This window comes from Alligator mississippiensis, chromosome 4, assembly GCF_030867095.1.
Source record: "Alligator mississippiensis isolate rAllMis1 chromosome 4, rAllMis1, whole genome shotgun sequence".
In the NCBI taxonomy this organism is placed as follows: domain Eukaryota; kingdom Metazoa; phylum Chordata; order Crocodylia; family Alligatoridae; genus Alligator; species Alligator mississippiensis.
Window position 1 is genome coordinate 4934082 of NC_081827.1, and position 229124 is coordinate 5163205.

At 48.0% G+C, this 229124-nt stretch overlaps 2 protein-coding genes across 8 annotated transcripts; both read left to right on the forward strand.

The window, feature by feature from the left end:
• The first annotated feature begins 11556 nt into the window (after positions 1-11556).
• Positions 11557-171580, forward strand: AHCYL2 (adenosylhomocysteinase like 2). Of its 6 annotated transcripts, none has more exons than XM_019487654.2 (17): positions 11557-11915; positions 129162-129270; positions 141161-141304; positions 143243-143343; positions 144770-144872; positions 147233-147327; positions 156809-156915; positions 158785-158901; positions 163844-163907; positions 165155-165243; positions 166892-166962; positions 167541-167635; positions 168043-168141; positions 169020-169088; positions 169204-169282; positions 169900-170020; positions 171417-171580. In XM_019487654.2, exons 1-17 carry the CDS (start codon positions 11586-11588, stop codon positions 171421-171423), a joined length of 1800 nt encoding a protein of 599 aa, XP_019343199.2. In that variant the 5' UTR covers positions 11557-11585; the 3' UTR covers positions 171424-171580. The 6 variants fall into 6 exon arrangements, with proteins under 6 accessions (XP_019343199.2, XP_019343197.2, XP_019343200.1 ...); XM_019487652.2 differs by having other exon boundaries at positions 11679-11915; positions 167517-167635; XM_019487655.2 differs by lacking the exon at positions 11557-11915 and adding an exon at positions 109935-110331 and having other exon boundaries at positions 167517-167635.
• A 4941-nt stretch (positions 171581-176521) lies between these two features.
• On the forward strand, positions 176522-216209 carry STRIP2 (striatin interacting protein 2). Of its 2 annotated transcripts, XM_059725707.1 has the most exons (21): positions 176522-176619; positions 179475-179544; positions 183119-183193; positions 185070-185204; positions 186600-186720; positions 187180-187248; positions 188536-188642; positions 189005-189132; positions 189815-190000; positions 190545-190768; positions 192082-192147; positions 193888-193951; positions 194425-194496; positions 195148-195222; positions 196150-196247; positions 196922-197048; positions 199332-199432; positions 200422-200488; positions 208744-208848; positions 210653-210857; positions 214036-216209. In XM_059725707.1, the coding sequence occupies exons 1-21, from the start codon at positions 176551-176553 to the stop codon at positions 214284-214286; spliced, it is 2415 nt and encodes an 804-aa protein (XP_059581690.1). In that variant the 5' UTR covers positions 176522-176550; the 3' UTR covers positions 214287-216209. The 2 variants fall into 2 exon arrangements, with proteins under 2 accessions (XP_059581690.1, XP_059581691.1); XM_059725708.1 differs by lacking the exon at positions 192082-192147.
• Positions 216210-229124: the final 12915 nt, after the last annotated feature.

Sequence of the window (229124 nt, forward strand, 5' to 3'; positions counted from 1 at the left end):
CTTTGGGTAAATCCGATATCTTGTATTAAACCAACTCATATAGTTGGAAAAATTCGTCTTTGCAAGCTTTCAGGTAAAAATACCCTTCATCAGGCTGAGGAAGCATCTGCAGATCATCTGCGCTCTTCCTGGATGGAGTGGTAAAGCAGCCAGAGGCCAGTACGTATGTAAGTACACACATATGTATTCATATAACACACATACCAGTTCCCAAAATGTAGATGGGAGAAGCAGTTAAGGGTGGAAATGAATTGAGGTGCCAGCGTAGAGGCAGGGGAATACTGCAACGACGCAGGGAACTGTGCTTAGCATGGGCTCACCCAGGGCACATGGCACAGACAACAGGATTTGCCCCTGCTCCGTGCAGCTGGACTGATCAGCCCTGGCTTGGGGAAAATCTATTCTTCCTTCTGCCTTTTCCAAATACGGTGCATGCCTTATTCAAGGGCACATTGTAGGTGAGTAGGAGCAGGAGCCTCGGCCAGGCAGGGACCTCCTTGTTCCTTGAGTCTCCAGCTCTTCTATAGGAAACTCATCACTTCCAGCCTTAAGTTGCCCTGGGCCTGTTCCTCCCCAGCTGTTCTGGTGCCACTGTGGTCCTGTGGCCACAGCAGCTCTCTTCTCCACCCCCCCGGCCTCCTCCATGGGGTTTGGGAGCAGCTGGCAGCTTGTGTTGTGCTCCTCTCCCCTGGGAGACAAGGTCTCCATCCCCAACTGTCCCAGCAGCCCTGACCTGCAGCTCATGGCACAAGTGGGGGATACCCCCCAGACTCACTGCTAACGAATGTGACCAGCACCGATGGGGACAGACCAGACCTGAGGACACAAGTGACCAGGCTCTTTACACCCCCTGTCCACCCACCTGCAGGACCTGGCTTTTCCCTGTCCCTGAATGCACCCCAGGCAGTCACTTGTCCAATACTTTATGGGTGTGCTGAGATCATGGGTTCCTTATTGCTGACTCCAGACGTCCCTATTGCAGCAGCGGATGGCACATGTTGTGTTCAGTGGGTTTCTCAGTCATTGCTGCAGCTTGGTGCGTCTCTGTTCCAAGCTTCCCCCATTTGGAAAAGGATGCCTCCACATATTCACAGGCAGCTGTGGCCACCTATGCCACGATATAACACAGACCAGCAATCCAGTTCTCGGCGGCATGCGGGACCAGAGTCCAGGATCCCAGAGGAGGGGCGGTGTGCAAGACTAAGAGGGTCCGGGAGCCTAGAGGCAGGGTGGTGTGTGGGGTCAGGGGGGTCTGGGAGCTCAGAGGATGGGCAGTTTGCAGGACCAGGGGTCTGGGAGCCCAGCAGAGGAGTGGCATGTGGGATCAGGGGAGCCCGGGGGCCAGAGGAGGGGCGGCATGCGGGACCAGGGGTCTGGGAGCTGTGTAAGGGACTAGGGGGGTCCAAAGGCCCAAGGGGCTGAGTTTATAAATAAACAGCATCACAGAGAGTGAACACCTGCAAAGGTTGAGACGTGGTGTAGGGAAGGTACGGAGCCGTGCAATGAGCCCGAAAGGCAACAGATGCCCGGCAGGTCGAGAGGGTCTGAGAGTGCAGGACTGCGACGGAGAAGACCTAGGAGGGGCCCGGGGCGATCGGCACAGGCTCAGGCTCACTCAGAGCCTACAGGCAGCCTCCCCTATATAACCTTCATCAAGAGCAAGGCATGGTGAACGAGTTTCAAGGGAAGGGCTGCAGCCGAGCCAGAGCCAGGCAGAGGCCACATGGCTCCTAGGAGGCATCATGGCTGGCCCGGTGGCCATGGACTTGTTACATCATCCTCAACTGTGAGGGATCACTGACGACCATGAGCCCTGATTAAACCATCCCAGTCAAGAGTCTGTCGAACATGCTCTTGAAAACTTCCAAGGACAGAGATGTCACAGCCGCCCTAGGCAGCCTGTTCCTCTGCTTGATCACCCTCAGAGTCAGAGTTCCTCCTCATCTCCAGCCTTACTGCAGCTTGAGGCCATTGCTCCTAATCCTGTCCCCCTACAGCCACAAAGAAAAGCCCATCTCCATCCTCTCTGTCATAGTCTTCAAATACCTGAAGAGCAATGATCAAATCCCCCTTCAGTCTTCTCTTCTGGAACAGCCAAGTGAGCAATTCCTGCAGCAAAGGCAGAAAGGCTTCAAAAAATGGGGATAATATCTGCAGTGAATTCATTTACCCATCCGCCCCCGGGGACACATGTCAGCGCTCACTGGTCTCTTCTGTCTCTTTTTAATTAAATGCAGGAAAGGCGGGAGAACCCTGGCCGAGCCGGAGAAGAGGACAGAATAAATCCAGAGCTGCTGTAGAGCCAGATGGCTCATCTCAGGGACCCACGGGCTATGAAGCAGAAACTGTTTGAATCCATCTGAACTTTATGTCTGTGGTGCAGCAGGTGCTGTGAGATAGCCAGTGCTGTGGGATGGGACTGGCTTTGCCTATGTTAGTGACAGATCTCATAGCAAGAGGATGACTGTATCTACCCAAAGAAGATGCAAAGAGGATGGAGCTGAACTGTTCTCAGTGGGGGCAGGTGACAGGACAAGGAGCAATGGGCTCACGTTGCAGCAGGGGAGGTTGAGGATGGATATTAGCAGAATTTTCTCACTAGGAGGGCAGTAAAACACTGGAACAGGCTACTCAAAGAGGTTGTGGGATCTCTATCCTTGGAGGTTTTTAAGACCTAGTTAGACAAAGGCTTGGCTGGGATGATGTAGCTAGGGCTGGTCCTGCTTAGAGCAGGGGGTTGGACTAGATGTGACCTCCTGAGGTCCCTGTGACCCTCATTTTTCTACAATTCTCTCCATCTCCGCTGACTTATGCCATGCTGTTAGAGAACACAACAAAGTTAATGTAATTTCTCACAGATCACATGCGCCTTTTCTCCCAAAAACTATCTGCTGGAAATGGGAGTGCATGTTATAAGCAAGGAGGTATGGCAATAGCAGTTTCTGCGTGGTAAGTCCCTGCCTGGGGAAAGTGAAAGTGTGTGCTTCACCGGGAACAGCAAAATGCACACACTGGGCTCCCCAGCTGCTGCTACTCTGTGACTTACCAGTATTTTCAAGGAAATGTCTTTTTATTCCTTCATTCTGCCTTTCAAAAAACAAAGCGCTTCTCTTATTTGGGGGCATATTGTATTCAAGAAAATATGGTATATGGCCTGCGCATCCATCTTTCCTCTCCTTTTCTTCCCCCGAGTCTGGAGGGACTGGGTTTTGTACAAGATTCACTGCCCTTCATTTTTGGTGGGCTTGCTCCGGGATAGTTGGCCAACGTGTAGATTTTGTAGCGTGCTCTGCTGAACCAGAGGTTTGTGATCATCCCAGCTTCTCCGGTGAGCAAGCAGCAGAAAAACCTGTCTCCTGTACACGTGAATCCTGCACTCAGCCGATATCCACTGCTGATGTGGAATATGGGTATTGCTGGAGCCTGCGACTACATGGAGCGCAATGGTTCTCAGACCAGTCCTGCGGCTTTAAAGACGCGGTTGCACCCTATGAGCTGGACCAAGTTTGAAATGAGATCCCAGCGCAGAGAGTAGCAGGGTGATGTCTTGCAGTTGCATGTACTGGTTTGAGGCCTGACTGGGAGGGGCTGGAGGAGATATTTGGAAAATGTATAAATTTGGGAGGTTGGAAAGTAGTTATGCTGAGTGATGGTTTCTTAAGCACAGGCTGGATCATTGCATGCACAGGTGGATCAAAGGAACGGCCATGATCTCAGACAGCAAGGATCCTGAACATTTAACTCTTCCTGTACCCAGCGTGGAGGGGAGAGAGGTGTGAATAGTGGCTTGATTTTCCTCCAGGGCTTCCACCAATTCCGAGAAGGACAGAGCAGAAAGGTCCCTGAGCCCATGTCCGTGAGGTTCCTACATAAAAGCCTGCTGTTTTTCCTCCGCTGAGCACTAGAAGCAAAGAGTTCTTCATCATGAGATGCATTAGGTCCTGTAGTGGAGTGGAGGCATTGTAGGTTATCAAGGAAATCCATATTCGGAAGCACATCAGCAAGGCAGGATGCAGCACCTGCTTTGGTTGAAGAGAGCAGGAATCCTTTAATTCTTCGTGACCAAAGCATAGGCTTACAGGAACACTTGTGCCAGAGACCCCTTCATTTCCAGCCATGAGGGGAGGACATGGAAACAGGAAGATGAGGAGATTTGGTGTTTTGGTACCACACATCAGTGACTATGATCCCTTGCTCACTGCCATGATTCACTGACTTCCATTTCTGTGCCTCCTGCGCAGTTGTGTAGTGTTTGGTTTTGAGGGATGACTGGATCATGAATAGTCTTTATGGCTTCTGCTTCCTATCTGGAAACTGGTAGATAACTGGTGACATTTTGGTCACCAGTATGCTGGGCCAGCAATATACTGGGTTGCATTAACTGGAAGGTCACTTGCAAATCAAGGGAAGCAATTCTTCCTCTCTAGCCGGCACTGGTGAGGCTGCCCCTGGAGGACGGTGTCTGGTTTTGGGCCCCACGCTTCAAGTAGGGGACAGACTGGGAAGAGTTCAGCACAGAGCAGCAAAAATGATTCAACGCCTGGGAAGCCGGACTGATAGGACTGGGGTTATTTAGTCTGGAGAAGAGAAGCCTGAAGGGGGATTTGATCACAGTTCAAATACCTGACAGAGATTAGCGAGAGGAGGGAGATAGTGCTGTCTCCAGCAGCCACTGAGAAAAGCCCAAGAGCAATGGCCTCAAGCTGCAAGGAGGGAAATGTAGGTTGGAGATGAGGAGGGACCTTCTGACTCCGAGGGGGATCAAGCATAGGAACGGGCACCTGGAGAGGTTGTGGGATCTCCATCCCAGGACATTTGCAAGAGCAGGTTGCAAGACAGACACTTGGCTGGGATGGGTTAGTCAGGGATGATCCTGTCTAGAGCAGGAGGCTGGACTAGAGGTGACCTTAAGAGGTCCCTTCTAGCCTGACTTACCTATGATCCTCTGACTTCTCTCCAGATCGAGTGATCCAGCTGTTCTGGGGAGAAATCTCTCTCCTTCATCCCAGTGATGTCCTCTGATGGTGGCAACAGCCAACCAGTGGGTAACTGCCCCCATAAATCTGCTCCTGCCTGCACACGACTCCAGCAGCAGACCTGGGTTAGACCCAGGCATGCAGCGCTTAGGGCAGTGCCAAATAATCTCCTGTCTGCCGCAGCTTCCCTTCAGCCCACAGCCAGGCCTGACTCAGCTGCAGCACATGCATGCTGCAGATACTCTCAGGGCACGTCTGTGCTGGTTCCCCAAACCCTCTGCCAGCCCTGCCCGCGAGCGCTGGCTCTCCACCCTCCTACCCCAGCAAAAGCCCTCTGGGGCAGCCCCAACCTGAGAGCAAGAGGAGGACCATCCTCACCCCAAGTCACGGGTTTGGAGGCAGGGTAGGTGGGTGGGGTGAAGTTTCTGGGGGCATAGACAGATGCCAGTTGTTCTCCTTTGTCCCTACATGCTCGTTGTTTGTTGAAGTCAATCAAGTAGAGTCACTAGGTGCTCTTTATTGTTGGCAGCGGAGCTAATTTTTGTTTTATTGGCTTTTCCAGAACAACTGTAAGGTCTCTGCTCACTTGCTGGATGAGCATGGTGCTATGTACAATCTGCGATGAATCTGCCCCTCCTAAAAGCACATCCCATACGCTGTCCTGACACCTGCCTGCCACCCTGCTCGTTATAGCAGACTTCTGTTCTTGTTTTTTACCTTACTTATCCATGTCCCCTATGCGTCTTCCCCCCTGAATTTAGCAATGGGAAATTGGGGCACATGTCTTAAACTCTCCAGAATCACATTTCTCACTTGATTAAATGGAAACATTTTTTTTTTCTCTCCCCATTTTGCCTTCCCTAAACAAGGTGCATGGTAGACTAATGCATTCGGTATTTAAAAGCCAGCTGTTCTCGGTGTTCCGAAATCTGCTGGCTGCGATTTGACCTTTGTGGTGCTACCTGGTAAAAGGGTTGGGATAATGTGCCAAAATGTGGGGGCTTTTAATCCAGGGGTTTTGGAGACAGCTCCTTCCTCGTGTAGGATGTTGGTGAAATCTCCTGTTTCTGTTCTGTTTGGCTGGGGCTTGGGATTTTTCATGCCCTGCTCTGCCTCCAGGTACAACTCTGATTTCCACCCCCGAAGCTCACAACACTTTGTCGGTTCTTCTCAGATATTTCTTGGCACCCTCTGGCCCTTAGAAGAAGCAATATTGCAAAGCCATCTAGGGACACCAAGTCAGGACGTGCTCAGCTCGCACGTCTGAGCAAGTACAACGCACAAGGCAGCCGAGCTGGGCTCCGTTACCAGCTCAGGGGGTGTCCTGCAATCTGCTCGAGAAGCAGGACAGCATCAGAGCGAAGGTCACGTGCCCCAAGGGACATCCGTGGGTTCACGATGCAGCCGTGGTAGCTGGCAGATGTGAGATGCAGGGGGCTCTTTTGGAGAGTTTTGCCCTGAAACCAAAACAGCTGGTTGAAGAGCAATATTGAAAAGTGCTCTAAATTCCACATGCAGAGTTTTATCCAAGAAATGCTCTCCAGGAAATGAGCATGAATTAAATCAAGCCGGAATGACTTTCTTTTGGCACCTGCCTCTCCAAGCAGAAGCCTGCTTTGCGCTCTCCTGTCTAGAGATAAAAATCCCTTTGACCCCACTTGTGTCTACCTCTATTGCCCTTCTGCTTTCCCCGAGCTGGATCCATGCACTCCTCCAGCTCCACCACCGTCCTCCTTCCCCGGTCCCAACTCCTACACTCCCCTGACCCTCCTCTCAGTGAGCTCCCTGGTCTCGCTGGAACCAGTGCTTCAGCCTCACCCTTGACTTACCTGCAATTGCCTCTCTTTTCCAGACTCAAAACTGTGTCCTCCTCCAGCTTTCATGTTCACCCTCTCCTAGTTCTCCTCCCACCTTCCAAATCACTTCTTCAGGTCAGTGGAGATGGACTTTTCTCTGTGACTGTAGAGGACAGGAGCAGGAGCAACAGCCTCCAGCTGCAGCAGAGGACATTTAGATTGGAGACTAGGAGGAACTTTTTGACTCTGAGGGCATTGAAATGGGCATGAAGAGAGGTAGCGGACTCTCCATCCCCTGAAGTCTTCAAGATTAGGTTGGACAGACACTTGTCTGAGATGGTTTAGTCAAGGAAGATCCTGTCTTGAGCAGGGGGCCGGACCAGATGCCCTCATGAAGTCTCTTCCAGCCCTACTTCCCTATGAGTATGTCCTTTGGAGCATCCTCATCCTCTCTCCAATGTTTTTCACGACCTTACAGGGCTAGAAAATCCAGTTAGATGGCTGAAGTGATGAAGAAGTACTGGGTTTTCTGACAAACACTTTTTTAAATGATCCCTTAATGAGCAAGACAGTGTTTTCACTGCTCTTGGGTGGCTCAAAAGTGCTGGCAGGGCAGGGAGGGTGTGGACCTACACCTGGGTCTTAGAAAGTGTAGTGTCCTGGTTGTCGGACTCATAGAATCAGGAATCACGGAGCAGCAGGGCTGGAAGGGACCTCCCGAGGTCACAGCTGGTCCAATCCCCTGCCTGAGGCAGGATCAGCTCTGTCCAAACCATCCCAGACAAATGCATAACCTAAACTCTGCACAAAACTACCATAAACCCTGACACAACAGCAGACATCACACCTGAGCCTGCTACAGGTAAAGCAGGGGAACCACAGCAGCCAGTGTCCTATTTTTATAAAAGGTTGTTAATATACATTCAAGAGATCCCAGGAAGAGGCTGTGCCATCTGCTCTGGAGCAAGGCAATACCCCTCCATGCCCATCCGAGCCCTCTCCTTGGACCGTAACCTGTTAGTGGTGGAAAGGACCATAGAGCTACATCACCTGGAGTCTTTTACTCCTCGTAGGGTCTCCCCCGGTGCACAGATCTGCAGTGAGGTCCCAGACTGAGCACAGTCCAAAATCCTGAAGAACCCAATGGCACAACAGGCGTACTTGAGGACCTGCTGGATCCCTGCAGCTGTGAAAGCAGATGAGGACTGCAGCGGGATGGAGGTCTCCAATTGCCTTGGACATCTTTGCCGCTGGGTTCAGGGCTCCTTCCTGTCAAATCCCAGCGTCTGTCGCTTGCACACTAGCTTCTCCACATTAAAAGATGTCACATGCAGGCTTCCATCAGGGATGCCATCCCCCCCGGCAGACATCAGCCTTGTGTTGAGGGATAGCTAAAGAAGTGGCATCTGAGAGGCCATGGGTAAGTGGGGTCAGCTGAGGAAGGGCTGGAGGGCAGCCCCAGCACCGAGTGCTTGGATAAGGCTTTGGAGGGCTGCAGCTGAAGTTAGCAAATAAGTACGCAAGTAAGTGGTCTTCTTTTTTAAGAAACATAAGACTGCCTTATGCTGTTATCATCATATGCTACATCACTCTACTTGACACTCCCCACTATGAGGTTTTGTTCAACTCTTTCTCCAACTGGTTGAACGGAATTTATTAGTACGATCATTCTTACTTTGCTTTGTGGTTCAGGCCTGTGTATTATAAGTCTTCTACACTTTATTTTTCACCTTACTGTATTAGGTACATGCCTGGAATTTACAAATGAGGCAAGCACAAAACCCCTTTGACTTTGTATAGATTTAAGACCACATATAGCATTTAAAATAAATCTCTTAGTATTCTTACTAAATGAGATTTGGGGCCTCCTGGAAAAAGATGGTGCTGGGAAGCTGCTGCCACCTGCACGGAGCCCTGTGCCCACCCCTGGCCTGGCTGGAGGGGAGGAGGCACAGGCTGCCTGCCCCAGATGCTCGTGGCCTGGATGCCCGCCTGGGCTGTGCTGCTTCTAGTGCCCCAGCAGGCCCCTGATTGGTAAGGGCCCTGTGTTTGTTTTTGCCCCAGATTCAATGACAGGAAAAATTATGGTACATTTTGGGGTGTTGGTTGGTAGCTGTGTTGATCTAAGGACACAGACAAGGTTCTTTGGGTAAATCCAATATCTTTTATTGGACCAACTCAAAGAGTTAGAAAAATTGGTCTTTGCAAACTTTCAGGTACAAACAAAGTACAGAGAAGGATGTTTGTGTCCAGAAAGCTTGCAAAGAAGAACTTTTTCCAATGTTTTGAGTTGGTCTAATGAGACACCAGGTTTACCCAAAGAACTGTAACTGTTTATGACACCAAACAATTTTGAGGTCACCAGACTATTCCAATGTTTCTCTGATCCTACCCTGCATAAAATGAACTGTTCCAAACAGACAAGTTTCTTTGGGTAAATCCGATATCTTTTATTAGACCAACTCAAATAGTTGGAAAAATTAGTCTTTGCAAGCTTTCGGGTATAAATACCCTTCGTCTCCAGCTATTTGAATTAGTCTAATGAAAGACACCACATTTACCCAAAGAACTTTGCCTATGTCCTTAGACTGACATGGCTACAACCAAACGGGAGATTTTATCACACCTTTAACTCTCCTATGAAATATGAACTTTCATTTCTACCCAGGAGAACTTTTACAATTTTTCCCCCTTCGCCTGATGAAGGGTGTTTGTGCCTGAAAGCTTGTTAAGAAGAATTTTCCCAGCTCTTTCAGTTGGTTTAATAAGAGATACCAGATTTACCCAAAGAACTGCATCTGCACCAAACCACTGTGAGGTCAACAGACTAATCCCACTTTTCTTTGAGCCTAACCTGCATAAAATGAACTGTTCCAAACAGATTTTTATCATAACTGCTATGAAATATGAACCTATAAAATATGAACTTTCATTTGTACCCATGGGAACTTTTCCAGAGCTTTCATTTCTACCCAGGAGAACTTGTACAATCTTTTCTCTGATGCTGGATGAAGGGCCTTTGTGCCTGAAAGTTTGCAAAGATTTTTTCCAACTCTTTGGTTTAATAAAAAATATTGGATTTACCCCCTGTAACAGGTTTCCTTCCCCCGAGCCATCTTGCCTGTTATCCACGCCCTATGTGGGGCGCCCTTGGAGTCCCCTTTAAGGTTTCTTGTGTCCCGCTCTCTACTCGCCTGCCACGTCTTGATGGAAAATTGTTATATTGATGTTCTTGTAAGCTGAGACTGCCTATTATATTTCATATGCTGGGGCCCACCTCCACAGGCCTCGACCTCTAGCCTCTCTAGCTAGGCCTCCCCATCTAAACCCACCAAACAGGGTTCGACTGAGGCTCTAGCCCTTTTCCTTGTCTTGAGGCCCTCCTTTCTGCTCCAGTCTGGAGTCCAACCTCCCTAGCCCAGAGGCCTGACCAACAGCAAGGGGGCTGGAGGTTCAAGGCCAGGGAACGGCCCCAAACCCACGCCGTCCCAGTCCACAAAAACCAAAAAGACAAAACTGTACCTCAGGGGCATGAGACCACCCCAGCCTTTTAGGATTGCACCCTCTGGTGCCAGGGTCTGTACCCCCCAAAATCCTGCACCCACACTGGCACCAGGGCCTATGTACCCCAAATACTGCACCTTCTCTAGCACAGGGGTCAGTACACCCCAGATCCTGCACCCACACGGGCACCAGGCCCCCACAGTGTAGTGAGGTCCCAATGAGGCCTCCTTCTTCCCCACTAGCCTCACCAAACCACCAGTGTTATTAAAAAAAACCCATAAACAGTCTGTCCACAGGCTATAACCTCCGCCAAAAAAATACAACCAAAAAAGGCAACACACCAGCTTATATTTACTCAGAGGTCATGCTTCTGCTCCCCGCTGTCAGCTACTGTCCTTCCTCTGGGGTTGCAGCTGCTTCTCCGGGTTCCTCAGTAGTTCCTTCAGTCTTTAGACCAACCACTCCCCTAGCACTCACACACACTCCTTCTCCTTTGGCTGCCAGGACCCCAACTACTGTCCAGCCCAGGGTTTTTATAGTCCTGGCCTGCTCGCTTCCCATCACCTGACAAGCTGGCTGGGCTCGACTTTTAGCCCCTACCTTACCAACGCGCTGTGCCCTGAAAGCCCTGATCTTAAAAGAATCAACCTGCTTTCTGGTAACAGGGCTAGGGTTCCCTGTTACACCCCCCAAAACACCTTGTTTGCCTATGGCACCAAACAATTTCAAGATCAACAGACTAATCCGAGCCTAGTAAAACGAACTGTTCCAAACACCTTTAACTCCTATGAAATATGAACCTTCCTTTCTCCCTGGCAGAACTTGTACAATCTTTTCTCCAATGCCATTTGAAGGGTGTTTGCATCCGAAACCTTGCCATTATTTTATTTTATTTTATTTTTGTTGCAAAAATCAAGTTGATCTAATAAAAGATTGCCTCTGCCACGAGTGTGAAGGGTGTTTGTGTCCGAAACCTCGCAATTATTTTATTATTTTATTTTATTTAATTTTATTTATTTATATATTGCAAGAATGGAGTTGGTCTAATCAAGGACATCACCTCTGCCGGGCGTGCTGATTGCTTTTGGTGCACTTGACGCCCTTGCGCTGTGATTCATGGTGCGCGACGCATGAGGGTGGCAATACAGCGCCGCCGCACGTGGAGCCCCCCCCCCAGAGCTGCGCGGACTCCAAGCCCCAGCGGCCCCCGCGGCGGGCGCTTCCGGGAGTGCGCGGGGCACGCCGGGAGCCATAGTGGCCGCGGCGGTGGCGGCGGCGGCGCCGGGCTCGGCGGACTCCAGGTCCCGTCATGCCCCGCGCGGCAGCGGCGGCGGCGACGGTGGCCGGCGAGGGGGGGCCGCGCCGCGCCGTGCCGCGCCGTGAGGGAGCCGAGCCGGCCGCGGCGATGTCGGTGCAGGTGGCGGCGCCGGCCGTGGAGCTGAAGGAGCTGGGCGGCCCCATGGAGCCCGCGGGCGCCGGGCTGTCCTGCCTGCCCGCCGACCCGCCGCCGCCGCCGCCGCCCTCCGCCATGAAGCGCAGCGACCCGCAGCTCCGGCAGCGCGACGGCGCGGGGGGCGCGGGCGAGGCGCTCGTCAGCCCCGACGGCACCGTCACCGAGGCGCCCCGCACCGTCAAGAAGGTAGGGAGCCCCACGTGGGGCAGGGCAGGGGGTCCCCCGGGGTGAGGGCTCCCCATTCAATACAATGTGGGGTCCCCCAGGGGTGAGGGGTCCCCATTCCGCACAATTTGTGGCCCCCCCGAGGTGAGGGCTCCCCATTCTGCACAATTTGGGGTCCCCCTGGGGTGAGGGCTCCCCATTCTGCACAATTTGGGGTCCCCCTGGGGTGAGGGCTCCCCATTCTGCACAATTTGGGGTCCCCCTGGGGTGAGGGCTCCCCATTCTGCACAATTTGGGGTCCCCCTGGGGTGAGGGCTCCCCATTCTGCACAATTTGGGGTCCCCCAGGGGTGAGGGCTCCCCATTCAATACAATTTGGGGCCCCCTCGGGGTCAGGGCTCCCCATTCAATACAATTTGGGGCCCCCCCATGGTGAGGGGTCCCCATTCTGCACAATTTGGGGTCCCCCAGGGGTGAAGGCTCCCCATTCAATACAATTTGGGGCCCCCCGGGGTGAGGGCTCCCTATTCTGCACAATTTGGGGTCCCCCAGGGGTGAGGGCTCCCTATTCTGCACAATTTGGGGTCCCCCAGGGGTGAGGGGTCCCCATTCAGTGTAATTTGGGGTCCCCTGGGGTGAGGGGTCCCCATTCTGCACAATTTGGGGTCCCCCCTGGGGTGAGGGGTCCCCATTCTGCACAATTTGGGGTTCCCTGGGGAGAGGGGGGCTGTTCTCCTCATGGGTGCCCCCCCAGCAGTGATGGGGGCCCTGTCCATGTCCCAGGCTCTGCCCCTCAGGGTGGGACCCACTCTGGGGAGGAGGGAGGGTGGCTCCACAGAGCGGGGGTCGCTCAGGTGGAGACCCCCCCCCCCCCCCAGTCAGAAGCTGCTCTCGTGGGTGAGGGTCTGGGGGTTGCCCTGGCATGTGGGGCGTCTTGGGGAGCCCCAGGGGTGTCTGTCCGTCAGTGCTGTGTGTGTGTCCCCTCCAGTGCTGCGGGTCACCACCGTGTGTGAGGACCGGCCTGCTGCCTCCCAAGCGGATCTGTGCAGGGGCTTATAGCTCAGCCACGCGCCCTGTTAGGACGTGGACTTGATTTGGTCCAAAAATCTCTTTTTCTGTGGGAGAGAGGTCCCAGCTGGAGAGCCCTTGCTTGCAGCCTGTCCCGCCAGATAAGTCTGTGGAAGGACCAGAAGAAGCTGGTGCACTCGCCCGTCCTTGGAGAGTGATCTTGGGTGAGGCTCCTAATTTCAAACCCAGGGAGTCCTCTGCATGCCTCCCCGAGATCCTCCCACCCGCAGACGAGAGTCCGGGATCTGTTGTTTGATGTCCCACCCTATCGCCTTCTGTAGTGGTCAGCTCTGTTAGAAAGCAAGGTCGCCTTTTTCTTCTCCGTCCCCTCCTTGGGAGTCCATCATTAAAAGGACACTCGTCTTTCTACATACTCTCTTCCTGAAACCATGACTTGGTTGATAACAGGATGGGCATAGTGGCAGGTCAGTCCTGCCACAAAGCGATGGCATATTTAGACTCTCTAAATGCATCAGGAGCAGGAGGACTGCTGTGGGTGGTGAGGGATGCTACAGGGATCATTGTAAAGGGCTCTGCCTTTTTCCCTCTAGCCTCACTCGACAGGGCCTGATGCAAGAGCAAACGGCGCTGAGCTTTGGGGGAGCTGCGGTCGGAGCACAGATTATGCCCGAGGAGCTGCTAATCCCCCCCAGTCTGTCCCCATTGCCTAGTGTTGGGGACTGTCAGTCTGTGCGGTTGTTATTGGAAGCGAGTTGTGTCGAACGCGGGTGTCTGGTAGAACATGCTGTTCCTTCTGCTCGATGATGCTGCTGCTTTCCAGTGAGTTCAGCTTGTGCTTTGTTCCTGTGCCCAAAAGGTTCATTTTACCAGGTTGACAAATCCAGGATTACTTTCCTCACTGCCCTGAGAGAAGAAACAGTAGATTTAAGAACAGGTGTTTTGTTTTTTTTTTAATTGTTATGAAACCAGCACCTGAAAAATTGCCTGTGCGCAAGCTATCCAGGGCTTGCGTGGTACAGCAATAAATATAAAAGCAAATGCGTACCCCTTGTAAGGCAGTGTAGAATAATAAATGTAAAATTCCTGTGGTTTTAAGACTTTCCAGGCTTGTCTTGATTGGAAGGCTAGAGAGGGAAACTGTTGTAAATGTCTTAGTGAATGCATGTCGAAATCCTAGGATGGATGAAGTAAGCTGTACTTCTAGTGTGTGAACAGGTCAAGTAGAAGGCAGGGTAGATTTCCAGTTTATCACTAACCAAAGTAGGTGGGGTGGGGAGTGTGCGTGTGTTTACACCAGCCTACTATCTCTCTCTCAACACAAGCTTTTGTTGGGGGGGTGGGGAGGGGGGAGTATATACACCAACTTACTATCATAGAAAATGAGGGTTAGAAGGGACCTCAGGAGGTCACATCTGGTCCAACCACCCACTCAAATCAAGACCATCCCCAAGTAGATCATCCCAGCCAAAGCTTTGTCTAGCCAGGTTTTGAAAACCTCCAAGGATGGAGCTTCCACCAACCTTTCTGGGTAACCTGTCTGGGTGTTTCACCACCCTCCTGGTGAGAAAATTCTTCCGAATATCTAACCTCAACTTCCCTTGCTGCAACTTGAGCCCATTACTCCTTGTCCTGTCATCTGCCGCCACTGAGAACAGTCCAGCTCCATCCTCTTTTGAACCACCCTGCAGGCAGTTGAAGGCTGCTATTAAATCCCTGTCTGGCTCTCAACACAAGCTTTCGTGGGCTGAAGCTCACTTCATCAGATGTTGTGAAAGAACATGTACAAACTACTTCTCTTAGCAGGTCATGTCAACCCTAAAGGGGAGCTTAAGTCTTATTTTGCTAACACATTAAGCATTTCAGGATTCCTGGTGGATGTCTAAACATGCATTAAATTGCATATACTTAAACTCTGTGTTTTTCATCTGTGGAGGTGACCTCAGAGTTTGTTTCAATTAATCAGGGCTCTGCTTTTACTTGATTACTCTCTTCGTTTAGACCTGTTACGCGTATGCGTATCCATTCAGTCTTGCTAAATTCTCCCTGCGCCTATCATCCGGTGGGTGGGCACCAATTAATTTTTTCATTAGATAAGAGTCAAGGTTTTGTACCCAGACTGATGAATGTTAATGATTGTGCACAGTCACGCCAGTTTATTGATACGCTTGTAATAGCTGGTCAATAGAAAAAAATGGCACAGTGAATGCTTAGGCTCTGGTTCTGCAGACACCTATATACGTGTTTAATTTTAATTGTGTTGGTACTTGTGCCATTCATGGAAGTATCAATAACCAAGTTAAATACTCTTTTTTCATACCTGAAGCTTTAAGATTTGTCCTTGAACTTGTTCTAGACAAGGGGTTGGCAAAGTCTGGCTTGCGGGCCAGATTGGGCCTGCAATGGACTCCATTTTTCAGCAGCTCCTGACTGCTGCTGCCGGACCCAGCCCTACTGCCCAGGGACCCTGGCCCATTTGCCCCACACCCCATGGTGGGGACCCGTGTGGGCAGGGCACACGGTCGGGGGACAGGGAAAGGGCTGTTGCTGGGAGCGAGACAGGCGTGGTTGGGGAGACCCCGGGATCTCAGGGTGGTGACAGTGCAGGGCAGAGCCACAAAGCGCTGCCCGCATGCCCCCGTGGATGCTTTAGTAGCTCTGCCACAGCGCCACACTGTCACCGCTCCAAGATCCTGGCCCCAGAGCAGCTCCCTGCCCAGCTGTGCACCCTGCCCATGCAGCTCCTGACTGGGCTCCATGGAGACCCTGAGAGCACAGGGACATACATGACAGCATGAGGCAGAGCCCTGGTCCTGCAGCCCCGCGGTGTCACGGGACTGGCCAGGAGCCTTGTGAGCAGGGGCTGCTGGGAAATCAAGTCCAGCTACTGGCCAGATCTGCCATTTTGCCCGCTCCTGGTTTAGACAACTGTTATAGCCCCCATCTCTGACATCTAGATGGTCGCTAGTAAAGCGACCAAAACACTGGCTTGCATCCATAGATGCTTCTCAGGCAAATCCCGGGACATCATTCTCCCCCTGTACTCGGCCTTAGTGAGGCCGCAGCTGGAGTACTGTGTCCAGTTTTGGGCTCCACAATTCAAAAAGGATGTGGAGAAGCTTGAGAGAGTGCAGAGAAGAGCCACGCGCATGATCGGAGGTCAGGCAAGCAGACCCTATGATGACAGGCTGAGAGCCCTGGGGCTCTTTAGCCTGGAAAAGCGCAGGCTCAGGGGTGATCTGGTGGCCACCTACAAGTTTATCAGGGGTGACCACCAGTATCTGGGGGAACGTTTGTTCACCAGAGCGCCCCAAGGGATGACGAGGTCGAATGGTCACAAACTACTTCAAGATCGTTTCAGGCTGGACATAAGGAAGAATTTCTTTCCTGTCCGAGCCCCCAAGGTCTGGAACAGCCTGCCACCGGAGGTGGTTCAAGCACTTACACTGAACACCTTCAAGATGAAACTGGATGCTTATCTTGCTGGGATCCTATGACCCCAGCTGACTTCCTGCTCTTTGGGCAGGGGGCTGGACTTGATGATCTTCCGAGGTCCCTTCCAGCCCTAATGTCTATGAAATCTATGAAATCTTGGAAGCAGCCTGTATGGCCCAGCCCAGGCTTTTCAAAGGAACCACTTATTGTAGGGCTTCTGCTCTGAAGCATTTGGTCTGAGACACTTTGCAGCTGACAGTCAGAGGTACTGAATAGAGGTCAAAATCATTAGGACGAGTCACAAGAATTGCTTGTAGTCTTAACAAATTTCACTGTGCAGTTGCAGTTCGCTGGTTAGGTGAGCTCCCATTGACTTCAGCTGAGGCTGAATGTTCAGCACTTTATGGATCAGGCTTAAGGCTGTCGTCCATAAATCAGGTTATTAAGAATCGGGAAACGGATGTTGGTGCCTACGATGTGATCTGTCGGTGCCAGCAGCAAAGTGCAAGTTAGGACTCCCAGCTCATTTTGCACCTGCAACTCTTGTGCCTCTTTTTCTCTATGAAATGAGTCTGTCCTCATGGCTTGCACAGACGTGCATTGCACTTGTCTCGCACATAAGGCTTATTAAACGCTTGTAAGCCACACTGAGATCTCCAGATGAAAGGCACAAAGTTTTATTATTAATAATGCATTTGCTCAGTTAACAAATAGAAAGGTTACTTTTTTCTAACCGTCAGCGCTGAAAGCACAGCTTGCTCTGCGAATGTCAAGCTGTGTTCTTTCTGCTGCTTCACATTATCAAAATAAAGGTTCTGGAATCGGAACTGAGCTGGCAATCCTGTTGATTCATTAAGCCGAACAGAATAGAGCACAGCTTGCTCTTCCACAGCTCGACCGCCTCTGCAGTACTGATGGCAGTACAAGCTGCGGGGTTTGTCTGTAAACTAAGTGGGCACGGAGCTGACAACACAGGGCTCAGGTCTGTACGGTAACTGGGTGCATCTCCTAGTCACGTCGCTCATCCGAGTGCAACCCTGACTCAAAATCCTCAGCAACGTGATTCAGTCAGGATAAATGTCTGGTGCTCGCTAGACTGGCACATCACCTGACTGGTGAGCTGCAATTGGGCATTTCGTTTGGCTAAGATTATAAATGACTCTCATGTGGCTTGTCTAAACGATGATTCTGACCTTGACTTCCATTTTATTGCATGGACGAGTCAAAGTGCTGCCTTTTCACCTTAAACCCAGTCGCTTGGTGCAATGTTTTTGCCACGTTTATGGTTGCTGTTATACAGCAGTCCACATCCTTCTCCAGATTTCTGACTGTGCACCCGTATTTGGCATTTGCTCGATTTTGTTCTAATCCATAGTGATCGGTTACACCAGGGTAATAAACGTTTCCCCTGAGGCTGAATTCCCTAGTGCTGCTCATAATGAGTGTGATTTGTATGCTAGTTAGTACGATCTTACCTTTGGAGGCAATAATCTTTCATTGCTGTATAATACACTTGGGTCCATCTCCCTCAGCATGCGCACAGTTTATTTTTAGATAGCGTCTTGGGTGTGACGCATTCAGAGCTTAGTAGAAAGACCAATACGGTAGCCTGGGGTACTGAGAGTCTCCCAGACAGAAAGGGAAAAGGGATGTGCGGAGAAGAAAAAACTAGTGAAATAGAAAAGCATTCAGATGTTAGATCAGTGCAGGAATGAGGTAATGGGCTATGAGCAAAAGTGCCTGAACCCTGTGATCATTTTATTTTATTTTTTAGTGACCGATTAGCAGTTTTCCAGGAATTTGAAGCCATTTGTAACTTGTGCCAAAGTAAGCAGAAATGTTAAACTATTATCTTTTTCTCTTCCTTGTCAGAGAAGTATAAACTCTGTTGTTTTGCTTTATCTGCGGTTTAGAGTTTGCAGTTGATTTGGTTTAGTTATCACCCAGTAGCTCAGGGATGGGCTGTGGGTAGTAACAGGGACTTGGAAATTGTATTTGACCTTTAAGTTGTCTTTTGAGTATCCGCAGTTTATCAGTTGTCAAATAATTTTATGTCCTGCGTCAAATAAAAGGAAAGGGGCAAGAAAGGAAGACATGAGTTAGGTGGTTTGGAGGGGAGAGAGGTGGCATTGTGAATGAGAGTGAGTGACTTTTTAACAGCACAAGACAAAGATGACTGGCAAGTGGGTAGCAAAGACAGGAAGAGTGGATTTATTTGAAGTGAAACGCAGCGTGTATGATGGGGACTTGTTGCAGGCTATCACTAGTTCAACTAGGAGGGCATTTTTGTGATTTTTAGTAGGCTGAAGGCCAGTGCATGTGTTGCTACAACATTTAGTAGCTCCTGAAATTGAGAGCAAGATGGTTGGACCAAGCATACATAAACATTTCAATGGTGGCATTGCTCTGAAGGTAGCAATGCAGGACTTGCAGATGAGAGGGAGAAAGAGAGCTGGTGGCTCAGGACGTTTCAATTTGGAGCTTTGGGTGTAAAGTTAAGGTGATAAATGATACTGGAGAGACCCGAGTTTAACCTGTGAGTGCATGTAGAGGAGGAAAAAGAAGACATGCATGGCATCAGGATTAAAGGTGGTTATATTCAAAAGGAAGATGTTAGTCTTGAAGACATTAAATAAGAAACTGGCCTGTAGATTCAAGCTGGAGGCCAACAAGTAAGGTGAAAGAAGAGCCAGTGATTTGACAGAGCTGCTGTGTTAATGCTGTCTCTGAAAGTGATTGTGGAGCTAGAGATGAATTCTCTCTTCGGGAGCTGAGATATGAACAAGTGGATCAAAACTGAGAACTGGTGACTGTATTAGAAAGGATGAGGGGAAGAAATAAAACCTCACCTCAAAATGGAAGAGAGGCAGTCTGTGTAGTAAGGTCCGGTCTTACTGTATATGGACTGGAGACTGCTCATCTGCTGTGGGTGGTGATCATGGTGATGATCTAAAGCACACTAGATCCAAGAATAAGGGAAATAAGGGGAATCAAAGTGTGGGAGAACAAGTGCCCAGTCTGTCTCTCACCTGTAGCCCTCTCTCACCTGTAGCACGAAGAGCCATAGGCATCCACACTGCAAGCTTGCCCCAAACATGCCTTGACCCTGAGCTACAAGAGCCATCTCTGATGGCGGTTCTTTGCTGTGATGGCATCTATAGGGTCATTAGGTGCCCCTTTTGTCATTGAAAAGTTTTAGCCATGAGTACTCTACTCCAGTGCATGGGTAGACAGGGTGAACTGAGTACTTTACATCTCTGGATGCCCTTTAGATAGCGGTTGCTACTAGCCCGGGCTGGGTTTGTCACAGTCATAGCCCTGAGAGCCATCCCAGCCCCTGTTAGCAGTCGCGTTATTGAGATAAAGATGGAGCAGTTGATGGCAGTGATATAAAAAAAAAGAGTAAAGGTTCAATAAGCTCTAATTTTTCTGACTTATACCCTGAAGCTGTATAGAAATTCTGTTCCCGCCTGTTAGCAGATGTCATTAAGGACTGTGAAGGGAGCCAACATCAAACTTACCAAACGCTGCATTCACTGTGCCTTTATTGAGTTGCGTTGAAGACTCTCTGAGTTTTTGGAGGCCAGTTTGGTGCTGTCTAGTGGGGAGAGTCAGAAATAAGACGGAGGAGTCTCCGATTAGATTTCCTCAAGCAGTTCTCAAAATGTGTGAATGCTGTTAGGTTAAAGACTTCCGAAACCAAATCTCATTTGGGGATGCTTGCTGTTATAACTCAATTGACTATCTCTGTCAAAGACCCTGAAGCAACAGGTTAGAGCTGCACTTTTCTTTCTTTATTAGTAGACTACATTGCTCTCATGGATCTGTGGGGTGTATAAGAAACACATATTTTGGGGTTTTTTGTCCTTTGATGCTCATTGGGCTGTACAAATGGTATCAGATGAAACAGTGCATTGGCAAAGAGTTCAGGAGCCACGTGCGTGCAAGAATAAATTGCAGCTGTCTTTTGTTACATTATGGAAGTACAGCCTGTGGAAATCGGAGCCCAGCAGAGAAAGGATCTTGGCTGTTCATCTCGCAGCAGAGCATTGCATGCAGGGACCGGTAGCCTCCAAGGTTTCTCATCTTGGTATTAAACATGAGGGCAGCTGTTCGCCATGTTGTCCTCTTGTAGCTTGCACTTGGATATCCTGCACGCCAAAAGCTCTGCAGCTGTATCTAACTGGTCAGACTTCAGAGCGATGTGGTACACAAGTGGTTAAAAGTCTTTTGCAGCCAAACGTGCTGATTATAATGACAACGTTGGCATGGTAGGCATGGTTTTGAAACTTCTAATTTCCAGAACAGAACCTCTCTTGTTCTGCACTCCTGCTCAAATGCACTCTTCTCATGTGCTCAAGTAATGGAAGTTAAGTCGCAAGTTGATCAGAAAGTCATAATTTTTCTGATGGGTCCAGCTTGCTACCTGTAAACTTCTGCAGAATCCACATTGAAGTCACAGTTGCAAAGTAAGTTGTTTCAGGCAGCTGGGGTTGGAAAGGAGAGAGCTCTTTCCCAGCAAAAGCCAAGGTATTTGCAGGCCCAGAGATGAAGTTAGTTTTACAAGAAGCCGAGTAGAGGCTGGTGCAACTCCACAGAGGGCTTCGTAACCAAGAGCAATTGAGATCCGACTGCCAAAATGCATGTGGAGCCCTGGGAATTGCTGGATGATAGAATGACATGGTCACGTGCATCTCTCTGCGCGGGAAGGCGAGCATTATACATATGCTCGAGTTGGGAGTGCTGACACCCCAGGGAGGCCCTGCAGCACTATGGAGAGACACGGTGCTGGAAAAAGGTTGTAGCAGAAGTGGATTCTCAGCAGTGTCATGTTGCTGCGTGATGCAGGTGAAGGGAAGTTCAGGGGCCAGGACTCTCCTAGGCCTATGTGGAGGTGGCAAAAGGAAAGTCATGAGTTAAGGGAATGACTCATGAGACAGGACCGTGTTTTGAGGATGCTTTGGTAGCTTGAGAAATGCATCCAGTTGAGGTGGTTAACTCAAAGCTTATAGCTTTTCCTGAAAAGAGTCACAGAGGATGGTGAGGGGAGAGTCATTAGGCTGAATGGGGCACTGTCTGCTGGCTGGCGATGCAGGATGGGGCCCCAGAAATCTGCTTTATTGTGGGTTTTGGGGTGTGTCGTTTTCCCTAATCTGGTCGAAACCCAGTATCCTGGGACCGATACTTGTCAATGTCTTCATCAGTGACTTGGACGAGGGAGTGAAGTGTACTTTGTCCAAGTTTGCAGATGACACAAAGCTATGGGGAGAAGTGGACACGCTGGAGGGCAGGGAACAGCTGCAGGCAGACCTGGGCAGGTTGGACAAGTGGGCAGAAAACAACAGGATGCAGTTCAACAAGGAGAAATGCAAAGTGCTGCACCTAGGGAGGAAAAATGTCCAGCACACCTACAGCCTAGGGAATGACCTGCTTAGGGGCACGGAAACGGAAAGGGATCTGGGAGTCCTAGTGGACTCCAAGATGAACATGAGTCGACAGTGTGACGAAGCCATCAGAAAAGCTAATGGCACTTTATTGTGCATCAGCAGATGCATGATGAATAGATCCAAGGAGGTGATACTTCCCCTCTATCGGGCGCTGGTCAGACCGCAGTTGGAGTACTGCGTGCAATTTTGGGCGCCGCACTTCAAGAGAGATGTGGATAACCTGGAGAGGGTCCAGAAAAGGGCCACTCGTATGGTTAAGGGCTTGCAGGACAAGCCCTAGGAGGAGAGACTGGGGCACCTGGACCTTTTCAGCCTCGGCAAGAAAAGGTTGAGAGGCGACCTTGTGGCTGCCTATAAGTTCATCGCAGGGGCACAGAAGGGAATTGGTGAGGTTTTATTCACCAAGGCGCCCCCGGGGGTTACAAGAAATAATGGCCACAAGCTAGCAGAGAGCAGATTTCGATTGGACATTAGGAAGAACTTTTTCACTGTTCAAGTGGCCAAGGTGTGGAACGGGCTCCCAAGGGAGGTGGTGCTCTCCCCTACCCTGGGGGTCTTCAAGAGGAGGTTAGATAGGCATCTAGCTGGGGTCATCTAGACCCAGCACTCTTTCCTGCCTATGCAGGGGGTCGGACTCGATGATCGATCCCTTCCGACCCTAGCATCTATGAAACCCAAGATTTTTGAGTCTCAGCATTTCTGTGCCCTCAATCTGTGTTAAACCCACTGCCAGCAGAATGGAAGTGTTCATAAAAGGCAAAAAAAATCTTTAGCCTTTTATAAAGGCTAAAGCGTGAACTTTAGTCAAGTGCGGGTCTGCAGACACGGCCGGCCCACTTTTGCCAAGCTGCAGGAGGTCAAAAGTTTTAACTGGCCTTGCTTTCTTTGGGGTTTTGGGCAGGACTGAAACTCATTGTGTCCATTTCACACTACCATTTTCTGGCTGATAGCGGCAGTCTGATATTTAGGCTACAAAAACAGAGACTGTGGGAAGGCCGGGCGAGACAAGGCAACTTCCATCTCTTCCAAGAGATTAACCTCTGGAAAAGGCTTGGGACAGGGTGGGAGTTGGCTTTTAGCACCTACAAGCAAGCATGCTGCTCTGTGCTTTATTTCCTGCACGCAGTTCAAACCTTGTAGTGAATGCAGGGTTATTCGGTTCCTCGGGCACTATATATAGTGTGTGCTGAAAACATCCGTGAGTGCTTTACAAATACTAATTTATTTACCCAGTACCTTTTGAAACCAAGTGGTGTGATCACAATGTTAGAGATGAGCGACGGGTGCAAAGAGAGATTTAAGGGCAAGGATCAACTCATTGGTGTGGCCCATTGACATGCCCAAGGTCTGTTTTTTCCCAGGATACCTTGTGTGATAGAGCACAGCTCCCAGTGACTTGCATCTCAGCCCTTGTGCCATTCGACTTCCTGCTCTCAAGCCAGGCCCTGTGGTAAGTGGCCACCTGGGGAAAGCTGCTTTTAAGCATCTTGCGTAGCATCGCATACAATCTGGCAGAGGCAGGAAGAGAATCTAACTCTTCAGCCTCCCTAAACCATATAACAGTTCTTCTATTTCCTACAGCCTCTGTATTAGTCCCTGAACACCTTCCACCACCTCCATCAAAGGAAGCAGGAAATCTGCAGAGACCAGCCATCGCTGCCCAGCCTTGATACTCTTCCAAGAGCGTTGTCTGTTCTGCAGAAAAAGACAACATCAAGTAGACAGTTATAACACAGACAGTCGAGGGGTTCAAGTTCAGATTCCCCAGGCAACTTGAAATCTGGTATTGCCTAACTTCTGAGTGCTTGACCTTGCAGCCTTAATACTTTACTAATGTTGTTTTTGTGTGTTTTAATTGTACAGGAAGTTGATGCGACAATGCATGCTATCACGTGTTTCCCTTTCTGAGTTGCAGAGGGTGTGGCGTTGGAAACCCTGGAGTTTTTCATCCCGACTAAAAAGCCTGGTCATAGGGTTTATAGGCATTGGTTATTTGTTTTTATGCCTTGTGCAAGATGCCAAAGGAAAATTTGGTGTTGGCAAGCCGAGAACTTCAATCCCCAGAGCTGAGAAGCTGGCAGGTTTCTCTGAGTTTACTCAAAAAAACCCCAAATAGATGAAGATAAAGAGCAGCGGTGGGAACATTGGTTTCTCTGACAGTCAGAATACACTAGGTTCTTTTGCTTCAGTTCATAGGGGGAAGTGGCGATACTTTAATCCCAGTGTTGTGTGAGAAATACGTGAAGGGAGCTCTTCCCATGAGACTTAACGACTCAAGGGCCCATTAGCTTACGGAAACTACTTGCTGCAGCAAGTCATGTTAGCGCCTGTTTTCAGGGAACGTTTTCCTTTGTCTGTCAGGGGACTAACTTGCTGTTGTGGGTTGTAAAGCCCTATTGCTTATGGAAATAGGAAAGTTTGCTTCAACTTTCTTGGCATAGGTTTCAGGGGTGCAGGTTGTAGCCATGTTGGTCTAAGGACATAGGCAGATAAGGGTCTTTGAGTAAATTTGATATCTTTTATTAGACCAACTCAAAAAGTCTAATAAAAGATATCAGATTTACCCAAAGAACCTTCTTGGCATAGGTTTGGCACCTGTTTTACCAGCTGTAAAATGAAATCACAAATGATGTATTGTAAAAAGTTTCAAGAACCTGGGATGACCTGCCCCTTCTACCATCAGTCCCCAAAACTCGGTTCAGGTAGAGGAGTCGGGAGTTACCTGAAACCATTTTTGGTAACCTAGCTTCATTACAATTTCTGCTTCTCTTTCAGGGCATGTTTTTGTTCAGCCGCCAAAGTACATTTTGCTACTTTCTAGGCATACAGGTTGTGTATTGATTTGAGGGCTGGATGGCAGGGACATTTAGCAAAAACAGGAATTCACGCTGTAATGAATATTGGCAAATGCTTTGCATTCCTGTATGTGAGCACAAAGGTCTCTCGTGCACTTGCTTTCGTGTTCAAATTTTCCTGTGGATCTTTTGGGTCAGTAATTGGTGCTAGAGGTGTTGAACCCAGTGCAAAGGCCAGAAGGCAAGGGAGGACTCTTTCAAAAATGCCAAATGGATTCCTTATTGTTGTAAAATCAGGTTTTGGAGTATGAGCAGCCACTTGGCAAGTCCAAATGACAGACTGAGAGTCAGGAAGTGCTTAGCTAGTGAACTGGCAGCTTATTTCATGCCCTGTAGTCCACAAGGTAGATACTTAACCTTGCCATGTGTTGTGCATAATGAGAAAGTGAGACGTTCACAGGACTTCAGTGACATTTGCTATAGCCACCTTGTCAATTTGCCGTCTCCTTGGCTGATTTTTTTGTTCAAAGAGAGGTTCAGTGGTGCTTCTGTTCTTCCGTTGTACTTGTGGGTTTTAAATGAGCCACGAGACAAGAGAAAAATCCAGCAAATCAACCCTACAGGTAGGCTATAATAACATCTGTTTTCTGGAACTTGGTCTTCTAGAGCTGCTGGCTCCTGGGTTTCATTTTTAACCCCGGTGGCACTTGAATTACATCCATCGGCTTTCTTTTTGGGAGCTGGGGCTTTGAGTGCTTTGCTGCTTACAATGTCTGCCTGTGCACTGACAATCTGTGAACTGAGGGCTTTTAATGCTGTATTGTGTAGGCTTTTGAGCCTGGCTTTTACCGTCTGAGTCAAGCTGACCTTACAATGACAGGAATTTAAGACAGTACATTATAACTGATATTTAATCCCGCTCTTAGTTTTTTTGCTTCTGCACATGTGAGGGGGTGTTTAATTGTTAAAATCCAAATGGGGAGGGGAGCAATGATGTCAGGAAGGAAAGACTCATGGTGCATCTGTGTTTCTTGGATGCCGGGGTTGCTGGATGATTTATGATGTAATTTTCGAATCTCACGTAGGAGCTAGTGGTGACTCAAGTGACTAATCTATTTATCAGAGCTGTAAAGTGGACCTAATCCATTTTCTGTGGCACTCCAGTAGAGGTAGGAGGGAAGGAATGAATGTTGGCCTGCCCTAACTGATGATGCATCTTGAACCTTAGGTCTCACTCCCAGCAGTCCCACCAAACTGTTTGTAAGGGAGTGTCTTTCTCTTCAGTAGCTGTTGTTACAGGAGATGTGTGTTGCTTGGGACTGATCTTCTACCAGGACCTATCAAGGTTGCCTGCAGGCTCTATGCACATTTTGCAGATTCATTCTGCATAACCTAAGGTATGGTCTTTCCCATCCACCCCAGCAGCTAAAACTCTCATCCAAGCTCTCATTGATTCCTTTCGTTCTCTCTCTGACTCGGGGTCCTTTTGACCTAGACACATACAGTCTCACCCTGTTCATGCCCATCCAGGATGCCACTACAAGGATTACTTTCATAGACTCTGTATTTGCCCAGATCCCCCCCTCAGTTGTTACTGAAGTTGGATCCTGCCTTCACTTGGCCGATGGTGCCAGCCTCCATTGATCATTTTGTAGATTTTCAAGCAAGTTCTCTCCCATGATTCTCTCATACTAAGAAGAAAAGCCTCCCAAGTATCTCCAAATTGACTTGCCCATTTCACCTTGACCATGAGACCTGCAAAACCCCGAAGCCACACTTGACAGTGGTTAGGCTTCTGATCCCTGAGACCTCTCGCTTCTGTGTTGACCCGCTTTGTCCCATGGTTTTCTTGTATTTCCCTCATCCCTCCATATCTGTCCTTTCTCTTTGTTTTATACCTGAGAATAAAGGATTTCCCCCTTCATATACACATGCTCAAATAAGCGATCAAAGCAGGCTGCACAGGAAGGGGAGCTTAATTGGGGAAGGGGAAGCTGTTGGAGGCAGCCTTTTAAATGCTGTGTCGTGTCTGTATGGCAGCCAGTACGGGGCTCAAGCACTCTGGCAATGCTAAGAAAAGTCCTGTATCAGTGCGCAAAGAGCCAGCTGTCCAATGCACATGTTCAGCAACTGGAATGGCTAGGGCTGGAGACAAACGCTCTGAGCACCAGCCAGCAATTGGTGTCCACTTGTTTTTAGCATTTGGTCATAATATGCAAGGTACTAAAAGCACAACTTTCGGCATAGCCCTTCCTTTCCCTCTCAAGTTCAGATATAATGCAGGTAGCTGCTTATATGTCAAGAACATGTTGGAACTCAGACTCATTCTAGACACTACCTCAGAGCTTGAAATCCCTGGTATCAAATAACAAAGCACTAATTTGACTCTTGGGGTTTGTGAAATAATTGACCGCTTCCTCTGCTTGTACTGGTGCCCCAGTAGTCTTTTCTTCGTGCTCTGATGGATGAGGTGCTCAAGCCTGCCACCATGAAGACGCATGCTAGGAGAACTGCAGCTTATAGCTGGGATACCTTGCAGCAGTGGGGGCCAACCTGTTTGGCAGGCATGCCACAAATTAAGCACCACATCCTCGCAAAATGCCACTCTGATCCCCTTCCTGTGCCTGAGCCGCTGCTCTGTTTTCTGCTCCTTGCCGTGTCTGCCCCTGTGCTGCCTGCCACAGGTTGGCCCACCCCTGTTTTACAGCGTGGGTTTGCAGACACTGATGCGGAAGGACATTAGTCCCTTGAATGAAACTGTGGGTCTCCCCATTTCGGACTTAAATCCCAGATTCATATTCCCACCTTAGTTTTTTTTATGTTAACCAGGGCTTCTTTACAATAATTCACATGGGGAGGGGGAAGGAATAAGAGAGAACAATAACTAAGCAACTAAATAAATAGGAATGGAAAAAGTGACAGAATGCCAAAGCACCCGGGGCTTTTGCTGAATGTGTCGCTTTGTAAGGTATTTGGACACCCTGAGATGAGAGCGCAGCAGAGACAGCATATTCAGCACTCACTTGGGCACTGGTGAAGCCTCACCTGGAGTACTCTGTCCAGTTTTGGGCCTCGCACCCCAGAAGGGATGGGGACAGATTGGAAAGAGTCCAGCAGAGTGTGACAAAAATAATTAGAGGCCTGGGAAGCATGATTTGTGAGGAAAGACTGGAAGATCTGGAGCTGTTTCGTTTGGAGAAGAGAAGCCTGATAGGGAATTTGCTATCAGTTCAAATACCTGAAGGGCAATGACAGAGAGGATGGAGATGGGCTCTTCTTGGTGACTCTAGGAGACAGGACTAGGAGCATTGGCTTCAATCTGCAGCAGGAGAAATTTAGGTTGGATCAGATTAGGAGGAACTTTCTGACTCTGAGGACAGTCAACCATTGGAACAGGCACCTGGAGAAGATGTGGACTCTCCACCCCTGGAAATTTTCAAAATCAGGTTGGACAGACCCTTGGCTGGGATGGTTTAGTCAGGGATTCATAGATTTAGTCAGGGATTCATCGATTTATAGATTTCTAGAGTTAGAAGGGACCTGGTAGATCATCGGGTCTGACCCCCTGCTCCAGGCAGGAAAGAGCGCTTGGGTTAAGTAACCCCAGCCAGATGCCTGTCTAATCTCCTCTTAAACACCTCCAGGGTAGGGGAAAGCACCACCTCCCTTGGAAGCCCATTCCATATTTTGGCAACCCTTACCATAAAGAATTCATTCCTTATGTCCAATCTAAATCTATTCTCCTTCAGTTTGTGGCCATTATTTCTGGTAACCCCGAGGGGTGCCCTGGTAAACAGTGTGTTCCCTATTCCCTGCTGGCCCCCCGATGAGTTTGTAGGCAGCCACAAGATCATCTCTCAGCCTTCTCTTGCGGTGGCTGAAGATCCTCAGTCTGTCTTCATAAGGTCTTACCTGCAGGCCCTCAACCATACGAGCAGCCCTTCTCTGAACCCTCTCAAGGTTATCCCCATCCCTCTTGAAGTGCGGCACCCAAAACTGGACGCACTACTCCATCTGCGGCCTCACCAATGCCGCATAGAGGGGAATTACCACTTCCATGGCCCTGGTCGTGATGCTCTTGCTGATGCAAGGCAGAGTGCAGTTAGCCTTACTTATTACCTCGTCACACTGGCGACTCATGTTCGTTTTTGTGTCAACCAGGACTCCGAGATCCCTTTCCACTGTTGTGGTACTCAGAGTGGTACCCCCCCAGTGTATAGGTGTGTTGGAGACTCTTTCTCTCCAGGTGCAGCACCTTGCATTTATCCTTGTTGAATTGCATCCTATTCTGATGTGCCCACTTCCCCAGTCTGTCCAAATCTGCCTGAATTCGCTCCCTGCCCTTCAGTGTGTTTATGATCCTGCCTTGAGCAGGGGGCTGGACTAGGTGACCTTGAGAGGTCCTGTCCAGCCCTACTTTCATATGAGCCTCATCATTTGGAGTTCTGTACCAAAATCATGGCTACTAGAGAGCAGGGGGAGAAACCCTCTTAGAGTAGAGTCCTTTCTCCCTGCCAGGCCTAGGCTCATTCCCTCTGGTATACTTTCTCTGGCCTTGCTGGTGTTGATAACTCATGTCAAATTAGCATTATCTGCATTTTCCATTGGTAAGCTGTTTTCATTCCCCTAAATCCATTAATTCATCTAAACAAGATCATATCTGCTCAACACAGATGCCGGTGGCTCTCCTCCCTTTAGCCTCTGTGCTTTTATTTATCAACTAGGTCAGCGACCTGGTTCTCAGTCCATGCAGCAAGGTTTGTAGCCAGCCCAACTAGAAAATAATTCTGAGACTAAGATTTTTGTGTAAAACGGCTTAATCTTTCTGAAAACATTGGCATTTCAGCGGGCAGGGATTAACTGTGCAACAAGCCCTTTGGGAATGGAGCATAATCTACCTGACTGTTAAGGGTACCAAACTTTGGTTAGTTAAGGGCTGTGCTGGTTACTTGTTATTGACTGTTCTCCGGCTCATCTTGTGCATTAAAAGGAGTATTGAAGCTACTCCTGTCTTTAGCTGGGCTATTTATAAACCAGGTAGCAATTTAGCTTGTTGTCCGTACACACCTCTTTAAATTTGGAGATGGATCATGTAACACTTATCAAGAAACTGTCCTGGAGCTATCAAGAGGCTATCAAGGAGCAAGGCTGACACCAGTAGGATTGATTTTTAGCAGTTCCTTTTGGCCCTTAATAGGGACAATCCTGTGCTGCTGCTGAGGCATCCAGGGTTTGGGAAATATAATTCCCTCGACATCCCTATGATGGAGATGCTTTCCCAGGTCAGATCTGTTTCAGTCTGGTGCTCCTCGAGAAAGGATCTGTGCAGGAGTAGCTCATGCATTGTGTTGGGTGAAGGAGGAATCAGGCAGATAACCAGCTTTGCTTCCTTTTTTTGTTTTAGCACACACCTGGAGATAAAAGCAGCACTGCCAGAAGAAGGCTGGTTCCTTGGGCTAAATGCCAGTAGAGGATTGGATCATTTCAGAGGCAATTTACTTGGCCCCGAACGATCACAAGTGACCAGTGGAGGCAGGGTAAAGGTGCAGTATTACAAATCTAGATAGAGAAAGGATCACAGTAGTATTTGGAGAGACTGCCACGAGCGGGGCTCAGGAGAGAGAAAACAGCTAAGAGAAAGTGAGTGCGAATCACACAAAAAGGAGAGAGAAACTTGGTAGCTTAAATTGAGCAGGGACAAATTCATATTGGTGTGTCTTTGCTGCTGATGTCCTAGAATTGTCTAGATTAGTGGCAGAAATTAAGCTCCCCTTCCTGGGCAACCTGCTTTGATCACGTATTTGAGTGCGTGTGTATGAAGGGGGGAAATCCTTTGTCTGTTCTCCCTCTCCCTGGACACGTGCCCTAAAGTGCAGGACATCTACAACAGAGAACGTGTCCTCAACTTAATTGCTGTCATAGCCATGCAAAGTTGCTTATTTTGGGGTGCACTGAGAAATATGCACAGTCCATTAAGTTGATTTCTCTCCCCTTTGACTGAGCTTTGTCGAACTGTGAAGCTAAGGAATACACTATTCTGGATCCTGGGAGTCTCCTTGTCCCTGTCTCCTGTGAGTTCAGACCTACTAACAACTGTGTATAAATTATAGGGATATTTTTCCTGAGACTTTTGCCAAAGAAGTTATGCTATAGATCAGCAGTTTTTATACTGCTTCATTGCACCCCCCCCCCCCCCTTATTTAAAAACGTCGAGGGGAAAAAAAAAGCTAAAACAGTGTCTAAATACTATTTTACCTACTTTGATTCTGATGTGGTTTGGACTGGGTTGTAGCTGACTGCTTTGATACGGACAAGAGTAAAACAAAACTCATAGGAAGAGCAGCATGGAGCAGCAGCATTTCCCCAGACAAAATGGTATCTTATTTTCCTCAACATCCTCCATAATAAACCAAGCTTTTAAGTTTGTCCAAATTGGGTTATTCAGTGCTAATGTTATACAAGATTCCTGATTAGTGGTGAGGAGGTTTCAGTTGCGAGACTACTTGGAGCTATGATGAAATTAAAGTAACCGTGGCAACCATTATAATTAAAATAGGCCTCCTTGGGAAGTAAGGCTGTGTGTGTCCATGTGTGTGCTTTTGCTGCATTCATTTGTATCCTTTGCAGCAGCAGCACCATGTTATGTAAGCTATTTAATACCCCGGTGCCGAGGGCGACTCTCCTCATTTTTTCGTGCCTTTTGTGAGCTTTCTGCCTTGCCAGCCAGCTTTTGTGCCTGTTTCCTATGGAGCTGAAATGATTTTTGTGACTGCCTTTTTCTCCGTTAAATACGAAACTGTTATCTCCCTTCCCTTTCTCTGCCATTCCTATTCTTGAGGACCAATACTGTTGCAGCACAAAGCTGGATCTGCATCCCTCCATCACTTCTCAGCCGTTCAGGGATTTTGTGAGAAATCGTGACTCTGCTCACGTGCATGTGTATCTTCAGTATCCCAAGGCAGGGCAGAGCTGGACATCTTAATTAGTGGTAGACCAAGCTACACAGAGAGCCGATTTCCTTGTTTCAGTCTGTTTCTCCCAAACTCTGTTCTTTTTGTGAAAGTAAGAACAGACAGAACTGACAGCAAGGCTCAGCATTTTCATTTTGGGGAGGGGGTGGGAGGTAGATGTGGCTCTTTTTTTTTTTTCTGTAGATATCCATTGCCACTAGGGGTGTGGGAATGCAGAACAGAGGAATCAGATTGGAATAAACCCGAGGCCCAAAATGGAGCTAGTACGTGTCTACTAGTACATGTAGCGTGTGCATGACTACGTATAAACCACGTCTATTGATTGCACAAAAAGATCTTTTAGAATTGAAGAAACACTTGAGACTTGCAGAACAGTAGGTAAAGAATTCAGACAGAAGGCAAATTTGTAGCCGGACACTTATGGAATGGTACTTGCCTTCTGTCTGAATTCTTTACCTATTGTTGTACAAGTCTTAAGTGTTTCTTTAATTCTGAAAGATCTTTTCAATTCACTTCCTACATTTGTTGCTGCTTTATGTAATCAGTTCACTTTTTCCCCTCCCTCAGTGGGCAGTATATGCCATTTGGGCAAGTCTTTTACCCCTCCACAGAAGAGCGACTAATCTAAATGCACAAAGGAACAGCAGGGAGTGAGAGGTTTTTACCCTACCTGAGTTAACAGATTTCATTTTTAGAAGTCCTGGTTCTACATCTGTCTGGACGCCTGGTCCTTGCTGGGTCCCACCTTTCATTGTGCACCATGATCCTGGATTGCCTTGTACCTGCTGGCTTCAGTTTCTCTGGCTCAGAAGTTGGCAAGTGGCATCCGTGCTAATATTCCCATTTTAAGGGACCTGTATTTTGGTCATCTTAATCTTAGTAATGACAGTTTTGTTTGAGCAAGTTTCTGGAAGGATAGTGTTGTCAGATTGGATTACCAAAAGTACCCATATTTTTTCACCCAAAATGAGGGGACAAGAGTCTGTACTATATATACAGATGATCCTTCCCCAGGATGATCGCTGGTGGTAGACCCAGAGGTGTAGTGAGGGACAGGGAAGAAACCTAAATTCCTAGAATGAAAACTTTACATAATAGAGTTTTGTTTTTTGTGTTGCATCTTTCCTACACCCTGTACACCAAACTCGATTCATTTATTTTTTTACTAAATTTTGCAAATGTAAATAGGCAGCAGAATAAAGTTATAGTTTAATGTAAGATTTGCAGTGCAGTGGAGTTGGGGAAATCCAAAAAAGTGGTTTCACCTAGCGGAGCAGGAGAGAAGACTATCATAATAGTAGTTGCTGGGCTGTATGAAGAGACAAGGCTGATAAACCAGCAGGAAGTAGAGGGATGCTGGGCTCGGTCTGTGGGGTGCCTTCAGATACTGGCAATTTGTAGCTGGATCCTGAGAGGAAGGAGAGACTGGTGGTATTTGGAGGAAGGGGACAGTGTGATTTCTGCATACCTTCTTGCAAATATAACAAGCCCCACTATCTACATGGTGGAATCCAAGGAGCTGGGCTGTAGGAGAAGCCATAATAACTCTTCATTTCTGTTACTTTAGTTCATGTACCTGCTCTTATTCAGACATGTTCTGAAGCAGTTGGGACTGGGAAGTTAAAGGACTGAGCTCTTCGGGAGCCCAGGCTGCCTTTCCACAGGGAAGCTTGGGGCAAGTAGCATCAGAGAACAGGAAGTCTGTTGCCTAAGCATGCATAGATCTGCTGCGCATATAACAGGGGTACAAGAGAAGCGTTTGGAGGGTGAGCCCTGTACCTCCCTGGAGAGCGTGACTAAGAAAGGGCCTGCGAATGGGCACCAAATGTGCCTATCCAAATGGAAGCAAAACGTGATGCTTGGCTTTGGCTGAAGGTCGTGTCTCTGCCAGTCGAGCTTTTAATGCTGTTTCTGTGGTTACAGAACAAACAAGATCAGACAAAGGTCTGACAGTGGCAGTGCACGTAAGAGGCTGCATGCGCACGTTGGCTGTAAGAAAGCTGTTTACCTGCAGGTAATGATCTAGGAGCGGAGGGTGGGAGGAGACCTCCTGAGTCATTGAGCTCAGCCCCCCGTGATGACAGGCAGCCACATAACGGACAGGCAGTTCAGAAGGGTCCCCAAGAATATCTGCTCCATCCCACACATGCCACAAGCTCCGAGGCACCCCCTAAGGCCTTGCAACCAACTCAAAGATTGTACAAAAGACCCAAAGCCTCAGAAACAACAGAGAGCCACAGGAAGACAACAGGAGATACTGAAGGTATTGCCAATGCCTTAAGATCCTGCAAAGATCTAGCAAGGGAGGTTGAAGTTGGATATTAGCAAAAACTTTCTCACTCAGAGGGTGGTGAAGCACTGGAACCGGTCACCCAGAGAGGTGGTGGACTCTCCATCCTCGGAGGTTTTTAAGGCCTGACTAGACAAAGCCTTGGCTGGGGTGATGTAGCTGGGGCTGGTCATTCTGTGAGCAGGGGGTCTGACTAGATGTGACCTCCTGAGATCCCTTCCCACCCTCATTGTCTGTGTTTCTATGATCTGAAGAGGTTTTGGAGAAACACTCCAAAATGTTTAGGTAACTGAGCTGTCCCCCACTTGCCTGCCGTTCCACGTACCTCTTGGTCTTGCTTACTGTTTGACGAGCTGGATTAGCTGTTTTTTATGGTGAGTTTAGTGCTGCTAAAAGGAGATATCCTTTGAAAGGAACAGTTTCTAAGCTTGTGTGTCTGTGGCTCATGCATTCTCTGCCATTCGTGAGCCTGCCAGTGATGGGATGTCAGTTCCCCTGGAACATGAGACCATCACTGACATTGCTAATGCTATCAGATTAACAACTTGAGTTACTTCTTTCCTGATTTGGACTTGTGTCTTGTGTCTAGATGTGAAATTCAGTATCCAGCCTTCTGTGCTATTGACTGTCCTCTTCTGTAACAGACTTGTAAAGAAAGATCAGTCTTGAAATACTGCCTCACTTTTCCCCCCTACCAGACATAATACAGCTCTTAGAAGGATAAAATGATTTTTCCCTGGTATTGTGTAGCATGGCCAAGGAATAGTTCTTTTTTGTTATGAGAAAGCAGTAGGAACTGCCTTGGATGCCGGGTTAGTTTAGTCCAATGATGCTCAGCCTCTTGGCCCTGCAGACCAAATGAGTGGCTTGAGGCCTATCCATGGGCTTATTGGGGGTTAGGGTCCAACAGTGCCCCCACCCATCCCCTGCGCACTGGGATCCCAGGAGGCTGACACTCTCCCTCCTGCTGGGATTGGGTCCCAGGGGCCTGGCACCACCTCCTTCTCCCCCCCCCACGTGCTGGGATTGGGGCCCGGGACCACCTCTCCCCCCAGCCCTGGACCCTGGTATTGGGTACCGGATCCAGCATACAGGGCCTGGGTCTCTCTGTGGATCTGGAGATTTGGGAGCAGGAGAGTGGTACTCCCGCTCCCCTCCACCACCAAATTTCCAGACTCATGGGGAGCTGCGTGGGCCAGATGACACAGCACCGTTTGCTGGAGGTGGAGCACCTCTGGTTTAGTTAGTCTGGTCTCATGACTTTTCAAGAGAGCCACATTTTTAAATGGTTAAAGGCCCAGTTGCAAACTTTTGCAGAATAGGTGTCAACTCTGGAGAGCAGCCACAGACTGAGTTTGGGTGGGGGGTGAGGGAATAATCCTGTTCTAAATGCTTTAAAAAGGGATGAGGAAAGTGAGCTGCAGTGTGTATTTTGTATAAGATTAAAAAGCATAGATATATGCTTATGCAATGCAGAAAAGTAAGATATTGCCAGTTCATTTGATCCCTTGTGTTTTATGCCAGTGTTTTGGCACTATCTCCATCAAGAAGATCCTACCAGTCTTCCCACTTGTGTATATGAAGTTGTAGCTTCTCTGGTTCCAGCCATTGCTGGGTTGAGGTCAGCTGCTGACACCCCTATATAGCACTTGCGGATTTTGTATTCCTAGTTTATAAATCAACTGTATTTCCCCGCTTTGGGTGGAAAAAGGGAGACTGCTGATTCATGATATACAGTCACTGCATATTTAAAAATATGTATAGTAGAAATAAAAGCACGACTAGAAAAGGGCACCAGGAATGATAAACAGCTTGGGGAGATGTCTGTGAAATGAGAAATTAAGAAGGTTGGGACTCTAGAAGGAAGATTGAGGAGCTATGACAAAGATATAGCAGATAATATAGTTGGTGTGTGGGGTAAGGTAAATTAAGGGGTGTGATTTACCTTTCTCATAATGCAGAACCAAGGGACTTCCTCTTCTACGGGAAGATGGAATTCATAAAATAATTCGGAGGAAATTGCTTTACACATTGCATAACTAACTGTGGAGCTCTGTGCCAGAAGATACTGCTAATGCCAAGCGTTTAGTGGGATTCAAAAGATTAGATGCATATGAACATCTAGTCTTAAGTAGGAGAGAAATAAAAAATACTCCAAACCATAAGGGTTTGTCTTGGACAACTGCTCTCTGGAGTTAGGAAGAAACTCTCTCTCTCTAGGCAAATTATTCCATGTCTGTGCATTATGGGGATTGAATTTGTGCTATTTCCTGTAGCCTGCATCATTGGTACCTGAGCACCTCATCATTGCTGATGTTTTGATTCTTACAAATGCTCCTGTGACGTACGGTAATAATGCTTAGCCCCATGTTTCAGGTGGGAAACCGAGGCACTGAGAGATGGACTTGAGTCACACAGGTGGTCTGTGGTGAGACGAGGAATTATCTAGCCTACTGGACAAGGTTTCGTCTGGTTGGTTAGTTATACTATGTCTGTGGAACAAAATCTTGCTGCTAGGTGCCACTGTAATGGCCCCTGGGGACAGGATACCAGGCCTGCTGGACTTCCAATATCTCCGGGGCAGTCTCCTGGGACAGTAGAGTGGCGTTGCTGTACCAAAGCACCTGGTAAAACAAATCAAGGTTTGGAAGAACAGTTTTGTAGTCCAAGTAGCTCAGAGACCCTGTATCCTTAGGCAAGTCCCTTCACCTCAGAAGTTTTTTGCTCATCTGCAAAATAAGTAGCAATACCTGGCTGCAGCAGACGGCTGTGATAGGGACTCTTGTTATTAAAGTGCCCAAAGGCAGAAAACACGCTCTATTGTGTGGAGCCGAGCCGCTTTACCTGAGTAACCATGAAAACAACTCGTATAAATGTCTAACACGGTGGTTTTCACCCTTTTCAGAGTGGCAGCACCCCTCTGCCACCTCTGTTGAATGCGATGGCATTCCCGCTTGAGAGTCACCGTTGGTGCTGCCTCAGTTTAACCTCAGTGCTTCTCAACTGGGTGTTGCTGCCTCCAGGTAGTGCTGGCCTGTGTGCTGGGAAGGGCTGTGGCACGGGTGCACGCACCTGCATTAAGGCTCCCTGATAACCAGGGATCCTGGTTTTCTCTGATTATAAAAAAAAAAAAAAATCCCCATTTTTCAGATTTAAAAAAGTAACCCAGAATCTACCTTTCTCCATGATTAAAATGAAACACCAGTGATTTACAGTTCTATATAGGGTGGTGTTTCATTCTAATTACAGAAAAAGGTGGATTTGGGGTCACTTTTTTAAATCCAAAAATTGGGGATTTTTTTATCAAAGAAAAGCAGGATCCCCCACTGATAACCCTAAAGCCAACTTGAGTTGTGTTGGCTGTAACCCCTCTGCATCCTGGCCTCTAGCCCCAGTGGTCCTTCTGGAAATAGGCGTGCGGATGGAAGTGTCCTACATCCCTCTGTTTCCAGGAGGAGTATGGGGGGGTAGGCTGGGAAGGATACGGCCCAAGCCAGCTCTGTCTGCTTTAGGGTGATCAGAGAGGCCCAACGCAGCAGGAGAGCACACATGCCACAGCTCTACACACGGGACGGTTTTACCTGGCCATTGCCACAACAGTGCTTGTATCATGGCATCCCTCTTGAACCACTGCTCTAGCAGCTCTGAAGTTCCCATTTCATTTGTTGCTTTTGATTTGTAATGTTTTTCTGATGCTCTTTTAAAACAGAGCCAACCTCTGCTACAGTTGAGTTGTTCAGCATAAGAAACGTGCTTGCTGAACTGATTTAAAGACTCTTATTGTGGGTTTAGTGTGCTGCTTGGCGACTACGCCAAGGTGGTGTGAGTACATTGACCACAGAAGGCTTACAGTTTTAGAAGTTAATTGTCTAGTTACCACAATAAAGATTTTATCGGGTAACCATAAATGCCAAGAACATACTGTACTTTCCTTTTCAGTCACTGGGCCTTGACTTGCCGTATGTTTGAATATGAATAAGCCAAAATGTTTTCCTGGTTTCTCTGCCACGAGCACTTAGTTTTAGATGACCACAAATGAGTCACTGGACACCCTGAGCTCATGAGTTTCCATCAGTCAGCTTCTGTGCAGTGTGGCTTGTAGATGGTGCCAAGGTTTTGCTTCCTCTTTCTTCTTTTCTGACTTAAAACCCATGTCAAAGCTTGCGGCTAATGTGGTGGTTTAATAATGATCAGCAAATCTGGCTATTTTTCAGCTTCCTGGAAAAACGTAACACAGGTTTTAAGAGCTTGTGGGAGCTAGGTTTCGGGGAGCTAATGCCAGCTCTGCCACTGATCTCACCGTGGGTTATTGGACAGCTCATTTGACTTTTCACTGCACTTATTTTCACCAAGCCACCAGGGCTTGCAAAGGACCCAGATGCCAGCTGTTTCCCCTCATCAACACAGACTACATTCTCACTGGACCAAACAACTTGGATTGTAACATCTGGAGTTTGTTCACCCGTTCTTCTAATAGTGCCCCTCTGCTGTCTACATTGTATGTACAGATGGGGTGATCTCTACGTGAAAAAATGAATGACCTAAAGACACAAAAGCCCATGGTGGTACTAACTTTAACCTTTCTGGATACTGTACCACTGACCTCAGAGTAGCTGTTCTTAAACAACAAAACTTTAAAAACTGGCTTGAACGCAAAATTACAGAGCAAGAAATGATCCACAGACTGGATGGTCTAGAGAGTCTGGATTCTGCACCCATTACCTGGACTAACTTTTATAACCCCCAGGTCCCTCAACGGACGAACTTTTGTTTATCCCTTTTCATCTCTTCATCCCACCTTTCCTTTCTCAGGAGTGTCTCCTCCTTTCCTCTCCCCTTCCATATGCTTTGTATTTACATTTCTTTATTCCTTTCTATTTAGTGCCCTGTTCTTTGCAAGTGCATTCACAGCATCTGGTAAAGTAGCCTATGAAAGCTTATGCTTCTTTCCACAAGTTAGCCTGTAACAGTGATTCACAACCTTTGTTGACTTGAGGCACCCCTCAGTAGACTCAGGGTGCCCCTCAGAAAATCTCAGCTCTTAGCTTTTTGCTTGTTTTTTGACTATGGAAAAATAACAGAACAGCTCTTCTGTTGCAGAGAGCTTAGAAAGACAGCAGGGCAGAATGGTTTTGACACTGGATTCGTATTTGAAATGGTTGGGTTTATCTTGTGACTCATATTTGCATGCCTAATAGCGCTAACATTGCATGGCACCCCGCAGCACCCTTGAAAATGTCTCAAGGCACCCTGGAGTGCTGTGGCGTCCTGGTGGAGAATCACTGGTCTATAAGATACCACCTCGTCTTGCATAATGCCTCTGCTAACTCAATTGCAAAGTCCAACAAAAAAGCAAGGCTCTCCAGGTGCATCCAGGTGAGCACAGGTGTGCACTATATGGCAGCACACACTGCACATGCAGGTTTTCCTCGCACTGCTGCTTTGCAGCCTGGGGGGTGGGGTTTCTGACCTTGGGAGATCCTGGGGTCAAAAAATCCCATGCCAAAAAAAAGTGGGGTGTTGCATATGATGGCAGCGCACGCTGCCCCAAACCGGAGCCTGGCTGGCCAGAGCCGCGCTCCGGGCTCCCTGCTGCAGGAGTGCTGTGGCTGCAGCTCCTGGAGGCACGCAGGGCCCCAGGTCAGGCTGCTGGGGCCAGCACAGTTGCTGGCCCCAGCCTTCCCTACCTCACCTGGGGTAACCTGCCGCATGCTGGAGCCCATGGCATGGGCATTCCCTGGGCACAAGGTGCTGCTGCTTGTTCCTGTTTATCTGGACTCACCCTCCCTTTCCACAGGGTGCTCTGTCAGGCTGAGCTTTCTGGACAAAACATGTCCCAGACAAATGCCTTTTATTTTTTGTAACTTGTCAGGGTTCTTGTTTCTGTTACTCTTTGCTTGTTCCTTGTCCTGTTTTCACTCCTTTATCAGTTTTTCTCCCTGGCTAGTTTTTCAAAGGAGATGAGCTTTGGCAGCAGTCATGAGTTGGCTGGGCATTTACTCTTGAAATTTCCAACCTTTCTGCCGAAATTGAGGGTCTGCTTGGCTCAAGATTTTCACAAGGAACTTCAAATCCCACCAAAGTGGAGGGGCTTAAACCCTTTTCTCTAACCTGTCAAAAAATTAAAGTTCAGAGAATGGCTTTGTCCTTATTAATTGGTACTTTCCTAGCACTTTGCAGCTTGAGGATGTTAAAATGCTGAGCAGGCTTAATTGTTTAACAAACATAAGCCGACAAGGTTCTTTAGGAAGATGTGATATCTTTTATTAGACCAACTAAATAGTTGGAAAAAATTGTTCTTTGCAGGCTTTTGGGCACAAACACCCTAGTGATTTGATAAAAGTATCCTTTCTTCACTTTCTCGTAGCCTCCTGACTTGTGCCCGAGAGCCCTTTTCTGTTACGTAAAACCTCCCTCCAGGTTTCTTGTACCTTCTGCTGATCTCTTGCCTCTAATGGAGTCAATAGCTTATCTTTTCTCGCTTACCTTAGTAATACTGGAGTGTTGCTGTAACCATGATTGTCCAGGAAATGTATGAAAAGCAGGTTTTTATAATATCTTTTTATTGAACCAACTGTGTAGTTGGGAGAGGTGCTGGAAAAGCTTTTGGGCATCAAGTGCCCTTCCTCAGGTCTGGCTTTAGTAGGGAGCTTTATGATGTTTGAAAGGTGTTCATTATGAATCTTTGCAGATTCCCCCACCAACAGCCCCATGCCGCAACATACACCAAAGAGCGCGTCTCCTCAGCAGGGACTGCAAAAAAAAGATGTCATGTTTTGAAGCCCCTTTGAAGGCATGAGTTGGGAAAACGCTTAGAGTGCATGTCAGGTTTAAATACTGCAATTTAAATTCCTTAGCTAGGGACCATCTCTGCCTTCTTACATTGAAAAAAAAAATCAATTTTAAGCTAGTCTTCCCAATGTGAAAAGCTCTACGTCCCATTCCCAGCCCTCAAAGCAATCTAGATGCACTCTGTCATCAGTCAGCTTTTGAAGATATTTTTTCAAGCGGAGGAAAAGAAATGAGTAGAATGTGTTCCAGATATATGTGAAATAAGAGAGATAGCAAGAGCCAAAAAACACATCGGTGGCTATTTTTAAAATAATTACAGTTGTAATGCAGCAGAAAAATGGCAGTTGCGTTACTCATAAAGATCTTGACCCTGTCTTCCTTGAAGTTCTTATCAGTCTAGGCTACAAGAAGAAAAGAAATGCAGGTGAAATAGTTAAATGACTGGCTACGTACATCTACAGGAGAATCTCAGACTCGGAATGGGTCCAAGAGAGTCGCTCTTGTTCCGTTAAATTGGACAAAATGACGTTAACGGAGCTAAACATATACGAGCTAAACATATAAGAGCTAAATTGGCCTTCAGAGTAGTGCCATGTTTTTATTTCTGTGTGTGTACAGTATTTTCCAGTCGTGAAACACAGCTGGGGATCTTGGCTACCATCATTATGCCAGTAACAGTAGCCTGCTGTGTTTTCAGGATTGGGGGCCTAAAACTCATGCCCTGTCCAGGTAAGAGAGGCTAACCTTGGGTCACGCGTGCCAACTTGCTGCTGTTCTGGACCAAGGTGTGTTGAAAGAGATGTAGGGAGCCCAACCCCAGGATAGCACAGTGTCTTGTGGGACAGGATTGAGAGACATCACCGGAGCCGTGTAGGGTTCCCACATTGTTTCATGGGATGTTGTAGGTCAGGAATGACTATATGTCAGCACTATATCAGGTAGCATGACTAGCCCAGCCAGCTCTGGCTAGAGCAGTGATTCTCAACCAGGGTGCCAGGCCCCCTTGGGGTGCTGCCAGATCCTTTGAGGTGTGAAGAGATAAGCAGATAAGCTAAGTGGATAAGCTTGACCCCTCCTGAATGATTCATAGATGTTAGGGGCTGGAAGGGACCATACAAGATCATCAGGTCCAGCCCCCCTGCACTTGGGCAGGAAAGACTGCTGGTATGCGAACACTATGATAAGTGTTGTACATTGATGGTTGGAATTGGGTGCCATGCAGTTCACAGAAGTTACAGACGGGTGCCTTAAGTCAAAGTTTGAGAACCACCGGATTAGAGCCATATGCTGCAGGTGTCCAGCCCTTTTTTCTGACCGATACAAAGGGGGAAAAAAAAGTGCAGCTGGGGCTTATGAATCCAGTATTGTTGCTCCATCTCTGAGAGGCTAATCAACACCATACTGCAAAATTTCTCCCTTCACAGCTGACCGGTAGGCTGCATTCCTTGAGCGGGAGCTTAGAAGAAGGCATCGCTCGTGGCATGTAATCAAGCATCCCATGCGGCTGCAGCATGAATGATCCTGAAGTCAACTGGTGGTGGTTTTCCCCTTTACTCCTCTTTTGGGTCTGGCCTGTGCTCAGGGATTAAATGGAGCTATCTTTACTAGCAGCCTTGGCTCGCTCTGGGATGCCTGCTGCATAGTTCACTCTGCAGGACTTAAAAACAAGCCAGCTGAATCAGTGCATGTGGGGCAATGGGTATTACGCAAACCAGTTGCATCAGCTTAGCTGTTTTGCCTGATGTAGACTGGTTTGCTTGTCTTAGCTTCCTTTAACCTTCACTTGACTTTGAGTGAGGATTTGGTCTGTGCAACACTGGCTAGCCCGCAGATTGTTCCTGGTTTGGTTTGCACGAAGGTGGCCAAGTTGCTGCGGGTGGCAGCAGCATGCGGCAGATTCGGGAAGGGGGCTGGCAGCATGGTGGTAGGTAGGGCAGGGAGAACAAGGCAGGGAACAGAAAGCAGAACTGGAAAGGGGCTTAATGTGGCACTTGGGCACACCTGCCAAAAAGGTTGGTCCCTTCTGGACTAGAAACTTCAATGTGTGGAGCACAGGATAGATAGCTGAGGGATTTTTTTTTTTTTTTTGTCAGTGGCTGAATGCTAGTGTTTCTTTTCCCTTTTCATGTCTCTATTTTTATTTTTTTTATTTTTTGCTTGCAATATCTGATTTCTAATCTGAAGGATGAAGATTTTTTTTTAGGTTGGAAGAGGGACAGCTTAACCATTCTTTCCCTGCAAGGTGCTTTCAGGACAGTTGGCGAGGGGGAGGGAGGGAAGAGCGCTTCATCCTGGCTTTTTGTGGATGCAGAAACCTCGGCAGGCTGGATTGTCTTGTCAGACTTCAGCTCTGCTGTGCCCCTGGGCAGCCTCGCTAGCCTGCTTTTCTCTCCCGCTTTGGGTTTGCCTTGCTGCTTGCTGCCTCAATGCTGATCTTGCTGGTTAAGGCAAGAATCGGTATTTCCATTGTGCCTCTTTCTTAAGGCTGTCCGGGCCTGTGCCAGCAGGCAAATCCCAATTGTTAGCTGTCAACTAGCAAATTTCAACTCTGCTTCAACATGGGCAGCTTCTTAAGTGCCCTTGAACCTTATGCCAAATTGCATATATTTTGCTTTTATGGTGGGGACTCCAAGACAAGGCCAAAATAACTACATTTGTTCCAGCTGACAGCAAGGCCTACGATCTGTGCTCTTAAGCTTTCCTATCGCTTTATTTAGTTGCCTGAAAGAGGTACAATTTTTTAGTAGTCTCTAATGACTTCTCTTCCTGCAGCCTGCTGAGCAAAGGATATCTGAAACTCAATCTCAGTGATTCTCAGCCTTTTTTGGAGGGACCCCTTGAAAAATGGCACCCCTTGAGGCACCCCTTGAAAAATGCTAGTTTTTAGTTTAAAAAAAAAAAAGAAGTGAAAACTACAGGATAAAAAGGTCAGAGCAACTTTTCTGTTACAAAGGACTCGAAAAAAGACCACAGCGGGCCAGCATGTTTTTACTACTCTGGATTCCTATTTGAAATCTCGGGGTTTATCTTGTGAATCCTGGTTGTACACCTAATAGTGCTGACAGTGGCACCCTAGGGCACCTTTGAAAAGCTCTCAAGCCCCCCCAGGGTGCTGTCCCACCCTCGTTGAGCATCACTGCTCTATCTTAATATGCAGGGGGGTTGTTCTGGGTACCTGTCAAGCACATCCCAAATATAAACTGAATCCAGTGTGGGATTTGACATCTGTGCAGGTGGAAGTCTGTCCTTATCATCAACTTGGTAAAACTGATGGGAAAGAGGCATTTGTTTTGTAGGGCAGCAAGCTCTCTGCCTTTCCTAGGCTGAGAACAGGAGTCCCAGTGAAGACATCAGGTGGCATTTTGATGTGAACATCTGCTGCTGAGGATTGGACTCAAATCATTTCACGTGGCTACTGCTCAGTCAGCAGGCAGGTAGCAGGTGAACATTGTCACCTACCTTAGCTGCAGTGGAAATGAGACTAGACTTTAAATACCCCATATACTTTTACTAGACCCTCTGCACTATTTCCTTCTTCCTTATTACGCTAAAAAAACAAAAATCTGACCCCCGAATTCTGACAACTGTTATTTTTGCTAGCAAGGCCTGTACGCACAAAATACACGTGCAAGAGCCACGGTACTATCCTGGAGCAGCGTGGAAGACCAGCCATCCAGGATTGTTGCTCACTCTCATTCTTGGAGTGACTTTTTTGCTTTTACAAATATGGTAGCCGGATAGAAATAACATTTCAATTGGATACTGGCTGCACAAGAGGAATGTGGGATTCTGCTGGGGAATACGTGATCTCGCTTTCCATCACGTACGACGCTAAAACAACCGTTGTGCTTGCCAGAACACATTGCCCAATAGCATCTTTTCAGACTGACAGAGTGCTTGGAGACAATAGCCTTGGTGTTACGTTACATTAATTATGAGGCATCCATCTTTGTGCACAGCCCTAGCTGCCTTCGAGCTAATTAAAATTTTATTAAAGAAACGAGGATGAGTAAAGGGAATATTTTATTTGGAGCCAGGGCAACACGCAATCCCCAGGACAGCAAGGAAACACCTAGCTTGCTTCCTTTTCCTTGCTTGGCTGGTTCTCTCACTCCAACCACATTTTAGTCCTCTTCCTCTCCTTTTATGTCTTTTAACTGGGAACTTGAAGATCTGGGAAGACAGATTACCATGTGAGGCAGAGATGCCTGGAAAGCGAACCACATTGTGGCTTGCCAAAGAAATCAGCTCTTGCCAGTGTCCTGAAATGACCAGCTTCCTCTGGCAAAGGAAAACGTGCACTTCCAAAGCAGTTGGATTATGGGGTTAGAAATGTTGGCATAGCACGTACATGCTAGAGAGCGACACGCAGCAGAGTTTTCCAAACTTTGATACTTGAATATCTTTTCTAACCCTGAGAAATCACTTGGCCTCCAGTAATGGAGCTATTTTGTTTAAGGAAAGTTTTGGGGTTGAAGGAGAGGTTTTGCCTTCAGGACATGTTCTGTAGTAATGAGAACCAGGAGTGCTTTATGTTATTATGGTGGTGGTGAGGTTTTTTATTTGTTTTTTCTTTCTTTTTTATCCTCGTGGGTTATTCCACTGTCTTAGTAGACTCGTTTGGAGCTTACGTAGGAGTGAATCGTCGATTCTGGGTTTGTGACCTGAGCAGAGAGCATTTCTCCAGGTTTAGCTGAGCCTGCCTGCAGGAGTATGAGCCCCGTTGGGGAGGTAAGAAGCAGAGGCTTGCACAACCCACAGCTCTTACCTTGGGGGTGAGGCAGAAAATTGCCAGTTCAGGTTCTGTTACATGTGGCTTAAGCGGAAGTGAAGGTCTGTAATTCAGTGTTTCTCTGCCAGCAGATTCCCTCCTCTGACTTCCATGCCACCGGTACGTAACAGCAGATAGAAAGAGTAATACAGAACGGTAGATCCTACGTATTTCAGTCCTTTCAAATAGCAGAGGTTTCCGGCTTGGTGTGTGTTCTCGTCCGAGTACTTAGCTGTTGGCATTCATTTTAAATCAACCTATTATTAGTCAGGAACTGAGACTTGAAAAAAGAAATCAGCCTCTCACCTGGGCAGATCCCTGTGCTGTAGGGGCATGCTGCACACTTCCCCCTCGTTATGTTCAGCAGGATGTATCAGGGAATCAAAAAGTAAAGTGTGCTTCCCTCTACAGCCAGGATCAACAACCTGTGGCCCGTCAAGAGGTCCGATCCAGGCTGACATGTAGCGAGGCTGCCTCCTGTCCCCTCCGCAGAGCTCCCCTCGGCTGTAGGGCTTGCTGTTTCACTTTGCCTTGGCTAATCCTGGCTGCAGGGGGGCTGGGAAGCTGCAGTGTGCAGGCATCTGGCCTCTTTGCAGGGGGAAGGTGGTGGGGAACGGGGCAACACTTGTAGGGAAAGGTTTTGGGCCCTTGCTTTATTGGTATAGCAAGGCAGGGCAAGGTGGCACCTTGGAGACCGACTCATTCAGAGGTGTTGTAGGCAACAGCTTACTTCATCAGATACACCGCGTCTTCAGACACCACGTCCTCTCGACAGGTACTGGCTTTGGAGAAGTGTTTTAAAGAGATTTATGGCTTCCTCTACCACGGTGCCTGTAGTGTTGATCATCTCTGCAATGGTATCAGTGTTCCCACCTAGCTTCAGGAGTTTGTCGGAGTTACGTTCCCCCCAAACTAAGGGGATTTTTTCTTTAAAAAGAAGGAGTCAAGCTTCCCTTTCTGCCAGAAGACCACTTATGTTTGCTGCTGTACTTATCTCCAAGATTGCACTTCCTAAAGGCTGAGTTATTAAGTCCTGTAGCTAAAATGCTGCTGGATCATGCAGCCTCCTGCACAATATTTTTACCTTGGTAGACTGTGGTTAAAAAATAAAATCCATTCTCTTTAAAATGCTGAGCTACAGGGCTACAAAGTATTGACTAAATTATGCTTCTTATGGTCCAAGCAAGCCTTTTCAGAGCCAGGTTTTCCCTGCAGGTGCACAAGGGCACTTTGTACTGATGTTTGTGGGAGGGCTATGCAGTTTGGCTCACAATTAAGGCTCGACTTCCACCTCCCCAGGATCAGGATCTGAACAACCAGACATATATCAACAACTGTAATAGGCTGCACTTTTGAATCTGTGCTGTAAAGGAGATTGGTTCACGAGGCATCAAGACCTGCTGTTGCCATTTTAAAAACACAAATCCCTATTTAAACAATAAATATGAAGCCTTTTATTTGGGGGGGGGGGGTTGGCAGGTCTTCTACCTCTCAGGCCTTTGCGTTTCTTTCTCAATTTTGTTTTTTGCAAAGCAAATTAAAATGTAAACCTCTGCATCCCAGACTTAACTGACTTGTCTTAACTTTAAGGATGGAAGTGCAGTGTGAGACTCCCCCGCCGCCCCGTCTTTCAACTCCATCTAATGCTGTGAAAAGTCAGCTGAGAGCAGTGATGCGAAGGCTGAAGAGCGAGCATTAGCTTTGAATTTCACTTTAATGGTTTTGATCTTGCTTGCAACCTGCAATTCTGCTTCGGTTCCTTTTGACTGTGACTAACAATTTATTAGGCTGGATATTTCTAATGCATGTCAGTCTGTTCTTCACTGCAACCTCTTTGCTTCACCAGAAGGTTTGCATTCATGAGCTGGGGTGATGAAACACAGGAGTGGGTGGAAATTAGTCATGTTTTCTTCACCATCCTCTGAGCAGCAGAATTCTTTTTTAATATTTCCACTTACTGACAAGTTCCAAAGGCTTAACTTTGCAGTCAGGATAACTGTATTAAAAGATCTGGAAGGTGTGTTGCTGAAAGTCTTTGTGCACTGGATTTCCTCCAAGGGTGGCAGAAAATCTTAGCAGGGGTTCGGCATGCTATTAGCACCGCAGCACTTGTATAAAGGTCTAGGAAGTAACAAGAGAAGAGCTTAGACTGTCTGTCACTGGTTGGGGATGCCAGATGTTTCAAGAAATTTCTTTGGCAAAGCCTTGCTTGCATGTTATGACCAAAGTTCATGCTAGTCTAGAAAACCTTTCACATACATGGTGGCTGAAACTCTGATAGTCAACACGCTTCTTGCTTCTGGAGTGTCCTTTGGTTTCCCTTTTGTGCTGTTGGGAATTAAAAAGGTATACCTTGCCCTCCCTGAGCAGCAGATGGATTTACCATAGCAAAGCTTTAATTTTATTACTCAGTTGCTTGCAGTACCTCCTTGGACTCCACTACCAGTTTTCTTTCCTGAGCTGGAAAACAACTCGATTCTGTTGTAAGGGTGTCTGTGGTTTACACGTGGTGCACGTTGTGCTTTCCTCACACGTAACTCCCAAGAGGATTTAGAGGTGCTTGAGAGATTGTGCTATAAAGTATTCAACGTCTTCAGAGACGGAGCTTGCATCTTGGACGGTTACGATGGCAGTGGTGGCCCATAATGGTATTCGCTTTCCCTTTTAGCTTATACGGGAAGCAGTCAAAGATAGTCTGCCACGCTAATTGTGTTTCAAGTATTTTATAGGGTACCAAATGCGACAGCTTTATAAAAGCAGTGATTGCTCTAGCAGCAGTGCCAGGAGGCATTGTTTGGCGCATAGTCCTGTTTTGGAAGCCTTGTGCTCTGGAGTATTAGTGTTTAGCAGATATTATCCTTGAGGGAGAAGCCATGTGGTGAAGTTTACCCCAGGTGTTAGTGGAATATAATGCGGTAACCCTGATCTAGGTCTCCCCCCGGGTATATCACTCTTGCCTTCCTCCAACTTTCCATGGCAGGTGGTGTTTACTTCTTTTTCTGACTGCTTCTCTTCAACAGGGCATCACGGTGCTGGCACAGTCAGGAGCCAGGAGGCTTTCCATCAGGCTCATAACGATCACATCTCAGCCCTTTCCTTTGGTGACTTCTTGTTACTGCACTTTTTCTGCTGCAACACCCATTATACTAGATCAGGGATTGTCAAAGTAGGTGCCGTGGCACCCTAGATTTCCTTGTGATCCTTTTGAGGGTGCCACTGCGTGTCAAGCAATGTTCAGGATGCAGACATGCTTCACAAGACACCCAGAGATTTCCAATAGGACTCCATGGTGTTAAAGACATTCTGAGTTCTTTGCAAAAGAAGAATTTTCTGTAGTCAAAATGTGAGTGAAAGCCAAGAGCTGGTATTTTTTTTTCGACTGTAGGTGCCCATCAGAAAAGTTGAGAACCACTGTGCTAGGCCAGTCTGTGATGGCATTTCCACCTGGGAGGGAAAGCAAAACGTTGTTTCAGGGTCTGTGGGAACTATAGCTGGTTCCTTCAGCATGTGCGTGGTCTCCTTGGCTCCTTGCTTTCAAAAGATCACTGAACACAATTGCAATCCGTGCAAATGAAGCCAGAGACCGTAATTCTTTGACCAGACCGCTGGGAGACAGGCGAGCCAAAACACTCAATTCCCTCCAGTTAAAATATATGCTGGTCAGCCAGTCATGTCAAGGACTGGATTAGTACTGCACTGTAATGAAATGACCGTCTGCAGCCTTGGAGAGAATTGAAGTATCCTTTGAAATGCAAACGCAATTTTCCAGCCTGTGGAATACTTAAGTGAAGTCCTCTGCTCTTCTTTCCTCCCGCCCCAGAGCAAGTGCCCCTCAAGTTTTTTCAGCCAGAAAAGCCTAGGGCCCAGCTCTTGGTTTCTTGTGGGAACTGCTTGAGTATGTAGCTTTTCTTAACGCTCCGAGCCAGTTCCCAGCATAGGAAATGGAGGAATGAGCTGTGTTCCAGCTCTCCGCGTTGCACCAGCTCCTTTACTTCTGTGAGCTGGGCATGAATTCAAGTGGCCATAGGATTGCTCCAGCTGTTCTAGGGTTAGTTTGACTATTCCAGTAAGGGGGATGAAATGGGAGCGCAGAGCCCCCTGGGGTCTGTGAAAACCTTAAATCCAGCCTTTGCATTTAACGTTGAATAGAAAACGCCATCTTTTTCCCAGATTGCAGGGTGGAGAAAGTATTGCAGAGACAGCACTGTTAAAGCAGCGGGAGAACTTCGCAGCTCTTCATTAACAGGCCGCCTTCATTGGACAGCATGTCCTGTGCACGCTGTACATCGCGGGCATATGTGGAAAGTCAGTGAAAGGCAGTAGGCATACCAAGACCACTGTCTTTCATGCTGGCCAGTCTTGTCCCTGTTTCCTTATGCTCCCAACTTGTTTGCTTTATGTTATGCTAGACATTTGTGCCAGCCTAGCAGTGTTGGTGTAGGGGTATCCTTTTTCCCAGTACGTCTGCACTAACGGCATACATGTACTTCTACTGCTACGACTTCACTTGCTCTCTCAACCTACACAAGTCATAATGACAATTGTCGGCGATCCCTCATGGTCATGGATGATCAATATCAAGGGTGAAGCGACCATCACGCAACTGCTGCCTGCATGTAGATCCATGACTACGGAGTCCCAGCGATCACTTCATCTGTCCCCATTGCCACTCATCCATTGCTGTGGGACTTTGTAGAGGTGTTATGGGTATTGGTTATTGCAGTAGATGTTGGGAGAAGCTTGCACATGACTTGTTTTGCATGAGGATGCTGTTGTGCATCAGCAACTGCACGGATCTTGGCAGCAGAGAAACCTGTGTCCTGTGGCAAGGAAGTCCAAGACCAACGGGCTACTCCTCCACTGCAGCCTTCACCCACTTTTGCAGCTATTGAGAAGTACACCTGCTGCATCCGTCTGTTCCACCATTGAGGTCTTTGCATTGTGTTGGACTGCTTGTGTCTTATATTTCACCTTTGACCTTACCACCATGGTTGATGCTACCAGAAGTACAAGACTCTTGACGGTGTTTCTCTTAGAGTCATCGGTACATGCAAGCATCTCCACCCATCGAAGTGCCAGTCCGTAGAGAGGCATAATGACAATACTGAGTAACATAAGCTGGTGTCTGTGCTTTGAGGCTTTGGCTTGTACAGCTGTACTGATGAAAGCTCTCTGAGGTCTTATTTTAAAACTTTTGGTGAAGGGAGAGTCATGTGCGTGTCCACTCTGTGCCTTGTGTGGGGCTGAGGGGACTGGTCCGGGATCAGGGTTTTGAGATGTTATTTCAGGACCAGTGAGTGGTGAAGGGAAGCATTGTTTCAGCTCAAGGCTCTCTAATCACAGCACTGCACAAGGTGGGCAGCTTTGCACCAACAGTTGTGTGGACTGATAGCACGCTTGTGTGAGAGGTGTGCTGGGGTTAGGTAGGGAGGGGGGAGATGATTGGAGCCTGTTCAAGGGTTTTGACTGTGGGGATGAACAGGAATTGTTTCCCTCTGTGTGATGATGGCTCCCAGGTGCTCCGGTCACACTTGGGACTCTGGTGCACTATGCAAACAGACTGCACACTCCTTGCCTAAGTCACAGCAGGCAGATTTGGGGGATGTTGCGTAGAAGGAAATGGCAGATGATGCGTCAGCATCTCAAAACACTTCTAGGCTGAACTTTCTCATGAAGACATCAGTGGATAATGTTTTGTCATCTCTGCCTGCCTAGGGGAGACCCATCCTAGAAGACAGTGACCTGGCCTCAACGACCAGGTAAGCAACCTAATCATGACAGCCTCAGCCGTAGGAAGCTCCAAATAGTACAGTGTGGTGCTGTGTATCTGGAAGTGGGTTGCTGAGCCAGCTGGCTCGCAGGGTAATTCATTCTCTGTGGAGCTCCTCACCCAGCCTTCTGAAGCAGAGTTCAGTCTTTCAAATACTCAAACAAAAGCAAATTCAATTCCTTGGCCCTGTCCTAGACCGAAGGAGGGGAGCCCAGAAGGTCCCTCCTTGCAGTCCATTATTCCTCCCGCAGATTGCTTCCCCCTCCTTTTGCTTTCTTTTTGGGGAACGTTACAAACTTTTGACTTTTAAAATGTCCTGCTTACCCAAATGACCTACAGCTGGGCTTTCCTAACTGGGCTCGCTGTTCCTCCTTAAAGGGACAGATCGCCTTGTTTACAGCTTCCCTTTCCCTGTCTGTCTGTGCTCGTAGGTCTGCTTTTCTTAGAACAGCAAGTGAAATTCAGGGTCTCTGTCCTCATCTGCAAGGCTCTTAGTGGCTCGGGTCCAGACTATCTGAAAGATTGCAGAATGAAAAAATGGCGTTTGGCAGCCACTCTTCTCCGACACAAAGGCCCTCTTTATAACAAGCGTAAAGCTCATTTGTGTCGCAGGCAGAAGTGTATTGGGAGCTGGTGTGACACTGCCCAGGGAACTAACAAAGCACCATTGCCAGCCTCTCTGCCTCCCATACTGAGTATAGGATGCATTTTGTTGACCTTGTTTTCCTCTAACATGAATACAAAGCAACATATATATTTAAAACCCACCAAAATACAAACATGTGCCTGGAACAAGATCTCCCCCATATTCACTTTCCTCTGCATGGGGTCAGGGTGAGCGGATATTTGTTGCATTGCTTTTGGAAGGCACTTGGGTATGACAGTGGTGGTGAGATGTATGAGAATCTAATCTCATTCCGAGTTTAGTTTGTCTGAGGTTTGGTGTTTTGCAAATCTGCACCCCTTGGAACAAACACTTTATATCATTCACAGCTTTCGGCAGGTCATGAGATCAAGACTTACAGTTGCATCATTAATTCTGTATTGTTCTATGCCCACTCATTTGTTCGTTCATTCATTCACAACAGGGATTTTAGCAGCTGATACCTTGAACCCCTCAAACTAAAAAGTAGCGTTTCATAATAGTCCTTGGTGATAAAATTTGTTAAATGAGTCACAGAGCTATAAAGGAATCTGTGTTCTGCAGTGTGGTGCTTGGCACGATGGATCAGTTGCCTCAGATACTTTGATATGGCATCAGGACATTGTGACACGTTTGCTTGATGCTGTCCTCTGGTTCTCCTCCATTCCTTCCCTCTAGAAGGAGGTGTCATTTGCCTCAGCAGCAGAGAGCGGTTTGGGGGGAGCTTTCCTGACCCTCAGCATCCCTTTTCTGCCTACTTAATGGGGTAGGATGGATAATGTGTGATCCCTGAGCCTCCATCAGAGCAGGGAACTTCCTGAATGTATCTGAATGGAGCCATGGACTTCATGGGAGCCCTGAGACGCAGGCTAAGAATCCTGGCAGAAGCATGAGGCTTGATGTCAGGTGCAGTGGTTCAGAAGATACGTACTTGTAATGAATGCCATAATTTGCAGAAGTCAAAAGGCAGAGTGGATATGCACCTTTATAGACTAATATATAATGTGAGAGAGAGCACAAGTTTTTGCAAGCCCCAGTTCACTTCTTCAAATGCATCCATAAAGTGAATTTGTATTCACCAAACCTTATGCTCCGTATCTTAGTTCGTCTATAAAGGTGCATATTTTATCCCACCTTCTGACTGACTTCAGATTAACACAGCTAACTGTCTCTTTGATTGTGCAAGGACAGTCGTAGTTTTGATTTGGTAGATTGGGTCAGTTAATTATTCAATAGCTGGCTTCAGATCGAGGATCAGAGAAGTTCAGTCCATGCAAACAAATACAGGGCACCCTCGTGCGTTCCCAGCTAGCACTTAACAATGAGAGTGTTGGCCACCAATACCTGGCACAGTAGACGAGCGTAAGACTGCAGCAAAGTAATGAGAGTTGGGCTCAGTAGGTCTCATTAACTAAAATGCCTTTTGTCTTGCTGACATCTGGCAGGCTGCCAGGAAAAATGGAAGAATTTGTTACTGTCAATATGTGCCATCCCTTGGAATGAAGAAAGTGTCTTCATTTTCACTTCCTGTCCTGGCCTTTCCCAGCTGCCTTGATTCCAAAATAAATTGGAACCCGGAAAGTAAAATTGGCATCGTGATCCCACTATATGGACAGTCTTGCAGCTCAGGGCTGAGCTTCAGGCTTCCCTCTGTTCAGGGCAGTGATGGCCATGCCAGATCTCGCTGGTTTTAAATGGACTTTTATTTAAATTCATTGCAATTAAAGTCTGACTAGTGCTTTCACATTTCATAGCAGAGATCATCTTAAACGTGTCTCAGGAGAGATTGCTTGCTTCGTGTCATTTAACTCCACGTGAGGAATTAACACCTTCCAGCGCTAGTGCAAAAGTTAGGGTAGAAATAAATACAAGCTTGTGTAACTGGGACTTGCAAAACCTTTCTTCCAACAGCCTCAGCAGCTTGAAGACATTCTTCCTTGGTGACACAATTTAGAATTGCATGCATCGGGGGGCAGGATCTGGGAATCTAGAGTCCCAGGCACCTCATCATTAAGGGTCTACTTAAATTGCAAAATCCAGAATTGCCTGCAAAATCAACTTTCAAAAATGTAATAAAAATAAAATACTGGCTTACCAGTGGGAGCCAGTGGTCCTCGCTGCTGCTGCTGCTGCGGCCAGCCCCCCAGCCTGCACGGGTGGGGGGAATGGACCGACTGGTGGGGTGGCACAAAGAGCAGCAGATGAGAGGCCTCCACCTTGGGCCCCCCTTCCCCAGTCAGTGCTGGGGGCAGGCACCACTGGAGCACCTCCAGGAAATAGCCGCTGAATTTGCAATTTATGCCACGACCAACCCGCAAAAATTGTTTAGTTTTGCCACGATTGAAGTACACCCCATATCATTTTATATGCAGTATAAGGAGGGACCATATTTCCTGAGTCTGAAAACAGGATGCACTGAGATGGGTTAACTGCCTCACCCTACCTGCAGGATAGCATTCATATTGCCAAAAGGAGCCTGCTATGTATATGGCTTAGACTGGACCATTGCTACGATGGGAATGCTTCGTCTCACACAGAAGGTAGGTCTGTAAAGTGTCGTCCCGCTCTGCCCTGGAAAGTCTGCAGAGCTCAGTACAGTGCCATGTAGACGACAAGCCACGTTGTGCCAGCTGCTGCTTTTGATTGCATAGGTCGCTCTGCCGGGCGCTGCATTGTACCACAAAGACACAGAGCTGTAGTTAGCTGTGGTTGTCTGAACCACAAGTCAAGTAGAAGGCAGATTTGTACTTTATAGACTAACTAAAGTAGATTATATATAGCACGAGCTTTTGTAGGTCGAGGTTCGCTTTGTCGGATGCTGTGAAAAGATGTGCATAGAGTAGTGTTATAAGAAGGAGAGAGACATTTTGAATACAAAAGACATGGGATGGAGGGGGACCAGTGCTGGAGAGACCAAAAATAAACCCATAGGAACAAAAGATAATCCAGGTTATGGGCTAAGCAACCCCAGTCCCTGTTTAAGCCATACTTAACACAATCCAGTCTGGAAGATTTATTATTCCACAACTTCCTGTTCAGATCAGTTTTTAAAAAGTTACTGCCTAAGAACAACCCCCTTTGGGTCAGCGATCAAGTGTCCTTAAAGACAAATCCTATAATCCTTTGGCCACAGACCTCGTCCCTGGCTCTAGAATCCAAGCTACCATTGAAAGATATTTTGTGGCTCGTGGGGCAACATGAAGACTCTTCAAAAGGTGAGCTGAGCTAAAACCAATTAGGTGATTTCATCTGCAAACCTGAATAAATGGATTAGGATCTATTCAGTTCATCATTAACTGTGAAACCCTCTTAAATGCTGACCCTTTGCTATTGCCCTTCTGGTTTTTAACTATCTCTCTTGGCTTTTGTTAGCCCTGTTAGTCTGAAATCAGGCAGAAAGCAGGATAGATATCTTATAGAGTAACTAAATAAGAGATATAGAGAGCATGAGCTTTTGTGAATTTGAACACACTTCATCTGACAAAAGTATCATGCTTATCTTGCCAGTAGCCCTTTCCCACTTTCCCTGTGCCAAAAAGTTATTGAAAATTAAAACGTTTGGGAACAGCTTAAAACCAGTTTTAATAGCATGTTTAGGTAATGGACAATTGCTTCTTTTGGCCACTTCAAAAAGGATGGTAAGGTGCAGCTTAGGGTACATCAGCTGCTATGCTCGCCCAAAACTTCAACAACATAGTTGACATTGCAACAGGTGTGTGGCATGACCGTCACTGCAGAGTCTGGCAGATGTAATAGTTGTGTCATAGCAGCTTATCAGTGTTATTGATGGGGATCCAGTTGTCACCTCTGTCTGTACCTATAGCCTCTGGAGCAGAGCTCTATACTGAGAGTACTTTGCACTTTCATTAGAGATGGTTCAAATACCAAACTCCTCACGTTGACTTTTTGATGAACTAACTATTGAGCAGATCAAAAACCGTCAACATTTCAACAAATTCTCCATGAAAATGTGGACCATAAAATAACAATCCCAGAAATGGAGCCATTTGTCATCCTGTTCCAGTTTTCGTGTTGTTGTACTTAAAAAAATTTCACATTTTACAAATGGAAATTATTTCATCAAACTTATCTTCTACCTTTAATCCCAAGTAACATTTCACGTGAGCTACCTATGCCTCCATGTGTCTTATTCTAGAATAAAAGCAGGCACGTCTGAAGACCCTCATTTCTTGAACTCGTTGCAGACTTTTTGTTTTGGAAGGAGCTCTTTGCATTCGGAAGAAAGACTTTTTGAACCAAACAAACCAGCTTTGAGGAAGCACAGGGTGAAACTCAGAAGAAATAAATAGATGAGGAAAGGATACACTGAGGGTGACATAGGAAGAAAAGAAGGAATTAAGTGTTGTTAAACTATCAACAGCTAGCATTTCCTATTTTCTCTACTACTCAAATAACATGACTTTGGCTTATGTATAAAGCTGAAAGTGTTTAAATAAAGTTGTCCTTATCTGTTGTACTGAAACTTTGAGGTTACTATAAGGTCTTCCACATTCGTGTCTGCTCTAGACTAGAGCACGCTCATTGACTTTTTGAATGAGTCTGCTTCCCAATCGCACGGTAGCAGCTGTTCCTGTTTTTCCAGAGTACCAAACTGTGAAGCACGGAGATGTTAAACTTGCCCGTGGTCAAGCAGGAAGTCTGTGCACGCCAGCAAATACATCTGAAGTCTTCTAGCTTCATTTTATGACCCCGAGACCTTAATTATAAAATGATCCTTCCTCCTCACTCAGCCCTTTATCTGCCCAAACACTAATCCTCACAACAAGCTTTAAAAACAAAAACCTAATGGTCTCTGCACCTGTTCACTGTTCCCATTGAACCTCCACTGTTTGCCACAGCTCTGCACTGACACAAGGCTGTTGGCTTTGGAGCTGTAAAGTTTTAAAGAAAAAAAATTCCAGTGCTTTTTTCTGTTAATGTTACAATAGCCCTTTTTAAAGGCAGTGTAAGCTTGGGGCCTGTGCTAATATTTAGCATTCTTGTTGCATCTTCACCACATATTTTATAAAGCTGTATATTTAAATTATATTCAGGTTGCACAAAATAATTACTATGGTGAGAATTGTTCCCACAGTCACTGACTTGCGTAATTTTTGTCTAAAAGCTGATTCTTCTAGATGCTTAATCCTCCCCCCCCCCCATGCCCTTTTATTCCTTTTAAGGGCAGTTGTTATAATTATGATGCTTGCACAAATTGACTTTACCCAGTGAGAAAACTGAAAAGACTGGGCTAGAGGAAAGCACCATTCACCATGCAGTTGACACTGGCTGTAGTACGGTGACAATGGGATCTTTTTATCTCATGACTTTTAATAAGTATTTTGTCTCTGTCCCTGCTCTTTGTTTTCTTTGTCTGGGAACAAAGCAGTGCGTTTTCACATTGCTCTGCTGCATTTCCTTTATTTTCATAATTAAAAGTGCTTGAGAAAAAGCAGCAATTCATGTGAAGACAGACACTAAATAGGTTGGGAAAGATGGATTGGTTTTTAAATGTTGTTAAATGTTCATTTCTGCACAGCTGCTTTCTTGCTTTTGCAGTGGGCCAGATTTCAATGGGGCACATACGTGTTTTAACTGGAAGCTGACTGATCACATTGCACTTAATGCCATAGTCTTTCAGGCTTTGTATCGAGATGGTGACCCTTGTGAGCAGAAATATAAAAGCAATGAAAATGGGCAGTGACTAATATTTGACAAAGACAGTCAGATTCAGCTTTCCTTCCAACAAGATCAAACCAGGTTGTTTGTTCTCTTCTCAGAAGAGTCCCTGTTCCTATATGCTACTTGTTGGGCACTTTCACTGACATTTTGGCTTTTAGCTGAGGTTAGCTTTTGTCAACAACGGTTTTAATCTACCTGTGGGAACAATTCTGTGTTTACCTGAATCCTAGGTCACTTTGAATTTAAGATGCACCCCCCCCTCCATAATTAGATTCTATGCATGGAAAATGATATACTTGTTCTAATTGTCCATGTCTAGAATGGAGGGTCATCAATTCTCCCTTGTGCCTGTCTCCGGCATTCGTCTACCCCAGTGTTTTCCCCAACCACGCTGCTGCCTACTATATAAAGTGGCTCTGCCTGTAGCGCTGGCCCAGGACTTGGAACAAACACATGGTGGCTCTGGCCCTGGCCCCAACTAGGCAGTGGCATTGACAGCTCTAGGCTTGGAGCAGGGAACGTAGCAGCTCTGGCCCCAAGCTCATAGCCGGAGCTGGGGCCAGAGCAGCTCCTCTGCATGGTGCATTCTCCCCTGTGCTCCCCCCACCATGCATGCTACCTTGAGCCACCCTGTCCCTGGCCAGGCAGCAAGGGCAGGGGTGGCTGGAGCTCCGACTCCCATGTTGAATAAGGGGTGGTGGTGGAAAACCTTGTTTAGATTTGAGCAAATACTACGATACCTCCTGACCATCTCGTGCAGTTGGACAATAAGGGTCCAGTCTTGCAGAGGCTTAGTGCACAATTGAGTGCACTGCAAGCAGCCCTGTTGATGGCTGGCAATGTAGATAATGAAGGATGGGCATAAGCCTTTGCAGAATTGTAGCCCAAGGCAGAGCTGTTCCACGTCTAAGTGAGCCACAGGCCCCTGGGCTCACCCTGTTCCCTGGCTGCAGGCTCCCCTGCTGCACTATCAGCCTGACGGTGGGGAGTGGTGGCTGGGCAGAGCTTGGGGGCTGCAGATTAACCTTTCATGGGCTGCATGGGGTCCATGAGCTGCCAGTCAGAGAGCCCTGGACTTAAGGTAACAGATGTCCTCGCTTGTGTGACCGGTCATGAAGACTCATCAACAAAGATAGGAATTCCCTGGCCAAGATGCAAACACCTGATGCACCATTGGTAGAGTTAAAAACCCTCCCAGATTGGCCGGGAGTCTACCGGAATCAGCATCAATATCCCTGTGACTATTGAAAGCAATCCAGGAGATTTTAAGAGGATACTTTAAGAAAATAAATTCAATTAATGACATTACATCATGTTGCGGGGGGGGGGGGGGGGGGGGGGAATCTCTTGGAATAGCTTCAGTCAGAGTTGGCAACCCTAACCATTGGTGCTGGAAAGCGGATGGCTTGCAGACAGACATCTGCTTCTGTTCCAGAGGGCTTACCTCTTCATTAAAAGCCTGTTTTGCATTTTTTTAAGTTAAAAAAAAATATAAATCTGACAAATGTGCAGTGTTTAGCATCTTTGTTTTAATGAGATTAATAGTTGGGAAAGAAAACAGAAACTCTGCTTGTATGCGCTGTCTTTCAATCTGATCGAATCCGAGATGTGATCCGTGTCTCTTCTAAGCTACATAAACTACTTGGAGTTGTATGGGGCGGCTGGCTGCAGCGTCATTTTGAGGCCAATTTTTCAGAAAAGGCTCTGATTGACTGATAACGTGCACAGCTTCAGCGGGTTCTGTGGGAAGCTCGTGTAGCATCATGTCACTTAGCAACCAAAATCCTGGCGTCAACATCTGGGGGCTGGCAGCACTAGAGTGGTTTCGCATCACGCTTCTGCGGCCTTATTGCAGCCATGCAACCAGCGCTCGTCATTTTAATGCTGTTAACACGCCAGGTCTGATGACGCAAAATGATCACCATCCTGGAGATGGTGGTGGAACTAGAAGCAGATGCTAAACTTTGGATTGGGGCTATTTAATTCCCAGTGTTAAATGTCTAAAGGCTTCAGGAAGGAAACAGAAAAATATATTGCACAGAAACATCAGGAAGAAACCTGACTAGTTTTTAAGGTGGAGTTTGCTCAGGATATGACCCAGCTGCCCACCATAGCAGGGCATAGAAATCAGTGACCCAGTAGATAGATAGTGCCCAGTCTTGTGTCCGTGTAGGGAGATAGTCATCCCTCCGCATGGCTCTGAGGGCTTTTGTGGAATATCACGTTAAATCATGGCCATTTTAGTACCAGAAAAATCCATACAAATCTAGAGGAAGTTCAAGAAAGAAAAACAAACTATGAGGGAGCAGCAGGGATTGATTTACAAGGGAGCGGATTAAACGTGCACATTGGCTGGATGGCTAGATTCAAGGGTTCAGTGGTGACTAAAGGGAGGTATAACGAAGATGTAAATGCCCAGGAGGGAGGGGATTTGTTTGCAAAGAATTAAGTGTGCCTGAAGGGCCCAGCAGGAGGTAATAGGCAGAAATAAAGAAAAGAGCTGGGCTGTGTGTGGTTGAATAGCCTCCCAGCAATGAGAGCTGCTGGACTCTGGAACGGGCTCTCCTGGGAGGGGTGGGGAGGCCTTTTGCTTTAGGCAATTAGAGACAGATTAGTAGACAAAGGAGATGGGGTAGGGAACAGTTACATTTTCTTTACAGTGTTACTGTCCCTGCCGACTTTGCCTACCTGTTGGTCCGAAATTACAAGGATAAGTAATAAATTGCTTTTCTGGCCATAATGCGAAGCCAAAAAGCTGTTCTCTGACCAGCCACAGCTGCTGAGGAGGAGGAAGTTTGGCTTTGAGACTTGGAAAATGAATATATTCTTTTTGGATCAGCTTCCAGGGCTGGGCAGAGCTCTGCAGAACTAGCTTAGTGGCCACTTTCCAGAGCGTATTTACCCAAAGCCAGGCAAAATGTAACTCTCTGGTTTGTTTACTTTCTTGCTTTTGGATCAGAAGCCAATCGATAGCTTTGGAGAACGCTTGGCGCGCACAGAAGTGCTTGTTTGGTGCCCTGTGGAGAGAAAAAAGAACTCTTTCTTCTGTATTATATGCCCCCTGACAGTACCAAATAATAATGGACCCCAAGTGGATGTATGTAAGGAAGAGAGCAAATTCTAGCTTAGGAGAAAGTGTCTTTAAGGCTAAGTGCAGACAGTCAAAAAGCCCGAGGCTGAATCGAATCAATCTTCGCAGGTTAGTCTAAGCTGCATAGATTGAACCAATAAGCAAGTAAACAGACATTCACTTTTGCTTCTGGAAATGCAGCCACGTGCATGCTGTGGTCCACGCCAGAAGCCGGGGGGCGCTAGAGCACATCTCCCTACTGCATCTATCCAAGTTTTTATCTTAAACCAGTTTCAGCCATTTTGAAAGTGGTTTATGTGCACTCAGCTTCTGTTGGTTACAGATTTGAACCATAGATTCATAGATGTTAGGGTCGGAAGGGACCTCAATAGATCATCGAGTCCGACCCCCTGCATAAGCAGGAAAGAGTGCTGGGTCTAGATGACCCCAGCTAGATACTTGTTCAGAACCAGTTTCTGATTACCAAGGATCCTGGTTTTCTATGGTAAAAAAATCACAAATTCTCTTGATAAAAATACCAAAATATGTGGTTAATATTAAATGCCCCCACAGCCTCGCTGGTGTCCCCCACTGTCTCCCCCTCCACCACCCTTCGAGCCCAGCTTGTGCCCCTGCCCCCCAGCCCTGCCAGAGGGAGACCCAGCTGCCAGGGCTCTGGGGCCAGGGACCCAGGTTCGCAGCCCCCTGCCACCAGCAGAAGCCAGCGGCAGCTACAGCAGGAGCACGAGCCAGCTCCCCGCCTGCTGCTGCATGCTGCAGGCTTGGGCTGGGCCAGTTCTCAGTGGCAGCATGCATTCCCAGGGGGCATGGGGGACCTGCGCCCCCCAGATCTGTGTGGGGGGTGGAGGCAGGGTGCGTGTGCTCTGCCCCCGTGCACACAGAGGAAGCTTGGCTAGGGCACCACAGAGCTTGTAGCAGTAGGGCCACACACAAGAGTTGTCTGCTGTGCCCTACTGTGCCAGTCGCACATGCTGTGCTCCGGGGGGCCTGGGAGAGGGCAGCAGGGCGGGGAGCGCAGTGTTTGCAAGCCAGGGTTTGCAGCAGGCCGGGCACTCCAGCCAGGGGAGTGGGGGTTTGCAGTGTCCCCGCTCCCGGCCAGAGTGCCTGGCCCACTGCAAACCCTCCCTCCCAGCCACCTCCCCGCTCCCTCAGCCCCCAGCCAGCTTGGGCACTCCCTGGTGGTCACTCCTGCCAGGAGGAAGGGTTTGCAGCTGGCCAGGAGTGGCAGGGGTTTGCAGCCGGCTGAGCACTCCAGCCGGGAGCAGGGAGGCTGCAAACCCCCTCCCGGCCAGAGTGCCCAGCCGACAGCAAACCTTCCTACTCCCTCCGCCCCTGGTCAGCTTCCCGCCCATCCCTGCCCCGCAACCCCCAAGCCCCACTTACCTCCAGCAAGAAGAGTGAGCCTAAAGCAGCCTCCAATAAGTGCAAGTGTTGGGCCCTGCCTTTCCCCCTCTCCCTGCCCCTTGGGGCTGGGTTTGGGGTTTCCTGCCCCTTTTGCAAAGAGCTCTTGCAGGCTGGAACTCTGCCAGCCTGCAGAGCTCTTTGCAAAAGGGGGAAATCCGTGGGTTTCTCTTCAAAAAGGGAAAATCCATGTTTTCTCTGATAAAAATGGGAAATCTGTGGTTTTCTCTGTTTTTCCATGGGAAACGGAAAACCTGGATCCCTGCTGATCACTTGTACCTGTTTTGGTGTAATTTCTCTCCCTAGCCTTAATTCATTCCTTGTGGCTTATTGCAGAGTTCATTAGGGAGCAAGCAGTAGATGATGCTGAACAACAATGGGTGCATACGTGCAATTAATGTGAAGCAATAAACTCTGGCACTTGTTACATGCCATTTGAAAGTGCACCCGGGACCACAGCACATTGAGCAGAGTGGGAGCAGCCCTGACTGGCAGGGAAACAATCACCCAGCTTTTCGGCTGCATGGTGTGGAGTCAGTTTGCAGGCGTGGTGGGGGGCATGTGGGATCAGTCTGTGAGTATGATCCAATACAATCCCCCAACCCCACATGCCTGGATGCAGCTATGCTCCAACCCAACCCCATATGCTGGCCTGATCTAGTGCGCAGAGCCACATTATCCAGGCTGCAGGGCTCCCCACAGTTCCTGAAATTTGCTGGCAGGGAGCAATTGCAGTATTAATTGACATTTCCCTGCTGCCAGATTTCTGGACCATGGGCCTGCTGACAGGGCTTTGTGGGCTGGAGGTTGAGCACTTCTAATCTAATGCAGTGTATTTCTTCAGCCTTTTTAGACTCAGGCCCCCTCAGAAAATGCCAGCTGAGAGCTTTCACTTGTATTTTTCCATAGTCAAAAAACTAGAGCAATTCTGTTGCAAAGACCTCAGAAAGCGCACAACATGGCAAAATGCTTTTGACACTCTGGATTCCTAATTGAAATCTCTGGTTTATCTTGGAAATCACACATAGGTGTTTGCACCCCTAACCATACTAATTTTGCATATATCCCTTGTCACCCTTAAAAGGATCTCATGGCACCCTAGCGTGCTGCAGGGAGAGGCAGCATGCTCCTTATTTAGTCTGGAGAAGAGAAGACTGAGACAGGATTTGAACTCCCTGCAGGGGGGCTGCAAAGAGGATGGAGCTGGACTGGTCTCAGTGATGGCAGATGACACAACGAGGAGCAACGGGCTCAAGCTGCAGCAAGGGAAGTTGAGGTTGGATATTAGGAAGGATTTTTTCACTAGGAGGGTGGTGAAACACTGGAACAGGCTACCCAGAGGTGGTGGACTCTCCATCCTTGGAAGTTTTTAAGACCCAGGTAGACAAATCCTTGGCTGGGATGATGTAGCTGGGGCTGGTCCTGCTTTGAGCAGGGGTTGGACTAGATGTGACCTCCTGAGCTCCCTTCCCACCCTCATTTTCTGTGATTCTGTGAAATCTTGCAAACAAGATTTTGGTAGCGTACGACAGGGCGCGGCTACTGTTCTTAAATATCATTAGGGCTGTAGTACTTCTCATGCATGCACACCTCCCAGAGATCCTGAGAAACTCAAGCCCCAAACTTTCTGGGTTCCCTTTCAGAGCCAATGATTTTGTAAGTGCCATAAACAACGGGAGCGATGGTGGTAGTTTTGCAGGGACAGGGTTTTTTTTCCGAAGAACTGTTGAGTCGATTCCTCTGCCCTGTGAAAATGTTAGGGAGTTTGTGTAGATGTCGTGTTTCATACAAATAAAACATTAACTCCTTCTCATCAGGGAAGACAGTATTTTTTCCTCTCTCCAAACTTGAGATCTACGAAGATGGTATTTCTCGTCCTTTGAATTTTCCCCATCCTTTTCTGGACTGACTGCCATAAGTCCGTCTCACTGACTGACGCACGCAGGAAGTTAGCTGGACCGTCGTGGCGTTGGCTAGCACCCTCACCTTTCCACTCCTGGCAAACCATCTCCCAGCTCGCTTTTGTGTTCTGATAATTGCATGGTGCGCCACTGCACACGCCTCATGTGATTCTTTCTGTCGTAATAAGTAGTTTCAAATACAAATGTCAGATCCTTTCCTTTTTTTCCCTTAAGCTTTGTGGTGGGTCTAATGTAAAAGCCTCAGCTGTTAATTTATCTTTTTCATTGTTGGCCTTGGCAACTGCCAATTCCTTTGCTTTTATAAATAATATACTACCGCTTCTTAATCCTCTCTTCATCCGTAGAGCAGATTTTCTCCCATGCTGTTCTGAGTGACCTGTAAGCATTACCCCTGGGGTATTGAATGGATTGGAGACCTTTCCCCTTCCCTGCTCCTCACCACTCCCTTAGGCCTTATCTACGCAGGAAAGTATGTGACTGTACAGGTATAGTACTTGCGGTCCTGGTACATCCCCATGCAGATATTCTCATGGCTAAATGAGTGGAAACGTTAAGCTAAGATAAATAAGTGTGTGCATGGGGGTGCTAGTTTTCCCAGCATGACTGTAATCATTTACCAACATGGTTGTAAAAGTTGCACTGGTGAAACTGTACCATATAGGAAAGTTCAGGAGGTTTGGGTGGGGTGGACTGAGGGGCTGTCGGTGTCCCATTTAGGCTTTGTTGCAGTGGTTAGGATTGTTAAAAAGCCATTTGGGGTGACAGAGGTGATGTAAGCTGGACTAAGCTGCCGGTTTGTTTCCTATAAGGTGCAGAATTACCCTAGCTCAGGTTGGAAATGTTTTTGGGCAGAATGTCAAAAACCTCCGCAACCTCAATTTGGAAGATGTTGGCGTGCCAGGGGCAGATGGCAGGGGAGCTGCAAGGGGACAGATCCTTATCGTGGCAGTGCAGCCCCAGCCCCTTCCCCGTCATCTGCCCTGAGGTGTACATGAATCTGCCATCAGCAACGAGGCGGGCCAGGGCTCTCCAGACCCCAGTGCAGCTGCTTGCAGCCTCCCTGCCACCCGCTGCAAGCAGACCTGGCTCCTGGGCCAGCTGTGGCATGCTGAGCAAAATGGGTTCATATGCCACACTGGCACATGTGCCAGGAGTTGCCAACCCCTGCCCTAGATGGTAATGATTTTTGGTTGGAAGCAGTCGACAGCAGTCTGCACGTACCACCTCATAGCTACACTTTGCCAATCTCTGGAGCCATTGCATTCCCCACTGTTAAATTAGCTTACTGTTTTTTTGGTCTCTGAACATGTTCAGGGAAAGGCTTTCTCCTTTCATAAAGATGTCTCTGCATCTGTCTCTTTTGCATCGTTAGCCGTGGTGTGGGAGTTTTCTGGGGCCTGGGGTAGGCTCTTGACTTCTGAAATCTGTTAATTGAATGGTGGGATCTTCTGTTTATGCCAGTCTTCGATGGCTGTCCTTTCACTCTGTAATGTCAGACAGTCTCCTGCTCTGTGCTTTCTTGCTGTCTTATCCCCTTCCTCTTATCTCTCTTGCACCTAGTAACAAGTTACAGATGGTAAAATGAGACCAGCGTGGTATCCAGTATCCCTGCTGCAGAGACCCAAGCCTTATTGGCTTGTATGCGTGGCTTGAAACAGTTTAGAAAATCGACATGCAGCATAAAGGCCTCCGTGCTATCTTGCTAGTTAAGATAAGATAAAATCCTGGTGAATGCTTAGCAGTGAGTTGCTTTCAGATGATTATTAGGTCAGGTCACGCTGGGAAGCCTGGTTTAACTTGTGTGGTTAGGATGAGCTGCTTTTTGAACAAATTTGAGATTAAATTTTAATGAGTCTGAGTAAGATCCCATCTTTTCTTCCGAATGAGGGCAAGATCTGCTTCTGTCCCTGAAGTGTTCTCTTTTCAAACTGGCCTACGGAGCACCTGGGGTGGTCTGCTAAGAGCCAGCTCGTCACACATTAGCATCTTAATTGTTTCTGTTCGTTGTACAAAGGAGCCGGGAGGCAGGCAAAAAGCAGGGACTTGGGAGAGGGGAGCGAGGAGTGGGGGCATGATAAAGAATTGGATCCTCGAGATGACAGCCGCTGCTGAGAGCAAATAGCCAGGTGATGGAGCAGCATGTGCCGTGGATCAGGAGAGCACAGCGTGTGCAAGAGAGGAGAACCACCCAGCAAAACGGGAACAGGAGGAGGGGAGAAAGGGATTGGCTGCAGGTTCAGATAGAAAGTCTCATCTCGTCTTGTCGACAATCCCTCGATTCAAGGACGATCTCTACCACGGCTCATTGATGGGTCTTGAGGCGCCACAGATCCATCGACAGAAGTTGCAGGTCTTGCCACAGGGGAGAGTAGGCTGCAAGCTGGGATCCTCCTCCTTTTCCTTCCTCCACTCTCTCTTTTCTGCTTCTGTTTACCTTGAGCCAGGTTGCTGCTTGGTTGAGGTTGCAGCGCCATTGAGTCACTTAGACGCCGGCTTTTCCCAGCTCTTGATGTCAGCTTCCATTTTTCCTCAAGAAAATGGATGCAGATGGAGATTGGAAGAGAAGACCCAAGCAGAGTATGACTGGTTTGGGGAGGCAGGAGGAATTAAAACTCCTCATGTTAAGGATTTCTTTCCATATTTTTTCTAGCTCTACTCCACACAAACAGTTTCTGTAGTTGCCAAAGACATGCATCATAATTGGGGAGAAGAAGAGAAGCACAGGGAAAAAATATAGCTTTGATTCATCTGGATCTGCTCCTCCAATGCAACTACTACTTATGAAAACCCCGGGGTCCATGTGATAACCAGGGCTCAGACAAGGTGTTGCAAACTGAAGGGGTTTCAAGCAGTAGTTTCTTGCAAGGCCCCTTGCTTGACTTTCACAGTTCCACACTTGACTTGCATTACAGATCAAGCGGCTCTTGAGAGGGCAAAATATGAAATGGGAAGGGTGGCTTTTTTGTCCCTAGGGCTCCAGATCTTTGACCACCCTTGACCTACAGCGAGTTGGCTCCTGTGACTGCCTGTATCAAATGAACTTCACCTCAAAATAAATTGAGAGAACCTGGCAACTTCTATTCAAAGGATGCCCAGAATAACCTAGCTAGGCCCCTATCAGCAAGAGCGGTGTCCCGTTAAGGGTACTAGGGTCATGGGCAAAGTCTGCAAAGATACTCCCCAGCCAGTCATGCTGGGTTTGAAGGTGAAGTACGCTTGTGGCTTTGTGGGGGTTTAGGTTGTAGTTGTGTTGGTCTAAGGACATAGGCAGACAAGGTTCCTTGGGTGAATTTGATATCTTTTATTAGACCAACCCAAATGGTTGGAGAATAGTTATTAAGTGGCTTTGTTCCACTCTACAGTATGTGAACATTGTAGAGAGTGACTTCTTCCTGCTATAGTGCTGGAGGGGTGGGAGGCGTTCTGATTTTGGGTGAGTTTTTTTCTTAAATAGAAAGAAATGCTGCTTTGTCCTTGTAGGACATGTCCAAGCTAAAACTACATGGTGCTTCAGCTCTCGGCTCTGTTTGAGACCACTGAGAAGCCTGTTTTCAAGAAGTGCCGAGCACTTACCATGAGATGAACATACACAGGTCAGGTCTTTGCAGAGGACACTTCTGAAAATGCCTGCACAGCTAGGTTTCGCGTGCTGCATTTCATTGGCAGCCCAGCAAATCTCTTCAGTTCTGGTTTGTTATCCTGTCTTCACCATCGTTACGGATGGGTGTACGTTAGCAGGAATGGGTGATAGCCAGAGAGATTTTTTTTTTTTTAATTTTTTTTTTAACAACTCGTCTGAAAACCAAATATTCCGTATGTTCCAAAAATTGCATTTTATCCCTTTCTTCCCCTGGAATTGGTGTTCTCACAGGGGCTTGTCTTGGGGACTGAAGACATCCCAATTGCTGGCACCAATTTAGAGTTGGCGTGGTAATCGGGGAGACTGGTTTGTGTACTGGTTATTCCAGATGCATTATTTTTCCCTGAAGGTTAAGCTGGGGTTAACCTGAATAACTTGGTCAGGTGTCAGTGAGCTCAGCTACACTCTCATCATAAAGTCCAGATAGAATTAAAGAAGCAAGTAGGTAGGACTCAGTGAAAAACACTCGAGGTGGTCCTTGCCTAAATACTGAGCCTGCCACCTAGATTGGAAAAAGCCTGTGGTGTTGGATTTGATCCTCACCACAAAACTGTGCATGTTTAATGTATATTTATTACATGTTGGGGGAAGGGGAGTGAGAAATTCTGTCATAAAATACGCACTTTCTGCCCCTAATCAACTCCACTTAATGTCAAAAATCAATTTAGCAGCATTGACATATGCTGCCCTCAATCAGGGAATGTGTACAGCCCGATAAGTATTTTGCATGTACCATTCAGAGTTCATGGAGGGCAAAGGCTAAAAAGTGAATTACAGTTACCTGAAGTGCCGAGTGGAAAAGCAATCTGACCGCGGTCGCACAGACTGAGTCGTTGATCTGGGAATGGGACCAAACATTTATTTCCCAGGCTCATGTTGTAACCCAGTGGTTTGCAACATTTTTAGACTCAAGGCACCCTGTGATAGGCACAAGACACCCCTTGGAGGATGCCTGCTCTTAGTTTTCACTTTATTTTTGACTACAGAGCAAGAGCATGGCAATTCTTCTGTTTCAGAGAACTCAGGAAAGCCACAATGGGTCAGGAGGTTTTTGACGTTGGTTTTCTTTTTGAAATCTCTGGGGTTATCTTGGGAATCATGTTCATACACGTGGCACCCTGGTTAAGAATAACTTTTATAACCATTAGATAACACTAGAGGAACATGGGTGAAAAATGCTGCAGTTTGACTGATCTGGAGCCTCGGGTCTCCTGCTTATCATCATATTTAATACATAGAGTCATACACCATGAGGGTGTGAAGGGACCTCAGGAGGTCACATCTACTCCAACCCCTGCTCTAAGCAAGACCAGCCCCAGCTACATCATCCCAGCCAAGGGTTTGCCTACATGGGTTTTGAAAACCTCCAAGGATGGAGACTCCACCACCACTCTGGGTAACCAGTGTTTCACCACCCTCCTAGTGAGAAAATCCTTCCTAATATCCAACCTCAACTTCCCGTGCTGCAGCTTGAGTCCATTGCTCCTTGTCCTGTCATCTGCCCCCACTGAGAACAGCCCAGCTCCATCCTCTTCGCAACCTCCCTGCAAGGAGTTGAAGGCTGCTATTCAATCCCCCTCAGTCTTCTCTTCTGCAGACTAAATAAGCCCAGTTTCATAGTTTCTAGGGTCGGAAGGGACCTGAACAGATCATCAAGTCCGACCCCCCTGCCCTGGGCAGGAGCGAGTGCTGGGATCATAATACCCCAGCCAGATATCTATCCCACCTCCTCTTGAAGACCCCCAAGGTAGGGGAGAGCACCACCGCCTTTGGGAGCCCATTTCAGAGCCTGGCAGCCCTAACTGTAAAGTTAATGCCTCCTGATATCAAGCCTGAACCTGCTTTCAATCAATTTGTGGCTGTTATACCTTGTTATCCCAGGTGGTGCCCGGGGGAATGGAGCCTCACCTATTTTCCAGTCGTACCTGTTGGTGAGTTTCTAGACGGCCACCAGATCCCCTCTCAGCCTTCTCTTGTGGAGGCTGAATAGATTCAGGCCCTTTAGCCTCTCTTCATAGGGCCTGCCCCACTGCCCCCTGATCATGCGAGTGGCCCTCTGGACCCTCTCAATGCTGGCCACATCCCTCTTGGAGTGCAGCACCCAGAACTGGACGCAGTACTACAACTGGGGCGTGACCAGCGCCACATAGAGGGGGAGGATCACCTCCCTGGACCTGCTCATGATACATCTGTGGATGCATGACAAGGTGCGGGTAGCCTTACTGACCGCTTCCTCACATTGGCAGCTCATGTCCATCCTGGAGTCAACAATGACTCCAAGATCCCTTTCAGCCACTGTGTTGTTGAGAGGGGTGTCCCCCAGCCTGTAGGTGTGTTGCTGGTTCCTTCTCCCTAGATGCAGCACCTTCACTTGTCTGCGTTGAACTCCATCCTATTCTCATCTGCCCACCTCTGCAACCTGTCTAGTAACTAGATTTAGATAAGTTCCCTTAATCTTTCCTCATAAGTCATGTCCCCCAACTCCCAAACCATTTTTGTTGCCTTCCACTGGACTCTCTCCAGTTTGTCCACATCCTTTCTGCAGTGGGGGCCCAAAACTGGACACAGGACTCCAGATGTGGCCTCACCAGTGCAGAATAGAGGTGAATAATCTCTTCTCTTGACCTACTACCAGTGCAGCCCAGGATGCTGGTAGCCTTCTTGGCACCAAGGGCACACTGCTGGCTCCTGTTCAGCTTGTCTCCTGTCACCCCCAGGTCCTTTTCTGCAGAGCTGCTGCCCAACCTGTCAGCCCCAGCCTGCTCTGGTGCATGGGATTACTCCCTTCTTAGTGCAGGACTTTGCACTTGTCCTTGCTGAACCTCATGAGTTTCAGTGGCAAGGCTAGTTTTAGTCTAGCATACTTGCCTCAAGGAGCTGTTTCTGTGGATGTGAAGTGACATAAATCTGCATTCCTATGCAGCCCTCGGTATGTCTTGCTGTAGTTTTCATAGTTTCATAGTAGCTAGGGTCAGGAGGGACCTGAACAGATCATCTCGCCTGACCCCCTGTCACAGGCAGGAATGAATGCTGGGTTCACAAGACCCCAGACAGGTGATCACCCAACCTCCTCTTGAATTTGCCCAAGGTAGGGGCGAGGACCACCTCCCTGGGAAGTTGGTTCCAGATTTTGGCCACCCTAACTGTAAAATATTGCCTTCTGATCTCCAACCTAAACCTATTCTCCATCATCTTATGACCATTGTTCCTTGTCACCCCAGGTGGTGCTGGGGAGAAAAGAGCTCTGCCTGTTTGCTGTTGATCCCCCCAACGAGCTTGTAGGCAGCCACCAGGTCCCCCCTCAGCCTCCTCTTGCTGAGGCTGAACAGGTTCAGGTCCCTCAGTCTCTCCACTTAGGGCCTGCCCTGCTGCCCTCTCACCAAGCGGGTGGCCCTCCTCTGAACCCTCTCCATGCTTGCCACATCCCGTTTGAAGTGCGGTGCCCAGTACTGGACGCACTACTCCACCTGCGGCCTGACCAAAGTCACGTAGAGGGGGAGGATCACCTCTCTGGACTGGCTTGAGATGCACCTTTGGATGCATGACAAGGTCTGGCTGGCCTTGCAGGCTGCGGTCTGGCATTTGTGGCTCGTGTTCATCTTGGAGTCAATAATGACTCCAAGATCCCTTTCTGCCTCTGTGCTTTCAAGAGGAGAACTCCCCAGCCTGTACATATGCTGTGGATTCCTTCCCCCAGGTGCAGCACCCTGCATTTGTCTATGAATTGCAGTTGTAGTTGATGCAATGTCAGGATAAGATTGTAGGATAAGATTTTCCATGCTGTCTCTATCTAAGTACTAGGAGCTGGATATAAAGCTATCAGCTAACTTTGCAGAGCCCCTTCTCCTGAGCAGTTTGAATTGATTGAAGGCAAACGGCTATGTCTCCTTGCTTAGTTGTTAGTCAGTGTACTTATTTTCTAGACCAGGGTGGCCAAACTGTGGCATGAGTGGCTCAGGCATCCTTTGTGGCATGCAGCAGATGTGGGAGAAGACAGACAGCACTGTGGTGGATAGGGCAGAGAGCAGAAAACAGAGCAGCTGATCAGTCAGAGAGCACAGGGCAGAAAGCAAAGCATCAGATCAAGCAAGGGAACAGAGAGCAGAGCAGCGGATCAAGCAAGAGAAGGGGATCAGAGTGGCACTCCAGGAGGGTGCGCAATTAATTTGTGGCACACCTGCCAAAAAGGTGTCCTGTCTGTCTCCGTGTCATGCTCCCCCCCGTTCTAGACTGTATTTCAGCAAAATGTATTAGTGCGAGCCATGGTCAAAGAGTGCTTTCTACACGGGCTAAAATAATCCCGAGTAGTATATCCCAGGCTTGAGAGTAATACTAAAGACCTGACTGCTAGTAAATAGAAACCCAGATGCTTTTGTACTGAGGGTTTGTGGTGCTGTGGAAAACACAAGACCATCTTACACACGTGACAGAACCATACTAATCTGTGGAAACAGTGTGAAATATAGATGGGTGCCTCTACATGGTCGTTCGGGGGCAGATCTCTGATGTAGCTGCTGTGACTGCTCTCCAAAGCGCTAGACAGTTTTTTTTTTTGTGTAAGTGCTGTCTTTGTCTTTTCCTAACGAGCTGATGATAAACTGCCTGGCATTCAGAATATTTCCCAAATTGAATCCTGGCTGTGGTTAATACATATTGGCTGTAGGTCAAGAGAGTGTATCTTGGACTGCTGGTACATAAACTTTGCCTACCCTGAGTATTGCAGTGACAGGTTGGCAGGAATCCTCCAAATCTCCATAAGAGTCACAGCGTATGACTAATTTCCTTCGCTGGAGGGAAAGAAACTCCTATATTTGGAGCCCTAGTAAAAGCAGGACATTCTGTATAAATGTAGAACTGGGTATACTGGTCTTTGCGATTGTCCCCATCTTCATTTTGAAGCTGGACAACACTTTTTAAAAGTCCATAAATGGCCCTTGAGCCTTGCCTGGCAAAGATGCTTTCTATACCACTATTGTTTGCATAGCCATGCTGTTTTTATAGGAAGTAATTACAAACACTTCAGGATCTGTTTGGAAAACTTCTTTGTTTCAAAGCCTTGAGTTTATTTTTGAGTCTTGAACTTACCTTGTGAATCTTAAGCTTGGACGCTGGACAAGGGCAATAAATGTCAGATACGTTCATGTGGAACAGGACGTTATAGATGGAAACTCTCTAAGATTGCAAATGGTTCAGCTATTAACCTTTCTGCACTGAGGTAGCTGAAGGCAGTCTAATTGCCTCCCTTCCCACGTTTTCCATTAGAATAGACTTTCAGGAGGCATTATTTTTTTCTCCAGCCCCCACCCACTGCTGATTCTTGGGGCTTCATTCTCCAGCTAATTGAATAGGTTGCAAAGCACAAATGCCTGGATATTCTCTCCCCCTCCCTCTTTCTCTTCCTCTTTCTCATTTTACCAGCAAGAACCGTTTGCTAGGAAATCTGTTCCCTGAAATTACTCCTTTCAGTATGGTTCACTGCTCACGCACACTCAAAAATGCCTAATCCCCACTTCCAATCCAGCTCTTTTGAATAAGATCCAATGTGGTGATTGGTCCTAAGTCAGGCCACAAGGAAGCTAATTTGCAGGCTGTTCTATGGTGCTTGCAACTTCACACACAATAAAGAATGTATCTTTTCAATTCTTTTGTGGGAAGCAAAGGTTGCACAGTCCCATTTTACAGACAGAGGGACTGAGGCATGGAGCCATGCAGCGACTTGCCCTGAGTTCTGCAAGGAGTCTGGGGCAAAGCCAGGGACTGAGCCGAGATCCCCAGAGTACATCAGCTGTTAGTATCCTGAAATTGCCCCTCTGAGCTTTGTAATCGCTGCTCCAAAGAAAATGGAAGGGAAGCCCATCCGTTTGTAGCAGGGGCAGCGAGGGGGAGTTGGGACCTTCCTTGTGACAAGATCTACAGAGAGGATTTATAAAGCAGCCACCTCTGCCGTTGTAACAAACAATTGATTTTTTACAAAATTAAAGTCAGAAAACGAGGCAAACTTCAGAGGGAAGCAACTTCTGTACCCTACAGCGTAAAGAAAAGGCCTGATCCCACATCCCCGCTTGATAGTACAGGGTGGGTGTTACTGCAGAGTTACCTGTTGGGCCCAAGAGTCCAGTGACAGTCTGTATTTTTAAAGACTCAAAAAAGGCTTTAATATTTTATGGTGAAAGCCATATTTCCAAGGGAATGCTGGAGGATATTCAAAACTACCTTGGGTAAAAGACCGGAGAGCTGCATTGCAAGGCAGGATGATGCACGAAGTCTCCATATCCAGCACCTGGAGCCTGTGAGCAAATCTTGGCTTCTCTTGTAGGGACGCTGATGTGAGTGGCATATGGGAAGGCTGCTTCCATTTTTAGCAGCTGTAGCAAAGTTGCAGTGACGCAGCCCCTTGCAAATCTGCGCACAGCCCATGTAAACACAAAGGGAGCTTGCTGCCGATCAGTGCAAGAGTGGCTGGCAGTCGACGTGCAGATGGCAACTTTCATTAAGTTTTCACATTCAAAGAGCTGGAAGGGCTCCTTTCCCTTAGGAAGGATTGTTGCAGATGGAAAATGCAGACTCAGCACGGTGGTTTAATTGCAATGCACCTGATTCCTTTTCTTCACTTTTTATCTTGTAGCTGTGTGATCTGGGAGGTTCTCTGTTCATTTTTTTTTTAATCTGCTTATACCTCTGGTCCAGTACATAGAGACGCAGACTGCCAAATCTGAAATGTTCTGCAGCCTCTGAATCAATTTGGAGATCTGGGTTTCTGGTTTGACCTCCTCTTGGATATAATTCTGAGGGACTCAACTTCTTGGCACCTAAAGATGCCGTACGGCCCCCACTTACCCATTCTGAAACCTCCTGCTTCAATAAAGTCCCACCAGCTATAAACTCTGCAACCCTTCATGGAAGTGTTTATGGGAGAGAGCAAGGAAAATTGGACACGGCGCAGCTTGCTCAGCATGGGATCCATTTTTTTGTCCTTGCTAACATCTCTTGCACCCACTTGGCCGGTTCAGTAAAAGATATCGCCAAACGCATCTGTTTGCTTGCATGTTCTCTGGACCATCGTGATTGCAACAGCTCTGTTCTTGATGCATCGTTTTTCTCCCCCTTCATCCCCCACCACCCGACCCTTACAATATGGCCCTCGCACAAAGCCTTTTCAGATACAAGAATTGATGCAGTGACCTTTAGTTTTGGACAGACCCGATCAAATCGGTTCATATTTGTTGTCTTGAAGTCTGTCCACCCAAACAAGGAACAGCTATAGCAGGCGCTGACAAGTCTTGCCCTGATAGCCTTTCTTGAATGCAAGAGCATACCTCAAGGGGAAAGACGTTTCAAAATAGTCAACCTTTGGACGCTACGTCATGTGTGGCCTTTGGAAATTAAGCTCCAAGACTTTGCTGTACTTTGTATGAGAGTTAGGGATGTCCAGTAGGTTTTTTCTAAAAGGAAAAGTGAGTTCACTGACTTCAGTTTGAGATTAAATTTTCCAATGTTTGAAATCTTTACGGCTTTTACAGAAGTGCTTTGACGGAAACGCATAATAAGATTGCATCTGTTCTATTAAGTCCTTCAGGCTTGAACTCTAATAGTTTTAGTGGTGTTTAGAGCATCTTTCGCTTAGCTTCTGCTCAGATATTTGCTGATTAAAGGCCAGCTTCAGACCAGGACATGAAGCTGCCGCAGCAGTGGAAGCTCTGGATCCAGCACAGCCCACAGCGGGAGACGGGCCAGTGGCTGGGGAGGTGGGACTGCACCAGTGGAGACCAGTGAAGCAGCTGGGCCTGTCGGCCCTCACTCCCACTCCTGCCGCCCATCACCGTTTAGCAGTGGGCTGCTCCCCCTGACCACCCAAAAAATCCAGGGGGATGCATAGAGCAGCTCCACAGGTTGGATACAGCCCCCAAGCTTTGTGTCTGACCCCCTTGATTTAAGGGAGGAGAACCTTTCCAAGCAGCTAGAGCAGAGGATGGAGAGTCAGGGCTTCCATTTGATTGCTGTGTTTGAAAGCAGGTAAGTGCATTGACCTCTGGATGGGCATCCTCCTCCTGTGAAGTGGGTATATGACTTTGCAGGCCTAATGGCACGTCCTTTTGGCCTGGGTTTCTCAGAGGGACAGAGCTGGAGAGTTGTCAAGCATTCATTGACAGCCCTTTCTGATGCATGTCTGCCGTACGTGAAAAGCTTTGCAGTGCAGCGTCTGCTACTGGTTTACGAGGGAGCCCCCACGGTTTTGCTTTACTGAATGTTTTGTGCTTGTTGCATGCTTCAAGTAACACTTTAAAAAACTCATGAGTCCATTCTAGGTCTTTCCCTTCCCTGCGTGTCCTTTCTTGGAGCCTATCCTTTAGGTTATAAAGCGGGTTAGATTTCCACCTTATAAAATAACTGGTGAGCGTGAGCGTGTGGCACAAGCTTTCATGGGCTAGAGCTCACAAATGCTTGTGCTGTAGATATAGATAGGGGCCTGCTTTATTCAGTTTTGGAGATTTCACGGTTTCCGTGACATCTGGGAGTATTTGTAAAATCAACAAAAAAAATTTATAATCCAAACAAAATGCTGCTGGGAGGGGAAGGCTCCGACCCGCAGGGCAGCAGACGAGGTGGAGGCGGCTCCCTCCTCCCCCTGCCAGGGCCTCTCCGCTAATTAGTGCCAAGGGGGGAGGCAGCAAAAAGGGCAGCCAGCAGTCAAGATGGCAGCTGCCCCCTCATTCCTCCCCCCTATGGCCTTGTCACCAATCAGGGCCAAGGGGCAGAGCCTCTCAACCAATCAGCACCAAGAGGTGTGGCCGCTACAACATGCCCGTGAAATTGGCTCTGCTTGCCACGAGCGGGACAGGAAGAACCCTTTGTCTTGCCATGGTTTGAAGTAGGTCTCTAGATATAGATGTGGACATGTGTGCGCACGCACAGACACAAACGCACGTGCTTGAGTTAGTCTATAAGGTGCAAATCTGCTCTGCCTTCTACTTGACTTCAGACTAATGCAGCTAAATATGTCTGCCTGCTCTTTAGATAATAAACCAAGTGAGACCAGCCGCCTGGTTTTTGGTTGATGTGGTAGTGAGCACATTAGTGCCCTTACCGTGATGAACACAGATGAGTGAAGGCACGAGGAGGGGGGTGAAGCACTGGGAAGGGTTACTTAGGGAGGCAAACTCGCCATCTTTGGAGGTTTTTAAGACCTGACTAGACAAAGCCTTGGCTGGGATGATGTAGCTGGGGCTGGTCTTGTTTGGAGCAGGGGTCAGACTAGATGTGACCTCCTGAGCTCCCTTCCCACCCTCATTGTGCATGTATGAATGAATGCAAAGGGCTCCCTTTTACTCACCAACCTCTCCAGTTATCAGATAGCGATGCCACACTGGAGAATTCAAATAAGGTTTAAGGAAGCTTTGGGATTCATGTGGCGCAGAGAGCGGGGGGAAGCATCCTGACCATAGGGAGGATCATGGAGAAAAGATGCTGAGCTGTGACTGGGAGGAGGCAGTGGGCGTAAGCGATGGGCTGGAAGACATAAGAACTGTGTACTTCCTTCAAGGCTCTGGGCCTGGACTTGCTGAAGCTGCACTTCTCAGTGACGTCCCTATTTGCCCATCGCTGCAGTCGGCCTCCAAATGGCCGCCGTACAAATGAAGAGCAGTGATGGTGTTTGCTTGTGCCTTTTACATTGGTCATGGTTAATACAATGCAACTCCCTTCTCCACCTTTGGGGAGAGGTTTTGAAGCTGAGTTTTTTTTTTCTTTTAGTTCTCTTGCCCTTCTTTGATTTCCCCTAATCTTCCCCCGAATTACTTTTTATAGTTGAGGAATAAAATGAGTAAATTGGATCAGGAACATCAGTAATAGACTTGTATGGGTGCAGATAAACTCTAGTGAAATATCCATATGATTTCCTAATTCAAGAAAATAGCCCCTCAGTTCTTTGACGTGACCTAATGCAGCCAGCCAGGATAATTTCCTTGCCTTAACAGGATACAATTGGAGCTTCAGACTTCTTTAACTAGAAAATCTGCACCAATTTCCTTTTGCTTGATGCCCCAGCCACTAATTTCCCTGTGTAAAACCCATCTCATCATTATCTAAATTTCCAGTGGTCATGGCAGATAAAAGCAGCCCCCTAAATTAGGTACGGGAAAGAGCCTTCAAAATATCTGTGATCACAGAGATGCTCTGAAACGCATGTACAGTAGCATCAATTGTGTACGAAGGAGCAATGTTGACCACACTACATCAGACCTTTGGTTTATCACATCTGGTGCCCAGCTTTATGCTGAATGGAGCATTGCGGAGTCTGCCGCAGACGGAAAATCTTTTGATGCCCTGAAGCATGCTACGTAGCTGCTGCATTTTGACATGAGGAGCTACAATAGACTCTGGGTCATCCAGTTACCTAGCCACAGTATTTGACTGTATGCAGCCCAATACAGTTGTGCTCCAATTGGAGACTTCTGCAGTGCAAGTACTCGTAATAAAATCTCCAAGCCAGGCATGGGTTAAGTGGTGCTGAGACCATTGCCTATTTTGCTGACCAATATTGTTTCCTTGTACTCTCCCATCTGTCCATATCCATCTGTTGTTACCTTATGCCTAAACTGTAAGCTCTTTTGGGACAGGGACTGTCTGTGCTTGGTACAATGCCCAGCAGCTTCTGTTCTGTCCTAAAACTAGAGGAACACAAATAACACAAATTGAAAGACTAAATCGACTGTGAAAGGTGCCTTGCAATAAAGAAAGACTTAATGTTTTTGCTGACTGTAGTCAAGGAGCTCACATGATGCAGACAGAAACAAAGCTTGGAGTCCGGGGTTCACCGAACAATTGCAACTGGAATCCAGCCTTTTTCATGCACATTCCTAACTGTGGCATTCAAAGGCAATAATACAGGTATTACTTGGCCTCTTAGCAGCATGCTTTTCTACGGTAGTAACACGCTTTCTTGTTCCCCCGAGCTGCAGCCCACAAAAAGCCTTGCTCTCCATTCACTCCAACAGGCAGTAACATCTTGCGCGTCACCAAGGAAAATTTCCACTTGCCAGAATGCTGCTCCATTTGCTGTAGCATTTGAAACGCTGTCCTTGATACTAGACATCCTTTTGCAATAGCAGGGGGGACCTGACTCTCCACGTGAGGATGGAGGGCAGTGATTACTTCTCTGGTGAACAGCAGCAGGGGCCATTACACTCATTGTCGGTGTTTCTAGCCTTTGCTAGGATAATAATGGATACGGTGGAGAAAAAGAAACTTGAAATAACAAACTCCGTTACCTTTGTGATAGAAATGCACACTCCAGCTTCTTTATTTCCTTACCTGAATTGTGTTGCTGTGCAGTAGAGTACAAGAAAGCCTTCACTTCCCATACTCTGTTCATAGCTAGAAAATGTGTATTGATTGATTGAAGTCCAGTGCTAGCAAAAGGACCTGGGTTGGTTCATTCGAGATGCTGCTTCCTCTCTTTGTTAATGAACTATCAGCAGCCTGCAGGTGCTCCACGTTGCCTTCTCCACTGCATTGCAGCCTGGGCGTGGGGTGGAGGACCCCAGCCTTTAGTCATCATACCACAATCCAACAGAGTGCTCCCAAGGGTCCCTCTGTTAATGCTGTGTGTGTTAATGCTCCCTGGCTCAGGAGTTCATCGCTCTTGGGTTTTTTTATTCTCTCCCTTGTGACTACTGCTGAATCATCCCTGTCAAAGACGATAAAGTCCTGGGACTTGTGAAAATAAGACTGAGGAGCATTCCTTTAAAGCTATAAAAGGGACCTTATTGTACCACCTGGCCAGCATGCACATTTAAAACCAATGTTTTGGGGGCAGAGGTCCCAAGTACCTTTTCTGGGGGCTTAGCTTTTTACTCCAACCTTAAACAGGACAGGCTGGAAGCTGCTTTTCTATCAGTGCTCTGGGTCATTGGTAAGGAGCAAGCTGCAGACTTTCCCAGCAAAGCAAGCCATAAAGTTTAGCAAATGCAACTGCCTCCATCCTTCCTTAAACCAAGGCATTTTTATTAACATTGAAATGAATCCCTTAATGTAGTAGTCTCTGTGATGGTCACATGTGAACAGCTCCCCGGTGGCCTGTTCAGTTCTTGGCACTTCCACTGATGTGAACAGGGGATGGCTTTTCTGTTTGTTTGCTTGTGGCTGTCTCTTCTCTAGGACCTGGATCAAGACCTGCCAGTACATCCATCCAGCCCACGGCCTGTGGTACATGCTTTTGCTTAGAACTGGGCCCTGCTGTGTTCAGCAGCTTCTGCCGTGTTTCCAGTCACCTCTGGCCAGTCAGTCCCAGCCTGTGATCATCATGAAACACAAAGGTCCAGCATCTCACCTCTAACGTGGACCTTTCATATTCAAGCTCGTGCAGAAGCAGGGCACAGAGGGGCTGACCTATGTCTTTCCTGCCATTTGCCTCTTAACTTAAGCCATTCAAAAAAAATTGTCATTAAGGAAGGAAAACAGAGAAGTGAAAAGATGGTTTGGAGGGAATCTGTTTCTCCTCCCCTGGATGTGGAGGTGTTTGAAGCCTGAGCTTGCTGGCTCAGAGATTAGAGTTTGGTTTAACTCTGACTGTAACCCACCCACTATATAGTGAGGACACCAGCTAAATCATTTGGTATTATTAGTCCTCTGACACCCTTTTCACAGTTTTCCTTATGCTTCTACAGGACAGGCAAAGTCCCTTCCTTCCTCCTCCTCCTCTCTCTACTGACTAGGAAAGAAACCTGGATCATCTCGGCACAATGAACCATTAGCTATGCTCACAGGTAACAGGCAAGTGCAGAAATACTGAAGGCACAGGACTGTGGTAGGGTCTCGCTGTGTGGACTTGCAGCTGGGATAGGTTAATCTGGATGCCAATCACACTGCTAATTGTCCATGTAACGGGTAATGCAGGCCATTCCTCCCCATTCTCCTACAGCAAATGTATATAACCTGGAATTTGTGATGGGCAATGAGAGAAACCATTGGAGCAGTGTCCGGGTTCACCTGACAAGCAAGAGAAACAAAGAGAACTAATTAGATGTTCGGACTATGGAGAGCAATTCCTCAATCGGGATAAGAGCACTCGATTGCTTGTCTTGCCTATGCCCTGCAGAGTAGGAAATATTGATGTTGGTTGCAGAGCATGGACAAATGCTCACTGTAGCCCCAGTCTTACGTTGGTTTTTTTACTGCGTGTTATATCTTCCATGAATTTTATGGTGAACACCTGATGACATCAATAAAATACCATTGCCATATATTAAACCTGGCTGGCACTGATTGATGGCCTAAAGTAACAGAAACTCCTATAATGTTCACCTGAAGGAATCCGTTGCTATCTTAGGCCAACAGAGTAAAGGTTAAGTGGCTTATAAATGTCATTAGGACTCCCTTAAGCCAATTACTTCTGTTTCAGTCGGCGTAGCTCTGCTAACCTTGAAAAATGCCAGCATCCAAAGACAATCTATCCTTTGTTTCATACAAAATTTATAGCTCTGACATCTCGTGTTTTGTGACAGTGTCTGCTTACCAAAGAATAAACCAGCACCCGCATACATTATACATTGTGAAGGGGCCCGATAATCCTCCGAGCTAGCAGATCCGAGCACCTTATTCCCATGTGGAAAGGGATCCTTGGCTTCATATAAAGAGCACTGGAGAACTCCTGGCTCCTGTGTGGTTAGCAGCTGCAGGCACCTTTCTTCAGGCTGCCGGCATTGGAGCAGGTGGCAGCAGCTTCACATTAAAGCAGCCATGGGGCAACTTGCTATTAAGCTGCAAAAAATCTCTGCAGTTGCATTTGTGCCTTGCAGTTACCTCCTGGTGCAATGTGCAACTCTTGGGCTAATTCCTCCCTGCCCCTCTGGGTCCTCAGAGACCTCATTTTTAAACTGTTGGTGTCAAAGCGACTTGCCTGTTAGCTCCGACAAATAGCTTTGGGAAAAAAATTCAGCGGAAGCCTACAGAGGTAGCTTGTGGCTGCAGTTGAGAGAGGTAATTACCATACCTCCTCACGTGCAACGCGCACCTTTTTTTTTTTTTTCAAAATTCAGCTGCTGAAAATTGGGCTGTATTATCAAGGAAATACTGTAACAGCAGTTTCTGCTCTGAAACCACTGCTGGGGGAAAGCAAAATAAAGCTGCAGGCACTGCACGCAGGGCTTCCTAGCTGCTGGCTAGGGACAGTTTCTTTTGTCCCCTGCCGAAGTTCTCAGGGAAAGATTTTTTTTTTCTGCCTTTCAAAAACAAGGGGTTTACAAAGATCTTCCCCCCACTTCTGCCTTTTCCCCCTTTCTGCCTTTCAAAAACGAAGGTGTGTATTTTATTCATGACTTTTCCTTCTTCCTTCCCCTGCAAAAAACTAAACCACCTGCACTGTGGCGACAGGCATTCAGCACGCCAGTGAAAAGAAAGTCCAAAGAGGTTCACGCGTAGGGACAGCAATTAGGAAGCTGTGCGCAAATGAAACGAAAGCATGGCTATTAGCAGAAGTGAGTGCAACTGTGACTCGTATAATTAATTCTGTGTTAATCTCCGCGAGGGCAGTGCATATTGGCTTTGTTTACAAGATTATCTTCGTCACAAACCTCATCCGGGATCTTTCTGCCTTTCGCATAATCCCCAATAAGATTTTTGTAATCAAATTTGAGTTAGGTTTGTTGATGTACAGCACAGGCTGGGATTCACTTCATGCCACCAAGCTGAGTTGTCCCTGTGTGAGCACTGAAAATAACAGTGCCTGTCTTTAAAACAAGAAGACACAACTCATACAGGAAGCAGGATGTTGAGTGTCCCACTGCCTTGCCTGTCGGTAACTGCATTTGACTACTTGAAACAAATAGCAATATAAAATATTATACTAGGAGAGCTTGCTAGTCCAGCGTGACCTGGCAAACTCGTTCTAGTGTTGATCGAGCCTTAGCCAAGGCCTTGTCTAAGGAAGACAAGGAAGTCTTCTCGCACATCGTGTGGTTAACTTGTTAAACGTCTTGCCGCAGGATGTTGTAGAGGCTGATAGCTTAACCTGGTTGAAAAGGAGAGTAGGTTGGAAGAAGCATTCACCAGCCGGCATGATAGATGGGAAACAGCTTCTGCAGCAAAACTTCCCAAGCCTCTGAATGCTGGAAGCTACAGCGGGAGAGGAGTGGGGGGAAGTAAGAAGGGGAAATAACGCTGTTCAGGCTCCACCTTGGCATCAACTCTTTGCCACTTTGTGAGACGGGACGGTGGGCGTGATGGAAGTATGGTCTGACCCTGTGTAGGGCAGTTCGGATGTAGCTACTGAGGAACTGAGGCATAAGCAGTTTTTGTGCTGTGAAAAATAATTGCTGCTGTTTATAATACAGAATTGTGCTAGTACCCTCCAGCCCAATTAAACTGGTGAGTGTTCAGGTGCCAGGGATGGACGTGTCATGAAAATCTTAATTCAAAAGGATACGAAGGATATCGTTGCTCTCAATACATTGCTGTGTTTCAAAAGCATTCACAGTTCAATTAGCATTTGGGAGCTTGGTCCCTTGTCCCGGGCAGCATTCTTCTTTGTGTGTTGCCAGCCAAGGATGGATAGACCATTTGTCTCAGAAATAGGGAATTTCACTGCCTCTTTTTTCCCCTCGCTCCATGCACATTTTTACTTGCACATTTTATGATGTTTCCTCTCTGTCTTCTCCCTTGCAGGGAAACTAGCAGCTCCTTGACCTAGTAATTAGTCCCAATCTTAATGATGGTTTGAAGACTTCAGTATTTTGTCTACATCCATAGCTTTTGTTCATGTGTGCTACTGAGATGCCTGCTGATGGTGATGCCTTTTGGTCAATACCATCCCAAGTTGGATTTGAACTGGTGACCGAGAGGTGGAAAGTTTTGTGATATCCTACCTTCTTTTTGGTCTTGGAAAGCCTCCTGGTAGCTGTTTGGCCATTTTTGGCAACAAACTGCCTCTAGGGAAATGTCCAAAAACTCTTAAGGGATTTAGGAGCCCAAATTCTGAATTTACACGTCTGAAAATGTTACATTCATCTTATAACTCCATTATATCGGGTGTGTAAGGGGACGTCTTGGTGGCTAATGCCATAGTGAAGTTGGCTATCAAATTTAACTTCACAGTAAATTGTGTGACTCTATGATAATGATTTTAAAAGACGAGTAATCGTGATCAATGATAAGAGTTTGTAACAAAGTAGCTAGCTTTGGAGAGCTCAGTAGCTGAGATCATGGATTCATAGAAGTTAGGGGCTGGAAGGGACCTCAAGAGATCATCAAGTCCAACCCCCTGCACTTGATCAGGAAAGACAGCTGGGGTCAGAAGACCCCAGCGAGGTGTGTGTCCAGTTGTTTTTTGGAGATCCCAAGGGAAGATGAAAGTGCCACCGCTGTAGTGAGTCTGTTCCAGACTCTGGATACACAAACTGTAAAGAAGTTTTTCCTTATGTCTAATCTGAAGCCATCTTCTATCAGTTTATGATCATTATTCCTAGTCTTCCCCTGGGGTGCCTTGATGAACAGATGTTCTTCTAGCCCCTGATGTTTTTCCCTGACATATTTAAAGGCTGCCACCAAGTCCCCCCCGAGTCTTCTCTTTTCCAGGCTGAACAGCCCCATGTCCTTCAGCCTCTCCTCATATGGTCTGTTCTCCAGACATTGAATCATTCATGTGGCCCTCCTTTGGACTCTTTCCAGCTTCTCTATGTCCCTCTTGAAGTGCGGCACCCAGAACTGGATGCAGCCCTTCAGCTGCAGCCTCACCAATGCTGAGTAGAGCAGGAGGATGACATCCTTCGTCTTGCTTGTGATGCATCGGTTGATGCATGCCAGAGTGTTGACTGCAGCTTGCGTTCTTTACTGAATCAAATGAAAAGTGGGTGAGAGCTGTCAAATCCTTGCATTTCTAGGCCAGGTCTGCACTAATGACTTCTTCAAGTGTAGTTGTGTTGGTCATGGGTGTGATGGGATGCGATCTCCAACCAACACATGTGTGCCCTCAGTAGCCCCTGGTGTGGCATCACAAATGCTTGCAAAACAGCTTCTACCAGCATGATTTGTTTGCTCATGGGGTGACGTAAGTATAGGGGTACAAGGCATAGTTCAGCAGATGCAGCTGCCTCCACGCAAGGACACTCTACCATGCTAGTGTACAGCTGGTCCCCTACCAGTGAAGTGCTCCCCGTATGAACATGACCTAAGGCCTTGTCTACACTAGAAAAAGCTTGCCAGTCTGGCTATCGTGGAAAACACCTTAAGTGTAAACCAGACTTTACTCTTTTATTCTTCTGCCTTGCCACGTAACAGGTTTCATCTGTTCCTTCTGATATTGCAACAGGACTCTTTTGAAAAAAAAACAGATCATAAATAGGACTTTTAAAGGGTTGCTTGCTTTTGTCATCACACACTAGGGAGGTTGACCTAATTGCCCAAAGCAGCTTCCTCCAGAACCCATTAAAGAAAACTGGTTTGTTCAAGCATTGTTGACCACCCACTCTAGTCTTCACAATATCCTTCATCTGAACATGGTGAACTGTACATGTACAGCATGCCAATCACCCCCATGTATCTCCGTTCCCGTGTGTGGGAGGAAATGCTAAGCCCACATCTGAAATAATCAAGCATTGCCTTTTAAGCTGTCAGAACATTCTGGTTTGCTGAGAAAGACTTAGTAATCTATCATTATTCTTATTTTAAACATCTCATCTCACTTGTATTTAAATGTTCTTCTCGATCCTGTAATACACACTGAAGAGTGCCTAATTGATTATGCCCGTGCTTTCTGATTTTGATTGTACGTAACGATGCTAGATTGGTTAATCTCCCCTAAACTTTAAGAACTTGCTCCCTGCAACCAGATTGAGTCAGAACTTCTGTTTTATTCCCACCAATGTGAAGGCTTTTGTGAGAGTATTGATGGGACTTGTGTCGACCTAACGTGCTCTGAGGGTTACTTAACAGGATGGGGACGCTGTCAGGTCAAATTTGACTTGACTTAGATTTTGTTAAAATTACTTGCTAGAAGTATTTTCTTGTCTTCAGTGCACTTACTTGGCCTAAATGTCTATGCATGTTGCCTGCCACTTCATTTTCTGAACTAGATGGAGCCACGGTTCCCTCCAGGTCTTGCATACCTCAATTTTGAGGTGAAACAATGACTTTTCCAAGCATCCTTTCAGGAACGAGCGTGCCATTGACTGACTCCATTTATCGGAAGTCTGAAATCAAAGCTTGACATTTGGTGAATCACGTCCCCGTTTCAGAGCTGCTGTCCTTGCAGTGCAGTTTGTTTTTTCCAGATCGCTATCCCAGATTTGGCTCTGCGTTGCCAGCGAAAGCAAAGTGTGTGATAGATAAGATAATGATGAAAATGGACCATGTGAAAACAGCACCTTTTTCGAGCACAAACTCCAAGGCCTGGTCTCTGTGCAAAGGTGTGAGGCTAAACCAGAGGAATTTTGTGTATAGAAAAAGCCAGAATTTGAGCCCTGGCAGTGTTGAGATGAATGTACCTCCAATGAGAATACATTTGCCATAAACCTAAGTGAAAATATTCATGAGTTAATGAGCCATATCTGTGTGTAAATCCACTGCTTAAAGCAGTGATATCTGGAAAGTGTGTGTGGAGCTGCCTCTTCTACCAGGATGATTGTGTCCTTCGGCTACCTGCAGCTCATTTTCTTCCTACCCTGGGGCAAGGCATATGGGGCGAGTAGATACTTAAATCAACCTTTTTATTTGTCTGTGCTACCACAACCTTTTAAATACGGTTGTTCAGTCTCTTTTTTTATAGCAGCTGGTTTTCCTTCACTTGAGGTGCTGCATTATTCCCATGGGAAAATGCAGTGCCATGGGGGTCTGCCTGTCATTGCATCTTCAAAAAGCCGCTTTTTTGATTAGAACAAGGTCCGCTGATTAAAGCCTTGCTCATTAACTTCATTTTCCCCAGTTCGTTGACAGCCGAGTGACTTGCGCTTTGTTGCGAGTGTCATTAGTCAGCGGTGTTATCTTGGAAGAGCTGCAACCTGCACAGAGGTACGGATGCGGGGGACAGTAATGTTTGAAGCCAAAGAGTGATTGTGCTGTCAAGCAGCTACGTCAGCTTGCTGCCATAATCCTATTTCTCATGGGAATGAATTCCTTGGGGAAACGTGCCTGTGTGTATTTAGTGATTCCCTAGGTCAGAGAGAGTACGCTTTATGAGAAGCCTCCCGTAGCAGCTGCAGACTGGAGCAGATAGGAGACCTGCTCGCTTCGTAGCTGTTAGCTTGCAAGGGCGAGAGCCTTCTGTAACTCGAATGCCACCTTCAGCCCAAAGTGCCAGCCTCTTGCTCCTGATATTAGAAGTCTGCTAAGGGCGAGAGCAAAGCTTTCTAATGAAGCTCTTGGTCCTGATGCTGGGAGATTGGATTTGTAGCCTGCTGGTCTCAGCCTAAGCTCATTAATTGAATCTTAAGTCCTTTTTCTCTGAACACGCTCGCCATTTCCAGATGTAATGGTTGTTTCATGATCCTGCGGTTATCTAGCTGATACTTTCATTTTAAAGTTGCCTTCCCCCACCATTTTTCCCCTCTGTGAAAGGTCCTTAATCCCCCCTATTCCCGCCCAGGTCACAGTCCTGGAAGAAAATTTCCAGGTCACATAAGTGTTCATTTTTATTCTTGTCCAAATCCTATGATAATGCAGTGCTCTCAGACTGAAGCACAGGCTTTGCGAGAAGATTAAAAGGCCCTAACAGTGTGGCAGCTGCTTTAAGGGAAGCTGCAATCTGTATTGCTGCCATTTTGGATCGCATATTGGAAAGTCCTTTCTGAAGCCCTTTGTGTTTTGGCTTCTCTTCTTTTTCAGAAGAAAACTCATCAATTCCTCATGACACGTGGAAGTTGGAGTACATGTGAGGATCTGGCAGTGCTCAATGGGCCGTTCTCTTCCTGGACAATCACCAGGTCATTCAGGACTCAGCTACTCCAGCCCACTGATGTAGCACAACTGAGGCTAAAATATTTACATCTGCCATCTGTAGCTATGTCCCACATTAATTATGCTCTCAATATATCTCTAGACCTCGTGCTCACGTAGCCCTGAAGCATGAAACTGCTCTGACAAATAGCAATCAGGATGAAGTGCAACACAGGACATACATTGCTCCCCGTCTCTTTACTGTGGGGTTGGTGCATCGTCATCCAAGACTGCGTGCTGGACTAGGTGGGCCTCGGGCAGTTCTGCGTTCTCCAAACCTCTTCCTAATTCTTGACTCCCTGTTTTGTTCAAAACTTTGCACAAGAAGCTGATGGCTCGGGCTTGATCTAGGCATGGCTTGGGCACAGGGCATGCAGATTTCTCTGCGTGTCCCCACCATGTTTCCTCACTCTGGATCAGCTGCTGTCATTTTTGGCCTATCCTAAATGAAAGCTATTTCAGGGCAAGGCTTTATGATGTGCACAAAGGAGCTCACAATAAAGCCGTCAGCCCAGTTTTCACTTGCGACCTTGAGAGAATTTTGCATGGTCTTTCTTTCTAAACTTCAGAGATTGGATGACACTTGAGGATGTTGGTCTCATGATGGTTATAATGGAGGCTTCTGCATCCCCTCTTTCAAATAGGTATTTACTTTTCTCATCTTCCTTTCACTCTTGTGAGTTCTCAAAGAGCCAAACACAAAGCCTATTATTTTACTGAGTGAAAAGATCATTGCTGAGTAATGTATTTCTGAGCCAAAGAGGATACTTTTCTCTCCACGAATTGTGTGTGTACTTCAGTCTTATCGGTTAATATGCTGTTAGCACCAGGCAGCTGGGTGAATAACACGTTATGAACAGAAAGGACTTCAACTAGACATCTGGATAGATCAGTGATGCATTCTGTCCTCTTCCTCTCTCAGGATCCACAGTCTAACAGTAATATTCAAACCCTGCCTCAGATTGATCTCTGAAGAGCATCAAACTGACAGCCTAGTAGACTTAATTAAAAAAAAACGAGGACCCTCTCCTGATAGCGGTTTTCCACACATTCTGTTACGTTTTACTCCAGGAATAAGATAACACGGTCCGGGAGCCTGACTTTTAACTCATGACCCAGGAGTTAGGGAGAGAAGGGATCTCTCATGCTGCCAAGTAGTGGGTCACTTGGGTTTTGAAACCCCAAGTTGCCTTCCAAAGTCAATAGGCAACTAACTGCTGGTTTCCATGATCTTAGTAGCAATCCGCTCTACTAAGGAGGCAGGTGGGTGCCTTCTGTAGCCGAAGTCATTAAGCAGTCTCTCCAAGGTAGCTCTGAACGGAGCATGTTGCAGCAGTCCAGGCAGCACAATGCAAAGTTATGGAGGTCGACAACAGAGGAGAATTCAGATTTCCATGCACATGTTTTGGCAGTTTAGCATGTAGAGCACCAAACAACTGCGTTTCACTCGCTTGGTAAAATCATGCCAAAATTTTAGGAATAGTTTGCTGGATCAAACCCAATCCAAGGACTGGCAGTTGTCTTACATTATGCATGCGGAGTCCTCCTTTCATCTTAACAGTTGAATAAAAGAGATGGTATATTGATCTCTCTTTCTGGTAACCTTTCGGATTCTTTGGTCATTTTTTTTTCCGATGAGCAAATCTTTTTATTGGGTAAGCTCATGTCATTGGGATAAACTCCATAGACTTCACTCTGACATGAACATGTTGGTATTTAATTGCCCAAACATTGCAGCAATATTGCTTTTTAATCTTTTCCCTATTTTACTTTAACAGTAGTCTGTCTCTTCGGATGTTGGCAATGATTCTGAGTTGTATATAGCCTGCACCTGGACTTCCAGAGTAACTGGCCACTGGCTGTAATACTTCTCATAGATGAGACCAGCTGAACTGTCGTAAGCTTTGTTAAGCTTGGGATGCTAACCAAGAATAGTTAAAAAAACAAAAAAAACCCCAAAACTGTGCTTAGTGAAGATGAACAAACACAACAGAGTATGTTAAGACAGGAATGTGTAGACATGATATTCAGCTATTTTTTATTGCTCTGATTAATGTCATAGAAAGAAAATGTAAAAAAAAATTGACCAGTTATAACCCTCATTTTCAGTTAATGAATAGACACTTGAGCTCATCAAGCAAGACTCATCCTCTATTAATATTCATATCCCTGAGGATATTATCAAATATTCCTGAATGAGCCCAGGGACTCTGCTTTTGACAGCTTTGCTTCGGAAGTTGGCTCTGTGTCTTCAGGATTCCTCCTTTATTATGTGCATTCCTTCATTATATTGCTAAAAATTCCTATGTTGTGCTTGACTTTTACCTCCCCCAAGACTTATTTGTATTGGGCACAAGAAATTCAGGTAAGGTCACCAGCTTTCATATGACAGCTGTGCAGTGTTCAAGATTGAATAGCCGAAGCATCATCGCCTGTCTCTGTTTAGTGGCTGCACTGCGTATCGCTTCATCAGAATGTCTCAGTACCTCGCATCTACCACTGAATGCATTTCCCCTCTGACATCAAGAAATATTACCTGCTTTGTGTAGATGAGGTGCTGAAAGGGGATTATCTATGTCCAGCATCACAGTGGAGTCGGTGGAGCTGGGAAATAAACCTAGATGTGAGCCCCCCTTCAGGGCTTCCAACACAAAACCCTTCTCCCTCTTGCAGAGCATAACACCCAAAGGTAATTTCAAGTCATCAAGATAATCAAGATCAGTAGATCTGGGAGTCTAAATAAGGCGGCTGACATGCAAGCATACAATGCTGCATACCTTAGCTTTAAACAATAGCAGTAGTACCTTGAAGTGCAGTTGTGTCCATGGAGCTGTACACATTCCCTGGCCCATAAAGAGCCTCCTGACCAGCTTTAAACATATGCCAGACATACCTAGCTTTGTTGCCTCGCATTTTAAAATGCTGCTCAGCATTTTCTCACTGCTCCCTTACCACTGGAGACCCAGCATGTAGCTGTGCCAGTTCTCTATAACTGACCTCTCCTGCTCCTTTCAAGTCCCGTCTCCCAAAGAGATGTTGAATTACCAAGGACTTCTAGATAGCCCAGACTCTGTTGTATGCTATGCGGAGTTCAAGTTGGGCTCATGTTTCTCCCTTTCAGTGTATGTTTTTTTATTTTTTTTTCCTTCAAGCAAACACCCAGTTTCTGTACACAGTCAGCTAGGTCTTGGGCAGCATGATTGTACTAAGATGCAATGTAGTTTTACTGAACAGAGGTTATGTGCTATCCACCCATTTAGCTGATGCCACTTCAAAATGATTCCATTATAAACTTCACTTTTCTAACATCATAAGTGCTATTACCATATTCACCCAAATACAAGATGACCCCCCCACCCCACCCCACCCCCAATAATTAGATCCTATTCATGGCAAATGTATACATTTGTTATAATTTTCCATGTATAGGATCTATTACAAGATCATTTTCAATTCATCCCTCACCACCGCTGAAGGCTGTGGAGGGAGGGGACGGGGTGAGGAGGGCAGTAACGAGGTAGTGGGGAGTACATGCTATAGCTACGGTGAGCATCAGTAGAAATGCCCTTTTTATTTTACCACCAAAACTGTCAAATCAAAGTGGGCCAGATTCTCATTATCAAGTTCTTGCTTTTTGCAGTTTTCAGATTCCCATATGCACAGAAATTCTCTGTGAAACTCAGGAAAAACCCCAGTTCTTCCCCAGTTCTACAGTGGTGCTCTTCATAAGGGTATGTGACAGAGGTGCAGACCTCTTCAGGAGGTGATACTGTCCATATTGGTAGACATACAATCTCATATAGGAGTTTCTTGCTTGTAGGGACAGGAAGATACTGAAAATTAACCTTTTCTGTGTAGGTTTGGACTTTCTGTCCACAAGTTATCTTTATTGGAGGAAAACCAGTTACAAAATATTGAAAATCCTCTTTGCCAGGAGCCAGACTGTAGTTAGCTGACAGCAGCCTTGACCACTTCTGTAAAGACCTGACATTGGATTTCTTTCAGGCCCTCTGATGCAACTTTTGGCTGAGAACCTGAACTAAAATAGGGAGTGCTTTTGTAGCTCTCAACATAAAAACAGAGCCACTGAATTTAACTATGTCGTGCCAGTCCAAGGAGCTGGCAGATCTATAACCTGGAACTAGGATTTGTTGGCTTGTTGATCTCCAGGACTGGCCTCTATAACCTCAGCTTCTTGGGTTGCTATCAGTTAAGCAACTGTTAGGACTTGAAGGTCCTAACACACCTCAAAACTGCCCCTTGTTTCAGAGATTTTCTGAAGACTTGTATGTTTTGATATTGTTCATCACCGCTGGCACTGCTGGCTGTCTTCCAGTAGTGCATTAAACACCTGGACTGACATTCACAGTCCTCCCTGTGCACGTGAGCTGACTGTGGTCCAATGCAGCCGGTTTAAGCTTCTGGGACAGCTGTGGACAGGGGGATTATTTCAGTGGTGAATCCGTTCTCCCTCTTCGTAGGGATTAGCACCTATTCTCTGTATCACTCTTGGTCCTTACCAGACCAGGGACTGAATCTGGATTTTCTTGTATAGTAATTGCAGGATCTGCCTGCCTCATGTTAACTTGTAAAATCTTTGTTCAAGGAAGAGCCAGATGCAAAATGTTGCTAATCTCATTTTGATCTTTTTTTCCCTCTTTTTGGCGCAGTCTGAAAAGCAAAAAGAATCATGAGAATCAATTAACTTTGCTCCCAGAGTTTCAGGTGACAGATTTCTTATTTTTCTGTATGTAGCTTTGTATGTTTAAGATGCAGCATTGAGATGCTACAAAAAAGATGGGCCTGACTCTATGTTTGGATCCAGGTCAAACTTTTCAAGATCCTGGACTGTGCAGGCAGAGACATCTTTCCTCATACCACGGCAGAGCATCCAGTTGCTGGTGTCTGCACCTGATCCAAGGACCAACCTTGGTAAGAATGCAGAGGTAACGACAGCAAGCTGTAAAATAATTGATGCCTGCATTAGGTGCTGGAGATTTGAGTTATGCACCAGTGCATAACTAGGACTGACATGTGGCTAATGGGGACTTTGAGCCTTTTCATTTTAGAAGTTGTTTCAAAATAAATCAGTTGCTAATCTTACCATTGGACAAGCACCCTGAAATTAAATTCAACATACTCATTGTTTTGCATGTCAGCTGGTGCCTCCCTTAATGGTATGTAGCTAAGGCTTACATTTCCGGTAGCTCTCTTCTCTCAGAGGCAGAATATTTTTTGTTTTTATACTCCAGAAGAATTTTCCCACCTCTGTGGTCCTTGGTAAGCATGCATCCTCTCAAATCATGAAATTCACATGCGTCCTCTCAAATTAGGAAGTTCACAGAAACTGTGATTTTTAGTTGTTGCCTACTGCTACAAACTGTGCTTTTTCTTGAACATGCACTCTTTAGCTTGGGCAGATTTTCGTTCCTTCTTTCAAGGACAGTGTCGAGAACTGTTGTGGCTGGAGAATGAGGGGCACAGCATTAGAAATGGTGGGCTTGCTGATCTTTAAGGAAGTTGCATGAGTTGTTTTTCAGGTCTAACAGGAAATCTGAAGATGCATGACCAAAAACCAGCCTGGTAGGAAAAGGCACTTTTTCCAACAGTACAGCAAAGATCAAGGTTGAAACATTGAAAGGAAGTAGGTGCCAAGAGCCTGGAAGTAGGACACATACATATGGACGCTGTTATTCACTTGTACAGTTGACAGCAAGTTGAAGGCCAAGGGCATTTGTACATGCCACGTTTTTTGCCCTTTCTTGCACTGCAACGGCATGACCGTTTGCACAAGCGGGTTTTCTGGACGCTTTAAAAGTCTTTCTGACACATTAAAGTAAAACTCCTTGGATGTAGTTTAGTTTGGCTCTCTGCAAATTAAAGCTTCATGTCCATGAATCCGTTGCGTGCAAACAAAGACACTCAAAGATGTGTAATGAACCTCTTTGTCCACTATATGGTGCTGCGACTTTTATAGTTCACCCCTTCAAACTGCTTTTGCTTTCAAATTTCTTTGGCTTTTTTTTTTCTTGTGCCATTTGCTGGCTCCCTACTTCCACAGGTGCATGACAGGACACAGGGTGGGGGTGGCCTAGGACAGGGGGGCAGCGCTGACCTGTCCTACTCTTCTGTGGCGCCAGCCAGGGACCGGGCTCAATTCATTCAAAAATCTTAGTATGTTCAAACACTGATGCACTGCTCCAAAATATAAACAAGTTTGAATTTTATAAACCTATTTAATTTAATGAGGATTAAACCCCATGGTATGTACAGGGGCCCCTCGAGTTCAAAAACAGCAGGGACCTGATAGCAAAGTACTGGTCTTCTAGCCATGAGGCTACATGGACAGCAGTAATTAGGAATAAAGTGACTCCTCAAGAGGGTAAAAATTGGAGAGAAAGGTGAGGTTTGGGGATTCAGGTCTTATGAGAAATTATCATGGACTGCACTGGTTACTCCAGCAACTGCCAGCCTCCAAAGTCATGAGTCAAATCCTCAAGTTCATTAACTTTGTTTAAAAATAAATGTACTGCCTTGATTTTGAGGTCATCAGGTTCATGTTTTTTTCAGGCCTGAAAGACTAGAAAACTAATATATTAATTCTGAAAGCAGAAACACTCACATGACTCCTGGAACCAGGGGATTTAAATTAAAACCCCAGATATCAAAAAACTCTAAATCACGAAAGTAGGCAGCACTGTTGTTGGCTCCTGAAGAGGCTTTAGAATAATCTGAATTCCAAGACACATGAGAGAAATCCAGAAAGGGGCAGGGAGTGGAATAAACAGCGTACGTTCGCTGGCATGCACCGGGAGTTGAAGTTAAGTAATCTGTATTTCTGCTTGGAAGACAGACCTGGCTTGTACTGTGGGGATAAATAGTTCAGCTGTTCACTGCACATTTAGAACACACTCATTTTATTGCCAAGAAAATACATTGCCTAAACTCTTGTTACTGGAATGTTTGTTAAGCCTCCTGCATCCTAAAATGGGGACAGATATAAGCTTAGTGACCTGTAAGGGCTTTGTGCCCTTACGAGAAGGGTGAGACCCACTTCTGACTCTATTCCCAAGCACTAGGTGCCTGTTACTGTTGGCTCAACCAACCTGATCTTTTTAGTTGTACTAAAAGGAATTTGATAATTTCAGGTTATTTATAGCAGGAGAGATCCTATAAATCCTTGGTACTGTGATTTATGTGGCACTGCTGTGCTTTTCTATTGTATATCAACAGTCTACTTCAGCTGCCTCCTAGCTCTTTTTCCCATCACTCTGGAATATTTTAAGGATATATATGAGCTTTATCGGATAGCCAAATTCAGCTGTAAGAAATTTTCTCTCTTTCCTAATAAGAAAGAAGTTTACAAGCAAAATCCATATCCAGTTTGGTTATGAAGCAGGTTTACCTTCATGAATTAATTTTTTCCCCTTAAATCTTGTGCTTTTTGTTCTAGGGAGGGAAAAACCCTAATAAAGTAGGGGAATTGATTTCATACATGTGCCCTTTACCCACTTATGTCAAAAGCCCGTGACATACCGACTTTCTTCAGTGAGCAATTGGCGGTATCTCCAAAACGGTGCTTCCTGGCTGAGGTTGAATTTTAACAACCTCTTTTCCAAACGTTCCTCCTTTTCCCAATGTCACTTGCCTTCCCTCTGAGCTGACCGATTTGCTTGTTGCTGAACTAGAAAATCATGGTTGTAGATTTATTAGTCCCAGAAACTAGCAATTACTGCTTTTGGGCACCCAGCGTACTCTAGACATTTTCCTAACACTCAGTGACAGTCCTTGTTCGTAGAAACTTGTGGCCCAAGGGGAGGCAGATAGACACAGTTTGGAAGGAAGGAGACAGCAGTCGGTATGTTAGACACAGGTCAGGTTATTTTGCTGCAAGCAGCAGCAGGCGTGGGTCTTTGAGGGGCTTAAACATCTAGGTAAGGGGACTTGGTCAGGGCGGTCATGCCATGCGTGGGGTCACTGAAAGAAGGCAAAGAGCTGACTAAGCTTATTACAGCAGTACTATGAGACAGCTTTGGTTGTGATTAGCACAGGTACTTGTGTTAGATCCTCTTTGGTATTATAGGCAGTGTGTTTGCCATGAGGGGCCCCAGGCTCCGGATTCGAGTCCTAAATGGCATGGCTTTGCCAACGTTATCGATGTACTGATCTGATCTGTTTCATCAGGACTTTGAGCAGAATGCAGGTATGGGGGGGACTGGTGCAAGGGTCAGCAATGGTTTTGGGCTGAGTGACAAAAAACCCCGCAAGCTCCTCTGGGAAAGACAATGGTGCGCCAGGGTGGATGGCGAGGGAGCCACTAGCAATCCTTGTTGTGGCAGTGCAGCCCTGGCCCCTTCTCCGCTGTGCTCCCCAGAGTGCGTGTGCAGCCACTGCTGGCACAGACAGGGTGGGGGTCCCGGTGCAGCTGTTTGCAGCCTTGTAGCGATCTAATGCAAGCAGCCTGGGTTCTGGGCAGGCTCCTGCCACTGCACCCAAGCTGCTCTTAGCAGGGCTTACATCCTGCCTGCCCACTGCAAGTAGCTCAGGCTCTGGCAGCAGCGGCTGCACACATGTACATGACAAGGTAGGGACTTGGAGCAGTGCAACCCTGGCGCCTTCCCTACCATGCACCCTGAAGCACATGTTCAGCCACTGCGACCACGGAGTCTGGGTTGCTCACAGCAAGCAGCGGGCAGGCTGAAAACAGCTGCACCGGGTCCATAGCTTCCATCCGGCTCCATGGCAGCAGCATCTGTACATGTACCTGGGGCACTTGGCGGGGAAGAGGCCAGGGTTGTGCTGCGCTAGGCCCATTCCTGGCCGTTCACCCCAAAGCACACATGCAGCTGCTACTGCCATGGAGTCGGGCTGTTTTTTGTCATTTGAAATAATCTGGGGTACTTGAAGCTCCTTTTTGGGCTCACCTGGTAGAAAGCAAAAGAATGGAAAGAAGCAATGGAGGAAAGATTGAGGCATTTTCACACTTATAGCAGCTAGCATGAAAAGACCTTCCTTTCCCTTATAGAGCTGTGCATCTTGGGTGCCAGTCCAGCATGCACTTCTATATGGGTTTAACATCTGCACCCAAATGGTGACCTGAAATCAGGGAGCCTCCTTATATCGACCACGGGAAAATTGACTCTTGTGGATGGGGCCAGTTAAATCTCAAGAGTGGGGCAAAGTGACACTAAACTGAAGGGGTTTCCATGGTAAGCAGTATTTGTAGCTCTTTCTCTGCCTTGCTGTTAGCAGCAGGTTTTGTACTCATCACAGCAGAGGTGGGTTTTGGAAGGGTTGCAGATATGCTTCTCCCCCCACCCCCAGTGAGTTATTTTGCGAGGAGGCTGCTGTTGATTTAACTTTATATTTTGCAGGTGTAATATGTGCCAAAAAAGAAGAAAATGAGCACAGCAAGCTGAGCTGTGCTGAAATGTTAATCTCCTGTCTGCTGTAAGATGTCTCCATCCCAGTCTTCACTTCAAACTTGTTAGTTTTGATAAATTAATGTTGTTTTGTGAAACTGAAACGATTGGCAGAAATTATTTTTGACTGCTTCATAGCTAAAAGCAATAGCCGGTGCCTTTATTATGTTGTTGACTTGGTAGCTGTAGAGATACACAGCACAGTAGGAACATGGGTGAGTTTGCAACTCTTACCTCCAAGGAAAATACCTTTATAAAACCAATGCTTATGCCTTCCTTTTTATAAAGCATTTTAGCATAAGAAAGCATAGTAAAGCACTGGAACAGGTTGCCCAGAGAGGTGGTGGACTCTCCATCCATGGAGGTTTTGAAGACCCGGATAGACAAAGCCTCGGCTGGGCTGAAGTAGCTGGGGCTGGTCCTGTTTGAGCAGGGGTTTGGACCAGATGTGACCTCCTGAGGTCCCTTCCAACCTTCATTTTCTCTGATTCTGTAGGTGCCAGAGCAGTTTGCATCACTCTGGTAAAACCCCGTCTGTCCTTCCTCATATGAGCTGCTCACAACATTCCTGGGGGAGGTATGGAAGTAGTTTCCCACTTTATAGACTGACAGATGTAGCACAGGTGGGCCGACTGACTTGCCTCCTGTCTCTCTCAACCTGTGGGAGAGGTAGGTGTTGAACCTGGGTCTCCTGTCTCAGTTGAGTGCAGTGGTTCTCAACAAGGGTGCCATAGGTCTAGTGCCTTTACCTAGGTCTAAATATTGACTCCCAATTTGTTGCCGAATGGTTCAAGTAAATGAAGGCTGACACATTCTGTTTTCCTAATGATAGCCAAGTTCTGGAAACCAAAAGTCTTTCCCTGACTACCACCAGGAAGGAGTCCCCTATCTCTCTGGAAGTTGCTCTTCTGTGAGGATGCACTGATTTTGTGCATGTCTGGAATACTCTCAGGCCATTTGCATGCTCTGAGGAAGCCTAACTACTTTCTTTTGCCATATTTACACATCTTCTAGGTATGCTCTGCTAAACCTGGGACCTATGTGGGTATATTCACACCAACAGACCCTCTTACTACAGTGACAAATGCCTTATTTGGTTTAGCTTTAAAGCTTTCCAAGCAACATAAGCTGCGGGTGAGGTTGCATGTTACACTTAACCTTCTACAGATTTAGTATGATCTGAGTGCTGTTAAAGTTAGAACATACTGGGCATGTCTGCACGTTCATTAATGCACCGTAATTACAGCTCATTAAGTTTTGTACCTGTAATGGCATTATTGTGCATTAGCACATATGAATGCTTTTTTAGTGACATTAATGTGCATTAGACTAAACCTACTATGCATTAATGCATTTGCACAGGTTTTGCCTGCTGTACAGTAGAATTAGTCTTCTGCGCATTAAGCATCTCATGTAGACGCACCCACTTTGTGCAGTTGCACCCTTTCTTGCCTGTACAGCTCTGGCTTCTATCCCTGCTGTAAGGAGGGGGCTGGGAGTAGTGCATTATGGGATATTGGGAGGCTGAAACTTGCTCGTTTTAACTGTGGAGCAAATTGAAGTTACCCTAACACGAGCTAGGTAGCACAGCCCAGAGTTAACCCTCACCTGAAGTGACATAACTTTGAGATGTTCAGAGGGCACTTAGCACAAGTTAACAAGCTTTAACGTATAGACATTTACCTTTTAAATGCCCTTAGTATGGTCTACGTGTAACTTCACCCTAAGGGTGGTATCACACATTAAACCTAGCATTTACTAAGTGCAGTTAAAACACAACCAGATGCATGTTCAAGCAGTTTAGCACATACTAAGTGCTAACTGGTGTTGTAGAGCCATTCCCTTTCAGGTGAGGTTCTCTCCTAACACATACTGACTTTAATCGGTCATGGCATCCCAATGATTTGCAGCTGTTGCAAGTGAAAGTGTGACACCACCCTAATACACTAACACATCACAACAGTCCAGCATTTTGCAACTGTTAGAAGAGAAGGGTGTGAAAAGCTCTAAATCGAAACAAGCCGCTCTCTGCCGGAGCCTGTGGCCACATGGGGGTGCTTCACTGGTATGACTAGCAAAACATCAAGATCTTAGTGTGCTGCTCGTTCAGTTTTCATTCACCGCGGTTGGGTTTTTGCTACCCAGTTTTGGTGGTGCACGTGTGTCACCCAAGAGCATGGAATAAAATCACACCCCCTAGCTATGACAGACGAACCCCTGGTGTGGATGCAGCTCTGTTCACAGTGCTTTTGTCAGCTTTGTTTGTTCACAGTGCAGCTATACTGGCAGAAGAACACCCCTAAGTTTTGGCTCTGCCACCACATCTGTAAAAGCAGAGGTTTTCCGGGTGTAGGCTAGCTCTCACTCATTACCCAACTCATTGTTGCCAGTACAGGTAGGTCTGTACCAAAGGGATCAGTTGACTAAAGTTCATTAAAGTTTGCAAAAGCTAGTATGGATGCACCCCAGATAAGGAAGTGTTGTTTTAGTTTAATACAGATAGGTTATAAGTGTGTCTGCAAAAAGTGCTGTTCTAAAATATTTCTTTATGGATAAGCCAGGATAAGTTTTAGCACGTGCATTGGTTTAGTACTGGTGTATTTATTCTGGTCAGGTGTGTGACTTTTAAGCTGGTGCAGAAACAACTGTGTGCTTCTGGTATAATTTATTCTCAAGCCTGGACATGAGTTAAAGTATGGAAGTGTCCATACCAGGATACTGGCATAATCGCATCAGCACTGGGAGATCGTAGTGCACTGGCTCTGTACTCCGTAGCATCTAAAAAGTAGGCTGTCACCTATGAAAGTGTTTGCCTCTGAACCAGTTCATCTCTAAGGTGCTACCATGCCCTTTCTTCTGCCAGATTTCAGATTAACATGGCAACTATCTCTCTGTTTAACAATCACGTCTTCAATTACACGCTTTACTTTTTGACATCTGAAATGAATTTGTTTGTGTAAATGCAGTATTAACACCTGCGCATTCTCCGTGTATGGAAAGGTCAGGGTTCTACGTTTCTTCCAGGCGATCAGGAATTGCAAACCCTGCTGTATGCGACAGAAAAGGTAATTTTCTATAGATTTTTTTCCTTTGCCATTTGACCTTGTTCTTTAAACTCCCTGTCAGGAAGCATTAAGGTGAGTTTGAAGAAAAAGCAGTTCTTTTGTAGCTTTCCAGGTTTTCAGTAACTTGGCTGGGTGTATTCTGTGCTCCTATTGGAGACAGCACTGGTCTGGGACTTTGAGACTCAGGTTTTATCCTGTGTCAGACACTAGCCTTCTGGGGAACATTAGAAGTTCCTTACCTGTAAAATGGGTATAATGATACTTGCTTCCTTTATCCCTAAGGATGAAAGGTAGTACATGAAAGCTATGTATTATCAGCTCTAAGAAGGCATATTCATTTCCTAACTATAACCAATTAAGTAACTGAATATACCCTGTTCATTAGCTGGCAGCTATTCTTATGTAAGCAAGCCTTGCACAGGAAGAAGGACATTTCTTGCACTTGATCCTCAGTATATTTTTAGTGATGGACGTGTTGGGCCCATAGGACTTTAGCGATGTCAGTGAGAATCTGTTCTGAATTCCCCTGTGCGCATATTTTTAAAGCAGAGGTATCAAACGTATGGCCCTTGGACCAGATCTGACCCGCAGAGGTGTGTTGTGTGGCCTGCAGGGCTTGTAGGGGGGCAAATGGGGGCAGGGCCCACTGCCAGTGTCTGGGGCATGGAGCCCTGATGGGGATGTGTGGGCACTGGGGGGCAGCAATGGCTGTGCTAATCCCTGCTGCCTCCACCAGGTCTGGATCCAACTTGCGAGGAGCCCTGCCATCTGGATGCAGCCTGGGGAGACGGGCAAGTTTACACCTCTGTTCTGAAGCATTCACTTCACTTCCTTTAATTTCGTACTGAGAGTCTCTCCAGTCCTTGCCCGTAGGCTCTTAAACTCTCGGTTCTTTAAAGTGGGATCATGCATCAATGAAAAGTACTGGGGTTCAAGCTGTCAGGAATTTCTGGGCTACCCTCACCTGGGAATATGCCATGGAGGCTAGCCGTGGCAGAAGACAGAGTTGATTTGCACCTTATAGACTAACTAAATCGGGAAAGTCTATCATGAGCTTCCATGAGCCTGAGCGCACTTCATCAGATGCTGTGAAAAGACATGCACAGAGCAGCGTATCCAATAGAGAATGATCTAAATACAAGAGAAAGGGAGAGGGGGTGTACTGCAAGAGGCAAGCAAGTAATAAACCCATAGGGATCAAGTTAATTAGCTGGAGTAGAGAACTCTGCTAACATGATTATATCACTTGCACGTGTTAAGGATGTGCACAGGTTTCTTTTCAAAGCACCGTGTTGTATCTTGAAGATCTGTGATGAGCAACAGCTAGAAGCCCAGGAGCCCCTTCTCTGTCGTGGATCACTAGGGGATGATGAGAGTAGGTGGATATTGGAGAGGACCACGCTCGGTAGCAGGAGAATGAAGCGGAGCTCCAAAGGGGACTTCTGGCTGCCCAGTAAGAGGGTGTGATGGGTGGAGATCTGCCTGCTGCAGAGCACCATGGAGGTGTTTGGGACTTTTTCCCAGGCTTCTGGGCTTTGCTGGTTGTCTCACGGCTGATTTTTCCCCCCTGTTGCTGGAGGTGTCAGGGGTTTTCTGTTATTCCCCAGAAGCACTGGGTGTTGGCTAAAGCCAAGACTGCAGACTTTGACTGGGTTGTGCCAATGCTCCTGCTGGGATTAAACCTGGAGGTTCCTGGTTAGGGAGCCTTGCCTCTCTGCTCAGGGTCAGACTGATAGCCACATTTGGGGTCGGGAAGGAATTTTACCCCATTGCCAGATGGGTATGGACTGGGAGGTGCAGGGGTGGGTTTGCCTTCTTCGGTAGCAGGGGGCACGGCCCTCTTCCTAAGACCTCTCAAGTGCATTTTAACAACCCTGGCAGCAGCAGGACCCTGCCAGTCCTCATCCCCCTGCTTTACCTGTGGCAGATTCAGGTGTTCTTGGGGTCTTTGGGCAACAGGCCTTGTAGTTCAGCAACAGCTGTGTATAGCTTGAGGAATATGACAGAAGTGATGCAGATCGCTTCCAAAAACAGCACAGGAAGGGGGAAGTTTCCTACTCTTACTGCACGTCGTTCGTTGGCATCAGAGCAGTGGTCTTCTCTTGAGAGAGCCCTTATTAGCTTTGTCCTTTCTCTCATTAAGGCAGCGTTTGCTTGTAACAATAAAACTGCTCGGAGTTGCCTGTTGCAAGACATTGAAATGCATGCCTGGAGATAATGCCCTGTAAATCTGAAAGCTCCAGTGACTCAATAGATTATTTAGCTTTGCTTTTCCAAGTTCCCTCAGAGAAGTGGAGATTGTAAATGTTTTGCAGCCATCAAATTAAACACATTAAATAAGGCACAAGTGCTGTTTCTTCTGCAGGCTTCTAGCACCCCCGGGTGTCCATGGAGAGCTCTCACACCCTGTCTCACCTTAATCGCCTTTATTTAATAGCTAATCAAATGGCTATTACAGTACCGAGACGTCACTCGTTGGAGTCATTCTGCTGCAGGGACTCTGTAGCTATCATTTTTTTTTAATTAAATTTTCAAAGGATGTTGGCACTTCTGCTCCAGAGAGCCAGATGTGTCTATGGGCTTTGCACTTTTTCACTCAGGGCTTCGTGTTCAGTCTCAGTGAACACTTGTCATTTCTAAAGCTCTGTTTTCATGCGACTTTGGAACCAGTTTCCTTCTTCCACCTGAAACCTGTCACCACTAGATATAAGACTGCCTTTGGGTATGTGTCCTGCTGGGTGTTTCATTTGTACATACAATGGCTTTGGGAGGTGTTTAAAGCCTGCAGCTCTCTGCTGCTCCAAAACTGGGCATCCTGTAGTGCCCAGTTAATGCGTTTCACCTAAGTGGTGACCGCAGGATGGGAGTGCAGTGTGCTGAGACATGTAGCCCTGCACAGAGGCGACTCTTACCCGCTTTGCTGGTGAGAAAGGCCTTATTAAAAGTCTTCATCCAGGGGATAGTTAATCTGGGAAGTAGCAGGCAAGTTGCCTCTCAGTGTCTTTCCACCACATCTTCACCTTAACTTCACTCGCTCAGTCTTTTGCTTTTTGTGGGCTCCTGTAGTACATTAAACAGGTAACGCTCTTGTTGGATGCAGTTGCAGATTTGCTGGTATCCTTACTGCGTGCTCACATTTTCGGAGACTGTGGCGGATGGCAGAACAAGGAGCAATCAACGGTCTCGAGTTGCAGCAAGGGAAGTTCAGGTCGGATGTTAGGAAAAAACTTTCTCACTAGGAGGGTGGTGAAGCGCTGGAACAGGTTACCCAGAGAGGTGGTGGACTCTCCATCCTCGGAGGTTTCTAAAGCCCACCTGGGCAAAGCCTTGGCTGAGATGATGTAGCTGGGGCTGGTCCTGCTTTGAGCAGGGGGTTGGACTAGATGTGACCTCCTGAGGTCCCTTCCACCTTCATTTTCTCTGATTGTACCCCTATTTAGTGTTGGGGTTTTTACTGCTCTGCACCCATTCCAGTAGGAACTGGATCAAGAGCCAATTTCATCTAGGTTACAGGATGAATGTTTGTATCTGTTGTGGCTCAGTATATAATAATATATATCATCTGCTTTTTGTTTCCAGAGAGTGTCTTTCATCTGCTAAAATAAAGGCAGAACAAGCCATAAGGATCTAGCAGGCCCAGCATATGAGGAGATGGGAGTGAAATTCTTTATTTCAGTTAAAAATGTTCTCACCTGCTTTACAGACAGATATGCGCATGAAGTCTCTGGCACAAAGCTTTTCATCTAATGGGGTTTGGAAGGATTCATTTTTATGAATTTTTGTCTAATAATAGTAGCGTCTTCTGTGTTTAGTATACATATTGAGTTATGTTTCATGCTAGCGCCAGAACTTATAAATGCAAAGCCCAGTACTAATTAGTCAAAATTAATGACTAGAAGTAAAAAATTCATAGTAGATTCAAGGGAGAAAGATCTCCTTAATTATTATTTCCTAACTTTGTTATTAAGCACTATGGAATAATTATGGATTTCCTTGCTTAGAATCACTAATACTCATGGCTAGTGACTTATAAAAATTAATTTTATATCTCTTTATCAACTGACTCTTCTGTTTTGAGTGATCATTGTCCTCCAGGTACATTTTGTGAAAGGAAAAGAGGTGCATTACGTGGAGGAATAAATGCTGCAAGCTCTGTTGATGCTTGCAGTTATAACTGGACCTATTTCAATGTATACGCCAATATAGTTAATAAATTATAGTAAGGGTGAATTTCAGTAGTGCCTTTTTTCTGAGAATTTCCTCCTTGGTTTAGGAAGGTTTTCTTAGCCTTATGGTCCTGATGTTCGAGTTTGAAAAAGAGTGGCACAAAAAGCTAAATTGTTTGTTCGAGGATTTACAGCAAAAAAGCTTCATGGATCTCACACAAGACTCTAGATGCAGAGTTTTCAGATGAATGGGATTTTGTTTTTCAAAGTGGACTATTTCCCAAAAAGCAAAACACTGCACCTTCTGTGGCCTCTGCTGATGCCTCTATCAATACGAGGACCTGGAGAATCCACATTGGGTCAGCTGGAGTACCTAGCACTGGAAAAAGTTCTTTTATTTAAAAAATCGATGTTCCTGATAAATGGGCAGGATGAGCAAAAGCTAAGGTATGTCATAAGCTTTGACTATGAAGGGTTCGGGGGAGAGAACAGGTGGGAAAAGAAGCAATTATTTTATATGGAATAAATGTGATGGCAGGGGGATTCTTTTGATCGTTTCTGGGAAAGAGCACGCTAGCATGGAAGAAACACTTCCAAGTCCAGCCAGAACACTAGTGCTGAGGCTGCTGCTGGCTTCAAGGGTTAAAACAGTGATGGAAAAGGTAGGAAATAACTGTGGGGATTGCCGAGGCTGCGAGAATCAAGGGCAAGAAATTGGGGCTTTCCATGTTCTTACTGGCTGTTGCTTCCTGGCAGGTCACAGGAAAAATAAGGCACAGGGCTCCAGCCTGCAAAATGACCGTATGCTTTAGGCAGGGGTCAGCAAAATAGCCTGAAATCCTCTCATGAAAGGTACTGTCTCAGCACAATATACCGTATTTTCTTACATATAACCTCCTCCTCCTCTCCCCTAACCCAAATAAAATGTATGCCTTGTTTTGGGGAAGGCAGAATGAAGAACACAAGGTTTTTCCAGAATTCTGGTTGCTAAGAGCAGAGACAGAGCCTCGTCCTCAGGTCACTCACGCGCCCTTTCCTGCTCAGTCAAAGAACACACAAACAACCCCCCGCCCCTACAGTTTCAACCCTTTCACAGCTGAATTGTCAGCAGCTCTTGGCTGCTCAATCCAGAGGTGCACTGTGATATCCGAGTGCCCTGGGTGGCAGAGATGCGTTGGTGGGATCACATCACTGTACAGCCACTTCTGTTTCCTACCCCACCAGCACTGGTGCCCCAGTTACCGCCCCCCCCGTCTTTGTTATGCTATTGGTTCAGCCAAAAGCTGAAACTGTAGCTGCCACTGAAGATTGATCCATGGGCAGATCTCAGATTTTGAAAAGAGCTAAAAACATTTTACAGGGCTGTGAAATTGGAGAAGAGGGACCAGGAGAAGCTAAATTGCAATTTTCAGCAAAATGGCCCAAGAAAGGATAGCTAGATTAATGGGTCGTCGAGACCATTAAGAAGGAGATGAGGATGTTAACACCTGTCGAATGAAGAGCAGTTACCAGAAATCAAGTAGATTCTAAAGAGTCGTGAAGTGAATTTACTCCCTCAGCTCTGCCCGAATAGAAATGCCACTGCTGCTATTCTTCGCGGAAATCAGCATCCCCACTTGAGACATGCACTCTGATTTTGGAAGGCAGTTTTTTGGGGGGGAGGTATGTGTCATATGCAAATAAATATGGTATTATATTATAGTTAATGCATAGTATTGAGGACTCAGGGAGGCAATGCCAGTTACTAGGAGACTAGGAGGAGGACTTGTTCAGCTGCATACAGGCAAGCTGCTTAAGCATTGTCAGGATCGTTACTGGTGAAACTTTTTCGCTTGCATAAATTATTTTGTCTTCTGACCTCCTGCATTTGTCAGGAGACTGGTCTGACTTCGTGCTGAGAGAGCTCAGAGGGCTGAACTGGGGTTGAAGAACAGCCACAGTGGAAGGTGGGAACTCTAGTGTAACAGGAGGTAGTATTCAGATAAACTCTAAGGCCATGTCCACATGTGGTGTGGATGTTTGATTCCCCGGGGACAACTAGCAGCGGCGCACCCGTGCTACACGCACTGGCATGCGGCAAGTTACCCTGGGGGCAATAGGGGAGGCTGGAGCCAGCACTGGGCTGGCCCCAGCAGCCTTACCTGGGGTCCTGGGGGCCTCCCAGGGCTGCAGCAATGGTGATTCTGCCACGTGGAGCCTGGCCAGCAGCTTCAGCACAGCTCTGGGCAGCCCAGCTCCACTTTTGAGCTGCACGCACTACCCTTGCATGCTGCTCTGCTTTTTTTTGCTGTAGGTCTTTTTGACCCCTGGATATCCATGGGCCAAAAAAACCCGCTCCGCGCTGCTCCCTTGCAGCGCAGAGAACAGCTGAACGTGCAGTATATGGTGTCGCAGATGCATCTATGGCACCACATACTGCATGGCAGCGCTCATCTGAACGCAGCCTGAGAGGCTGAGAGTGGCATGCTTAATCAAAGCTATGCACTGGATGAAAGTGGTTTTTAAATACCTCACTGAAGTGCTTGAAACAGCATGCATAATGACTTCTAGTACTCACCTCTGTTGTGGTAGATATCTGACTCTTCCTGGATAATATTGAGGTTCATGCCAGCAAACTTTTGGTCTTTGAAGATGACAACATAATGCCCAGTTCAGACCATTTTTTTCAATTCAAAATTTTCCATGACACAACACCCTGCCCCCAACAGGGTTTTGGGCCAAATTCATTGCTGTCGTAACGCAACTGCATCTACTTGACTTCGGCTGTACCTGGGTATACAAGCAGTTAACTCTATTCCAACCCTTGTCCAAAACATACAGGACCCTTAGCTCATGCTTCTGTTTTCTCCCCTAGCCTCAGATGACCCTCCCTCAGCAAGTAGCTGGCACTCCAAACCTTTTGGCATTGAAAATTGTTGATGCACTAGGAAGGTAGTAGAGGAAAACTGTGGTAGGTTCCAGGATCACATCCAACTATTGAGGTGACTTGGCACGAGGATGTAGTTGGCATCTCTGTGCAGACGAGGATGGCTTTGGGAGCCAAACTCCTTCAGAGGCCAGGATGGGAGGGAGAGGCATGAATAAGAACACTGGTGGTGTTCATCCTGGCTTCCCGGGTACCGTAAGGACTACGCGGGGGAAGCTGGCAATCTCCCTGCAAAGGAGAGAAGCTGGGATGCAGAGAAGCTAGCTTGAAGTGTCAGACCCGAACAAAAATCCTCAGTGGAGAGAGAAGATGAATGATGTGCCGTTGTGGAGTCCAGGTTGCACATCTTCCAAATACTTTATTTACAATAATCCTGTACCAGTGGAATAGGCTGTGTATGAACAGTGAAAGGATCCAACCAGTTTCCCCTGTCATAATCCTTCCTCCCTCGCTATGAAACCCACCATCGCCATCAGTTTCTAGTGCCTCCCCAGCCATCAGTTTGCTTTGTTTTCTCCTGCAGTGGGAATACACTGTGGCACTAAAGCTGTCCGGCTCCAAGAGCTGTCTGTCAGGAATACCAGTGCAAGTTGGGCCCTTGGCTTGCATTTATTTAATGAAGCAAAGAGATTTGATCCCCCAGCCCAACAGTCGTGCCTCCTCTCACGCCACACATGCACAGCAGGACATGCAGTTATTGGGATCAGGGATCGTATCCAAATCATGTTATTACTACTGTCTAGTATAGGGGGAATCTGGGATCAATACTCCTTCCTCCCCCTTACCTCCACCAGCAAGTTTAAAGAGAAGTCCTGCGGGTCCAGCTGGCTGCCAATAAACTCCACTCACCAGGCCTGCACTGGGGACTTGAACTGACTCCGATGCGGTCTGGGGTGAATCTAACAATCTGTTGGTCCAACTGGTACACCCATGGTTCAAGACTGGGGCTGTTCAGGCCTAGTTGGTAATTGCTGGTTTTTGAGACCTGCACTCAGCAGCTGTGGTTGAGCTGCCAGGTACAAGGGGGTCAGAAGTGCCTGCCAGGGGGTGGGAAGCCCAAGGACTTTCAACCCCATCAGAAGTCTGTGTTCCTCCTCCCAGCCAAGCCAGAGCTGCTGGGCACAGGGCTTAAAGCCTGTGGTGGGAAGCCAGAGAATGGGGAGTGTCTCTCTGCTCTCTGGGTCCAAGCACCCAGGGAGTTTTACAAAGCATGGCTGCAGGCGTGCCCTTTAAAGATCCCCATGTGTCAGGCCGCACGGTATGGGGCATGGGCAGCTGGGAGGGCAGGGAGTGAGGTCATGGGAACAGTGAGCCTCAAATTGGGTAGATGCTCCCTGATGTCAGGCTTACATTTCCTCCTCCTCCTCTCCCCTCCTCCCCAACTGCCTTCAGGGATCATGCAGGGTTGCCAGGTCCAGGATCTTGTGCTGCCGCCAGCCCGATCCCACTAGTTATGTAGCAGATGGCTGTGCCCCAGACCCCGGGGCGCTCTCGTACCAGATTCCTGTGCAAAGCTGTGTGTCAGGATCTGTCATCGGTCAGCCCCAACATGTCACACGTTTGACTTAAGGCATGATACGAACAAGCCACGATGCTGTTACACATCATATGTGGAATAACTCTGTGGCTCATTGACACCTTACTTGTATCTTAAATGTAACAGGTGCCAGGGCTCTTGGTTGAGCTATTTTGGAGATGTAGCACCCGCCTTAGCTGTGGGGTGCCTGCGGCGGCAGGTTTCACCATATAGGATGGGCTGGCCTTGCTTAGCTGTCAGAAAGTCAGTAACAAGAAAAGCATTATTGTAGCCATAATGTTACACCTCCTTTCTTTGATCTCCTGCTGCCCCAGATACATGCGTTTCAAAATGAAAAATGCGGGGGGGAAAAAATTCAGGGGATCTTATTGGGGGCTTTTGAAGATACTTTACAAAGAAACTGTTTCCTGTAAAAATATCACAGAGCTATTATTAAAACAGCCCATAATAAGTAAAGCACTGATGTGCTGTTATTTGTCTGTCTGGTACCTTATTCTGCCACGTCTGTTCCTTGCGTGATTGGTGTGCGCCTGCAGAGATGATAGCTTTTATTCCTTTCAGTGCCGAGGAGCCTGTGTAGATATAGGGTGATAATGGGGGAGGAATCTATTCCAGGCTTGTACGTCGTGATCGTTTGCTGGATTGTAATTGCAAACGCCTTATCTCAGGTGTTGCGCGAACGAGGGAGGATCCAGCCGGTGAAGTGCACAACACTAGCAGTTGACAAAACCATAAGTTTACTCGTAAACCAAGGCAGCTTGATGCCAACCTGGGAGCCCATCGCTTTCCCGACCTCGAGAACGCTTCATAATCACTTGCATCACAGCTGTTTGTATCTTATTTCCAGCTACTCCCACGGAAGTAGTATTTGTGTTCCCCAGCAGAGGACGCACCAGCCACGGCAATGCGCACGTCTCCTTGTTCCCGGGGCGACTGCTAAATGCAAATGGTTTTTAAAAATAGCATTTACCCGGTTCTATACAAAATTACCAAATCTGGGAGTTCATTTACAATGCCTCACTTCTGTAATTTAATGCCAAGAATACCCTCTGAATAGTGAGAAGCCCCCGCCTGCTCTTTTGTTCAGAGTTGCCTGAACTTTTAATGCTATCAAGTATCCAGCTCTGAAGGAGATGCATGTTCACAATACAATGCAAAAAGTGGCCTCTAAAAATAGGATTGCCTCCTTACCCTTGGTCCTTATTGATCACAGTCACAGCATTTTGAGTGACGTGGTCTCAGAGGCGTAGGCCAGCCCATGATAGATGTCACACACACAACAGCAAGGTTGCCAGGCATACAGCCTGCACTCAGCCTGAGCTAAAAGTCGGTACCGAGAGGGGCTTATGATGCAATGCCCAGCTGTAAAAAGATGAAGCTGCGACGAGAGGAACCGTGGATGAGTGTTTCATCCGGCCTGGGGTTTGCAGCAGAAACGAGGGGCTGAATCAGAGTTGGGAGCAGTCTGTCTCTTGTCTGCGCTCTTGACTAACAAGACCGATTTGAATAGGAGGCCTCTGCTGGAAGAGGGTTCAGGTGCAGAAGCCCATTGTGAGCTCTTGAATGCCTGCGAGCTCTGTAGCACGCTGTGTGTCAGTTTTTTTTGCATATTCCAACCGCGTGTCCCTTTGCTACAGAACAAATTTGACCTTGGAAAGTTTCAGCTATGGAGAAGTGGGACGGCAGTGCAGGCACCTCTGCTTTCCACATGCCAGAATGGATGGTGAGTCCGCTTTTAGTTTATCGTTTTAATTAACTCTCAGCCACTTGTTCACGATTGGATTTCTTTGGGGAATTTCATTTCCTCAGGTGGACTTAGAGTAGGCTTGGTTCTTACTGCTTTTTGTATTAATAATAATAATAATAATAATATTTGCCATGATGAGATTTACCAGGAGTGGGAAACCTTTAAGTCAGTCGGACAGGAATTGGTAGTCCATCTCCTTGTGAAGGCTTCAGGGGCCATGTACCGTCCAGTCTAATGGTAAAAGGCCAAAACGCAGTGGAAGTTGTTCCTATTTATCAGAGGCAGGTTGGTATTTCTCTGGGCTGGGATGATGTACTTAGGACTGGTGCTGCTTTGAGCAGGGGCTGGACTAGATGTCACCTCCTGATGTCCCTTCCAACCTGAATTTTTATGATTCTGTGATTCTATTTCTCTGCCTCACCAAGGCCTGGCATAAGGGCTGATGCTTGTGAAACAATTTGGGATCCCTGGAGAAGAAGCACTCAAAGTGCAGAATAATCTCCTGGGGCTTGTTTTATCACCTCTTGAGAACAAGATCAGCACAGCAGGTTTTAAAGCAAGTAGTAAAAATTATGTCTGCATTTCTCAGACCCGCATTGCTTCCTTTATTGTTCATTTTAAGGCAAATCCATGGATCCTCAGAGCACCCTGTGGTATTTGACCTCCCCTTGATCAGTAATGGGGGAGTTAAAAGGAGCTTTTACTCGGTTTTAATAAAAGCATGGGTATACTGCATGTGGTGGCTCTTACTTCTTCCCATTTGCTACTAATATTTGGCAGCTTCTTTCTGTTTTAAATGTTAGGGTCCTTCATGGTTCTTCCACAGAAGATTTTTGGGTTTGTTTTAAGACATGGTAGCAAGAGATTTGGGTTCTTGTTTGCCCTTTTAAAATGCAGCTTAATCACGAACTGTCTTCTAATAATGGTTGTTGTAGTTGCGTGTTGCCGTCATTTCCTATCTCCTGTCTGCTGGCTTGCTTCCAAAGCACAACTCTTATTGTACTTAGACCCAATTTATCTTGTCTTGTATATCATGCTACCAGGGAATAGCAGGGAGATCGGTAAAACTTTGCATACATTTTATACTCATTTGTATATCTTCAGATATGGATTTGTATAAATGAGATTTCAGTGTGATCCTTCTTTGGTAATTTCCATGTCAATACCATATCCATCCTGGGATTCAAACCATGTCAGGAAAACCATGATTAACCTGTTAACCGAACTCCACGGTTTCTCTTTGCAGTGTGGACATGTTTCTTTTCTGGAAAGAGGCAAGTGTTAAAGACTAAATTGAAAATTTTCACCCAAATATGACTTTATAACTGTGCGTATTACAATTTAAATTCCACCAAAGCCAGGTAATACCATGGCTCAGTGGAACAATGTGGATGGGCTCGGCCGTGCCCCATATCCAAAGCTTGGCTTGAGCTGCGAAATTCAGGTCTTGCTCTGGGCCTTTATTTCAAGTCACTCTAACCTTGGTCCCTCCATGCAGTACAGCAGTGATTTTTCTTAACGTACAGTCAGTTCCTTTTGCATTACTCGTCCAACTGCGTGTTAAAGTGGTTGAACAACCAAGCTTAAGGTCCCACATTGTTTATAATTTTCCCAGCGCTCAGGAAGCTAGTTGTAGCACAGCAGTCTTCTGTCATGATTTACATCTCTTGAAACTGGTGGAATAGCTAGAATGGCAGAATAGGTGTGCTTCAAGCATTCCTGAATTGTGCTACAGACTTGACATTGAAGTAGGGTTGGGTATTTGACCAGTCAAATCAAGTCTGGTCGATGGACTGGTCAAATATTGGTTAAATTGTAAAAAACAAACAAACAAACAAAAAACAATACAGTCACATAATACACAGACAAAGCACAAATGTTCTATTAAGAAATATGTCAAAAAACAATTAAAAAATCATATCTGTCAAGAAAACCGCAAAAAAAAAAAAATAATTCCCCATAAAACTGCTATAATCTTTGACCAGTCAAAAAATATGCATTCAAGTCCACATACAGTATTTGACCAGTCGGTTGACCAGCCTGCCAACCCTAAGTTGAACTATATGGGAATGCTATTCTAATATAATAAAAGCCTTACCACTTCTGTCTGAGTGTCTGTCTGTCCGTAACACTCTGGGCCAACTGCGCATGAGCTGCCCAAAGCCTTACAGATGGCGAGACACACAAGGGGAAGTGGGGGTGGAGGCGGTCAGGGCCAGACTGTGCTCCTCACTGCAGGGTGAGGTGGGGGAACCGGCCATGGGTGGGGTGTGGCTTGCGACCGTGGGAGGACGTGGCACATAGCTATGATGGGGGGGCCCTGGCACGTGTCTGCATGATGCTACGAGGGGAGCAGGCACAGTGGGGCGCAGGCAGCATTCGCCAGCTGTAGCACGTGGCCGTGGGGCATGCCTCCCACACCCACTCCCCACGCGGCACCCTGTGGCTGCACACCACACAACCCCATGCGCCCTCCACCATGCCCCAGGGCCACACCGCACACCACGCAGATGCAGCCGGCAGACACTCTCCACACGATGGCCTCTCCCCGCGCTGCCCCCCTGCACAGCTGTGCACCGCACCCCCCCCCATGCGCCCTACACCACATCCCAGGGCCAAGCCCCATGCCATGTGGTCACAGTCAATGGGTGTTCGCTCCGCCCCGCCCTGCCCCACGGCCACACACCACCGCCCTGTGTGCCACGCCTCATGTGCACTCTGCGCCGCACCCTGGGACCACTCCCCACACCACATGGGGTGAAGCCGGCAGGTACTCCCTGTGCCATGGCCACTCCCTTCTCTTCTCTCTCCTGTTTAAGTTATTCTATTTTCTTACGGTAAGCCACCCTGGGCCTTTGTTTGGGAAGGGCGGCGTATAAACGAATCACATAAATAAAATAGAAGAACACTACTAGGAAAAAATAACCTTTTAAACACAGTACTGGAGAGGTTTGGGATTTTCAAAATGGCTTTATTTGCAAGCGTTCTGAGCCTAATTTGCACAAAATGAACTATTCCAACCAGGAGATCTTATATCACCTGCAGTTGTCCGTTTAAATATGAATTTTAATTTCCACCTAGGAGAAATTTTACAACCTTTGCATTCTCCTATGCCTGAGGAAGGGTGTGTGCGCCTAAAAGCTTGCAAATAAAGATTTGGGTTTTTTTGCAAATATCTAGTTGGTCTAGTAAAAGAGATCACCTCTGCCATGAGTTCAGAGTCCTTTTGCCTGCAGACCAATATGGCTATAACCTGGATACCAGTAACTATGGCACATTAATGAATGCATAGACTCACCCATGGTACGCTACAGTGTCTAAAGAGGAGCAAACTTTTCTCAGAACAGGGGTTTTTGCCATGACGGTCAAACATTTCTAGGTCTACTGAAGTACTAACTGAATGCGCAGTAACTACATTTACTGCACAGTAGCGCCGGCTCATGGGTTTTTTGTGACGCTTACTATGCAGTAGCATATTAGCACAGTTTTTGATCAGCACACTACCACGCAGTATTATTAAGCTACCACCCAGAAAGCATCTCATGTAGACGTGCCCTGTATGTATGAGCCCAAACAGCAAAGGAGCAAGACGATGGCGTGGGGGTGGTCAGCACCAATGTTGTTGGAGGGTCATGCACTTTCAAAAAGAGTCCAAGTAGTGTGTAGGTTCAGTATCACATACATTCACCATTGATGGGAATATATCCTGCCTTGATGCACAGGTGTTTTCTGCCTCTAAATTCTATGAACCCAGGATTTTGTGCATTGGAAGACGACTTCTTTTTGCTGCCTGAACAACTTAAGATCACATGGAAAGAATCTGGCTGTCTGCCTCAACTGTTGTGTGGGGGCTGTGGTGGTGCAGGTGCTAAGGCGTAGTACTCATGGTGCGGCCCTGTCAGATTCCAGCAAATCTGCAAATTCTGCTAAATACTTTGTCACAAGGACACGAGAAAGTAGGGACTGTTATATTGCTGCTATGAGCAGTGGGCCCAGAAATAAGCTGCAAGAATTATTTCCTGTATTTGTGAATGTTTACCCATTTTCCCATCCCTTTCCCTCTTTGGCCTTGTTTATGCCAGGTTGGTTTTGCAAAACCTTGCCCCTCAGGGCACCTTGAAATCTGGTTGCAGTGGTGCTAGAGCTAATATTTCCAGGTATTCGAAATTGCATCATATCTATTCAGAGCTCTTTTAGATAAAGATTATTATGCCTGGAGCCTTGCATGTATTAGCACTTCTACCTGTGGCTGCTTTGATATTGGCAGGGGTCAGTGGTTCCTTTGGAAAAGAAGCCTGGTGACTGCACAGTATATGGAAAGGAGTTTTTGGATCCATGTGCTTGGACCTGTGGGATGGATTGTGTAGGATAGTTTGGACAGGGCTGATCCTGCCTCAGGCAAGGGTTGGACTAGACGTGAGCCCTGGAGCTCCCTTCCAGCCCCACTTCTCTGTGATTCTCTATGATGGTGGGGTCAAAGCCAGCCACTGGGATAAAGGGAAAAGACTTGAATGAAATATCAGTTCCTGTTGGCACTGATATCCAGAAGGTCTGATGACCTACCAACATTGACCTCCATTTCACCAAAATATGCTTGACCAGTAAGCCACGGTTCAACCAGTAAGCCACGATGGAGGAGACCACGCAGCCTCCCCCCCCAGCCCACCCCACCCCACCCCACCCCACCCCACTGCTTACCTTCAGCTCTGGCTTCAACTCCAACAGCAGGCCCAGAGCTGCCACCACTGCTCCTCCCTGGGCCAGGGCCACCACCGCTGTCGACAGCGCCAGAACAAGCGCTGCAGCCCAGGAAGTAAGCAGCGTGGGGATGCATAAAAAATTATAATTACTTTATACATTTCCCATGTATAGACTGTAATGGGGGGTTCATCTGAAATGTGGTCATATTGGATTCGGGTAAGTGCGGTACCCAACACCAGGGGTTCCCTAGCTGAGGTACATGACTGTGACCATCCATATGTTCACGCTGAATGAACCATTCAAGAAGCTGGGATGTAGATCAGTGATCCAGGCAGGACCTAGACGAATGCCCATTCCTTCTCCGACAGCTAAGAGGCCTTGCTACATCAAGCCTCCTGGATAACAAGAGCCCTTGATAGAAATTCAAGTTGTATTTCAGGTGGCTACTCCAAGGGGTTAAGGTGTTCATGTTAATCCACAGAATTAGGATCCATGTGACATTTTAGCTGTAGGGCTGGAATCTTAAACTCCTCGAGCTTTAGCAAAGACCTTGGCGCAGCTGGCACCGTGGTGAGGATTACACATTAATTTAAGGCATGTGAAACTTTGGAACAAACGGCCTCAGACTGTCCCTGACTCGCAGATACGATCTAGAGGTCTTTTAAGGAGGTTGGGGTTAGGAGTTAGCCGAAGCAACTTACCCTTTGCGTTTTTAGCTCACAGGTCGTTTCATGTGAGGCAGCTGTTGTCAATAAGCAGAGAGCGAGCTTGAGTTACGGCAGAGGGAGCAGCATTGTGTCTACCTCAGCAAGCTGGTTCTGCGCGTTTTGGATGCATCTCGGGTATTAACACCAGGCATCCATGCACGCAGCTTCGATTTCACACAGGAAAGTAGAACAGGAGATAAAGTATCGTGCCTGGCAACTAGAGTGTGCTCTGTTAAGTTGCTGCAGTCACACGGCTTTTCTTTCATGAATAATGAGATCTAGTTTCCATTGCCCGTTGGCTTGAGCACAGCCCAGGGAAACAGCAGCCCTGGGTTCAGTTCACAGCCTGTTACTCATGGTCTTGGGAAAACTATATCGCTGTCTGCATCTCCGCGTGTATCTGTAAGTAGAGATAGTGCCCTCCTTATAGCAGTACTGAAAGCATTAACTCTTTGTATAGCACTTTGAGGTCCGCTGAGAGGAACTGCTGCAGAGTGCTAATATGGCCTTGAATCATAGAAAGTGAGGGTGGGAAGGGACCTGAGGAGGTCACATCTAGTCCAACCCCCTGCTCCAAGCAGGACCAGCCCCAACTACATCGTCCCAGCCAAGGCTTTGTCTAGCTGGGTCTTCAAAACCTCCAAGGATGGAGACTCCACCACCTCTCTGGGAAACCTGTCCCAGTGCTTCACCACCCTCCTAGTGAGAGAGTTTTTCCTAATATCCAACCTAAACATCCCCTGCTGCAACGTAAGCCCATTGCTCCTTGTCCTGTCATCTGCCCCCAGTGAGATCAGTCCAGCTCCATCCTCTTTGCAGCCCCCCTGGAGGGAGTTGAAGGCTGCTATCAAATCCCTCTTGGCCTTCTCTTCTGCAGACTAAATCTGCCCAGTTCCCTCAGCCTCTCCTCACCAGTCCTGTCCCCCAGCCCCCAAACCACTTTTGTTGTCCTCCACTGGACTCTCTCCAGCTTGTCCACATCCTTTCTGCAGTGGGGGCCCACAACTGGACACAGGACTCCAGATGTGGCCTCACCAGTACAGAATAGAGGGAAATAATCTCTTCTCTTGACCTACTACCAGTGCAGCCCAGGATGCCATTAGCCTTCTTGGCACCAAGGGCGCACTGCTGGCTCCTATTCAGCTCCTTGTCCCCTGTCACCCCAGGTCCTCTTCTGCAGAGCTGCTGCCCAGCCCGTCACCCCCAGCCTGCACCAGTGCAGGGGATTGCTCCCTCCTAAGTGCAGGACTTTGCACTTGTCCTTGTTGAACCTCCTGAGATTTCTTTAGGCCCAATCCTCCAGTTTGTCCAGGTCACTCTGAAATGTCACGCTGGTCCCAACCGTTCTAAGACTGCCAGACAATTTCCAGTCTAAGTCCTTGGTTTTTACAACTTCCTCATAACCTTTCCAGAGTCTTACGTTGTGGGAGGAAAGTTGCTTGTTCTCTGCCGTAAGGTGGCAGCGCCTGTTCCAGAGCGGGACTTGGACAATTTGCGTAAAATTGTGCCAGCCAGTTGGATGATCTGAGGAATTTCCCTTTGGAAAGAAACATCTCAGTCCCATTCCTTACCACAGGCAGCACCACAGCCAGGGCAGTGTTGGTGGACGCGCTTGCAGGAGGGGGACACCAAATCAAATGGAGGTACTTACATGGGAGCACGTAGCAGGGTGCTCTGCACACAGACTCACAGAGCAGTGGGGCTGGAAGAGACCTCCAGAGGTCACATCTAGTCCAACCCCCTGCCTGGGGCAGGATCAGCCCTATCCAACCCATCCCAGACAACCATCATCTAAACTCTGCATAAGACTAGCCTCACCCCTGACACAACACAGACCTAACACCCTAGTCTGCCACATGACCTGCACTGGGTGCCAAAATACCTCGCTAGGGCTCTGCACACAGGAATAACGAAATGGCTGGATTTCGATCCCGCAGGTGTGGCGTGGTTTTATAGATTTCAGCTAATTGTATGTTCCAGTGAGATCTAGAGCAGAAGTGCTCAACCCGTCGGCCCTTTAGGCTGAATGAATGGCTCTGGGCCCTCTTGCAAGCCAGTTTGGGCCTCATGTCACCTCGCACCAGGATCAGGTCCACACAGCTTCCACCTGGCCCAACACTGCCAGGTCGGGCCAGGTACTCCCAGTGTAGTGTGCAGAGCCACTGTCTAGCCTGTGGGACTCCCTGAGAGCCCAGAAAATTGTTGGCAGGGGAATGGAAATTAATGCTGCCAGTGTTGCCACACCATCACATTTTTGGTCCTGTGGGCCTGGATAGAGTGGCTCTGCAGGTCAGATCTGGCCTGCAGGCCTGGGGTTGGCTCTAAATGGAGGAAACTGCAGGTCATAAAATCTTAGAGAAGTAGGGCTGGAAGGGACTTCCAGAGGTCACGTAGGCCCTATCCAAACCAGGTCCTTTTGCTGTGGAGCAGGGAATATGCAAGCTGTTAGCAAAGTCTGCAGCTTGCATGTTCTACAAGATTCGTAGCTGCCATTTTATTTCTTTTCTTCCATACCTTCAAAGAGAAGCCAGGCACGATGGTGTAAAAGAAGGGTGTCGAGCACAGCCAGATGAGTGGCACAGGACTGGAGGCAATCGGTGCAGGTGCCGTATGCAGCGTGGGTCCCAGACCAGCTGGAGTGGGCAGTGTGCAGCACAGATCAGCTGGCGCAGGTGCCAGATCTGACATTCAGGGGACCCACAGAGCTGCATGCAGCTTGCATCCTGGGCCAGCCGAAGTGGGCACCAGGGCACTGGATGCAGCATGTGTGGGTGGGGAAGAGGTCCTGGACCGGCCCTGCATGGGGGCCAGCACCGAGGCCTGGATGACGTGGCTCTGCAAAGAGGATCCAACCCACGGGCTCTATCGTTGACACCCGTTGTAAACAGCGCTATCACAGCGGTGTGTTTGCAAAATCGTCATCTGCTCAAGACCTTCATTCATTACACATGCTGGGGCTTGTTGTTCTACCATGTCAAGGGCACATTAAGGTTTTCCTTTAACAATGCAAACAAGCCACAGAGAAAATTCAAAATGCCAAACATGACCCGTATGAAAGCTCCATGCAAGAAACTGTCTCAGGCTTATCCAGAAGGGATACAGCTGTTCTGGGAATAGATCATTGCTATTCTGATGATCTGACCTATTAAGTAAGGAATAAAAATCTGCCCTGCATCAAGCCTGGTAGGACACCTGCTAAGGCAGGATTGCATCCTTTCCAGCAAGCCTGTGTCCCCTGCACTTACACTGGCATGAGTGCTCTTGGCCGGCGCTCTCCTGAGAAGTAGACTTTGCCCTTTTCCAGCACTGGTGGATAGCTGTACCGGTGGAAAGTGTTGGTCTGAAGCAGCAACAGCTAGATAGGGGTGTTAGGTTCACTTGGGAGAAATAACCAGACTGGAGGGCTTGACCTTGCAAGGACAGAGCTCCACACTTGCTGCCACAGGGCACTGGCATCATTTAAAAAAAATGTTTTCCAATCCAACAAATGCCTTCATTGTTTTAGTTGCTCATTAGTTAATTTTGTTCTAATGAGGCTCTGTTAAGGCAATCATCTGACATTGGAAAAAGGTGGGGGAGAACCCAAGTTAAAAAGAACCTAATTAGCAAGTTGATTATAGCAAGCAAGAAAATGTTCTGGTTATATAAATAAGCTATTGTTATGCGCACACAAGTCAGGCCATGTTAAAACCTGTTGCTCACAGTTTAGAGGTCAGGCAGACATTGCAAATGCTGGAAAACAAAAGGGGAAAAAAGAAGTGGGACTTGTTTGCCGGCCTCCAGCAGAAATGCCTCATTAAATCTTGGGGTCCTTTGTTGCCAAAAGGGCCCTTGGAGAGGGAACTGGGAACCTGGGCAAGTGTAGCCTTCTCCTTACCTTCCTCCTTTCCCCCGCCCCCGTCAAGAGCTGAAACCAGAGCAGACAGGATCGCTGATGCTGGGAGATATAAATGAATGGCCGGCCACTACACTGGACTGGAAGGGTTTCGGGAAGGCCATAGATGATAACGCCATGCCGAAGAAGAAGAAGTACAATGTGAATGGAGATTCAGGGATTAAAGCCCAGGTGAGGGCAGCCTTTAGGTACTTTACTGTAGTCTCGCTAGTAAAAAGTTCACTTGGTTTTTTGTTGCTTTCTTCCTTCCTGCTCACATTTGCTTTGGGGACTAAGCCCCTTCACCTGGGGAAAAGGGAAACGTAATCCGCAGGGAACGCAACGTGCTGTGCTCCGTTTCCTCTCGGAAGTGGGGGCTTGAGGCTTAGGGTGTAGAGTTGAACGCGTTGTTTCCTCACTGCTCGGTAGTCCCCCGGACAGTCTTGTGAAGAGCTGCGGGTAGATCAGTGAGGTTCGGGGTAGCCAACCCTAGCCCCAGGTAGCGGGGCTTGCTCTGGTGCTTGGTAAATGGGTGAAGAGCCAGTCTTAAATCTGGGACTCATCAGTGGCAGCTCCCTGGGGTGGAAGGCAGGAGTATATCCTTGCTCATTTCAAAGAAGCCTGCGCGCACCTGCATTTACAAGTCATTAACCCTCATGGCTCGAGTGGCTGAACTTGCCGGCCTGAATCTCCCGTCTCTGCCGAAGAGCTTCGTGGCTGTTAGAAGCAGCAGATGCAGAACCACAGATGGTCGAAGCAGGTCGGCATCTGAAATCAAAGCATCTGCGGTTTGCAAGGACCTCAGAGTTAATCACCTGCAAAGTAACCCCTGGGAAACTTGCTTGTACGTTCAGAGGAATTTTTCTTTATTGAGCGAAACAACTTCTGCATGTAATGGATACCCTTGTTTGTGTCGATCTCGTAGAGCTAGGGAGAGACTTAACAGTGGGGCCTCTCACCTCAGGAAAACTCTTTGCTATGGGGTACCTTGCTGGAGAGAGTATGAACAAGGGCTTACAATGAGGATTTTGCTCTGACAGTAAGTGAAGCTTAAGCTTTTAACCTGCTGCTTCGAAGCAGGGCACATAGGTGTTAGAGACATTCATTCCTATTTTAAATTGCAGCTCTAGTCTAGACATGGTGCCATGGTGTGCAAGATATAAAAAATCAGATGGAGCTAGCTAACGTAATTGTCCCAGAGAAGTCCAATTCCAATCATTGTCTGCACAGGATTGTGACCAAAAGTGGCAGGATATGGTTTCATCTGAGGGGCTCGGGGAAATGCCATCCTCGTTAAGTGAGACATGATCAGAGAATTGTGTTGCCACTATATATAGTGCTGCTTTGGGTTTGGTATTTAGATCCTGGGCTTCGGTGCCCTGTTGCATTCACTCAGGCAGCGTCCCTCTCGTTAGAGTAGGGTTCTGGTAGCATCGCGACCTGGGTTTTGATTCTGCTCGGTGTGGGTCACTTTATAATCTTTAGCAAGTCACTTTTCAGTTTTGAAAAGTGATCTGGAGCCTTTGAAGAAATTGTGCCTTATAAAAGAGAAATGCTATTGTACACCTCATAGTTGTCTTGAAAGATCCTTAAACAGGTGATACAGGAAGGGGAAAAGGTAACAGAAGTTTGCTTTTAGTCCAAGTTCTGTCATCAGAATACTTTGCCCTGGCTAGAGCTCGATCATAAATGGTTTTGCCTAAAGCATCATTTGGCCTCAGTAATCTGGTGCTTTGAAGCGGCTCTTCCAGGCATGGAGCTATCTGCTTCAGCAAAGAGATTTCTTGCGGAAAAAACAGCAGCTGCTAGAAGACCATGTGCACCGACTAGTTTGCCCATTCAGTCAATGCTGCTGCTTGTAAAGCAAGAAGCACTTTTTTTTCTGTGCATTGCTAGGTCTCCAGTAAAAAAAATTCCCACTGATTATTTTAGGTTCCTGTATTATCATTTGTAGGTGTTGCAAAGAGAAAAACTTGAAGTGGTGTTACAACTCTTACTGTAGCGGGATCATCTGAATTCTTGCCTGCCATGGCTACCTGCTGTGGAGGAAAAGGTTTGTTCTTGTCCTGACTAATCCATATCCCTTTTACAAAGGACGGAAGAGGTGTTTCTCTGCAGCAATGTGGTAATGCTCCTTCTCCTGCTAAGCACAAGGAGCGAGGTGATGGAGCTGCCAGCGCATCTCACGTGGCAGTACAGAGCTTTGCACCTCTCAGCCCACTGGGCTTGAATTTGAACTTCTCCCACAGGGGACCAAAGTCGGGGCAGTTTGGTAAAATATACAGAACCAGATAGCGTATGTATTCAAATGTAAGATGACCTCCCCCAATAATTAGATTCTATCTAAGGAAACTTTATAATTTTCTGGGTGTAGCATCTAATTATCAGAGGGTTGTCTTGATTTTGCCTCCTCCCACTGCTACAGCAGGGGAAATGATGGCTGGGAGAGTCAGGTGGCCTCCTTACCCTCTGCCCACATTTCTTCCCCCTTCAGCCCTTCCACCCCCCTCTTACTGTCAGACCCTGCTCAGGCTCCGTTCCCTCCTGGAGCAGAGCGTGGAAGGACGTGAACTGAACTGTATGTAACAGTAAAGAAGGGCAAAGGGACACAGCGGAGAGCAGACGCTGCAGAGAGGGACAGGAGAGTGCTGTGGGTCCAACTGGTCCTGACCCAGACTCAGGCCCAGTCATAAACGCAGCAGTTGCTTGGCTCGCCTCACCCCCTTGTTAATTTGAAGTGGAAGGAACCAAAAAAACCACCGACGTCACAATAAACGTACCCCTGGTACCTTGCATATATGTAAATGACTCTAGGTAAGTTCATCCAGAAGTCGTGCATTTTAACTTGGTGCAAGCTGCTGCAAGTCTCAGCACAGGTCCTCCATAAGCACACTTTGGAGCAGCGCTTTTGTTCCTACTTATACATAGTGCAAACTACGCGTGATATTAGTCCAAAGTCAAAAGGCTCGTGACTGATCATATACTTTACTGGGCTGGGCAGTCAACAGCATTTCAAGCCACAGTGACCCCACAGCCCAGCACTGCTCAGTATGTGTCTGTACTCCAGATTTACACCCCCTGCCCCCCCCCCAAAGGAGCCAAGGATCTAGTTAGCTCCCAGTCACGACGAGAACTGGGTGTTCTTGTCACAAGTCCTGGGACCCTCCAAAAATGTATATGCAGATGAGGTGCAAGGCAACCCGGGTCCATCTCCACCCCATAAAGGGCAAGACCACACCAACCACATATGACAGGCTGAGAGAGGAAGTGATACTCTCAATCACGTAGATGTTTGATGTTGTTTACTGACCTCTAAGGCTTGTGAAGAAACAGGAATAATTGGAAATGGGAAAGAAAGGCATTGTTCAGTTATAGGAGTGAATAGGAAGTCAAAATATGTTTGATGTAGTGGTTCACCATGACTTGGAAAAGAGTTGGTGCTGAGGGGGAGTGAACACAGTGGACATTGTATCTTGTCTGGGCTGCACTAACCTATCCTTGTAGTAGCATCTTTGGCAGAGGAGAGCTGACACCTTGAAGGTGGCTTCCCCTTGGAGGTCAGATCACCTTGAATGGGATGCTGTAGTGAAGGGTGAACACCTGTCCAACGCGCTGTGGGTAGGCCCTCCTACGAGAGTCTACTGTAGCTTCCCAATGGGAAGATCTCAACTACACACCTATTTTATGGAGATGGGGGATTTCTCCGTAGCTTGCTCCTTTGGCCTGTTGGCTAAGGGCAAGCAAGACTCGGGGGCATCTGAACCTGAAGACCTCCGGGCTTGGGCCTGCACATAGGATGCCTGCCATGGATTTGGGGGTATCTGAAGCCCCCAGCTGAAGAGTCTGGGAGTGAAGCCGGTGGTAGCACCACATAGATTTAAACGACCAAGTTCTGCTTAGTTGATGGAATTTGGAATGGATTTGGCTAATTTGGTCCGAAACGCCTTTTTTTTATATATAAATTGCATATCTGTCTTTTCGGCTAAGATCAAATGTAGCATTTTTCGCATCAAGGTGGGGGGGGGGGGTGCCAGGGCTGGCTCTGGCCCTCCTGGTGCCAGCCTGGTATTGCAGTACCTCCAGTCCCGCTGCCAGTTCTGTATGGAGGGAACATCCACCCGTTCATTTGGTTTTTTAAGGGCCACATTTAAAAAAGAAGGTTCCCATTAGCGTGTTTGTCCAATGGGGGCCAGATGTTTTATGGGCATGCTTAGCTTGGGCTGCCTTCAGTCAACTTCATAGTTGGTTTCTGTGACTGAGCACGTATTGCTTCTAGCAGCAGTTTGGTACTAGACAGTGTATGTAATGCAGGGGACTTTATTCATAGATTCATAGATGTTAGGGTCGGAAGGGACCTCAATAGATCATCAAGTCCGACCCCCTGCATAAGCAGGAAAGAGTGCTGGGTCTAGATGACCCCAGCTAGATACTCGTCTAACCTCCTCTTGAAGACCCCCAGCGTAGGGGAGAGCACCACCTCCCTTGGGAGCCCGTTCCAGACCTTGGCCACTCAAACTGTGAAGAAGTTCTTCCTAATGTCCAATCTGAATCTGCTCTCTACTAGCTTGTGGCCATTGTTTCTTGTAACCCCCAGGGGCGCCTTGGTGAATAAATCCTCACCAATTCCCTTCTGTGCCCCTGTGATGAACTTATAGGCAGCCACAAGGTCGCCTCTCAACCTTCTCTTGCGGAGGCTGAAAAGGTCCAATTTCTCTAGTCTCTCCTCGTAGGGCTTGGTCTGCAGGCCCTTGACCATACGAGTTGCCCTTCTCTGTACCCTCTCCAGGTTATCCGCATCCTTCTTGAAGTGCGGCGCCCAGAATTGCACGCAGTACTCCAACTGCGGTCTGACCAACGCCCTATAGAGGGGAAGTATCACCTCCCTGGACCTATTCGTCATGCATCTGCTGATGCACGATAAAGTGCCATTGGTTTTTCTGATGGCTTCGTCACACTGCCGGCTCATGTTCATCTTGGAGTCCACTAGGACTCCAACATCCCTTTCCACCTCTGTGCCACCCAGCAGGTCATTCCCTAGGCTGTAGGTGTGCTGGACATTTTTCCTCCCTAGGTGCAGCACTTTGCATTTCTCCTTGTTGAACTGCATCCTGTTGTTTTCTGCCCCCTTGTCCAACCTGTCCAGGTCTGCCTGCAGCTGTTCCCTGCCCTCCGGCGTGTCCACTTCTCCCCATAGCTTTGTGTCATCTGCAAACTCGGACAGAGTACATTTGACTCCCTCGTCCAAGTCGCTGATGAAGACATTAAAGAGTATCAGTCCAAGGACCGAACCCTGCGGGACCCCACTGCCCACACCCTTCCAGGTCGAGACCGACCCATCTACCACGACTCTTTGGGTGCGACCCTCTAGCCAATTTGCCACCCACTGGACTGTGCAGTCATCCACATCACAGCCTCTTAACTTGTTCACCAGTATGGGGTGGGATACCGTATCGAAGGCCTTCCTGAAGTACAAGTATACGACATCCACCCCTCCTCCTGTGTCCAGGCGTTTCGTAACCTGGTCATAGAAAGAGACTAGATTGGTCAGGCACGATCTGCCCGCCACAAACCCGTGCTGGTTTCCCCTCAGCATAATTTGTCCTGCCGGGCTCTCACAAATGTGAGCCTTGATAATTTTTTCAAAGACTTTGCCAAGGATGGAGGTGAGACTGACCGGCCTATAGTTGCCCGGGTCCTCCTTCCTCCCCTTTTTGAAAATGGGGACCACGTTAGCCCTTTTCCAGTCTTCTGGGATTTGGCCCGTGCGCCACGAGCATTCGAATATTCCCGCCAGTGGCTCTGCAATGACGTCGGCCAGTGCCTTCAGCACCCTGGGATGGAGCCCATCCGGGCCTGCCGACTTAAAGGCATCCAGTTCTTCCAAGTGACTCTGCACCATCTCAGGGTCTACGCATGGCAGTCTGGCGCCTTGCTGCTGCCTCTCTACAACCCCAGTGAGAGACTTGTCGTGCCCCTCGCTTAGGAACACTGAGGCAAAGAACTCGTTGAGGAGTTCAGCCTTGTCCCCCCTGTCTGTCACCAATTGTTTCTGCCCATTTAGCAGGGGTCCTATTCCTCCCTGGGCCTTCCTTTTACTCCCTATATATCTAAAAAACAATTTCTTGTTGTCCTTTACTTGGGTTGCCATCCTCAGCTCCATGGTAGCCTTGGCCCGCCTAACTGCCTCCCTACAAGCACGAGCAGAGGAGGTATATTCATCTTTAGTGATCTCACCCTGTTTCCACTTTTGATGTGCTCCCCTTTTGGCCCTTAGGCTGCCCTGGATTTCTCTGGTCAGCCATGGAAGCCTCCTGGCCCCTTTCCCTCTTTTGCCTCGCTTGGGGATCATCTTGCTTTGTGCCCGAAGGATCGTTTCCTTTAGGCACAGCCACCCTTCTTGGGCTCCCATCCCTTCAAAACTCCTACTCTGCAGTGCTTCCTTGACTAATCGCCTGAGTGCAATGAGATCAGCTTTCCTAAAGTCTAGCACTTTCACCCTACTAGTTACCTTACCCACTCGCCGTCTTATGTTGAATTCTATTATAAGGTGATCACTGTCCCCCAGATAGTTACCGATCTGGAGGTCCCCTATCATGTCATCTCCCGTTGCCAATACCAGATCCAGTATGGCATTCCCCCTAGTGGGACCATGCACCTCCTGTGTCAGGTGGAGGTCCTGTACACAGGTTAGAAACCTGCGTACAGGTATGCAAATATAAGATGATAGGCTTTTTTCCCCCATGCTGATTGCGGGGGGTATCTTATCTTATATTCAAGTAAATAAAGCACTTAACATACCCTAAGAGAGTTGATACTTGCTGGTAATGGTTTTGCTTTGTAGATATAAATGCTAAATCTTTAACAGCAGACAAGGTTCTTTGGGTAAATCTGATATCTTTCATTAGACCAACTCAAATATTATTCTTTGAGTTGGTCTAATAAAAGATATCAGGTTTCCCCTAAGAACCTTGTCTGCTTGTGTCCTTAGACCAACACGGCTACAACCTGTACCCTGTAAACCTGTATCGGAGCAAGCAAGCTATTCACATAAAGTCAGGGGAGTTTTGCCAATATATACCAGTATACATCTGGACCACTATCCTTAAATAACAAGTGAGGAATCGCCTCCAACTTCTCCAAGAGAGATCTAACACCTTTGCGCAACTCTGAAATGCTCCGACAGCAGTGCTAAAAGTTGTCCAACAAAAGTGTTAGCTACTGAGGGAGAATTTATCTGTGATTAACAGGCTCAGCCCTCAAAAAGTTTGCCTAGCTGTGGCATTATACCGCCTGGAGGGGAGAAGTGAAAACTCCTAGCTTCTATTCCTGGTTTTGCCTCTGCCTTGGTGTGTAACCGTGGACAAGTGAGAGAAACACTCAGCTTTAGTTTCAGCATCTGCTAAAAAGTGAATGTCTACTTCATGTGGCAGCTAAATGTTTGTAAAGTGCCCTGCAAGCACTGGGTGAAGGACTGCTCTAGAAATATTATAAGGAGGAAAATGAGATGTTGATAGGATTTGTGGCTTTTTTTCCCTAATGAGCTGAATTTTTATTTGATAGAGAAATCATTGTGGACAGTTGCATGGGATGCAGAAATAGGACCGTGGTGGCACTGGGAGGGGCCAGCTGAGGGCTATGGAGCTTTTATGGTAAAGGTCACAAGAAAAAATCCACTCCCATTTGGTAATGGCAGAGCAATTGTAAGACAGCTGTTTGTCTTGTGCTAGCGGTGGTTTTGGTAGTCTTCCTAGGAGGCAAATATGCATGTCGTAAAGCCAGTATTTTGCCGTCTCTGGGTCCGTTTCAGAATGGCTGAAGGGTGAAAAAAACCCTACAGCAGCAAACCTCAACCGGGGTGCCATGACATGCCAGGGTGCCTTGAGATCCTTTCAAAGAGATTTTGGACAGAAATCCATAGTTGTGGTCTTTTTGAGTTCTCTGCACCAGAAAAATTTCAAATTTTCAAATTTTTCTGTAGTAAAAAAAAAAAAGAGTGAAAACTCTGGCCTTTTCTAAGGGGTGCCTTAAGTCTTTCTGGGGGGTGCCTTAAGGCTGTCTGGAGGGGTGCTTTAAATCTAAAAAAGGTTGAGAACCGCTGCCTCGGAGATACAGATTCCCTTTCTGGTGGCAGTACATCCAGGGAAGGGTTGGCACATGGGCAGGAGGGAAGTAATGAGCCTACTGTATAATTAGAGAGGGAGAATGCACTTTGGAAAGTGTCTGGAAAAACGACACTCTTGCTCTGCCGTTCTGTCCTCTGTACACTTCAGAATAGATCTCCTGACTTTACCAACAAGGTTGTATTTCTGTTCGCCTACCAGAGGCAACATGGCTGTAAAGTGTGTGAGCCAGAGTCTTACCATCCTTGTGCACCGCAGCAAACCTATCTGTCGAACTCCAGTCCGCTGCGTGCAGGCGGATCCAAGACGATGGCTCCGTGCTTAGTGTGCATGCCCACGTTTTAGCAGAGGTGTCACGCTTGCTTGGCCCTGGCTTGGAGAATCTCTTGATTACTAACGGTGATACTGAAATTGGGAAAACCAGGTTTGATTCTGTTTCAAATGGAGCACCAAGGTCTTGTCGTCCTGTTACTTGTAAACTGAGCACATCTCCTGGAAATACTTGTAAGAGGGTCCTCCCATTGCAGGGCTGTTTGTGAGAGTAGGAATGTTAGTCCCGGTGCCCTGACCAAATTGCACCTGAGGTGCGATGTTACCAGCCTAAATTTCCTACCACGTTTCACTTTTGTGCGTTATCCTTCACTTTTATGACCCGTACCATAGAGTTTGCTCTATAGAGTTAAGCAACTGTTATGTGCCACCCAAGAGGCACCTGTACTTCAGTACAACGTGAAGCGACTCCATCTTTCCTTCCCATGTCTTTTTGGCAACCAGTGCTATGGGCCAGCTTTCCAGCCAGTCAAAATGTGGTGTTCCTGCATGTGTTTTACCCCACAATTATAATAGCCATGTCTTTTATGGCTGATCTTAACTAACCCATTTTATGGAGTACAGTTGGCAAGTGATTTGAAATCCTACGACTTGTTTTATTTCTGAGTCTGGTCTTTACACAACAGAGCAACCCATGGTTCTCCATCTCTGTCTTTGTGTATGTGGTCAGTAAAATAGTGTGCTCCTCAATTCTGTACCAGCTTCTGAGGGCCTCCAAATAGTTCCCATTTGGACTGATAAACAGCACTGTCTCGAGTTTAAAAAACAAAAAAAAGACATTGGGGGGTTATTGTGCGAGGGGTATCTGGATTCTCCTGGCTTGCATGTTCATATTGGTAAAAATGGCTGGCCGGAGGATTTGAGAAGCGGGTTTGTATCGTGCGTGCTAAGCTAGAACATGGAGCTAAACTAAGCAGCCAACCTAAAATCCCTCTGAGAAAATTATAGAAACTGATACTCAGCCTTATGTGAAGGAAACCCTTGTTCTCGGATATAATCATGGGGGCTGTTTGGGGTTGTCTGCACTGGGTTTAATCTCATGCCAGATTAATTAGGGATTTGTTCTCTTAACAGATCCAGTTTGCTGACCAGAAGCAAGAATTCAACAAGCGCCCAACAAAGATTAGTCGCCGTTCACTGTCCCGGTCCATCTCTCAGTCCTCTACAGACAGCTACAGCTCAGGTGGGTTCCTCTGCTGCCTTGTGTCTGCTCCCCTCGCACCACCCTCGGGACATTTTCAAACTGAAAGTCCTCCTTTGCCTGTGTATCTGCTGGACTGTCGGCCACCACAGCAGCTTATTCAGGAGTTGAGCGATCTCCCGTTTCCCCTTCATAGCTCCATGGTCTTTCACAGAGGGGGAGGAAAGAGAATATGGATGTGTTTTCCTGTCTCCCTGTAAGGCAGATGTAGCAATACATTTCTTACGTAGAGTCCAGCTTAACACTCAGATTTAGGTTTCTGTGACTGTTCATGTTTTTGCCCCAGTCCTCCATCTCCCCTTTCTCTTTAGGACTTCCTTTGAAGTGCACCCTTGGCCCCCCTAGCATCTCTGCTTGCATTTCATCTTGTCCCCCACACAGCTGCTCCGAGGGTGTGTCAGCGTTACTCCCACACCAGGGACAAAGGCATCTCGTGCCCATGAGACTGAGGCTGAGCATTACCCTGTGTCTTGTGCTCCTATAGGAGGGAGTCGAGAACAAGACAGCTACAACTCTCCTGGGTCTGCAAAATGGAGCCTAATGAGCATCTGACGTGCTGGTGTCCAGCTCCTGCTTCAACTGTCTCATGCACAAACCCCCCTACAAGTCTGAGAGCTTTTCTGCTTCATTTATAAAACAGCTGCGAGCCAACTCAACCTGCCTAAGCTCATTTTTGACAGTTGCCTGCTTCTCCAATCCTGTACAAACCCTCCAGGATAGGGCCTCTTGACTTAAAGCCCGTAGATTTCAAGCTCTGCCCTTCATGCAACAGGCTAATTCCATTAAAAGACAAATGTAACAGAGTCCTTGTCATGCACTGGAGAGGTCCTCGAGGCATCCGCTGTTCTCTTTGATGACACATCTCATCATTGACACAACCAAAGCTGGGCTCTGTTTTGGTTCTTCGCCTTTCAAAGCCAGCAGTGACTCGGCAGACCTCTTAAACAGATGCATGGTCATTTACAATGATAAGTGTTGCTGAGTTCTGTCATAGAGCTGGTAGAGGACTCCTGGAGACGTTTGCCACAGGGGACAGCACCAGGAGCCCAACCACGTTATCTTCTGCCCAAACACATTATTTTAAGCTGAAATCTGAACCTGAGCTTTTTACCAAATATTTGTCTGCTACAGTGATATCAAGCCACCTGTGTGTCTTTCTGGTTGTTTTTATCTTGACCTAAAGGAGCAAGGATGACACCAAGCTGGGATGAGTAGTAGACAGACTGAAAGCCAGGGCTAGGATTTAGAGACCTATACAAACTGGAAGACTGGACCAAAAGAAATTTCATGAAGCTCAATCAGGACAAGTGCAAAGTCTGGCACTTAGGACAGAACCAGCCCATGCACCAAGAGGCTCGGGACCAGCTGGCTAAGCAGCAGCTCTGCAGAAAAAGAAAGCTAGCAGCATCCTGGGCTGCGTTAGTAGGAACGCTGCCAGCAGATTGAGGGAAATTATTTTTCCTCTCTGTTTGGAATTGGTGAGGCCACAGCTAGAGTACAGTTTCCAGTTTTGGGCCTCCCACTACAGAAAAGATGTGGACAAGTTGGAGAGAGTCCAGTGGAGGGCAATGAAAATGGCTAGAGGGCTGAGGCACATGACTTGTGAGGAGAGGCTGAGGGAACTGGGTTTATTTAATCTAGAGAAGACAGGTGGGATTTGATAACAGGTTTCAACTGCCTGAAGGGTCGTTCCAAAGAGGATGGAGCTGGACTGTTCCCAGTGGTGGCAGATGACAGAGCAAGGAGCAATGGGCTCAAGTTGCAGCCAGGAAAGTTGAGGTTAGATATGAGGTCCTAGTTTCTCACTAGGAGGGTGGTGAAGCACTGGAACAGGCTCCCCAGAGAGGTGGTAGAGTCTCCATCCTTGGAGGTTATGAAGACCCGGCTAGACAAAGCCTTGGCTGGGATGATGTAGTTGGGGCTGGTCCTGCTTTGAGCAAGGGGTTGGACGAGGTGTGACCTCCTGAGGTCCCTTCAACCCTCATTCTTTATGATTCTAGGATCAGCAAGCTCCAAGCCCTGATATAACTCCTCACATATCCTTCCGCAGTGTGGTTGCCTTTGACAGCAAAGGCCTGGTGTCAGCGATCCAGGAGTTCCCTTCCAGCCATGTGTGTTTATGGAACAAGGTTGCAACAAGAGCACATACTACATCCATGCCTAACATGGTCCCAGTTTTACTTGAATTGTTCAGTTAGCCTATTAGTATCTTTTCTGGAACTTCCCTCAGCACCATGAGAGGCAGCTACATGCTTTGGATATATCATGTTCTATTAGCCTAATGGGACCAAGCATTTTAAGCCATCTTTAGCTCTTTGGAGCTGTGTCCACCTCACCAAAAGGCCAAGCCATTTGGTTGCAGACAATGAGTGAATCATACAATGTGTGTGCACCTGCTGTCAGAGGGCTGGTGAGGCTACCTAAACAGCAAGGTGTCTGTACTGGGACAGCATGCTCAGCCTGCTTTGGAAACACTCTGTTGTATTGATCGATGAAGGGAAGGTTTTCCTAGTTGTTATTTTGGTCTTGGATCAAGGATGACACCTCAATCAAATATTGGCAAGGCAACAGCACAGAGCAACCCACTAACCTGCATTAAACATTATTCCCTTGCTATAGCAGCCAAGTCTCAGTGCCTCAGTCACTGACTATCGCAGCAGGAGTGCCTCATTTCCTCTTTCCAGTGAAGAGTCTGATTGCCAATCGCTGACAAGGGGGTCTGCACTTGAAGAAGAAAGTCACTTACCCTGTGGTTATTGGGGTACTTCAAGTAGATGATATAGATCCCACAACCTGGGCTCTGGCCTCACTTCTTGAAGTCTTTGGCAGCATGGGGCATGCATTGTCAAGATGATGGTTACCCGGCCCTTTATGCCTGCATGGAAGAGCATGAAGTGGCGGTGAGCACGAGCACCGTCCTGATGGATAATATTATTGAAAGCAGTCCTCTCCCCTGTGTATGCAGTACGTGCGTGCCTACAGTGGCATCCCTGCTGACACCACCCCCAAGAGGAGTCACGTCATGTACGATGGCAGTCATTCTTCCTTTTGTCACTTCCTTCCACATCCAGCTTAGCCCCTCCCTTTGTGCTGCCCCTTATTCTTGGAACGGCTTCTTATATCACATCATGCGTTTGTCCTTCCTCCCTCTCTGTGAAACCACTAATGCTGATTTTCCCCTCCATCAGTGGCATATACCTGAACTACTGTCTCAGCTTCTGTGAACGACAGGGCAAAGCTTTAGCAGTAGAGGCTCTGTTTCAGGCTTTTGTAAAGCAATACACATGCTAACTGTGCTCCTTGGATAACAGTGCAGGATTTGCCTGGCAGTTTTGGGGGAGCCTGGTTACACACGGGCTTGATCATTAATGACTCCAAGCTGGCTTGTTCTAACCCTTGGCCTCTTTCTATTATTGCAGAAGAGAGGCCCCAACAGCCAAGTACGGGCTATTCCCTGCCCCACTCGGCCCAGACAAAAGCCAAGGGAACTCTCCCTGCCCCCAAAGAAGCAATGAAGATATGGCTAGCTTATCCAGGTGTAGTAGGGTGTTCACTCAGGCCTTTGTGCTGGGATGCTGTGTTCCTTCACGGGATAACCAACCTTGCTTTGCCATTGCACTGTGTGAAAACTCACCCTGTGGCTGGGAGGGTCATCTGTCTCTCCCACAGTGGCCATGTTTCCACACAAAGGGCACTTAGGGGATCCGGAGGAATGATGCATGCTGTGCCCTCCCCAGAGAACGATCAGCCCGACCCCAGTTATCACCATGCAAGCTACACAGACGGGTGTTTCTCAGTGATGCGGCTTAACTGCACCTCACGTGGTAACACAAGCTTCGAGTTGGCACTAATGTTCAGCACTTGTCTAATACGGGTCTGTGACCTTCCATAAACATGCACTGTGTTCACAGCATTCTTGCAGATCTAATCAAGTGGTATTTTGTAGCTGACTGTCATATTTGAAGGACTAATAGACTAATATTAGTCTAATTAGTCTCACTAATTATTCCTGGTTGCTCCAGCTGCTTAGCTGAAAGAGCTCCTAATGACTTTTTCTTTCTGAGAACTCTCTTGCAACTCTTACATTTAGTCTTCCCAACTAGAGCGCTAGCAGTTTAGAATAGTTTTAGGTTCATTAAGTACATTTTAGTGCGAATGAAAGGTGCTGGGTTGACAGTTATGGGGACCGAAGCCTCTGTCCCCAAGACGTGTGCAGTGCACGTTGTGATAGATCCCATCAGCACCCCACAGCCTTGACCTGGAGAGAGCAACTGCTGTAGCCAAATGGTTAGTTGACAACTTGATAGGTACAGTCTATCCTGACTCCTCCAAACAGTGCCGGTAAGGACATTTTGAACACCTACCTACTCCTCTAAATGTTGTGCCAAGCTCCCTCTGGCTCATTTCGCAGAGACCACCAAAGAGTTTTGGGCTATTCCCATCATTACACTATTGCTAAGTAATATGGGCCTAAGCACCAACACGCAGGGCTGAGTTTGAACCTCCAGCTTACATAAGCAAAAAAGCTTCTGATTCCTTTCCTTAGGCTGTAAGCCATCCAGCTCTTTGGGATTTCTTAACCAGTCATTGTCTACTTGCTTTCTTTGAAGTGACACCACGTCTCTTGTGGCCTCATTGATAGTTTCCGTATCAGTAAAGAGAGGGTTTTTCAAAGGACCCCAGGTGGTCCAACAGCTAGCTGCTTTAGAAAGTCTGCACATGACACTGTGCTAGAGGACACTTTCCTGTAATACCGTGTTAAAGTCTATCCATATGCCAAAACATCGTTAAAGAGAAGGTAGGGTCAGGTATGACGTGAGAGACCTTCCTTCCAGACTCTTCTGCTCTCTTCTGCTATCTCTGGCAGAAGTAATTTAACCGTGAGAATCCTAAAAAAAAAAAAAAATAATAACTTCTGCGGGGGGGGTGTCACCAGACTGCAAATAGCAGGTACTCAACAACAAAATTCCCTGGGGAATAAAACTACCCAATATCCTCTAAAGCAGTGGTTTTCAACCTGTGGTCCATGGACCCCTGGAGGTCCATAGACGATATTCTAAGGGGTCTCTGAAAGATGAGTATGATCAACCAAAAGTATGTGAATACCCACAGTTACAATTCAAATGGGTCCACACCTCCATTCAAATTTTTTGGGGGGTCTGCAAATGAAAAAAGGTTGAAAACCACTCTCTAAGGTCTTCTTGTCTCCTAGATGGCAACTTGGGCGGCAGCAACCATGAGATGATTGAGTTGAGGATCATGAGGAAAGGAAGGATGGAGAACAGCAGAGTAAGGACCCTGGACTTCAGAAAAGCAGCCTTGGCTGGGATGATGTAGCTGGGGCTGGTCCTGCTTGGAGCAGGGGTTGGACTAGATGTGACCTCCTGAGGTCCCTTCATACCCTTGTTTTCTATGATTCTCGTGTCCTGATTTCTACATGCTGCTGCTTTCCTATCAGAAGGCTCACTACAGCTTTCAGAAACAAAGCATAAATCCCTCCAACTCAGTGTCAAGTTTACCAATGCCCATCCCTCCTACCTCATTTTTGCAAAATCAAATTCCTGTTTTTCATTGGGGAGGGGGGAGGCATCCAGATAGTTTTGCCCCATGCAATGCTTTGTGTTGCAGCTGTTTTTTATCCTTGTGTGCCTTGCAAGCTAGATGTGCTGAAAGGCTCACAGTGTTGTTTTATAGCCTGTCTGTCCAGTTAGCTAGCCCTGCAACTGAGAGACACCCAGCTGCCTGCAATGGTGTGGTTGGCATTTGCTGCAGTGGCAAGACAGCACAGTCAGTGGTTTGCATCTAGGAGCAGGTGCCCTGCCTACCTGAGTTGTAATCCTGGCGCTGCTCCTGGCTTAGTAGCTTTGCCTGGGGGAAGTCACTTGCTTTCTCGGTGTCGGTGGCCCTGTTTTTACCAAAAGAGAAAAGCCTTTGCCTACCTCACTGAGGCTTGGAAAATGAATTGGCTAATATTTGTCAGCTCTTTGAAGAGCTGTAGTGCCAAATGTTGTTGTGCACAGCACACACATTAACTCGTTGCTGAAATAAAATTAGGTCAATAATATCGGTATTTAAGGAGATTGACGTTGTTCCCATTCTGTTTCATAACTTAAGTGGGAGGGGGTCAGATTTTTTTTCTTAAAAAAGAGGTACGTTGTTAGCTTATAATAGGTATTTTGGGTGTGACGGAGGGGATAATTAAGTGGATAGAAAGGGATTTGCTCTTGTTTGAGAAATGTTCTCTAGTCCCTCATTCGCTGCTTAAAAAGAAAGTCTGGCAGTGACAGTAGGGTACTTGTCAGGACTTCGGAGCAGTCCTGCACTTTGGGAAAGTTCAGACCCAAATCTGGTCACAGCTGCTTGGGACCAGTTCTGATCTGCAGCCTCATCTGGCCCATTAGATAAAACTGCTTGGCAGCTGGGAGATGCAAGAGGGGGGTTCATATTGTTCTGCTTAAAACCAGATGGTGCCATTGACAGCTGCAGTATGGACTGTGGCTCCTGATCCTGGTTTTTAAAGTCCTGGCTAAAATGGTTTCCAGGTAAATTAGGATGAAATTTAGGAGACAAGCTCAATTGCACACGCTGGTGAGATCTTCTCCAAATGTATGCCTCTAGGGGAGCCACGTTGCACAGGAAAGCAGTTGGGCAGTATACTGCCCGTCACCTCATGGGGGTTAAGTCAAGACACCTACATATATAAGAGCCGCGTTACTACCTGGCTTTTTAAGGCTTTGTTACAAACATGACTTTCACCCAAGGACTAGCCCCCAGATATGTGTTTTTTTAAAAACACTGCACAGATTAGCTCTGTTTTCAAGCGTATAATCCTGCTTTAACTAGTTAATCCTTCTGGAGTTCTGGATCAGAGAACTTGATGTTGTATAACTTCTTTTCTTTTATTAAGGCAGGCTTTCTCCAAGAGGCACCTTGGACTCTGCTCAGAAGTCCACTCCTAGAATGTGTTGCCATCGGTGTGCTGTTTGCAGGGTCAGACTTGCCTTTTGTACCCCTGCTGAGGACAGACCTCCAAGAAATTTCAGCAATGCATAATTCTTAGTAAGCAGATTAGACCTAAGTGAGGTCTTGGGGAGCCTGGCATGCAGACAGCGGCAGCACTATGATTTTTCACTTGGGAGCGTTCAGGTATCTCGAGAAGGCTAGAAGAGTCACTGACTGGTTTGGTGGGATCTGTGTGAAGGATGAACCACTGGCCATACTGTAGGAAGTCCCTGCAGTTGAATCCCTCCATAAGAAATAAAAGACCCAGGAATTACCATGTACTGGGTCAGACTGGAGGTTCATCAAGTCGTGTCTCACACCATGGCAGAGAGGAGATGCCGAGGGAGAGGGTGAACAGGGCACATGCAGGCTTTTCGGTTCCCTGCTTCTCTCCCATTTACAGCTTGCAAAATTCAGACATCTCATTTCTAATGAAAGGCCTGAGGAACTCTGGAAAGAGGAGTTGCCTACATGTAATTTTAGTTCTTGACATGGGTTATCAGTACAAATCCCCACTGTCAGGATGCAGCTACAGCTGTGGTGCCCCGGGAAAGCCCCAAGTCCCAGGAGATATGTCCATGAAGGGAGGGTGGACCACCCCTCAGAGACCATGCAGTCATAGAGTAGGGTGGAGGGTTGGGAGATCTCTGCTGATCTACTCAAATCACTCGGGTTTCAGTCATTCTTCCTCTTCCTTTGTTCATTTCCCTTCTCCATGTCCTTTGGGACATTGAGAGGTGCAGGTTGGGATATGTTGGGGTGGTCACCCTCGCTTAGAAGAATTTGCTGGGTCAGGTAAGATCTTCTAGTTGAAGGCTTTCTGTACTTATACACTTCTCTGACTTGGAAGAAACATATTGCTGTCACCAAAAAAGGAAGCATGATTAAAACTCCCATTGCTGAGATTTGGGGTCTTTGTGAAGCATTAGGCCTCTGTTAAAAAAATCCTCTACAAGTGGGAGAGGAAATGGTGGCTGAATTCAAGAGCTTTGTGATCGAGGTTCAATGTTATCGTTAAACAGGTGCCGTGACCTTCGTCTTTCTGATAGCCCTTGCAGTCAAGGAAACTGGAAAGGCCAAACAGCAACAGGTAGTGTTGGAGTTATGTTGTAGCCTTCATGGGCCAGGAAATATGCAAGAGGCAAGGATTTTTTGGGGTGTGATACCTTTTATTGGACCAGCTGGGAGATGTTTGAGACAAGCTTTCAAGCACAAGTCTGGATCTGGGCCTAGCAATTCAGTATACAAGAGTCATCCTTCAGATTTGTCTCATTCTTGTAGCACTTCACAACTCCACACCTTAAAGCATGTCTTCCACTCTGGGACATACATCTGCAAGGACAGAGCACTGCAGCCCTTTGCAGTGGTTATGGCAATGGCTGCAGAAAGATGAGCCATGCCCTAGGCATCACTAAGCCTTGAGGGAGCACTCCTCCACTGCTTGGCCTTTTGTGAAAATATCCCTAACTGCATCGTGCCACTTTTGGTAGCGGTAGACCCACCGGTCCTACCCAAAACTTATCTTTCTAGTAGCACTTGGCAGTTTGCAGTGCTCATTTCTGAGGTGGCCAACATCTAGAGCTTGTGTTGAAGTCATGTTGCCTGCTTAGCATCTCTGACATCTGAGGTCTGCCTTCTATGCTCTTTTCAAGCACTAGATTCAGAAACCACTAGAGGGGACTAGGTTAGGTAAGGGCTACAGCCTCCAGATTACAACTGACTGAGCCTCTGACTGTGGGAAGCTATAAGAGGAGTGGTGCAGAGGGCAGATGAGTCTGGGCAGGCCCTACATAAATGCTCTTCCCCCTTGCCGTCTGCTCTGTGTCACTGTGACAGACAGGATACTGAACCTATGGTCCGATGCAATATGGCGTTTCTTATGTTCTTAAGCTGTGAAGGCACCTATGCACCTTACACGGTTGTTGGATGATGGAAACAGAGATCACTGCAGATTTGTACCCACTCAAGCGGTAGCATCGGTCTACACAACTGATGTGTTTCCAGGCGCTGAAGAACTTGTACAGTTTCTCTTCTAAGTCCAGCACACCTGCCGCTCGAGATTTTGGAAAGGTTTCAAGTTCTTGCAGAGACATTTAATCAGGAGAGGAAGCTAAAACGCACGGCTCAGGTTTGTGTTGATGACGAGGGGTGGTCCTCGCCGGGAGAGAACCAAGAGAGGTCATTAGCCTTGCTCGTCAGGTCTGGCTGCAGCCACAGAGCTCCGCTGCAGTTAGACGTGACGGGCGGGACGATTCCAGTGTTCTGCGTTCAACTGCTTGTTTCTGGAGTGGAAGATGTAGGCAGGGACTTTCATTCGATCCGTGGTCCCTGAGCGTTGCCTCAACCGGTGATCATAGAGTGAGAGAGCTCAAGAAGTTGGGGACCTCACAAGATAAAATGCTGCAAAGGCTCTTCTGAGCGGTTTGCAAGGACATGTCGAGGTTGCTATCAACATCGTCCTTTTCCGTAACAGGATCTAAACGTTTTGTATGTAAGTTTTTGGCAATTAAGAGCTCCTAGCGCAGGATTCAAACCTGGCCAGCTCTTGAACATCCTCGGGTGTTACTCTTCAAGACCAGTGGAGCCTTGTCTTTTCCTTTCTTAACTGGGATGAGAAGGGAGGGATCCCGCTGGGCCACACACAAACCTCTTCTTAAGGGTAGGATCTGTCTTTTGGAAATCTCCCACCTGTCAGACCTGAAACTGGGCTCCTGTTAGGAACTACCTGCTCAACGGTGTTTGGGGGGACAGCGGCAGTGGTGGGAAGTCCCCACTTGCTGTGCCTGCTCCCTGCCTGTCCCCCAACCCCAGGTGCCCCACACAGAGCTGGGGGCTCCAGCCATACATCGCCCCCACGGTGGAGCAGTGGTGCTGGTCCCACTGCTGCCACCCCCTCTCCTTACAATCCTGGATCTACCAGGCCCTCCGAGTACTAATAAGGAGAATATTTATTTCCCTCTTCATTTTGGCACCATGAACATTGTCAAAAGGAACTTATCGGGCCATTCAACCATCAAAAGCTTCCAAATCTTCTCAGCCCATAACACTTCCCGATGCTGACTTGCATCTCCTTCATCCAGGAGTGACAGGAAGGAGTACCAACTAGTTCTGACCCCAGATTCATCTTGGGATCTGAAAGCCTTTTTTCCCACTAGGATTAACATGAAGAACAATTTGTGGTCTCTTCGTGCCAGAAACAAAACCATATGGATTTAGCCTGATTGGAACAGGCCAGTCTGCAGCCTTTGCCCTGTGTTATAAAGAGGGGGTGGCAGTCAGAGAGAGGGGATTTAGCATTGCAGAAGGACTATGCTACTTGAATAATTCCTAACTCTTGTACAATATATATGGAGTGAAAATCCATTGAGCTTTGAAAGACAAGAGAGAGTTTGGACCTGCTGCTTCATTGTAAGGACCCAAGAATAGATGAAGAGTAGTTCCCCATATGACCTCTCATGGAGTTTCCCCGTCTCTCGGCACATAACCCAACAACGCTGAGTTTTCCACTGGAGTCTGAGCTTCTCTGGCACAACTAAGTGCATCCCAAGAGTGAGAGTCCACTCAGACAGTGCTTGAAGGAAGATCAACCAGCTATGCAGGAGAAATGGGATGGGAGGGTTAGGAGGAGGAGGAAAGCTATTTAGATTCCAAAAAAAAAAAAAAGTATATTTAACAAGAGAAAAATATTTCTGAGAACTGGCAAGAAACAGTCAGGGAGACTTTGTTAAAAGGGCTGGGGGTACAGCAAGTTGTTCTCAGTAAGTATATACCATGTGTCCTAGCTGTCACCACCACAGCTTCCCCAGAGGCCTTCTGCCTCTGACCATACTCTGGTAAAGGCACATGAAGGGGGCCAACAATTCACTTGGTGAAACTCATTTATGTTGGTAAAATGAGTTGCTAGAACTGTAACACAAGGAGCCGTGACCTGGAATAAGATGGTCTGCATTTGAGTGGTTGCGGTCTTGACTGTAGCTACACTTGAAAACCCACACAAGTGCCTCTTGTACATCTGGCCTGTTGCTTGGGACTTGCATGTATTTATTCATTTATTATATTTATAAGCTGCCCTCCTAAAAAAGGCTTAGAGCAGCTATAATGAGTAACAGATCTCCTTTCCCTTAAGCATGGGGTGGTTCCCGAGGCTGGACACAGCCACCTGAGATGAGTAGGGGCTAGAAGCTTTTAGCTTTAAGCTGCAATTTGACAACTCGCATGAAGTAAGGTGGGTCTCAGTCCAGTCCCCACTCTCCATATTAGCAGAGCACTCACACTAGGAATAGCCCCTGTCATTGGCAGTGATAGAGAGAGCAAGGACTAACTGGGCATAAGAATCTGGAGCATAAGAGCATGGACAGGCCACAAACTTGTGTTGCTATAGCAAGGCGAGAGGAGATGAAGGCATGAATGGTTGACACTGGTCTTGGTGGATTCAAGCAGAGAAGCAGTGTGGCAGAAGGGCTGAAGCAATGGCAGGTAGGTTTGCAGAAATAAGAGTTGGAAAGAGGGCTGAAGGGCACTTCAGGGGAAAGGCTGGTCCTGAGGATATGGACAGTAGAAGGAAAAGAGGGCTGTGGTTGAGGAAGAAGAGAGAAACAAAGGAGTTGGCACCTCAAGGTGCTCTTATTGCCTGAAAGAAGCACGTCTGTGATCTGTTCAGCTGATCGCCGCAGAATTGGGAAGCAAACCAATTCTGGTGCATGCCTGTGTCAGTGTTGCATAACCTCGATGTTTTTTTTACTCTTGAAGGGGGTCACACGTTCTCTCAGTTGCTCCGTAGCTGGAATATTCCCCCTCCTATCCTATCGCAGAGGATCTGACTTTTGGGGGTAGCTTATTCTGGCTGTGATGTGTCCTTTTCTCTCTTCAGCTGCCTCGTATACAGACAGCTCCGACGATGAGACCTCCCCCCGGGACAAGCAGCAGAAGAACTCTAAAGGCAGCAGCGATTTCTGTGTGAAAAATATAAAGCAGGCAGAATTCGGGCGCCGAGAGATTGAAATTGCTGAGCAAGGTAAAAAAGCAAGGCTCCACGAGCTCTGTTCTGGGGGCTGGACGTTGCACGGGTACATCCTGCTTCGGTGGTGTCTGCAGAGCTAGGGATGACTGAGACCGACCGTTCAGGCTTCTGCTGTACAATACGTATATTAGGCAATTCACTGGTGAATCGGAGACCAGCCACACTTGCAAAGTAATTATCACACCATAAAAAGAACTTATCCAGGTATAAAAAGGCAATCAGCTACAAAGTTTGTGCTTGAAAATGTGTAACAACTCTGTAACTGGTTTCTATCTAGCTTTCATTTGAATTTATAGCAGGGCCCTTAGTGAAAGCTGGTCTTCAGCAGAAAAATCCCTTTTTCTTTTGCTTTTTCTTTCTTTTTTTTTTTTTTTGACTAAAGGAGGTTTATTGTAAGAAGCGCCTGCTGAGGAAGACTTGGGAGCTTTTGGACAGAAAACCAAATATTTCAACCAAAAGCTGAAATCTTTTGATTGCTTCTCCTGCCTTGGTGCCTCCTGGGGTAGCAGTTTCCCTGTGTTCCCATTCTCTGTCTTCCTGGCTAGACTGTTTCCCGTGAGATGTCGCGACCAGACTCTCGTGATGCAGCTGCCTCCTTCTCCCCGTGAGTGGAGGCTGTGGTGTATACATAATCCAGCAGAGACCCTTGAGAATGGGGGCGTGAAGCACCCAAAGACCTTTCTTATTAGGCATCATGACAGTATTTGAGTCCAAAATATTTCGCTTTGGTTTTTGTTGCTGTTGTCTTGGTGATTTTTTGCTGAAAATTTTTCTGTGGAAAATTTCAACAGCCTTTCCCTGTTTGGGGGAATGGATTTTCTGACCATCTCAATCACTGGTTTTTAACCTTTCTGCACTCAAGACACCCCTAAGAAAAAGCCAGCTCTTAATTTTCACTCATTTTTTGACTACACAAATGTAACAGAGCAAATTCTTCTGTTGCAAACCCCCAAAAAGCCTCCAGCAAATCAGAATGTTTTTAACACTGTGAGTTCCTGTTTGAAATCTCTGGATTTATCTTGTGAATCGTGTTTACATACTTAGCACTGCATGGCACCCCTTGAATGGACCTCAAGGCACCTCAGGGTGCTCTGACACCTTAGGTGAGAATCACTGATCTAGATGTACAGAGGATCTTTAAGCTTAAAGAGCTAAAGGGCAGGGAGGACCCCAAATTACTTTATTACTGCAGAACAGCACAATAGACTGATGGGGTGAGGGGGGCAGTGGGCTCTAGTAGCCAGCACCAAACAGGAAAATACTTCAAATGTCTTAATGCCGTTGCTTGCTATTGTTTTATATTACTTAAAATGTTCCCCAGCCTCTCCCTGGAAAGGCCAGCGTGTCAGTGATGACTTCAGGCACTGTTCTGGTTGGGATGTCCTCCCAGAACAGGAAGAAATGCCATATGACCCGAGTGACCACTCATTGAGTGACTACTGGATTTTCAGAGGCGCGTGGTTACGAACAACTTACAAACACTAGATAATGCTGTAAAACATCATGATTAGTTCAAACAACTTGTGAAAAGAAGGGGGCTCCTTCCAGGGACTGCATTATTATCATGATTAAAGCACTTATAAGTACTGTGGGCTTATCCTTAACTCCTGAAAACAAGTTTGAAAAAAACTCAGCTTCTGTTAAAAATAATTTTCACAGCCCTGTCCTTGTTGCAGAGAAAAGCCTGAAAACACAAGCGCACCAAACCCAAAACATTCAAGAAGGAAGAGTCTGAATGTATAGTTAAGGAATGATGGGGGTTTTTTTCAATGAGTGCCAAGATTTTTGAGGCCGTCCGCCTGGCTTTTACACATCTGGGGTGGCAATGCCATGCGCACTTGTTATAACGTGTCTTCAGTATCGAGAGGAGGAAGGGAGTGGTGCTGAATGTTGTTCCTTGGGCTAACTGTTTGGCTTTTCCATCTCTTCCAGAAATGCCTGCGCTTATGGCTTTGCGGAAGCGAGCTCAGGGAGAGAAGCCATTGGCTGGGGCCAAGATCGTGGGCTGCACGCACATTACAGCCCAGACTGCTGTAAGGCTTTATGGACTTCTCTTTTTCAGTTGACATTTCAGCATGTCATTGGGACTGACTCAGTGGCTGAGGGGCTCCTTCCAGTCTTCTGTTCCTGAATTGTAGACTGACTCCATTGATGTACAAAGCATGTGCTCAGGGGATGACAGTGCCTCACTGTGAGGCTCATTCTACCCATTGCCATGCTTCAAGGAAAGGAAACTCTTTAAGATCTTCATGTTTGGTTCTCATTTTGCAAGCAAGGCTAAGTCAGGATGTTTTTTTCAGGGAGTTTTTGTTTTGCATTTAATTTGAACAATCTGCTTGCTTTTGTAAGTTAATTTTCCTTCTTGTAAGCTGCTGCCTTGAGTCTTGTTTGAGAAGGGCAGCCTAGAAATCTAATCGATAGGTGGATCAAGATTAGGTGAGTTGGAGGACTGTGAAAGAATTAGCTGCCTGTCACCCATAGGTCATCTATTCTAGACTGCACAATTACTTACTACTGACTGCTCAGTTACTAGTATGAGATGTGTGAATAGGGGTCACTTCTGGAACCAAGGCAGTGATTTTCCACAGCAGGATAAACTCCAGCCTAAAGCACAGAAATGGCAGAGAAGCGGGGCTGGAAGGGACCTCCAGAGCTCATCTAGTCCAACCCCCTGCCTGAGGCAGGACCCCGTAGCTGCAGACCTTGTTAAACGTCTCAGAAGGGAGGTAAAAGAATAGATAGGCCATGAAGAATGAACCTCATTCTCTCCCCAGACAGGGCAAGGCTGGGTCCTGCTGGTAAAATGCTGAAGAGGGATTTTGCCCTTTGGCCATGTGTTCTCAGAAGCAGATAGGCTGGATCCACATCTCTGGAGACAAATCCTTTCTCACCAAAACCCCATTTTTAAAACAAAAAGAGAACTGCCCCCTTATATAATGGTCTATTCATAACTCTTCATCTCTATCCGTCTCTCTAACCACCTGAAGATGTGAGCAATGCATGCATGTCCCTGAGCAACAGCTGTGAGTAATGATGACTTGAAAAAGCCAACTTCAAAGGCACAGTGAGAGGGCCTTATTTTAATGCATAGAGCAGAGGACTGGGATTCAGGACTCCTGGGTTCTGTTCCAGATTGGGAAGAACGCCTTCTAGTGACTAGAACCAGGGGGTTGGGATTGATCCAGTGAAATCATTATGCAGTTCGTTCATAATCTTACTGAAATGGAGGTCTGTTTGTGTTTCATATAGCACTGACGACACTACCGATGCTTAAAGAAATGGCATCGATGCCATCAAAATGCTCCTTTAAATAATAAACAGAAAAGCAGTGCGCTCTATTAAAACTGCAGAGGTTGGTACTTTGCTTCCTGTAGAAGTCGATTTGCAGACACCCCCTCTAAGTTCAGTGCAGTTCACATGACAGGAATATATCACAGCCCTCTTCTGTTCTCTTTGCAGGTACTGATGGAGACTCTTGGTGCCTTGGGTGCTCAGTGCCGGTGGGCTGCTTGCAACATCTATTCAACTCTCAACGAAGTGGCTGCTGCCCTGGCTGAAAGTGGTAAGAGGCTGCCCCTTTTTTCATGGTGCTTTTAGAAAGATTCCCTTTTTCCCTTTACAGGTTGCTGTAAGAGAAGACGGCCAGGCTATCTTTCTCTGTTTTAAAATAGTCGTGCCTTCAGTTTAGAATAAACATGTGGGAGCTTGAAATCTCTATGGTGCTTTTCATTCATCTTGGGTATTCACGTGCACATGCTTTACTGGTAAGTTGTATGGCTGAAGTGTGCATGTTGATTGTTTGTGGCTCAGAAATCTGGGTTGTACCTTGTTGCTATAGTGCTGTGGGCTAGTGTTGGCCATTGGGATTATTTTAAGAAATTACATGATGTTGGGGAGGGGGGTCACAATTTTGTGGAGTTGAGGAAGAGAGGAAATCACAGGAATGCTAGATGTTAAAAGGGTATTAGCCTACAACTTTTGCTAAACATTTGTTCAGAAAGAGTCCCTGGCTTTTTGTACCTGTGGCTGAGGTGTCTAAAGGCGTAGCGATGTCAGCCCCGAGGTTGTCAAACTGGATCACGGGTTGCATAAAACAGCCATGAGACTGCTAGGCTGGACTTGCCATCGGTGATAAGGGACACATTCTGCCAGTGTCCAAGCAATGTCTATAGCACCTCTGCACACGTCGCCATAAATGACACCTTCAGGACAGCTGCTTAGAGCTCCATTCACACGTGCCCCTGCAGAAAACGCTAGGGCAGATTGTGTGCTTGGGCAGAGCAGTCTTACAATCACCATTTACCTGGAGGGACTCTGAGGCCTGCTCCCAAGTATGTGAGCCCTGCTTTAAAATCAGCCACAAATGAGGATCGGGATGTACAGACTTATTCAAAAGGGAAAATGAAGTTCCTGACCAGTGACTGGAGATCTTTGAAGTGCATTATCCACAAATGTATTCCAATTCTGCCCCTTTTCACTTCTGTCTCAGATTCAACACAAAATAGGAAACTTGGGAGCAATTAGTGGATACTGCCCTTTATTTCCTCGTGCAGGATCGCAAGGATGGGCAGGGCAGAATGCACTCTGGATACTGCCTAGACAAATAAAAGTACGGTCAGAGCTCGAGGCATTAGACACCTACAAATAAGAGACAGAGAGACTGTGTGGACAATACACCTTGAACTTCAGTCACTGAAATGTATAACTCCGGTTTACTCTAAAGCAGTGGTTTTCAACCTGTGGTCCATGGACCCCTGGGAGTCCACAGACTGTCTAAGGGGTCCATGAAAAATGATTATGATCAATCAAAAGTATGTGAACACCCACACTTCCTATTCAGAGGCATCGGCACCTCCATTTGAAATTTCCAAAGGGGTCCGCAAATGAAAAAAGTTGAAAACCACTGCTCTAAAGTGTAAATGTGCCCAACACAGATGGTGACCAATGCAAGTGGTGCTGTAACCGAATGATTAGACTACTCCCCTGCAAGGTGGGAGGTCCCTACCCTTTTTCCAGTGAAGCTGTGATTATTTTTATGAAGTAAAACAGTGCCAGTCAGCAAAACTGAGAGACCCTACCCCGGTGGGGTGCAGCACTTTCCAGGCATCTAGGAGAGACAGTGTCTTCCACATCTCGAGTGAGCGTTCCAGTTACCGAGGGAGTGACTTTAGCCTTTTGTTTCCTTTGAATATTTGACAAACACTGAAAAAAAATAGTTCTGGGCCAGGTGTCACATTCAGTGTTGAACAAAACTATATTTTTTTAAGCTTTCATTTTTTTTGGAGGAAAACAGCAGCACATTTCTTTGTCTGTTCTATCTGCACTGAATTTCCCCCCCACCCCCCCAAGTTTTTGGTTTGATAGCCAGCCTGAAAAATCAGTTTGCACTGTTCTTCTCCCCATTTCTGCATTTTTGTGTAAGAATGATACTTGGGATCATTTTGAAGTACAGATACCTTCTACATATGCTGTAAAGATTATTGTCCTTAGAAATGGATCAGAGGCCTGGGGTGATGGGTTGTAATTGCTTCTACGATTCTCTACAACCTTGTATATCTGCTCTGGGGCTCACCCAAGATGGAGTATTTGAAGATTTGCCAGAACAGCAATAAAGAGGTCTCCTGGGAGGGTTTGAAATCACAGCTTCACCGCTTTCTGAAAGGCCACATAATTGCTCTTTTGAACTAACTTCTACTGAGACTAATTGCTGCATTGCCTATGGTGAGTCTATCATACACACACCTCCATAATTCGAAAAGGGCCTCTCCTAGAGCGGTGCATATGGTCTGGCTCTCAGTGCGGGTGCTCTGACGGTGATAGGAAGCACCGCATAAACCTTGGCCATTCCTACCCTTTGCAGTGTAGGGAGCACTTGTCCCAGCTGACCTCTGCATCACTGAACTTTCTCCCTCTCGTTGTCAGGATTCCCTGTCTTTGCCTGGAAGGGAGAATCTGAAGATGACTTCTGGTGGTGTATCGATCGCTGTGTCAACGTGGAAGGATGGCAGCCTAATATGGTGGGTCGTTTGGCTGCATCTGAACATTTGGCACATGTAGCAGTCAGAAAGGCTGGTGGTGTCTCGACTATAGTTAAGAGAGGGAGAGACAGTGAGCCAGGGATCCACAGAAGGGTTTGGAGTTATTGCTAGTTCACCCTTGAATTTACAAGTCTGTTTCTTCAGCAGCAGTTAATGCTCAGCCCTTGCTTGGCACATAGTTTCAAAGTGCTTTGCAATTAACTGACCCTCCTGCTATTGGAAATTAGCTCCCCTCTATCTTACACTTGGTCAGTTCTTTGCACAAGAAACTGGACTCTCAAAGCAATATAGTTAGGTTGGTACCAAGCCCCTGTGTACATATTCTTAAGTCATTTTAAGGCTGCCTTGCTTCCATTCAAATTAAACCTGGTAAGATGCCTTAAAAGCAAACAGTGGCTCAGAGCAAAAATGGAAGGGTGTGCAAAGCAGGGAAGGAAGGGGTTGTAGCAGTTTAACTGTGTGAGTTCATGTTCACACTGGCTGCTGTTCCCAGTACAACTTCTCCATTTAGAGCATTTTAGCTTTTGGGGCCAAAGCTGGAAACCAGACAATCTTGATACTAAATCCTGCACCCGCTGTGTTGCTCATGAAGTACTGCAGCTCCTTGCATTGGTGGTCTGTGAGGTCCCAGCTGAAAGAGAAAATGCAATATTCTGATCTTGGTATTTGGCAAATATTTCAGCTCGCAAATATCTTGGTGTTTCAGCTCTCATATGTTTTACTTCCATAACACTTTAGACAGGTCCTGTTTTCTGCAATTCAGAATCTAAATTTAGGCGAAGAAGAAGAGAGGCTGGAGGATATTGCCATGCATTTGCATCGTTTAAGTTTCCTCATATTAAATCATTTGGGATGTTAATTTTTGTTTCTTCAAATAGCATCTGTTTGACTTTTGTTTTCTCTGTCACCTTTAAAGGGATTTGTGAATGATCAAAAAATCTGTCCCCGAGCCATATTTCTGTATCTAGGAAACTCAGTCAGAGAAATAAGCAGTGTTTGCTTTGGAAATGCTGTCCCATTAGGAGCAACAGCAGTCATCGTTGATGCTATTGGCAAAATGAAAATTCCTCATCAGTCCATTTAGCTTGCTTTCCTGTGATTGTTTGATGGGGTTTCCTGGGTTTATGCATCTGTAATGGCCAATGTCTCTTCAGATGGGGCTTTGTGAAGAGGTATAGACCTTCAGAAAGCCAGCAAAGCCAACTGTACTTGATCTAGCGCTTCTCAAGTTGTGATCCTCTGGGCTGCTGTTCCAGGTGATGAACAGAACAGAACAGAGCATTTTAGTACCAAGCAATGGGAAAGTGGGCGTTGTGAGTGGAAGGTGGGTTGTGGGATATTACACAGTTACCTGCAGAGCAGAGAAGTTGCAGGATCACTGCAGGCCTCACCAAACACGCTCTCTCTCCCAGTCTTCCAGACTTGACTGAAGTCTAGCTTTCCCTGCTGTCAGTGAAGTCCTGACACTGCTGGAACCAGTGAGAGCTTTTGCTGTTGACTCTGGTAGGACCAAGGATTTTGCTTGATGCGTTGATGAAGATTTGGTTTGAGTGCAGTTGGAGCGTGGAGCTCCTAATACCGATCCCAGTCTTGCCAGTGATATCCTGGATGACCTTTGAAATCAGTAATGTGGAGAATAACACCTTGTGGAAGTGCTGTTTAAGCTGAGCATGTTATCCAAAGGAGTATATACACTCAGTACAGTATTAGCACAACATTTTGCTAGCATGGCATAGCATTTTATTGCCATAAGATGGGCAGTGGTCTCCTTGCAACTGATCTGGCAGTGGGCTGATCTTGCCTCAATAAAGCACACTTCATTTGTACTATTATAAATGCAGAGAAGGTTTGTGAGCTTGAGTATCCCACCAAATGGTCCTTGGGTGGAAGTCGTTTATAGGAGTGAAAAGCTCTGAATGGAATTAAGGGGGCTGGACCCGATGATCTTGCGAGGTCCCTTCCAGCCCTAATGTCTATGACATCTAAGATTCATAGTCTTCCTGTGGGGCAAGGAGTGTTTTACCTCCATGTCACAGAGGAGAAAGCAGTGGCACATTAAGAAATGCCTTTCCTGAATCAACGGAGCAGAACCTAGGAGTCCCGGCTACCTGAACTGGGCTCGGCTACCTGGGGAGCATTTCCTGTAAGCCAGGATCCCTGTCGTCAGCTGTATGTTGCGAGTCATTATAAAACTGGTTTCATACTTCGCGTGCAGATTGCTAGAGTGCCACCTGTGCTGCTGATTTCATTGTTTCCCTGGAAACAGGCAAATATGAAAGCGAGCACAGTGGAGAGAGGCTAAAAATAGCCAAAATTAGACACGAGTCAGAATGAAGGAGCCGAAGTTCACAAAAAGCAAGGTAGTCTGGGACCCAGAGCCCCCTAAGAGACCTTCCTGCAGTTACCTGCCCCTCCTGTTCACATAACAGATTGCCCTGCTGTGCCCTGAGTACCCATCCTATCTGTGCCACGCCTGAGCTCAAAAGGGCAAACTGGTTTCTTCTCTTTAGCCCTCACGTGGGAATAAGGCTGCTCCTATGCCTGCTGCAGCTCTTGGCTTGCAGGGTGGCAGCAATGAGAAGGGTGCTGCCAGTCTGAAATATATATGCCAGGTTTGTGATGGAAAGTGGTCCCAGAGGCTGCAAAGATGGTCACCGGGCAGGGGTTGTGGAGAGGAGCGTTTCCGCTGGGAGGTACCAGTGAGGTTTCTCATTCCCTGTGAATTTGGCCGCCACTCTGTACAGATCGACTCAGGCTGCCCCCAGAGAGAAGCTGCTGTGTTGTTCTGATTATAAATCTACTTTTTTTCCCCTCCAGAAGAGCCATAAAAATTACACTTGATGTATAAGCAGGGTTGGCTTGCATTTGGGCCCCCAAACTCTTGACTTCGCACCTGCAGGATTTTTGTGCCTGCAATAAAAAGTCAAAGGCAGAATTTTTTTTTTTTTCAGTAGTTCATATTTTAGTATTTTTAGTGCATATAACCCTTTGGGACCTGCTTTTAGTTATGTGATTCTCCAAGGGCAAGAGCTGTTTGAGATCTGCACCTGTAGTTATCAACTTATATGGAAGAGAAGAGAAAAAAATGTGTTTTGTCTTCAAAATTTGAACTTGGAATATGTGGGTTCAACTTATAATCAGCACAACGTGTACTGGAAATCTCAGTACCTGTGCACGGGCTCCTCCAATCTAGCAAGTAGCTCCTGAGTTACTGAAAACCCTTTTTTGAGACAAGGAGTTTGGGGTTTTCATATCATGAGGATAGCAGGCTTGGAGCAGTTGCATGGGACTCTGGATGGGCAGTCCACCCGAAACATGGCTGGGTGTGAGCTGTGTGAAAACCCGAACGTCTCTATGGTTGATCCATCCAAGCCATACAGCCTGGTTTCTTATTGAGGCACCAGGCTGTTTCAGAGCAAGAAATGATGCACCCAAAGGCAGGCATGTGGGAATGACAGCTCTGGGTTAATGAATGGCACTTGGCCTTGTGCAGGGGAAGCAAAGTGAGGTCAGTCCCTGGGATTAGACTCATAGAGAAGTTGGGCTGGAAGGGACCTCCAGAGATCATCTAGACCAGTGCTCCTCAACCTTTTTTGTACCAGGACTCCTTTATAAACATCAACGGGCAGTCTCAACCCTGTAAATAGGTTAAGTAGAAAAAAGCCCCCTTGGCTCTGCCATGCCCTTCGCTCCCACCCCACAGCCTCCCATGCCTCAGCCCTGCTGGTGCCCCTCACTCCCAAAGTTTAGGGCAGGGGGTTGGTGTCTGGAGGGGGCAGGGGGAGGCATGCACCCCCCAGATGTGTATGCCCACAGCAGGCACCGCCGGTGGGTTGAGGCAGGGTCATCCCTATCCAAACCGTCCTATACAAATCCATAATCTTACCTCTACATAAGAGTACCATCAACCCTGACAACGCAGACCTCACACCCGAACCTGCCACAGGTAAAGCAGGGGGACCACCGCAGCCAGCAACCTGTCAATGAAATGTTGTCAGTTTATGCTCTGCTGCCATGCCCTCTGCCACAGAGGATGGAAACCCCCCACAGTCCGTACCGGTCTGACTGTGGGGTAAAATTCCTTCCTGACCCTAAATATGGTGATTCATAGATCCAGTGATGGAGAGTCCCCAACTTCCCTGGGCCTCCGTTCCACTGCCTCTCTATTTTACCAGTGAAGACGTTTTTCCGGATATCCAATCTAAACTTTGCTGTAACTTCAAGCCATTAGTCCATGTCCTTCTCTCTGCAGCAAGAGAGAAAAGGTGCTTTCCCTCTTCTTTATGGCAGCCTTTCAGATATTTGAGGACTGCTCTCATGTCCCCTCTTAAGTGCCTTTTCCACAAGCTGAACATGCCCAGCTTCTTCAGCCTCTCCTGTTATGATTGATTTTCCAAGCCCTTTATCATCTTTGTTGCCTGCCTCTGGGTCCTGTCTAGCTTCTCCACGTCCTTTTTAAAATGTGGAGCCCAGAATTGCAGACACTGCTCCAGATGAGGCCTAACCAGTGCCGAGTAGAGAGGCGCTATCACCTCCTGTGTCTTGCACCTAATGCTTCTGTTAATGCGACCCAAAATCGTATTCGCCTTTTGTGTGGCTGCATCACACTGCAGACTCACAGGGCGCGTGTACATGTGCACTTTAATGCACATTAGCTTATTTTAATGCACACTAAACATCACAAAAAACCGTCTGCTTTCGCTAATGTGCATTAAAATAGGCTAATGTGCCTTTTTCTAGTATATCACAATGGTGGTACTAAATTTAATGCGCATTAGCAAAAGCACATTAATGAACGTATAGATGCGCCCATAGTGAGTCTGTGGTCTACCAAGACCCCCAAGTCCTTTTCCATAGTGCTGCCATTCCAGCCAGGTGTCACCTATTTTATGTTGGTGTTTTTGATTATTCCTCCTGAGATGCAGCACCTTGCATTCGTCCACATTGAGCTTGTTAGCTGTAACCCAACTTTCCTGTCGGTTGAGATCCTTCTGAATTGTGCTGGGTAGACGGGGTAAAGGGGAATTAGATGGGTAAGGGAGAAATAGCTGTGAAGTAGACATGGGCATAGAGTAGGGAATTACTGTTCTGAAAATCTGACAGCTCAATGAGAGACTCAGGATTGTGGGTCGCACCTCATGGCAGCAAGGCACACAGCTGGGCCGTACAGTGAAAATCCAAGATGTCGCTCCGGAGGGAGGTGGATTAGATCTTTCCCGGTGTTTTAGATATAGGAAAAGTCGCCGTTTGAAGGAATTGTGTCTTCACAGCACTTTGCAGAGTGGAAGGATGGGGGGCGGGTGTGAGAAAGCAATCATGGATGCCCTTCAAAGCTGTCTGAGGCCAGGCATTAAAATCAGGAAGGGAGCGATAAAATACAGCTCGGCTAACTACCTTCTAGCAGTTTGTCGCTGATCCCTGCGTAACATGAAGAGTGACAGAAAGGCAGCCTAGGGCTCATTTTCATCCAGGGTTTACATAAGGAAAAGTCCCAGCTGTAGTCACGCATGTGAAAACCATTTTGCTGAAGTGGTGACTAGGGAGGACCCTCGTGAGAAACCTGCTGGTAGCAAGTGTAGGAGAGAGCTGCTGGTAAACGCACCTGCGGCAGGCGTGGCAGGCTTGGCATTTTATGCGTCTGAGCAGGTGCTCTGGAGCTGCAGGGTCATCTTACCCTTGCACCCCCAGGGGAAAAGAGCCTCGCTCAACTCCCAGTTCTGCCCTCTTTCCACATTTGGAGAAGGGGATGGTGTGTCCCATCCGGACTTCCAGACGGTCAGTGGGTTTAGTACTCCACGTGAAATATGGGTATGTCGGGGTGGGAATCAGGGCAGAAGGGATCTTATGCTTAGGATTTTTGTTGTGTTCGTTTCTCCGCTCCATTGCATTTTCGATTAAAAGAAGGGGCGAGGTCCACCAGGACAGCACCGGCCTTCTCCCCAGTCTGGCAGCTCTCTTCAGTGTCTTGAGTGAGGGGTTACCTGTCGTCTGAAACCAGCCTGCTCCTTAGGCAGCTGCGGATCGGTTATGGGGTAGACTTGGGCATAAATGAGACATCCCTGTAGCTTGTGGGGAATGCACAGTGGGGAGATTGGTCTGTAGCTCTTTTTGGGCTTGTTAGACTTTAGGAATGCAACGCCTGTGGCCTTTCTCCAAATGCAAGGGATCTCGTTGCATTCGACGCAGTTGGAGGTGAACTCACAATGCCAAATGATCATCTCCCCGGAGTTGCAAGGAAATTCAGCATGTATGGCATGAGGCCCTGGTGATTTGTTGGTCTTTGAAAGCTTGAGGGCTGCCTTCATTTCCTCAGTACTGAATTCTCCAGGAGCAGCTGAGTTGCTATCCCTAACGTTGCCCCCACATGACTTGTGGTTGGGGCAAATCAGTACCTCAGTTTCCCAGCCTGTAAAATGAGGGTCGTATGTGCCTTGCACAGGAGCTGGAGCTCAGCTGTAAAAGACATGGAAGAGGAAAAGGAATGACCACTAAATCAGTATTCTCATTTTTAAGGCAGCGCTTGCCATACTCGGCACATCCCAGCACTAGTGGTAGTATCGTTGGTGGTCCTGGTCCTGCCAAGAGGCAGATGAGCAAGGAGAGCTTATGGTTCAGAGGACTTCACCATTTCCAAATCCCTGTTTGAATAGCTCATGATAGAGGCTTTCTGATCTAGCAGAGGGTTGGCCCCATAGTGGACACAGGATGGACCTCATCAGGTTATTTCCTGATGCTCCGTCACGTGGGCTTTTTGTACAAGCAGCGGGGGGCGTCTTTTGGGTTTGAATGAAGCCACAATTACCAGTAGAGGGAGCTCGAGGCGTTGTGCTGGGAGAAGCTCACGGGCAGTGGCTGCTGAGTCCTTTCTCAGCAGGGACGATAAACTGGCAGCTGACCCTTTGAAACCACCTGAGCCACGGAGGGGCCGGCAGGTAACCACTCCTGACTCCGGAGAGTCGGCCTTTCCCTGGCATCTGGTAAGTGACTTGCAGAAGGAATCGTCCGCAGTCCCCGTGGCCGTGTGCTTAGCCTGGGTTGATTAAGTGCCGCCATGTGCTAAGCTGAACCAGGCACTCGGCATTTCGCCTGCTGGTCACTGAAGCCTGATGCCCGTTCCTCCTCAGCTCTGGCCTTGCTCAGGCTCCTAGTCTGATGGGCTAATCCAGCAGGCACTGTCCTGGGGATGCCACAGCACCGGGGCCTCTCCAAGTGGATGGGGAGGAATTAAGGAGGTAACAGTGCAATTACAATTTGAGACTCCATGCCCGCCCCCCCCCGACCATTATTATCCCCTAGCGGAAAAACAAGCAGGAGGGGCCTTGTGAAATCCTAGGTGGTATAAAGTGGGAGTAAGATACTGGCCTGCCCGTGCTTTAGGCTGGCCCTGTAGTCCAGGCACAACAACGCTGGCCTTGTTCCCTGTGAAGGATTGCACACTGGGCAGCTCCCTATCTTGAGGCTTGAGCCAAGAAGAGATTTCTGATGAACACAGGCTGGAGCCCCTTATAGCTTGGCTGTTGAAACCCAGGTATCCCAGTGATTTCTGTGCTGTATATAAGGTGGGACATTGAGCACATGAGAGGTTATGGTGCATTCTCAGGGTCCTAATGGTGCTGCAGCACATTTGCAGGGCGTACCGGGTCTCTGTGACTACTTTGCAAGCTCACTATGTCAGGAAGAAGCACCCTCAGATACATCCTGCTTCACATGGGCTTCCTGCTGCACCAGAGCCAGCATAGACTCATTTGTATGATGCTGCAGGGGGCCTAATTAGTGCTGCTGAGTGACAGTGCTAATTGGCCTGCCCAGCACTGCACAAATGAAGCCTTGTTAGATACCAGTTCAGACAATATCCTGGATAAAGCAGCATGGTACGTGGAAGGGCATCAGTGCCCGGCACAGTAAGTCTGTGGTGTAGAAATGCCTTGATATAGGAGAGGCTGGTGTGTCAGACTCTTGTCCAGAGTTCTCCACCCGTGTCTTTTGGATGGGCTACACACTGAAGCAATGTGGGAGGCATAAGTGGAAGTAGCTTTTGTTGGGGCCAGATCATTTGGCCTGGGGTGACAAAGGAGGGGCACAAATACAGGAATCCACTGCTTGGGGAAGCTCCAATAGCTCCCAGTAGGCTTTTTCTAATTGTCTGTGGGTCTGTAGTCAGCAGACGACAATGATCATATACGGTACATAACATTTTTAACTTAAAATCCTCGACCCTCTGACAGATGCTGTTGTGTGCCACAGAAATGCTTGAATCAAACTGATGGGTGTAAGCATGTCCGGCTCTACATGCTGGTTTATAAGAGTGTGCGTTACGGCTGTACGATGGATTACCAGGCTGTGCTACCTTAGGCAAGGTGATCATACCACTCACCGTACGTTGGTCACCGGTGAGGCTCTTTTCCATCTCTGATTTCTGTCACTTCATGACTCAGTTATAGTTATCTGCTTGAGTCCTTTTACAAGACGCTGAATTTTCAGCGGGCACGTTCCTTGGGTATTATGTAGCACCAGCCCAACTTGTTCATGTTTAGTGGTTGTAGTCGAGCAGTAAGCGTGCTCTCTGGCAGAAGCTACAACCATCGAGGCACTGACTGTCTGGACTCGGGCTGACCTCTGGACTCTGTCTCAGTGGTCTAAAGGGGGGGGATAGTTGGTCTAGGACAGCCTCCACTCCTCCATACTCTTGCCTAGGTGTACACACTGAAGGTCTTGGTGCAATGGCTGCATAGACCTCTTGCACATACACTATGATCCAGGGGATTGGTGGTTGTCAAACGATGAAGTTTGTCTGTATTCCTTCCCACCTTATCCCTTGCATCCCACTATGAGTTATGTCTTCTACTTTGAGGTTTAATATCCTTTGGAAAAGTGTATCCTTGAGAGGTGTTGGATGGTTCGGGTGATTGGTACCTTTTAAGTCCTAAATTGAAGCTCAGCCTAGGTGAGTTGTGACCCAAGGTGATCGTGTAAAGGATGTGGATTGAACTTTGTGAAACACAGTGCCTTTTCCAGAACAAAATTACTATTGCAGTCAAGGTCACCTGGCCTCACCATTCGCAGTTGGGGTGGAAAGGCCGGATCTGGGTTCAGCTGTGATGCATGAACACTTCTCTGTCACTTCTGCAGTGGTTCTTGTGGCTGGAAGGGCAGCCAGAGAGAGGAGCTTGTGCTAGGGCTGTTCAGGCAGTCCCTCTTTGGGGTTTAAACGCTTAGCATTTTGGCAGCATCTGCCTAGAAGAACTACACACAAAACCAAAATGTTGTTCCTACCCTGAATAATCAGACAAAATAGTCCTTTTGTGGGTTATGCCTGTGCTGTTGCAGTGACTGTAGCTTGCACAATGCAAAATCTTGAGCAAGCTTAATAAATTTGGAATTTGGTGAATAATGTACTTAGGGAGGTTGGCAGCTATGCTGGCTCTTCAGGGCACTGACCTGTGTGACTTTCTTATTGCAGATCTTGGATGATGGAGGGGACCTCACCCACTGGATTTATAAGAAATACCCCAACATGTTTAAGAAAATCAAGGGGATAGTAGAGGAAAGTGTGACCGGCGTCCACAGGTAACAGAGCTGCACCCCCTGTGCATCCTTGGACAAGTGGGTGTGTTGCACTAACTCACTGTGATGCTCACAAGAAAACTACAGCTGTGAAATGCCATCTCTCAAGCAGCTGCTTGGACTTTGAGCTTCCTCATTGCAGTTGTAGGGTGGCTTTTGGACAAGGACCAGACCTTCAAAATTCCCATTTAACCTCCCCAGAGTGAAAAATATACTTAAATGTAGTGATCCAAACCTGGAACTGGGAGTGAGAACTCCTGAGTTCTTAATTTTTACCCTGCTACTGACTTTAGTGGGACTTTTTAGAAGTGCATCTAACCCATTGCTTTTCCATCTGCAAAATGGACACAATTCCTGATGGCCTCATCACGGTGTGTGAAGAAGAAAGGTCAAGAATGGGAAGAGGGTTGGGGGGTTAAATTGCCAGGAGGTGTGGTTGGCTTTGGGGAAAGTGAGAAGTTCACTGTCAACCTCAAACTAAAATAGATAGTGCAGGAAGAAGTGAGATTATTAAGAGGAAATGATTCTGTCTTCTGGAGAGAGGGGGGAGAGGTCCAGGGAGATGATGACACCTATAACCCAGCTGCAGCAGGGGAGGAGAGGGGGAAAGTATTGGTGAGCAAGGCCCGAGTTAGCATGTGGTGTGACTTCAACAGAAAGCTCCCTGATTGTGCTTCAGTGGGGAACTGCACACTAGAGACAGGGACAGAGCCAGGCATGAGCTGCAAGCTATCAGTTGGGAAAGAGGGCAGCAGCCTCAGTGCTGCTCGCAGTGAGACTCGTAGGCTGCAGGTCTCTTACCATGCTGAAGGTTGAAACAGAAACTGAGCAAACCGTGAGAAAGAGAATTGAAATAGGTGAGAAGGAAGTGGTGCCTGAAACCTGAATAAAGGCATCTACAGAGACAAGGACAAGCAAAAGGCCGAGTTTTGCAATATTTTAGCACTGGTAGCCAGAGGTACAAGGTTAAGGTGGTCTCTGGCCTTCTTGTTTGCCGTAAAGGTGAAGGTCTAAATTCAGGGTGTTGGTGCGGGACACAGAGCCCTGACCTCAAGAGAACAGCTTCAGCCTTGGGTCATGGCTTGTGGGGAAGTCTCTAAGATCAGAGAGCAAGTTGGAGGAAATGCCCGGTGGAGCAGGGTGTGCTTTGTGACGGTGCCCAGGAGTAAGGTGAAAGGGTGAGACATCCCAGCAGACACAGCCGAAGGAACAACCCTTCTGGTGAAGACACAGCCGCCCTCAACATGATCAGACTGTGTTTTGCGGGGTGCCAGCCAAGTCTCCACCACACAGCAATAGGTTGCTCTTAGGTTCCCTGTCTGCTTACATATTCAGATTTAGATTTGGGATCTTCATGTTTTCACTCTCCTAACAGTAGCAGTCTCAGCTGAGTGCTGCCTGGAGAGATGCATTTCAACACCTTGCCATTAAAAGTTCATTTTGGCCCATGCTGCATTGTGCCTGTAGCTGCCTTGTACTGCCCTGCCTGTGCAGACCATGCCATTTTAAGGAGTAATTTGTTCTAGCTATTGATCTTGATTATTGCACTTCTCAGTGTCTTCCTTCATGCACAAGAGAGCTGCAGGAGACACGTCCTGCTGCTCCACATAAGGTGTGATGTAGTCCTCTGGGTCCTAACCTAGCAATGGCAGACTGCTTTCTAGAGGGGGAGGGCAAAGAGTGCAAGTGTGGATGTCACTTCGCACTTCGAAGCTGGGTAAGGTACTTTCCAGTACGTTTCTAGAGCTTCCCTTTGCTACTGCTTGGCATCCAGCCATGGATATAACAACCGGCAGAGGCCCGAGACCACTGAGAAACAGAAGGAAGCTACGGTATTGATCGTTTTTGTGTCCCTGTCTTTACTCCTGACAGGTTGTACCAGTTGTCTAAAGCTGGAAAACTGTGTGTCCCAGCCATGAACGTCAACGACTCTGTCACCAAACAGAAGTTTGACAACCTCTACTGCTGCAGAGAATCCATCCTGGATGGGTATGTGTGGCTGCTCCGACCGAGCACTCTCTGCCTTGAAGGCTTGTGTGTGTTTGATTGGACACAGGGCTGCGAACATTTTAAACCAGTGGTTCTCAACTTTTTTCAGGCTCGGGCGTCCCTTGGAAAATACCAGCTCTTAGCTTTATCTCTTGTTTTTTTGATCATGGAAAAATAATAGAAAATTTCTTCTGTTGCCAAGACCTCAGAAAGGCCACAATAGGGGACGGCGTTGTAGATTCCTGTTTGAAATGTCGTGTGAATCAAGAGCAGGTGTTTGCACACCTAACAGTGCTAATATTGCATGGCACCCTTGAAAGCATCTCACAGTGCACGTGGGTGCTACCACAGCATCCTGCGTGAGAATCACTGTGTTAAATATCGGTTTCTTCTGGAGGAACCTTACTAGACCAGACCCTTTATCCATCTTGTCTGTCATCCCACGTCCTTGGTAGCTACAAACCTGGTGCTTCAGAGAAGTTGGAATTCCTCAACATGGCACTGAACCTGGGCCTGGGTGCAAACAAGTTGTGTCCATACCAGCTCTCAGGTACGGCGTTATACATCCAGCCACAGCAGTAGACTGACTTCCTAGGTCTGAATCATTTGCTTGTTCATTTTCTTTCCTTGGTCTGAACAGGGTTTGGTTCTAATCCAGCCACAGACTCCTTGCGTGACCTTGGCAAGTTGCTTAATCTCGGTGCTCTCTGTCTGCCCTCTGCAAAAGGGGCGGTATTTCTGCCTTCCGCAGCATGTTGACACTAGATTGTATCTGAGCACATAGCAGACTGTAGCGGTCAGGGCCACGAGCGTCACGATAAAGATACTCTTCCAAGGTTCTTTAATGCTTTTGAAGTAGGTTTATAGAGCTGAATTAGGAGCCGTGCATCTGTTCCCATAGCGTGTCACTGCATGGAGGTGTGTTCACTCCTCATGTGCACGCTCAGACCCCTTTGACTGTGCTTGAACCTGCTATCTCCTCATGCTCCCTACCAAGAGCGTGCAGGGCGAAGCAGCCATGAATCCCCTTTGGTCCTCTTACAGCCCCTGTGCCAGTAAGAGAGCCCTGACTGGTTCCAGCTGGCCACAGCATTTATCTGAGCCAAACAGCTGGTTTATGAAGAAATTCTTCACTCGTTTTCTCCAATTCCTTCTTTCTATTTCTTCTGAACATTTCAAACGAAGCAAAAGGAACAGAAGAGACCATGGGATCTCCATCACTGGAAGTTTTAAAGACCCAGTTAGACAAAGCCTTGCCTGGGATGATGTAGTTGGGACTGGTCCTGCTTTGAGCACTTTGCAGGGGAGCTTGTCTAATCCGTGGTCTGTTGTCTCTGCACCAAGCGCCTCACCATTGTAATGGCACACAGGAGAAAAAGGGTATGTGTCTGTCCATACTTAGACAGCTGGCTATCAGGAGGAGATCTTACCAAGCAAATCTGGCAAAACCTCAGCTATGTGTTTGCCCATCTAGGCTTCCTGATACACTGAGATGGTGTACTTGGTTCCAGGATGGGTAGTAGGTGAAACAGGAGCTAGGACAGGCATGATGACAGCCAAGGCATGCCTGCCTTAGGACAGGTTCCTCTCAATCCAGTTCCTGTTACGTGGGTAGACTGCAGTCCTGGCCATGCTGGTAGGCTTGCTGCACGTTATTAGGCTGTGTACACAGTTCAGCTCTCCAGACCTCCTTTGAGGCCCTGGAAACCCAGGATCCATCCACTCACCCAGGGAACATCAACTGAGCATGTTGGTTTTAATCCCGGGTCATGGTGGATGCACCCTAACACCGTCCAGCCAGGAGTACCGAGACTACAGAGTGCCCCGGGGTGAAAAGTACTGAGGTTGAAACGTTCCCAGCTCCCCTTCAATTGGTTCGAGACCCAGCACTGTCCAAACATCACCCCTCCAGCCCCAGCCTTGTCTGCCAACCCTGAGATCAACCTGTACAACCTGATCAAATACACTTTCCAGCTTAAACTTGTGTAAACCATTCATGTATCCGTCATGGCTCCCCTGAGGCCTACACGGGTTGCTGCCTTAGCAGAGTCTGTATGCGAGCAGTACGTGTAGTCAGCTGAGCGCTTTTTATTGCAAAGAATAAGCAGTGGCCCAGGGCATCGTGCTGTGCTACAAGCTGGTGGATACTCTTCAACCTACTATCCATCAAGGCTCCTTCTGAGCTCTGTTTGGTCTGTTCAAAGCCAGAGGATGCTGCTTGCTGGTCTCCTACAGGGGATCCTCACTGATGCCCATTTGAAGAGGGAATGGTTACTTCAGCTCTGGTCCTTCAAAATGATGTGGTCCTTGTGGAACCAGGATGGACCCACCCTCCCTCCCTGCTTCGGACGTCCTCAGCTCCCCGTATGAGCGTCAGTAGCTGAGTGAAGGTCACAGCCCCGCTGCCCACTACGTGCTTGCACAGAGTTGGTGCTCAAGGTTTCAGGCTTGTGTGTCCGAGGTACAAGTTCATGTATGGCAGCTTGTACATGAACTGCAACATCCCTAAGAACCGTGCTGGCTGTGTGGTCAATCACCCTGGTTTACTTGCACGTGCAGGCATATGCAGGCCTTAGCCCAGGGTTGGGGTGCCACTGAGCTGGGCAGCGTACCCCCACGGGAAGACAGACCCTGCTGCCAGGGGTCTGAAGAATTGTTTCCTAATACCAGAAATAACTCGCGGTGTGCATGGAGTCCGTGTTAGCTCTCAGTGCCTACGGGCCACAAGGAAACTCTGCGCTGTGTTGGCTGCAGCTACATCAGGATGCAGGCCATACAGTTCTGGCTCTGCCCTCTCATATCGGGCGGTGCCAAGGGGCCATTAAATCCCCCGGGGCTTCTCTCTGAATTCAGTGGAAAATGTAAGAGCACTTCACCTTCCCCACACTGCTAACCCATTTACGCAGGCTAAAAATAGACCGCAATGTAGGACGCTCTTACGGAGATGCCAAGAGGAGAGGGACTGGAAGGAAGAGTTTTATTTGTGCAGAGCAGCCAGGTTGTACCAGGAAGCTGCTCTTCGTCCGTCCCTTTGGCGGCAGTCTCCTCTGTGCTAAGCAAGGCTGGTCTCAAGAGTCAGAAGATATTTTCTGGGGGTGCTACGTAGGCAGCTCTCCTTCATCCCAGCCCTGTGCTGGGGCTGGCTGTACCCAGTGCTGCCATAGGGAAAACTGGCTCTGGAGGGACTCGAGGCAAGCTCTCTATGACCTCCTAGAAGGCCAGTGGGCCAAAGCTTGCCCTTGAAGGTGCATATATAATTCAATAGGATTTTCATCTAAATGGACTATCAGACTTAAAGTAGGAAAATGCAAAATAAATCTCATGAGGTTCAATGAGGACAAGTGCAAAGTCCTGCACTTAGGATGGAGCAATCCCATGCACCGGTGCAGGCTGGGGTGACGGGCTGGGCAGCAGCTCTGCAGAAAAGGACCTGGGGGTGACAGGACAAGAAGCTGAACAGGTGTGCCCTTGGTGCCAAGAAAGCTAATGGCATTGGGCTGCATTGGTAGGAGCGCTGCCAGCAGTGATTCTTCCCCTCTATTTGGCATTGGTAAGGCCACATCTGGAGTCCTGTGTCCAGTTGTGGGCCCCACTACAGGAAGGATGTGGACAAGTTGGAGAGAGTCCAGCTTAGGGCAGTGAAAGTGGTTGTAGGGCTGCGGGACAGGACTGGTGAGGAGAGGCTACAGGAACTGGACTGATTTAGTCTGCAGAAGAGAAGACCAAGGGGATTGAATAGCTGCCTTCAGCTCCCTGCAGCGGGTTGCAAAGAGGATGGAGCTGGGCTGGTCTCGGTGGGGGCAGACGACAGAACAAGGAGCAATGGGCTAAGGTTGCAGCAAGGGAAGTTGAGGTTGGATATTGGGAAGGCTTTTCTCACTAGGAGGGTGGGGAAGCACTGGTCCCTAGAGCAGTGGTTCTCAGCCTTTTTTCAGACTGGGCACCATTTGCCAAGATCGATGGCTTGTCCCATTCCACGCCCCCCGGTCCTGCTGGCACCCGATCCACAGTCCCCTGCCCACCCGGGCCATGCTGGGGCCCCTCACCCCCGACTCGCGGCCCCCTGCCTCCCCCGGCCCTACCAGAGGGAGCCCCCACCTGCCCTCGTCCTGCTTGGGCCACAACATGAGCAGCAAATGCTGCTCCCGGCCCACCCACCAAGCAGCGAGTGCAGGTCCCGGTGTGTGTCAGCACTGGCCCTGTGCCGCCAGCCCAGGCACCCAGCTCCCCGCTGTGAAGGACCGTCTCCACCCGCTTCCACCACTGACGGGCCAGGAGCGTTTCCCCTCCCTGCTCCCCCTGCCCTGCCACAGCCCCACGCCTGGCCACTCTTCCTCAGTGCCGGACACATGCACGTTCCCCCCCACACACACCCCCAGGTCTCCAGACAGTATGCTGGCCACGTGCGTCTGCACGCGGAGATGCACGTGCTCCCGCTACCTCCTGTCGTCCCGAGCAGCCAGCGTGCAAGGGGAAACCCGTGCTTTTGCATGTTTTTCTGGGACTTGCTCACGACCCTTTCACATACTCTTGCAACCCACTTTTGGGTCTCGGCCCACCGGTTGAGAAACACGGACCTAGAGAAGTGGTGGAGTCTCCGTCCTTGGAGGTTTTTAAGGCCTGGCTTGACAAAGCCTTGGCTGGGATGATGTAGCTGGGGCTGGTCCTGCTTGGAGCAGGAGGTTGGACTAGATGTGACCTCCTGAGAGCCCTTCAGCCCTCATTTTCTATGACTCTGAAAACCTGAGGTTCTTCCCCTGCGTCCTTAGAGCGTGAGCAGCTGACCTGGTCCCACCAGATGGAGCGATGTCTGTGGGGATAGAGGGGATTTCACAACAGCTAAGCCCCCAAATCCAGCCTGTCAGCAGCACTCACTGGTTACCACCATCTCTTGATACTTGTCTAAAATCTGTGGGTTGTTTTAATCTTCTTTTTTTCTTAGCCTTAAAAGGACGACAGACATGATGTTTGGAGGAAAACAAGTGGTGGTGTGCGGCTACGGAGAGGTGAGGCTTTAATATTTCATCACTGAATACCATTTGCTAGCTGCTGCTGCTTGTGGTTGCAAAATGAATTTCCCTGGGCTTGGCTCTGTCTGAGGGCACTTCATGTCCCCTGGGCTCCTCCCTGCGCTTGCTCGTATCTGCAACCTTTCAGAAGGGAACGGCCCTATTAGACAAAATAGGATTTTTAACCTACAAATTCCCGTGCATTTTTTCCTTGTACCAGTGGATCTTAAAAGTAAGGTCTGATGTAAATGTAGCCATACAACAAGACGTATTAAAATACAATTGGGGCAAATCATTTGCCTTATTTGCCTGCATACAGTGCACCTCAGAATTCAGATGAACCCCCGGGTTTTGAAAGAGGTGTGTTGTACGTGACAGTATGGTAATCCCTCTTCAGTTGGATCTGCCAGTGTTTCTTCTTCTTCCCCGATGTAAAGAAACTTCTCTTCCCAGGGCTCGGCTTGTGGACTAGTTCCAGTCGGGTCTGCACTCGTGCGCTGGGAGCTGGATGGAGATCCCCCAGCTCGTTGCACATGAGTCCCTGAGCAAACATCAGGTGGCTCGACTGAGATATAAGAATCGATCGCACACGGTGAACGCCTGTTCCACCGAGCTCCAGGAACGAGCACACAGGCAAACACGTTAGGGAAGTCCTTGGCCGGTTAGCCGAGCTCGTGAATTCCCCTATCGCATTCGAGTGCACGGAGGGTCATGGTAATGCCAAGAGACTGAAACGTTACTGCAGACCTGCTCAAACAGAGGAAAGGTTGTAGGCTTCCTCTGGGATACGTGTAATTATCTGTTGGTGCTTTCTAGGGGTGGCAGGTGTGAAACTAAGCAACCGGGCAGCGGTAAGATGGATTATTTCCCAAAGCGTTTGGCTGTTAAGGCAGAGGCCAGAGCAGTTCCCTGAAGCCTGCACCCAGGATTTTCATGCAGCCAGAAAGGCTAGGTCTGGATTCAGCTAGAAAAGGGGGTTTTGCAGGGAAACCGCTCCAGACTTCCAGTGACAATTTTTCCGCGAGCTTACGATGATGCTTCCGGCAGCGTGTTGTGGCTTGGCTGACGTGAAGTAAGGAGAAAGGGTTTGACCTTACCTTTGCAGAAAGGGGCTCCGTGCTGTAGGAAGCAGGCTGTGCTTGCTGTAGCGTTGCTGTACCTGGCCTGGAAACTTAGAGCCTCCTGGGTGCCTACGGAGCCGCCAGCATCTCACCTGCTCCCTCCCTGCTGTTCTCTCTCTGCAGGTTGGAAAGGGCTGCTGCGCGGCTTTGAAGGCCATGGGCTCCATAGTGTACGTGACCGAGATCGATCCAATCTGTGCCCTGCAGGCCTGGTAAGAGGACGTGCCCACGGCCTGGGTCCCGCTGTGGCTTGTTCTCTGTGGCAGGGAGAGTGAGGGCACAGTCCCTCTACAGCAGGTCCGTGGACCAGATCCGATGCATGGACTGACCCCGTGCACTGGGTCTGGGGATGCTCGCTGGCCCAGTCCGGCATGTAGGGCTGTGTGGTTCCCCAGGGGTCCAGAAGTTTTACAGGAGAGGGGTCTTCTTTCCTAGGGAGTTGCCTGCTAAGCTGTCTGCTGCCAGGCCAGCTCCACTGCTCCAGCTAGAGGAAGCAGGAAGCAGTTCAAAGGTGTCGTGGTGCCACTGGCAGGGTAAAAGACTCATCCGTCCCGTACCATCCCAGCCGGGCTCCCATCTTCTGGGCTCCAGTCATGCCTTGCAGATGCCAGCATCACCCCTGAGGCTCAGCGCATGTTGCCGTGTCCTCCCATGTGCATGCCGCAGCGATCTCTGGCTTGGATTCTTCCATAGGAAACCCGGCTGGCTGCAGCGATGCTGTTTGCACTTGTGCCGTAGGGGTACCAAGCCTGGGGAGTCGCTTTGCAAAGTGCTGGAAGCTGTTACGGCCTTTAATAAACACACAGCCCCTTCCCTTCTCACGACACACACTTGGAGCACGGTTACGGTCAGAAAAGGGCTAATGGAGGCTGCTTAATTAGCAGATCTGATTTGCTTCTCCTTGATACTGTCTACTTGGACCCAAACACAGGTGTCGATCAGCTGCAGGGGACCGAGCTGGGCTCTGCTTTGCCTTGTGTGTGAACAAAATTGTTGCTTCAATCGTTTGGTTGTTTCACCCCAGCGGCGCACTCGGTGCTGCGCAAGTGAGGCCAGAAACCCCAGGGAGAAAACTTGCATCCAATTCAGCTCATGAACGTAACAGGAGTAAGATGGCAGGAGGGATTTGAATTTGGGGATGGCCTTGCAAGCTGAGATTAATAGGTCAGCCCAGAAAATCTCTGAGCCTGGAGGTTTCAAGGCAGAGGGCAAGTTTAGGCTGGGATCATGGAGAAGCAGGGTTGGGAGAGGGCTCCAGAGGTCACATCAAGTCCCACCCCCCGCCTGAAGCAGGATCATCCCTATCCATGCCATCCCCAGGCAAATCCATAATTGAACCTCTTAGTAAAACTACCATCGACCTCGACACAAGACAGACATCACACGTGAACCAGACACAGGTGAAGCAGGGGAACCACGGCAGCCAATGTAAAAGGTGGTTAAAATGCACTCAAGAGATCCCAGGTAGAGGTCCATCCCCCTGCTACAAAGGAAGGCAAAAGCCCCTGTAGTAAGGGGCTTGCATCTTTGGATCCCCAAAGAAACCAGCTTTCTTTCCAGCCTTGCCGGCGCCCCCAGTACCCATTGGTGTCTGAGAGTTGTTGGGTGCTCAGCCCCTTTGTAAAACAAACCTGCCTACTTAGTGCCTCAGAGCAACAGTTCCTCGGTCGCCGGGCACTTGAGCTCCTCTGAGGTAGCAACTCGAGCCGCCCCTGCTCTTGGGGTAGCGCAGATCCTTCGGGAAGCCCCGTCTCTGGCTCCGGAGGGCTCGCGCTAACAGCTGGGGTCCCCTGGGGATCCTCCAGACCTGGTCTATTCCTGTCCATCCTCACACACGGTATATTTCTTTTTTCCTCCCAGCATGGACGGGTTCCGGCTCGTCAAGCTTAACGAGGTCATCAGACAAGTCGACATTGTCATCACCTGTACAGGTGCGTGGGTCACAGGGCAGGGGGGGGCTCGCTGCGAGGTGAAGGGCACCTGAGTGGCAGGTCGAGCACTTCCAAAAAGAGCGGGCAGCGAAGATGCAAACCTGGCTGCTCGGAGCATGCGTGTCCAGTTGCTAACCGTCAGTAGCCAGGGGCTGCCCCCGAGCTAGCACACACCTTCCTGTTAGCTTCTCTCCTGAAACCACAGGCTCCTGGCTGCTGTAGGGTTGGCTGTGCATGTGACAGGCCTGTAATATCCCTAGTGTGTTACCCCTTGTCCCTACACGCACCTCACACCCACCCCCAGCATAAATACTGCAGCAGGAGGCCACACGAGTCCCCAGCCCTATCCCAAAAGCGCCGCTGTGGGCACATGGGCTCAGGGAGCTGCACGGAGAGAGACCAAGGGAAGCAAACGGGGCAGGCAGGGCTGCGCTTCGGGCGAGGGAGAGCGGGCAACTGTGAGCACCGTTCTTGGCGCTCGGGAGCATTTTGCTTGTCGCTGTCTGATAATAACGTTACTCCTGCGCTCCATCGCGGTCCGCGTTGGTCTTTAGCACCACAACCTTCTGTGTTGAAAGGCAACAAGAACGTGGTGACAAGAGAACACCTCGACCGAATGAAGAACAGCTGCATTGTGTGTAACATGGGGCACTCCAACACCGAAATCGATGTGGTAAAGACCGGGGGTCCCTCCAGGGCGGGGGGTGGGGACGGGGACGGGACTCCGGGGGTTCCCCTCTCCTGCCTCTCATTGCTGCAGCAACAAAAGGCTCAGAGATCAGTCAGTCACCTGTTGAGGTGCCTAACCACTGCTCTGGGCATCCATAGGGGCGCCCATCATATTCTGCACTCCTGGCCCTACCAGGTGTTTTGTGCTGGCAGCGATGGATGGGCCTGAAGTTAATCACTGCTTTTACAGTCAGAAGAGTTCAAGCGCTGGCTGTTGCTAGAGCAGGGGCTGTGATAAATGAGCGAGCAGCTCCTCATGCACAATTCATGGCGGGTGGAAGGGGGCACCGTGCGGTTTCCCTTTCCTGACGCATCACCGGTTCTTTAAATGACGGGAGCCCCGTGTTCCAGGCCAGCCTGCGGACCCCCGAGCTGACTTGGGAGAGGGTGAGATCTCAAGTAGACCACGTCATCTGGCCAGACGGAAAGAGGATAGTGCTGCTGGCGGAGGTAAGCGGCACGTGAAGGTCAGGGGCCTTGTAGGTCACTTCTGTAACCCGGCCAGGGAGCCTCAGAGCCTGTGCTGCGTGGGCTGGAAGGTCTCTTGGGCGAGGAGGATTTGGGACACCCGCATCCCTGCGGTGTCTGCCCAAGCTAGACGTTCCCCTCACAGCCTCTCCCTCACAGCAGTTCCTCCCCTGGCTTTGCTCAGCATTAACTCTCCTCAGCTGAGCTACGAACAGTGACTGAGAGGTCAGCTGAGGACTGCTGAGAAGATGAGCAATGCAGACATGGCTTCCCTGGGGCTGTGACCTGTCGCCTGAGGAAGCCAGCTCTCGGCAGGCATGTCCAAGGGCTTCCCTGCAGAAGCAGGAGGCAGCATCCCCGTGCAGGTCCACCTGCCTCCCCACATCCGTTCCACCCCAGCTTGTGAGCTCTGCCGAGGGCCGGACTGAAGCTGGGCCCGGCTGGTCAACGCTCGGATCAGGGGAAATCTTTTGGCAGCGACACGTGGCTGTTGGTGACTCGCCAGGGGGAGCTCTCTGGGCCACTGAATCCGTGGCCAGTAGGGTGCTAGGGAGACACGGCTGCGGAGGCCGGTTGCTGGCAGGTTTCACCAGGCTGCAAAGGCTAATCCCAGCATCCTGGGTCGGGTCCAGTCGAGTTAACTCCTGCTCCCCTAGATCTCCCGGCAGGTCCCGTAGGGAACCTCCACGTCTGCGGTGCGTAGTTGTGCGCTGTCCGAGAGCTGCTGTGCTCCAAGCCAGACGGGGACACGTCACCGGTAGCTTGAATCGCCCCTGCATCTCCTGCACGGATTTGGGAGGGCTCCGTGCCCCTCCAGCCCGAGACGCACGGCAAGGCCACGGTCTTATTCTGTCTTGCAGGGCCGTCTGCTGAACCTCAGCTGCTCCACCGTCCCCACCTTCGTGCTGTCCATCACTGCAACCACTCAGGTGAGCGGGGTCCAGGTGCAGGGGGCAGGAGCCTGGTTAGTGCCACGGCCTCTCCTTGATGCTGTCTACTTGGACCAAAACAAGGGTGACTGAGCCCAACGTCTTCTCTCTGCAGGCTCTGGCATTGATAGAGCTGTACAACGCCCCAGAAGGGCGCTACAAGCAGGATGTCTACCTGCTGCCGAAGAAGATGGGTAAGGATGGACCCGGCACCTTGTTCTCCTGTCATGGAGGTGGAGCAGGGGTGGGAGACCTCAGTGGCTTGGGCATATTGCATTTGTCTCCTTTCTTCCTGCTGGGCTCTGTGTCTGGGGAATGAGAGCGGAGAGCTGAGTCAGCCCTCTTGGGCATCACCTTGAGCAAGGCTGTCGGTCCCGCTGAAAGCAGGCACCTCTTTTCAGGAGGTTTGCACGTCTCAGGGTCTGTAGAGAGGAGACCCCAAGCTCTTCCGTGCAGGAAGGTGGGCAGCAGTGCTGTAGCTCCAGGGTGGAGTCTTATCTCCACACCCCTGCCCAAGCCACAGCCCTCCCGGTCTGGCACTGCTTGGTGAGACCTAAATGGATGAACAGAGGAGGAAACACTAAAGCGGTGGCGGGGCATGAAGACCCAGGAGAGCAGGCCCTGCACTCTGTACCGGGACAGGACTCCTCTTACAGGCAGGATGGGCCACAGCAGACCGTTGCACTTGGTTCGGGACTTTAGTCTGCAAAACCCTGTGTAGCGAGCATTTCCGTGAACCCCGTGCAGAAGGGTGGTGTTGAGGGGGGGACCCAGGGCCTCGCTCACTTCCCAGGCCTTGATCTCATTCCAGATGAGTATGTGGCGAGTCTGCACCTCCCAACGTTCGATGCGCACCTGACCGAGCTGACGGACGAGCAAGCGAAATACCTGGGGCTGAATAAGAACGGGCCTTTCAAACCAAACTACTACAGGTGCTGGCTTGGGGCAGCCCATTCCTCTCTGGGAGGTGGGGGAGGGGGCGATACAGCTGCCCACATCTGCGCGCGTGCGGGGATCAGCTCGAAGCTGTCTGCATGAGCAAGAACGTGCACGATTTAGGGTCCTGCCACACATTCAAACTAAAGCTGGATTGAAACCCGCTGTAAAGTTATTACGCATTTTCAGCCACTAACTTTGTAGCTGATCAGCTCTCTTTATAGCCGGATGGATATTTTTATGGCATGCTCATCATTACTCTGCACGTATGACTGGTCTGAGTTTACGGCGCGATTCACCAGTTAATTGCATGATATATGTAACGTGTGGCAGGGACCTAAGAGCCTGATCTCACCGATCCAGAGGGAGGGTATCGCTGGTGACCTGGTGCTTGCCATTTGGCCAGGTGGGGCTAGACTGACCCAGAAGGCCCCTTGCCCTCCTGTGTCCCAACATGCTGTGTGCAGTGGGGGTGCAGGACAGGGAGAGCTCTGCCTCGGCGCCTTGCCGAGACGAGGCCACCTGGCATACCCAGCGGCAGCTGTCGTTGGAAAGCAGCAGAGCTCGCAGCGCGGCCGTCCGGCCAGCTCAGATGCCCAATTATTTTTCAAGCTCGACGAGCGCAGAACGGGCACCGAGGCCCGTTCCCCAGGGTTACGTTCCTCTGGGGAAGAGTCATAGGGAAGTGGGGCTGGAAGGGAGCTTCAGGGATCATCTAGTCCCGAGGCAGGATCAGCCCTGTCCAAACCAGCCCGTATAAATCCGTCGTCCAACACGACACTGTTAATCCAGACTCGATTGACGCAGTCAGCCCTGACACCACACAGACATCGCACCCGAGCCTGCGGCGAGCAGTGTGCTCTCCATGCAGCGCACTCTCTATCACACGTGGGGGCAGATAGTCCTCCTGACGTGTTGTCCTCCTCTTTGTGCCCTTGAGCATCTACCCCCACTTGTTTAACGCTCCCTCCCCATTTCTGCCAGTGGGCGCTGGCTTCCTCATAGCCTGCACAGAGTAGATGACAGCGCAGCGCGGTAGGAGTCCTCAGCTCGTCGCTGTTTGGGGCCAGCCCGTTAGAAAGAACATCTTCCCCTTCATTAAAGTCCCAGCGCTCCTTTCTGCCACGAGAGCAAGTGGGTGCGCCCCCAGCGAGCTGTCAGAGCTGGGGGTGAACACTTCCCTCGTCCCGGTGAGCCCTGGAGAAGGATGTCCCCGGAGTCATGTCGGACACAACTCGCCCAGGCGCTGGTGCCGACCTGAGGGCTCCCAAACCCCCAAAATGATCGGAGTGAGGGGCGAGCGAGACCTGTCTGAGGCCGATAAGTCAAGAACCGCGCACGTTTTACGCCTCTGCGCTCACTGAAAGCTTCGTGTCTCACCTCTTTTCCCAGGTATTAAGCTCCCGCAGCCAGAAGAAGCGTAAGGAAGAAGAACTCACGTCTTTTCCCAACTACTGTACAGGACGAAACAGTACAAGCTTCCCAAGTCAGAGCTGGACTTGCTCACATAGTAGACAGTGTGTTAGGTTATTTATTTATTAAACTAGAATACTGTACATGCGGCCTCTGCCAATGGTGTTTTTTACTGCCATGGGACTGTGAGACGGTTGATTTTTTCTTTTTTTCTTTTCTTTTATTTTTGGTCAGGGCGGGGGGGGAGGTGGAGGAAGCAAGTCGGAGGCAAAAAGGAAGGCTGGTTGAGTGAATTCGCTGCAAAGTCTCTGTCAGCTTCAAGTAACCCGCGATCGCTGTCCCCACTGGCATACACAGGTGTGGAGGGAAGCGGGCGAGACGTTACTCTGGGTTCCCGTTTTCTGCGTGGAAGCAAAATCCACGGCAGTCGCAAGAACCAGGCCTCAGTGTGCAGGGCCGGTTGGGGGGCTCCGCTCTTTACTTCTCCCACCGTTTGAAACCCAAACTAGCACCGCCTCGTTGGCTCTCGCTCTTGCTGGAGGGGTGCTACCGTGTTCGTGCCTCTCCCGGCGGGTCCCCAGGGTAGCGCTCTCCTTTCATTCTGCTGGTCCGGCAAGGCGGCGGCTCTGACCACGAGCCCCAGTGCTGCCGGAAGCTGCAGTCCAGGGGTTCAGTCGACAGCCCGAGCTGGGGACGCCCCTGCCCAGAATCGGGAGCCAGCAAGGCAGAGACGAGCCCGCTCTCAAGCAGTCCCTCTAGGGTTCCCGTCCATGGAGCACAAGACCCACCGATGCACCTGCTCAGCCGCTTTGCGGTACTTCTCTGCGGCTTACGACCAGTGCCACACTTCCACCAAAGGGATCTCCCTCCTGGACTGCGGCGTGGGGCCTCGAGCTGTCTCGTGGGAGAGCCTTGCTGCTCTGTTGACAAGCGCCGCCTCCATCTCGGGGTCAACCTTGGGGACGACACCCCCTGGGCGCAGTCTTCTCGCTGCCGTGGAGGGAGGCGGCAACGTTGATCGTGTCCAAGGACTGTTCTTGATGCTACGGATCCTTCTCCAGTCGGTATTTCAGCCCTCGCCTGGAGTCCTTGCCGTGTACAGCGACACCCGTTTAACAGAAACGCTTCCCAGACTCCCAGCGCTGGATCTGCCAGCGCCTTCTTTCCATAGTTCATCGCTGAACGAATTCTGGAAAACCTTTTTTGGTTATGAGAGCACCAAGCCCCAGCGCAATTACTACGCTACGGTCTCTGGCTTGAGGATTAGGTTTTCAGCTCAGAATCGCTGTCGTGTTTATGAGACATCGAGTCTCGAGGTGGGAGGGTCATGGAAGACAAGGCTGCCATCATCGCTTGTTCTGGCAGAGATGTCCCGCCTGGATAGTACGTACGATGCACCCAGACGCACGCCCCGCAAGATCACTGTTCGAATGGCCGTGTCTCATCGTACCGATCATCCTGAGAACATTGTTCCTCGTATCAGAACTGCAAGAACTTCAGCCGGCGCTTGCCAAACCTCCACGAGAAGCACTGACCTGAGCACCCAGGCCTTTATTCGTTGCTCTCCACCATGGTATCTGAGCCTCTCATCAGAGGAAGCTCTCTGGATCCTCAGCCTTCCTGAAAGAGGTTTCTGTGGTATTTTCTTTACACACTAAACCCCCCCAATGAACTGTGGTCTTACCTGCAGGGTGTAGGACTGTCGCCCCTAGAGATGACGACTGCTTCCTAGGCTGGCTCATCCCGCATCAGGATTGCTCCCTACAGCAAACTTGCCTCTCTTGCTTTTCAGTAAAACCTCAAAAAACCCACATGATGGAGCTTTCCTTCTAACGTGCTGTCGGAAACCCTCGGCAGCCACGTGTCAGGGACTCACGGCAGAATGATCAGCGATCGGGACGTTCCCTGAATCTTCTCTTCTTGGCAAATTATACTTGGATCGTAACATTTTTAGAAAGAGATCACCTGAAGTGTTTTCCTAAGGCAGGTTGGCCATATTCCATCACACCGGTCGAGTTGTCCAGTCTATAAGGACCTGACTTCGTTACAAGACTCATCCATTTGGTGTGTTTGCAAACGTGGGCTGAAATCTCGGTCCCCCGGGCCATCAGGGGCAGGCCTTCTGTTGACTCCATGGGAGCCAGGATTTCACCCTTAGGCTGCATGCTTTGGGGGGCAAAAGACCTGTGTTGCTCTTCAAGATCCTGGCATGTAGCGGCTGCCCGAGCGGCCAAGGAGGAAGGGACAGACCTAGAAGGGGAGCATGTCCCGGCAGTGCAACACACTGGTCGCAGCGCAGTATCCTGATAGCCAGGGACCGGGGAACACGCAACTCACATCCGATGTAGCTTAGACCGTGGTCTTGTCTCGGGTCTGACGGCACATCCATACATCCAACATGGCCACCTGCTCTTTATCTCACAGGGCTACGTCGGGCATGTGACACTGCTTGTTCAATGGGTGTTGGTTTTCGGCCCCGGTCTGCCTCTGCTCTGCAGGTCAACTTCTCACCGCTCGGGCCCGGGGTCAGTTAAGGAGCAATACGGTATTTCTGCAGCGACCGTTGCCCGCTGCCTCAGCCTCCCCAGGTGGGTGTCACGGCGCTGGTGTGAAATCCCGGCCTTGGCTAGCAACGGCTGACGCTGCTCTTCTCCCAGCACGCTCTCATCTGTGTTGGGCACGCATGTCCCAAACTGGGATAAAGACTGAGGCCCTTGGCTATACGGCAGCATGGCTGGCAGGGTTTGGGGCTGGCAGTGCATCTCACGTGGCCTGGAGCCCAGGGCACCCCACGGCCTGGCTCGTCAGCAGTCTCCCGTTGTGGGCAGCGGGCATCTGCTGTGCTGGCCGCACTTGGCACCAACTGAGCATGTGGCAACAGCTGATCTCCCCGAGAGCTGGTCTTTCACACCAGCGCGGCGGGACCGCCAGCCACCCACTACCTTATTCGTGGCACTGGGGACGCCGGCCAGCCATGTCATCTCTGGAGCGGAGCCGTGGGGGAGGGCAGCTGTGGGTCGCATCGGTCACGGCGGGAGAAGTAGGGTCCAAAGCCAGGCTGGTTCTGCCCCGGGGGAGACAGTGGTCCCATCCCCGCAGCTGAGGACAGTCGCTTCCCTGGTCCACGTCCGTCGGTAGTGTGGCCCGTGGTGGGGCTGTCCTCCCCGGAGAGCCTGTGCTGATTTTAAACCTATTTTATCTTCTGTGTAGATACAAGAAGGAAAAAATTAATGAATTAATAATGACACCAAATACTCCTAAATGACTTCTTTCCCCTTGAATCTTTTAAAAAGCTTTCTCTATGTGACTCCGCTTTTCCATAAGCTTTTCCGCTTGCTTGGCTTCGGATCAATCTGGGATCCTCCTCTCAGAGTTGTCCCCGGGGGGTTTCTTTGGGTTTCTTTTCTTTTTTTTTTAATGTAACAAATTCAAAAAGAAAAAAAAAGAGGGGGGGAAAGGAGAGCGGAGACACCAGCACGATGATCTGAGGAGGAGCATTCGGTTGTTGAACTTTAGAAACCAGGACAAAAATGAAATAATCTGTCACATCTACAGTCGGTGACGACATTGCGAAGCGTAACCTTTTCAAACGGATGTTTTAAATATTCATGTCTGAGTGATTGTATTAGAGCAGCAATAAAGACTCTGTAATCTCAAAACGCCAATAAAGCGTCGGAAAAGTGGCTGGTGCCTGGGCTGTGTTCACCGTGCACAGACAGCGGTGGGACCGTGGCCGGTGTCTGCCCCGGGCAGTCGAGCGCTAAAGAGGAGCCAAAAACCAGGGCTGAGAGGTGGGAACGGCAAGGGCCGCGCGGTCCCGGGGCAGCCGGACGTCACATCTGAGTCAACCCTGGGGCATGACGAGACTCCAGCCCCGCTCCCCTCGTCCCCTGTCCGGGCAGGGGGAGCAGAGCTGACTGTCTTGGCAGTTCCCGTGTCGGGGTGGCGGCTCCGTGTCCCCCTGGCAGGTTCTCACTTTCTCTGACCTGAGTGCCTCTCCCCATCCAGGCCCGGCACTGGGGGCACGTGGGACTGGGGGGCGGAAGGGAACCTAATGAGCAGTGACTTGGCAGCAATCTGTGCCGCCCGGGGCGCTGGCAGCCTTGGCTGCGGCCTGGGGGATCCTTTGCTGGGGAGTCTCCTGCCCCGGCCTGGCCAGGCTGGAAGGAGATGTCTCGTTTGACACAGGCCTGGCTTTTCCTGAGTTTCACCCGGATCGGCACGGCCATCTACACCCCTAGCCGTGCTGCTGCTCCTCCGCCAGCAGGGGGAGGGAGCGTGCAGCCTGGCCAGCAGTTGGGGCTGGGGACTGGGGAGGCCACCCTGCAGCGCAGTGCCGCGAGTGACACGAGCAGCGTCTGCGCGGCACGCGGGAGGTGAGGGAGGGACCACAGAGATCAGCGGCCAAAAAGGTTGCCCTTCCTCCCTCCACCCCCTCTATTAGGGACTGACCCGGGACAGCCCAGCTCCATCCCGGGGAAGCATTAGCGCCTTTTATTCTGGGCAGGGGAGGGACCAGACGCCTCTGCCCATAGGGTTGCGGGACCAGAGGCAGCTCCTGGCTCCAGCCCCGTGGGGGCAACTGGAAACCGTGCCCAATACCAGTGTGCCCTTCCCCGGCCCTGCCTGGACAGTCCCGTTCACCGCTCCTGTCCGCAGGGGGGCAGCGAGGGCAGCTGGAGGAGGAGGAGGAAGCACCAGCGGGGATGCCCCGAGCCCCCCAGTGATGCAGGAGTGGGGGGTCTGCGCGGGTGCGGTGGCACTGTGGGCTGGTGCTGGGGACCAGGCGTGGAGGGAGGTGGCAGGGAGGAGCCCGGGGTCCCTGGGCCTGGACCCAGCGCCTCGCCCCGCGCCTCCACGTGCCCTTCGCACCCCGCCCCTCCCCTGGCAGCCAATCGCCGCCAGGGGGGCGAGTCGCAGCCAGCCAATGGGCGCGCGGCGGGGCGCGGCGAAACCACGCGTTCCACTGCCCCGCCCCGTCCAGCGGCGCGGCCAACGGGCGCCCGGGGGTGTGTCCCCGCGGAGCCGCCCCCCGGCCAATGAGCGCGCGGGGGCGTGGCGGGGCCGCGGGAGCCGCCCCACGTGCGCGGCGGGCGCAGAGCGGCGCGGACACATGGAGGAGGCGGCGCCCGCCCGCGCCCACGGCCGGGACCTGCTCCGCGCCCCGCGCGCCGGCTCCCAGGTGGGTGCTATGCAACCTCCCCTGCCGTCGGGGGGAGAGAGCCGGGCCCCTCTTTCCGTGGGCTCTGGACCGGCTGCAAAGAGGGCAGGGGAGGGCAGGGGAGGAAGCGTGCTGAAGTCTCGGGACAGGAGCCGGGTGCGCGGCGCAGCCCGGCTGTGGCTGCGGGCTAACGAGGCCGCTGGATCAGTCTGGAGGCTGCCGGAGCGTGGGCTGGGAGGTCGCGTCCAGTCCAGCGCCCTGCCTGAGACAGGGTCAGCCCCGTCCAAACCCTCCTGTGCAAAGCACGATCCCCAACCAGAAGCAGAAAAGGGATTTGCTCGGGTCTGGGGTCTCTTGTTGGAAAGGCGAGGGCGGGCTGGGCGCCGCGTGCTTCACGCCGCTCGTTTAAAATATAGCCGGTACAGCAAGTCGTTGCCCCGGCTATAACAGTTCTCCGGCCGTGTTCGTGGCTCCAGATTCACGCCGCCGGGATTCCCATCCTAGCTTGAATCCCCCCCAGGAGCGACCGCAGGGTTTTGCTGGCAGCGGGTCCAGCCTGGCTCCTCGCTTCTGACCGCGCAAGTTGTTCACCCGCTTCACAGCCCTTTCCGTCCTGGCTCGGGCGGGCGAGCCTCCGATACAGCCCGTGGCGGTCGGCTTGTCACTAAAAGTCTGAATGCGAGTGGTTACGTGGTTACAATCGCACTTGGCGTTGGGGTAGGAGTGGGGGGAGGCGACTGAGGCTACATTTCACGAGCCAACTCTGCTCAAAAGCCTCCTCAGGCCAACGCAGATGCTCGCCGGGCCCGGAAACGGCAAGGCAAAGCCCGCAAGAGGGGTGCCGGGGACGTGATCGTTGTGAATAGCGGCAGTGTTAGTTCTTCCTCCGGGTGCCGGGTCCTCGTTAATGCAGTGCCTCGGCGTGGTGACCTTGGACCTCTTCTTGCTGTGCCGGTGATAACGGCTATCACTGCTATTCGAGTGCGACTGATACTGGACATCAGTTTCTGCATGTAGGGATCAGGAAACAGGTGGGGGTCCACGTTGCCTCCTCTGTCGGCCGAGGGGCGCAATCACGTTCTGTTGCTCGTTCTGCACCCTTCGTAGCACGGTGCCAGGCTCGCCTGTCACAGGCCGTACCCTCCCAGGACATTAGGCACGTCTACACGTGCACTTTACTGCATAGTAGATTGTTTTACTGCGCATTAAAGCATCACATAAACACTGTGACGTTATGCTAATAGCCTACTGCGCATTAAGTGTCACTAAAAAAAGCATGCAAACGTGCTCCTGCGTATTAGCACAGCCGAACATGCGTTCATGTAGCCCTGCACCTTGGAGGTACTAATTTACTGCACATGAGGAAAGGCGCATTAATGCAAGTGTAGACGCACCCATTAAGTTTAGCCTGGCAGACTGCATGTGCCGCTTAATGCAGTCCCGTGTTTTTCAGTTCTTCTCAACTCTGAATAATTTTTTGGTTCCCTTCGGCTGCTATTTGTGCTGCCTCGTGTCCTCTAGCGGGTCGCGTGCACATGCTCACGTTGCCTTCCTGCACTTGTTTCTTCAGATCCTTTGCAAAAGGTTCATGCCCCAGTTCCTTGATTTGGCCGGCAGAGTTTCCACAGGGTAGAGACCTACTTGCAGCCTGAGCAGCTGTGTTCTGCAGAGGCGAAACGATAGCCTCGGGACACTGTAGCATGGGTGGGGAAAATACCCAATGGCTGGTATTCGACTAGCAGGTGCAAATCTACCTGACTTCAGACTAGCACAGCTGCCTGCCTCTCCCTGGTACGACACCTACACGGTGCATCGTCACTGCGGGGCCCGGGAAATACGGGAGATGTCTGTGGACAGCCACTGCAACATGGCTGGAAACGGAGGGAGAGTAAAGTCACGGCTCGGTAGCGAGGAGGGAAACGGGAGGACACCGTGCCTGGTTGTGACCCTTGTTAACGACTGGCTCTTGCATTTTGTATTGTGATTTCAGGAATCTTCCCCAGCTCGCGTGCCCTCGTACGCTTGTATCTACTAATATTTTCAATTAAAAAAAAAAAGACAGACAAAAAAACCCTTTAGTGCTAGGTTTTCTGTCTGCACGTGCCCTGAGCGGTCCCTTGTGCTGCCAGTCGCCCCTCCGCAGGGTTCCTCATGGAGCATAACACACCAGCCTTAATTTAGGAAAGCATCCCAAGTATTTGTATCTGCATCTATAGATAGGTGGGTCTTCTCTGGTGGTGGAAGTGCGGGCAGGCAGGCGTTCAGGCACCACCTTGGGTGGCATTTGTAGCATGGTTCAGAGCATTGTCGGATGCGTAAAAGAAAGAAAAGTCCCTTTTAAAAAAGCTTTTAAAACTTTTTTCTTTAAAAAACGTCTCTCTCTAAACAGAGCTAACTACCGCTTCCTTGTAAAGAGCCAGGCTCTCGGACAGGTTGGAGCAGCCCGGGATGCCCACGTGCCACTATTAAATGTAGGAGTTGCAGTCTGGAACCGCTGGGTCCTTGTTTGGGTGATAGCAACACCCAAGTGGCTTTGGAAACGCGATCAAAATAGCCTTTCCGACCAGGCGGTGTATGGTAAATGGTCTGCACGCGTTCCCTGCCCCGGCCCTAGAGAAGAGCTCCCGTCTGCTGGGGTGATTGCTCCCTGGGGCCAAGGTTTGATCAACTTTCATGGATGCTGCAAAAGTCAAACGGGGAGATCCATCCTGATGTAGCCTTAGCATCCTCTCTCGACTCTCCTGGCCTCGTTCTTGGGACATCCCTGGCTGCTCAGTTTGACACGCGCATCGATTAGCAGAATCGTGATCGCTCCAGTTCCTCTGGATGGGAAACGGGCCCTGACGCTGCATTAACAAAGACTCTTTCTGCCGCAGGGTTCAGTGGACTACCCCAGCCTGGAGTTCGAGTATGGGGACACCGACGGCTACACGGCTGAACTGTCAGGTAAAGAGGCACGCGGGGAGCCGAGGCTTTTGCTGCGCACGAGTTCAACTTCGCTATTAATAGCTGCCTGCTGGGTAGACAGCGAGGCTGGGGTTGGTGGGAGATGCATATTTAATAATATCATCCTATATTAATAGAGCGCCACTCACCCCAGAGGATTGCAGAGTGCTCTGCAAACCACGCGCAGCAGAAGTGACTTCCTCCCCCGCTGAAACGCAGCCATTCGCGGGGCGGGACAGGAGAGCTGCGAACGGTGCCGCTGGTTTGGGTGGGAAGTGAAATGCGTGAGGCGTGAGGGCCTTGTAGCCAAGTTGCTGGAGATATTTGAATGCCCTGATGTCACGTCGGCAGTGGCTTGTGGTGTGCGGGGCCCTCCTCTTCCACCCCTCCCTGACCAACCTGGATTCATCCATGTCTGAGTTCACTAATCATTAGAGCACATGCACGTGCACATACACATACACGTGCGCATGGCACCTGTGGTGTCTTGAATAGTGCAAGGCGTCTGGGAAGGATTCGGGCAAGAGAAATCGGCCTCTTCCCCGATCCCCTCTCTCCTGTATGCGAAGAGCTCACATTGGTAATGTAGTTTCGTGCCAGTCTGTTACGTGCTTTGCAGCTGGAACAGGGCTGGGATCTCTGCTGGGGCTCACGCTGACGGCCGATAGTCCAGCTTTCCTCGGTTAGCAATGCGTGGGCGACGCGTGCTCTTGGCCGCGGTGGAGGGCTGAAACGGGCACTTCCAGACCCAAGCGCCAGCACAGTTACCGCTTGCAAAACTCCAGGTTCAGCAGCTGGGGGATGCAAGTGCTTGTATCCTCTCCGTAGCAGCAGAGAGAGGGCTCGTAGCATCCGCTCATCAGTGCTTTCCCCAGGCATCAGCACTCAGGGGACCGAGACGCCCATCCAGTAACCAGACGCTGCTTCATTAAACCACATCGCTACCCTTCTGCAGCAAAGATCCCTCTCTTGCTGATGCTAGATTGCAGTTCAGGTGGTCGAAAGCTCTTGGAGCAGGATCATCGGGGACATGGTCCCACGTCACAGTGAGGTCGGGCCTTTCTCTACTTTGTGTCTGCTGCTCTAGTGAAAATGCAGCCTGTGGATGTGTGGGCTCAGGCCCAGGCAGTGAAAGGCTGGGGCATCCCCTAACATCCCTGAATCTAAGGGCTCCACCATTTTTGGAGGAAAATAACAGCAAGAGAGCAGGGAACCCAAAGCACGTTCGCTGCTGTTGCATGTACGGCAGAGCATATTTGCGGCTGCTGCGCGTACAGCAGAGTCTGCGGAGATTTCGGTACGCTGGGGTGTTTCTCCTGCTTTCCAAAGCTTCGGCCTCCAGACCAGGAGGATGCCGGCGGAGGGTGCTGCACTGTCAGGCGTGCCTGTACAGCAAAAGGCAAGGTTGGCGGCAACAGCTTGGGCTTTCCCCTATGCTAGCAAGCAGAGACCCAACTCCGAGAGGCTGGCTATGTGTTCAGGTCACTACTGCCCGAGAGACCCTGTGTCACTGCGTCTCCCCTGCTGCCGATACCTCTGCTGCAGTCGCCCCTTTGCTTTGCTGGCAAACTTCCCAGCTCCTTTGCAGAGGCTGCTGTACGGCCATCAGAGAGCAACAGCTTTTTGGGACGGGCTGAGAAGTGCCAGGCTTCCTTCCTTCCTCATTCCTGGACTGCCTGTTGCTGTTGATTGGGGTTTATCGTAGCTGCGCCCGAGCTGAGCTGCCAGCGGCATGCGGTGCTCCTGTCATGAGACGGTGCCCGCGCCCGGAGCGTCAGCGTTTCATGTCTGTGTTTCACTCGCTGGCTCGATCGTCACCCCCACGCGCCAAGTCCGGCTGGCGGGCTCGAGCAGCGCGCTTGGGTGGGGTGACTGGTGATTAGCAGGAGGAGGGAGCGGTTTGCTAGTTGTGAGGTCACTTTTGCTCGGGAAACGCTGAATGTTGTGGTCAGGCCGTTGTAGTCAGGATAAGCTGGGGCTGGGGAAGTTGAACGGTAGGTCATGCCCGCTGTTCCTGTGCCTCGTGGCTGTTTCTCCTGGGCACGAGTCAGGAAGCCTTGAGCACGCTCTGAGCTGCGAGCTATAACGGGGTCGCTATTTCGAGCTCCCCACATGCAAGTGTAAGCTGTGTTGGCCGGTGGTATATGTAGCACATTGTAGTTAAAGAGCTGTGCTTCCACCGCTGGGGCCAGAAGAAAATAGCTCCCCCTTTCCGTCCTCTCCTGGCTCTCAAACACGCAGTAAATCAGTTTTAAATAACCTCCTTGGAGCTGTCTCCGTGCCAGGCCTGTCTCTGTTTCTTTTTCCCCCGTGGTGTTGTCCAGCTATTTAAATGGGTGAGGCACCCAGATCGCTTTTGGAAGCTGCGAAATACCATCCTGCAGCATCACCACTCGATGCAGAAAGAAGATCAGGTCGGGAGGTGCCAGCGCACGCCTAAAGCAAGTCCCTGAGGATGGGGGGGAGGAAGGGCTGCCCGGGTACGTGCCAGCGTTGTGGATGATAAATGGAAGCACCTGCCGCCTGGATTTTGTATCGGGCGTGTTTTTAGAAGGACCCACCCGCCCCGAATCCGGAGACTATGAAATCTGCCAGGAAAAAGTGACACGAGGCTTCCCAGAAAGGGAGGCTGTGAAGCCACATGGCCTCCGCCCTCGCCCCGGTGGTTACTTGCTTATTGCAACTTGTCCTGGCTCAGGCTGCCAGCTCTTCGGTGCAGGGGTTTCCTCTTCCCCTGCGTCAGTCTAGACGAGTCGCGTTCATGCTGTGCTGGACGGGGCTGGGAGAGGTCCCAGAGGGCAGTCCCCTGCCCTCACTGACACCGGCATCATATGATCCTTGCATAAACTGATTGTGCGCTCCCTTGAAACCAGTTAGGTTTGGGGCTGCTCCACCGTTTCTGTGGAGCTTAGCTTAAAAAAGAAAAAAAACCCAAAGGAAACCAGAAAACAGTCCCGTGCATTTTTATCTGCACCCAAACATTACTGCCCGGGGCGGGGGCTGGAAAACCTGAGGGCAGAACGGGCTAGAAATGGTGCCGGGCAAGGAGCAAGAGCGGTGACTTGTCCCCTCGTTTTAGCAGTGGTGTTAATGCCTGCTACCAATGGCCTTGCCCACATAGGTCTGATGTTTTAGCCTAGCGATCATCGTAGACCCAGTTTCATTTGCGTTACAATAAACCTTGCAGACTCAGAGCTACTTAATCCTGCTGGACTTAATTTAACCCATGAGTTTGATTTTAAAGCCAGGGGAGCCTGTGGGGGAAGGGAAGGAGGCTTTTACATTGAGGAACTGGTTCAGGAATGAGGAAGTCGATGGTTTTCTGCCTTCTCCCCCGGTCCCCGTAACCCTGGGAAAGAGGCCGTGTCTCTGCCTCTCTGTGCAAAGGTCACTGCGAGGTGCGAGGCCCTTGGATGCTGTGCAAAAGCCGATCACTTGTTTAACGTGGGTGTCCATGTCCCGTGTGAACAAAGACACGACTAAATGCCCTTTGGGGAATCGGGGCCCTCCCTTTCCTACCCCAGCACCACCATCCCTCATTAATTGCTCTGACCGGTTTTATCTCTCCCCCCAGAACTGTACAGCTACACGGAGGAGCCGGAGTTCGTCACCAACAGGAGGTGCTTTGAAGAGGATTTTCAAACTCAAGGTATACCACTTCGGTGCGGGGTACGGCCTCTTGCCAAGACGGGGCCGACCCAGCGATGGACTCGCGAGGGACCTCCCTGCGGGCGAGCTGTCTGCCAGGGTGTGCGGGACGGGCGACAGGATTGGGGCCGTACATTCAGACCAGGCCGTTGAGGTCGTAGTTGAAAGCGGGAGGTCTTGCTAATATCGATGGCTTATCCCGGCTCCCCTGACCCTCCCCGACGGCGCCACTCTTTGTGGCGAGGTCTGGGAAACCCTGCCAACCACGGCCAGGCTTTGGGGCCTCACTGATCACCAAGGAAAACTTTTCAGCTCCCCCCTCTCCCTTTTCATATGAGAAAGAGGAAGGATGGTCCAATGGTTCAGGCTGTCCCTTGGGACTTGAGAATTGCATTCAGTTCCTACTTCTCCCCAGACTTCCTGCGTGGCCCTCGGCGTGTCCGCATCAGCCTCTGTGTTTCATATCCTCATCTGTAAAATGGGGACAATAGCACCACAGAGAGGTGTTATGTGAATCCTCACGCTAAAGACACTGGGATGCTTGGATAGGTACCAGCAAGGCAGACCAATTAAGAGCTTCATAAACTGGCCAAACTTCGCTAATGTTGGGCCCTGGGAGACTTCCAGACGACGGGAAGAAAGTTAAGGTCGTGCCGATACTGAAATGACCGTGGTGGATTCTACTTCCCTGGAAGTTTTTCAATAAAGATTGAATGCTTTTTCTAAAAGAGATGCTGAAATGCAGAGAGGATTTAATTCAGGGGAGTCCTGTGACTTGTTTTATATGGACTTCAGATTAGACCAGTGTTTCTCAACCTTTTCTGACTCAAGACCCCCCTTGTTGGACAGAGACACCCCTGGGAAAATGCCAGCTCTTGGCTTTCGCTCAATCCTTGGCTCTGGAAAAATACAGGAGCAATTCTCGTGTTGCAAAGAACTCGGGTCACAGCAGATCAGGCTGGTTTTGATGCTGGGGATGCGTATTTGAAATCTGCGGGTCTATCTTGTGAATCATGCATGCACCTAACAGTGCTGATATTGTGCAGCGCGGTTCAAAAGATTTCACTGGACCCTTAAGTGTTGCAGCACCTTAGCTGGGAATTGCTAGAGGAAATAACCTCACTGGAGCAGTCCGTCCTTGTCATCTGATGGTAGGAATAAACTATCCTCTATGAGTTCAGTATTTTTTCCTGCGTGGAAGCTCAGCGCACCTTTCATTTAAGGGTCTCCTTGTTCTTCAAGGATGAATTCTCACCAGTAACCCCCACAGCCTGGGTTGCTGTATCCCCATTTTGCTGATGAAGGTGGGGAGATCTGATGTATAGAGAAAGGCAAGCATGTTTGCCAACCTCAGACACTGTCAGGGTAGAGTTGGGAAGAAATCCCTGATGCTCCATCAACTGTCCTAAGCTACTGACTTTCTTTGCCAGCTGCTGCGCCCATAGTAGCTGCATCTCCAGCAAAAATGATTGCATTTGACTTCTGTCCTATCTGACATCCTTCCCCCACAACATGAAAGATTAGGGGACTGGTTAATTTGGAGCTGGACTGGTCTCAGTGGGGGCAGATGACAGGACAAGGAGCAATGGGCTCACATTGCAGCGAGGGAAGTTTAGGTTGGATATTAGGAAAAACTTTCTCACTAGGAGGGTAGTAAAACACTGGAACAGGTTACGCAGAGAGGTGGGGGAGTCTCCATCCTTGGAGGCTTTGAAGACGCGGGTACGCAAAGTCTTGGCTGGGATGATGTGGTTGGGGCTGGTCCTGTTTGGAGCAGGGGGTTGGACTCGATGTGACCTCCCGAGGTCCCTTCAACACTCATTTCCTATGATCCTATGAACCTGGATCCAGATTCACTCTGATTTGTTGTTCTCCAGTGCAGGGGAAGAGATGGCCGGACCTGGACACGGCACAGCAGAAGGCCTATGTGATGCGGCTGTTGGATGGGCTGGAGGTGGTGAACAGGGACAAGCGGCTGAGAGTAGCCCGGGCCATTCTTTATTTGGCACAAGGTAACTGCATGCACCTGCTAAATCGCTGCGCTCAGGGTGTCATTTGCGCCATCAGCCCTTTGCCAGGCTTTGGAGGAGCTTTGTTCACCCCGCTCTGTGGGCTGGCTCTGAAAGCTTGGATGCGTCTCAGGGGTTTAGGTTGTAGCCGTGTCAGTCTAAGGACATAGGCAGACCTGGTTCTTTGGGTAAATCTGATATCTTTTATCAGACCGACTCAAAGTCTGGATGTGCCTGAAGGACTCCTGTGCTCCCCGTCCCCGGAGCGCAGAGGCAGACTGTGACGCTGAAAGCCACGGCCAGTTCAGGTGCAGGATGGATAATGCATGAGAAATGAATGTCTCGGGTCCAGCTCTGTTACAGTGATGGGACATTAGGAACCGCTGCCTTGTTCATTTCTGGCCTGAACCCAGCCCGTGTCAGGATAGAGTAAGTTGTGACCCAGAGGCTGTTCAGTGGTTGAAGTACGAGGAGTTTGACACAGCCTCGCCGTGACCCCAGCTCTGCAGGTCCCTCGCTGCCCACGTGGATGACTCTTCCTGGACTAGTCCCCTACATGTGGCTTCTCCTCTTCCTTAGTTTTGCTCTCTTCATTTTTCATGTCATGCATGAATTCAAGTTATGCATGGAAATGCATCATGCCTGGATACTGTCAGCCCGATTCCTTCCCCAGTACCAGGAGACCCACTCCTATATCTCATATGTGCCTTGGACCAGGGGTTGGCAACCTTTTGACCGCATGGGCTCAAGCTTGTAATCCAACCCTCTTCTGTGGGCCACAGATCTTTCCCCCCGACCCCCGGGAACTCAAGCTGCCTGCACTTACCCTTGCTGCAGACACCCAGCAAGAGGGAGCGGTGGGGAGAGCTGCAGAGGAAGGGGCTATGGAGGAGCTCAGTGCAACTCCCTGCCACCCGATTTCCCCCATTCTGCCCTGAACTGGGTTGGACTGTCTCAGACTGGACCAGCCCTATGAGCCTTAGGTTGCTGATCCCTGCCTTAGACTGAGTTGAAACTTGAAGGGTTTTTCTTCCCTGGGGGCTCCCATTCAGGAAAGCGTCTTTGCAGGGGCTTCATCCCGTTGGTTCTTTGGAAAATGCAAATCCTGGGGCTGGAGGGGGATAAAAGGAGTCGTGGGTTTGCGGTGCACACCGGCTGGTGTTTGCAAGGTTGGTGCTTACCGACTGCCTTACTGGGGGCTGCCAAGCATTGAAGGGAAGCTGAGGCTCGGCTCCTCTTCAGTGTGGCCCCTCCGTGTTAGGAGGCCAGAAGCTTGGACCTTTGCTGCAGCTGAGCTGAAGGCTCCAGGCCCGTCCGGCTCGTTCACTAGCACGACACACACTTGAAAGCCGGTTTTCTTCTGCCTGTTCACACTCTTTGGCCTTTGCGTCCCCCCAGGTGTGTTTGGAGAGTGCGATAATGAGCTGGACGTCCTGCACTGGTCTCGGCACAACAACTTCCTGCTGTACCAAATGGGCATGTTCACGGCCTTCCTGGAGCTGCTGAACTTGGAGATAGAGTGAGCGGCTTCGCGTTCCCTGGTCGTGCCCTCCTTTCTAGTATAAATGCATCCTGGATGCCCCTGTTTGGTTTTAGTGGCTTGGTAAATGTCCTTATGGGAGAGTTGTTGGGTTTTTCCTGGTGTGAAGCTTGTCTTCCCAGCCGGCGCTGTGAAAAGCGGCTGGTCCTCTGTAAGAAAAATGCCTGCATGCATGTCAGTCTTGCTGTGAACCTTGCAGCTTCTCTGACTGGGAAGGATGAGCAGGGTTTTAATGACCTCTTTCATGGCCTCATAAATAAGTCTGTGCTCCTGAGCTGGCGGCTGTGCTCAGCAGCATCGAAGAACAGTTTAAACGTTGTTCTTTCTGGTGTGGATGGGCCCAAAATATTCACTGTCCTGTTGGAGTAGTGGAGTCTCTGCATCCTGGATCCCAGGAGATTGACAGCAAACTCCTTTCCTCCTCTTTCTTCGTTGCAGTAACAGCCAGGCCTGCAGCAGCGCCCTGAGGAAACCGGCCATCTCCTTGGCAGACAGCACAGAGCTCAGGTAACCTGCACTTTCGCCCTGGGAACGCCGTGCTAGAACCTGCCTGCTTTTTCCTCAGTATTGACCTAACCGAACAAGACTCATTGGGTCCATTGCCCACGGCCCATCTTCCCCCACCTGTACCTAAAGCAGCAAGGAGGTCACTGGATTTCCTTGCTGTTTTTTCATTGTTCAGTATTCTCCGAGCTAAGCTTAACAAATGCTCCAGTGGTAACTGCCGTGCCGAGGATAAATGAGGGGCTTTCCAAGCTGGCAGAGTCTGGGGTTGTGTGATTGTGGTTGCTTGTTCAGCTCCAGGGAGGGAAGAGAAAGATGCCTCAGATTTTCTCCTGGCCCCTATTCCTCTTCTGACCACGGAAAGAGAGAGAATCGGCTTCAAGTCCATCGGTGCTTGTAAGAAGGTTGCCTTGGCGTGAGGCATCAGTAAGGTTCAATACAGAGAAGTGCAGGGTCCTGCATTTAAGACAGAGCAATCCCATGCACCGGTGCAGGCTTGGGACCAACTGGGTGGGCAGCAGTTCTGCAGAAAAGGACCTGGGGGTGACAGCGGGCGAGAAGCTGGATAGATGCAAGCAGTGTGCCCTTGATGCAAAGAAGACTAATGACATCTGGGGCTGCATTGGTAGGAGCGCTGCCAGCAGATCCAGGGCAGTGATTCTTCTCCTCTGTTCGGCACTGGGGAGGCCACATCTGGAGTCCTGTGTCCAGCTGTGGGCCCCCCACTACAGAAAGGATGGGGACAAGTTGGAGAGAGTCCAGCAGAAGGCAATAAAAATGATCCAGGGACTGGGGGACAGGACTGGTGAGGAGAGGCTGAGGGGACTGGGCTGATTTAGTCTGCAGAAGAGAAGACCGAGGGGGATTGAATAGCAGCCTTCACCTCTCTGCAGGGGGGCTGCAAAAAGGATGGAGCTGGACTGGTCTCAGTGGGGGCAGATGACAGGACAAGGAGCAATGGGCTCACGTTGCAGCAAGGAAAGTTGAGGTTGGATATTAGGAAAAATGCTCACGAGGAGGGTAGTAAAACACTGGAGCAGGTTACCCAGAAAGGCTGTGGACTCTCCATCCTTGGAAGTTTTTAAGACCTGGGTAGACAAAGCCTTGGCTGGGATGATGTAGGTGGGGCAGGTCCTGCTTGGAGCAGGGGGTTGGACTGGATGTGACCTCCCGAGGTCCCTTCAGCCCTCATCGTCTACGATGCTGTGAATCCTGAAGTCAGGGGTGGCTGAGCCTGGAGGCGGGCTTTGGGCGGACTATGAACGGTTTTCTCCGCTGCCTTCTCCGCAGAGTGCTGCTCAGCGTCATGTACCTGATGATCGAGAACATCCGCGTGGAGCTGGAGACGGACTCGCCTGAGTGGAAAACCACCCGAGAAGCATTCAAAACAGAGCTGAGTGAGTCAGTGGATGCCCGTTTTCCCTTTCCCGCACAATTATTATGAGACAAGCACAATCCTGTCTGCCCCATAACCCATTGCTCTAATGGCCTTGTAGCTGTAGGTATAAAGCCAGAGGTGGCAAATTGCTGTGCAATACAGGGAACCCTCCTTATTGCGTTAGCCAAAAGTTGGTTCGACCTTTGACCAAGAGACTTGGGATGGAGCCATTAAGGACAGCAGATCCAAAGACCCTGCTGCCGTAAGCAAACCATATGCAGAGGCCCCTCACGCTGGATACGTTCATCAGCGAGCATTTGGGAGCAAGACAAATTATTTTTGTCTTAAACTTCTTTGGTTTTTGGTCCTCTCCCATCCCAGGTTTTCCCGTGCACAGTGATGAACCGTTTGCTCTCCTGCTTTTCACCATGGTGATCAAGTTCTGCAGCGGGCACGCTCCACACTTCCCCATGAAGAAAGTCCTGCTCTTGCTTTGGAAGGTGCTACTAGTGAGTGCAATCCTTTCTCTTTCCAAGACTCGGATACACTGAGGGTTGTATCCTGGGAAGATGCCATGTGGGCTCTCTCTGCCATTTAATCCGACTTTGTAGAGGTCCCAGTATTGAAGGCCCATCACCAAAGCATCGCTGTGACATATTTTATAGTGCTTTTTTTGTTTGGTAACTCTGTCATTAAGAGGGGAATAATCCTGCGCTGGCCAGGAGGGCATAGTGCGAGATGCTTGATTCATCCCATGTCCTGGTTTTGGTTACTTTGACAAGTGACCTTTGCAGCACGTGAGATTGAGAGAGAGAAGAATCGGTGTAGGATGAATACAGGGTGAGCGACAGGTTGTTTGGGGACGTATAAAGAAATCTAGACAGAATTAATGAATAAAGGGGAGGCTTCATCCAGTGCTCCTGCTCCGCAGCCAGCGCTCGCAGGGGGGGCACTGGTGCTCCTGCCTGCCCCCTCGCCCATCACCTAAGTGGAGAACGCAGCCTGTCATGGGTGTGCGTGTGCACCCCCGTGCACCCCCTACGCATCGCCACTGGTAGCTACACACATCTCTTTGGTCTTTTCCAGTTCTGTGGTCTCTGTTTTAAATTCCTGCCCAGGCTTTGGAGAAAAATAATGATTTGCTTTGCTTCTTTCTTCTTTCTCTTTTGTGTCTCACTTGCTGGGCTGCAGTTCACCCTGGGTGGATTTGAAGCACTCCAGGTGATGAAGATGAAGAAGCGGGAGGACCTGTGCTTGCCTCCTCTGCCGGAGGACAGCATCCAAGTGATGCGCAGCATGCGGGCTGCCTCGCCTCCCGCCTGCTCCATCGAACTCATCGAACAGCAGCAGCAGAAGCGTGGCCACCGGAGCAGGCGGGTAAGACTTGGCACGTGATGGTCCTGTGCAAGGGAACATCCGTCCTATTGGGGTATCTGCGTATTGAGTAGCACCCTTTCCGTCCCCAGGTAGGGGGGTAAATGGCAATCAGATACATCCTGGAAATGTCTTGTTTGATTTCTTACTAAGGAAACATCCCAAACTTCAAGTTGCTCTGGGAGAGAGAGCACTGGGCATGGAGTACGCTTTGGGCCAGAAATTGGTCTTCAGCTGTTGGTCTGGTAGGGCTGTGTGATCAGAGGATCCAAAGTTTGTATCTCGCTATGGGACCGCTGCTGACCAAAGCCAAAAAAGTCGGACTCTGAAGAAACAAAATATCTCCCATCTCCTGAATAGGGAGCAAGCTCAGCACCCAAGAGGTTCCCCTTTATAAATGTAGGGAGGATGCTTTTTGTCCAAGCCCAGATGCCAACTAAAGTGATGCATCACAATCCTGGAAGGAAGTGCTTGGATAGGAAACACCTCCAAGTTCAGAAGTGATTTGGACTGTTTGTTTCTTTTCTGTTTCCACATACAATTGCAGCCCCTCATGAAACAAGACAGCTTGGACATTTACAACGAGAGGGACCCATTCAAGAACGATGAGGCCGGAGTGGATGAAGAAGAAAACGATGATGTGGACAGTGGGATCGAGGGCGAGCTGGACCTGATGGAGCGGGACGCGATCATCCAGGCTTTGCCAGCTCAGCGCCCACCCATTGAGCGGTTGTGTTTCCCAAAAGGACTTCCGTGGGCACCCAAAGTCAGGTACATCCGGGTGGTTTCTTTGTCATCTTCCCCTGCCCCAGCAATCTTGATATTGAAACCAGTTGTGGGTTGAGTGTCAGCCAGGTACAGGTTGAACTAGAGAGAACCCATTCCTTTTCTCCACGTGGCTTCTCTTGCACCAGCTGTGATTGTGCTCTTCCCCTGACCTTACCAGCCAGGTACGGCCAAGCTGGATGTATAACTGGATAGGAGTTGGAGAAAGTAGTGTTGTCTGTGTATGACGTCCCATGCCCAAGAACCTTTGGAAGAAAAGGAAGAGGAGCTTTGTCATTAGCACTGATGACAGAGAGCTGGGCATGTCCTTGACTGTGACCTTGGGAAACGGTTGTAAGAGCTGTTTAATTGAATTCTCAACCATTTATTTAATGAGTCTCTTGCCTACCCAGGTAATGAGCATTGTTCAGTGGTACTGCTGTGATCCAAAAGCTGGAAGAACCCCAACTGAGGTGCCTCTTTCCAAGAAAAATGCTAAAACCAGATACGGAGGGCTGTTATTACATGCAGCCGCTGAAGTGCTGGCCTGGCTGAATGTAGTTGTGCGTTTTAACATTGGTTTCAGTGAGGCCAGGGTTTGATCCGATGACTTTAAAATGGTGAGGCACATGCACTTCTCCAGTTTGGGAGCAACGCGAGGGCTAAGCTGTTTAGCTGGACTAGCTGAGCTACCGTCTCAAGTCTGTTCACTGATTTTTGGGTTGAAAGCAGGCAGGAGCCTGTTTCTAAAATATGACTTAAACATCTGTTTCTGCCTAAGCCACATATTCTCCCAACTTTCAAGTCAAATAGTGATCATTCTGCGGGGGAAAGAAGGGGAAAGTATGGAAATTCAGGTGGCTTCTTTCTGCCCCTTGCAATCGGACCTCCTAGTCAAGATTATGCTAGTGGCACCACGATCCGAGCTGTCAGACAACAGCGATGGACACCTCTGATCTCTCCTGTAGCTGCATAGCAATTTCAGGGCTAATGGGGCGAGGTTGTGTGTCCTTTTCAAGGACACTGCTGGGAACTGATAAATTGTGAAAAAAATAACATGAGTTGTACAAACTCCCTCTACAGATCAGATCTGTGCTTTCAATTATTCTGGAGGGTTACGCTAAATCCAGATCATTTTGTTTGCATTGTTGCTGAAGCAATGCAGATGCTCCAGCTGTCGGCCTCCTTCGGAGTGGTACGTGAGAGGCAGACGGTGCATGCTGAGTCCACGTTGTTCAGTTTCTAAGCAATCTGGATCCTGATGGGATGGTTCTGATGTACGTTTTGTTTTTCCCCTCTCCTCTTTGCCGGTCTATCAGACAGAAGGACATTGAGCATTTCCTGGAAGCAAGCAGGCACAAGTTCATTGGATTTACACTGGGGCAGTAAGTATTGTGGGTTGGGGAAAATAGAGCTGGCTTGCAAACAAATCCAGTCTTGTAATTCCTGCCATTGAACCAACACCTTGCTGCTGGGAGCTGCTAGTGCTTGGAGCATCGGTGTCCTTGAGTCAGGCAGTCGAATGCGTGCTTAGGAGAGCGTATAAGAGATCCCAGCTAGTGTCAGGATGTCGTTGTACCAGGCATTTTAGAGGTATGGTCTAGGGGGCAGATCGTGCTCCAAACACCTTACAGTCTAATAGAAGAAATAGAGTATGTGGGATAAACTGACATCTGGTGTAAGCTAGAGGTTTTCAGGAGGACTGGTAAGTGTCTTGCTTTCTGCAGATTTGTGAGGCGCTTTTGTGTCTCCTTCTCTTAATGAGAGGGAATGGAAGGAATACAGGAAGAGTCGCGGAGGGCGGACGGGTGGGGAGGTGGCAGAGCAGTCCAGAGGAAGGAGAAACACAGCAGAAGGGTTGACTTGCTATCAGGACTGGGCCCATGGTCTTGAATCGTAGACAGTGAGGGTGGAAGGGACCTCAGGAGGTCACATCTAGTCCAACCCCCTGCTCAAAGCAGGACCAGCCCCAGCTAGATGCTCCCAGCCACAGCCTTGTCTAGTTGGGCTTTAGAAACCTCTAAGGATGGAGAGCCCACCGCCTCTCTGGGTAACCTCTTCCAATCCTTTATGCCTCCCATAGTGAGACAGTTTTCCTTTATATGTAACCTCAACTTCCCTTGCTGCAACGTGAGCCCATTGCTCCTTGTCCTGTCATCTGCCTCCACTGAGACCAGTCCAGCTCCATCCTCTTTGCAACCCCCTGCAGTGACCTGAAGGCTGCTATTCAATCCCCCTTGGTCTTCTCTTCTCCACACTAAATAAGCCCAGTTCCCTCAGCCTCTCCTCACCCGTCATGTGCCCCAGCCCCTGGACCATTTTTGCTAACTGCTGTGGAGTCAAATATCCATTGTGGCATTCCTGTGCAAAGGGTCTGAAAGCTGGTGTCAGTCCAGTACAGGGGTCTCTAGAGTAGAGGCTTTTCTTTGCAAGCCAGAGCCACGGGCGATGTGAGACGAGGGGAGATGTAGGTGGCTGAGGTTCTCTGTCCAGCGCGGGGCCGTGCTCTGACCTCTCATAGATTCACAGATGTTAGGGTCAGAAGGGACCTCAGTAGATCATCGAGTCCGACCCCCTGCCCTGGGCAGGAAAGAGCACTGGGGTCCGACAACCCCAGCTAGGTGTTTGTCCAGTCTCCTCTTAAAGACCCTCAAGGTAGGGGAGAGCACCACCTCCCTTGGAGCCCGTTCCAGGTTCTGGCAACCCTCACCATGTTGCTAAGCTGTATCTTCTGGTCTTGCACTTGGTCCTGGATAGTTTGGAAGACTTTTACGTAATAACTAGATGTCATGTGAAGAAATGCAGACAGGTCAGTGACATAGCCATCTCCCACCCGGGTCAGGGATGAACCAGTGGAGCTCTGCGGAGTAGAGCTGGCAACTGCCCTTCCCTTTTCCCTTGTCCAAGTCGCCGTTATCTTGTGTCTCAGTAACACAGGACAGGATTTCAGCCTGCATTTAGCTGTGTCCACACATTTAAACATCTCCTCTTGTTAAGGTCCCAGCACATCTGGATTTTGCTCACCTGACAACTTCCTTTCCTGGTTTTTACTCTGAAGGGAAACATGTTTAAATCTACATTTTCTCTCCAAGTTTGTACTTCTCATCTTTCTTTCCCTCCTTCAGGGACACAGAAACCCTAATTGGGTTACCGCGGCCCATCCATGAAAGTGTGAACACTTTAAAACAGGTAACACAATGGCTCTCTTCACCTTCAGCCTTTTTGATCTGGCCTGTGCGATGGGAAGCTGCTTTAATGTCTTGCACTGTTATAACTTTTCCCATTTAGTAAGTTCACCAATACTGAGATGCCAGCCATCTTTCGGGGTGAGAACTGGTGCACAGTTCGGTCCCAGCGGGATACAGCGCCCTTCATCTATCCCCCTTATCTTGTGTGGAGCGCTCCAGAGGTGTCTGCACTTCAACGTTAACTGAAATGATTTTTGGACGTGCAGTGGGGGATGCACTTCAAGGTTATAGGAGTTTCCAAAAGGGGAGGTGGAGTCTCTCAGCTGTGAGGACCTCTCCTGGCATCGCCTGTAAATCTAACCCGAATATCTGTGCTCTGGTTGGGAAGGCGAGGGGGGTCAGCATTTTTCATTGCACAGTGTCTCTTCTGTTTCAATCATAGTGTTACTCTGCTTCTGTTCATGTCTTTGGCAGCATAAATATGTGTCCATCTCGGATATACAAATCAAGAATGAAGAAGAGCTGGAGAAGTGTCCCATGTCTTTGGTAAGAAACCACCGCCCTCCTTCTTTGCTGGATGGATGTATGGGTGGGTTTCTAAAGATTGTGTTACTATTGCTTAACCTCCTTCCCACGGCGTGCATGTGCCACATGTGTCCATGCCAGGATTGATTGGAGGTGACGTGAGTCTAGAAAGCAGGGCTTCCTTTGGGACCTGCCAGGGGCAAATTTGCCTGTTATAGGATTGAGAACCGCCACTCTCCTCTTGGAAACGGTTGACCATTTTGATATAAGGATATAACTTGCAACAGCTACAGGTCCCAAGATGCGGTGCCTAAGTGACCTGGCTACTCAAGATGGTGTGTTGTCAGCGGAAGCCCACAGCTGATGCAGGCTGTACTTTTGTATGAAAGATGACAGCTGCATCATCAACTCTGCTGATTTTCCTTTGAATCTCAGGACATACTTTGACTATCCAGGTTTTAAGGCAAAAACCTGCTCAGAATTGGTTCCCAATCATCCTTGCCAGAGCAGGCATACTGATAAGCCTGGCAGCATCCTGATAGAAGTGTGGGGAATGGCTTCATTTTTCACGCTTCCTTGAAGTGGACTTTGTGCCTGTCCAGCATATCTTGGTTGTTTGGTTGAATTACAGCTTTTTCCCCCTCCTTGTACCCAATGTCTGTCTAATTCCAGGGGGAGGAGGAAGTTCAGGAGACCGCTTGTGAGATCCTGTATCGGGCGATGTTATACAATCTTCCCCAGTATATGGTAAGGCTATATTTTTTTCCAGAAGTGTGTGAGTCAGGAGCTCATTACCTAGAAAATTAGCATTGAAAGGGACCTTGGGAGGTCACATCCAGTCCAGCCCCTGCTTCAAACAAGACCAGCCCCAACTCCATCATCCCAGACAAGGCTTTGTCTAGCCGGGTCTTAAAAACCTCCAAGGATGGAGACTGCACCACCTCTCTGAGTGACCTGTTCCAGTGTTTCACCACCCTCCTCGTGAGAAAATTCTTCCTAATATCCAACCTCAACCTCCCTTGCTGCAACTGGAGCCCATTGCTCCTTGTCCTGTCATCTTTGCAACCCCCCCTGCAGGGAGCTGAAGGCTGCTATCAAATCCCCCCTCAATCTTCTCTTCTCCAGTCTGAATAAGCCCTGTTCCCACAACCTCTCCTCGTAAGTAGGACTGAGAGCCCTGGAGCTGATTTAGGAGATTTGTCATTTCAGGCATCCTTCTAAATATGCTTCGGCTCTGACCTAGAGGGGCCACCTCTGATGGTAAAGAGGAGCACGGAGCCATTCAGCTCCTGTCTTCTCTGTTGAGGCGACTACAGGGCCACCAGGAGTGTGGTTTGTGAGAAGGCCAACTAATCATGCCAGGAAATGGGCGTTAATGCACTGAGCTCTAATGTGCCTTCATATGGGCTGCAGCCTGGTAGCCACGTCAGGCTGAGTCTGAACAGGGGACCTTTCTGTGAAAGGGTCTGCAAGCCATTAGCAGTTCCCAGAATCATGCTGCCTTCCTTGCAGGGGAGCTACATAGAGGTCTACTGCCGCTCCATTGGTTTCATAAGGAATGGAGCTTGTGTCCTGAAGTATTAGCAGTATCTGAGGTCTTCAGGCTGCACAGCTAAAACGGGCCCTCTTGCTCCTCTCGAGCTGTTGCACAGTGAATTTTCTGTCCCTCTATAGATCGCTTTGCTGAAGATCCTCCTGGCTGCAGCTCCCACCTCCAAAGCCAAGACTGACTCTATCAACATCTTGGCAGACGTGTTGCCCGAGGAGATGCCGTAAGTGCATGAGGGGGAGGCAGCTGTTTCAGCAGCAGTGGTAGGTGACGGTAGTGATCTGGGGCTTAGAGACGGGGGCAGAGATTTCCAGTTTCTGAGACCGGGCAGGACCTACACAAGAGAGAGGAGTTACGGTTTCCATGGAAGTGTCTGCTTTTTCTCTGGACCTTCAACCTTTTCAGCGCTCAGGCTGCACCACATCTGCCCTTGTGCCCTGTTAACTTGAATGGCCATGTTACACTATGACTGGAAGAAGCAGCCCGTGCTAATTCACCTGTCCTGAGTCGGAAGGAAGTGTCTTGTGGCTAGAATACAGCACAAGAGAAAAGACTGCTCATGGCCAGATGTCAAAATAAACCAGCAGGCAAAAGGAAGAAAGCTTGTTATTATTCAACAGGCATCTTTCTCCTCTCTTAAGAGTCCCTTTCATTGCAATTTAAATCCTACAGCAAACTGCTCCCAAAGCGCTCCTCAGACAGGGCAGTCGGTCTCTTCTATAGTCCACCTTAGTGGTGCTGATCTGTTTGTGGAAGCAGGTGTCTGTGTCTATCAGTGAAGGCAGCCTTTCTGTAGAAAGAGTGAGTCCAGGGAAACCATAAATATGATGCTCCAGCCCACTGCTGCTGCTCGTCCATGGTTTTCTCCCATTCCATCCTCTTTTCCTTCCAAACCAGAATTACAGTTCTTCAGAGCATGAAATTGGGGATTGATGTGAACAGACACAAAGAGATCATTGTGAAGAGCATTTCAGCCTTGCTGCTGCTGCTGTTGAAACATTTCAAACTGAACCACATCTACCAGGTGGGTTTTATCCAACGCTAAGTGTATGACAAATAGAGATTCATTCTGGTTAGTCTCTCTTGAGAAACCTCCTCTTGGCACCATTCTCCTGCGAGCGGCTGCTGGCTGGTTTTTGACAGAGATGAGTTTTAGCCCCAGGGTATAACTTCATTAGTGGTACTGGCACTGGATAAGGTGGCTATCAGTGTCTTGGACTGTGTTTTTTCTGGGGTCACTTCCACAAGGCAATACCTCCAATCTCATTACAAACCCCAGTGTGAATATTTCACGTTGAATCCCTGTATAACCTGCCTGAAGAGATGGCATCTCTGCCAGAAATGGGAAAGGGATAGGAGGCTAGACAGACCTCTCTCAGGCTTTGTCTACACTACAGTTACATTGGGGAGAAGTAGTTACAATACTCCTAACTATGTTTTAGCTTTGTTTGGCTTTGTGTCTAAATTGGGCCAAAATGTGTCGTAACCATGTTAAAAGGTTCCCTTATTACCAATGCTGTTTAAATATTCGATTGGGCTGTTGCCTGGCCCCGTACTGAAGCACTCTGCACACCAGATGCTTTTTGGTTTCCTTTTTTAGAAAGCTTCCCACATGCACAGCTCCAGCATCTAGCCTGCAGCACGGTCCACCCTGTTTTATTATGAACATTAATGTGCTGCATCTTATGATCCGCCTCCTCTCTACAGCGAGTCCCTTGTGCCCTCTTACTGTGTTGCTACTTGTTCCCCTCTCTCATCCCGGCACAGAAGATCCTGTTCTCATTTTTCTGCCTTCACTGTGCTATGAGACTGCATGTTATTGGGCCATCACAGAGACAGGATCTAAGGGGCTCCTGGGTTCAGAGCTTGCATTTTGTTTAGCCGTAGGGGAGTCACTCGATTGCCTTTTGCATCATCCACATCTGGAAAGCCAGGACATCGCAGCAAACCAGAGCAGAAACTTCCACAGCAATTAAATGCACTTAAAACTAAAAGGTCCAGATGTCTGTCCTGGCTCTGGGTTAAAGAACCCATTAAGGTTTGTTTAAATGCAGTGTCCAGCAGCTAAGATCAGATTGAGTCACTGGTGTGACTGATGAGCCGGATACGAGGCAAGGGCTTTGTAGAGTGCAGCCGACTGCTGCACCTGCCTGCTGTGGCGTTTGGGCCACAAAGGTGGTATGAGAGCCAGGGAATATCCCTTGGCCCTGAATAACTTCACTCTGTTTGTGACTGATCTGCAAACAGTAGATCAACCACATGTGTGAAACGAGTCTGTTCAGGTTTCCAGTGTGCTCTGCCTGCTAGCTGATGGCCAGAAGGTAGATGGGACATGGTCTTTTCAAGGGGATTCTCCCAGCCAGCCCCCTTTTGCTTCTCCCTCCAGTTAATGTGGTGGAGGCTGCAAAAGAGACCAGCAGTTCTGCTAGATGAGTAAAAGGGAGCTTCCCTTGGTTAAGTCAACAAGGATCCCGTGGAGTTTCCTTCAGTTTTTGGTCACTCTGCGTTCTTGCACTAACTTTTTCTCCAGGGCTACCCCTGCGCTCTACCTTCGAGGTTAGGGCAGGAGTCCAAAGGCCATAGCTCTGCTTTGGGCTCCGCTGACTTGCTGTATGACCCTGAGATAAGTCCTTTGTGTCTTGGGTGTCCTTCTCTGAGAAACGGAGTCGTCGGGGGAGACCGAGATACAGACAGGGTTGAATACAGCAATGCTTATAAAGCTCTTTCGGATGCTAGCTCCTGGTATCTGAACACCCGAGTAGCCGTGGCACTTGAAATACTAAGGTTGAGATGGGCTAAGCATTCTTTGCGTATAAATCGCCACTTCCCCAAATTAGCAGCGACTTAGCACTGAAAACGGGTTTTAAAAAAAATAAAAGATTATTTCCTGACTCTGATAAATTGTGGGTTAGAAGATGACACAGCTGGGATAAGCAGAGGAATGCCTCTTTTTGTTATATTTGGTACAATAGAGCTTTGTTGTATTCTTTACAAACTGCATTTCTAGGGCGTTGAAGGTTAAGTTTTAACAGGGAGAGAGAAATGCAAAAGCAGATACAAAAGAAATATTACTATGTTTCTTAGTAAAGGGCTAGAGCTAACACTTCACAGAAAGGAAAAAAATAAGGTATTGCCAAGGGCTGGCACAACAGATGAGGTGGCGTTTTACCCCACAGTTACAGGGATTGGGCATAGGAGAGGAGGTCTGTGAGACCAGCTGGAGCATTTGCTGTAAAACCCAGGAAACCTTCTGTATGTTCAATTTTTTCCCTCCCGTTAATGCCGTGTGTTCACCTCTTTCTTTCAGTTTGAGTATGTGTCCCAGCACTTGGTGTTTGCCAACTGCATCCCGTTGATCCTGAAGTTCTTCAACCAGAATATCATGTCCTATATCACTGCCAAAAACAGGTATAGCTCGTTTTGTAGCGGTGCCTTTTCCTCCGGGGACATTGGCAAGTTACAGCTTTGTGCACGGAGAGAGCGCAGCGTGAGGGGGATGAAACAGCTGCAAGGGGTTGCGTTCTAGGTTGGACGAAGCATTAAACGATCTGCCGTACAGAAGCAATCCTGTGCTGCCCAGAGTGATCTTCTGGGCCTCTCTTACCTTCTGAACCTATTATTCATCTCTCCTGCCTCTGACCACTTGGTTTTAAATACCTGCAAGAATGTTTCTACACTTTTGCTGGCTGACAGTGTCTTTAAGTAGGAAGACTTTTATGCTGCTTTGTGCCTTGAGACACTGAGCGTGTCAAGAATCACAAGAATTATATTATATGATCACACCCTACCCATTTTGGGGATGTGCATGTCTTGCAGAGGGTGATCAATACTCTTATTCTTCCGTATGGGCTAATTATATAAAAGCGATAGGTTCTATAGAGGTGGTAGCGAAGTCGGCTTCCTTCCCTTTGAATTTCCCTGACGTTATCAGTTTGCCCAATCTCTTATTTTAACCTAAAGTTGAGTGGGGGGGGTTGTTTTGTTTTTTTAATAGCTAGTATGTCTTGGCTTAATGGATCTGGGTCCCTTGAGTCATTATTAGAGCACTCAAGATATGCGTTAGAGAAATAACTGATCCATTAGCAGAGGCACAGACTCATGAGACAGTTTGTGCAACTATGAAAAGGCAGGTGCCTTTGAAACTTTCTGATAAGCTGTGGTTCTGCCTATGAAAGTGTTTGCAAAGCCCTGGCTGAATTTAAAACAACAGCTGACTTCCTGGGCACGTCCCATAACTCAGCAGCATGTCCCAGTTGCTCGGTCCTGCCCGTGCCAGCTGTAATTAATCGGTGCACTGGGAATGGAGATCTTAGGGGTGATTGAAAAATGTCATGTAATGATTTTTAAAAAGCTGATGTGCTGCCTAATGACCATCCCCTGTTCTCTGTCTCCTGCAGCATCTCTGTCCTGGATTATCCATACTGTATTGTCCATGAGCTGCCTGAGCTCACAGCAGAAAGCCTGGTAAGGAGAGTGGAAATAATCCTTGTTACAGATGTTGCAGTAGGTCTGTATTTGATGGAGTGGAAGAAGGACTGTTTTCCTGTCTCTCTTCCCTCCCACCCTCATCCCTTCTAAAGTAAACTTTTTTTTCAGTATTTATACTCCCCACCACCACCACCCATCCTTCTCTGTCCTGGCTCCTGATCTGCTGTTGGATTGGGGGACCTGGTGTGTCCTACAATATAGTGCCTATTGGGCTTTTCCCAGCCAGACTTCCCTGCCAGTTTTTCTCTTGGTTCGGTACTAGCACTTTGTAAGATGCTGCTCAGAATAAGAGGGTAAAACAGCTGTTCCTTCCCTAAGGCTCTTAGTCTGAACATTTTGCAGGCTGCCTCATCTACCTGGGTTTCGTACATGCCACACTATCGATGAAGCATCATGAGAGATTTGCAGCCACAGTCACTTCAAATATACGCTGAGGAGTCATTTAGGCTCCAAAGTTGATGGCCTTTAACCCTTGAAACACAGAAGGTAGCTTATTGGATAAAGAAATTGTGAACTCAGTGATGGGCGGGTGAGGAAAGTGGAAGAATTTCTGGCATTGAGGAATAGAGCGGGCTTCTTGTCTTGAAGCTGCGCCAGGTCAGCACTCCCTGCATCCCTTGCTTTCCAGACCCTTTGGGGATTCAGTCATTCACCTCGAATCTGCTCTGCATTGTCATAGTTAGCATTATCAGGGAAGAAAAAAGCATTCTCTGGACTGAAATGTCACGTTCTGCTCTTGAATGCCTCTGCTATGCAAACATCAGAGTACGTGAGCACCGAATAGTAAAGTCTCTCCCCTTAACATCTAATGAATTTTAAATGCGTCTGACAGGTATCAAGGTCTGGTGGGCGGATAGATAGCCACCTGGCTGAGCCAACTGAAGAACAGTACATCCTACATCTCTGCTGGATAGGTGACTTTTGAGGTCCTTTCCAACTCCGTTTCTGTGGTGCAAAAGCAAACGGCCACTGTTGGTATAGGACTTAAAGAGCTGAAGCTGTTGTTGCAATGCAAAAAAAAGGAATACAAGGGAACTAACAGTGTTCTCGAGTCTGTGCTGCACAGCCATTGCTCATGCTCAAGCATAAATTAAGAAGTTGGCAGATGGAGCTAAAATAATTACATGCTTCATTTAAAGTGCAGATTAAAATGAAAAGAAAGTCTGTATTGAATGGAAAACCGATATCATGAACAGTCCAACTTTTTAGAGAAAAACAATGAAGACTGCAAGAAATTAACAGCATTTAAATGAAACTTTTTCACAGTAGGCCAGATTTTGTGTGTGTGAATGGAGCCAGCCCTGAACGACCTTCGTTTCACTTTGTTTGGATTATCAGTGACACCTAGCGGTGAAATCTTCTCATTTCTGCCCTTTTTGCTCATTTCCATTTAAAGTGCGGTGGAACGCTATAGAAATATTACAGGATTGTCCCTCCAGACTCCCCAACAGTGGACAGGAATGCTACCTGTTCTGGATATGTGGAGATGCCAAACAACATAGAGTTTCATAGACATCAGGGCTGGAAGGGACCTCACAAGATCATCGGGTCCAGCCCCCCGCCCAAAGGGCAGGAAGTCAGCTGGGGTCAAAGGATCCCAGCAAAATAAGCGTCCAAATGTTTCTTGAAAGTGTCCAGAGTCAGTGCTTGCACCACCTCCACGGGGAGTTTGTTCCAGGGCCTGGGGACTCGGACAGTAAAGAGGTTTTTCCTTATATCCAACCTAAAACAGTCTTCAAGGAGTTTGTGACTGTTGGACTTTGTCATCCCTTGGGGTGCCCTAGTGAACAGGTGTTCCCCCACATCCTGATGCACACCCCATATATACTTATAGGCTGCCACCAAGTCATCCCTGAGCCTGTGCTTCTCCAGGCTGATGAGTCCCATGTCCCTCAGCCTCTCCTCCTAAGGCCTGATCTCCTGCGCGTGGCTCTCCTCTTCCAAGCTTCTCTGCATCCTTTCTTAATTGTGGGGCCCAGAGCTGGATGCAGTACTCCAGCTGCAGCCTCACCAAGGCTGAGTATAGCGGGAGGACAACTTTCTGGGTCTTGTTTGAGATGCGTCGGTAGATGCAAGCCAGAGTTTTGTTCGCTTTGCCGGCTGCAGTATCGCGTTGGTGGCTCATGTTTATCTTGTGGTCAGTCATGACCCCCAAGTTTATTGCCTTGGACTAAGGCAGTGACAGAATTAGAATTCAAGGTCTTTTGGCACTCGGTCACAAACTCGGCCCGCGGGACCGAAGCATTTCCTGCAGCTATTCCAATACTTTACCATCAGTAGTTAAACTGCTGGACACCGTCTGTTGACAGTTGTAGTGATATATAGTCAGGTGCAGATGAAGGGACATGTCTGAGCTGTGGTTACAGATGCGGTCTATTTTCAGGGATCTCCCGCCCTTCCCCACTCCCCACCCCTGAAAACTTACAGCTCCAATGACGACAATATATAATTAAAGTCGATGTCCATGGGGCAGACAGAGCACAATCTCCGTTTCTGGTAAGATGACCAACTTTAGAAAAGGAGATATGATAAAAAGGCCCTAAAGAAAGTAACATTAGATGCTATGAAGAAAGGCAGCAATAAATTCTCAGAAGATATCTATAATGTTGACAGGAAGGGAATTTGGAAGACAGCAACTAAACCATTTCTAGTTCATGGCAAGTTTTTGAGAGACTCAGCCACATAAGTCCCTACAAAAGTCAGAAATCTAACTAGTGAAGTCAATAAATAGTAGCATAAATTACAGCAGTTGTTAAGGAGGATGGACTTCAAAGGGCAAATAACTAACACTATAAAAACAAAGAAAAAAAGATTCTTTAAGCATTTCAGAAGCGGAGGATTCACTGGATCAATGAAGTTAAAGGGAGTGGATGCAGGAAGATAAGGATGTTGCTAAAAAGCTAATTGATTTCCTTGCATGGGTCTTCACTGCTGAGGACGCTGGGGAGAATACAGTTCTGGACCTTCTCTTTTCTGGCAGTAAGGATGAGGTACCGTCTTTGGCAAAAGAAGCGGCGCTGATTGAAATGCAGCGTGTCACCAGGCCAGCCAAAAGTCTGAAGAAGCTTGACTGTGAAGTAGATGAGCTGCAAACAATGACATCTAAGCTTTCCTTTAAAAAACAAGAGCCATTGTTATAAAAGACTTGGCAAATCTTTACTGAGATTTTTTTAAAGATCTGAGTGGCAATCTGAGAAAAGAGCGCACCTAGCAAATGGGCTAAATCGATCATTTAAAAACAGAATAGCAAAAGCCCTGAAAGGCCATGAACTGACAGGGTCTTACTAGCATGGATTCAGGAAAGGAAAGTCATGTGTCGTTAATCTCATATTATGGTTTGCCATGAATATGTATGTAATGTACTGGAAGAAGAAGAGCCAGTGGACAGAACTTTTGATGCTCCCAAAACGCTTTCAACAACCTACATGAGAGGCTACTAATATAATATATTTTCATAGACATTAGGGCTGGAACAGACCTCAGAAGATCATCAAGTCCAGCCCCTAAATATATACTTGCTGACATTCTGGAAAGGGGAAGGCAATACTGAGAGAGCAAAAGAGAACTTTTACAATCATTTCTCCCATGCCTGAGGAAGGGTGCTTGTGCCTGAAAGCTTGCAATTAAAAACATTTTTTTTTTGCAAAAATCTAGTTGGTCTAATACAAGATATCACCTCTACCACAAGTGCTGATTCCTTTTGCCTCTAGACCAACACGGCTACAACCTGGATACCTGACAGATGACACACTTTAGACTTGAGTTAATCAGGACCACAAAGGATTGTGAGCACCTTTAGAGACCTAATCGAGGTAGGCAAATCCACAACATGATGGCAAACTGAAAACCAAAGTTTGACAAGTACACATCAATACATATAGGAGGGAAACTTTTAAACTACTCGCGTACTCATCCGCTTTACAAACCTCTAAATTAACTGGATCAACGAAACAGACCTAGCTAGCTTAGTGAACCTTCTCTTCAATGTGCAGCTGCAGTAAAAAAAAAAAAAAAAGAAAAAGCAAGTAAGATGTTTAGGACGTAGAAGGACTGTGGTAGGAAATAAAACTGAAGATCTAATTTCGTTATATCAATGAACAGTGTAGCCTCAATACAATACTCCAGCATCATCCAGAATACTGTAGCTGGAACTGGTCTGCCCATCACAGAAAGATGATGCGGAATTGGAGAAGGTGCGGAAAATAGTGGTGAGACACCAGAGGCCGGGCAAACCCCTTGTATGGGGAGAGACTGAAATGACTGGGATTGTTACTTTTAGAAAGGAGATTGAATGCGGGAGTGTAATAAAAGTGCACAAAAATGGCAAATGATCTAGAGGTAGATTGAGGACTTTTTCTTACTGTCTCATACTATAAGAACAAGGAGCCATTCAGTGAAATTAAGAAGTGGAGAAACTCGAAGGGCAAATTTGCTAGTAAAGTCTTTGAAATAGTTGGCAGGTGTGGGGTGATCCTGTGCCCCTTTTTCATGGCATCTAGAACATCTTTCTACTTAACCAAGTTTCAGTATTTGTTTCCTTTTTCTGAATTTTATTGACTTAGCTCCATGACTGAGCTGGATGGCAGATATTATACTCGACAACAAATCTCTCATTCTAAGTTAAACCTAAAGCCATTTTTCCCTGCCCCTAAGTATGGGCATAAACTAGATGGATATTTTTTTCTGTAACTTCATAGATTTCATAGACACTAGGGGCTGGAAGGGAGCTCATGTAATCATCGAGTCCAGCCCCCCTGCCATAGGCAGGAAGTCAGCTGGGATCAAGTGATCCCAGCAAGAAAAATATCCAGATGTTTGTTAAAAGAGTTGTAGATCTGTCTCTCCTCCTTCTCCCCCACCCCGGGTTCTTACAATGGCTTCTTCTCTGTGAGACAGCAGAGTTAAAATGAGAGAGAAATAGCATTCATGATAGCTTTTAAAAAGTAAAAATAAAACTAGGAAGAATTCTTCTGGGCAAGCTTTCGGGTCCTGAAAGCTTGCTAAGAAGAATTTTTCCAACTATTTAATTGGCCTAATAGATCTCAGATTTACCCAAAGAACATTGTCTGCCTATGTCCTTAGACCAACACGGCTACGGCCAACACACCTGTAATAAAACTAGGACACCTTCCTTTCATTCCTTTCAGTAATTAAGCATGTTCCAATGTTTCTTACGGGGATGAGTTTTATTTATATACTTATTATATTTGTACGCCGCGCTTCCCAAAAAAGGGCTTAGGGCAGTTTACTCTGTGGGTGTGGGTGGGTGTGTCGGGGTGGAGGGTGCGGTACTGTTTCACTGTGCATGTAGCAACGAGTGTTCTCATTCAATGATGCCCTGATTTGAGACGGTCGATGACATAGTAATTTCATGTTTCCTGGCTGACTTAGCAGTTCCACAACGTCCCGCGAGAGCAAAAATTAATCCCACAGAGGGTTGAATATATGCAGATATATGATACATCTCCATTCCATTTCCATGGTGTCTCCATAGAAAGATGTGACAACTCAGACTTCTGAAAAAACGGCAGCTTTTGCAGGAACAGTTCTCTAACTTTTTGGATCATCATTATTAAAAATCATTATTTTCAAGGGATAAAAACCTACAAATAAAATGTTACAGCGGTGTGGGTCAGTTGGGGGGGTCTCCCTTCTTCTTGAGCAAAATGTGCATTTGCTCTGTTGTCAGACAGAAGGCAGGGTCCTCTAGGGATACCGTAAAGGATAGGAAGAAGTGAGACCTCGCTTGGTTGGACTGTCGTCAGAAAGGGAATGTGGGACTCGCTATTTTGGTCTCTTGTGAAAACAGAGAAAAGAGCAGGGCTGAACCTTGCTTAATCTTTCATCATTAGAGAAATTGGAGAGAGCAGGAGCATGTTTTGCAGCATAATTCCCTGGGGAAGTGCCCATTGCCTATTGGATAACTGCTCCTTCTGCGAGAGAGATGCAAAGACTTGCTTGTTCTACACTGTACCATTGAAAATAAGAAAGACGAAAAGAAACCCACCCCGCCGTTGAATGGCTAATTGTTTTAGAGTTCGTTATTTGGGGGAGGTTCTAGTTTGTTCATTTTTATTCTGTTCAATTGAGAACTTGAAAGAGTTTACAGGGCATGAAAGAGGAAAAACAGAGAGCGTTAGAGGATACCAGCTAGTACTGTGCACTGTAATGAGAGAATACCAGTACTTTGCAAGCAAGGCCACCCCTTGAGGCCAATTCATTGGCCTAGGTAGAAGCACACTAGTTGATTTGATCCATGGGTTACCACTAAAACCTAGTCTTTACTAGAGAAAGTTTGCCTCTACACCTTTGAGCAGTGAAGCTGTAATGAAGACCCTTCTTTTGGTGGCAAAAAAGTGATTTTCCTGGCATGGTGTTTAACAGTTGAAATAAGCTATCCTGGCTAAAAGCACTTTCTTGCCTGTGTACAATATGAGTAATGCCAGCACAGTAATTAGCAGCGAGTGTGGCACTGTGTTTGTTTTTTGAAGCCCTCATTAACACTGTTCTGCCTGTTCAAGTTTCCTGTGTAGACCTAGGCTAGCTTGGATTATGAGTTTTGACAGAAACTGTTCCCTTGTGTATCGTCTTTCCATCACTGCTCAAAGCTCGCTCTCGTGAGAGTGCCTAGACGCTGGGGCCGATGACAGATTTCAGAGTATTGTTGGTTCCTAAGTGTTTCCTTCAATATAACTTGCTCAACAATGCAAATGTAAATGGCTTTCTACATTTACTGATGCTCATTTCCAATCTCATCCCCCAGCAGATCATTTATTAAGCACCAAACCAAGTGCTCAGCAGGGTACAAACAGAGGGCAATGGTCCATGCCCTGGGGAGCTTATCTCACCCAAACTGGACGTGAAGAAGATAGATGAGAGAGAAGCTAATGTCATAAGGGGATATTTCTGTATGAAGCTTGGAGTAGCTTTAGTCAGCTTTAAATATTTCACATAGGTATTACTGGGGAAAAAAAGGCCTGAGAGGATGGATGGAAGCTTCTGCATAGAAATCCATAGAATATCAAGCATTGCAACCCCAGTCACATTGGCTCTGCCTGTCTTTTTGTGACAACAGACAACTTTTAAGATCCATAAAATTTCTGTTTATGGTTCCTTCAGGCAGAACCTTAAAAATGAAAGTACAATCTCTTCTTCCTGCATGGTTTAAAATCCAGTAGAGCTTTTCATATGTGGGTTTTGCCCTTGTATTCTCACCCCACAATGCCTTCTCTTACTTGGTCAAGAAGCATGCTGCACATTGGTTGGTTGCTGTGCAGTTGCCTCTTGCTCCAGAATTGACTGTTTCAGTGTTGCTGTCTTCTGAGTACTGGTATTGTTGGAAATCTTTTGGGATGAAAGTCAGTATAAAATATGGTGGTCCTCTAACCCAATGTGAACCTGTTTTATAGCCATTCCACCTGGAAGGGAAAGGCAAGCTGCCTACACGGATAGGAGTTGGTGGGTGCCTACCTGAAATGTTGGTTCTGTGCAGTACGTGGGCAGATCTAATCAATCCAGATTGAATCTTTGTGACATAAAAACATCTTTTTCCCATAGCCCATGCTATTGTTTGTCATCCTTATTTTGTTGCAATTCTATGTTATTTATCTGCAAACACCCTCTACACTTGTGGTGAGGGGAACATTGATACATATAAGCAATAAAATGGATCCTATAGATCAGAGCTTTCCAAACTTTTCATGTTGGTGACACACTCTTTAGACATGCATCATTTTGCGACACTAATTCAGTTCCGGGGGAGGGGCCAAGGGAAGCAGACGCGAGTAAGGGAGCTCCGTGGTGCCCTTCCGCAAAATTTTCTGCATTTCGCGCGACACACCTACACACTGCCGCCAACACACTAGTGTGTCACGGCACAGTTTGGAAAGCTCTGCTATAGATAAACAGTTGTCATCAGGCTGTAATTCAGTGTCTGTGAAGTGTATAAACAATGAATGTGAATCGAGAGCATATCGCTCTCTTGGTGGAACAGCACTCACCTGCTTGCTTTTGTGTCTCTCCTTTCTCTTCAGCATGTGCACCAAATGCATCTTAAATGTCATCAGCAGGATTTTCAGAGAGGCTTCCCAGAATCTGTCAGCTTGTCAACAGAGCATTTCTTCTCCCAGATGAAGGAGCTATAGTGTCCAATACCAGTACTCCTACAAATGCCACCATAAATGTTACCTCTAGGAATAGTGCACTGAACTTCTCCCTGTGTCTGTTGGCAGGAAACTGGAGATAACAACCAGTTCTGCTGGAGAAACCTGTTTTCATGCATTAATCTGCTGAGGATCCTCAACAAGTTGACCAAGTGGAAACATTCTAGGACAATGGTGAGTTGGTGCATGGTGGTTTGAGCCGCGTCTCTCAGAAATCCTGTTGTGAGATTACTACCATTTTGATGGGACGTATTGGGTATTATCTGCTTGTTCTTTTTGTAGCAAAGACAGCCTTCTGTGTCCAAGAGTTGTTTGGTATTAAGTGAAGATAAAGTTGTTTTTCTCCCCAGATCTTGTCCTTGGCAAGAAAATGTTTAGGGTATATCATAGAACTGGATGTAGGTCATCTAATCCAACCCACCGCTTGAGGCAGGATCCATCCCTATTCAAGCCATCCCCTACAAATCCGTGTCTAACCTATTCCTAAAACTACATAAATAACCCTGTCACACAATTATAAGTCATATTGCCCAGAGATACCAAAAGCACCCTAACCTGACACAGGTAAAACAGGTGGATGAGGGCTGTCAGTGACCTACCGCTGCAAGTGTTGTTTGAGAGGTCCAAGGAAGAGGGCTGTGCTTCATGCTACAGAAAAAGGCAACCCCCGCCCCCCCCGCCACACACATCACCCCCAGTCCATACCCATATGACCAAGGGGTAAAATTCCCTCCTGATCCCAAATGTGGTATGACCCTGAGCGGAGGGGCTAGATCATCTAAGCAAGAAGCTGCAGGGTTAGGCCCAGAAGGAGCATTGCACACCCTAGTCAGGATCCCCAGCCTTAGCTGATGCCAACACTCGATGCTTCTGAAGAAGGTGGATAAAAACCACGACACCTGTAGCAACAGGAGGGGGAAATTCCTTCCCGGCCCCATGTGGCAACCGGCAAAGCCCAGAAGCATGAGAAAACCAAACATGCCCCATTCTGCTCTGCAGCCTGAGGACAGCAAGCATAATGATGCACATTGCACCCTCTTGCTGGACTCCCCCTTCTGTATCCCCACCATAAACATATCCCGGCTCCTTTTAATCTTCTTTCATGAGCAGCCTAGTTGTGGAGCTGTGTCGTTCTCTGGCCCGCTCCTATATCCACCTGCTCTAGGCTACAGAGCTCAGCGATCCGTCCCAGGGGTGGGCTCCTGGGCTTCTAGCTGTTGCTCCTTGCTCACAATACAACACAGAGCTATGAAGAGAAACTCGTGCAAGTTCTTAGCAAGGAAGCTTTGATACTGGAAGTGGTATAATCATGTTAGCGTAGTTGTCCACTCTGGCTAATTAACTTTGTCCCTGTGGGTTTATTACTTGTTTACCTCCCCTTCTTCCCTGTCTCTTGACTTCAAATCATTCTCTTCAGTACATGCTCTGTGCATGTCCTTTCATAGCACCTGGTGAAATGAGGTCAGGCTCACAAAAGCTCAGGCTGTACTTCTCTGATTGAGCCTATAAGCGCCCCTGCCTTTTGTACTGCTTCGGTTATCCAAGCTATCTTATTCAGAACGACATAACCCTGCATGGTGCCTTGCAGATATGTCCTTAAGTTAGCTACAATAACGTGTGTGCAAGAAACTGGGAGATGGTGCTTAAACGTGTGTGCTTGGCTCCGTTTAGAAGGGAAAGGACAGAGAGAAGCAACCATGTTGTAGGCAATGCAGTGAGCCGATAGAATAAGACCAGGTCTGCCTTCCTGTTTGGCACCGTTTTAGTGTGCTGTGGCAGAAAACTGATGTGCAGGGTGGAAGATAAAATGCCACAGGTGTATGACCAGGGGGTTTTCCCACTGTTCATCTGCTGTACTTCACAGGAAAAAAAAATTGAATAGGGATGTTTTTTATACCACGCTTGCCAGTACGGCCTATGGGTGCCTAATTGTTTTAGAAGGTACTGGAACCAGTCATGTTGGTTTGTTGGTTGATAGATGCTGGTGGTTTTTAAATCGGCCCCAATCCTGAAACGAGCTCTGAAGGTGAAGCAGGCCATGATGCAGCTGTATGTCCTGAAGCTGCTGAAGATCCAGACCAAATACCTGGGGCGCCAATGGAGAAAGAGCAACATGAAAACCATGTCTGCCATTTATCAGAAAGTGCGACACCGCATGAACGATGACTGGGCTTATGGCAATGGTGAGTACTGGCAGGCAGGCACTTCCTCGCTTGCAGCTAATGTATGTGCAGTTTGTCACCTTCTGCCTCGTCTGCAAATCGGGCTCGACCAACCTGGTCTTGCAAAGACCTGCACTGGCAATTTTGCTGAAGGCCCTGCCTACTTAGCTGAAGGTGAAAAAAGATGTAATCTATTCCCTACTATGGTGAAGGAGTCTGATCCAGTAGGAACGATAGGATCAGCATTTCAGTGCCAGCTTAACTGGTACAACATTATCTACTGTTAAGATCATTTTAGACATTAAGCAACCAAGCTCCGCCTCAGAGTGCACCGAGCTTGCAGGAGTGAACTTGGCCAGGGTGCAAAAACCTGAGTTAGGCTCTGCAGGTCATTTCTGTGAAATAAAGGCAGTTATAAGCTAACTGTACACACTTCATGGGCTGTGTTTTGGCCTAGGGTCTGCCTATCCGCCACTGTTGTGATGCAGTTTGTCCATATTTTCTGCAATGGGACAGACAACACAACACCACAGTGTGACTGTCACAAACCAAAGCAATGCAGTTGGCTACAAAGTCTGTATACTTAAGATATTTTCGGTGAGCACATTAACCTGAATCCCAGGCTCTGCTAAAGGGGGAGGAGCATTGTTGCCTTGAATAATGTATTTGGCCTAAAAGCTTAAATTGCACCCATTGTGCTTAAATTCGCTAATGAGGATTAATCAGGTAGTGCTTGCAGCATCAAGGAATATGTATTAATGGGTCACTATCAAGAAACGTAGGCTTAATATTTTAGACTTTCTTGTTGGAGATATTGGTGATTAAACATTTAGGGTATTTAATTTCAGTTTAAATGGACTTATATTAAAGCCTTCCTGCTGCACTTCTGAGAACCATATAATAAGTATTGCCTTAATTCAGGAGGAAACAAAACCCTCATTAATCTAATTTCACTGTAGAGCTCAATAAAATCCCAAACGTAACAACTACTAAAGTTACCTTTTTATTTTAATGCATCTCTCAAATGATTTACCATGACATAGTCTTTCTCCACTTGCTTATTGCTTTTTAATGTGAATAAAGACAGGAGCTGGAAGTATTTCTGCTGTAGATTACATGCAGCTGCTGCATGCATTTCATTTTTGGCTGTGTTGGCAAACCTGGACAATGGAGGTACACCCACTGCTCAAAGATAGCAACAGCAGAACACCATGCTGTCATTGTTCACAGCCGAGGATGATTGTCTTCCACGACCACCTTGCCGGTCGGTCCCAGATGGCTGACAAGGCCAGTCTGGGATTGCCAGGTTCTGGTCCAACTTGGCCACGTGTTTCTATGTGGGGTGGGTGGTTCCAAATTCTTGATATTCGGTCTGTGACACACTATTTCTGCCGCTTCTGCTTTTCCATCTCCTGTGGTCATCTTGAGGTTTCAAAGTACTGAGATCTTTGCAGCAGACTCTTCCTCCGTTTGGGGTTGTCCCGGGCGATAATCTCCCACAAGCTGTGTTGATGTTGCATTTTTTTTTCAGGTTGGCCTTGAGGACGCCATTGAAGCGCCTGGGCGGGCTGCTAGTGGGCCAGGTGCTGCCCCAGCTCGGAGGCAGCACCCGACCCAATCCAACTCTTCCCTGACCCCAAGCTGGGCAGCAGCCAGCCCACTAGCAGCCTGCCTGGGTGCCCCAGGGGGTGTCACTACCGCAGAAGGAAGGGCCATGTCCCCCTGCTGCTCAGGGGCAGCCTGCCGGCAGCTCACCCCCCAGTCATGGGAGAGGCAGACAGGCTTCCCCGAAAAAGAAAAACCAGGATCAGGCCCCTTGCTGCTGCTGCCTTCAGCAGGTGCCTGCTGAAGGCAGAAGCAGCAACAATCTTCCCAGGGGGAGAGCTGACTAATAGCTGCAATGCATAGTTGTAAACTAAACTATATCATGATGTAGTTTAGTTTGCAACCATGCAAACTTATTTAAAACCCCCAGAACTGCTGCACTTGTACAGTGTGACGCCGTTAAGCCACACAAGGTAACGTTTTAGTCACTGTACCTGGTAATGGTGTCACGAGTATAAGCGCCCTGAGATGTGAGTTTAAGCCTTGCTCCACACTTGTGTGAAAAGCAGCCCCCTGTTGACCCAGGTATGATGGCATGGGGAGGAGTCAAGGTGGCAAGATGTGATGCTAGCCATATTGCTCCTTCTTGTGCCATTGGCTGGTGTGCCTTAACCATGCTAGCTTGGATCAGATGGGCCACTGATTCTGCTGGTGCCCCCTTTGGACAAGAGGATCCTCTTCTCCCTCTCTATTTTGCTCCGGTCTTGCAGCCTGGTTTACACTTCTAAGAATCTAATGGGAAATGGCATTTTGCCAGTTCCAAATTCCCCCAGGGACGGAGATTTAAGCATCAGCATTATGTGATACTTGATTGCATGGTTCGCTACTTAGCAGACATTGCATCCTGATCTAGACAGTCTGTCAGTCTACTGTATAAGTGCTCCAGCTTTCAGACAAGACCTGGAAATGTTTTCCCATGAGAAGGTTTATTTTTGTCTTCTGTATACAGTCTGAACTCATTAAATCTGGTTTTTCCTCCTAAAAAGCTATTGAGATCATTTTTTTTTTTTTGTTCAAGGAATTCTCTATACCATAGAGAGTGAGTATTTCTTATAGAACAGAACACCAGGAAATTTGAGTGATTTTGTCTAGAAACATTACATGGCTGAAATATCACGGCTATTATAGCCAGCTATTAATTGCACAACATTGTCTGAAGTTAAATTTGCCTAATTTTCTCATTAAGAGACCTAGCTTTCATTGGCTTATAAACTTTCCTTAATCATGCATGTAAAATCTCTCATTTTCTATCTTTTAGTAAGAACTGTGAGGTTGTTTTGAAAAGTAGCCAGCATTATATAATATCAGAACGCATACGCGGAAGGGGTAAGAGTTAAGATTTTCCAGGAAACTTTACTTCTGGTTTAACTTTAATGCTTAGTTTCATAGTGCTTTATAATTGTAGCGTTATATTTCATAGAAAAGAACCTCTAATGTATGCATGAACTGGTTTGGAAGAAACTCTTGCAGTCATTACTGTGAATTTGACCAGCTCAGCCATATCGCTTTATCCTGAGATCACAACCCTCTATTTCTGCTAAACCTTATGCCATGTCAGAGAGAGAGAATGATTTTCTCGTATTTGTGTGTGCAGATATTGATGCCAGACCGTGGGATTTCCAAGCTGAAGAATGCATGCTAAGAGCCAACATCGAAGCCTTCAATAACCGCAGATACGATAAACCACAGGACTCTGAGTTTGCGCCCGTGGACAACTGCTTGCAGAGCGTGCTTGGACAGCGGTTGGAGCTCCCTGAGGATTTCCATTACTCCTATGAACTGTGGCTAGAGAGAGAGGTGTTTTCTCAGCCTATCCGCTGGGAAGAGTTGCTACACTATCAGTGATAAGAGAATTACCCAAACCAAATGCTGTCTCCATAAGGATACAAGGTGCTACTATCTGGGAAAGAAGTCACTTTATGACTGGGGGTCCTTAAGTCTGGGGACAGAACTTGCTAACAGGGAAGTTGCCTTTTTTATTTATCCAAACCCCTGCCCCCCTTCCTTCCATACACACACACTGTGGTATCCTAAATCTTTTAGGGACTTTCCCATCCCTTCCCTTGCACCTTCCAGAGACTGTCAATATAAATGGACCTGCACAGAGTGCAGATTCTGATGTCACACTAGTTACAATTTAGAGTAATAACACTGATTGTACTGGTGTTTACTCCAGATTTACACAGGTATAACAGAGATCAGAATCAGGCTCGAGTGTCTTGGCTTCTTCTGAGCTTGGTTCACATGTATAAGTCTGCTGTATAAGTAGCTTCCCTGTGGAAGGTTTGTCTTACCCAGTTGCCCTATGTAGTGCTTAATGGTTTCACTTACTCATCTTGGCATCAATACTTAGATTAAACACCCTGGTTACTAATGCCTCTAAAGATCAAAAGTAAATAGGAATCAGCACTATGTGATGTCCTCAGTAGAGGCTCATGGATGTATAGGCTAATGAAAGCTGAACTCCAGAGGTGGAACCGCGGTGCTGCTACTTGTTGTACAGCCCGTTCTGTGAAAGCTTCTGTTTCCAGAACTGCCAATCTTGCCAAATTCACCAGGCCTGTTATTTCCATACTTTTCTTCATGACTATTCTTTTATCCGTCACTGCATTCACTTAATTTTTGTAATAAAGTTAAATGAATATTAACTGTAGCTGCCTGACTACAATATGTGAGCTGTAAAAGAGTTAGAGTGCCTGGGATCCTTTCTACTTTATATATGAGTGAGCCCAGATTGAAAATACCATTTTAAACACTAAGACTTGCCATGTCAAGCATTCTTTTTCTCATCTATCCAATTAATTTTCTGGGATTTTTCTTTCTTCCAGTATCTTACAAGGAAGAAATCACAGCAGGGCTATTTACTGGAAGGCAATTACAGCAATCCATTAGATTACCAGCTTGTTGGTTTTTTCCATTTTTGGCCCTGAAGGTAACAGTAAATGCAATGCCTTGCCAAAAGTGACCCGTTTGACTTGTGACACAGGATTTTCTTTTGTTGTAGTGTTTTGGGGGAGCTGGTCTTGTGCTCTGTCCTAAAGGTGGTAAGTGGATGGGATAGCATTTCATTGTCAAGATGAAGCAGAATATCAGACTTTGCAGCCCATAACTTTCAAAAGGAAGCTCAGTCTTCAAGCATTATACATGATTTCCCCTGCTTGGACAGCTCATGGTTTCATAAACTAAAATCTTCAGGCAGATTCTACCTCAGCTTAAACCTGTGTCACTGTCTCCCCTCAGCCTATTATAACCATGCATTTGGGAGTGAAATCTTTGTCCAGTATATTTAAAGTTAATGGCCACACTACTGAATGAGCTGGACACTTGGCCTAGGCTTGTAAAATCCTTGGCATTTCAATAAAAGTTTCACACAAGGGCCACAAGAGAGGCTTTATAAAAGCAATGTTGAAGTTGTCATAGCAGCAGTGCCTGGACACTGAGCTTACTCTGCAGAGCCCCACAGTACTAGACAGCAAAGGTCTTAGGTTTAGTCTTTTTGACAACAGTTTTGTCAAAGAAGCATGGCATGCACCTGTGTATTTCAGGCAAAACTTCTTATAAATTAGACTGTAACGCTAGCTGCATTTCAAGAACACAAGCAATAAGACCACATGTAGTATGACAGCATGTCTGTTCACTGCTATGGAATTAGCCTGAGAATGTTTCTTAGTATGATTTGAATAAGGCACTTTTCCAAGATGGCAGTAGTAAATCTGTTCACTTTTTAAGCACATTTTGTGTCCAAAAATAAAGTGAGTGACTTTTAAAGTGTCTTCATTTCCTTAAAGTGTTAGAAGAAAAATGGCAAATGCTTTTGTGAAAATGCAAGGTTTGTTCAGTCCTACCTGCAGCCAGCCTTCTCTTCTCTTTCTGCCTCCGATCTTTCAGTATTGGAGGGGCTTTCTGGTACAGCCTGAGAACCGCAGCTGGGTCTGCTGGAGTGAAGATGGCAGGGGCATGGGCCGGCAGGCTCAGGTGGAGGGGAGGGAGGGAGTGGGGTTAAACCCCCTCTCCCACCAGTACAGGACCCCAGCCAGGGTCTGCTTGGCAGGGGCACGGCAGCCCCTGGCAGGCTATTCCCCACTCACCACTAGACCAGAGCAGGCAGGGCAGGGGAGTGAGGGACTACTCTTCCCCTCCCCCTCCCCACCCCAGCAAACCCTGGCTGGAGTCCAGGGCCTGGCAGGGGGTTTAAAACCCCCTTCCCTGGCTCACCACACCCCCTGCTCTTCACCCAAGCAGGGAGCAGAGCACGTTGGGGAGGGCAACAGCCTGAGAGGTATTGCCCCCCCCCAGGCAAACCCTGGCCCCAGGCCCCAGCTGGGTTTTGCCTGGGGGGGGGCAGTCCCTCTCAGGCTGTTGTCTCCACTTCCCGCACCCTGCTCCCCACTCGAGCAGAGAGCAGGAGACGTGGCCATCCTCAGTGCGCTGGTCCTAGGCTGGGGCAAGGGGGTTTAAACCCCCTCCCTGGCCCCAGATCCCAGCTGGGGTTGGTCTGGGGAGGGCAGTCCTTCCCAGGCTTTCCCCCCCCCCACTCCAGCAGCAAGCAGGAAGGAGCCTGGCAGGGGCTTTTCTCCTCCCACCCCCCTGGAGCGGGGAGAGGAGCAGAAGCCTGGCAGGCGCTGTCCCCCTGTCCAAGCAGGCCACGGTGGGGGTCATGGGCAACTAGTGCCTCCTGAGTCAGGGGGGGCACTTACCCCCCCCCCAGTCTCCCTAGCAGCCAGTCAGCAAACGGGGGAGGGTTGACCAGGAACCCGGTGCAATTGGCTTCAGGGGAACCCCTCCCCGGTCCGTGTGATCGCTGGCTCTCAGGGGGTGCACCAGTGCTCTCGGAGTGCACATGTACCCCCTACATGTTGCCACTGGTGGGGGGCCCTTCCCCCTGGCCTCAGCCTGGCTATGCCCTCTCCACTTGAGCAGGGAGTGGGGAAAAGTCTGCAGTCCCAGCCCTTCGGCAGTGGCCGGCAGGCATGCCCTAGTGGCCCTGGCCCTTGGCCTGAGCCACTGTAGGCGTGTGGCTGCATTTCTTAAATCCAAAGTGAATGTTTGTCACTTGCTTCTCAGTTTAATCTCTTGCAGCTTAAACTAATCTGTAAGACTGAATCAATTCAGCCTTGGCCTTCTTGACGGTCTGTACTTAGCCAAGATGGTCCAGATTTTAGGGAGCTAGTCTAGAAGTGTTAAAACTCCCTGTTCCCCCATAGAGTTGTAGTGTGGCTTGGGTCCCTCTCTGCAGAATTTGAGGATAAGAGCATTTCCCTCCCTCTGACAGATGTGAGAACAAATAAACTTCAGATGAAGGTGTTCAGATACTATAGTAATGGGAGTCAGATAAGTACTTGGGTATCAGTAGAAGTGCAGTGTAAGTACTACTACTACATGACTAAAGAACTAACCTGTCTTTATCTCATTTGTGGTGTACATATGCCCTGACCGACTGACTATTGCGTAGCAAATAGTTGTATCCTAATTGCCCGCAAGAATAATGTGCATGTTATAGTTGTCTGATCTTCTATCTTTGATGTGTAATAAGAAGATGCATACTAAAACTGGGGCTATTATATAGCTGTAAAATTTTATAATCATTCAGACTTTCACTTGCTTTTATCTTCTGTCTTCTTCCTACCGCTGGGGGGAAGAATTCAGTTGTCAAAGGGCCAGTTATTAAATGTATGGGAAACTTTTCAGTAACAGTAGTACTGATGTAGCTGATTCTGCTCACCACCAACTGGTAGGTTTGAGAATTGCTCTCGGGCCTCCTGCAGTTTCCTCCTGCTGGGTAAGACAACTTTCAACACATTTATGAATGACTTCTCTAACCCTTTGACCTGATTGTAACAGGAGATACGCTAATGAAAGTGCTTTTTGTAGGTAGGTAGCATCAGAAGCAATAACAGGCAGCCCCATCCTGGCCATTTAGCTAGCTGGAGTGCATCAAGCTAACCACACCTGTGTGCCTCCTGATTGTCTAGGGCAGAGGGACAGCAGGGCCCCTATTTGAGCCCAGGTGGGGGCAATGGTCTTCAGGTTACTCAACAGGTTTGTTTTGGAGCACTAGCTGCCTGGCTCCTGTTCCATATCTCTCCTCTGACTATTGGTATGACCAGCCGTGATCAAGGTAGTGTAACAGACAGGAAGGAGATGTCATTTTCTTAGATTTTAGCAAGGCCTTTGATACGGTATCTCATCCCATTCTCATAAATAAATTAAGAGGCTGTGACTTAGATGCTTACACGGTCCGGTGGGCGGCAAATTGGCTTGGGGTTGCATCCAGAGAGTGATAGTAGACAGGTCAGTATGGACCTGGAAGGACGTGGGTAGTGGGGTCCCACAGGGCTCGGTCCTTGGACCTGTACTCTTCAATGTCTTTAGCAGTGATTTGGATGTGGGTGTGATGTGTACTCTGTCCAAGTTTGCGGACGATACTAAATTGTGGGGTGAAGTGCACACTCCAGAGGGTAGGGAACGATTGCAGGTAGACCTGGACAGGTTAGAAAAGTGGGCAAAACACCACAGGATGCAGTACAACAGGACAAGTGCAGAGTGCTGCACCTAGGGTGTAAAAATATCCAGCACGCCCACTGGCTGGGAGTGACCCGCTCAGCAGCACAGAAGCGGAAAGTGATCTCAGAGTCACAGTGGACTCCAAGATGAACACGAGTAGTCAGTGTGACGAAATCATCAGCAAAGCTAACCGCGCTTTATCATGCATCGACAGGTGCATGACGAATAGATCCAAGGAGGTGATGCTTCCCCTCTATGTGGCGTGTGTCAGACCACAGTTGGAGTACTGCATCCACTTTTGGGCACCGCACTTTAAGAAGGATGTTGATAGACTCGAGAGGGTCCAGAGGAGGGCTACTCATATGGTCAGGGGTTTACAGGACAAGCACTATGAGGAGAGACTAAGGGACCGGGACCTCTTCAGCCTCTGCAAGAGCAGGCCGAGAGGTGACCTTGTGGCTGCCTACAAATGCATTAGGGGGGCAGCAAGGGAGTGGAGATGCTGTGGTCACCGGGGCGCCTCTTGGGGTAACAAGGAACAATGGTCACAAACTGACAGCGAGCAGATTTAGGCTGGACATCAGGAAAAACTTCTTCACAGTGAGGGTGGCCAAAACTTGGACCGGGCTGCCAAGGGAGGTGGTGCTCTCCCCTGCCTTGAGGGTCTTTAAGAGAAGATATGAAACACGTTTCATATCTCAATATGTAATTGTGCTCCTGAAAGCCAAGGTGTTACTGTGTGTAGCAGTGAAATGGAGTAACTTTGATAGTGCCTCTTCATCTTGAACATTGCATTCAATTTTGGTTTGTGACTATTTAATAAATGTTGTAGAAATTGAAAAGACTTATGAAAGGCATGTTTAAAATGTCAGCCTGATCACTGGACAGTTTTAGGTCTTATTTGCTGTACACGATGAAATAAGTTGCTTAATGTTTTGGAGACAAAGTTAACTGTCTGCTTTCTAGTGATGATGGGCATTAAGTATTCTTGAAGGTCTCTCATCTAAGTACTGACTTGGCCTGATTCTTACTTTGCTTGACACTTCTTAGAGAACAGAATGAAGTACAAAGTAGGAGAGTTGCTGGCCAAAGACAAGCCATTGCAATATTGTTTTTAAACTTGGTGGATAAATTTGTTTTATGGCTTGTTTAATGATACTTTTTAAATAGTAGAAAAAATATAAAGGGATAAGTAACCTACAGAGAATCACTGGCATGTGTCATCTTCAATCAAAAGCAGATCTCTGAATGAAATCCAGACACCATTGAGGTCAATGACAAAATTCCTTGTTGACTTCAGCAAAGCTGAAATTTCATCTCAAAAATAAAATTTACAGGCAGAAATCTCTGGCTATATATTCTTACAGACAAAGTATGCTGCACACAACCTCCAAGTAGGTTGGTTAAAGTTCCTGGTTTGGGGGCTTTCTCCTCTCTACTAGAAGGTCCATCCGAAATCTGTATGATAAACAACCATGTTGTATCAGACCTGTCAGCATTACAGCCAACCTCCAGAGTAAATGTTAATTCAAACTTGAAGTTATCCTGGTTGCTGGCCCCATCTATGTGAGTGCTTTGTTTTTATTTCTAAGACTTTTGTTACCCTCCTAGAGCTGCATCAAGCTAACATTTACAATAGGCAAATACAGGTCCTACAAGACCAGGTTCCACGTGAGGTGCCGTGTTTAATGTACTATCAAATAAGCTTAGAAATGGAGGCAAGCAGTGAGGTAGTGCACTTGGCAGATGACAAGGTTTATTTTGGAGAGTTAAGTCCACAGGGCGCTGTAAGGGGCCACATATGGATATAGGTAAACTAGGGCAGTTGTCGTCATCTGTCATAGACACGGTCCTGGTAGAGGTCACATAGCTGGACGCTCACAAGGTTGCTATTATGGGTCTCAATCCTTTGGACCTCTGTTCTTGACCTTCCCTTGGCCTTAGTGGGCAGTTGCACTGTTTCTTTCCTGCCCTTTGCCTCACTCGCATGTTTCCTTGGCACAGGCACAGAGGCGTACCTGATCAGGTCTGTGCCCTGGGCTGGTAGGGAATACCCTATGCTGCAGTGTGGGGGAACCACCCAGATTTGCTTGTGGGAACACTGATGTGAGACCCTTCATTTGCTGATGAAAAAAAGCAGCTGTAGGGGGCCAGTGAAAGGTTTAACCCCTTGGCTGCTGGCTACAATAACATCTCCCCCTGAGAAGGGGAGCCCCTCTGCCCTTACTCAGTGCCCAGAGCTCATACCCCAGTTCCCCACCCCAAGTTACTTAAATGTTCACAGAAATTGGCCTGGTAGCCTAATTGTTGGACACCCATTCTTGCCTCCTGCTTGGTTGCCAGAAATTAAATCTCATGCTCAGGGTTTCATCTCGTTCATAGACATGTAAAGGGAAGACTATCTCATGTCTGCCTAATGCAGGACCTTTTCTATCCTCCTCTGAAGCATCTGATGATGGCAACTGAGACACAAGAGACTGGATTATATGGACTATGAATCTGTGCCAGTATGACAATTTTTGTGTTCCCATTTTAGGTTTAAACAAAATTTGTGAATGACACTGCTTTAAAAGTGCTAGGTATTGAGGCAGTTTTTAAATTCAGTCATCTTACCAATTTTATTTTATTATTCCAATGGTGGTATTTTAGGTCAATCTGACTAGAAAGCAGTCTAGTTTTCCTGCTGGTGGAGAGACGGATACAAAATTTAAACTGAGCACCATCAACAGTGAATAGTAAATTGCATTTAAACTATTTTAGTTTTAATAAAGGAAGGTAAGAATAACAAAGGTAAGAAACCTAAAAATTAAATTAAGTGTGTGTATAGGGGGAATTATTGAGGTGTGAGAACTGGTCTGGGTAAAACTGAATCATTTCTTCGTTATTTGGCCCATAATTTGTATCTAGAGTCTCCCTTTCCTATGCTCCTGCTACTATGTTTCCTGGGTTAAGGACAGACATTCAAAAAGCCTGAGCCTGAATTGATTCAATCTTTGCTGGTTAGTCTAACCTGCAAAGCTTGAACTGATTTGGAGGTGGATAGACATTCCCGTTTCACTCCAGACATGCAGGCACATGCCTGCAGTGGCTCAGGCTAGAACCAGGGGGTGCTAGAACAACCCTCCCTTCCCTTCCCCATTGCTGACCTGAGGGGGTTGTGTGGTCAGGCCTGGGCAGGATGCTCTGATTAGGGAGGGGCAGTGGCGACATGTAGGGAGGGCATGTGTACTCCCTGAGAGCGCTGGTGCACTCCCTGACCAGCCATGCTTTCCGCTTAGGTGACGGGCAGGAGGGGCAGGCAGGAGTGCCAGTGCCCCCCTGCGAGCGCTGGCCAGGGAGTGGGAGCACCGCTTCCAGGTGCACCACGGCTACTTTGCGATCAGCCAAAGGGGGGGCCCCCCATCGGCGAGACTGGCTGCAGGGGAGACCTGCTTCCCCCCATCAGGGTGAGATTGGCTGTGGGGGGACCCCCCTGGTTGCTGACTGGTTACTGGGGGGGCACGTGGTGGCACCAATCGCCCACGGGAAGGGCTTCCCCACCCCCAGCAGCCCAGCAGGGAGTTGGTAACACAGTGTTTATCACTCCTAACTCAGTGTTTATCAGCCCATTAAGAAAACAAGCAGCCTCTCTCATTAGTTCAAGCTCTTCTTACACAACCTTTTCCAAGGAAGGAACGGAAGGATGTTACCAGCAGCCTGTTGATTAGCTCCAAAAAGCCCTAAGCCGACACTGAGCTGACTGCTTTTGTCCTGTCTCCCACAGCATGGACTGTAGCCAGCATGTGGTCTGCTAGCTAATGCTGAAAGGTAGGTGTCTGTGTAAGGCAGAGATGGGGATCCTTGCTTCAGCAGGGAGTGGGGTGGGGTGGGGAACAGGAGGAAGCCAGGCAGACCCCACTGTACATGCAGTCTCTCTGCCGGAGTTGCAGTTGGGAAGCAGAGGGGAGGGGCCAGCCCAGCTCTCTGGAGCAGAGAGTCCCACCCAGCCCAGAGACCATGCTGGGCTGCTGAGGGACTCTGGTTTAAGTTAAACCAGGAAGGGGTCTGGGACAGACATTACATAAACTAGTTTGACCCAAATCAGTAGCATCTGATACGACATTCAACCAGGTTTATCTCAAACTGGTTTCAGCCATTTTCAAACTGGTTTATGTGCACTGAACGTCTGTTCTGTTACAGATTTAAACCAGTTTCTGATCACTTAAACCCGTTTATGTGTAATGTCTGTCCCTAGCCCTGGTGTGCACTCCCACATGAGGTTCCACTAATGATATTTTGCCTTCTGTGTTAACTGGAGCTCAGAATGGGAATGGAAACCTTTACCCAGTAACTCCTTTGGTGGAGGTTGTTTGAAAGCTGTTATTCCCTCCCATGACAGAAGTACTTGGGTCAAGCTATTTCAAATCCTCCAGTGAGCCAAACAAGTAAAAGACATATTTTCCTTCCAAAAGTCAGGAGGAGAAACTCTTTAAGACCTTAACTTATATTTCTCACAACTCTGTCCTGATTCTATCCTTCATCATCACCTATGTACCATAAGTGATTTTAGGGACTGAGCTGACTATAAAAAGGGGAGGGGGGGAAGCGGTTAGGGAGATGAGTGGAAAATCAGATCAGTAATGTGGGAACTAGTATAAAAACTTTGTGTATTCAGTTTTTTTAAAAAAAGTACTTCACCAGAAATATCATGAGGCTGAGATGCTAATTAAAAGTAGTTGGAGAGGGAATCTACATATTAATAAACTGAATTCACTTGCAAGCAAACATTGAAAGTGTAAGCTATGCAATAACCCAAAGGCTTCCCCAGAGGTATCTGAGCAGAATATAAATGAATGCCTGCCAAAACAGCCTACTACTGACACTGCCTAAAGCTGTGAGGTTACATCTCTAGTAGTAGAAAAGAATGCATTCTACTACTGAACTGCATATATTGTAAGAAGGTGGTGGTTCAAAACACAGGCTTCAAAATTATGGTTTCTTTTTAATAAGTACCTTGACAGCAATGAGGAAGTAGTAGAGAGCAGCATGAAAGACTAACAGTAGGGTATATCTGCATGATTTCTGCTCCACTTTATCTTTCGCCAAACACTGTTGCTGCAAACATTCCAGGAATACTCGAGCTCTACAGAGACTCAATTCCTAAGATGAATTGGTGTTCAGTGCTACTTTTTTTTTCAGCTGACATGGTTGGCTGCTGAAGTGATGTGTTTTTTATAAAACATGTTCTCTAAAATGCTTTGGGATTCCCCTGGGTCTATTTTTAAAAATAATTTTGCCATTGTTGTTGAGAAGAACATTAGTTATGACATCACCCTCAGCCACTTTCTTGTTTTCAGTTTAGAATGTTTAAAATCCATTGTCAGCCCAGAATATCTTCTGCTGCTGCTGTGAAATGATGATTGTGTATTGTGGTAAGGTCCAAAGGCTCCAATAAGGACTAAAGCTCTGCATACTGGCCCCTGTACAAACCTGCAAGGAGATAAGGTCCAAGACTCAAGGCGCTTGTATACCATCTGGAAAAAGCTAAAGGTGTAAGGGAAAGGGTCCAAAATAAACACTCAAAGTTGTGGCTGGCAAAAGCATGTGCTGGAGGTTGGTTGAATAGATCTCGTCCTTGTTTCCTAATGTTTATGTGTGTGTGTGTGCGCACGCGTGCGTGTGCATGTGTGTTTCCTAATTAAAACTAAGTTCTTCCCATAGCCCGTCCTATGTATTTCTGACACACACATCACTAGAGTGCCCGTGAAAGTTCAAGTCAGTCAAAAAGTGGGGCTTTGAGTCATTTCTTTTAGGAGAAGAGACATTTCTGTTTAGAAGCCCTGCTCTCTGCAAATCCATTCATCTGATGAAACAGGCTGTCACCTACAAAAGCTTTTATGCCTTTCTGAACAAGTTAGTCTGTACGGTGACCCCCTGCTCTGCTTTCTGCTTGTTAGAAGGAAAAACGATGATAGTCAGGTATTACTTTATGCAATCCTGTCTATTTACATAAAGGACTTTCTACCCGAACAACAGAAGCAACCTTTTCTTCCAGTTCCAAGTTTCTTTCCAGCAAGCACTCTACCCAAAAAGTTTTCTTGGCTTTCTTTCAGGGCAACATTACCAATACTTCCTTCATTTCCCCCCCCACCTCCCCCCCCGACTTTCAGTTACATTTTCTGTCTTGGTTTTGGCTTCCTTTGATTTGCAGACTCATACAACTCTATCGAACAATATTCAGGCCCTGTTTTACTTTCAGAACCCCAAGAAACCCCCCTAAGATCACATCTCTTTACTCCTGCTCCTGCCTTGCCTTGCCTTGCTGGTTTATAACAGGTGCAGTGGCTTCTATCATTTAAATTCCTCCCTCATTTAGCCTGAACAGAAGGCCCACCAGCTTCAGGAAAGTTTCAAACTGTACATTGATTGGACATGTATTACTTGGAAACCCTCAAACCTCTAGCTTAACAGTAGTATCTGGATCCCATTACTGGTAGAGAAGTAAGAGAAAAGAAAGAAAGAGCTAATATTCCCTCTGTATGAAATAAAATGGCTCCTTCAAAAGGACAAAATACATAGATAATTCAGTCTGTATTTCTAGAAAAGAAGGCTGAGTATGATTTCACCTTTTTAAGCATGGAGTATACCAAAAGCAGTGTGCCCAAATACTATGGAGAGCATACTGAATACCATTTCCATTCAGTGCCCTTCAAATGCTTACCAACACCTTGATTAATTTGGATTCAGCTATTATCCTGGTTTCATAAAGAGGATCAGAAAGTAAGACTTGCCTAAAAACCATACAAGTTGAGTACAGATGTGGAGATGATAATCTTTGTGCTCAGGTGCTTGCCTTAGCCACACTGTACATGGGACAGGCTCTAAAGGGTTGTGGTTCTGGGAGCAAGGAGAGCTGTCTCGTGTCTAGCAAGAACCTATGACCAGGCTCACTTCCTCCAATACAAATTTGTTCTCTTGCCCTGCAGGCCTGCCATTGTTCCTGCTACACAGATCTACTTTGCCGAATAGTTGAATCCCCTGTTCTCAATGCCAGCAACATTTTTTTACCCCAGAACCTTTGATTCATTATTCAGATCCTTACTAGCAGCAGCCTCAGCTCAGCACAGGTGTGAGACTATCTGTGTAATAGGGCTGTGCAAAACGGCAGCGTTCTGCTTCAACCACTGTTTAGATGGAACAGCATTTCGTTTCAAATTTTGTTTCGATTTGAAACAGCCGTTCCATTCTGTTCCGTCAAAACAGGTTCAAAACGGCGAAACTGTTTCGACGTTTCTCCTATAGGATATAATGGGGAAGCACAAAACAGCCTGAAACTTTGTCATTTCTGGCTTGATTTGGATGAAACTTGCAGGAATAGTAGCCTCATCTGAGGGCGCTCATTATCCTAGCTAACTACTGTGTATTGAGCTGGTCCCTGAGTGAATCGTGATTGATTGTGTAACACAGTAGCTAGCTAGGATAATGAGTTAATGAGCAAGGATTAACATCTAGGAAATCACAAACTAAGGCGAGGAAAGAATCAATACAGAGCCAGGAACTGCTTCTGCCCCAAGACACAGACAGACAGTTGCACAAGCACCCATGTCATGAGTTTTGCCTGTCAGCAGCCAGAGGTGCAGGGCCGCAGAACCCAGAAGCCCTGCACCTATCTCCTCGACAGCTGGCAGGCTTCATGGCCTCAGCAGGGGCTAGCAGGCCTGCAGCTTTCACCCTGCTGCTCCTTAACGCACACAGGGTCACCCATGTCACGAGTTTTGCTTGTCCACAGCTTGAGGTACAGTTCCCCCCAAATCCCTGCACCTTGAAATTTGGCAGGCTTTGTGGCCTCAGCAGGGGCTAGCATGTCTGCAGTTTTGACCCCGTTGTGGCTTAATACATACACATGACACAAGTTTTGCTTTCAAAAGTTTGGGATGCAACTTCCCTGAACCCCCTGCACTTGGCAGGTTTCATGCCCTCAGACGGGGCTACCATTCCTGCAAGTTTCATCTAAATCAGGCTAAAAATGACAAAGTTATAGGCTGTTTCAACCTTCCCCATTATAGCCTTTGAGTGAAACGTTTAAATGGCAAAACATTTTGACTTGCCTCGTTTTGTTTTGAGGCTGTTTCAACTATATCTGTTCCATTTTGATTTTGCTGTTTCGACCTCAAAACAGGTCGAAACAGCGTCGAAACAAAACTGGCGGTGAAATTTTGCACAGCCCCACTGTGTGAAAAAGTATGATTCACTTTTGATGTTATGGACTCAGTTTCTGATGACAAGATTCAGGGCAGATTCAGTCTTTTCCATTTTGTGGCCAAAATCAAACAATGTGCAAGAAATTGAAATGTGACTATCAAGGACTATACAAAATAATAACTGAACAATGTTCTTCTGGCTGAACAAAGGGAGTTATTGGGCAAGTACCAGTATAGAAATGAATCTCCATGCCCAGGTACTCACACTGTGGTAGCAAAATGGGGATGAAGAACAGGAAAATACAATAGGAGAAAAAAAGTATTGTAAACTGCCTTTAAACGGAGATCTGCTTTTGTAAAACGGAGATGCCACTGCCAGAAGCCTGAGCAGAAAAAAAAAAAAGGTGAGGGGGAGGCCCTGGAGAACACAAGCTAAAAGCGCTTCGGGAATTATGAAGACTCTGGAGGAGGGAGATTTGCATGCAGGTAGTAGTTATTTTTTCCACGGATCTGTAAGTAGCCTGCATTTTCCTATGAATAAAACATGCATGTATGTGTTTGAGAAGTGTTACCTGGAAACTTGCAGGTTGGCTATTGATAAATGAGGCAAGAAACAGTTCTACAGTCTGACCTTTTACTATTTTACCCCCAAACATGAAAACAAATGATTATCCCAAAGTCCATCTGCCTACCAGTGACAGCACAGCATGGGCTACACATACTGGCTGGGCAGACTCAAGGGGGAGGAGGGTGGTATCCAGTTTGGCAGCATTTTCTTGTATTTTCTAGGTTCTCCAAATTTCCCTCCAGCTTCTATCCTATATTTTATAGGTGGCTTATTCTAAATATCCTAATAAATGTTGGTTAGTTGGTTGGTTTTATTTAAATGTCTGTTTCTCTGAAATGCTGGAATGCATCAGACTTCTTGTGGACTAGGAAGGTGTCAGTTAGTTGGGATTTATGTCTTTGGGGAAGTAAAAGGAAGGTTTTTTCCTTATCTCCTTCCCTTTGCCATTCTGGACTGATGTTCAACATTGTCTTGTTTCTTCTTTATCTTAGTTTACAGTCTGCTCTGACAAGGCTGTTTTGTTTTTGCAACGCATCTACGCATCTTAACAAAAATACCAATTCTAGCAAAATAGTATCTTTTGCTTACATCAGTCACTACTACTAACATTTTAAGATAAAGCTATGATATAGAATACATTTGAATGATTTAATGTATGGTCTTCCCTGATAATGTCTCCTTTCAGGCTTTGTGCTCTGTTTAATTGGATCTCATTACTGGTGTAGCTGGAGACGTTGATGGCTTCCTTTTACTCTGCTGACCAAAGTTGTCACTTAGCCACAGTTCTGCAACTTGGCCTAGGCCCCTTGAAAATGACCAAGGCCGGCAACAGCCTTCCTGCCAAGCCCTGTGTTTCTTATGTTAACTGTAACACAGATCACAAACAATTGAAATATAGACTGGAGAGCCCATGCAAGTAGAGTTAGAGCACTAGTCTTCATACTTTGGAGAGCTAGGCTGTGGGGAAGGATACCAGATAGGAAACATGCACCCTTAGAGTGTGCAAAAAGTCTCAGCTGATCCAAGTGAGTTTAAAACACAGAACTGGGAGAAGGATGAGTTGAAGATGACTACTGTGTGACAAGCAGGCTAGTAGTGGTGGTATCCAGTGATCAGAAAGGGATGCACATGGGAGGGTTGTGTCTGTTATCTTCCAGTTTGATATCCATCCTCTGCCTGGCCCAGCCTTCCTACCTGACACCTGGTAGACCTGCATGTGCCTGACAGCAGCAGCAGGCAGTGGCATTAGAGCCGGGGCGGGCAGTTACTTTGGGCAGACGGCCGCTTACTGAGTTTTGGCAAGCCATAGAGGGCCGCATGATAGGCAGCTGGGGCAGATAAATGTTAATTTTCTAAATTTTAGAAGTAATGTTTGTATTGGTAATTGGGGGGGGGGTATGGGTGGTGGTGGAAAGTGGTTGACTAAGTCAT

What these genes read in the sequence shown, in the direction of transcription:
- AHCYL2 (XM_019487654.2), top strand. Translation starts at nt 11,586, where the DNA reads ATGCCCCGCGCGGCAGCGGCGGCGGCGACGGTGGCCGGCGAGGGGGGG. An exon ending in AGTGTGACCGGCGTCCACAG is followed by an intron (nt 156,916 to 158,784) that starts GTAACAGAGCTG and finishes TACTCCTGACAG; the next exon opens with GTTGTACCAGTTGTCTAAAG. An exon ending in CCATCACTGCAACCACTCAG is followed by an intron (nt 169,089 to 169,203) that starts GTGAGCGGGGTC and finishes TTCTCTCTGCAG; the next exon opens with GCTCTGGCATTGATAGAGCT.
- STRIP2 (XM_059725707.1), top strand. Translation starts at nt 176,551, where the DNA reads ATGGAGGAGGCGGCGCCCGCCCGCGCCCACGGCCGGGACCTGCTCCGC. An exon ending in CTACACGGCTGAACTGTCAG is followed by an intron (nt 179,545 to 183,118) that starts GTAAAGAGGCAC and finishes CTCTCCCCCCAG; the next exon opens with AACTGTACAGCTACACGGAG. An exon ending in AGCATTCAAAACAGAGCTGA is followed by an intron (nt 188,643 to 189,004) that starts GTGAGTCAGTGG and finishes CTCCCATCCCAG; the next exon opens with GTTTTCCCGTGCACAGTGAT.